The 267373-nt window shown below is 37.6% G+C and overlaps 1 protein-coding gene and 2 long non-coding RNA genes across 4 annotated transcripts, besides 8 other annotated features; 1 reads left to right on the forward strand and 2 right to left on the reverse strand.

Moving 5' to 3' along the window:
- Positions 1-18680: 18680 nt before the first annotated feature.
- On the reverse strand, positions 18681-43799 carry RORB-AS1 (RORB antisense RNA 1). The gene is made up of 5 exons (NR_125791.1): positions 43488-43799; positions 31370-31535; positions 28474-28585; positions 22913-22993; positions 18681-18833 (listed from the first exon to the last, which is right to left on the reverse strand). It is a non-coding gene; the product is annotated as an RORB antisense RNA 1 (long non-coding RNA).
- Positions 23837-24006: a silencer, noted in NCBI's record as "fragment chr9:77093507-77093676 (GRCh37/hg19 assembly coordinates)". NCBI's record gives its function as "represses an EF-1alpha promoter that drives an FKBP-Casp9 reporter gene in an ReSE screen in phorbol 12-myristate 13-acetate-treated (for megakaryocytic differentiation) K562 erythroleukemia cells {active_cell/tissue: K562(+PMA)}" and the evidence as "EXISTENCE:reporter gene assay evidence [ECO:0000049][PMID:32094911]".
- Positions 42217-42429: a silencer, noted in NCBI's record as "fragment chr9:77111887-77112099 (GRCh37/hg19 assembly coordinates)". NCBI's record gives its function as "represses an EF-1alpha promoter that drives an FKBP-Casp9 reporter gene in an ReSE screen in K562 erythroleukemia cells {active_cell/tissue: K562}" and the evidence as "EXISTENCE:reporter gene assay evidence [ECO:0000049][PMID:32094911]".
- Positions 42425-42614: a silencer, noted in NCBI's record as "silent region_19950". NCBI's record gives its function as "represses an Ori minimal core promoter by ATAC-STARR-seq in GM12878 lymphoblastoid cells {active_cell/tissue: GM12878}" and the evidence as "EXISTENCE:reporter gene assay evidence [ECO:0000049][PMID:35858748]".
- Positions 42425-42813: a biological region, named in NCBI's record as "Sharpr-MPRA regulatory region 6114".
- Positions 42519-42813: a silencer, noted in NCBI's record as "tiled region #6114; K562 Repressive non-DNase unmatched - State 3:PromF". NCBI's record gives its function as "represses a minimal TATA promoter and a strong SV40 promoter by Sharpr-MPRA in K562 cells {active_cell/tissue: K562}" and the evidence as "EXISTENCE:reporter gene assay evidence [ECO:0000049][PMID:27701403]".
- Positions 42581-238423, forward strand: RORB (RAR related orphan receptor B). 2 transcript variants are annotated; one of them, NM_006914.4, is made up of 10 exons: positions 42581-43229; positions 175528-175613; positions 179877-180018; positions 187660-188061; positions 205863-205984; positions 207720-207852; positions 210734-210841; positions 213037-213147; positions 217035-217147; positions 230709-238423. In NM_006914.4, the coding sequence occupies exons 1-10, from the start codon at positions 43223-43225 to the stop codon at positions 230862-230864; spliced, it is 1380 nt and encodes a 459-aa protein (NP_008845.2). In that variant the 5' UTR covers positions 42581-43222; the 3' UTR covers positions 230865-238423. The 2 variants fall into 2 exon arrangements, with proteins under 2 accessions (NP_008845.2, NP_001351952.1); NM_001365023.1 differs by lacking the exon at positions 42581-43229 and adding an exon at positions 160780-160885.
- Positions 44483-45259: an enhancer, noted in NCBI's record as "H3K4me1 hESC enhancer chr9:77114153-77114929 (GRCh37/hg19 assembly coordinates)". NCBI's record gives its function as "activates a minimal SCP1, AML or CMV promoter by ChIP-STARR-seq in naive H9 embryonic stem cells {active_cell/tissue: H9 hESC(naive)}" and the evidence as "EXISTENCE:reporter gene assay evidence [ECO:0000049][PMID:30033119]".
- Positions 45318-45818: an enhancer, noted in NCBI's record as "H3K4me1 hESC enhancer chr9:77114988-77115488 (GRCh37/hg19 assembly coordinates)". NCBI's record gives its function as "activates a minimal SCP1, AML or CMV promoter by ChIP-STARR-seq in naive H9 embryonic stem cells {active_cell/tissue: H9 hESC(naive)}" and the evidence as "EXISTENCE:reporter gene assay evidence [ECO:0000049][PMID:30033119]".
- LOC105376088 (uncharacterized) lies at positions 176324-178293 on the reverse strand. The gene is made up of 3 exons (XR_929948.3): positions 178115-178293; positions 176932-177023; positions 176324-176410 (listed from the first exon to the last, which is right to left on the reverse strand). It is a non-coding gene; the product is annotated as an uncharacterized LOC105376088 (long non-coding RNA).
- Positions 230739-231033: a silencer, noted in NCBI's record as "tiled region #9792; K562 Repressive non-DNase unmatched - State 24:Quies". NCBI's record gives its function as "represses a minimal TATA promoter and a strong SV40 promoter by Sharpr-MPRA in K562 cells {active_cell/tissue: K562}" and the evidence as "EXISTENCE:reporter gene assay evidence [ECO:0000049][PMID:27701403]".

Here is a 267373-nt window from a genome sequence, read left to right on the forward strand (position 1 = left end):
CCAGAGAATAGAAAGGTGTAAACAACTACTGCAATTACAAACTAAAATAAAAAAGGTCCTATATTAAAGCTCCATAAAAAGTATATTGGGAGTACAAAGGAAAAAGTGGCTCATTTATCCCAGCTCCCCCTTCCTAGCCCAATTCCAGTGCTGGGGAATGGGCCTCATGAGGGATGTGACTCCAGGGGGCATTGCAGACAGTAGCAGATGGAAAAAGTAAAGAGCATTCCAGAAAAAGGAGGTGTGTGTGCACTTTGCTAATATTTATTTTATTGTGCTAGTTTTTCTGGAAAGAACTTGTGTTGTTTATTCCTGAAAGACCCTAACCCATCTCAGTTATAAGAGTGAGTAGAGGGAAACCCTCTGAGCATTTATTTATAATCTGCCATAATACCTGTAAAGAGCATTGAAAAAAATATGCAATAATATTACTGAAATTTTTATTAAATAAATGTATAGTTATAAAAAAAACACAACTTTTCATGATCTCTCACAATTCTGCAATATGGGCCCAGCTAAGCTAGGTAGTTCCTCTGTTCCATGTGCTATCAGCTGAGGATGTAGTCATTATTCTCAACTGGGGTGAAAAGTCCAAGACGACCTGTTCACAGGGCTGACACACAGGGCTAGTTATGGACTGAAATATCAGGTAGGGCTGTTGACTGAACTGACTCCATTCACCTCCACTTAGTCTCTCCACACAGCTTGCGTTCACAGCATGATGGCTGCCTACAGTTTCTTAAGTCCTGATTTGGATGTTGCACAACGTCATTCTGTCACATTCCGTTAGTCAAAGCAAGTCACAGGGATAGCCCAGATTCTAGGGAATTATAGAAACAAAAAGCACAGTATTTACTATTACTATTATAGTATTTATTTGCAATAGAATACACAACAACAATAGCACACGGAGGAGAGAAGGGAGATAAATGAAGTTAAGGTGTCGTATGGTCCTTCCTTTATTGCTAGCTCAAGAAGACTGAAGAATCAATGACCTAAGCATCCATCTCAAGAAGTTCCTAAACCCAGTAAATTATACCCAAAGTAAATAGAAAAAATAAAGAACAGATAATAAAGAAATAAAGAACAAACATAAAGTATGTGATCAACAAAGTAGAAGCTGGTCCATTGAAAAAAATATAAAGTTAATAGATTTCTGAAGAGAATTATAAAAAGATAGCATAAATAACCAAGAGTCAAAGTGGAAAATAGGGCAGGGCTATAACTCTTAAAACCATTACAAATATAATATTATAATATATTTCTGTCAATATATTTTATAATTGAGATGTAGGGACAAATTTCTAGGAAAACATGACATACCATAATTGACCCCCGAGAAATAGAAAATCTGAATCGTCCTATCTATTGTAGTTTTGAATATATTTTTTTAACATCTCCCACGCTCACACAAATGCATGAGACCTTTAGGTCCAGAAAGCTTATAAAACATATAAAGTATATAACAAAATAATGACACCAATTGGTAAAAACACTGTTAGAGAATTTAAAAGTCCTTAATAGCTCCAATTTCATTTTACAAGACCATGATAACCTTGACAGAAAATCTGATAAGAACTCTATAATTAATTAGTCGGGCGTGGTGGCGGGCGCCTGTAGTCCCAGCTACTCAGGAGGCTGAGGCAGGAGAATGGCATGAACCTGGGAGGTGGAACTTGCAGTGAGCTGAAATCACACCACTGCACTCCAGCCTGGGCGACAGAGAAAGACTCCGTCTCAAAAAAAAAAAAGAACTCTATAATTTAAAAAACCAGGTTAATCTCATTTATTAATATAGATTCAAAAATACTACACAAAAGTATTAACACATTGAATTTATAGATATCTCACATGACTCAATGTGTTAATGTGTGCATGTTAACTCTAAAGATGTGTGTGTGTTGTTTATGTGTGTTTATATCATATTTCAAAAAAACAAGTCTAGTTTATGCCAGCAACACGAGAATATAAGGTCAGTTTTACATCAAAAATCATCAGTGCATTTTACTACATTAACAAAATAAAGCAAAAAACCATATTTTCACCACATTAACAGAATAAACAGAAAGTTACGCTTGAGTATTTTATAAATTTTAATATCCGTTCATGGGAAAAAAAAACCCTTAGAAAACTAGAGAAGGAAAGAAACTTGCTTAATCTGATAAAAGATACCTGTTTTTCTGAAAGAAAGTACAGCAAACGCTAATGGTGAAATGGCGAGAGCTTCCTTTCTGAGACTGAGTATAACACAAAGATGCCCACTATCAGCACTTTTATTTAACACTGTGCTGAAGCTTTCAAACAGTGAAATTAGACTAAATGAATAAATGGTAAAGAGATTGGGAATGAAGATTTGCAATATTTTCAAATAATATGATGGTTTAAGTGGAATATCTAAAGGAATCTACAGAAAACCTATTAGAATTAATGCATGAGTTTAGCAAGTTTCCAGGATAAAAGGCCATTATCAAAAATCAATTGTATTCCAATATAACAACCAAAGAATGTGAAATAATATGTTGTAATTAAACCAGTTACAGTAGCATCAAAAATATTAAATATCAGAGAATAAATCTAACAAATGTGGATACTTCTCGCAAACCATAAAGTACCATTAAGAAAATCTAAACACAAATTGAACAGGGAAATACATCATGTTCATGATTAGAAAATAATATTGTAAATATGTCAGTTCTCACCAAATTGGACTATAAATTCAATTCAATCACAATCAAAATCTCAGGAGGGTTTGTGCATGTATGTGGAAATTGACAAATGAATCCTAAGATTTCTTTGTAAATATAAGAAGCTAAAACCAGGTAAGTCAAAATTGGAAAAGAAGAAAAAAAGAGTAAGTATTTTTGTACCAGACTTTGACTTACTTTTGAAGATACAGTAATAGAGACCATGTGGAATTTGTCCAAGGGTAGCTAAATTAATAATGAAATAGAAAATATAGTCCAGAAACAGATCCACACATACATGAACTCTTGAATTATGATAAAAGTGGTACTGAAGAGTGACAGAAAAGTACAGTCTTTTCTCTCTTTTTGTGGGGGCGGGGGGCGGGGGATGGAGTCTTGTTTTGTCACGCAGGCTGGAGTGCAGTAGCGCAGTGTCGGCTCCCTGCAACCTCTGCCTCGTGGGTTCAAGCAATTCTCTTGCCTCAGCCTCCCAAGTAGCTGGGATTACAGAAGCGTGCCACCATGCTCAGCTAATTTTTGTATTTTTAGTACAGGCAGGGTTTCACCATGTTGGCCAGGCTGGTCTTGAACTCCTGACCTCTTGATCTGCCCCCCTCAGCCTCCCAAAGTGCTGGGGTTACAGGCGTGAGCCACCGCGCCTGGCTGAAAAGTACAGTCTTTTCAATAAATGGTGCTGAGTCAGTGAGATAGACGTATGGGGAAAAAAAGAAACTTGACCCCAACTTCTGACTATATGCAAAAATCAATTTCAAGTGAATAGTAGAATTAAAAGTAAAAGATAAACAATAAAGCATCTAGAAGATAATAGCTTCATGATCTTGATATGAGCAAAGGTTCTTTTAAAATGACACAATAATCCCTATATTTAAAGAAAAACATGTTAAATCGGACCCTATTAAGACAATGAACTTCTGGTTATCAAAAGTAACAAAAAAGTAAATAGGCAATAAGAGAAGATATTTGCAGCACACATACCCAAGAAAACGTTTGTATCCACAATATATAAAGAACTACAAATCATTCAGTAATAGACAAACAGCCAAAAGGGAGGAAAGAAAGACATGAAGAAGCACTTTACAAAAAGAAAGAAAAAAAACCCTCTTATTATATAAAAATGGTCTGTAAACATTTGTAAGGGTGCTTAACTTTATTAGTTATAGGGAAATGCAAATTAAAGCCACAAAAAGATGAAGTACACAGCCACCAAAGAACTAAAGTTAAGAAGACTGACAATGCCACATGCTATTGAGGAGCAGCACTGGGAACTATCATAAAAGGATGATAGTGATTAAATTGATACAGTCACTCAGAAAAATTGTTTGGCAATATATGTAAAGGTTAAACTTAACATACCATGACTAGCAATAACACTCCTAAATATATGCCAATGTTAAATAAAACAAGCAGGAGGCCATCAGCCTGACGCTGTCTCTTTAATTTGAGTTCCTACACTAAAAAGCACAACGTAATTTAGTAGCATTTTTTTGTAAGAAATAGCCAGGTTTCAGCCAATCACAAACAGCTGAGCCTCAGTCAATCACAGGCAGCCAACTAATCAGACTGTGCCTAAATAAGACAAATGCCTCATCACAGCGTGCCTAAGAAGCAAATGCTTAGCTAGTCCATCAGGTGATTTCTCTACTTTGCTTCCCTGCTCAGCCTATAAAAGCTTACTGCTCATGCTGCTGGGCAGAACTCTGATCCTCTTCTGGTTCTGAGTGCTGCCCAATCATGAATCATTCTTTGCCCAAATAAACGCTATTAAATTTAATTTCTCTAAAGTTTTTCTTTTAACAGTTTGGCATTACAGCACGAAGTGACTGAGCAAAGCTACCCACTGAAACCACTGGGCGCATTGCTTTCTTGCCTAAATTGGAAGTCAAGGATGAGTTTCCTCTCAGATCAAAGGTCTGCAAATCTGCATTTTGAGCTCCAGACTTTATTTGAACAATTCTTTTACAGAACAGAATTTGCAATTGGATTCAATCTAATAAATAACTAGGTTCCTCCTCCTTGAAAGTAGGTTTCTCCAAATCTGAAGAGTCTGGTGCTTCAGAAGTCTGGGACTCTTTTTTCTGGGACACTGACAACTTTTATGTACAATAAAGATGATTTCAGAAACCATGTATTTTGGGGGAAATGGTTAGCCTTACTATGGAAGACTTAGAATTACGGTGGCCACAATGAGGAAGCTTTAACTTGAGAGGCGCTTTAAAAAAGAAAGGATGCAGCAGGGCCCGGTGGCTCACGCCTGTAATCCCAGCACTTTGGGAGGCCGAGGCGGGTGGATCACGAGGTCAGGAGATCGAGACCACCCTGGCTAACACAGTGAAACCCCGTCTCTAGTAAAAATACAAAAAATTAGCCCAGCGTGGTGGTGGGCACCTGCAGTCCCAGCTACTTGGGAGGCTGAGGCAGGAGAATGACGTGAACCCGGGAGGCGGAGCTTGCAGTGAGCCAAGATCATGCCACTGCACTCCAGCCTGGGCAACAGAGCGAGACTCCATCTCAAAAAATAATAATAAATAAAAAATAAAAAAATAAAATAAATTAAAAAAGAAAGGATGCAGGACACCTCTAATAGAATGGAATGTATTTTTGACTGTCATGCAAGAACTTCTAAAAGACTAAACAAATCAAAACACTGCCTCTTTGTAAGAATCCTCATAAAATTCAAATGAAAAATCTTAAAACTCTTTTTCAGATATATTAGTAAAAACTTTAGCTATCTAGATGGATAACCCTGTTCCATCAACCAGAAAAACAAAAAAGGATTCAGAGATTTTTTTTAATGAATTAGTGAGTTTTGTGTTATTTTACCTAACACATGGCTAAAATTTTTGAATGAAAGCCTGTATGTTTATATTTATGTATGTGTGTACATATGCATGTGTGCGTGGTATTTTTCTATTTCTGCACAGTATTGACAAAATTAATTAATTTTTTTTTTTTAAAGCTCTGGCCAGGCGCATTGGCTCACACCTGTAATCCCAGCACTTTGGAAGGCTGAGGCAGGTGGATCACCTAAGGTCAGGAGTTCAAGAGCAGCCTGGCCAACATGGTGAAACCCCGTCTCTACTAAAAATAGGAAAATTAGCTGGGCGTGGTGGCACACGCCTCTAATCCCAACTACTCAGGAAGCTGAGGCAGAAGAATCTCTTGATCCCGAGAGGCGGAGGTTGCAGTGAGCCGAGATCCCGCCACTGCACTTCAGCCTGGGCGACCAAGCGAGAGAGACTCCGTCTCAAAAAAAAAAAAAAAAAAAAAAAAAAAAGCTCTGTTAACTGGCTTAACGGAAAATAAGCCCTTACATAAATTAAGTATTCCTTAAACTCTTAGAAAGATAGAAACCAAACCAAAATGTTTTTCCAGTTCACATGACCTTAGATAAGTCTTTTAATTATTACTCTAGTAAATAATATTCAGTTCATCAGTTTGAATAAAACAGATACGTCTTCAGAGTTCAATATTAAGTATAATGCAGACAACTTTTTCTACTGAGGGTTACTGGTAAAATGCATGTACGTTATTTTTATATTACAAAATTTGTCAGCAAGAAAAATAACTTAAAATGATGGCTACCTGTTTAATGCCTCATTTTTATAAGCAATCCAAGCACAATTGTTAAAAACAAATGAGCTGAATACATATAAAATTCTCATGTGAAAAATGTTCTTTCTATACCAGAAGATTTTAACATTCTTATCCAGAATGCAACGTTGAGGCTGAGAGAAATCGGTACAAACAATTTAATTATTAAGCCTAGCAAAAAAAAATAAGACAATAGAGATAAACTATTGCCTTCCTTACAGCTTCTTATTACAGAGAGACTAAAGATAGGTGAGTCTATTAGTAAGCATGTCCTGTGGCACATTGAAAAGTGTACTATGATAAAGAAGATGCTTCTAGAATTATGAAATGGTGGTGTTAAATTACACAATGTTGGTATACACCAGGCAGTTTACAATTGCTTGCTTCTTAGCTTTCACTGGAAATTAAGGTTATTAAGGGTTAATAATTGACATAAGTAACTAAAATTCATAGAAATAATATGGGAAACAACATTTTATGCAAGTTCACAAGGAAGGCAAAATGTGTTTTTGGTAAGGAAAACTATAAGTCATGAGGATGTGCTTTGTTTTGTTAAGGGAAAAAGTAATTTTTGTTAAAATAGAATGATTGGCTGTTGCACAATAAGAAAAGAGAAAAATATAGGACAAAAATTGAAGGTATATAAGAAAATTATAGAAAGTTTATATGACAAATCTTGGGAAAGGAACTTTATGTGTGATCAAGCTGGCTAAGATTTGAAGGAAATTGTTTACATGTTTTTGAAATTGAGCATTACTATCAAAAGCAAACTGACATAAAACTAAAATTTGGTTCTCTCTGTTAAAACAATAAGGTTTTCCTGGACTTCTGGTCTGCTTTCAATAAGAAATTGTATAAGGTTTTCCTTTACCTTTTAAGTAATTGGCTTAGGGAACAAAAATTCTGCTTATGTTTTGTTTTTTAAGATTATATATTTATGAAGATAATTTCCTGTGCTTCACGTTGTCCTTATTAAGTCTTTGATTACTTAATAAAATCTAAGGTTTTTCCTACAACTATGTGGCTTTCTGTATTTGCTTTTGAAGTCTTTTAATTATCACTCTAATTAAATGAATAAGTATTGATTCACAGTGACCTGTGATCCTATTTTAATCAAATGTTTTAAACTTTTTGACATTTTTGACAATTTCCATTTTTGACATTTTTGATAAATTATAAATTAAAACCTTTTGACTTTGAACTAACTTTGGAAGCTTTCATATGGGCCCCTGGAATCTCTCAAATAAATTTATTTCCTGCTCTTCTAAAAGCAGGGATTTTTAACCAATTAGGCTTATTTGATAATATGTTAAAATGCATGGGAAATATTGTCAAATAAGTGATTCTGAACCTCCTTTAAGTCATACTGGATGTGTCATGAATACATGTTTCAGAAATTGTATGAAACACCTAGAGATCTGATAGTCCTGGTATAATGCTATCAGTCATAATTCTAGTTATCTAAAAATATTGTATGTCACAGAAATAACAAAATTTCCTTGTCAGTTGCATTATAATGAGCTCTAGTCAGATCTTTAACTATGGCTGTTTTAACTCTTGTTATCCCCAAATAGTTAATTGTTTTACTCTGATACTTTCCTGAAAGCTATTTCTAGTATCTATAAACCCAAAGTGTTTTATCTTTGATAAGATTCATTGAAAGGCGTTTGATAACTGTAAAGATTTCTGATAACTTTAGGATCATACCATTAGACTGTTCCCGGAAATCTGGGAATTCTTAACTGATTCATAAAACTGCTAACCTAACATCAAGCAGAATAAGAATTAATTGAATACCAAGAAAATGCCTTGATAGATTTTCCTTCTGTCAGAACATGCAATTTGAATGAATTTCATAAGGTTGATCCAAGTCAAAGCATCTATGATGATCTATTTAATAAATAGTGCTATGCACCTGATTGTTGAAAAACAAAGTTGGTATCTGAAAGGATGTAAATTTCATGTTAAGAAAAGACCCAGAGAGGGCCCAGATAGCCACCTTATCATTCTTGAGTCCTTAAAGCTTTCATTATAAAAAAAGTCTGTACTCTGCATAGAGTAGATAAAATCATACAAATTATGAGAAAAATCAGTATATTGACTGTTCTAAAATTTTTTAAATGATGTATAAACAATACTTAGTTTGCCAAACCCATAATCCTGGTAAAACAGTAAAACCTCAGGTGTTACATTTCCACTACCTGCTAAATCATTTGATACTTACAGATGGATTTCATTCCATTTTCAACCCTCAATGGGATATCAAAATGCTCTTGAAATAGCCTGTACATTCTCTGATTGGATAGAAGTTTTCCCCTGCAAGAAGGTCTATGCTATTACTATAACTAAAAGATTATTGGAAAATGTGTTTCTTTATGTACTGTACTCTTAAAAATCACTGAAAGTAGATTTTAAGCATTCTCATCACAAAAAAAGATAAGTACAGTAGTCTCCATTTATTCATGAAAGATACATTCCAAGACCCCCAGTGGATGTCCAGAATTAGAAATAATATCAAACCCTATATACACTATGTTTTTTCCTATGCATATATATCTATGGTAAAGTTTGATTTAAAAATTAGGCACAGCAAGAGGTTAACAACAATAACTAACAATAAAATAGAACAATTATGACAATATACTTTAATAAAAGTTATATAAATATGGTAGCTTTTTCTCTATCTCAAAATATCTTACTATATTGTACTCTTCCTTCTTCATCTTATGATTATATGAGATGATAATATGCCTGTGTGATGAGATGAAGTGAGGTGAATGACCTAGGCATTGTAACACAAATGGAAAATTTCAGAAATAAACAATTCATAAGTTTTAAATTGCATGCCATTCTGAGTAGCATGATGAAATATTGTACCACTGCACTTCATCCTGCCCAATTGCCATTAGTCACTTAGTAGCTGTATTGGCTACCAAGATCAACAGTAACAGTAACAAAGCACTTGTGTTAAAGTAGCCCTTGTTTTACTTCACAAGAGCCCAAAGTGCAAAATTAGTTATGAAATATCTTTGGGTCATGATTGACCACAGATAACTGAAACCACAGAAAGGGAAACTGTGGGTAATAAGGGATTACTATATGTGAGGCAATGCATACGTTAATTAGCTCTATTAAGTCATTCCATGATCTATACATTTTTCAAAACATGTTATACACAGCATCTGTACAACTTTTATTTGTTAATTAGAAATAAATTGATTAATTAATTAGGGGAAAAAGAAAATATGTTTTTGGCAACCGGAGGCATTCTGGAGAAATCTTCCGCAATAGAAGTACTAATTTCACTGAAAAAGTTATAAAACAGTTAAATGAGTTATTACAAACATTACCATTATCCCTATCATATTCAGTCTTCTGGGAAAGTTGAAAGGACAAGTGGCATTTAAAAATTGAAATTGGCAAAGTTAACTGAATCAACTAGATAGTTTTACTAAAGACATTATCATTGGCCTTGATGGAAATCATATCCATCCCTACTGGAAAACACAAATTAACCCCTTATGAAATAGTTACTGGGAGATCTATGTACCTAATATTAAAACCTTCTGTATCTCCTGCTCTTATAAACTCTGACATGATTCAGTGTTGCAAGGCTTTAATGTATTATGCCAATGTATATTTTCATCAGTTAAAAGGAGCCTTCTGTGACCCACAAATGATAACCAGATATTTAACAAACTAAGACTTAAAGACTGCGTCTTTTGGGAATGACACCAGAGAAAGACTGCCTTTTCACCCTGTTGGAAGTGATCATACTGTATTCTCACCACCCACACATCAGCAAAACGTCAAAGCCTCAAGCCTGGGGTCCATATCTCTCAACTCAAGAGGGCCCCTCCAGACTCAGGAGTGTACTCCTGTTGGAGACCTCAACTTATCAGAGAGCTTCCTCCCAGAAGCAAGTGACATCCCACATGTGGACAGCTTTCCCTGGATCACAGATCAAGACTTCTTTCCTCTGTCATCATGAAATGTTTACTCTTTTTCTTCTTTTTCCTGCACCACTATTCTGTTTATGCATGGGAAGATAATGCTATGGTTATAATTTCACAATTGATAGCTTCCATAGGAAATTTAACTGAATGATGAATATGTCATATTAAACCTAAATCCCTACATGGTCTTAGAGATCCTCTAGTTTATCCTATAACAAATTTCATTCATATTCCAAGTGCAACTACTGTTCAAATTGCACATCTGATTCTTTCCATAGTGTTAGGCTTTTAGATTCATATATTCACAGTGTTTGTTTAAATCTGACAGCAGGCAAAAACTGTAGTGAGGGTTTTGCAGGTTTTTTTTGCCAGAAGCCACATAAGAAAATTAAAGGGAAAGATAATTCAACAATTTCTACACAAATTCCTAACCCTAATTTTCATTATCCTCCTGATAGTCATCATAGCAGTCTCCCTGGTACACTGTATCACGAGTCTTAAATGCTTGTATGCAGCCATCCACTATGCATCAAATGGTCTCAATCTGGTTAGAATAACAAAAACACAAGGAAAACATAAAGCATCAATCAATTGACCTGACACCCTGACTTGTGAATTCCATACTAAGACCAAACAAGTCCATGAGGATGGTAACAGAGAGTGGTGTCAATGTTGAAGGTTTTGAGAGGCTGACCAAAAGGGGGAAATTATTAAAGCAAAATTGGCAGGAGTCCATTAGCCTGAGGCTATCTTCATACTTTGAATTTCTATAGCAAACTACAATAAAACATAGTATGTAAACAAACTGAAGCCTAACTTAGCAGTAACAAACAGCCAGGTTTCAGCCAATCACAGACAGACAACTGAACAGCTTCTGCCAATCACAGTCAGTCAACTGACCAAACTGTAATCAAATAAGGCAAATGCCTAGTTGTAGCCAATCAGATGATTTATCTCCTTTGTTTCTGTGCTTGGCCTAAAAAAGTTCACTGCTCATGCTGCTGGGCAAAGCTCTCTGAACTACTTGTTCTGATTACTGCCCTGTTCATGAATTGTTCTCTGTTAAATGTATCTAAAGTATTTATTTTAATACCTATATGAATGCATATATATATCCACCAACAGACATATGCAAGAATTTTATAGCTGTATAATTTATAAATGTCCAAATATTTTCTTAATCCAGTCTATCATTGTTGGACATTTGGGTTGGTTCCAAGTCTTTGCTATTGTGAATAGTGCCACAATAAACATACGTGTGCATGTGTCTTTATAGCAGCATGATTTATAATCCTTTGGGTATATACCAAGTAATGGGATGGCTGGGTCAAATGGTATTTCTGGTTCTAGGGGAGTGGAAGGATGGCATTAGGAGATATGTCTAATGTAAATGATGAGTTAATGGGTGCAGTACACCAACATGGCACATGTATACATACGTAACAAACCTGCACGTTGTGCACATGTACCCTAGAACTTAAGTATAATAAAAAAAATATAAAAAGCCCAAATAGGAAATAATGCTAATGTCTATCAACAGCAGAATTGTCAAATAAATTGTGTAATATTCATTTAATGGAATAACATAAAGCAAATAAAATGAACAAACGAGTTAACACCACAACACAGCCAGTGTTGTGGTGAACAGTTAAACAATAAGGCTACTGTGAAGATTAATGAGATTATTGCTATAAATGGCCTGTTGCTTGGACTCTTCAAAGTTCCTCTACTTACCAACTGCACTTAACTACACAAGTATGTCTTGGTAACATTTATTTCACTTCTTTAGTGGAAGGATCCTTTCTGATGCTCAGCCTGTAACATTACTTTGCATCTACCTGATGGCCTTCTGAGCTGCTGGCCTTAAGAAAAGGTGGTATCAAGAAGGAGCAAAGGACAGCATGAGCACTGACTATGGGGAAGTTCTGAGTGAGGTTCTGCTGAGTTATTAATGGCTGTGGTCCAAGAGTAAAAGGAAGAGAAATTTTATTGTGATCTATAGATTTATCAGCAAGAGAAAAATTCTCCCTACTGAGCAGCCAAAGAACATAGGATACAGAGTGTGGGTGACAGAGCTGCAGCCCACACTGCAACACAGTTCAGAACCCTGAATAGGGAACATACTGTGCACACATGACAAACTTTCCTATCCTATGGTCTTGGAAAGGAAAGCACAGACAAGCTCTGAGAAATGGACAAATGGCTGGGAAATCATGAGAGAACTTTCACACTCAGAAAGTTTGTATGGCATATAAACAGCCTCTTTAAATGTGATCCAGACTATGAGTGACAACTCTAAATGTTCTTTGATCCACATCTGTGGATGTAAGATCTGTGTACAAGTAACCTCAAATACTAGTCAACCTGTAAAAAACAAACAACAACAACAACAAAATCAAGAGTTCAGTAGTGGAGGCTTTTACACTTTGGAGTCAGAGTTACACATGCTGTAATCTCAGGATTTTGTCAGCTGCTAGCTGTAAGGTGTCTAAATTAATCTTTCTGAGGTCAACTTTTATCATGTCTGAAGGTGGTGTAACAATATCTACCAAACAACAGAAGTATTATAAAAATAAATAATATATGTAAAGTACATATCACACTGGTTAGTGAAAAAATAACTACTGAATAATGGCTGTCATTATTCAGTAGTTATTTTTATATATACTAGTTATATATATAACTAGTATATATATATATATACTAGTTATATATATAACTAGTATATATATATATACTAGTTATATATATAACTAGTATATATATATACTAAATAAATATATACATATATACACACACACACACACACACACACACACACATACATTCATGCTTTCAAGTAGCTCAAAGCCTCATGATGGAAGTTAGTATTAAATCATATGAGAAATATATGCAGAGGTTTAGATTTGTCATCAAACCAAATCTAGGGACTGACTATCTAGGAAAAAATTGTTCTCCTGAAGAGAATGGACATTTATGGTTCCATATACGCTATATGCTAGATGACAATGCATGCTATATAATATTATAATGCTTTCTAACTGGGTTACGCCAATCCACAATTCCCCCATCAATGTGTAAGTATCACAAGTTTCACAAAAACCATGCTTACATAAGGTGCTATTTTGTTGTTGTTTGGACTAACTTCTAGACTTTTAGGATACGTTAATTTCTAGAACTTCATGAAATGTTTAACTGTTCTTCATGATTTTTAGGAGACAGTTAACTAACAAGCATTATAGAGCTGTTCAACTGAGCAAATTGGTTTTCACCACTACCATAGGTTGATGAGGCCCATCAAACAAAGAGTGTGAGAAAGCATAAAAGAGACTTGTTGTGCTCTAAAATGATACATCCTTAATCCGGAAGCTCATGCAGTTCTGAAGCTCTTTCACAAAGCATTTGCAATTATCCATCAAATGTGCTTCCCAAGAGCATTTTGAAAACTCAAAATTGGGGGTTATTTTCGCACATCCCAGTGTTTACAGGCTTTCACTGGTTTTTAAATTAATGGAAAAAGTATGACAAAACAAACACAATTTTTTTCTTACAAGAACCTGTTTGAATGCCCATTGTGCTTTTTGACAGTAAACACCAGGTAGGAAATTCAAGGGTTTTTTTGAAGTCAGTGTGCACAATTTCCTATTTACTCTTAAAGAGTAATTTGTTAAGAAGTTTCTTTATTTGCAGGAATGTCTCATCATCTCAAAAGCAAAATAATCATTAATAGTGACAATTATATATGACAAAAAGGATTAGGTCTTATTAGAGAAGAAAGCCAAATTTAAGTAGCTTGTGATAAATTATTTTGCAAAGTAATGCTGAATATGTATTGAAATATGTGTATGTTTGTGCATACCTGTGTATGTATATGTTTATGTATGAGTGTGGGTACATATATATATTATATATATGTCATTGTTACTGTCTACTGTCATTGCTGACTACAACACCTGTGATTATGGTTTTGATATCACAGACATATATAATCATACTGTGACAGTATTTGTCATTCCTTCTATTATGTGGAAGGGTGGTAACAAGGACCCACTATGTAGCTAATAACGTCCAAGAATCTTGAGAAACCCACTACAACACTGAATTGCTCTCTCATTTTCTGTTTTAAAAAAAAGGAGAAAGAAGAAATCATATGTGAAGTATATCATTGTGCCCTCTACAATTTGTGTGAAACAGTTCAAGACAGTTGTCACCTGAATTAGGTGTGGCCTTCTCTACCACTTTGGAAATAAGACTATTTATTGTACTGTTATTTCTCTTCTATGGTAACTTGCCTATCATTCTTGAGAGTGCAGCACTGAGAATAAGTCTCATTTTTAAAATAACCCACATGACTTGTACTATAAGGATGTTGTTGAGGATGCTGTTTGCTACATCAAACAGATCTTCCTGATGAAGACAGGTTAGAAAAATGTTGCATTAGTTCATTTTTCATGCTGCTCTGAAGAAATACCCATGATTGGGTAATTTATAAAGGAAAGAGGTTTAATTGACTCACAGTTTTGCAGGACTGGGGAGGCCTCAGGAAACTTACAATCATGGTGGAAGAGGAAGCAACTACGTCCTTCTTCACATGGCAACAGGAAGGAGAAGTGTCAAGCAAAGCGAGAAAAAAACCCTTATAAAGCCATCAGATCTCGTGAGAACTCACTCACTATCATGAGAACAGCAGCATGGCTGTAGCCACCCCCATGATTCAGTTACCTCCCACTGAGTCCCTCCTACAATATGTGGGGATTATGGGAACTATAATTCAAGATAAGATTTAGGTGAGGATACAGCCAAACCGTATCAAATGTCTTTCAAGCCCTATGTCAGGAATAATTGAGCTTCTCATCAGTAACTTACCTATTTTCATCTCATGAACATTGGGCCTACTGTAAATGAATGACTGTACTTCTTTTGCCTTGGCTTACCATAAACTTTGTGAACAACCTCTGGCAAATAATACTAGACCACACTACATAGTGGCTATGAACCAATCTTGTATATGAATTCACTTTACCTTTTCCTTTCTTTACACTTATTTCATTTTTGAAATTGCATTATAAAAATTTTAAGCCCCTTAAATTATTTCTGGCAATGCAAAATAGGCATCAATATATTTTCTTGGTGTATTTATACTAATCAATCATCTGCCTTTCCCAAAGAACTGTGAGAGATACCAACATGAATCAAATATGGTTTCTGCTCCAGTTTGGGAAAAGACCTACACATAAATAAGTATAATAGAACAGAAGTAGGTAAAGGTACAGAAAAAAATATATGGAAATTGAGGAAAGAGAGACATGAATTGCCCTTAGTGGAAAAAAAGGATAAGGGACATGTGGTGAAGTAAAATGAGCAATGCTGTTGCTTACTAGCTGTGTGATCTTGAACAAATCACTCACCTTCTTTGTGCCTCAATGTCCTCATCTGCAAAATGGGAATAGTAATATCTTGCTATATAATTAAATGAGATAATGTACTTAGCACAGAATCTAGCACAAAGTAAATGCTTAATATATTTTAGCTGATATAGATAAATTTTAGGTACTATGACAGAGATTATATCAGAGCTGAATTTTTATGGAAAAGTATAATTTGAATATTTTGATATGGGAAGAAAAAATATCCAGTACTACAAAAATATACAAAGAGAAAAGGAACAGAGACAGGAAATCATTGTACATGCACAAGAAAGAGTATGTAGAAGAGTTTGACTAGATCTATAGCACTCAAAGAAAATCAGTCAGACATAGGCTTAGAATGGTAGGTCTTCATAAAAAAGCTTAAACAGAGATAATGAATTTGGGATTTATTCAGGAGCCATGGGAAGCATTTTGAAGTTTTAAATGAGTACATATTGCAGTCAAATTAATTGGAGGACAAATTAATTAAAATGTGAATACAAATAATTACCAGTGAAATGATTAGTCCAGTGGCCCTAGTAAAAGGTATTGATATCTGAATTAGTGTATTTGCGGAAAGAATAGAAAGGAAAGAACAGCTGCAAGATAGTCATGGTCTACAGATGCTTCAGAATCTGGCAACCTTTTGGTTTTGGTGTAAAAAAAAGAGGAGAGAAATCAAAGTCTATGGTTTTAATTGTAGCTAATAATAGATATTCAATTTCATCAAGAGACGGGAAGCTAAGGAAGAAGAGGAGTGATGAAGGTAAGTTGATCAATTCACAATAGGATGGTTGGCATTTGTGACGGTGATGGGCTACAAGAGCTAAGGTGCCAACGAAGTTGGAAATGAAAGCACTCAGATGAGGAACAGAAGTGGAGGTAAAGAATTGGGAGTCACCTTCATTGCTGAGCTGTCAAATTAGATGAGCTTTATCAGACAGAAAATAAGGGAGAAGATAAAAGAGGTAAGGATCGGCCTTTGAAAAGCATTATATTTAGGACTGAGAGGAAGAAGAGCACCAAAAAGGAGTAATTGATGAAGCAGGAATAAAATCAAGGAAATTTGGTGCAACCCCAAAATCATAGAGTTCCATTCAAATGATGCAGTTTTCCTTCATCTTTTGCAATTTTTTTAAAATTAGAGCTTTATGTAATTGGAGTAAACACTTCCCCCAAGATAATGCCATTTAAATTTTTTTCTAAACATAAGAATTATATCCTGAGGTAGCTTAAATCTGGAAAATTCAACAGAAGGAATTTGACTCCATAAAGTATGCTTCAGTCTCGATAGTCATAAATATTACTCCAATTATGAATTAAAATTTTTCAAAAGAAACTAAATTAAATCACAGTATATTTAGTGTAACTTTTGAAAAATGCAGCACTTCTGTGTAATATGATACTATTGTTTCTCCACTAATTCATTTTCTATATCATTTGGGACAGATAAGTACACTTTCCTTGCAATCTGACTATTTTGCTTCTGTTTGTACATGTTGCCTTCAGATTTTCTTCACTTCTAAAACTCTATTATCATTTGGCATTAGGGGAATCATTTTTATTAATATTTTTCCCTTAACAGTCTATTTTTTCATGCTTAATTTCTAACATACATTTTTAAAAACTTAAAAAGGACCATTGGTAGTAATTGATTGGTTATTACAGTGACCTGAAATCTTCAAAATCCATGAGCAAATGAGAACCAATAGGCTTATATGAATATTAAAAGATTTTTCTATTTACCTCTCCCAACCAAGTCCCTCACAGTGATTTTTTGTCACTTTTTGTGACACACTTGGGCTCTCTTGTTCTTTCCTTCTACTCTCCTCCATTGCCTATAACTCTGCTTTTGAGTCACACGCTTCTACTGCCCTGTGTTGATGCCTTCAATTAAAGCAAGGCTTTCTGGTGCATGAACTTTAAGTTATCAAAAACAGAAATGTAGTAGGGCTCTCCACAAAGACAAAACCAATAGAATATATATATAAGTAGATAAGAGAGGATTAATTAGGAAAATTGGCTCACACAATTATGGAGACTGAGAAATCCCTCAATAAGATGTCTGCAAGTTGGAGAACCAGTGACTCTGGAGTGTGGCTCAGTTCAAGCCCAAAGGCCTCAGAACCAGTGAAGCTGATGGTGTAACTCTTTGCCCCAGGCCAAAGGATGAGAATCCAGAGGTGTGGGAGGTGGGTAGTGGTGAAAGTCCTAGAATCCAAAGGCTAGAGAACCTAGAGTTCTGATGCCCAAGGGCAGGAGAAGGATGTCCCAGCTCCAGGAGAGAGAGAGAAAATTCACCTTTCATCTGCCTTTTTGTTCTATCTGGCTCCAGCAATTGAATGATGCTCACTCACATTGAGGGTGATCTTACCCACTCCACCCACCAAATCACATGCCAGTCTCCTTCAAAAATACCCTCACAGACACACCCAGAAATAATGGTTTACCAGCTGTCTAGGTATTCCATAATCCAGTTAAATTGACACTAAAAAATTAGCCATCACAAATGGTATGTTCCTTTCGATCATGCATGCACCAAAATCAAATTATATTCCACAGAAATAGTGAGAATGCCTATGCAGCTCCCACACTGTCTATCAAACAGGGCTGGAGAATAGATAATGTTTTCCCCATCTCTCTCCTAAGGTGTCCATTTCAAAATGCCCTCCATAAAGTCTCTCTTTATTCTAATGCAAATTAAATCATTTAAATGCGTGCCTATGATAACGCACATTTCAGCTATTTATTAGATTCATTAGACCGTGATTTCCAGTTCAGACCAAGCTAGTCATCTTAATATGGAGAGAGATATAAACAAACATAGTTACATAAAAATGATAATATAGATATAGATGATACAGATATAGATCTAGAGATAGTTACATATCAATAATCATTTTTATTTTGATACCAATTACCTATATCTTAATGTAAGATCCTATATACACAATAAAAGTATCGATTTAGCTTCAACGTTGTAATAGTTACTTTTTCCTGCATAAAAAACACCTCAGAACTTAACGGCTTACAGTCATTTATTTAGCTTACAATTCTGCAAGTTGGCAATTTGGGCTAGGTTTAGCTGGAAGTGTCTTGTAGGCTTAGCTGAAATGGCTCATCTGTACTCAAGTGGGCCTGTACAGACCAATTCACAGAGTAACCACAGAGATCTGAAAAAGAAAGGGGAAGACCTCCAATGATCTAAGCTCAAAACTCGCACATCAACACTACTACCATATACCTTGTCCAACGCAAGTGACGATGCCAGTCCGAATTCAAAGGATAGGGAGGCAGACTCCACCTTTTTATGGAAGGAGATACAATGTCATATTTTAAAGCTTTTGGACCTGGGACTAGAGGACGTTTTTTAAGCTGTTAAATAAAAACTGATTGAAACAAACAATAGGACATGCAAGTTCACATGACAGCCCTCTCCCCAGGAGTGTCTATGCTATACAATAAACAGTGAAGATTCTGAAAGACATTTCAGGACAGTATCTGGCAAAAAGAAGGCATTCAAACCTATTTGTCAAATAAATAAATGATTTGATAAAATGAATTTTCGTGGCAACTAAAAAATGGTTAACTCCTAGCATATTCTGAAAAACTATCACATCCTCCAGATGCCTATCATTAACTTAAACAAAATATATTAATTTTTCTAAGTTACAAGAGTTTAGAAATATAGTTTTTCAAAAGGCAAATGATACATAATAAGTCCTCACTTAACATCATAGATAGGATCTTGAAACTGTGACTTTAAGCAGAATGATGTGTAACAAAATCAATACTTTTCTCATCAATGTTATCACAAAATAATGTTAATTGAGGGCAGCAGTAGCTTATTTCACTTATAGTCTTGGTTTCTAAAGTCCTATTTTGACATTGAGTGAAGATTTACTGTACCAAAATGAATAGAGCATCTTGCATTTGCTAAAGAGAAATGGAATTACAGTAGCCTCAGACCCTCTTGAGTACAAGCCCATCAAAAGATAAATCAGGCTGAGCACAGTGGCTACACCTGCAATCCCAGCATTTTGGAAGGCCAAGGCAAGAGGATTGATTGAGCCCAGGAGTTTGCGACCAGCCTGGGCAACATAATGAGTCTCCATCTCTACAAAAAATTTCTTTAAAAAATTAGCCAGGCATGCTGATGTGCACCTGTAGTCCCTACTCAAAAGGCTGAGGTGAGAGGATTGCAAAGCTTCACTGAGCTATGACCACGCCACTGCACTCCAGCCTAGACAACAGAGCAAGACCCTGTCTCAAAAATAAATAAATAAAATAGAAATAGAAATTGGTGTAGTTCGCCTGTGTCTCCACCCAGATTTCATCTTGAATTCCCATGTGTTGGGGAAGGGACCTGGTTAGGGGTAATTGAATCATGGGGGCGGTTCTTTCCCACGCTGTTCTCATGATAGTGAATAAGTCTCACAAGATATGATGGTTTTAGAAAGATACATGCTTCTGCACAGCTCTCACTCTTTTCTCCTGCCGCCATCCATGTAAGATATGACTTTCTCCTCCTTGCCTTCTGACATGACTGTGAGGCTTCCCCAGATACATGGAACTGTAAGTCCAATTAAACCTCTTTCTTTTGTAAATTGCTCAGTCTGGGGTATGTCTTTATCAGCAGTGTGAAAACAGACTAATACACTAAATTGGTACAAATAGAGTGGTGCATTGCTGAAAAGATACCCAAAAATGTGAAAGCAATTTTGGAACTAGCTAACAGGCAGAGATTGGAAGTTTGGAAGGCTCAGAAGACAGGAAAATGTGGGAAAGTTTGGAACTCCCTAGAGACTTGTTTAATGGCTTTGAGCAAAATGCTGATAATGATATGGACAATGAAATCCAGGCTGAGGTGGTCTCAGATGGAGATGAGGAACTTGTTGGGAACTGGAGCAAAGATGACTCTTGTTATGTTTTAGCAAAGAGACTGGCAGCATTTTGCCCCTACCGTAGAGATCTGTGGAACTTTGAACTTGAGAGGGATGATTTACAGTACCTAGTGGAAGAAATTTCTAAGCAGCAAAGCACTCAAGACTTGACTTGGGTGCTGTTAAAGGCATTCAGTTTTATAAGAGAAGCACAGCATAAAAGTTTGGAAAATTTGCAACCTGACAATGTGAGAGAAAGAAAATCCCATTTTCTGAGAAGAAATTCAAGCCGGCTGCAGAAACTTGCATAAGTAAGGAGGAGCCAAATGTTAATCACCAAGACAATGGGGAAAATGTCTCCAGGGCATGTCACAGGTCTTTACAGCAGCCCCTCCTATCACAGGCCCAGGGGCATAGGAGGAAAAAGTGGTTTCACGGGCTGGGCTCAGAGTCCCCATCCTGTGTGCAGCCTAGGCACTTGGTGCCCTGTGTCTCAGCCTGCTCCAGCCATGGCTGAAAGGGGCCAATGTAGAGCTCGGGTCATGGCTTCAGAGGGTGCAAGCCCAAAGCCTTGGCAGCTTTCATGTGGTGTTGAGCCTGTGAGTGCACAGAAATCAAGAACTGGGGTTTAGAAACCTCTACCTAGATTTTGGAATATGTATGGAAATGCCTGGATGCCCAAGCAGAAGTTTGCTGCAGGGGAGGGGCCCTCATGGAGAACTTCTTCTAGGGCAGTGCAGAAGGGAAATGTGGGGTTGGAATCCCCCCCCCCACAGAGTTCCTACTGGGGTGCCACTCCGTGGATCTGTAAAAAGAGGGCTACCATCCTCCAGACCCCAGAATGGTAGATCTTCTGACAGCTTGCATCATGTGCCCAGAAAAACCATAGACACACAACACCAGCCCGTGAAGGCAGCCAGAAAGAAGGCTTTACTCTGCAAAGCCACAGCGGTGGAGCTTTCCACGACCATGGAAACCTACCTCCTACATCAGCGTGACCTGGATATGAGACATGGAGTCAAAGGAGATCATTCTGGAACTTTAAGATGTGACTGCCCCACTGAATTTTGGACTTGCTTGGGGCCGATAGTCCCTTTGTTTTAGCCAATTTCTTCCATTTGGAATGGCTGCATTTACCAAATGCCTGTACCCCCAATGTGTCTAATAAGTAACTAACTTACTTTTGATTTACAGACTCATAGGCGGAAGGGACTTGCTTTGTCTCAGATGAGACTTTGGACTGTGGACTTTTGAGTTAATGCTGAAATGAGTTAAGACTTTGGGGGACTGTTGGGAAGGCATGATTGGTTTTGAAATGTGAGGACATGAGATTTGGGAGGGGCCAGGGGCACAATGATATGGTTTGGCTGTGTCCCCACCCAAATCTCATCTTGAATTCCCATGTATTGTAGGAGGGACCTGGTGGGTGGGTAATTGAAACATGGGGGTGGGTCTTTCCCATGCTGTTCTTGTGATAGTGAATAAGTCTCACAAGATCTGATGGTTCTAAAAAGAGGCATTCCCCTGCACAAGCTCGCTCTCTCTCTTTTTCCCTACTGCCATCCATGTAAGATGTTACTTGTTCCTCCTTGTCTTCCACCATGATTGTGAGGCTTCTCCAGTCACATGGAGCTGTAAGTCCAATTAAACCTTTCTTTTGTAAATTGTTCAGTCTTGGGTACATCTTTATCAGCAGCATGAAAATGTACTAATACAGAAACAAATAAAAAATTAAAGATAAGTCAGAGGTAATTCTCAGAAGACAGTGGCCTAAATACTTTGCTTCTTTCCTTAGCCAATGTACAGCTGAGGTGACTTAAGCAGTGGGAGGTCTGTAGGGCAACTGGGGAGGAGGTGGGAGGAAGTGCAGGATACTTTTTAAGCCTGAAGGAAACCCTGCAAAAATCTAAGGAGCTGCTCCCAATCACAATGACATAAGACTTATAGGAGGCTCCACAACACAATGTGAACCAGACTGTGAGCCTCCTCTGGAAAAGCATGGGGCAGAGTATTTCAATTTTGAGGCTATTTAAGGGTTTCAAAAGATTGGTAACAGGATCCACTCAGTTCATAGAAGAAACTATCCCAGCCCTCTTTTTCCTCAGTCCTAGAAAGAGACTACTGAAACAATTCTGGCTATTTAGAAAATTAACTGCTTTCTTTGTTCCCACTGCTTGCCAATATAGCACTGCCCAAGATGCTGAGTATAATAACCTCAACTTACATAGACTGATATAGAAAAATAAAACACAAATTACTTAGGAGGCTTGGTTATTTCAAGGAAGCAGACTGTCTTAGTCCATTTTGTGCTGCCACAACAGAATACCTGAGACTAGGTAATTTATAAAGAACAGAGATTTATTTCTTACAGTTCTGGAGTCTGGGAAGTCCAAAATCAAGGGGTGCATATCTGGTGAGGGCCTTCATGCTGTATCATCCCATGGTGGAAGCTGAAAGGGCAAGAGAGATCCAAAGAAAAAGATATGAAAGAAAATCAGGTAGGCATCAAATTTCTCATTTACTACACAAAAATAAAAGAAGACAGTGGACTATTTCAAACATTTTATTATTTTGTGAATAAGGAAACAAGAGACACTCTCAGACATACAAGGACTCAGAAAGTATACAATGCAGAAATCCTTCCCAAGGAAAATCTTAAAAATCTAGTAAAAAATAAATTAATAAAAATAAAATCAGGCCAAATGTCAATATAGGAGAAAAGTATACCCCAAAATTGGAATAATTGACATTTCCATTTATTCTGCCTTCTTAGGTAATTTCCCTATTGCCCAGGAGTTCCAGGTGGGACCCATGAATTAAGTTTAAAGCAGTTGTGGATACATACATTCTTCTAGTTATGGGAATTAATTCAGAGATAGGAGCTTGACCAAGTCAAAATTGCTAAGATATGACAAGACTCTCCCATTGTCCCTGTGTCTGACTAACAGTAACAACATCGGGAGTTCTTCAGCCACTTTACAATCAGAAGCAAGATATGATGAAAATGCTAACATTTTGCTGAAGAACATAAAACAAGACAACTTTTTGGGGCAATGTGTCACATGTGAACCCATCTTCCAGGAAAATTCAATATTATAAAAATATTAATTCACCCTAAAGTAATTCATACATGTAATTACAATCCTAAATAAATTTCTGTGGAACCTAACACTTTTTATTGAAGTCAACAAGCTGTTTTTTTATAGAACTTAAAACGATAATTCTAAAATTCATCTGTAGAAAAAACATGCTGGAGGATAATTTTTTTAAAAAAAAGAACAATGTATTAGTCTGTTCTCGCACTGCTATGAAGAAATACCCAAGACTGGGTAATTTATAAAGGAAAGAGTTTTGTTGATTCACAGTTTTTCATTGCTGGGGTGGCCTCAGGAAACTTACGATCACGGTAGAAGGCAAAGGAGAAGCAGGCACCTTCTCCACAGGGCGGCAGGACAGAGTGAGTGCAAGGAGGGGAAATGCCAGATGCTTATAAAACCACCGGATCTCCTGAGACTCACTCATTACCACAAGAACAGCATGGGGGAAACAGCCTCCATGATCCAATTACCTCCACCTGGTCCTTCCCCGGGGATTATGGGGATGCGTGTGGGCCTTATGTGGATTATGGGGATTATAATTCAGATGAGATTTTGGGTGGGGACACAGCCAAACCATATCAAACAATGAGAGGCATATGCCCTTCCAGACAACAAATATATCTTAAAGTTATAGTAAATAAAGAAAAGTGGCACAATGAGATCAATAAAACTCAGTAGAATCCAAAAACAGACCCATCTGTGTATATATATTATGGTAAATATGATGTATCAATTCACTAGAGGAGAGTTTAGATTTGTTGCTGTTGTTGTTTTGTTTGGGGAGTTTGGGGGACTTTTGTTGTGGTTAGCATACATTAAGAAGAGTTTACAATATGCCAGACACTATTCTAAGTGTTTTTCATGTAATAATTCATTTTATCAGTCCCACAATCCTATGAGGTAGATAAAAATGTTATTCATGTTTTTGATAATAAAACTGAGGCACAGAAGAGGCTAGTTACTCTGAACTACCAGCAAACGGTAGAGTTGGAAAATGGACCCAAGAATTTTGATTCCATTATATCATGTAGGAAAAGACACGTTTGATTCCTACCTACATTATACTAAATAAGAAAGCTCAGATTCCTGGCTAAAACTAAAGCCAAACTATAAAGTATTTGAACAAAATATGGGAGAAAATTCTTATAAGATTGGATTAAGGAAAAGTTTCATTGTAAAACACAAAACCCAGAATCTAAAAGGAAAAAATGTTTTCAAGTGATTCTATAATAAAAGATTTTACAAGAAAAAGACATTATAGTAAGCTAAAAGGCAAACTGCAGAGTGAGAGAAAATGTTTTTAACTCATATGATTGCAACAAAGAATTAATATCCATACTATATAAACACTCCAAACAAATCAGCAAGGGAAGAATAAAGATAAACAATTCATAGAACAAGAATTCCTAACAGCCCATAAACAAATGGAAGGGTCCTCAACATCAGTAGTAATCAGGGAAATGTAAAATAAACCAACAGTTGGGTAGCAAGTGCTTAACTGAAGAGTGAGCGACTCTGGGTTGGCAAGGGTAAGAGGAAATGACTACTTTCATACACCATTTGTGGCCATGGAAATTGGAAAAGCACATTTTGGAGTCTGGTCATATCCACCAAAAGGTTAAAGTTAAACCTTAGACTCAGCAGTTCTACTTGTTATGGTAAGAGATTAACTTGTATGTATAAGGAAAGACAATGATACACACACACACACACACACACACACACACACACACACAAGAAACTAAAATTACAAGTATGAATGTAAAGTGAACAGTTCTCTAATAAATGCACTAATATTTTAGCAGTAGTTCCTGCTAGTAAGGGAAGATTGTGGAGGAAGGGAAAGGAAATTGTAATGTTCACTCTATATGCTCATATTATTTAATACTTAAATGTTTCATAATATATAAGTGTTTATGCATGACTTGTGTTATTTAATTTTTTGAAGAATAAATCTTGGTTGTTTAACAAAATGTCAAAACTAAGTTCTCCTGTGTGCAAATAAAACGTATTTCACAGTTTTGCCATTTGCTGTCTCAGTTTGCCTTCTCTGAGACTATTTGCATAAATCCAGACAGAGAATTAATGTAACTTTTTGAAATGTATTTACAGTGGTCCACTTAGGCCATGTACTGTTGAGTAAAGTCAAATCTGGTCCAGCTTGTGAATAGTCAAAGGTTTTCTCCACCCCTTTTCTCCAAAACCCTCACTATATTTCTGGTATCTCTAGCACTGTCTCTTTAGTTGCTAAGGCCTAGCCATGAGTGCCAGGTCAGCTCCTAGCAACAAGGCCCATTGATAGCGCCAGGCCAGTTCCTGGCTGCCAGGGGCCCCTTTTCTCTCTCTCTCTCTCTCTCTCTCTCTCTCTCTCTCTCTCTCTCTCTCTCTCTCTCTCTATCCTCTCTCTCTCTCTCCCTTTCTCCCTTTCTCTCTCTCTCTCCCCCTCTTCTCAGGGAGGACAGTCAGCTGGCATGCACCTTCTGCCCTCTGTCTTCTGCTTCTTCCTGAGGTAATGCAGGAAGTGGAGAAATATCTTGAGATCTTCAGGGAAAATGCAAGAGGACAAAATCCATATCCTACGAGTATCTAAGGAACACACAGAAGACCCTGGGTCCCTGACAGAATCATGAAGATACTATACTAGCCTGCTTACCTCTGGCCTTCACATAGTGTAAAATAACAATAATAACTCTCTATGTGTTTCCTCCACAGATAAACTTGTTTTTCTGTGATTTACAAACACTCTCCTCACTTGTATAGAATACTCAGTGACAATTCAGGGAAACAAGGTGGATTTGGACCAGGTAGTAAGGTGTAAAGAGAAGACAGTGGCAGCTGCTCATGTTCCACAAGGCTGACTGTCCTGTAACTTCTGTGGCAGGAGCAGTTGATTCAGGAGTTCTTTCTTCCCATGGGGGATAACAAATGAGAATAGATGTGATTTTTTTCACTGTCTTTCCCTCCTGCAATGTTCCTTAAAAAGGGTCACAAAAGAAATCCCTATACAAATGTGTAAAATGCACATATGTGGGCCAGGCGCGGTGGCTCATGCCTGTAATCCCAGCACTTTGGGAGGCCAAGGTGGGCGGATCACAAGGTTAGGAGTTTGAGACCAGCCTGACCAACATGGTGAAACCCTGTCCCCACTAAAAATACAAAAATTAGCTGGGCATGGTGGCACGTGCCTATAATCCCAGCTACTCAGGAGGCTGAGGCAGGAGAATTGCTTGAACCCGGGAGGCAGAGGTTGCAGTGAGCCAAGATCACACCACTGCACTCCAGCTTGGGCAACAAAGCGAGACTCCGTCTCAAGAAAAAGAAAAGAAAAGAAAAAAGAAAAGAAAAGAAAGCACACATGCAATATTGCCTGCCAACTCATTTTCTTTTGGGGATATTTTCCTTTCACATAATTCCAGTAGGGGTTACCCCTCTAGAGGTCACCAAGGACCCCTTCCAGACCTGCCAATCAGACCCATAACTACTGGGTCAAGGATGTGAATATGATCCAGACCAAGCCAATTGATATCAGATCTGGGGCTTTTGCTGAACTGTTAGAAGAGATATGCCATTTGCACAGAGTTTACTCAGATGGTAGAATATAAGCTAGAACATCTGGTAACTAGCTTCACCATCTCCTAGGGACATGAGAAGGAAGAGAACACAAAGTAAGACACAGTCAGAAGACGGAAAGCGACAAGACTGATGATATTGTGTGAAGTCCTACATCCCACATCCCACTGTGCTCCTTCTGGCCATAAGCAAATAATTTCCTGTTTTTCTCAAGCTAGTGTTATTTTTTAAGTGCTTGAGTGTTTTCCCTGTCACTTGTAACCCATAGAATCCTGACTATGCAGATATGCTACAGAATTGCCTTTCCTTGACAATTAGAATTTCAAGAAACCATGAACAAAAGGAGTTGTTCCGAGGAGCAGACTAACATTTATGTAATAATAATTAGATGCTGGGTGCTTTTGTATATGGCACTTCCTTTAATTCTCAAAAAATTCATGTTGGATTGGTATGACAAGTGAGAAACAAGGAAGAGATGGAGTAAATGACCAGTCTCTGACTCTGAATCCTTACTCTTTTCCTGGCCTAATCCTTCTTCTAGCTCAGAGACCTCCATCCTAACCTCATTCTTCTAGCACGGTAAAGTGGTTACAGAGCTCCCTGCCAATGCAGGATTCTGAGAAGTCACAAGAAACGTTAAGGTTCTAATTAGAAATGCTAGGATCACAGAGAACATGTTAAAACTTCCAAAGCTCAAAACTGTGCCACCTTTGAGAAGTTCTTCAAAGAATTGACCAGGCATGGAGCTTTTATGATAGGGTTATGTCCCTAGAGGACACTTTTCTACCTTCTAGGTTTTCACAGTCACCAAGTTAACTATCATATGTTAGGGGCTCCACGAGGGCAAAAGCTTGTCAGCATTTTATTACATGAAAAAATGATCCATATCTATCTGTAATCTCCTGTTTATATTAAGATATTTTAAGTCTCTGGTTTTGTAGGCCACGGGTCCATTAGAACATGTTTTCTGTTAAGCATACCTACAAAATAATTCTTCATTTCAAACACAGGTCACTTTAATCTACCAAAAAAAAAAAGATTTAGCAGAATTTGCAGTTTTCAACTCAAAAAGAAATCTACAGGGTTCAGGTTCAGTGGCTCACACCTGTAATCCCAGCACTTTGGTTGGCCAAGGCAGGAGGATTGCTTGAGCCCAAGAGTTCGATCGAGATCAGCCAGGGAAACATAGTAAGACTCTATCTCTACAATAGTAATAATAATAATAATTATTATTATTATTAGCTGGGCGTGGTGGCACATACCTGTAGTCCCAGCTACTCAGGAGGTTTATTTAGGAGGATCACTTGATCCTGGGAGTTTGAAGCTACTATGAGCATTGATCACACCATCGCACTGCAACCTGGAGGGCAGAGTCTCAAAAAAAAGAAAGATTTATAAATTTGCTTTGTTAAAAAAAGAAAGCTTTTAAAAACATTGCATGACAAATGGAAGTAACCTAAATATCCAATATAAGGAAATGATTAAGTTAATTATACCTACTCATTTATAATAAATTATATTAATAATTACAAGATATGTTATAATATTTCTAAAGGACCATATAAAATTGTATGTACATAATGACAATTACATAAAATCTTTTTGCATTTGAACAAAATAATGGGAAAAGATAATATAAAAACAACAATAGTGTGGTTAAATGTGATTTTAAATAACATTTTTGTTTTTCCAAGCTTTCTCTGTTGACTATTTCTCTGTATGACTATATATACATATATAACTGTATATGTTTTATAAATTTAAAATGATCATTTTTAAACAAAAGAGCTGAACAAACACCTCACCAATGAAGGCATACAAATGCAAACAAGCGTATGAAAAGATGCTCAACATGATATTAGAAAATTACAAATTAAAATAGCAATGAGATACTACTACACACCTATGTAAATGGTGAAAAGCCAGAACACTGAAACCACCAAATGCTGGCAAGGATGTTGAGCAACAGAAACTCTGATTTACTGCTGCTGGGAATGCAAAATGCTGTAGCCACTTTGATGAAAGATTGTTTGGTGGTTTCTTGTTAAAACTAGGCATGCTCTTACTATGTGATCCAGTAATCACACATTCCTTGGTATTTACATAAATAAATTGAAAATGTATGTCCATTCAAAATCTGCACACGAATATTTATGGCAGCTTTATTCATAAGTGCCAAAACTTGAAAGCAACCAAGATGTCCTTCAGTAGGTGGATAAACAAACTGTGGACATCCAGACATTGGAATACTATCATTTGGTGCCAAAAAAAAAAAATGAGTTATCAGCCCATGAAAAGATATGAAGGAAAAGTCAATGCATACTACTGAGTATAAGAAACTAATCTGAAAGGGCTCTATACTGTATGATTGTAAATATATGACATTCTGGAAAAGGCAAAACTATGGAGACAGTAAAAATATCAGTGGTTACCAGGGATTGTGGCGGGGAAGGGATAACTAGGTGGAGCACAGAGGATTTTTAGGGCAGTGGAACTACTCTGTATGCTACTACAGTGGTGTATACATGTCATTATAGACTTGTCAAAACCCATAGAATACACAACACAAAGTATGAACTTTAAAGTAAACTATGAACAATAGTTAATAATAATACATCAACATTAGTTCATTAACTGTAAAAAAAACTTACCACATGAATGCAAGATATTATTAATAGAGAAAACTGTTGTGGAAGTGGGAGGGTGCATATGGGAACTCTCTGTACTTTCTGCTCAATTTTTCTATAAACCTAAAACTGCTCTAAAAAAATAAGTCTATTAAAAATTATCAGTCATTTTGATGTGATTTACAAGATCATTTTAGTATACATTTGAGATTAGCTTTTTACTTAGTTTGCTTAATATTTTGGTTTTAGGGTATTTCTTTTCATTTGTAAAATGCCTACAAATTTCCTACATAAATTATAAAGCAAAATTATAAAGGACAATAATTTTTTAGGCTTATCTATATCTTAGAATATTTTATAGAGGGACTTCTGTTTAAATAAATTTCAAATGGCCCATGATTTTTAACGATTTTTACTGTCTTTGCAACAGAATTTACTCAAGGTTTGCCATTTGTTGAAACGTATAGGAAATTGAAATGGCAGATTTTACTTAAATCTATATTTATTGAATCTTTAAATGAATGACTAATCCACCTGTAAGTATAGTGATGGCTTTATAAAGTCTGCTTTTTAAACTGTGCTTTTCAAAAATAATTCTCCTTTTCCTCCCTAGAGCTGAATTCATCTTAATCATGTGTAACTACATCCTCCACATTTTTCTTAAGTCCAGGATGCTTGCACAGACATCGAGTTGGTCCCCACTCATCACAGTCCACAGGGATCAAAACCTGTTTCCTTTTCCTTAGGCGTTTTAATGTTTCCATTTTCTGTTCTTTTGTCACTGTCAAGTTCATTAGTCCTTTAGAAAAAACAATTCTTGGCCAGGTACGGTGGCTCACGCCTGTAATCCCAGCACTTTGGGAGGCTGAGGCGGGCAGATCACAAGGTCAGGAGTTCAAGACCAGCCTGAACAACATGGTGAAATCCCGTCTCTACTAAATACAAAAATTAGCCGGGCATGGTGGCACGTGCCTGTAATCCCAGCTACTCAGGAGGCTGAGGCAAGAGAATTGCTTGAACCCGGGAGGCAGAGATTGCAGTGAGCCGAGATTGCGCCATTGCACTCCAACCTGGGCGACAGAGCAAGACTCCATCTCAAAAGAAAATAGTGATTTTGTAGGCTGCCGTTAGCTTCCCATGAATGGGAAGATGCTGGTCCCTTCTATTTGCCACCACTGCTGTGTTCAAGTTCTCCGGCTCCTTCTAAACCAATAAAGTTAAGGTGTTTGCTAAATCAGGTCCTGGCACTAGCACTACTCCCTCTGCTGATCACTGTTCTTCCATTTTCAAATCTCTTGGGGCAGGAAATTTATGCAAGGGACCCCTTGGATGTAGCAGAGAACACAAGCTTATTTGCTGCCCCGAACGCTTCCATTTACCCATTTCATTTATATCCTGCCCATATCTCCAGAAGCAAAGATAGTGGATACAAGTGATCTAAGCAAATCTCTACAACTCTTTATCAACTTATCCCCATTTAAATACATAAAATAACTTCACTAGCCTTCTGTGGGGACACATCTGCACATACCTGCACATGTGTTAAGCGTGACATGACATGACCAATTATTTTCTAAGCCATGCTTTTCTGCTTCCACTTTGATTACATAACCATTTGGGACTCATAGCCCATAAAAATTAATTATTTTATAAAATACTTTTGTTCCTGTTCCTGGTACATTTTGAGTATAACAAACCTGTTGAAGAAAAAAAGAAAAAAAAAAGACTTACTTGAATGTATTGTACTTTCACTGCATTGTAGATTCACTGATATTTGGAAGAAACTCTTTCCCTTTCTAACATATAGTTGTCTCATAGCACTAATTTCATTAATTTTACATAATCCCCAAATGAACAATACCAGCTTTACCAAAATTTTTTTTACAACTTCATAAAGCAATTTAGTTAATGGATATGTGCTTGCTTTGCAGTAAAGAAAAACAATCCTTTCTTAAACTTTTACTGGGGGACTGTGAACATTGCCTTGTATTATTGGTTTCATGTTTGCATGTTGGACATAAACTAAACCCAAGCAGAAAAGCCCATCATTCCCTTTTCCCAGGGTAGACCATGGTTGTCAAAGATAGGGACTGGTAGTTTACAGAGGCCATTAAGAGAAGACCCTTGAGACTTAATTGCCAAAAATACAAACAAACAACAAAAACGCCAGTACTACTCCTCAGGAAAAAATCAATTCGGTCCTAAGTGATCAGCTCCCCTTCACATAAGCCAATAAACAAAGTAAAAGCTGCCCCTGCCCTTTGTCCTCTTCTCTTTTTCCTTTGTAACCTTCTTCTTCCTTTTCTGCTCACCATCCTAGGCAACACCCCTGCTTTTTCTCACTTATTATAGAATGACTCATCTGAAATATGTCCATGAAATATACAGCGCACTTTAGCTACCATTCTGTTAAAGACATATGTATGCCTTCCCTGTCTCTCTCAAGGCCTTTTTAATCCCTTAATTCTCATTCCTTTCCTTATTCTTTATTCCTACCTTTCATCTCACGCTCATGTTTTTTTCTTTTTTCTTTCCTTCTTCTAAGTCCTGGCTGTCGAGTTAACAGAATTTACATTCGAATAAAACATTTTTTCCACATTTTGATATAAACTGACTGAGGTTGTAGCCATCCCACTAGGGAGTTCAGGTAGACTTGCTTAGAATTTTTTTTTAAAGCATGCTGCTTTCATTCCTTTACTCCCAGTGTCCCTTCAAAGAGGAAGATGGACTACTCTGAAATTGGTTTATATTGATAAAGTATTTTTCCCTGATTTAAAGGGCTCATCTTCCCTCAACCTCTCTTCTCATTTACTAAACAGATTCTCAAGCTCTCCTCATCTGAGAAAATTGGCCTCCCTTGTCTGCTTTGATCCAGAAAATTATGCTTTTATTAACATGAACATTTCCTGATCTCTGCCAATGCATTTAAAATTTTCAAATTATGTATGTGCATCATTTATCAAAATGCCATCAGGTCCCAGGAATGCCAAGCATTCAAACTGAGCAACCTATGGCCTGTATGTGGATGCATTCTAAGGGAGGGACATGGTGACTATAATCTTAGTCCCTAAAGTAGCTGCAGTTAGCTGTATAGTTTTTATTTCAAGGAAAGAAATGTGGCGATAAACTCCAAGGATGAGCTCTCACCAAATTGTAGAATCTCAAGGGAAAACACAGATTCCCATCTACTCCTTTAAGCAATAGAAAAGATAAAAACGTTTTGTACTAAGAAATGATCTGATTTTGGTGAGTGTGTTGAAAAGAATGTAGTAATTTTAGTGACATTATAAACATGCAGCTATATACCAGTAATAATTTTGATGCTTGGGAAAAGGAAACACACAGTAAGTTCTTTAATCTTCATGGAAAATACCCTGAGTCAAGTTTGGCCTATGTATATGCTTTTCAACAAAATTTTTTTCAAATTCAAATCTTCAAAATTGTCCTGACTTGTGTTTTCTCTGTTCATTCCAATCTTCTCTGGAACAGAGAAAGAAAACACTACCATAAAAAGCAGAATTTTGATCACCCAGAGATTCTTTAATTTTTATAAACTATGTCCAGAATTTCAATTTAAAAACTCTAGAGAATAAATTAACAATATAGCAAATGAACAGATGACCTAGATATTGGAATTATCTGACATTGGCTTTAAAGTAACTATGTACTCACATGTTCAAGAAAATAAAGGACAAGATGAAGGATTTTATCAGATAACTGATAAATCTATAAACAAGAACAAAATGGAAATTCTAAGACTAAAAACAGTAACTGAAATAAATGCCTCAGTAGATAGGTCTAACAACAGACTTGAAGATGGGACATAGCTGAGGAAAGGATTAATAAACTAGAAATCAGGTAAGTATAAAATATAGTGATGGAAATCTAAAGAATACAAAAGATGGAAACTACGTATAAAACTGAAAGGGACATGTGGGACATGGTGACATGGTGAAAGGTTCTAGCATGCATGCAACACCATCTCTCTCCAGAAGGGAAAACAGTGAGAATGAGGTGAGAACTACATTTATGAGTAAATATCAAGAACATTCCAAATGCTAAAAGATACCCAGCCACAGATCCAAGAATTGCTTCAAAATCTAGAGAGAGCAATTAAAAAGAAAACCCACACCTAAGCACATCACAATAAAACAGCTGAAAACCAAAGACAAAGACATTGTAAAAGGATCCAAAAAATAAGACCCTTGATTTTCAAAGAAGCAACCATAAGACTGAGAGCTGACTCTACAACAGAGAAGATTTAAGACAGAAGACAATGGAATTACATGAATAAGGGCCATACATTTAAAAGGGCCACTAAACTGCTAAAGATACTTAAGGAAAATAATCTCAAAGGGAAACACAAAAAATTCAAGAAAACTAGATAGGCTGAGCCTGGGGAATATCTGAAGAAATTCTGACCACACAAAACAATAACAGTAATAGCAATAGCAATTAATGTTATCTTAAGGAATAATGTTATCTTAAGACGGTTAAAATATATGTAGAGTTAACAATGCATGATAACAGTAACACAGCATTCAGGAGGTGAGGAAAGATTATCGGAGTTACATGTAGAGGGTCTCAGCACTGACTGGAATGTAGTAATAGTTTATATTAATTATAATAATCCAAAGACACATGTTAATCTCTAGAGAAATTACTAGTAGAATAGTGAAAGACTGTATAACCAGCATGCAAACAGAAGGAAAATAAATGAAGTAATCCAAAACTGATTAATCCACAATATAATAAGGAAGGAAAAAAAGGGGCAGTCATAAAGCAGTTGGGAAAAATCAAATTGAAAATAACTGATAATAGGGTAAATATTAAATTAGTTTTGTGCATTCTTTGAGCACTTAACAGTAGCTGTAGAGTATGATGAACAAGCAAAGTCTAACTGACCTGAATTGAAAATTTTGCTATTACCTATACGTGAGACAGATTTTCCCAATAAAATAATAAAATGTTTCAATAGTTAATGATTTTTGCTTGATTGTGATGTTCTGACCATTATGCTAGTATATCTCATTTTATCCTTTTAAGTGTATTAGCCTTATTTTACATATATATACATATATACACAGTACATACTGTAAAAAAACATTGTGTGTGTATTTTGTGTGTGTGTGTGTGTGTGTATATATACATGCACACAAAACTACATAAATAGTTTGCTATAACAAAATACCATAGACTCGGTGGCTTAAACAACATTTATTTTTCACAGTTCTGGAGGCTGAGAAGTTCAAAATCAAGGTGCTGCCAGATTTGGTATCTGACGAGAGGCCTCTTCATAGCTTGCAGACAGCTCACCTTCTTGCTGTACTCTCACATGGCAGAGAGAGGAAATTCTGGTGTTTCTTCCTCTCCTTATAAGAGCGCTAATCCCATCATAGGGGTTCCACCCTCATGGCCCATCTAAACCTACTTACCTCCCAAAGGCCCTACCTCTCTAGACCATCCAATGGGGATTGGAGCTTCAACATATGAATTTAGAGAGGACACAAACATGCAGTCCATAACCAGTAGGTTCACAACCAGCTAGAAGTTACGTTGCAAATAGCAGATCTGGGGACAAAATCAGTTTTTGTTTGTTTTTGTTGTTGTCCTGTTTTATTTACTCCCAAACCAATACATTTAATCATCACTATATGTCAGTTGCCTTGAAAGGAAAAACAATATTTCATGCATTTTTTTAGTGTGGCCATAATGAGATCTGGAGATATCTTAGCAAATATGTGAACCAAGTTTTCAAAAAGAAAGAATTATTACTTATATCAATTTATTTGTGGCAATTAGTCAAAGTTATCAATTCACTGAACAAACTTACTAAGCATGTGCTACCTGTCAGACATCATTCGAGGCACTGATAATATAATTCAAAATACAAGAAGTGGTTACTGCCTCCTGCAGCTATTAATAATATTAATTATAAATTAATTGAGTTCCTTCATTAGATAATAAAAGAAAACAAACAAATAATCATAAATTCTGATATACACTATAAAGAAAACAGAGATTTTTTGATAAAGAATTATAAACTCTTAGGTGGTATTATGAGAGACGATTTCTCTGAGACCGTAACATTTAAGCCAGCAGAGCTTTATAATCAACAGGATAATTCTATTATGCACTGCCCGAACAGGAACACATTCAAAAATGAAAGGGACACTTTTAATAATTATGCAGGGTTTCAGGGCAAACTATAATATGTATGCACCCTACTTCTAAGCCACGGTAAGGAGTATGGGTTATTTTCTAAATGCAATAGGAAGACACTAATGTGTTTTAGCAGGGCAATGTTTATTATCTGATTTTAAAAGTTCTAATGCCAGTTGGGAAATTAATGGGGTGAGAGGCAAGAATAGAGATAGAGAAAATATTCTAAGAATATTATACCCATCTAGGCAGGAGAGGAACAGTAGCTTAGATTGATAAGGCAGTGAAGGTATAGAAAAGTAGCCAATTCAAGATAAATTTTAAAGACTATCAGCAAGAATAGTGAAGTTATATAAAATATTACTTTTGCATTTTAATTCATATTTTAAGAAATATACAAGAAATTATCCTAAAGCCTTGTCAGTTGATCTGGAAAGGAACTTCTCAACCTTATTTACAGAGCTGTAAACATGAAGAAGAAATTATTCACCTGTATCAAAAACCATAAAGTAAAAAAAAAAAGAAATTAGCCACTAAATTATCTTCCCTTTCTTCTCTACCAACTTCACTTTTAGGGTTTTTTAAAATCTAATGTTTATCAATTTGTAAGTTTGCATACATTTGTTATGAAGGCTACTAATCTTTCATCTGTCACATGGGCAGCAAATATTTTCTCCAGCCTATTGATTTTGTTTTGGGGTCTTTGCCATTTAAAATACTTACTTTGTGTATAGGAAAATATACCTAACCTTATGGTGTCTGGGTTTCCTGATGCAGACAAGTTTGTCCCTATTTAAAATATCATATAAATATACACAAAAATGTAATTCTATTATTTTATGTACTTATTTGTTCACATTTAAATCTAATATTGGCTCTATTCTCCTTGGTGTTTCTGAATGTCATAAATTTTTTGAGACAGAGTCTCGCTCTGTCACCTGGAGTGCAGTAGTGCAACCTCAGCTCACTGCAACCTCCACTTCAGCCTCCCAAGTAGCCAGGATTGCAGATGCCCCCCACCACACCTGGCTAATTTTTGTATTTTTGGTAGAGACGGGGTTTCACCACATTGGCCAGGCTGGTCTTGAACTCCCGGCCTCAAGTGATCCACCCGCCTCGGCCTCCCAATGTGCTGGATTACAGGCGAAAACCAACACTCCTGGCCTGAATGTCATAAATCTTTACTTTCACCTCTAACCAATTCCCAAATCTCCAGTTCTATCTATAGCCAACTAGCTGCTGTACATTGTCACTGATATGCAAAATTGAAAATTAATGTCAACATTTTCCCCTATTTAAACAAGAATCTGCTCTTCCTTCCTTATATACTTATTAGATTATTGGGATAGGCATTCTATAAGCCTCCTACTGGTGAAGCTTTGGTTTGACTTCTCCCTCCCATTACCCAACACTCTGCCCATCAGCACCACTGGTCTAATCATGCATTAGATGTCATAGCTTCTGCCTGCAAAATGTGTCGTGCAACCAACCTTTTCATTTTTCCCCCTTTTTCCTGGTGCCAATTTAATTCAGCCTTACATTATTTACAACCTGAAATATTTATTGCAGAAGTATTTTCCTAAACTCCATGGTGGACCAAATTAGGCCATTACTGTTTCATAAATTTTTCACAATGTCCTTTTATTTTTAAAGTCAAAATTCACTCTTCTTTATTTAATGTCATTTAGTGATGAGAATGTACATATGTAATACTGTGTGGTGGACGAGGGTTTAAATGTCCATTTATTTATTCACAAGTGTATTTTAAACATCTACTATTTATCAGGCAAGAGACTCTAGATTCTGTGGATTGAGCACTGAAAAAATAAAATAAAATGAAGAAAGTTCCTGCACTCACGAAACACGTTTTAGTGGCTACACCTGGGTTTGAATCTTGGATCCAGCATTTTACGATTTGTGATCTTAGGTGAGTTAACTTTTTTAAGCCTCTGTTCTTTTAGCCATAAAATAATTTTTTAAAAGATGGGGAGGAGGAAGAGATATAATGTATAACATGTAGACTCTTGTAAGAAATAGAAATTAGATAGGTTGAGAAATCATGTGATTCATCCAATAAATGTTGGCTCTTGTTTTTTCTGACCTGTATGTTTTGTCTTTGTTCCAAAGCTAGCCTTACCTCTCCCACATACTGGGGTTAATTCATGCTTTGGCCCTTATCACCTTTTCCAATTTATTTCAAAATTACATGCTCTATTTTAATATTTGCTTTCTTTTTTTTATTTTGAAAACTTATTGAACTTGCATCTACACTTTAAAATGAAGCAGAACTTAAAGAACTCAAAGATTATGAAGAAGACTCAGTACCTGGGAATAAAATTGAGAATAGGGCTGGGTGTGGTGGCTCACGTCTGTCATCTCAGCACTTTCGGAGGCTGAGGCAGGCAGATCACTTGAGGTCAGGAGTTTGAGAACAGTGTGGCCAACATGGTGAAACCCCGTCTCTACTAAAATACAAAAATTAGCCAAGCATGGTGGTGGTCACCTGTAATCCCAGCTACTCAGGAGGCTGAGGCAGGAGAATCACTTGAACCCAAGAGGTAGAGGCTGCAGTGAGCTGAGACTGTGCCACTGCACTCCAGCCTCCAGCGAGACTTCCTTTCAAAGAATAAATAAATTAATTAAGAATAGTAATAAATATGAAAATAACTAAATTTTAGCTTCCTTTTATGACTATATAACCAATCTCAACCATTATTTTTTGCTTCCCCAAATTAGGAGAGTTTAAAATGCAGATTCTCCCCACTCTCCTCTTCCCATTCAATAGAAACTGAGAAAGAAGGATCTTATTCAGGTCTTCACTCCATTTGTGATTCATATTCAGTGGCTGAAAGGTTAGAAAGCATTCACTCCACCAATAATGATCAAGCACCCATAAAGTACCAGGAGCTCTTACAAACTCTAGGGAAATCCTGGCTCCTGTTGTCATGAATTTTGCATTCTCAGGTAGGAAATGTGGCTCTGATGCCTGCTGGGGCAGTGGTAGCAACCTTTAGTCCATGTGAATGCAGGCATCCCTTGGTATGCACGGGGGATTGGTTCCAGGACCTCCCACCGATACCAAAACCCACAGATATTCAAGTTTCTGCTATAAAATGGTGTGTAGTATTTGCATGTAACCTATGCACATCTTCCTATATACTTTGCATCATCTCTAGATTACTTATAATGCCAATGTCAACACTATATAAATAATTATTATACTGTATTGTTTAGGGAACAATGACAAGAAAAATATCTGTACATGTTCAGTACAGACACAATTTATTTTTGCTCTGCTCTTGGTTGAATCCACAGTTGTGGAACCCATGGACATAAAGGCCAACTGTACACTTAGAGCTACAGAGGATCTTGGAGGTAATCTAGACAATTTCTACCCTAGTATAGAAATCTGTATACTAGAGCATCTCTAACAGAACCTTTCATTCAACCCTTTTTTGGATGCCTTCAGCAACAGGGAACTCAGTACTTCCCTTCCCACTTGTAAAAGGTTTGAATGTTAAAAGTTCTTACATTTTTCTGGCTTTTCTAATATTTAATAGCAGCTTTATATCTCTTTCCCAATTTTCACAGCCACACAGCTCCCTAAATAGAGTTAAACATAACCAATCTTTCAGTCATTCCTAAAAGTAACATTGTTATCAGTATTGCTAATGTCCATTCAAGAGTCTTAATTATTTAAAATATTCCCTGACCAGTGAATATTCTGACTTATCAGCTCAGAATAACATGAACTATGACTTCCTGTTTAAGCCTTTTAGGATTGAAATAATCCTAAATGCCATGGTCACCCTACCTGGTTGGCTTATATTAAAACTTTGCCTCTTTCAGGATATTTGTTGTCATTCCTATTCTGTGGTACAGCTCAACCTGAGGGGTGCTAATGTGTCAGAAAAACAGGTAAGCAGGCAAGCCTAAGTGGAATCTGATGTCAATTCTTGAGATTGAGGACAGTGCTATGTGACTGATTGTCATTTAAATTAATCAACATGCAACTGTCAACTTAGAAAATCCTTCAGGCCCAGAGTGAAAAGCAGAGTTTCAAGCTTATAGGAAACCAGACATAATCATTCAAATAAAATTACTGATACCGTACTTCATATGAGCTAGGACATTACAGTAATGTATTATTATTATGCCACTTGAAATATGATTATTTGCTGGCAGATAGGTTACAAAACCATCAGATTATATATATGTGCTTTGTGAGTTCTTAGAAAATACTGACTTCTTTCATTCAAATTCTTAATATTTATTTTAAATAAATGGGCTCCATTCAGTGAAATAAATGTGAAAATTATTAGAAATATTCAACAAACCAGTTTTTAAATTTTTAGAAAGATCCAAAATGTCCCAGGCCGCCACATTATAACCAATGATTAGCATTTAAAGAGAAAATACATACTTTTGTATCACCATATATAGAGATTATATACATAGTTTTGAAAAATGAAATAATATAGTCTTCTAATTAATAATTTCTCCAAAAATACTCAGAAGGAATTAAGAAATATGTTCTAAGCAAAATTATGCCTTGCTGAAACCACAAAATAAAGAGAATATAAAAATGTATGGGGGGGTAAATACTTTTTATACACGTGTTGACTACCTTTTTCAAGGATTACAGATATTGCAGCATTAAAAAAAAATTCAGAATTCAATAAATGTTTAGAAAGTTAAAATTACATAAATGTTTAAATTTTTGGATTTTGAAATTCCTGTTCACTCTAAAGAGAAATAGAAATCTAAAATGATAACAACAACAATAATAATTAGACAATGTTTACAAAGCCTTTGGAATTTTCAATATTCTTGTGTCTCTGCTTGAAGCAACAAAATTAAAATGATATAGTCACAATTTGTTTCTTGACTATTTTATATTCAGTAATTTTTAATGAAGCAACTAAATTAGGCATAACTTTGTACAGCTTTAACATAGTTATGATGAATATATTTTACTTGATTAAAAATGATAAAACCAGGGAGCCTTAAATATTATCTTAAAAGATTAACTACTGTGTCAATTACAAATCTAGGAGAAAGATATTTATAAAGGAATAACTATTCTAAACAGTAACTTCCTTTTGTTCATTTCATTTAATTAATGACTCAATCAACTTTCACTCTTAATACTAAAATTTTCCTAAATTACACATTGGTTTGCAAATGGGATGGCATATAGCAGGGCTACGTCAATTTAATACTGGTGAAAATTCAGCAGATAATTCATTTTTCATTTAATCAGGAAGGAAAAAACTACTTGGCAGTGTAGAGCGACCTAATTAACTAAATAACTGCCAATTCTACATTGTACTTTGTGTTACATGACATATCATGAATAAATACCAGTCAAAAATCAAATTATTTGGATACTTAAATGATGATGAGGCCTGCTGTGCCAACAGGTATGCTAATGAGTAGACATCTCCCAGCCTCAAGACTGAGTGAATGAGGCAAATATTTTCACCTCCCAATCTTTTAGGGTGTTCAATTAACTCAAGTATTTAAGAAGTTCCCTACTATTGGGAAGGAAGTAGATGTAATCATCTATATGCTTATTTTGTCAACTGAGTTGGAAAAACTTGCAAAGGAACAGTTTGGATATATGTATTAGATTTTTATCAAAATACAAATAAATGGTCATAGATGACAATTTTCACCTAAGGAATACAAGTAAGTTTATCTATGTTCAGTTACCAATCGCCTCTAACTAAAGTTAACAATGTCTTCCTTCTAAAACCTTTCTAAAGAGCACCCTGCAATCACACCTTCTAGCAACAGCCATTTCTCTTGAATTAGTAAGGTGGCTACACCGCCAATTTGAGCTGTTCTCCTTCAGTCCTGTAGTCCATCGCCAGGGGAGTCTCCAAATGCTAATAAAAATCAATTTCCCAGACAAAAGAACATATACACGTTTTTTTCTTTCTTTCTTTCTTTTTTTTTTTTTTTTAGAAGAGGGTCAGGGAGCATCTGACGGACGTTTTTAAAGGAAGGGGACAGCTACTTCCATGGGACTGCATTTTAGTTGTGCTAAAAGTGATGAAAGTGGGTTTGCATTATTCTACCACCAACACCCAAACCACCTGCCCACGGAAACCCCCGCCGGAGACCGAAGTTTACCCAAATAGCGCTCGGCAAAGCGCTGCCATAAATTCAAAACTAACTCTGCCGGGCCCGCGGGGGTTGCGAGACAGGGACCGAACGTGAAACCCGGGGAGCCCCGCGTCTCTTGCCTCCGAAGGTTTTCCGTGATCAGTGTCCCCTTCTCTGCTGGAGTCGGAAGTGCCTGTCACCTGCGGATCTGCCCGACTCTCCCGGTCGGCCCTTCTTCTCTGCCCAGTTCGGACAGTCTCGAATTCCCCGTCGCAGCCCCGGCCACCTCGGACTCCCTGGTCCCCAGCCCCCGCCCCACCCCCCGCCTCCACCACGTCCCCTCCCCGCGGTCCCAGCCTCTCCAGGCGCTGCTGGGCTCTGATTGGCGGCTGCGCTGACAGCAGGCGGGGCCTGGAAGTCGCGGCCAAGCCCGCCCTCGCGTATAAGCCCCTCTCAGCGCTCTCTCTCCATCTCTCCCCTCTCTTTCTCTCTCGCTGCTCCCTTCCTCCCTGTAACTGAACAGTGAAAATTCACATTGTGGATCCGCTAACAGGCACAGATGTCATGTGAAAACGCACATGCTCTGCCATCCACACCGCCTTTCTTTCTTTTCTTTCTGTTTCCTTTTTTCCCCCTTGTTCCTTCTCCCTCTTCTTTGTAACTAACAAAACCACCACCAACTCCTCCTCCTGCTGCTGCCCTTCCTCCTCCTCCTCAGTCCAAGTGATCACAAAAGAAATCTTCTGAGCCGGAGGCGGTGGCATTTTTTAAAAAGCAAGCACATTGGAGAGAAAGAAAAAGAAAAACAAAACCAAAACAAAACCCAGGCACCAGACAGCCAGAACATTTTTTTTTCACCCTTCCTGAAAACAAACAAACAAACAAACAATCATCAAAACAGTCACCACCAACATCAAAACTGTTAACATAGCGGCGGCGGCGGCAAACGTCACCCTGCAGCCACGGCGTCCGCCTAAAGGGATGGTTTTCTCGGCAGAGCAGCTCTTCGCCGACCACCTTCTTCACTCGTGCTGAGCGGGATTTTTGGGCTCTCCGGGGTTCGGGCTGGGAGCAGCTTCATGACTACGCGGAGCGGGAGAGCGGCCACACCATGCGAGGTAAGCGAGTCTGCGGGCACCGAGGCTCCCCGAGTCCGGCCAACTCCAGCCAGACGGGGAGATGGGGGAGGGGAGGGCACCCAGCAGAAAGGGAAAGAGGTTGCCCAGGCGCAGTTCCCCGAATTCGCTCTCGCAGGTGGGGCTGCAAATGGCCTGGGCGTAGAAAGTTGCGGGAAGGTGTTGATGTCTTTCGGGAGTTCTGGAGGGACGCGGGAGGGCGCTTTTTTGGAGAGGGGAGACAGGCTAGTTGGTTCTTACCAGTCCTTGAGTTGCACTGAATCTTTTTTGCTTGTCGCTCTCGGGTGCGGAAGCGGACGCGGGATGGAGAAAGCCGAAAGAGGGATGCCTCTGGACAGGAGCAGTTTGGAAGCGCCCGGCGCGCAGTGGTCGCCGGCCGGGTTTGGGCGCGCGGGGCGCACCGGCCGGGGGCAGGGTGGACACGCGCGGGCACACACTCGCCAGGTTACGAGGCCCACTAAGCGTCCTGGCCAGCAGGCATGTCCCTTCGCTGGAGTAGCAAGCAGAAGAGCAGTGCTGCGAGGCTGGACGCGGCTGAGGAAACAGTTAGTTCCCCGGCACGCGGCTGAGGAAACAGTTCTGCGGCGCGCGCCTTCGTGCCGGCGCTGCGCCCTGGCCAGGTCCTCGTGCCCGAGCCCGCGCGGCCCAGGGAGTAGTGCGACCCCGGAAAAGTTGTAATGAGAAAGTTCTGGAGGCTTGGAAAGGCCACACTGCTCACAGTCGGAGAGTCATGGGCTCCGGCTCTTTTGTCAGATAAAGGGCCGGTAGTGGAAGGAGGTGCTGGTGCACCCTCGGGCCAGGACCCTCGCAGTCGCAGGCGGTGGCGGCGGCGGCGGCGGGACCCCGGGGCGAGCTGGGGTCTGCAGGGATGCGCGCCAGGGACTGTAGCGTTACGCTTGCTCCGGCTGGACTCTGGGCCTCTCGAAGGGCTGGAGGGTGGGTTTCGGGGAGTCACTTGGTCTCCTCTCCTGCCTTGCCGGAGACCTCAGGTTTCCTTCGCGCTGTGCTCGGCCTTTCTTCACTCTTTTACTGAAGAGCCAGGCGGGTGTCCGCTTGACATGGGGATCTGTGCAAGCTCTGGGCACCCACCCCCACTCCCAGTCCCTCTTCCTGGCCACACAGCGGTTAATCGGGGGCTCTTCTCTATCCTTCGCACGTACCCCTGGGTCTTGACAACAGAAAGTTAGTAACGGCCAGCTCCAGACCTTCTTGCATCCCAGACCCGGAGAGAGGTGGTCTAGGCAGGGAGCACTTGGGAGAGTTGGGATGCAATCACTGGTCTCCTCCTTCCACTGAAAGTGATCCTCTCCCACCCAGTCCCCCTACGCCCCTAGAGGAGCACCCCAGGAGGCAGCGGGTCTCACTCCCACTCCCTCCCGCACCCGGTGAGCCCCGAGCCTGGACTCAAGGGTTTGCTGGCTGGACGCTGGGATGTGTCAGGAAAGGGAAGGAGAAGAAGGAACGGAGAGAGACTGTCCATGGGGGAGGGGGTTGACTGTAGATAAGAAACAAGGACGTCCTGATGGGATGGTCTTGATTGGCCGGCTCGCTGGGAGTGGGGCACCCGTGTGTGTGCGCGCTGGCTCCAGCTGATTGTCCCGGTTGGGGGTTGGTTACACGCTCCACTGTCTAAATTCTTTCAAGAAACTATACTTGGGCAATTGGAGAGTAGAGAACCTTGGCTTAGTAAGAGACGCCCGGTCTTTTGTTTTTCTTTTTCTAGCCCATCTCACCATCCCATCCATTCTTTCGGTTTCCCCCGTCCCAGTCCAGAGCTGCCAGTTCGTCCCTCCCCTTCTTCCCTTCTAACTTTCCCCCTGTGGCTGGGTTCATACTTTCTGAACGTCGTAAACTATGCGCCACCTCAGCTCGGACCCAGCACTAGGACCTAGGGCATAAAATCCGCTCACTCCTTACATCGTAGAAGGAGTGCGGCGCGGGGTGGGGATGGGTTGTAGCTTGATCTAGCATCTCCTGAAGGAGCAGTTTGCAGATGACTGTCCTGGTTCGCCACGGCGGTCGCTTTGAGGACTCCAGAAGCTGGAAGGATTGAAAGCCAGGCGCTGGTCCTCATGCTCACCTTGAGAAAACCAGTTTAAGCCCACAGACCTATCAAAGAGGGCGCCAGCCTCGCCAGGCGCCCTAGGACCCCTTACAACTTCTAACTTGAGGCAGCTCTCAGGCGGCCTTAGGGGAATGCGCTGGAGAAAATGTAAGCTTAAAAGATGACCAGGTCACTCTATCGCCATTCCTGGTTGCCCTTTCCTGACCCCTAGTGTCTTTCCTTACTACCTCTTCATATTTTCCCCGGACAGTGCCCTACCACAGTATGAGAGGCTGTTCCGTAAGAATGGGATTGAGAAAAGATCCAGGCTACTCTGACGTCTTGTGGAGTTGGGAGTTGAACTTGAGAGTGAACTTGAGAAGTGAAAGCGGGAAAAGAATCAGCTTTCGCTCGTGCAGGGCTACTAAGCACCCTATGTTGGGAGAGGGGCCATTTTTGACCTGGGCTTTACGGTGGGCCCACTGCATTTCCCTCATCCACACGCGCGCGCTTTCCATTCCCAGGTGGTCCTAGTTAGCGCCTGGGCTCCACAGTTTGCAGCTGACAACTGTCCTGAATCAGGGCGCTTTGAGCGACGGAAAGGTGATCTGGGATTCAGTGGTCTCCCTCGGGGCCAATCCGGCAAACCTATTCCCACCCCCTACTCCTCCCCCGCCTAGGGCATTTAAGAGACTATCCCCAGGGAAGCTACGGGGAAAGAAAGGGGTTAAGAGTCCCTGATCTTTGACGTCCTTGTCCTGCCCCACGGCTGAACTGAGTCCCGGACACAGCGCAGTTGCTTACTCTAGCCTGGGGCGGAGGAGGTTGTATTTGGTGGCGCACAAAGCCTTTCATCCTTTGTCTGTGAGAGGGTACCACAGAAGTTCTAGAGAGGCTTCTCCGTAGATTTCATTACTGAAAGGAATAACTTCTGAAGGCGAAAGGGAGGACCTTTAATTGGGCCCATCACTAGGTGAGAAAGAAGTGAGCCGAGGTGTGGGTTTCAGGGTTCCTTCTTGAAAGATCTGTGGGCTGTTTATTACACAGGGGCGCGGAAATGGTCGGATTTTTCAGTCCTGCCTCCACGGAAAACCCTGCTTCCAAAAACAGGGGCACAGATGTCGTCGCAATCAATAGGTGATTGTCGCTGGGGCGGATTAGAAATCTGGTTTTATACTTGCTATAAACAAGGATTGGGTTTGGCTTTTTTAAAGTCTAGTTTTCCTCTATTATTTGCAGGTAGTTAATTTTTGCCAAGTGCTAAACTTTAGAAAAGAGGCTTCTTGCTCTCAGAGGTATGGCAGCCCTTCAGAAGTATGGAGCTCTGAATGTCCTGCTGGCAGGGCCTTTAGATTACCTAAACAAGTTCTCTCTCTTAATTTCCTCCACAAGTTCCAATTAAATATTTCTAACCAACATTCCACCTCCCGCAATTAAAAAAAACATTGCTGGAAGGACATCTCTGTTAGTAGTCCATTAATAATTGCTCATTAAGTAATCATCAGTAAGCTGTCTTCATTCCAAGAAATGTAATTATTCAAACAGTTTAAAAAGAAATCCTAAAGCTGTATTTCAACTATTGTTGAAATAATATATAGCCATAAGAATAAAAATATTTTCTTAAATGGTTACATCTAGCGACTCTCTCCTCCTTCCTCCCCCAGCATCATGGGTGAGTTTGTAACAAGTATTATGACACAGAAGTGCTTGACATACTGGACTTCTGGGATAGGTATTAGTACCACCAAGGCTTTTACTTTTCTATATTTTCTAACAATCACGAATTGGGAAACCAGGAGGAAAATGTAGATGAAGAAATTTTGAACAGCAAACTTTATAAACCTGAGGGACACAAGATTAAAACTCCTTTCTTGGCATTTACTTAAAACTTACTAATCTTTGGATTTTCCATCAACCACAATATAGCTTTTGCTCATTAGAGAATCCCTAAGAGATGAGTTTTTGCATCATTATTAAAGTGGTTTATGTGATCATTTAATATAAATAAAAACATTATTTTATACTCTTAACCAAATATGAATGTTAACATTTACTTATTTTGGCAGCAATTTGATAATACTAAACTATGATCAGCCATAAAAACAACTATTCAGGAGTGTATTTGCATAGATTATATTTTAAATTTAAGTGTTTCCAAGCCATGAAACCTAATTTTACAGGAACAATAATTTTACTACACCAAATTACAAAGTTTTTGGGTTGGTCTTCATGAAAATGACATTTAAATCTCATAATAATACCTACTTTTTTCCCCCAAAAGTAGCGTATACACAGTTGTCAACAGGGATTTAATACGATTTGATACAAAAAGCTTTTCTACATAAAAAGATAAGTAAATTGCTTTTTCAGCTATGACATCACCTTTTATAAACCTGTATTCACCTTTTAGAAATACAAGATGGCCTATATGGTTTTTAGACCTCTCATTACAATAGTTCTAAGATATAAAAGTATAAATCACAGCGTATTACTAGATTATTCCATTGCAATGAATAATACACCTCTAATTTAAAGTGCATATTATAGCATTCAATTAATAGTTTAATATTATAACTTTAAAAATTATTAGTTAAAAATTATATATGCATGGGTCTGCTGGGATTCTGCAAATTTGTATATAAAGTGAGGCTTAAAATTGTGAACAATAATATCAGTGCCAGTGTGCATTGGTGAAATTTAAGCCTTACGACTAAACATATTAGGAAATAAGAATTAATTCCAAAGTGAAGACTGTCAAATTCTGGCCAAATTGAAACACATCAAAGGTTCATAAGCACATACATTGTGAGTGCAAAAGTTATTAGTGATTGAGGTGACATTTTAATAATATGAGGATAATTTCTTAAGACTAAACTACTTCTGTATTTATTCTACAAAGACAAAAAAAAGTAAAGGCTTTATTTATACTGGCATTCATTTAATTAACATTAACAAAACATTTATTGTGATGTTAAAATATATAGAAAAGTAAATATTAGAAATGGAAATTATGCTTAATAATTAATGTATGTTTTTTATTCTAGATGTAGTTCTGTTATTCTATCTATTCTTATCTAAAGGATAGAAATCAAGCTGACTAATGAAATAAGTCTTTTGTGATATAATGAATGATGACCTTTGATGAAATAAGCACTCTAAACAAAAAGTATTATTCCTGTAATTTTGTAATCATCTTCCAATTACAGCTTTTTGCAAATATTTATCTTACTTTGAATAGAATCTCTGACTTAACAGAATCCCCAGCAGATAATAGCAGTCTTTGGAGGCGTCTGTTGATACACACTGATACGCAATATGTATATGTATGTGCCTATAACCACCCACTCAGACAAGAAGAATGAATATTTGAGAGAGAAAATCATTCTTATCTTTGCTTTCACAATCCAGACTTCCAAACTCAAACATATTTAGAGAAACAGAGCAACTTTCCAGAGCATTCAAAGGGAAGATATGAATACACGTGGTACTAGAGTCGCATAAAAAAGAAACTGTTAATAACATCTATTTATAAATAATCTACACAAAACTCCATTATACTACCTAATGATAATTAGAGGGAAAGGGAATCAAAGAATTCAGGACTGCCAAGTAAATAAAATATTCCCTCTCAAATTAAGCAACAAATTCATAGATAACAAGGTTTATGCCATGAATTTGAAGGATGTCTCCTTTGTAGCGCAAGACAAAGGAAGCATAGAGGAATAAATATTGATTGAACTAATCATCTGATGAATAGAAATGAGATTTACCAGTGCACCAATATAATAGGCTATGTTAACTAGTTCTTTCATAGCGCATATGCTGCCCTTTCAACCCCTGACCCCATCCATTCAATTCTTAATGAGGGAAACCACAGGTGTTATAACGGCATTTATAGTGAATCAAGCTACATATAATAACCATGTGGTTAACTAATGGCACTGGGGGTAGATTCTTATGAAAGGAAATATTGTGATCATAATGTGACAAAATTATTGTATATTTCAAACCACTTAGAATTTTGGCTTGCTCAGGTAACCTCTAAAATATACCTACGTGGCCATTAATATCTCAAGTCCCAGATTTGGTGGCTCTGTAATAAGTGCAAATTTATTAGTGCATATCTGAGGAGCAAGAATTATTCAATATATATTCTACCCACCATTGTTGTACACCTTGCATAATAAGCATTTAAAACATTAAAAAATAACACTTAGAAGGTACAGTATTTTATACTCAATATGTCCTGCATGCTGCTTGGTTAGTAGTTATTTTATAAATATTGTAAATAGATTACAACTTTATAGTAATAATTAAATGATACATTTTGTGTTAAATTTACATTAGAACATTCTTGAAATAGGCATGTTTTTACAAAAGCCAAAACGAACATCTTGCCTTCGCCAAAATATAAGGCTAAAATCTTACTCAAAAATATGCTCTTATAAAAGAACAAAAGTAATTTGCTTTGACTTAAGCATGTTCACCTCTGGGTAGTAAATATTTTATTAACTGGCTGGGTATGCTGACATTAAAATTACTAAAATGGGTATTTACTAATGTCATTTTTGTGTGATTAGTTATGATATCATGTGGTCCTGGCTAATTTAGAGGAATCACGGACATCAGTAAAGAAAGATCAAATTAATCTGGTTGTTTACTAAATTATGCTTTTCTTACTACCCTACGTATTACTTTGTGCTCATATAAACCAAATATCTTGGCACTGTGGAGTATATGAAAAACTTGGGATGCTTAAAGAAAACTGTTACATAGTTTACCTTATAGTAAAGCTTTTTTCAATAAATAATTGCAATAAATTAATTTTAAATTGTGTATTTAAAAAATTCTCACTCAACTGCCCAATATAGAATTCTTCTTTTAAAGACTGCTACACCATTAACTAAATTTCACTAGATTATGTTGTAATCATGTGACAACCAGAGATATACAATATTTTAGGACTGAATTAGATGTACAAATGGTATTCTGAATTTAAGCACAAAATTATCCTTAAAAAAGAAACAGCAAGAGCTTTTTAAAAAGGCCTTGGCATTTATAACCAGAACTTGGCATGAAATAAATGAGTATTATTAGCTGCAAAAAATGCAGATTTATTTAATTTTAATTTTCTGACCAGCTTTATTTTGTTTTGTTTTGTTTTAATATTTTCAAATACAAATGTCTCTCCTTATCTGAAACCAGCTAAGCTTGATTCTCATCTGTTCTGAAAACTTTGTCAAACTCATTGATCGACTCATTTTTAGGAGCCCAAATTAAGATATACTCTCAAGTACAAGAATGATACCATCTTCCCCAAAATATTTCAGTTTTAATTTTAAAAAGAATAAGCTCAAAGATGATGTCATCTTTTACAGCCATATATATAAAAAGAAATGTACATGACTCACATATTTATTTATTAAAGATTTATTGAATACATCCACCCAAAGTAAGGTACAGGGCTGAACCCCAGGGATGCTCAGGTTAATAAAGCACAGTCAGTAGTCGAAGCTAGGATCAAAGAGAAAGCAGAATGGAACATGGCAAGGACGCTACCAGAAAGTCAGACTAGCTCTCAAAGGGGAAGTGATGTTTGAGATGGGCCTCTAAAGATAAGTAGAACTCCCTCTTTGGGTTAATTTGTTCATCATAAATGAGGTCCATTAAATTACTGTTAGTTGTACTCCTCAGTTGCCTTATATAGTTGGTGTTATGTGAAATTGAGTTTATAGTAGAACTATTCCAAAAAGAACATAACCTGATGTAGCACAAATAATAGTATTGCTCTCAAAACTTTTAGTAGTAAAATTGTTCTCAAGTGACAATTGAAAACAAAATCCTTTAAGGCAATTTTTAAAATTACAAAAAGAAAGTATATTGAAGGTGAGACGAGTATCAGTGTAAGGAAGAGGGTACAGCTTGTTTTAAAAAAAAAAAAGTATCACCAAGAAAAAGAAAACGTAAAAATACTTTATAATATCCATATACATTTGTTTTTATAAGGAAAATTCTTATTTATTTTTTAAAAAAAGGAAATGACTGATGTATATTGAGTTTCATTTTCTTTAATACTATTATCTGAAAGTAGTGATATCTGCTCTAGAGAGTACCTTAGATTACTAGATATCAAGTAGAACAAAACCCATTGAAGTAATAGAGTATGTAGGCCGTATCTGAAGGCCACAATGATGTTCTTCAAATTCTTCCATTCCACATACTTGGATATAATACTGTACTCTGAAGATTAAGTTATAAAATCAACACTTGCTGACTTTTGAGCTATTCTCTTTCTTCGGCATATTTAAAGAAGGAAAATTCTGGAGACTCTTAGTAATAAAAACCTGAGTGTGAGAGGCAAATATTAGCTGGTTCCATCCCAGCACTGTGAGTGAGTTGCTGATCAGGCTGAAAAAAGTGTCCACTACAGTCCTCAGTTAAAGCTCAGTCATTTTGAAAGGATAGTCTGTCATTCTGGTCTTACACATTAGCTCTTGTGAACTTAGTTAACATGGGTCCTCATACTAATGTCTGATCTACTCTGAAACACTGGTAAGATCAAATTTCTCAGACCACAAAGCTGAAAAACAGACTCTGAGCTGGGATAAACTCACATAAGCAAATGCCTCCATTTGAAACTTGCAGGCAGCCAAACTGTCACTCTTGGCCATAACCCTCTGCATTAGCATGAATCTCATCTTCAAATTTCCACATAGTGGGCAGGACCACAGAGTCATACCTTTTAAGTCCTGAAACACAAATAATTGTTTTAAATGCTGAATATTAACTACAATATATTAGACCAAGGAATTGTGCCCTTCGGTTGTAACAATATCCAGATAACATAGTGGCTATGGTAATTCCAGATTTTTTCTTGGAAATAGAAGAATTCGAGAAGTGCATGAATGATTTCATTTCTTGAGGTTTTTCCAAAAAGATGAAGGCTTGGAAGTCTCCTGTAACTTTTACTAGCCTGATTAAACAGCTATTTAATAAGACAACCAGTTTTCTGGACAATCATTCACCCACGCCTTATTGCAATTTGTCTCTGGTGTTCCTAGGTTATGTGACAATGGACACATACAACCACTTCATGTTATGCCTGGGCCAGTGTACTATTCTGGTTGGTGAATGGAGGCTAAACCATTGGAGAACAGTCGTTTTACTTGAAGTGTTACATATAACTTAAGTCTAGTGTTTTTCTCTAGCTTTTATGTAAATATGCATCATACTTAGTAAACAGTAAACTGCTATTTTGGTTTTTCCATTAAAAAGCAATTTAAAGACAATCTTATTAAATAGGATCAAAATGTGTTGTTGCTGGTAATTTGCTCTGAGAACATGAAATGCAGACATACTATTGTTATTTGCCTAGTGTAATGAAAATTAGTGAAACCAGTTGTATTTGACAGGCTACATTTAAAAAGTTTCATTTCACCTCTCCAAGGAAAGGATCACATAGTGCTTCGTATGAGTTTGTAATTCTGCATTAGTATGAAAACTCATATTCTAAGTTTCCGAAGTAAAAATGTTAGCATATAGCTTGAACCAGAATAAACACTCAAATCATATTTAACCATCCAGCAGCTGTTGACTTCCAGAATCCAGAACTAAACAAGAACACACAAGCTTCAAGAACTTAGACATACTGAGTTTCTAATGAATAACTGGCTTTCATTATCATTGCCAGGACAAATAATAAAATTATTACACAAAACATTTCCTGTTAACTTGTATATAAATTGTGCCTGGCATATGTAAAGGAATTAAAGACTTTTAAAGAAAGGAGAAGAAACCTTGTTCCAAATTTTCACAGTTGTTGAGTATGAGCAAATGCCACACAGTCTGGTAGAATAGAGGAACATTTGTTCAGGAAAAACACATCATATCGTTAAGGTACATCCTTCTTGGCAATACTTTATTTTTTACAAAAATAAAATATTTTAAATAAATTATTTAGAATTTTTTCAGATCTCAACTTATTGATCTGTTTGCTCTAAAATTAAATTTAAAACAAACAGTTCAATATGCTGAGTTTTTTTCCCCACTTAAATGCTGACTACTTTTAATAAGCTTAATTCTAAGCACTTTTATCCTTGCATATATACTTTCATTCTTGTGATTTCAAAAAAAGTTAAGTACCAAAGGAAAAGAGCTTTTGGAGTAAATTATCCCAAGGACAACTCAGAAATATCAATAATGAGAATCCTAGTCAGACAGCATTAATACCCTTCCAGTTGTGTTTTTGCTTTGCTTACTAATATAACCAAAGATAAGTTCTGGCTGCCACTTATGTCAGAATAAATTAAAATTTATGTGATTGGTTTTAGAAAGTGTTCTTTTGCAATAAAATAAACTGATTTGGAATTTTTTCCACCAAAATTGTACTGTATCCTTATGTTCATTAATGATTTTTGAAAGGTTGTCTAACATGGTTGATTTGTGTATTGATTAAGAGTAAAAGCCATACTTTTTGAAACTAAAATAATGCTTTAAAAGTAAAGGGAACTATCTGACAGAGTTGTAGGTGACACCTTCTATAGTGAAGAAGGTGTAAATGTAACTCAGCGAATCTTAAATATTGAGCACTTATGATGTCTAAGAAGCAATACCCTCCAAGATAACAGTCTCAAGCACAGCAAAACTACATTTCTTATAAAAGTCTTAAGGAATTCCTTAGATACTATTTGTTCCATTTGAATTTCTCAAATGTCCAATATTGATTATGTCTCATTTTCTTAAATGAGAAAAATCGATGACTTGGTCATAATTATTTGTTAAAAGAGACTAATATCAACATTTGACTGGAAACAAGGGTTCCTGCCTGAATCCAGTTCTATTTTTATTAATCTATGCTCTCTCTCTCTCTCTCTCTCTGGCCATACTATTTTTTGCCACCCCTGTATTCGTAGTAGATATCCCTAATCAACTATGGCATTAATACTTGCTAAGTCTGAATGCAACCTCCGCTACCGTTTGGCCAGCATTGGCCCTTAAGATAAAACTTGTTACCACAACTCTCACCAGTGTTTTGACCACATGAAGAATAGAGAATAATACAGTAAAACTATTATTTAATCACAGGATCCCCTTGGGTAAACCATAGCTCTCCACAGCTTTCACTCCCAAAATAATGATAATGGCATTTACCAATCTCAGGAAAAACTAAAATAAAATAAGTATTATGGAAAAATCTATAGATTATGAACTAGATCTGTCTAGTCAAAATAATAACAAATTCAAAGTATAAGTAGTAAATTTTTTATCTTTCCATAATTATTCCCTGGAAAGTTCCAAATATTTAATTTTATAAACAAATAGATCTCCTTTTATATATATTTCAAAATTTTGAAAAAATTGCATATTTATGGATTTTTTTCCTCACTAAGAATCTGTATCCACTTTAAGGCAGCAATTTTATCAGAAATAGCTATGAAGACAATAAAAAATTTCTCTTCATTCAATAGCCAACATGCATTTTTAGTTTGTGATGTGAATGCACTCATTTGACCCTCAGCTTGTCAATTCTTTCCTCTAGTTTTTATGCCTGTTAAGAGGCGGGTTCTCTATCTTCAGCTATAAGCATTTCAATGAAAAAACTGTGTTAATAGCTGAGCATACCACCATTTATCCACCTGATCTTAATTAATTTTGTCTGATTGACTGAGACTGGAACTCTCATCAACACACTATTTAAATCAAAGGCCTATTATCATCCTTCTGTGTTGTGTACAAGCATAAGATGTTTTCTTAAGGAAGGAACCTTGACAACATTAAGAAGGTGCCATGTCTAATCATGCTGAGCATTATAAAGAAAAAAAAATTACATTTGACATTAATTCTAAAGAAATGCGGAGTTCTGCTCCTCCTTAACAATATTGCAATTTAATTTGTTTTGCATTTTGGCTGAAACATAATATTCCTTACATCAAGCTATCATTTATGCGGTTGATTTTTATGCTTTCAAATGAAGTTAATTTGCAATTCTTTAAAAGCACAGTTATTAGTCTACTGTTAGTGATTTTTCAGGCCTCTTTAATGTAAACTGTACTATAAAAAACATAGCTTGAAATACCAACCCTACTCTTCATTTATTCTGCAGGACTCCAATTGATCGTATTATAGAATGGTCCTGACACCCACAATTTGACTAAATTTGACCACAGATGCTATTAGAAAGAAAATGAGCCACAATGGGTTTCTTCCTCTTATATTTAGTATCTACTACTGTGTTTAACAATATCAGGTTGGAAAAGATTGTACACTTATCTCAGGTGATCCTCTTTGTTTTACAGCATGTAAAATATCTTCTTTGCTTGCTCCATTTTAGATATAGTGGTATGTTTCTTCATATTCACTAATCCTGTCAGTCTGTTCTGCAGCTGCTCTTAAGGAAAATTCTGAAAACATTTAAGAGAGGAACTATGTAAACCTGAGAGGAGCTGACAGATGCAGTCTCATCTCTACAAAATGTAATAGCAGTTAAAATTTATAATAATCTCTTGCCTGTGTTTCGTACTCTATAGCTCTCAATAAGCTTATGTAGCCACTGTCTCAATGACACACCCAACAATCTTGTGAGCTACGCAGGACAGGTATGAATAGGAATGTGTCCAGAGTACCCAGATCAAAGAAAACCCTAAAATATAAAAGAGTGCTTTTTAAACAGTTTTAAAATGTAGTTTCCACACTTCAAAAAATTGTACCAGATCAAAAATATAAATATTTGATTTATAAAAGGAGGAAATATAAGTGGTTAATAAACATTTGAAAAAAAGAGCTCAACTTCACTTATTAAAGAATGCAAACAGAATGAGTAGCATCTTCACCTGTCAAATAATAGCAGTTGTGATGACACCCTCATATTCTGTAGCAGGAATTTATAGTGATACAGTCTTTTAACTTAAACCCTTAAAAATATCATACTCTTTAGCCCAGTAATTCACCTTCTGGGATCTTTCCAAAGAACTAAACTAAAGTACAAAAAAGACTTTATACCTAAAGACCTGTGCCTAAAAACGTATTGCAGCCTCACAGTGATGTTTAGGGAAACCTTAGTTGTAATGCTCTTTACCACATACTTTCATGTAATATGTATTCACTGTGTATACTATTATATACTCATGATGTATTCAATATACGTCACTGGCATTAAATCTCTACATGTACTTAATCATTTATTTTAGGTACTGGGGATAAAATGGTAAGCAAAAAAGACATCGTCCTGACCTCACTAAACATAAAGACTAACAAAAAATAAGTAAAATGCAAAATTGTATGTACTATATGATTTAAATTAAATAAAAATCCATAAAAGAGCAATTGAAGAAAACATAAAACTGTTAGAAATCACCCCTTGATATTAACATCTTAGAAACTATTTTCTTCTTCTTTTTTTTTCTCTCCTTTCAACTTTTCCCACACAGTCTCTGTAGATTAGTTGTAAGTGTCAAAGTGTGGGAGGCACAGTGACCCGGGCCTGTGGTCCTGGCACATAAGGCGGCTAGGGCAGGAGTTCAAGACCAGCCTGGGCAACATAGCAAGCCCTCATCTATATAGCAAAAGAAAAGAAAAAAAAAAGTGTCAAGGTGAATGAATGTTCAGTTACTCTGGCATAGTAATAAGGCTATGCTTTATCTTTCACTCATTGTGTTTTAGCTCATCCATTTGCCTGAGGTCATCTAGTATGATAATAAGGTTAAAGTTGAAAGTTTAATGGCTCATTTATAAAATTAACTGATTTGATGTTGCACAACTGCTCTTTCCTTCATCATCCAACATTTATCAAGGATCTATTATGCACCAGACACTATCTTAAGGTTGGAAGATACACAGGTGAATAGGATTCCATCCCATACTCACAAGACCTTAGAGTCTGGTCTTTTTGAGAATCGTATATTACAGTTCACAATAGGTACTAGAAATGGCAATAATAAAAGTGATAACAATAATAAGAAGAAAAATGAATTTAAAAAAACTTTTTCCATCATTGAGAAAAGAAGAATTCTGCCTTATTAAATTCTTTAACAGTGGATTAATACTGTGCTTTTTGTCTCTAAAGGCTCCTAATTGGGGAAATTTATTTTAAATGTTAGAGGAAAAATCAGGATACTCATATAGAAAAATTAGTCAGCTAGTCTTCAATTTGTCTCCATTAAACTAGCTTGTGTCTATCCCCTGACAAAGCTGCAAGACTGCAATTCCTAAGGATGTTAAAGAATATCAACACAGACATACCAGTTCTCAAAATACAAGATGAATGATGAATTGATTCCCATTGGTGGAGTTGTGGGAATGCTTTAAATATTCCTACACTCTGTGGTAAATGAAGAATCTCAATTTGCTCATAAGACTGTTATAAACTCATTGGTATTTAATAGGGAAGAATTCATTATGATGTTCACTGCTAAAGTAGTCTTCATATATTAGTACTAACACCCCTAATACAGTGATTCAAAACAGGCAGTGATTTTGCCCTGCAGGAGATCAATGACAATATCTAGAAAAATGTGGAGTTATCACAACTGAGAAGATGCTACAAACATCCCACAGGTAGAGGTCAGGAATGCTGTTAAACATCCTGCAATATACAGGACAGCCCACAAGGCAAAGAACTATCCTGTCCAAAATGCCCATAATGCTGAGATTGAGAAATGTTGCCCTAGGACTATATGAAGGTTTTCCGAATAGAATCACTTTAGGATCCTCAGTTTTTTTGTGTATTCTCTGAGAAAGCTGCTTCCTCTTTTCTGCCTCCCCCTTTACAATAATCTCATTTCCACTCCACAAAGAAAGATTGAACTCTCTCACTCATTTCAAATATTATTATGTGCATGGTTCCCAACACGGAAAACTTCCATTGCAGTAAAAAACAGACAATTTGAAATATTGATTTTGATGCTGAGAAAATGATCGATTTTAATGAATGAGCAAAATCGTCTTTTGCAAGTCAGGTAGTTTCCTTTACTTTCAATGAAATTGAAGGAAGATGTATTCAAATTATCAGTTATTGGTCATTAAAATAGTTTTTGATAATAGAATGCTATGTGATTTGAGGCATATATCTCAGAATGAGTTTAAAGAAGTGAGTTCAATTGCTATGGCAAAATTAGTTCCACTTTCCTCTGCATATTTTTGTGAATAAGTTTTTCAACACTTGTATTCCTAAAAACAAAAATATAAATAGAATCGATGTGAAACCCCATTACATCCTAGTAGTAAATAATAGTCAAGCAAAAGTACCAGAATTAAGTGAAAGAAAAAAACCTCGCTCTGGTCCATTAACAGATAATTTTTCTTTTAATATTTATTCTTATATTTAGTATTAGGTTGATGGAAAAGTTATTGCAGTTTTTGCCATTACGTCAGCAAAAACCGCAATAACTTTTGCACCAACCTAATAAATATAACATTTGTAACATATTTGTGTGATTTTTATCAATTGTGTTCTAGTGATAATGATAATAATTCAATCTAGAAGGAATTTTAACTCAGAACCTGTGTTCACAGAGAAAAAAATGGTTAAGTCTAAAATATATACTTACTTTTTTTTGGAGAGTGGTATAACCTAGTAACTAATAAAAGACTTTCAAACATGAGAATTTAGACATTAGAATAAAATCATGTGCAGGAAGTGAAAGTATGAATTCAAGGAGAAAGTAGATATTGTAAAATTTCTGTAAAAGAGTTTATACATTTTCTTTTCAAATGTATGATATGCTATTAAAACATTTTGAGATTTAGATTCCATTGGTATATTTAAATGAAACTCATTAGTTCTATTTTAATATATAAAATCTAAAATGCTTCAAAAATTACATCCTTTGCAGTGTTATTGTATATACTATGTAATCTACTTTTACAATAGTTCTGAAATGAAAAAGAATGCCGTAGGATCCACAATTTCTATTCCACAGTGTTCAGCCATGGTTTTTCAGGTCCGTATTAACATGGTATCCTTATTGCTTAGAAACTGCATTAGTCAAGTACTTGGGCAACAACTATTGCAAACTCTTTGAAGAACCCAGAATGATAATTCATTCTTCGTTAACTTTTCTTAGATGACCACGCACAATCATATCTGAGAAGCTTTGGACAACAGCTACTGCTTATTTCACTCAAGTTTTTGAAAGTGCTAGTTTTCTAAAGAAATTGTGAATAACTACCAACCTCAGAATCAGCAACCCTGAAATCCAAACAGTATCCTCCTCAAAGAGACACTTCAGTACATTCCACTAGACCACATATCTGCAAACTTTTATGTAAAGCCCCAAATAGTAAATATTTTAGACTTTGTGGCCCATGTGGTCTCTGTTGTTCTGACATTGTAGCATAAAATGTCAGAGTAGCACAAATATAGCCACAGTCAATGTGTAAATGAAAAATCATGGCAATGTTCCAATAAAACTTTATTTACAAAAACAGGTGGCAGGCTGTTGCTGACCGCCAACACTTGACCGTCAAGTCCCTAAAGACAGGATATATGTCTTATTGAACTTAGTATTCCCATCACCTAGCACAAAACCTGAAACTCAGTAAATGTTGAATAAGTGAGTAGAAGTATTTAAGCCTTAAGAGGATAACAGTATACTTAAAATATGCTAAATGATATTTATATAATATATATTTAATAATATATATAATTATATATACGTAAAATGAATGATAGAGGAGAATAAGACAATTGTAAACCTCATCGAACTTAGATATTGGCCAAGGAGCCCTATTTCTAGAAGTACTAGGCAGCTTGACCACAGTTACTAGAATGAAGCTATAGTATTGAATTATTTCAATATAATTTTGTATATAATTCAATACAGTTATTTCAATATACCATTGACTAATAATTATGCAACATAATATTGAATAATTAATTAACCCTCAAGTATAACTTCTGAACCCCTTGAGGTCAGACAGCTTTGAATCCTCAACTTCAACTCTATATCTTCTCCATAGTAGGTCATTGAAAATTCAAATTAATTATGAATGAGGAAAGGTAAATCAAAACCTGGCCAATTAATAAATCAACAAACATCTGGTGTATCTAGTGTGCTGTAAGCATTACATAGTTGTTGAAAAAGATCCAATGAAGAAAATGTATTTATTCAACAAACTAACACCATTATAGCACTTACGTGTCATGTTTGCATCTAATTTCTAACAAATATTAACTCAGTTAATCCTCACAGCAAATTTCTGATTAAGCAGTGTTTATTATTAGGTCCATTTGATAGAAGAAGAGGCTAAGGTACAGGAAGGTTAAGTAACTTGTCCAAAGTCACACATCTAGTAAATGGCAAAACTGGAATTCAGACCCAGGCACTCTATCTCCTGAGTCTGTGCGATGTTTCCTCACATACCATCTCACTGAATATTATTATACCCATTGTGTTTTTTACATAGCTGTGGAAGGTTGATTTGTTCTTTCAGGAGAGTGTTTTATGAAGGAGCTCACCCCTTTTTCAATGGGAGCTAATTAATATTTTATTTTCTCAAACTTTACACATAACTTTTGAAGATTCCTCCAAGAATCTAAAATAGCTGAGTCTTTCCTTTCCCTCCCATGAAAAAATATGCTTTCTATTAGAAAATCTCAAAATTCTCAAAACCCACCATTCCAAAATGCTGTCACTTTTCTTGCAAAGTGAACCTATAATGTTTCAAAATAACAGATGCAAATTGTTAAGTAAGAGTACAACACACTATGGCATTCCCAAATGACATCTGTAACCAGTAAAAGCTGGATGAGTTAAAAAGATCAATATCCCAGTGACTAGGAAGAACTCTGTGAGAAGTCACTTGAGCCAAGCTTTCAAATTGTGTAGAATTTTATTGCCAAAGAATCACAGAGAAACTTTTCAGGTGAAAGGACAGAGGAAACAAAATCTTGGCAGCAAAAATCATGTGTGTGCACCACCGCAAATGAAAGAAACAAAGCATAAGAGAGAGAACTAACATTGACTCTACTCTATGTGTCAGACTGTGTTTGGTCCTTGACCTCCTAGGGAGGCTAGTTACAATCCCAGGCATGGAAGTAAAGCAGTCCAGGTACCAGTGCCACCTCTACTGCTTACGGTGCTACTTAATTTCTCTAAGCCTCAATTTTTTTGTAAAGTGAAGATAGATAATACCATCATCGTAGGCTCATTGTAAGAGTTAAATCAAATTAGATAACATCATAACATGCTTAGCATTGCACCTGATATTTAGCCCTCATTAAGTGGCTTAACATTGTTCTTGAATTTTTATTGTCACACACAAAAAAGTGAAGTATTGTTATCTCTACATTGCAAATGAGAAAGCTGAGGCTCAGACAGTCTTAGACTAACATCTATAATATATGTATAATTACCCCAGTACAATAGGCCTCCAAGAGAGTTCTCACTGGGAAGCAGAGATTTGGTTATTAGAAGAAAGAATTGAGAGATGCTGAAATGTCAAAATAGGAGTTTTGTTGTACTGAGATAAATTGAAAATGTTAGGGGCCTAGCGTTTGAACTTTTGAAAAAAAGGAAATCTGTGACTGTTCCTGTGTTTAAAACTTGCCTCTTAATGATTTAGGGGTCACTGAATAAAAAGAGGAGTCAAGCATGAAGCAGAGAAGCAGTCTGGGGACTTGGTTTGGCATTCAGTGACAGCAATGTCAACTTAACTGACATATCAGTTACCTCCCTAAAACCTGTCTCATAGTAAGTGTCCTTCCTCCCACCTAACAGTTCCCAACATACCTGGTGCACTTGATTTGAGTCTGGTGTTTTTTCCTTATATTTATTTATATTTGTTTAGCACAATCTGGTTGAAAAAATTTATAGACACAACATTTACCAAATATAAATTGCAATGTTTCCTCACATACCATCTCACTGAATATTATTATACCCATTGTGTTTTTTACATAGCTGTGGAAGGTTGATTTGTTCTTTCAGGGGAGTGTTTTATGAAGGAGCTCACCCCTTTTTCAATGGGAGCTAATTAATATTTTATTTTCTCATACTTTACACATAACTTTTCAAGATTCTTCCAAGAATCTAAAATAGCTGAGTCTTTCCTCTCCCTCCCACTAAAAAATATGCTTTCTATTAGAAAAACTCAAAATTTCATCTGAGTCTACTTTCAAATACACACCTGCAAAATGCATGTGTCATCTTTTAAAAAAACTGAAATTCTCTCATCATTTTTTTCTTAAAATGAATCAATGTTTTTCTTCATAATTTCATTTTTAAGATTCCCTTTATTCCCATGATTCCAATGTTGTTTTCTGCTGTAACGAAAGGTACTGACATCAGGAGATCTAAATTGTGAAACTTATGTAACTTGCACTATACTCGGTCCAACATCTTGTGGTCTAATTAAATACAAGCCAAGTCAGTTGGCAGAAAGGTACGGCGTGGTGGTGTGGATATTAGCACCTTGTTAGCAGTCAAAAACCTGCTTTCTCAGGCAGAACCTATTTCTGAATACAAAGTTTTATATAGATTAATGCTGTAATGTTTGAAAGGCATTTGATAAACAAACTTATATTTGAATCTGGAAATAGAAATATTTTCTTACCAGACATTTTAATCTAATTTTATTTTTTTAAAAAGGGTAGCCCCATACTCTATTGGGCATTACCCGAAAACCATTGTTTTACCTTTTAGTGTTTAATTTCTAGAAATAGAAAAAATTATACTTAAAATGTCACTATGAGAGAAATGATCTTGGAAAAAATATTATAAATGTGTAATATAAATAAAAATAAGTTATAAGGTTCACATTCCCTGGCATTAGTCTAAATCTTCTTCATCATAGGTAATTCTTGTTGAACACTCACTATGTGAAAGGCACTGTGCTAAATACTTCATGTGAATTACCTCAGTTAATCATCAGAATAAACCCTTGAGATTAGCAGTATTTTTATCCCCATGTCACAGGTGAAGAAAATGAAGCACAGAGAGGTTAAGTCATTTGTCCAAAGTTACCCAGATAGTATTTGAAGGAACTGAGATTTTAATTCAGATTTTTAACAGCTCTGCCCTCCCCATTACAGACCTATGGCTACAAGATGCTTCAAGCTGACCTCCTCCTCTGGGTCTATCTCATTTGTCTCAGAGGTCTTTTCTGGGGTACACCTCCCTTACTCTAGTCAAGCCAACGCTAAGTGAGTGGTCTAGGGAAATGCACTAATTTATCTTCTTCTTTAAGTCATGCATAAGATGAAAGCTTCCCTCCGTGGCACCGTTAATTGAACATGTGAAATGAGAGGAAGATCGTTCAAAAACATTGCAAAGCATGTCTTTCTACCGAATGGGCATTTAAAAAATTGCCACCAATGACCACACACTGCAACTGACCCTAAGACAACCTGAATTAATTTGAGAACATGTGGTTCACACCTAAGTGCAAGGAGTATCCAACATAGTGGTACTTTGCTATCTCACAAAAGACAGACTGTCTTCTGGGGGTTCAGTGGAAAGACTTCTAGAATTTAAATCAAGAGGTGTGTTGTTACCCTTAACTATGCAGCCTGCGCAAGTCACCTCTTTGCCCCGCCACGATCCTCATTTCTGAATGAGAATGTGGGCTGTGGTTGTCTCAAGAGTACTTTCCAGCTTTCAAAGTCCATAAGTTCATGCCCTCCAGTATAAAACTTTTCTTACATTGTTACAAGGATTGGTTTTCGGTTATTTTAGTTTTTGAGGGAACAGGAGCTTTTATAGACTAGGTAACCTGTCCAAAATCAAACAGATATAAGATGTGCCGCTGGGATGCTACCTTAGAACCATGTAATTCCAAAATCCTGAACTACAGTGTCCTTTGTGATTTTAAAGTCTAGTAGACCTGTCCCCTAAAATATGCTTTTTCTCCAACTTGTTAGAATTACAGTTAATTTTTACATAGTCTCATAATCTTACAATACACCAAGAATACAATATTCATTAGAACTATAGTAAGGTAAGGGTCGTGTATATCAAAAGAAGAGTATGGCTGTTCTTGAATGCTATGATAAAGTATATTTTACAGAGAAATTCAGCCTAGATTTTATTTATACCCCAGTAAATGAGTTTACCGAATCCTTTCCTAAGAACCTATTTTCATAGGAATATGAGGAAAAAGCTCAAAGGCCTGAAAACTTGAAAGATAGTTCCATCCCCTCTTGATAAAGTCGAGATGGAGCCAGAAAGGTTGTGCTGATTTCAGATAAATATCCTACCTACTGCACAATTTTGCTGAGGGCTAGTTGGAGTGTGCACACGCATGCACGCGGGAAGTATTTAGAGAAGTCAGGGTGGGTAGGTTGTGTGGGAGACAGGGGAATTCAATGAAGGGAGATTCTTTAGCCTTTCCTTCAAGTACATCTTTCTCCTGAGTACATTTACTTCCATCACAATGGACTAGAAGAGATCCTTGCTTAGTGGTGCAGAACCCTTGAGACCTAATTTAGCTTTTATAGGAAATTCAAAAAGAGAAAGACGGCACAAGAGCAAGAGAACAGAACAAAGATATGAGTTTGTACAGAGAATATTGATACTTGTGGACTGCTTCTGTAACTCTTTTAAAATAAATTTTCTAAGTAAATGCTGACGTAGACTTTTCTGTTAGTGGAAGGCTGAGCTCCTCCCGCCAAACAATGCGCTGCCCAAATCATCTTTACAATTCCCGACAGTCTGTCGTCTCCGAAGCTCGGGTTCATTGGTTTTTATTCTGTGAAGGTCAGGAAGCGTTTTGGAAAAATAAATTTTCCTTTTTAATTTCTTAAATTAAATGTGTCTTCCCAAGGATGCCCAGAAATAGGAAAGTTACATAAATGCTAATTAAAAACATGCCTGACAAGCTGTGCCCACTAGTCCCGTTGATCATTCTTTAATTCACATTTCACAGCAATTTCTAAGAACATCACCACGTCCTTCATTAACTACATATCAATTAAAATACCTCTGAGAGGCAGGTACAATAATGCACTATATATTATCCTTGAAAACTGAAAGGCCCACTTTGCTAACTGCTACACACAGCACATAGAGACTTAGAGAGAGAAGGAAAAAAAATAAAGCCTGCCCTTAAGGATTTCGCAGACGATGAAGAAAGACATTTTTTCCAATGCTGTACAAAAAGAAAAGAAAGAAAAAAAAAATCAGCGGCTTAACCAGACAATCAGTGGGAGGGATAGGACCAGACCTAGACATTCTTATTCTTTCTCATGTAATGCAGGCACAAAATCTAAATAGTCATTCGCAAGCAATTTTGCCACACAAATATAAAGTTGTTAATGTAAAGAGCCCATATTATATTTATGGATGGCTGTAGCAGTGTAGTAGTAAAAGGCAGACTGACTGAAAGAAAAAAACAACTTTGAAAACCTTGAATTCTGAAAATAAGTGTCTTTCTGCCCTACTTATGTTCTGCATCGGCTAGGATCGTTTACCTACTCCTCTTCATCTGTTTCCTCACCTGTCCAATATGATACCAATGACAGCTACATCATTGAATAGGTGTAAGAATTAAATAAGGCAATAAATATCAAATCTACTAGGTTCTTTTTTAATTTTTTTTTGTTTATTAAATTCAGATGATAGTGAGATAAATTACCAGGTTCTTAACTGGTTGTATCATTATTTGATACATAGCAATAATATACAATATTTCAACTTTTAAAAGTTGGCTTCAAACAGCTACCTAGAATTTAATATGCCTTTTATATTTCTGGGCCTGGCTTTTTTTTTCTGCACATTGTGAACCTGCCTGTGGTTCTGTTGATCTTGCATCTTGCCTGATAATGAGCTAACCATTATCACTAACCTTAGAGTCTTACATATTCTATAGTCTATTTCCTATCTATTGCTCCACACTATTGCAGGCCTGTTAGACATGAAAATAAATGGTAAAATTCTGTGATTTAACAGATTAATTAACCAGATCGAGGTGTTAAATTGAGGCAATCATCTTCATGTGGCTAACCCTGTATTTAGTTTATTAGGCAACCAGATGCCAATTGGCATTCCCTATCAGCTAGAAAAATACATAAACATAGCATCTTCCTGGTCTCTAAATCCTGCTGTTAACTAAAACTTCATTGTACCACTGCATTAATCACCAAGCTTGAGCTGAAACTTTTGTTTTTATTCTGGAAAGATAATTTATTCCAAATAATGTTTCACTTAAGGGTCTAATCGTAAGTCCAAGATGATTCAGATGGTGAAGTCCAGCTGTAACAACAACAGTATCATCCAGAAAAATAACCACATGTATATTGAATCCCTTGAAAGTTTTCCATAACAGATCTGGGGGTGATAAATCATGCAAACTCATTCTATAATTAACTAAAGTGTTTCTTTTCCTTCACCATAATCCAAAAGGATTAGCCCATGACATTTAGCTGGATAAATCAGGGGGCCATAATTTACTCCACTGTACAAAATTAAATTCAGATTTTAAAATCTAACAACAAAAAAATCAAACACACCCCAAAGTGAGCCTTTTCTGAAACTTTAAAATAAGTCTTCACAGTTAATAAAAGTTTGAACAATGAACAATATCTCTATGATAAATAGCACAGCTTTCAATAATATATTTCAGAACTTTTCCGTAGGACTCTCCTGAAATGTCATGATTATATCATCTGGAAAACTTATTGAGCAAGTGACATGGATAAACTAAGAGAGCCAGGCTTCTACAGTTTACTCCTGATCTCGGATTGTCACAGGTTAATTTTTCATCGTTTTATCCCTATCACTGAATACAGTACCTGTCACGAGTGTCTGTTAAATGAAAGCACCAAGAAAATTGAACCATACCTTGTTTCCTAATCTGTAATAGTATGAAAGTATGGTTAGCCTCTTTAGATGGTTCACTATAAAATTATAAGGACTAGTGAAGCAACATTGCTGCAGTTTTTGACATTTTATAAATATGCTCCTTGTGTATTTTATCCTATACTAATTTCTGCTCTTGTCTGCAACAGGCCTTGGTTCTGTTCTTATTTGGCTTTTGTTTTCTGTTGTCACACCACTGATACATTCAATGAAAATGTATTGAGCAGTCACTTAAGACCTTTCTGCAACAAAGCAGAAGATGGATGGATTGATAGAAAGATAACTTTCTCTAGAAAACATTTATAATTACTGAATTTTAGCAGTAAACTTAGTAAAATTACTGTATTTTAGCATGCCTTCAATTTGTTTTACATTTTCAGCCCTCTAAAAAATTGGCTGTCTTTGGAGAATTGCATTGTGTTGAACTTATTGATTTCCACTGAACATGCTGAAAATGCCCATTATTTGATGCATCATTAATATAATAATAGAGATCAAGCATTTTTAGATTCAAAATAACTGACATCAAAATCTTACAAGCATTAGAAAAATAGAAGGTAGAATTCACCTTCTCTCCAGGAACAACTAACCAAAATTATTCTATACAGTGATTTTTATTACATTATTGTCTGAGTTACCTGTATGTAGGTCAAATAAAGGCTGAGAAATTGAGTTCACATTATTAACCCAATAACTGATCACAAACTGGTAATACAGCAGTGGATGGGTGTTTGCTTCAATAAGGGTAAAGCCCAATTCTTTGATTTTGCTAAAATAAATTATTTACAATGTAGTGCATTGTCTGTCACTTGCTTCCTTAGAGGATGGTGTTGATATTCAGTTTTTTAAAAATGGCTACCAAAAAGAGGACAACGTAAATCAGAATCTGTGTAGGTTATTCTTCACAAGGAACAACTTGTAAGCCAAAGTCATTGTTTGGTGCTCCACTGTACCCAGATAATCAACCAAAGAATGGAAAGAAGTGTTTTGATGAATAGGGGCATCACTGCAAATCACTACTGGTCTAAAAAAAGAAGCAGAATGTAAAATGCATGTGAGCACCTCTTTTCTTACTTCTAGTTCTACCTAATTCTTATTAACCTAGCACATCACACTGATTTATAGGATAGGGATGGTGCCACTTGAGTTTAGGTGCATAACAAGCAGTAAACATTTGGTAGATATTTCTTGAGGTTTGACTCTGGTTGTTATCTGTTGATTCTCTCAAATTCCTCCTCTTTTAATTTAAAAATTAAAATTTAAATGCAGTCTTTTAATTTGCTATAGTCTTATGTTTTTCCCTTACATTTTCTTACAAGTCTGTTTGTTTTCTGTCATTTCTCAGTTTTTCCATTATCTCATAGTTCTCTCCCTTAAGATTGATGCATTTTCTGTCTTCTTTTGTTATCCTTTCATCTTTTCGTCTTGTTTCCCTCTTTTTCATTGATTTTATCTCAGTAGTCTTCTAATTTTTTTTCCATTTATTTTCAAAGCATTTGCTTGGCCTGCATCTTCCTCTTCCTCTCTTCAATCTGCCCATTTTCATGCTTTCCTTTAAATAGCTCCACCTTTAGCAAAACTTTATCACAACTGCCACTGGATTCAGAAAAAAAGATTGCAAAATCTTATTCTTGTACCTTCATTAACTGGGAGAGATGCAAAGTATAAATCTGTATTTACAAGCCATGGATCTGATTTAAAAGTATGATTGTCCCATATCTGTGTTATTGTACATATATGAACAATTCACAACTAAAGGACTCAAGCCAGAGCTTTCAAAATAAACTCGTTGGCCTGATTGCCAGTGCCCTATAATCAGAACATTAAAAGGAAAAAAATCACCTGTGATGCTTTTTCCAAACTAGCTTTAACTAAACTCTTTGTCTAGAAGACGGTTAATCCAAACACTTTTTAAACTTGATTCTTTTAATAAGGATAAGTAATCTTTTGTTTCCTGTTGAATCTTCCTTCTTGAATTAATATTAAGTATGGCCTGACTTTTGATCAACTGATATATGCACCTAAGGCTGTTTGGGTTCATAGTCAGTCTTTAATTCCTGAGCTGTGAAATGCTCTTGAGAATGAGTCAATGGCACACCACTCCAGAGTTTGAAATTTGCAACATGAAAATTATTGCCATGACTTTATTCACTGAATCAACGACACCTTTTTTTTTTTTTTTTTTTTACCAAATAGTATGTACCAAAACCTGTGCTAATTTGGAGGGAATAAAGAGGAATAAGGTAAATATCTCATCATCTACAGAAAGCTGGAGACATGACCAACCAGTAATTCCAGTATAGTGGGATATGCCAGGGTGGGGTTTTATGTGAGGTGCTAGGAGGTCACAGGAGAGGAGACTTAGTTTGTCCTGGATGGCAAGTGAAGAGAAGACTGTGGAAAGGCTTGAAGAAAAGTGGGGTTCCAGAGGAAGGAACAGTTAAGGTCAGTCAAAGCAAGAGCAATATCCAAAAAGTGATTCATTTTTTACTAGATGCTATGGATAATGAAATTGGGTAAAAACTTGCCTTGAGTGATTGATACTACAGCAGAGTCATTATAATCTCTTACATACTAAATCTTAAGAGATCTTGAAGGAAATTCAAAGGTCTTGACTTCTGCTGAAAAGCTAATTACCTTTATTTTTTGCTGACCTTTTCATTTCCTTTCTACAAGATGAGCTGTTGATTTAAATGCATGCATAAAAGATTCCACTAATTTATAGAAGAATGTAATGTTTAAATACCTATCCTATTGTTTGTTCAAAATATGCCTGTGGTATCTTCTCTATTTGCATAATGTAAATACTTTTTTTTAACCACTATTGATTCTTTCCTTGTCGGGTAATCAAAGCTTAGATCAACCATTGTAATTCAAATATGAAAAGCCACATTCAAAAAATTATAATATTTGTCTTTTTTTATGTTCAACAATGAAAGAGAAAAATAAAAGTATTATATAGCCTGCAAAGATCACATCTGGAAGCCTGGTTTTTCTTTAAATTTGTTAAAAATTTTTTGAAAAATATGTCTTTGATTCTAATTTCCTAATACCTAATATTTCAATATTCTAATAATCTAATAAGGAAAATCTTTAGAAAGGGAAATTATTATTTTCACCTGGAATCTGCCATAACACAAAGCTAAGGATATAAAAAGTACCCAATAATTACTCATCAAATTATATTTAATTTTACTTAAAACTAAGTCTACTTAGTGATTTACATTCCTAATGCTGGTAAATAAACACAAAAGATTAACCCAAAGCTGTATAATCTTTAGATCAAGAATGACAATATTAGACTCTTGATTTTCAAAAAGCGAGCAATACTTCATTTTATCAACTGAATGGAGAAAGAAGTGTGTTTTATGTGCCATAATCACTACTGTGGCTTATTAATTCCTTTGTAAGAAAAATATAGAGGTTATAAAGAGTTGGAGGTTATATTGATTTTTCATTACTAGCTAAAGGTTTGCATGCCATATAAAATGCATTCTAAAATCAAGGTGGGAGAAGTCATGTTCCCAAGATCCTTTTTTAGAAATCAGTGGGAAACCAAAAAGTTATATAGTCTAGTTCATAAAGTTAGGCAGTAGGGTGGTAAAACTGTATTGTTACTCTTTCATAGAGGAAGCTAGAGGTTTATCTTTATACATAACTGATCAAATAATCTTCTATTTCCCATCTTACATTTCACATTTTATTAAATCAGTCAGATTTTCTTCCTGGTCCCTTTTAAAAGGACAAGAGGATGTCATGCCCACACAGAATTTTCACTCTATGAACAGCAAGTAGGCAGGTATGTGGGAAACCGGATTTAAGTTCAGATGTTCCCATGGGAAAATGAATAAATTAAAGAGCATACATTTTCAGTTTTTGTAATAAGTATAGAATTCTACTGTTTTTTGCTTTCCATCCCCATTCTAACAGAACCTCGATGAAATTCAGGAACCCTTTGCGTCCCGAAATTCCCAACTAAATGAATCTTTTTTAAAGATTCAGGTGATTTTCACGTAGAGCCAACGCTGAGAGACATTGAGAAAGCAAATGCAAATTTACTAGAGTTAATTACTAAATTTTTTAAAGTATAGGGGAAAAAATTGCAAAATGACTAGTTAGAAAATACAAGGATGGGTTACAGTCACTTTAAGAAAAAATTGTTTGTGCCGATGAATCTAATTTACAGCTTCTTCACACACGGTCTCTTTCACAATAAGAAACCAAAATGGGCTATCAAAAACTCTTCTAATTTGGAATCACTCAAGTTGTAGTAGGCACTCCTGGCTTGCATCAGAATCACAAGAGAATTTATTTGAAATGCAGATTACTGAATCAAAATCTGTAACAGAGGGACCCAATAATTTAACAAACATCCACTTTCACTTTCACAAAAACCCCCAAAATGATTCTTACTCTAAAGCTTGAGATTCATTACTCCAGTTAACTCACACACTTTCCCCTTAGAAAATAAAAGGTTTACATTTAACTATGTGGCTTGAGCAACCAACGAGAAAACCCTAAAAGACTTATTCAGACCCAACTGGGCAGTCAGCAGTAGTGATCCCAGCATGGAGCTCGCCTTCCTTCCCCTGCTCAGTGCCTCCTCCATCACACTTTCTCCTTTCTCATCTTTGAAGCTGCTCTGCCACAATAGAATGGGTCTATTTTCATCAAATGCCTACTTCTCAGAATTTTCCATTACTTCTTCCAGCTAATGAGGATGCATCTGTAAGACATCCAACACAAACTTCCTGTCAGCTACCAAAAACTCCCATTTGTGCCAGAAACTTGAGGAAGGTGTATTTTCTTAGATGCCCAATGTACTGTGATTTGTGATATTGCTGCAGTGGTATCTGGTTTTTAAAATTGTGTAGTTATAACCAATTTCAGAATGCACCACATCTGCAATAATATAAAAGAGAAACTTAGGGCAAACATGGGAGATGCTCATGGCTGATCAGAAGAAAAAAAGGGGGCTAATATACCTTTTAGAAATTGATGCTTTAAGAAACAAAAAGCAAGCAACAAAGAGAGTTGCATCAGGCTCTATCACTGGACTTATGATTAGAGAGAGCTTGGAAGGGTTGCCTTTCAGGGAGGTTTACAAACATAAGCCTTCCTGAATGGAACGTTGGGATTAAAGAGCTAAATTCCATCAAGTGCCAATATTATATGTTGATAGATTTACAGCTACTCTCAAAAGACAACTTGTGAAAGACATCCTTATTAATTAAAGCTAGCCAAAAGACTCATGAGAATTTAGAAACCGTAAGCATGAGTAATCAACCATTATCTGTTACTATAATAGTAATACATTTTTCAGTGTGAAAGGACTTTGTTATTCAGATTTCACATTAGAAATTTAGTCTCAAGCATTTTTTAGATAGGATGTGAGGAGTAGGTTTAGTTACTATACTCTACTATGGAAAACAAGATGCTAAATTATGGACAGTTATGAATCATTCATTCTTAAGTATTTACTGAACACCTATTATGTGCCAGTCGCTGTTCCAAAATCTGGGAATCAAGCAGACAGAAAAGAGACCAAAACCCCCTACCCTAATGAAACCTACATTCCAGAAGGGAAGGACAGTCAGTAATTTAAAAACAAGTAAAATTGAAAGTATTTGTGACAATGGTAAGTTCTACAAAGAATAATAAAGCAAGGAAGAGGTTTAGAAACTGTCAAAAGGATGCATTGCAGGGAATTTTTTTTATATGACAAAATTTAAACAACATCTGTTATTACCAAAAATGATTTTAGATTTTACAGACTCAGTATCATTTAGCTCAACCCCCTGGTTTTACAGAAGAGAGAACACAACCGTCCGCAATTCATGTTTTGTCAAAGATTTCCAAGTCTGATCACATGAAGGCCAGTGCTCTTTGCACCATATCCTGTGCCTGTCTTGGGAGTTTAGGAGTTGTCCCTTCAAATCTGTTTTGTCACTACAAACGAGCCCAGGCTTTGACTAAGAATGTTTTCACTCTTCCAAAATATTTCTCTCTGTGTATCTCACCAGCAGCGTGTTTATAGGGTAGCAGGTTGACTTCATGCACTTGAAGATAGATGGCTGCTAACACCATGCTGTGAGTGGTGACGTAATTTCACATGATTCCAAATGGGGTTTCGGAGCTACTCTTCCAAGACAGAGATCTATATAGACGATCAACAGATGACCATAAATATAGTTTGCTATAATTTATTTTTAAACTATCTATGTGTTTTTAAAAGAAACTCCAAATCTGTCACTTTCTTTTCCCTAAACCTCAGTGGCATAAAACCAGAGATCATTTTTTCACTAGGGCAAGGATCAGAGAGACCTTGAAGGAAGAGGAGCAAGAAATTACCCAACTTGAGTGAAACTGTAAGCTACATAAAGGGACTGAGGGGTTCTTAGAGTCCAAGTGTTGAAACACTTTTAAAGTGCAGTTATTACTAGAAGTAACTGTGAAAATACTACTCTCCTAGCGCAGCTGCTCCCTGCATATTTGCTTTACTGAAAAAAGAAAAATGTTTATTCTGGTTAGTACTGCAAGCCTCAGGCATCAACGTCTCAAGTGTCTCCTAATCTCTCCTCGCACAGCCGTCCGTCTGGCGGTGGGAAAAGCAGCAGCTCTGGATGTTTGAATCCAGGATTTAGTGTGCCAGGCCAAAGTCTTGTTACCCTTTCCACTTGTAAGCTGTGAACAAATGAGAGAAAGACAGAGACAGACTGTGGATATACCTAAACTAGTTTTTACACTCTAACTGTGAGCCTAATTGGGTTTTCAATACCATTTAGGCACAACCTGAAAATTATTTCTTCTGAATGTAACATCTTCTTTTGTAATATTACTGAAATTATTTTCTTCTTCTTTTGTAATGTTGCACTAGCTTTTATTGAAGAGCTACTAGGTGCTATTCTATGTCCTATGCTTTAGATTTTGTTGCACAGACAAGAAGACTGACCAACATTTGTTGTGTGCCTACTCTATCCCAGGCACTGGATAGGCAATCCCGTGAAGTGGATATTGCTATTAATGCCATGTTTTCCATGAGGAAATGAGACTAAGGTAGGTTAAATAACATTCCTAAGCTTGTGTACTCACTCAGTGAGTGTTGGAGCTAAGATTTCAGACCAGCAGGATTCAAATTCTTGAAACTTCTTTCAAAAAATGGTTGATTGAACTCTCTTTATTTGACAACCATTTTAAGGAGAAGTGCTCTATTCGTTATCTATGAAGATGGTTAAAGAGTAGAGGAAATATTATTGCAAGGACCAAATATTTCATAATTAAGAAAAATTTCTCCTGCTATTACAGAATTTCCAAGCATGGACTTTTAGATGATAATATCTAATTTTCTTGATACAGGGGAGAGATATTAAAACCCAAGGACTTCTAAAGTTTGATTTGTTATAGAAAAATTAGGGAAGAAAGGAAAGAAGGATAGTCTGTCATGGAAACAAGACTGAACAGAAGAATGAAGAAGATAAATAAGAAATTTATAATCTAAGAATAGTTAATGCAAAGCTAGAAAAAAAAAAGTAACACTGAGAACAGATTTAATAATTTAGTTCTTAACCATAAAAGAACTCTCCATAGTTTCTGCTCCTTGTAGGATCACTGCATATTTCTCCAATATTTCAATCTTTGAAAATTGAGGCTTTCTTTGCCTCAACTTCTCATCTTTAAAATGGGCATAATAATAGTACTTGGCTCAATGACTTTTGAGAATTAAAATAGTAAAATATACTATTAATAAATAGTAAATTTATGTTTATTTTAAAATATAAATAGTATGTTTGAAAGAGCTAATATAAAGTACCTTAAAAGTGCTTTAAACAGTGACTAGTACATAACAAGCACACAATGAATGTTGGATATTGTCATTTTTATTATTACATATCTTTGTATAAAAGCATGATACCTAGGGAAATGAAAACTAGCTCCCTGGTTTCTGTCCTAAATTATAGATTTTTAAAATTAAATTGGTATATTAGGGTGATGGGTGCACCAAAATCTCAGAAATCACCGCTGAAGGACTTACTCATGTAACCAAACACCACATGTTCCCTAAAAAACCTATTAAAATAAATACATTGAAAATAATAAATTTGCATATTAATTTAGCAACACTCCACAGCTATGTCAAAAAAAAGTGCATCAGACTGATGGTGTGCCCACTCAAGATTCTGTGGTATAAATACCTGTCTCTCATCCCAAATGTATAAGCACTTCATGTTTCTTCTGAAAATTGATCCTCCCTTTCTGTTTCTACAAATCTCTGAGATAAATCTAAATTCCACTCCAAGTGGGATGAAAGGTCACATAAGCAAAATATTTTCCAAGTGGAAGTAAAATTGTATTCCCTCTTAGATTTTGGTGGTTGAGGAAGAAAACATGATTCTATTCATTTCTTTTGGTCGTTGACTGAAAATTCTCCACCTTTAGGTTTAGCAAAGTCAAATCTATCATAGTTGGTGTACCCTGAATTTGAAGCCAAATACATCCCCAAGATTAAAGTGAAGCCAGTATCTGTAAAGGTGACACTGGTCATGTTATGGATGCTGCTGTGAAAACTTCGCATTGCTTTCTGCAAGTAGAACTGGCCATATGGCCACCGGGAGAGAAAATTTGGTCTTTCTTGTCAGGTAGATCCAGAGACGATGGACCAAGTAGAGGAAAAATTGTCACGCTGACATTTATGCTGATAACCAAAAGGAACTGATCTGCAAATCAGGCAAACACCTACGGCTTGTGGTTTGTAATTATTCATTTTCCTTTATATCATTCCTCCTGGTAGGTATGAATTAAGAACATTGATCCTTCCACGCTGTCCTCAAGGTGGCGTTGTTTCTAATGTAGGCTAATTGTTTATTTCCCAATGACTAATTGAGATTTTTTATTATTATTATATTATACTTTAAGTTCTAGGGTACATGTGCACAACGTGCAGGTTTGTTACATATGTACACATGTGCCACGTTGGTGTGCTGCACCCATTAACTCGTCATTTACATTAGGTGTATCTCCTAATGCTATCCTTCCCCCTACCCCCTACCCCACGACAGGCCCCGGTGTGTGATGCTCCTCATCCTGTGTCCAAGTGTTCTTAATTTTTTTTCCTTTTTATTATTTTCATTTGTTAAACGTTATTCTTATCCCAGAAATGATTTATAACTCTTCCTTTTTCCTTGTTTCATAAGGCACTAGATTATTATATTGTTAATGATACTATCCTGCAATATAGTACTCCCCCAATGATGCTATTTATGTCATGAAAAAGCCTTCAATACCTGAGAACATTTTGCTAAGGAGTCAGTTTACTTTTAAATAGTTATCAGTCAGCATGAGTGAGCTCACATCTTTGTAAACATGTAAACTGATGGCCTAAACACTGGGATTTCACTGATTATTGTATCAAAGCGACAATGATTGATCAAAGTCAAGTTTTCTGCTTTTTAAAACGCAGCCATTAACCCAAAGCTGCCTACCAACAATGGGTGCAAGATGCCACCTTCAGACTAGGTCCATGTGCACAGCCAAATCAAAAGTGGCCCCAAAGTTTTCAGTTTTCTATGTATTATGCCCAAGATAAACTGAAGATCTGGAAATACTGAGAAGCTGAATTTCCCCTCCTGAATGAATGGCATTCCCATTTCAGAAATACCAAGCTTGGGGTTTTATGCCATTTTATCCCTCTGTGAAATGCAGTTCTATTACGAGATCCGTTTAGAGAGCTCAGACATCTTAGGTTCAGACATCTAAACTTAGGATATGTATAACCACTGCATAATTGCCTTCTTTAAATAGAATGACAATCAAGTTTTATTGTTATTTGGCTCCTTTAATATACAAGAGAAAAAAATAAGCCCTACATTTTTTAATGATATCTTCTTTTGAAAGAAAAATAAGTACAAATGAACTCAGAATAGCTTTTCTCTTTCCACACTCCCCTAGTAAATTTTGAGTGTAAACATACTAAACTTTACATGAGACTTTTTTTTATAAAGACTGCTGTCTTCTTGCAGATGGGGTGCAGTTTATCTGGAGGGGTGATGAATTCCTAGTCTTGAAATGCACAGTGTCAAAATCATTGCCATTTAAAGTTACATCTTGAAAATTTTTCATCAGAATTAATGCTACGTGATGTCTCAAGCCCTTGAAAAACCTTCAGTGTTTCTTTTTATCTAAGCTGACACACTGTCACTGTGAATAAAAATAAAAGAACATATAATGCTGTGGAATCATTTGCAATCAGAAATTTTGTTTCAAGCTTACCTATCCTTGATCAGCTATGATCTGTAGAGTCAATATTAATTTCTAAAAATTAAACGAATAGTATTTATATAATTATTTCCTATGCTATTCTATACATAAGGGAAGTGACTAACAATTCTGTTTCAACAGTCACATCACATAGATGTGTATATCTTTGAAGATCATTCAAATCTAACACATTCTCCAGCTCTCCCCACTTTTTCTCAGTGATCAGTTCTGATATCCAGCTCCAAAGCACCACTCTAAGTTTCCCTTCCCACTCTCCTTCACTCCTCCTGATCTTTATTCCTCAAAAGCCTATTTTAGTCTTATTACTACTACTAATCAGAGTGAAGAATCCAGTGCTATACTCTACATTGCTGCTTTCCTTATTGGTTCAGCTATACATCATACTCTTTAGGAGTAAAATTCTTGTCTTCAACATATCCAACAAATCCTTCAGAGCATTAATATTGAGCTTTATGTTCAGGAGACCCTTAGTAAGTGTGGACAGTGTGGTAGCATATTCCATGAGCTAAAAATGGCAGCTGGTGTGATGAATTCCATATATGTGTGTATACATATATTAAATATACGTATTATATATAACTTATACATATATGTTTATACATATATGTGTGTTACATATGTTTATATACATATACATTTTTTCTATATACACACGTGTATGTGTATGTGTGTATATATATATACATAGATACGTATATATATACACATATATATGTGTATATATATACACATATATATACACATATATATGTGTGTGTGTGTATATATATATGTTAGTTTTTGTTGGGCTCATTTTGAATAAGTGACCTTCATTTTAAAATCAGGAAACTTTGCAAAAATTCAGATTTTCAGTTTCTCTTTTAAAAAGTTAGGAGATTGGGGCCCCCACTCCCATAAGGCAGCACATCTGGAGCTGAGAAGTGGCTTCCATCTTGAGATAGGCATCATTTTCTCTGTATTTCCATTTCCCACTGAACTTGCTTTACTCATTACACCACCTGCTTGGACTCTGTAGGCACTTGTGTTTGCTACCTCTGCTCCACACAAACATTGTTCAAAGACTTTCTAATTCGTTTTATAGAATTATCTCACAAACGTAACTTCCCCATGAGGAAAATGATAGATGTTTCCCCTGAGAGGATCCCGTCAGTGTCAAAATGTTTTTCCTGGGGCTTTCCTCATATTTATGCAAAATTTTGCAGGACTTTATAGTTCCACAGGAGCCTCATTCAGCTGCTCCCATTCTGGGAATATGATGAGATCTACATTTTTGAAATGTTCTGTAAAATGTCCTGAAAAATTACTCACAGTGGCAGTGACAGCAACATCCCCAACCTGGAGAAGTACTAATGATGATAAAATAGAAGCAGAGTCCCTTTGACATGTATGCTTTTCATCACAATGTGGTTCTCCAAGAGTTAACCAGGTCTAATGTGTATTATTTTGTTGTCTTTTAAAAATCTACTCCCCAACACACACTTTTTTGAAAAATTAGTTTAATCTGGTTGGGCCTGGTCAAGCTTATTTAAATTGATTGCAGGGCTGAGCATCAGTCCAGAGAGACAATGCTGTCAGTTCTCACACGTTTGGCTTTGCCATTATATCCATCAGCTATAGTAGTTATGATTCCTTAATTAGGAGGAGCCTAGATAAATGTCTAATTCCTTTTTACTAAATATATTCGTGCTGAAATTTCAGACTTTTAAGAATATTGAACTTGTTCTCTTACTGAAAAGTTAAAAAGTTAATGACATTCTTGAAAAAAACTTGTGCATTAGGGGTTGGTAAAGGGGACATTAAAGAAGGACGCTGTACTGTTGACTTGTTTCTTTAATCTTGAATTGGGGAGAAAATCTCTCCAAATAGTGGATGGCCACTGTGGTATCAGGATAGCCGTTCTATGACGAAATTATTTATATCTCTACTTGGTGTTCTTCAGGACTGAGACCACATTTAACTTTTCTGAAGCTGTTCCTTCTTCTATTTCATAATTATCTTTTCCCTATGTTTGCTATTTTCTTCCTATGGTTAAAATGGCGAGGTTCATATACGGATAAAAATAGACTAAATGCCTTTTAGCACTCCCTTAAGGAGCTAAGAGGGTTCTGAGAAAGAAGTTTCTCTCAGATACGGAATGGTGAATGGAGGTTGGTAGTTAAAGGGCACTAGTTAACTATGATTGATAATGGCCTGATATTATTTCTTTGATCTTATTTCCCTTCCCCTTTTTAATCCACATGAATAGTAATGAACACAGCTGAGTGAATGAACACAAAAGCAGATAAGCCACTGTGTGCATTTTATACCCTCCAATCTAATGAGTGCGTTGTCTTTAGCATCATTAATGAGTTTTGCAAAATCTGTAATATTTTCATAGAACATCATTGCAGCTTGTTTAAGGGTCATTTGACCATATTTTGCCCCTGGCACCAGAGTGATGGCTTCATTTTTAATGACAGATGCTAATTCTAATTAGCAGTCTGGAAAAAGTCAGACTGAGTTCTGGGTGAGCCTGCCTGTCCACCCATACACCCTAGATGCTAACTTGAACCCCAGTGCCACCATATATAAATTCTCTCTGCAATGCCTAAGAAAAGATGCTGACGTTGCTGCTGCACCCCCTATGGTGGATACAGAGGAAGGGAATATTTTGACATAATGATCACAATAATATTTTCATTCTGCAGCTACTGTACCCCAAAGTGGCTATGTCAGGACATTACTTCGTCTTTTTCTGTTTTCTCAACCACAAAATCAGACTCACAATTGGATTTGGCAGCTGCCAAGCTACCCTAATATAGCAGCAGACAAATCCAGGCAAAGAACAGATCTATCACTGTATCTGACTGATCTTTCTGCTTATGCACAGTGACAAATTCTCACCTCTCCATATAGATCAGCGGGCTCTGTAACCAGTCAGTCACGCATAAGTTGTGACAGCGCATCACAAGACTGGCAATTTGGAGCCCTGGAGAACAAGGTGAAACATGCAGTTATTTTACATGAAAACTGCAGTCTTTCCCAGAGCACCATAGGGGTGTGTGTGTGTTGTGTGTGTGTATGTGTGTGTCTGTGTGTACAACATTTTACAAAAAGAAACAGATTGTTCTATTCACTATATTAAAATACACAGAAAAAGGAGATGAAAAAACAAATCTTTGCATTGCAGGAGAGGGATTTACATTGCCCATTGAATAAAGACTAAGCAGATCTTTTTTCCCACCTTCTTCTAGGTTACTCAGAATGGCTAAATCAAGGGAATGCCTGGCTAATGAGAATATGTGTATGTGTCTCTGGGATTCCAGGGCTGTGCCTAGGATGGCAGAATGGAAAAAATCTTGGAATAAATTTTCCAATCTTCCTCTCCCTAGTTCTAGTAAAACGCAATCACGGGAGGCTTCTGTTTACCCTAGTAAAATCAATACCGCCCCCCCACCCACACACACACACTTTTATGTCTCAATTTAAGAACTTTGAGAAATGGTTTTGATATTTGATATTTGCAAGGATTTTAGAGAAACTCCCTTTGTCATTTTATGGTAAGCATATTAACAAAAGAAGATGTCTGGCTGCTTCAGAAATGTTTCAGGGTATGAGGTGACAATACTTCCCATGAGCTATCCAAATTCAGAAAAAAATTGGGGAATTGCTAAAAAAAATCTAGTAATAATGCATGCATGTTGGAATTTATAGGTTAGTAGTATACAAATTAAATATATTTTAACATTACTCATTTATAAGAAGCCAAATGTAAGTACAAATGACTGGAAAATAAAATGGCATAGGATTTTAGGGTTGTTGTTGTTGTTGATTATCTATAAATTATGGATATAAGGGATAGTAGGTCCTGGTCTTAGGACACTCTTAGGTCATTGATTCAACAGATATTCCCAAATGGAAACAATAGAGTCATATCTAAAAAGTAAATTTATTACGAAGTCTCATAAAATATAACGTATTTCTCTGCTTACATGAAGTATTCTTCTGTTCAGTTACTTCCATCAAGAAAAGACAAGACTTTATTCAGTTTATGGTTTATTATGATTTAGATAATTAATATAACATCTTGTTTTTAAAAGGTTTAAAAAAGAGAGGAGTCAGTTGCTATACTTACTGTGCTAAAAAAGGGCGGGGGCTAAAATACTGCATTAAAACTGAGTAGGATTCTGATGATGCTGAAGAAGAGGAGGAGGGGAGGGAAGAGGAGAAGGAGAATGAGGAAGAAAAGAGGTAGTAGAAGAGGAAGAGGAGATTAGAAAAATTATACTAACTCTGATGTATTTCTGCAGGATAATAGACAGAGAGGATCCTTTCTATGTTAACTAGTTCTTCGAGTTCATGTAAGTCCTTGGAAATACATTAACTGAAATCCTTCACCTCTTTTGGGGAAATGACAGAGCCATTAGTTCAAATATTTGGTAAATTAATTATAAACAACTGTAAACCTCCCTGCTCTCACTTTCTGGAGCAAACTCAATTGACTACATTATTCCAAACCAATTGTTCACTCTGACTGTCCCGTAGCAATAAGACCAAGTCAGTAACTTCAAGGTTCCAGAAATGGACTGTGTATCTGGACTCATTTGTTAAATTGTTTCCATAGCAAGAAAAAAAATTCTGAAAATGTAAGAAATACAAAAAGAAAACATCAGCTTACTAGCCCACAGTCACCTGGTGAGACAGCAATAAAGACAGTAGTTTGATATCTGCCATTCAAAAAGCTTTTAACTTGCAGAGAGAGAGAGAAAGAGAGAGACTTTTTAAACTTTTCTATAGTGTGTTAACTATCCCCATGACCCACACGAGGGAGAATTCTCTCTTATATTAATATCGCACTTTTATTCTTTGCTCATACAGTTTACTTATTTGAATTTGAATTGATTCCTACAACCACTTGGTAATATATATATAAGGCAGTTATAAGACCCATTTTACAAATAAGGAAACTGAGCCCAAGAGGTTAAGTGACTTATTTCAAGTTATAGAGCCAGTTAAGAGCCAAGCTGAAAACAGAGTGCAGCTCTTTATTTTCTGAATTTAATGTAGTTTTCTAGAATGTCATGGTGCCTCCTTCATCATTCATCGTTACCTCTTCCCCGTGGTTCCTGGCATGAAAATCTGTTTTTGCTTGGGAACTTGAAGAATAAAGACTGTGTATCCTCTTATGTAGTAAACAGAGATGAACGAAGTAATAACGTATTAAGCATCTGAAAGCAAAGACTTTTTCTGCATATGGCTTTCTAGTTCTTAAACTTTTTATTTTTTTCTCTTACTCACTTTTGTTTATTCAAAAGAAAGTCCCCACAGCATCTCCTGAAACTTGAAAAGGCTAATTTGTTTCCCCCACATGAAATCCTCATCTCCTGTTTTTTTAACAAGAGTTGAAAAAAAATCATCAAACAGGTGTTTGTTTTCTTAAAAACACAAATAACATTTAATTTTATTCATTCTGCTTCAAAAATAAGCATTTTATTCATTAGTCCAGAATTAAACATTTTCAAAGAGCTTTGTTGCTGACTAGTTGCATGCCATTTGAAGTTTTAAATGTCATTTGATGAGTTTTAGCAGTACAGACATAGAAATAATAAAAAGATGTATGTTAACTAATGAAATACATAATACAGTCATGTGCCACATAGCAACATTTTGGTCTGATGAGGGTACCATAAATTTATAATGGACCTGAAAAATACCTATCTCCTAGTTATGTCATAGCAGTTGTAACATTGTAGCACAATTACTTTTTTAAAAAATATAGCATAGCCTAAGTGTAAAGTGTTTAGGAAGTCTACGGTAGTATACAGTAACGTCCTAGGCCTTCATTCACTCAGCTCTCACTCACTGACTCATCCAGAGAAACTTCCAGTCCTGCAAGCTCCACTAATGGTAAGTTTCCTATATAGGTGTACCACTTTTATCTTTTATACTCTATTTTTACTATACCTTTTCTATATTTAGATATGTTTAGATGCACAAATATTTACTGTTACGTTACAATTGCCTACAGTATTTAGTTCAGTCACATGCTATACATGTTTGCAGCCTAGGAGCAATAGTTAAACCATATAGCCTAGCTATATAGTAGGCTATACCATTTAGACTTGTGTAAGTACACTCTGTGGTGTTTACACAACAATGAAATCACCTAACATGCATGTCTCTGAACTTATCCCCCAAATTAAGTGATGCATGATTGTATTCTTGTTCTCAAGAAGCCCTCTTGGATGATTTTTAAAATAGTAAAAGAAATGTTAACAATAAAGAAATTTATTTGGTTTTGTCCACTGTTCACCACCTCAGTTAAAAAATTAAAGCTGAATGAAAGAAATAAAACTTTAGGATTTGAAAAGCAGGGAAAAAATTTCAAGAGATTATTTGTTTTGCATAATTTATTGTGAAAGTGCTTCCTCTGTTAGTATTTTGCTTCAGCAATACTATTATAAATACTGTACACCTCAATTGTTATTATTTATTAGCAATTATTAATTAATCAATGCACAAATAAAATCAGAAAACTTTGGGAAACATTTATTTATATATGTGCATGTATGTACAGATTATACCTGATCTACTTCATAAAGTAATTTTTATTAGCTTACAGCAAAAGACAAAGATGCAAAAAAAAAAAAACAGAATTAAAAGGAAGGGTTAAATAGTAAAAGGGAAATATTCCAGTCATAATTAAGAGCATCGTCTTTAGAGTCAGATAAAACTGGCAGCTTGGCATTTCTAATCCAAGATTGTCTGGCTGTGTGACCTTGGACAATTCACTCAACTTCCCTGATCCCCAGCTCATTACTTAATCAAACACAGATAATAATGCCCACCTTGAAGAAGATAGTGGCAGCTATTGTTTTCATTCCTGAAATGCTCTTGCTAATGAATTCTACACTAATTAAATACAAAAACAAAAATCTGACCTACACTCCCTGCCCCACTTATGATTATATAGAAATATATATTTAAAAAGCTGAACTCAAGTTCATTTTCTATGAAGGTTAGAAATACCAAGTTAAATTTTAAAACAAACACTGTAGAATGGTATTCATGAATACACCTCACATGTTGAGCAATATCTTATGGAAGTAAGCAATCAATTAAGAACCACAGCAGAAAATTGTAAGCAAACATCAGAGATAATGACATATATTTAGTTTTAAATTTATAGGCATGTTTTGCATTAAGATTTCATTTAGATGTTGCTGGTTTCTCTTTATAACACCCCTTGAAATGCAATATCTTTAGAGAAACTACTTCTATCATGCTGTAAAAATGAGCGCACAGCTTTCCAAGATTGGCTGTTGTTCGGATGAGAACAAATAAAAGAAACAAAATGTCATGTACAAAATTGCTCATTTTGAATATAAACTGGAACTTTCTATTCATAACTTTCATACATATTTATGGAAAGCAGGCCACATTCGAGACACTGTTTTAAAGTACTGGGCTACAGCGTTAAGAAGCCAGAAAACGTTCTTGCCCTCATAGAGCGTTTTGTTCATTTGTAGTGAAGAAGATCATGAACACAGCAACAAAAAAATGATACAAATGGCATTTATAGATAAATGCTATGAAGACAAATAAAGCTGGATAAGGGAATAAAGAATGGCAGGGAAGACAGGGGCCAGTGAGATGGGGCCAGCTTTTACTATGAATTCCATGTGAAGGTAGAAGGAAAATATTATTTCAAGCACAATTCCAGAAAACCTTAAGTTTCGTTGTTAAATTGCCAAATCACTTACCCACCTTAACCTCTCAAAAAAAAAAAAAAAAAAAATTCCAAAGAAACAGAGTAATTTTGCTCCTTGCCTCAGCCCTAAGTCATCTCCCAGACAAAAAAGCAATCATCATTGTCAAATTTAAAAGGGAAAAGGAAAGACTTTTATTTGAATGAAAAGATTTTTTTCAGTGTGATAGAGAGGGAAGACTGAAATAAACAGAATTTACAACCTTCGCACCTTTGCACCTTCCTCTTCTAGCAATATGGCAAACTAAATAACTTGCACTGAAAACGAGTTAAAAAGCTGTATACTTTTTTAAAAAATATATTTTGTTTATGTCATTGATCTGCACAGTTTGAATACAAAAATATATATAACAGAGAATATATTGAGGGCTTTTGCTGCCACCCCTGCCCCCTCTGCTCACTCTGTGCCCCAACCTGCCTCCTCTAGCTTATCACTTGTGTTACTTTCTTTTGCATCCTTCCACGTCATAGCTGTGTAACCTCAGTCACATTATTTAACCCCTCTATGCTTCAATTTCTGCATCTGCAAAAATAAATAAAACAGTATCCACATTGAAGGGTCTTAATGAGTATTAATTGGTTTAATATTCAGAAAACACATCAAAGAATTCCTGACAAAAGAAATGTGTAAGCTATCAGTTAAGTAAATCAACGCATACAGCAAATAAGAAAATATATTCGTAACTTCCTCCTCAATTGTACAAAAGATAGAATATAATACCCTCTAGTTTGTGATTTGGCATTTTTTTACTTAAAATATCTCATTATTGGTACAGGGATCTTTCTCATTCTTTTTTTTTTAAGCTGCATAGTATTACATTGAATAGATGTACTATATTTAATTTAAATGCTTCTCTGTTGATCATTTGGGATGCTTCCAGTCTTCTGCTTTTAGAAACAATGCTTCATTGGAAAACCACATAAATATATCATCTTGTAGGTATGCAGGTAAATCTATCGGACAAATTTTCAAAAGTGAGATTGCAGAATTGAAGAGTTAAATACATCAATTATTTTATATACATTTCCAAACTGCTCTCTGTAGTTTCCAAATTGCTCCCTGTAGTGTTTGTATCGTGTTGTACCCCACCAGCATCTATGAAGGTGCCTGAGAAAACATCTTTTAAAAATACATTGTTGAGCCGGGCACCGTGGTGCACGCCTATAATTCCAGCACTTTAGGAGGCCAAGGCGGGTAGATCACCTGAGGTCAGGAGTTCAAGACCAGCCTGGCCAACATGGTGAAACCCTGTCTCTACTAAAAATATAAAAGTAGCCGGGTGTGGTGGTACATGCCTGTAATCTCAGCTACTCAGGAGGCTGAGGCACGAAAATCACTTGAACCTTGGAGGTGGAGGTTGCAGTGAGCCAAGATCGCGCCACTGCTCTCCAGCCTGGGCAACAGAAAGAGACTCCATCTCAAAAAAAAAAAAAAAAAAAAAAAAAAAGTAAAGGCTTTTGAGAACCAACCAACCAATCAAACAAACAAAAAACACATATGACAAAGCTAGAATCAAGAGAAGTGGGCTCTATATTAAACAATTATATTTTAAAAGATTTAAATGATAAAATAATTCTTGTCATAAAAACTTAGAGTGATGTGCATAGTACAAAAGAACAGCCCTCCCCTGTAAACAGCCGTCTTATCCTCCAGCCTCCCTTCACTTTCTTAAACTGACTCTATTTAACCTGTGATTAATTATTTTCCTAAACTATGTTTTGAAGTTTTAGATATGATGTCGTTCTGGGAACAGGGCTATTTATAATGTTGATGTGTGTTTAAACTGTGAGAGATTTGCAAAGTTTAAATACAAATATTTGGGTAGAAAAATAAGCTTCCCTTTAATAAACTTACAAACATACCTAATCCGGAAAGGAGAAGGAGGGCATTTAAGCTTTTATTTCTGAGCTATCTGCCAACCCTCATGAGCTTTCATTTCAATAGGTGTGGGGAGTACAGGAGACAGGATAGTAATCTTAGGACCTTCTCCTAATGGAGATTCTAATAGGAGACCTCCATGACATTAGATAATTTTTGAGATTTAATAGCTGCAAAAATTCCTGAGAATTAATACTACAAAGTTGTTCTCTTGTGGATTTTCAGCCCAAATTTATACTACCTATGTGGGCGAGAGGGAGCCCAATCCAATACAAAAATTTATCTCAAATAAATGGTAGTACCCTTAGATACCTATCTTGAAGCAAATGCAATCCTCTTAAAAAAAAATGAAACTTCAATCCAGACTTCAAAGAATTCACACAAAGTTCTACAAAATATAAATTAACAATCAAAAATGACAAAAACACTAAAGTAAACAAAATACCCTAACTGAAACACAGACAGAAAATCTAGATTCCTTAAGACTTCAGATACTAGAATTACAGGATCCAAATATGAAATTAGTATGCTTCCTGTGATTCAAGAAATAAAAAGTGATACATATTATGTAAGTGATAAGCAGGAGACAATGAATAACACCAAACGTATTTGCAAAAAAGCAAAAACATTTGCAGAAATGAAAAATGTATTGTTTGAAATCGAATTTCAGTGGACATTAAATTGCAAAGTAGACACAACTGAAGAGAGACTTAGTGAAGACATTATCCTCAATGCAGCACAGAAAGGCAAGGAGCTAGAAAATTTAAAAAACAAAGGAAGAGAAATAGAAGATGAAGGTCTACCATAAAATTAACTAGAATCACAGAAAGATAGGGAGAGAAAATGAGAGGCAATATTTAAGAAGATACTCTGCAGTTTTTCACAACTGATAAAAGATGTTACTTCTCTGACTTAGCAAAATCATCCCTTTCCTGCTTATCCAATATCTTTTTCCAAAAATTGTGGCTAACTCTACTCAAGATGCTCATAATTCCAGTATTAATTATCTAAGAATTCTTCCAAGGATCTCCCAAGAACACATTTCTCAATCTTGTTTCTCAGGGTCTACTTAAAAGGTAGTGGGGTATTGTGGAAAGCCTCTGGGAGTATAAGAATCTGGATCAAGGTCTGGTCTTTGCATAGCCTATCTTTGTAGTGCCAGGCAACGTACTTAAGCCTTCTGAGCTTCAGCATTCTCATGCTTAAAATGGGAATAATGGAATCTACCTTAAAAGACAGGTTATGAAAATTAAATGCTGTAGCATATATAAAATGCCCAGCATACTGCCTGGCATATTTTAGGTACTTAGCACATGTTCATTACATTTGCACATCATTAATTCTCACAGTCCCAGATCATGAGAGCCTTCAGACAGACGGGCCCATCAAAGCCCTTCTGTCAGGTACACTCACACCACTCAATCATTCACTGGTTTTGGTATTAATCACACCAATGAGCTTGGTAGGAGCCAGCATGCTTCTTTCCACCACATACGGCAACCCACCCTCAAGTGAGAATACTTGTTTTCACCCCAGTAGTATCTACAGGCTTCAGATACAGGCAGATATATGAGCAACAGGACGGTGTGGAACACCCCTTTGAGGAGGAGCTGCATCATCACATGCCACTCGTCCAACTCATGTATTGTGGGAAAACAACAGAGGCCCATTTGCTGTTTTAATTTCAAAGAATCCTCTTTGTTCATTCTTTATTATTTCATTCAACAAAGATTTGTTGAGCCCATTTTTTGTTTGTGCCAGACACTATTCTAGCCCTGACTTCAGGACCACATCAGTCCCAGAAATCATGAGGCTGTTTTCAAAAGACCACTCTAGGTGAATCCAGAAGTTCAAGGAATTTGAGTTTAATTTTTTTTTTAATCTTCAATTGATGGAGGAGGAACCAAAGGAGTTGGAACTATTTTGAAATAATGCACATATGTCCAAATGAAAACAAATTGAGTCAGTAAATAATATCTCCCTAATCACTTCTATCAAAAACTAATATAATCCCCTTATCAATGATCTTTAAAAGAGAGTTGGGAGATATTTTTCTTTGTAGTAATGCAAAGGAAATTAATATCACTTCATCAGAGCCTAGGAGGAAATTACTGTGAAACACAGTCTCAGCTAAATGCATATAATATGAAACCTAGTTTCATATATAGGTGTAAACTAGGCTGTGATGTGGATTTGCAAGTAAATAGAACACCTTGAAACTAGACTCAAGCTGCTAGAGGGTTTTGTTTCCAATCCCTTGACCTAGGGTTTAAATTGGATGAAATCTTTCAGGATATTGTACCAGTGACTCTCTTTGGTGGAGGAGAGCCAGTGAAATGTACTGTCAGCAGACACAATACCTTTTCACTTTCTTATTTTGTCTTCATTACTCAGCCTCTGTTGCCGCCTCCTCCAAACACTCTCAGGCTTGCCGCTTGCCTTGGTGCCTCTGTTTGCTCCATTCTCTATCATTATCCTTCTGATTTGAGGACACAGCTATTGATGTTGATTGCTATCTGGTCACATGACGGAGGCTGAAAAGGCAAAGTAAAGCAAGCCCTCTTTTCCTCACTCACACACACGCAAAGACTGTTCTTCGGTTTCCAGAGACCACAGGATGTCTATGCACAATTCAATACTGTAAATGGTTAAAGCCAAAGGTAGGGGGAAGGGATGTGCTCCAGTGATTGCTTTATAATTTTCTCATTTGCATACAGTGGGGCTAAGTTAATAAATAAATGTGCTCTGAGGCTGCAGGCCTGATACAGAGGTCTAGTTCTGTGCTAAATTGACATTCATCTTCAGAGCCTGAATGTCTTCACCTGACTCCCTTCTTGCCTATTCTTCTCCCTCCAAACGCAGCCTTACTGGGCTGTCATGCAATGCCGTAGCTCATGGAAGTCCCTGACTAGGAAACCTCATCACGACCAGCCCTCCTCTGTGTTTTTACCACGCTTGTCCTGGCAGAAACAAATGCACAGGTTCCTGTCTCCTTCGTGTGCACAGGAATCCTGAGGGGAAAAACCTTCCTCTATCCAGCCAGCTCGATCAGCTGAGTCAACCCCCACCTGCAGAAGGATAACAAATGTCACAGTCAGGTTCCCATCACATCTAGAGGAGTAAACATAAACTTTGAAAGCAGATCTTTAGAATTTGCATTCAGCATGGCCACTGACTGGTCAGGCACAAATGGGGAGGCCATTTAACTCTTGGAGGCTCATTCACTTCATCCTAAAATGGGGATTAGCAATATGGGATATTGCAGCGCTTGAATATGGGGATGTATTGAAAGTTCTACGAAAATTGCTATGTACTACAGAACTGCAAATTTTCTCTTCCCTTCTATGTTCACTGCGAGCAGGTTTTTTTTTTTTTGCGGCGCTTATTGGGGTTGAGGGGTCTTCCTTCTGTTTTGCCAAGTGATAGCTATCTAGTTAACTAGTGTTAAGTTGCATGGAGTTCATGGCTTAATTTACTCACAGGCCCTCCCTTCCAATTTTGTGCCTCAAAAGAGATCTTCTGGTACAGTGTTTAACCCAGGGTTATTTCAGTCATGGGGATTTGGAGCACGTTGGTAGTTCTAGTTGGAGTAAGATTGCGGTGCCTTTTTGTATCCATCAAATCACTCCATTATTTTACACAAACAACTGGCCCACAGGATTTTCTTGAGATAGCCCAAGTCATTTATAGTAAATATATCTAACATTATCATTGCTAACTCATTCTCTGTTTCAGAAATGAATGAATCCAATTTCCCAGTGTAAGTGATCAGCAGTGTTTGTGAAATAGGTAATGTCTAAGAAAAGTCTTTGAAAATCAGAAAAAGAAGCAGAGTACCCTCAAGAAGAAAAACAAGCAAAGGTGAAGACAGAAAGATGAGAAGGTTGGAGAGAGGTGGTAGAAAACTAATCTGATTAGGCTGGGGAAATTTCTCAGGAGAGAAAGAAGTTCCCAGGTCAATTACATTTAGAAACACTTCAAACAGTCTTTTTGGAGACTTGCAGTGCTCCTTAGAATATTAACCTGCTATATGGAAATCACAATTGAGTAACTCTTATTTTACCTGACAGTTTTTTTTTTCAGGGGACATATATCTATTATCATTGGCATAAGCCAATAATTGATGGACCTTTCGTAGAGCCTTTAAATCAGGGCAATGGCACAGTCAATATTTTGTTTCAAACATAGCCATCTAACAAAATGCAAAGGCGTAAAAATAAAAGGAATCTAACTGGCAATAGAGAAATATGTACAGGTTGTTGTGTTAGTCCAGGAGAGTGATACTAATGATAGTTTTTATAGTTCTAGATAAAAGGATGAATATAAAGACATGGCAGAAGGAAAATATGTGAGCTTTGGCATCTGATCAGTGGGGATGATCTAGATAAAGCAATCTAAAAATGACGAAGATTTCAAACTGCCATGATGGGAAGCAAAAAATGATTTGATTTTAGATAGAGAAGCTCGGAGGTTCCCGTGGGAAAATGGTAGAAATCTGGGTTTACCACTTGAAAGGAGAGATATGCCAGGGTTTAGGGAATCATCTTCAGAGAAGTCATCATTGAAATTGCTGAAGCAGCTGATATCTCTGATAAATTATATAGTAAGAAAAGAGATCAGGGTTGACATGAGACCTTGGAGGATTGTCTGGCTTTAAGGGGCAGAAAGAGGAAGAGGTGCTAACAAAGAATGCAGCAAAAAAAAAAGAGAAAAGCTAGTGTAGAACACTGTCACAGAAGCAAGTGAAAAAGGTTTTAGAAGAAGGGCATAATCAATGGCATCATAAACTGATGAGAGTTTCAGGAAGAAGAAAGCTAAGAAAAAGCCATTGGCTTTGATGCTTAATCATGGACAGCTCAGAGGGAAATGTTCTCAGAGAGAAGTGGCAGATAGACCACTAGGAACTGAGACTGTGGTGCTAGGTAGGTCTAGACACCGTTGTGCATTTGAATCAGCTGTGGATTTGATTGCTGTTGTCGTTTAATGCATGTAATCAAAACCCACCTAGAGATTCTGATGCAGTAGGTTTATGATAGAGCCTAATTATCTCTTGTGAGTGAGTTTAGAGGTGATACAAATAAAGGACTATGTTTTGAGAATACTGACAATGAGAGTGAAGACAGAAGAATATCAGGATCAAAATTTGGGAGTTTGAGACCAGCCTGGCCAACATGATGAGACCCTGTCTCTACTAAAAATACAAAAAATTAGCCAGGCATGGTGGCGCGTGCCTGTAGTCCCAGCTACTCGGGAGGCTGAGGCAGGAGAATCTCTTGAACTCAGGAGGCAGAGGCTGCAGTGAGCCGAGGTCACACCACCACACTCCAGCCTGGGTGACAGAGAGAGACTCCATCTCAAAAAAATAAATTGTTGGATTGTTTTGGTTTTTTTTGTTATCAGAGGAGAGACCCAAGTATGTGTGTAGGTTGCTGGAGAGAATTAAAACTATAAGAAAATATGTATGAGAGAGATCATTGATGAAGCATGGCACAGAGCAAGAATGGAAGAGATGGGATCTGAGGTGTCAGGAACCTGGCTTTAAATAAGGTGGTGGTTTGAACTTGGAGGGAAGAAGGATGAAAGGAAGAAGGATGGGTAAAGCCTACTAAGATTTAGAGCTAGAGAAGAGGGAAAATAGGTGATGATTAAAAATCTGTCAGTTAAGCAAGGACCGAAGACCTTCTACCAATATTGAAGGAGATAGAGTTAGGATTGGGGAACCAAAATTGGAGGTTTATCACAGCCAATTTGGGAAATTCTAATAGTAAACCCAAGAGGCTTGCAATTTTAAATAGAGTTGTCAGGGAGGCCTCACTAAAATGATGATATTTGTACCCAGATCTGAAGTTGGTAAGGGAGTAAGGGATGTGGATATCTGCTTAACAGCACCCCAAGCAAGAGGAATAGCCTGTGCAAAGGCCCTGAGGTAGGAGACCACCCAATATGTTAAAAGAACAGCAGTGTGTGAGAAGATGAGGTCACAGAATTAATAAGGGGAGGAGAGACAGTGACTCCTATGACCCATGATTACATAAGATGTTGTACAACATTGTAAAGAATTTATTTTTATGTTAAGTAAAATAGGAATTCATTCAAGGGTAGAATGGAGAGTGATATTATCTGACATGTTTTTTAAAAATCCTGGCTGCAGAAAATAGGCTGAAAGGAGGCAAGTAAGAAACCAGGAAGACCAACTACCAGGCTACTGTAATAATCCAGGCTAGAAATTAGAGTGACTTAGACCAGAAATGTAGCTCTGAAAATGGTTTAAATTGTTTTTAATGTTGAGTTTTCAATATAGTTTTTAAAGAAAGAACAAATAGGTTGCTGATGGATTAAATATGGAGTGTGAGAAAGCACTCAAAAAATGACTCCCCATGTTTTTTAGCAAGAGCAGCCAGGTCATAACGTTACCCATAACGGCATGACCGTGTGGGGAGAGGGTGAGGGCGGGGCAGATCAGGAGCTAATGAGTGTGAGTTAGCTGTTAGTATTGTAGCTTCTCTTATGATCACCTTCTCTTATCCTAGAAATTATCTTTTTTTCATTGAGTGGCATTGGCTTTATTGAGATTATAAATTAGGTATTTTTTTATATTTGGAAAGATCTTCACAACTTCAGCTTCTCTGAAGCAGCAGTTTCTGCTGGTTGAGAAGTATGAGAAAACTATAATTTCAAAATAATGCAGGGACAAACCCTACACTGGAAATGAGCTTTCTGGTTAGAAAATATTTTCTTTATCCCATGGAATTCACTACTTCTTGTCCAGATTAATTCTTTTTAGTGTTTCTTATTTTGCAATTTACTTTTTCAGAATAAGTGGATTTACAGCATAATCTAGGTTTGCTGCACAAACAGCACACTGCACAACTTTGTTTATGTTGTGGCTTCTTGCTCCCTAGAGTGGCTCGGTGCAGCTACCCTGAGAGCAGTGTGAACTTCGAAAGTAATAACTGGTCATTGCAGAGAATGTGGAAAATGCAGAAACATAAAGAAAAAATAAACATGTTAAAATATGTCAGTGAATTCTCTTCCAGCCTTATTTTCTATACATAATACCGTAAACAAATTTAGTATTCTACTCTTTTCATTGAAAATATTCTAAGGATTTTTTTATGGTTTCAGTTATTTTTCATGAACTTTCATGGTGATCCGTAATATGGATAATACCTCTTATGTGTTTAATAATTGCATCATTATTGGATATTTATGTTCTTTTAAATAAAATATATTAAAAATAATGCTATTTCAATCTTTTATTTAAATTTTCAATCCTTTATTTAAATCTTTGACCACATGAAAATGCGATATTGCATCAAATGGTATCTGTGTTTAAAAACTTTTGAAATATGCGTACTGCTCAGTTGCTTTCTGTGAAAGTTGTACCTGTTTATATTCTCAGCCACATTGTTTAAGACTGCTTGTCAGCCGGCTGCAGTGGCTCACGCCTGTAATCCCAACACTTTGGGAGGCTGAGGCGGGCGGATCACCTGAGGTCAGGAGTTTGAGACCAGCCTGGCTAACACGGTGAAACCGTCTCTACTAAAAATACAAAAATTAGCTGGGCATGGGAGCAGGCGCCTGTAATCCCAGCTACTCAGGAGGCTGAGGCAGGGGAATCGCTTGAACCCAGGAGGCGGAGGTTGCAGTGAGCCGAGGTCGCATCACCGCACTCCAGCCTGGGCAACAGAGCAAAATTCCGTCAAAAAAAAAAAAAGAAGAAAGAGAGAGAGAGAGAGGTAGGGAGGGAGAGAGAGAGAGAAAGAAAGAAAGGGAAAGAAGGGAGGGAGGGAGGGAGGGAGGGAGGGAGGGAAGGAAGGAAGGAAGGAAGGAAGGAAGGAAGGAAGGAAGGAAGGAAGGAAGGAAGGAAGAAAGGAAGGAAGGAAGGAAGAAAGGAAAGAAAGAAAGAAAGAGAGAAGAGACTGCTTGTAGGATTATCTGTATTTTTTGACTGCTTGTAGGATTAACTGTATTTTTTGACTGCTTGTAGGATTATGTGTGTGTGTTTGAGACGGAATTTTGCTCTGTCACCCAGGCTGGAGTGCAGTGGCGCGATCTGGGCTCACTGCGACCCTCCGCCTCCCGGGTTCAAGCGATTCTCCTGTCTTAGCCTCCCGAGTAGTTGGGATTACAGGTGTGTGCCACTACGCCCGGCTAATCTTTTGCATTTTTAGTAGAGACGGGGTTTCACCATGTTGGCCAGGCTGGTCGCGAACTCCTGACCTCAGGTGATCTGCCTGCCTCAGCCTCCCAAAGTAGGATTACAGGCATGAGCCCCTGCGCCCGGCCGATTATGTGTATTTCTAATTCCCTTTCTTCTGGCCACACTAAGCAATTGCATCAATTTAGAAACGTGAATTCAAAATGTTCTTATCAATATTTTCTTAAGTATTGTAAAATATTTTATGTTGTACCACTGTTAAATAATTTGATATTTTTAAAGTGGAATATGTTTTTAATCTCTGGCATTTTTTCACTTAAAGAAGAAAAAAAATCTATGTTTGAAAATATAGATTGTTTAAAGTCACTTGCAAATACCAATCTAGATGACATTAGAGAGCAAAACTCACTCTTTTGGGAAAGACACACTTTTTCAGCCCTAAATGACTGTAATAAGTGGTTCTTAACTTTGACCACAAATCAGGATAACCTGAACTCTATCTCCAGAAATTCTCATTTAGCAGACCAGGGTGGGGCTTGGGTAACTGTAAGCTTTGAAAGCTCTACAAGTGGTCTTATCGACTAGCTAGGGTTGAGAAATACTTTTCCATTAGTTTCCAATGTTAGAGAAGTAGTTTTTATTTCTAGCTCTCTGCAAGTTTCTCTTAATTGGCCAATACCAACTTTGGTCCCTTCCACCTTTCAATTACCACTTGACAGTACATTTGACAGAAAAGGATGTCACTTAAAACCATTTTCTCTTTTCTTATACAGCTACTCTGGAAGAAAGCAATTGTCAGGTTGATCCTATATGCTGGTAATCATAAACAGCAAAATCTAAAGGGCAGCCCAAAGAATAAATATCTGCTGGGCATTATCTCTTCTATGAGCATTTAGAGCTGCATTGTCCAATATGGCACCACTAGCTGTTGAGCAGTTGAAATGTGGCCAGTCCAAATTGACATGTTCTATAAGTGTAAAATGTACAATTGATTCTGAAGACTACCAAAAACCATTAACTATTTTATTAATAATTTCTATATTGCTTGCACATAAAAATAATATTTTAGATATATTGGATTAACTAAAATACATTTTAAAATTTTATCTATTTCTTTTTACTTTTTTTAATGCAGCTACTAAAAAGTTTTAAATTACATGTAACATTTGCATTCTATTCCATGGAACAGTGCCGATCTAGAGATAATGTATGCGCACTGACACAAATTAAATTTGTTGTTTTCACATTATGGTATTCCTCATTTGTCTGAGGGGGGATATATTCCAAGACCATCAGTGGATTTCTGAAACTTTGGATAGTAGTAAACCCTATATACAGTATGATTTTTCCTTATTGTAAGTCAAAACTTTTACCCTTTTCACTTAAAGCACTTTATGGCTTCTTTTGGCATATGTAAATCGCCAGCAAATGCACTGGGGCCATTTTTAAATAAAAGAAGGGTGACTTGAACACAAGCACTGTGATATCACAATAGTTGATATGATCACCAGGTCAGCTACTAAGTGACTAAGGGGAGGGCATCAACAGCACGGATACAGTGGACAAAGAGATGATTCATGTCCCAGACGAGACAGAGCGGGATGACAAGAGATTTCAACACACTACTTAAACCTTATGAATTGTTCATTTATGGAATTTTTTATTTAATGTTTTTGGACCAAGGTTGACGACTGGTAACTGAAACCACAGAAGGCACAGATTGGGGCAGACTACTATATTGGAAATTAATTTAGGGATCCCAAGTTATACAATATAATTAGAGACTTAACAGTAGATAGTTTAGTTTAACTTAATCTTAGGTTTTTTCATAGTGTACATGGAAATATCTCAGAGTATCTCTCAGGAATGCAAAAGTTTGTCCTGGGAAAAAAATTATAGTGGTTGCCATTCGTTTGATTTTCAAAAGTTTATTATGGAGTACTTTTTCACCCTTTTTTGTTGACTGGATCATACCAAAAATATGGTATCCAGTGCTGGGACCAAATTTTTAGAGGATATAGACTAGATGGAGCATATTCAGGGAAGAGCATAGTAAGAGAGCTGAGGTATCACTACACAAGAGGCTATTGAAAGGACAAAGGACGGTCAGTGGAGAAGGAAAGATTCAAGGAGGCAATGCTGAGTAGCTTGCAAATGCTGGGGGGCCGTCAGGTGGAAGAGAGGTTACAGTTCTTCTATAGGTCTCAAGGAGTGAAGCTTCGACTAAAGGGTGGAGGTAGCTGGGAGAAATTTGGGGTCAGAAAAGGGAGAATTTCTTATCAGAGCTTTCACTGTAAGAAATGGGCTGATTCTAAGGTAATGAGAATCTCATCAGTGGAAGTGATCAAGTGTTATTGGGTAATCATTTGGCAAGGATATGTTTTGTGGGGAGGATTTTCAGAATTTCATCTTATCATCTATAACATAATGATTAAGAACACAGGCTCTGAAAACAGACAACCTGAGTTTGAATCCTGGCCATGTACTTCCTGGCTTTCTGACTTTGAGCAAGTCAATAACTTCTCTCCACTTCCATTTCCTCCTTTGTGAAATGTGGAATATGATGATGGGACTACATCTTAAGAGTGTTATGAGAGTTAAATATTAATATATTAATAAATAGAGCACTTTAAAAATGGCTAGCATGTAATATGCACAACATAAGTGTTTAGCTATCAATAGTTCAACGTAGGGTCATGTTTCTATACTGAGCAAAAGGGCTTCTTTTGCTCAGTATAGAAAATGATATCATGTTTATAATATCATTTATTTATTCACTCATTCATTCCATAAACTAATATATTGAGCACATATCATGCACGGTGCACCCTTCTAGGCTCTCAGTATAAGGCGGTCAATGCAGAGAAGATTTCTGCCCTCACAGAGAGACAGGCAATAAAGATATAAAGACACAAAATAATAATAATAATAATAAGTGCTATGCCGTTAAAATAGGGCAATATAATGGAGAAAGACTGGCAGTCATGGAAGAACTGTCTGAAGATCTGAATCAAAGCGGGGACCTAAGTGAGAGAGCATTTCAGACAGGTGTTTTTGGTGGAAAGACCATGAGGAAGAAATAAACTTGGAATGTTCAAGTATCAGAAAGAAGGTCACTGTGGAGTTTAGGAAGCCATGGGAAGCTGACTTAGGGTGGATGCGTTCGGAGAGGGGAAGGAGCCTTGATAAAGAGTTTGGATTTTATTCTGAGAGCAGGGAGAAGCTGTTGGAGGATCTTACACAGAGGGGCACGGAGCAGAAGTGGAAGCAGGAAGACCAATTTTCGGTAGTCCTGGCGGGAGCAGATGGGTTTTAACAATTATTTTTCTTCCTGAATCTGGAGCCACCAGATGAGACTTACATAGTTTGCCTCTTTTTTCATTTACATTTTGGTTCTGTTTCAGGAACCAAACATTTCATCTACTTACATATTTGAAAATTCAGAATCATAAATAAATATTAAGAATTCCTTGTAAGAATGCTCTTTTTACCAATAAGAATTTTGAGACCCGGAGTAGTAAAATTACTTCTCAAAGGCCATATTTTATCAGTAACAGAACTATAACCAGAATTGGCATCACATAACTTACCAGTGACTAACAGATTACCACTTATGTATCAAGCACTAAGGGTAGTATTCAACAGTGAGGTGAAATTTATGTCAAAAATGTGATTTTTAAATGCAAGGAGTAAATGGATTCAAAGAGAAAGCACAAGTTCTATAAGCATGAACTTAAATGAATCACCCACTCTATCTTTGCAGGCCAATTTGTACAACCACTAATTGATAGACCGTGTACCTGTTTGAAAAAATTATTTTGCACTTTCAATTATTTTACACCCTCTGTTTTAAGTATCAAGCAAATGACTTCAAAGAAAATTGGGATCTTATGATTTCCTACAAAAACCAGAGTAGGCTGAGCTATGGAGCCAGTTTTAGTTTTCTTGACCCAGGCGTAAACAATATGCAACCATCTAGAACTGACATGAAATGATCTGTAGCACTTTAGAACTTGAAGATCTCTTGGAAATCATCTAATTCAACAGTTCTCAATGAGTGACTCCCTGACCCACAGCGTCAGCATCACCTGGGAAATTGTTAATTTCCAATTAACAGTTGGAGATCGCGAATTCTCAGGCCCCACCTGCTGAATCAGACCTTAGAGATGGAGTCCAACAATTGGTGCTTTAACAAGCCCTTTCGTTGGGAGATCTCAGTCCACACTTAAGTTTGACAACCACTGATTTACTCCAAACTCTTGATTGCACAGGTGAGATAAATGAGAACCAGAAAAGTAAAGTGATTTGCTTGGGGTGATCCAGCTTAGCATCAAAATCAGGACCAGAATCTGGGCCTCCTGACTCCTAGTGCCATGTATTTGCATCTTGAACTGGACTTCCTTCCCTTCTCTGCAATTGCAACCTGAGAAGCCCAGGTTAGGTCCAATCATCATTGCTTTTTGTCTGTGCCCTCCTATCCTACATCAGGGAAAGATATGCTTCACCGAAGCACCTGGGCTCTTTCATTTCATTTTGGACAGTTGCAGGAGTTTGTTATTTAAAAGCTGCATAAATAATGAGCAGACACAGTCAGCCCTGTTTAGCCATGGCTAAACCTTAGAAGGGAGTGTAGAACAACCCAAAGTCCAGCCTCTTCCAGATGCAATTTGAATAACTTAAAAAAAAAAAAGAATAGAAGGTCACTATCTATCTTCACAAGCATTTATCTGATCATAGCTTCAATACAAGCTTTCTGTTTGTTTGTTTGTTGAGGACTGAATTAATACAAAGGTCTCAGTTAAAGTAGAAAGATAGTTGAAATACTAGCCTGAAAATTCAGATGACCAATGAATATTTGGCAGCGCCAGGCCACAGCAGTGTGCCCCCTGCTTTCTCTGCTAGTAAGATGGCATTAAGAATTCAGTCCCCACTAAAAAGATATCTTGTCATCCTAGAACATGAGCCAGCATCTCCTTTCTATAGTTGTAAATATAGCCAAATACGATACAGTTACCCCAGTGGTTGGGTGGTGTTTCTCTCAATCAGAATGTGTCTGTGTACAGAAGAGGAGAGCAAAAAAAAGACCTAGAGAGAAACGTGGGCGCAGAAGCAAAATCAACACTGGGAATTGGCTATCTGAGGAGATCAGTCATTAAAACTAGGCACATGCTAATTGCATGGCCTGGCCCCCATTTTTCTCCCTCACAGCCCCCTCTCAATTCAGTTCATTCTCCTAAGCACTGAGGCTACAGCCTGGCTGGCCTCTTATGTAAGTCTGAAATCAGATCTGGCATGCGGTTTGTTTTAGCCTGTCACAGACGCAGGGCACTGTGTTGCCCTCGACAAGGCTGTTCAGCATAGCATATGACTGTAAATCTTCTTTTTCATGTACCACAGTGGGGACCTTTGTCCTAGCAGTGATTTAGCAGCTTTTATTAGCCTGAGAAGCAGCCAGTAATCAGGAGACATTTAAAGTGGAAGCTTGCTCATTTCGATGGAGAAGAATCCAGAAACCAACGGCTCTTTGAAAATTACTTTTGATGGGAGAGAAATAAAACCTTAATACATATAAATATATGGTATGTTTCCATTTTAAATTTATTATTGCTCAAACAAATCTATACATAATTCAGCAAAGACTCAAAGTCACATATCTTTAAAACTTTGCATTCATCAAGTCATGAAGCTCAAGGGTTTATTTAACTCTGAGTTTTCAGAAGTATGCATCTTGAAAGAACGTAGGTCTTGGATGGCAGCTCCCTGTATGTTATTCAGATCCTGGAGTGTCCACAGCTTTTAAATTCACTGTAATTCCAATTAGAGCTTGGGCTCAGGGGTTGGCAGCAGCTGCAAATAAGAACTAATAATGTTTCATTCCACTGCTTATGTATTCTGCAAATGCGTTCTTGACATGGTAGTTTGCATATGATGTCAGCGTGGGAAAATAAGAAGGTATTAGCATCTGTAAGCCCAGCAGAAATTTCTCAGAGAAGTCACTTCTCAAGTTCATACAGCTGATTCCACAATTTAGGCAGTGTTCACATTTTTAAAATATATTTTGGTGATTTTTTAAAATTAATTGAGTCATAAAATATCGATGGTTCTTTATTTGCATGTATTTGCAAAGTTTAAATTCACTTTTTCTGAGATCAAGTTTTCTATTGCAAATTGTTGACGTCGTTACTTTCTGCCTTTGTAATTTTGATGCTGATATAACATAATTATTGTTAGAAATTTAAACATTTATGTATAGCCATCAATGTGAAGGCTAGTGGTTGAAATAACTTCTGTAAGTCCTTGGAACTATTTGTGGGAAGACGGAAGCATTATATGAATCCAGTTCATTTATATATTATACTTATTACTGAGATACGTTATTGTAGAAACACAAGGGCCTCTGCTGTAGGTCGTAGGACCCTCTGGGATGGTGAAAGAGTGTCATATGACACTAAAAGAGTAAAATGAGCCTTTCAAAAGGAACTCTTGCTTTTAAAATGTGGCATAAATGATCTTATCTCTACAGCAAGGAGTTTGATCCTGATTCACAAAGAGCTGGAGTTATGCAGCCAAAGAAAAGTGGAGCCCTGTCCATTTATCTGAGGATTTGGGGACCATCCACAGCGACCAAGCAGATTGTTCAGGAAACAAAGCCCACCCTTCCCTGCATTATCTGATGGCATAGATGGTCTTATATTTCCCAGATAATTGCACCACACACTGTTTTACTTTGCTGGGTCATAGCAATTGGCTGATCTGCCATGAGATAAATGGCAACAACAACAAAAAAAATTCACCAGGAAAGTCATTCCTTTAAAAGTATTTACCTATATGCTGTAGTGGGTGCTTTGTGTGCTGGGGAGCAGGCAGCCAGGATGGGGGCGGTAGGAAATGAGTAATGATCTGATAATGGAGCTGAATGGGGCCATAGAAATATTTTCACACCATCCTGCTATTGCTACAATAGCTGAAACCCAGAAATTTTGTGGCTTTCTTCACAGTCAAATGATGTGTTAATGTCAATAGATTCTGGATGTCTTGACTCATTTCTTGATAATTTTTTTTTCTGCTCTGACTATACTATCGTATGGTAGATATGTCCTTGCCTATTTCGTATTCATTTCCCCCTTTTTTCTACCCACTAGTACCTCCCCTCCCAGCTGTTCTTCCAGGAGCAAACTCTTTCCCCATGTAGCTCATAAGACACGGGTGAAGTTGATCCTATTCTCATCCCCATTATCAGATTGAATCAGTCTAAATGAATCAAGGTGACCTCTTCCCCTTTGCCTGGGATTGCTCTGGGAAACAGGCTTAAGCCAGTCATCACATGGCATTCTCTAACATCGTTGTTGGCTCAAATAAATAGATGAGAAAACTACTATTCTATACTTGAGACAGAGCTACTCCTGCCCCTCCACAGACACGAATGAGGAGGCAGGTAACCCCAGTTGCTGCTGGCAAACATCTGGAACCATGCAGAAAGCCAGCATGAGGAGCAAGCCTTACACACAGAGGAGAATAGTGCCAAGAGAACAATCTGAACCTTAATGGTATTGAACCTTGAGCTTTTCCTATCTCTGGATATTTTAAGGGAATTAATAAATTCTTTAATTGTTTCAGCCAATTTGAGTCAGGAGTTCTGTGACTTGTGGTTGGAACATCCAACCTCATGCACACTAATATAATCAGGTATGCAAATATACCAATACTTATGATTTGGACTAAGGAAATGGTTTTGCTTTTACAGAAGATCCCACTATCATTGTTAACATGGCTTTCTGCAACTTTGGCCTTAATTACGTAACGGCCGAGGACTCTTTATAATATCCCTCGCAACTCAAGTAACCAGGACAAACTTATTAGGGCCTCAGCACACAAATTGCAACAAGCAGAAGCATAGAGAGTAAAGTTCTGTCTTGTTCCTTTTTTTTGGTTTTGCTTTTGATTTCCTAACAAGGAGGAAACATTATGTTTGATTTCTTTCTGGTTGCTCTTATGAGGCACATTTATTGGTTCATGTTGTGTTTTTCTCTAAGTTTTAAGTTTATACAACTTAAGATACGACAACCAATTACTGTATAAAATTTAGAAAATATTTAAACAACAAGAAAATAAGAATGGCCTGTCATAGTCCTACCCTCCGGAGCAAACAATTATTAGCAGATATTTACATATGCTTCATTATGTATATATTTTCATTAATATTTACTTTATGTAAATATTGCTATTTTTAAAACTACTATATTTTTCCCATACTGTGAACATCTTGATTAATGTTATATTCCATTTGAATTCTCACAGCCCTCAGAGCTACCCTTCCTTTTGCAGCTGCTCCTCAAATAGCTGCATCCAGCCTGTGTGCCTACGGTTTGAAAGGATATTCAGTTGAGCTCGAGCAGGATGGGTGACTGTCAGAGCTGGAGACTGTTATTATTAATCATTCAGAATCTGTCGTCCTTGTGTGGGCACTTCTTTGAGATAGGCCTATTACTTCTGCCAGTTTTCCCTCTTTCACTACCTTTTTAACTTAGTTCTCCTTCCCATTTTAAGCCTATATTAAACAGACACATATGTTGACTTCAGAACTTAAATGAATGGAAGATTCACTTGTTATCATAAACTGCATCCATTCATTTGCCCGTTCATCTAACTCATATTTATTGAACACCCTTGCATGGGTTGAGTGGATCACAGTACCTGACTTTCAGAATTTCCAGTGTATTTAGAGAGACAGAACTTTAAAAATATCACAGCAATGCAATGTAAGAAGAATAAGGACAAAGTGCTGAGAAGAGATAGAGGGAGAAACAATATCACAGCAATGCAATGTAAGAAGAATAAGGACAAAGTGCTGAGAAGAGATAGAGGGAGAAACAATGAGAATCTGCAAGCCCCGCTTGTGTTCAGGAGCTTTGCAATCTGTATAATGTCATTTTACATAAGCCTTAAGACTGGTTATTTGCCAGTTATCCTGGGACTTTAGCTGTAGAAAGGATCTGAGTACTTGAGTGCTATATTAAATATCCCCCTTGAAGAGAGTCTATTAAAAGCAGACACATGTAAGTGGTCATTGCTACCAACAATTATGAAAAGAAAATTCTAGGGAGAGTGTAACTGACCCATTTAATTAAGACTTTAGTCTCTTGGATTGGAGCATGGTTGTCCACTTTAAAATGTTGTATTTGGTGGCCATATTTTCCAAACTCCGTGCATACGATTTGATAACCACCATGGGCCCAGGGCAAGAGGCAAAATATATAAAATTACTACTGTTTCGAAAAATCCAAGGCACCAGATCTCTGTAAACAATATTTCCCAATATTTCCTTGTAGATTTGTGTCTTTTTAACAAATCATTTTATTTACCATATATACCAGAATGCCAGGCTTCTAAAACCCCGGAAGAGGTAGAGTGAATCATTATACCTTGCCTCCCAAGCTCCAAGGTACAGAAATTAATGGAAGGCAGACACGTTTGACCTAGCTGCTCCTGCCAGAATATGAAAATGAGACTGGTATTGCGTGGAGTTACTGGATGACAACTCCCTCGACCCAGACCCATGAAACCCATTTCATATAACCTTAGCTACCATGATTCCTTGCATGTTTTTAAGTCTTGGTAAGCTGTTTTTCTTTTTAATATAGCTATGGTTTCACCTTTGACTTTGCACATTATTGATAGAGCTAAAAACCTGATGAAATTTAAAAACAAATCCAGATATTTCAGACTGGATTTTTATACACAAAGACAGGACCTTTGGACTTTAAAGATCACTCAGGCTAGACAGGATAATAATAGTAATATTCTGGTTTTCTATGACATTTTCCTACCAAAGAGATGAATGCACCTTGATAGCAATATTGAAATATTCATAACCTTCTCATACAGTAGATGTAATACTGTTATCCTCCCTTGTTTATGAAAAAAACAAGGCCTGCTTCTTTTGAAGGCATTGTTCAAGGTCATATAGAAGGTAGTTGAGTTAGGACTCTCAGGATATTTCAAGCAAGGACAGTAAGGAAAGATCTAAGAATTCCACATAAATGTCATATGACCACATTGCAAACCATTTGCAAAATGTCATTTGAATGTATTAATATTGAATAGTCATATGGAATGAATCCTGCTTGAAATTCATGTCTCAAAAAACTAAAGCAAAGCTATTCAGAAAATGCCAAGAGAATTGGAGCATTTGTTTCCTCTACGGTTTACCCATTTCTATTCACTATTCTTCAGTGACATGTGAGAACCTTAAGGTTCTCATACAATACGTCGTTTAGGAGTAAGAATCCATCTCTAGAAGCATCCTTTGGGTGTTTACCATACAGCTTAGTCTACAGAGTTCATGTTGCAAGTCACGACTTGAAATGCAAAATGTTTTTAATTTATTGTGTGCTTGTCAGTGTGGCTTAATGAAAGTACTCAGAATTCGAAGTAGGGTGGCGGAAGGCTCAATATGCCACATCCCTTAAATTCTCTAGCAATGTAAGAACACATCCACATAAAGTGTATTAAAGAGCGCTGTATCTCCATCTACGAACAATCATCTCCAACTCTAAACCAGGTTATTGAACTGAAAACATCAGGGAAAATGGCATGAGCAGGGTTGCTTTTTCATAGATCTAAGAAAATACATATATTCTCAGAAGTTTTTAGATTTGGTAGAAACATTTGATATCTTTCCAAAGAGAGACCAAAAGTGGTTGGGTTAAATTTTAAGGCAGATTCCAAAGATCTTAGTCATTCTTTTGAAATTTTTCTGATAAATTTGTCTAATAATAATTTATATAATAAAATAATAAATTTATATAATAATAAACCTAAACCTATTTCAGTATTGATAAATGGTACGTGATTATCACAGTTTATTTGTAGTTTCATAATTACTTGCCCTCACTAAAAATCAAAAGTAAAACACATAAATGGTTCTTTCCTACAACGACGTGGGTTTCTGTTTCTCTTACATAGTCCAGTTACAGCCTGGGAATGTATACTGTTTGCCTTCATTCTATCTGAAAATACATTGGTTATCAGGATTAAGCCTTGAAATCCAGTATGAGACTGTAGTCTTAGCTTTCATTCTATAGTGTGGGTAAGAAGCAGTTATTCCTCCCAGCTCCTGAGTCAAATGAAAGATGATGTTGCTGCCAATAGATTCAACTTCCCTTCCATTCTTCTTTAAGAGAGTAAGCCACACTCTTCTACATACTCCCAGTGAATTGAATGAGAAGAAGAAATATTAGAATCAAATTATAGGAGTGGAAATCTCCAACTTCCTGAGAGGTCTTCATTGAGTCTCTCCCCGAGATGTGAGGAATAGACTATTTCAGCTCATTAAATAATCATCGCTGCATTCTATGTTTCTCTGGTTCTTGTTCTAAATGTCAATCAAAAAGAGGAGTGAAATATCAGGAGAAATAGTTAATAAAGAAATACATTCCCCTGAAAGGTACTAAAGTAAATATCTTATTTTTTTATAAATAACATAAGCCTATACAATCATGTTTTGACATCTGTCTCTAAGTACCAACTAAATGAAGATGAGTTTAAGATTTCAAATCTTTTATTTCTAGTATAAAATAACATTTTAGGACTTAATGTGCCATGTTCATCCACAAAATTGGAAACATTCAAACTAGAATTGTGATAGTTTTATTGGGATGAATGAGTCCTCAGTAATATTTTATTTTTTATTTTGAAATACCATAATTTTAGACTTATAGGAAGGTGCAAAAATAGTACAGAGAGTTCACACACAGCCTTTACCCAACTTTCCCTAATGTTAAAAATTTACATAACCAGAATACTGTGATCAAAACCAGGAAATTAACATTGGTACAATACTACTAATTAAATAAAAAACATTTTTCAAATTTCACCAGTTTTTGCTCTAATGTCATTTTTCTCTTCCAGGATCCAATCCAGAATTCCATGTGCATTTAGTTGATGATGTGTTTCTCTAATCTATGAGAATCTCTCAGTCTTTCTTGTCTCTCATGACCTTAGCACTTTTGATGAGTACTGGCCAGGTATTATGTAGAATGTCACTCCACTCAATTTGGGTTTGTCTGATATCTTCATGAGTAGATTGTTTATCTGCATTTTTGGCCAGAATATCATAAAAACATTGTATCCCTTTCAGTGTGCTATATCAGAGGATGGTGCATGTTGTCAGTACGTCATATTGCTGATGGTGTTTAATTAGATCATTTGCTTAAGGTGGGGTCTTGCAAATCACTAGTAATCTTGACTTTGCTACCCTTGAACCCTTGAAAACTTCTATACTCAAATGCTGTATGTATTTCAGTCTACTTTCTTATTGTACACTCAGTTATATGTCAGATGTAACTCCGTATCTAACCTATAAGGATATGCTCAAATATTATTCTTGGTATCTCAAAGTTAGATCCAATGGAGTAGGAATTCAAATAAAATACTTTATAATGTACTGTGATTCCTGCAATCTTCTCTGTGTGTATGTATGAATAAATTGTTGTATCTGTAATATGTATTACTGCAATGCATTTTATACCAAGGATATCAAGAAATTTATACATTTTCATTTGTTTGGGAATCTCATCTGAGACCAGAGGTGGAGCTCTGAATGCTTTGGGAGGCACTCCAATCACTGTCTTGCTAGTTTGCCTCTTCTTAGACCTGATGTACTAGGAAGCTGACATTTTTTTCTCCCTACTCCTTCACCATGACCCAGTGTTGGCTCATGTATCTCTGAAGCAATAAAGGAGTTGAATGGTGGGATCATCATTTCTTAACAAACATCAGTCAACATGGACACTGGAATCCATGTCAGTGAGGAACTTAGCAAGAATGAGAGCACACAACTAGGATTTTTGAAAACTCTTTTTAAATGTTTCTTATTTTGAAATGCTGTCAAACTTACAGAAAAGTTGCAAGAACAGCAAAAATACTCCCATGTATACCTCACCCAGATTTCCCAATTATTAACACTTTATCACTGTTGCTGTTTCATTCTTGTTCCCTTTCTCCCTCTCCCCCATCTAAAAATCATTTTAAGTGGAAACATGTTCTTTTACTTCTTCAAATACTTCAATGTGCATTTCTTAAAATAAAAACATTATCTCATATAATCACAGTACACTCATCAAAATCAAGAAATTAACAATGATATGTTGCCACTACCTAATGAACAGACCTTATTTATATTTCACCTACTTTCCCAATAATGTTGTTTTTAGCAACAGCTAAAAATCTTAACTGGAGCCCGATCCAGGATCATGCACGCCTTCAGTTGTCATGTCTCTTCAGTCTTTTTTTTTTTTTTTTTTTTTGATGGAGTCTCGCTCTGTCGCCCAGGCTGGAGTGCAGTAGCACAATCTCGGCTCACTGCAACTTCCAACTCCCAGATTCAAGCGATTCTTCTGCCTCAGCCTCCCGAGTAGCTAGGACTACAGGCACCTGCCACCACGCCTGACTAATTTTTGTATTTTTAGAAGAGATGGGGTTTCACCATATTGGCCAGGCTAGTCTCAAACTCCTGACCTTGTGATCCACCTGCCTTGGCCTCCCAAAGTCCTAGGATTACAGGCATGAGCCATCATGCCTGGCCCTCAGTATCCTTATCAGAACTATTTCCTCAGTTCATTTTCTTCCTTTATGATATTAACATTTTAAAATGTAAAGGCCAGTTATTTAACTGATGTTTCCTCCATATGGATTTGTCCAACATTCCTTTGTGACTAGATTGAAGTTGTACATTTTTGACAGTGATGTGTCTCGAAGAGACTTGTAATGAAGGGACTATCTACACAGGTATGGGCAGGGTTAAGGGATGCTGAGGCATGCAGAACTAACAACAAAGGAAGTGGCTACAACTCTAGGGGAGGCTATTTCCAGCTAGAACCTTGGAGTGAGTGGGTTAGGGACTGAGGAAAGCAAGTCTTAGAGGGATGCAGACACTGCCAGAGCTGTGCCAAAGGCAGGAGTGGAAATAGATGCCTTCCAATGGTGACTATAACAAGAAGCCAGAAGGCAGGAAAGACCAGTGATGTGCTTCATAAGTGCCAGCCTTCTGAGGCCCAAAACAAGACAAACAATGGCAAGAGAATGCAGCTGTAGGCAAATGGAGAATAGCCACTGCAAAATTTAATATGCCTGTTTCTCATTTCTCTTCTTCGACACATATCATCAAGCTGTCATGTGCAATGTCGTACACAATAACATATATAAAGAATTCTAATCTATGAATTAGAAAACCTGGTCTCGGTTGCTGGTATCACCTGCTTTGGGCCATGTTACCTTAGAGGAGACACTTAGCCCCTCTGAGTCTCTGTAAAGATGGTGTTCTAACATCTGTCCATCTCCCCCATGATGTGTCTGCAAAGATCATTATCATTGCTATATAATAGGCATAGAACTATGAAGTTAATCACAATTCATTAACTTACAGAAAAAGCAAATGAAGCATAAGCATTTGTGTTTATGCCTCATGTTCAAAGTAATAATGCCTATGCCTCTGTATTTGAATTGTTTTCCAAGAAAACCATTTTCTAGTGTAGTTTTCCCTTCTTGCATCTACTTCCTTGTGAGTTATGTAACCTGCAAATTACTGTAACTCGCAAGCCCACCATTTTCTCCCATTTGGGTAGATTGCTGAAAAGCATTGTACTTGTTTTGGCTGCTGTATCTCTTGGTTGCTCTGTTTTTCTTCCCCATTTGCATTTCTGCAGTCATTACTTTGTATAGCCGACTATGGTTCTTTGAATAGTCAGTAAATATGCAGCTGGTGAAAGGTAGGTAGAGTTAATGTAAACGTGGTTTTTATTTAAGTCTCCTTTTTAAAAAATATAGCATTCACTAGGATTCAAAAAAACTTAGAAATGAAAAAGAAGATTTTTAAAAAGAAAGACTAGGAGAAAGCACTGACAGGTTGAGATTTAATGGGATCTCAATTTCTCAGTTCTGGTATTTTTTTAAAAGGTGTAAAGAGGCCAGAAGCTTAGGCTTGGGTTGGTGGCATTGATAAAGTGTGGCTTTCTGATTGGCAGCAAACATTCAGAACATCTTTCTGCTTACAACTTCTCAGCATGAGTTGAGTAAATATTGGTTCACTGGCATTTTTGAGCAGTGGCAACTATCACAAAGAAGATCTCTTTACTGTAATGGGCACTTGTCAGACACAGAAAAAGAAAACAAGCATCTCTTTAAATTTCCTATTGTGTTGTTACATCTCTGTCAGTGGTGGTTCCTATTATGTGTTACTTGAATCTGGTATTCAGTAACTAATGACATGAATACCAGATATCAGAATAACTCTGAGCTAAAAACACCCAATCTTTGCAAAGACACACCACTCAGCAGAAAGGGTCCTGTGCAAAATTCCACTTATTCACAAATTTATACAAATAAAATTACTGTTTGAGAATTGCTAGAGAGAACCAACAGGTGGATTTCTAACTGTTTCTTCTTTGGTTTAACATCTAGTAACTTTGAGTAGGAGAACAATGAATCTTTGAGACATATTCACTTCAAAATCAATATGTTGAGTAACATCACATAAATGATGAGTTTCGTCACTGTTCATTGCCAGCTCTCATTTTTGCTGGCAAATATCAGCATCAAAATTTTCATAAGCATTCTGTACCTTAGAGATCAAAGTGGTTTTGTTTACTTTTAATTTGATAAGTAGACGTGTGACCCCTAAGTAGTTAAATTTATCAATTGTGAAGTTAAGATGAAAATTATTTATCTTTACATTTATTCAAAAAGTGAAATGTAAAAACTTGTCTTAATATCTTAGACCATGCCTTTCCCTAAAAAGCATCTTCTTTTTCATACATTTTTATTTAAGCTTTTCTGCTTGTGTGTTGGCAAAATAAATCTTTTTCAGGTTATATGTGATTATCCTACAGATATGCTGTTGAGTGAGATCTCCTACTTTCATCATCTATACTTAGACTTAAGTCAGAGTCCCCTTCATGTCTCTTACATGAATATCAGAATTGCCTAATTCGAATTAAAACTTCCCTGATTAATGACAAGTGCTCTTTGAACAAGATGTTCTGATGATCTCCAATCCTAAAATTCCTCATTCAATGGGTTGTGTAAAAATACTTCATACATTTCAGTATTGCTCTCAGGCACTGATGAAGTATTAATATGGGTGAAAAAGACCATAGTCATCAATGTATGTGCTACTTATTGAGGGCAATGGTAAATCTGCTTCCTTCCTCTGCTGTCCTTTACCAACCCCTGTCACCTCAAACGATGAAAGGAAGAGTGAGGAAATGATAAAATCCAAGACCAGGGAAATCCATTAGCCCAAATATGCTCTCCATTATTGCCTTTCATCAAAAGCTTTTACAGCAATTCATTTTTTTCTGGCTCTATGAAATCTAAACTTTTTAAGTTAGAATCTCAAAGTCATTCTGCTTCATAGAGTTGTTGGGAAGATACTAGATAATGCATATACATTTCTTCTCATGTTTTGAGAACATATTATTTATGTTATTTTCTATTATTTTGTTAGTTGTATTAGTTGTATTATTCTGTCTCTACTACTATCAACAGTTTTGTGTTTCCACAGTGGTTCTTTACATCTTCTTCTCCAAATCTTCATCTTTTATAAAATAAGCCCTTCCGGCCGGGCACAGTGGCTCACACCTGTAATCCCAAGACTTTGGGAAGCCGAGGTGGGTGGATCACCTGTGGTCAGGAGTTCGAGACTAGCCTGGCCAACATGGTGAAACCCCGTCTCTACTAAAAACACAAAAATTAGCTGGGTGTGGTGGCATGCACCTGTAGTCCCAGGTACTCGCAAGAGTGAGGCAAAAGAATCACTTGAATCCAGGAGGTGGAGGTTGCAGTGAGCTGAGATGGTGCCACTGCGCTCCAACCTGGAAACAGGGCGAGATTCCATCTCAAAAAAATAAATAAATAAAATAAAGAAGCAGGGTAAGATATAAGGCTGATAGCCCCAAATAAATCAGAGATGTCATTAGTATTTCAGTTATTCAGCCATACTGACGTTGTCATTTGTTTATGTGACTTTTCTTTCTATGTAGGAACCTAAAATAACCCAGAAGTTTCTGTGGGTTTTGGTTTTCCAAAAGCTGTTGCTTGCCTACCTCATTTGGGGCAACAAATGCCCACCCCACCCTTTTTTTTTTTCTGAGACAGAGGCTCGCTCTGTCGCCCAGGCTGGAGTGCAACGGCGTGATCTCGGCTCACTACAACCTCTGCCTCCCGGGTTCAAGGGATTCCCGTCTCAACCTCCCGACTACCTGGAAATACACGCACACACCACCACACCCGGCTAATTTTTTGTATTTTTAGTAGAGACGAGGTTTCACCATGTTGCCCAGGCTGGTCTTGAACTCCTGTTCTCAAGTGATCCACCCGCCTTGGCCTCCCAAAGTGCTGGAATTATGGGTGTGAGCCACCGCGTCTGGTCGGAATGCCCTCTACTTGAGAGGACCCTCTCTAGTCCCAGGAAAGCTGGATGGATTCCAAAGGAAGGAAACAGAGATTGACACAAGACAACATTGAATTGAACCTTCACATTTTCTTCTTGGTTGCTGAGCTCACATAACCAAGATAGGGAAAGGGATAGGAATTCAGAGTAGGTAATGGCAAGGACAGAAAAGTCAAGTTCCCCAATGTCACAGCTCTCAGAAACAGGAACATGATAAATGTAGGGGGAAATGAGGGTCTCCACTGAAACCATAGTTGTAATAGATCCTATGGTTTAATAGAAACCATAGTTTTAACAGGATCTATTAAATTGAATTTAATTCAGCACCACAGTCTCCCCTCATTCTGAGACTTTGTTCCCACTCGTAAGGAAAATGGTACCACTTATGAAAGATAAAGACTCAGCAGTCCCATTTTCAAAACTCTGAAGTATTCCTCTCTCTGAGCGAGTGGTTCCTTTCATTCGAAGGCATTGCATGTATGTGTGCTTTCTTTGGAATGGAAGTGCCATGAAAGAAAACACATTTTGACGAATTCCAGAGGAAGCATCAAGAACTGCCAGGTGACTTGTCATAGAGCTTTCAAGCCTAGTGTCATTTTATTTTTACAACCCAGGGTTTTAGCAACTCAAGAGGCTTTATATGTGTTCATTAACCGCAAATCTGTAATTTAAATGGACAAATTATCCTGGTTAATAATCTAACACATCATTCCCAATTCTTCCTGCTGTCAATATTCGAAACAGAGCTCAATATTCCAAATTTTTATAACACCTTTCACATGTTAAGTGGGTACAGTTTTGACACACAAGACAAAATAAAATAAAATTCCGTACTGGACAACACTCACAAAAGCTGCTTGATTCAGGTGAAAAGTATTTTGCTTCCATATTGGCCTAGAGCATCTATTTATGTATTTTTTTTTTTGAAAATAGAAACTCAAAAAAATTATTGTGATTTTTTTAGGTCATTATATAAGGGATAGAGAGAGGTCACCTAAAATGATGAAAATTAGCACAATAAATATGACTGTGAGAGCAGCAATCAATTCTTTTCTTAAGAAAATTAAACCGGAGCCGGGCACGGTGGCTCACGCCTGTAATCCCAGCACTTTGGGAGGCCGAGGTGGGTGGATAATGAGGTCAGGAGTTCAAGACCAGCCTGGCCAAGATGGTGAAACCCCGTCTCTACTAAAAATACAAAAATTAGCCAGGTGTGGTGGTGGGCACCTATAATCCCAGCTACTCGGGAGGCTGAGGCAGGAGAATCACTTGAACCCGGGAAGCAGAGGTTGAAGTGAGCCAAGGTCGCGCCATTGCACTCCAGCCTGGGCGACAAAGAAAGACTCCATCTCAAAAAAAAAAAAAAAGAAAAAAAGAAAATTAACTGGAAGTTTGTCTTTAAAAATATTACAATAGTTTGAACTAGCATTATCACCTAGAGTGAAATGAACATTTAAAATCTAAACCTAAAATCATATTTATAAGTATAAATGTATATTAAAATATTTGCAGTTTCCTCAAGATATTTATAGTGTCACAGTTCTAAAGTTATGAAAATCTTTCATCTTTTATCAAATATTAAAAATCATACACTCAAAAAAGCCCTTATTAGAAGAACTCTTCTTCTAAGAAAACATAATATGTTTAGCTAGAAACGTTAGTATGAATGTACCAATGTTAAGGTTTTTGTTAGCTGAACAGGTTGTTGCTAGGATAAATATAAACCATTGATATATTATAGTGTAAATAACCATATATGAATGTATTTCAGTCACCAGACACAAATGAAAAAAATTCTTAATAGATCATTATAAAATGGAATTGTTATTATTGTTATGCAAGTCCAAATTGGGAGGTCATTAATTAATACAATGGTATATCTGTCATTATTTCAAGCTTTATCTTATAAAGCTTGTGTTTATTTTTCTTAGTTTTTATGAATACATGAGATGCTTTTTTTAACTCTGCTGTTAAGAAGACTGTACTCAAAGACATTGGGAATGTAAATATATATTAAAGTATATAGTGTATAGTGTAGCCATAGGCAGGTTTATTTATAAATGTCAATGCTATTTTGTTGTGAAAGTTCATTATGATGACAGTTTTAAAAGTAGGGCCAATTCAAGAGTGTTTATTACATACCAAAAAAAGGAAAAAATATTTACCTTGTATTTTTTGATGTCTGGGGATAAGATTAATTTATAAATCGATGTGTTGCATTGAAATAGCAAATGTAAAAACCAGTCACAAATACTAGCCTTAAAGGTAGAATGTGTGCTGTTTTTATAAGGCCCTGCTCATCATTGAAACCAGGTGACTTTAAAAATAATCTACAAAATTAAAAAATTTGAAATTTGGTTTAAAATTTTAAAATACCTCAGAAAAACAATAAAAAGGAAATTATATACTGCATTTGTCACAAATCTGACAACTCTAATACAAATATGCATTTCTCTTTCTTTGACTGTATATAAATAAGGCCAAATATCTAGCTTGTTAAATTAAAGATTCACCTGTATGTTTTCTCCACCAAATATTTGGAAACTCTTGAAATTTTTATTCGATTTTTTTAGATCTCACTAAGGTTTTTGATTAAGATCTTTTTTATTTTCTCCTCCCCTCCTATGTTCCTTTAAAAATAACAGCATATCCATTTTAACAATATAAAACTTCAGTTGATATTTTTTAGAGCTAGTAAAATTGCCAATCTTATAATACTAAAATTCTTCCTTCTTCAGAAATCTTCTTTGGAGTGAATAGAGAATAATCCACAAAATAAATTTAATTCCTTAGAAGTTTGTTATTTTTAATGGAAGGATGTTTTCCATAAGCATTCTTCAAATAGCTTTGCTCCATACCTTCTCACTTTTTAATATTTGTATCATTACGTGTATCAATTTATTTATAAATTAATTGAATTCTGCATACAGGCATATATGTGCTGAATGTGTAAATGAATATGTATTTGTCATCTTTAATGTATTTGAATTTGGCTGATGCACCCATAAAAAAAGCCTCCAGCATATTTGCATAATTAAGCATAATATTATGATAAACCATTTCAAGGGAAAAAGTTGGTCTTACAATCACAATATGTTTATTTTTTTAACCTTGTAAATTCAGAATACATTTGTGGGAAGAACTGGAGATAGAAAAGATCGGCTTTACCTTCATGAAAAGAGGTCAAATGTTACTTTAATTAATCTTGTGTTATGCCAAAAAGAGTATTTATATAACACATAAATATTAAGCATGGCTGGTACAATTTTAGGGGAGCAAGAGTATTCTATTCCTTCTAGCTTTCACATAAGAAAAGAATTCTAGAAGAATTCTTGATTAAGACTCAAGTGTGCTACAGCTTATGAATTTGTGTGTGCACACACGTGTGTGTGTATGAATGTGTCTCACCACAGAGCCTGAAAAATAGTGTTCAATACATGCCGTTTGATTAATTCTTACTATACCTCCGAGTTATATCATCAGAACATATGTGAAGGTGACTAAGCAAATGGATCTTTTAAAAGGATATTACTTTTACATTTTATTATTAATATTTTTTAAAGTAAACCTCAAAAATTGTAAATTCTGGGAATCACACTATTGTTGTGAATTAATAATAAATAATATAATTAATTATATTATAATTAAATGATTGCTAGTTTTATAGATAGAAAATTCATGAACAAAATAGAAAATAATTTAACCTATGGAGAAATGTGTGCATTAAAGTTTCATCCCAAGGCTAAGTCAGTACTGTAGTTATTGGTGACATCGTGTGGTTGATGCTGGTATCGACAGCAGAGTCAGAGCATTTCCTAAAAATTGGTTAAATTACTATAAGCAAAATTAAAGTCTTAAAATGCACATTGTCTCGATTAAATTTGAAACAAAAAATTTCACCTAAACCATGACTAAATCATTCATCCCTCAAATTCTAGACCTCTTTTAGAATATTGTGGTATGCAGACACATGAAAATTGATGCATTACAATAGTACACAGCAGAGAGTACTCCGGAGCAGTATTTTTCACTACAGTACTTGCTACTTTCCTTTAAAAAAAAAAAAAAAACACAGTTTTAATTACTAGAGTTGGGGAACAGTTGTTCTCTCCAAAAAAAGGGTAGAATTCTCTATTCACTGTCTCACATTTTTACTTGAAAAAGTTATCGTTGTTAAAAGAATTTTAAAAACTTAATTTGCATCCTATTTTTATTTAAATTACCTCTGATATTTTAACCAAATATTATCACTGCTGGAGAGCACCTAATATTACTCAATATTATTTTTTTCGTAATAGTAAAAGGTGAACTAATTTTGTTTTAAACTTTGAGGTTAATTTTTTAAATGAGAGTTCTGGTTTTTAATATGGTAACTTTGACCTCCACAATGTCATGCTCCTATAGTTTGACAAAATAGGAGGTTGCAGATGTTAAATATAGCCCTGTTCTCGTAGAGGAAAGGCAAGGTTGCAAGGCAGGATTTCCAGCACAGATTGTAGTAAATGCTTTCTGAGCCATCTTCCTCACACAAAGAAGCGGTGATAATTCCTTCCGTGGACATTCCCAGTCGGTGCACATCTCTGCACCTCCCCCGCCCTCCTGAGGCTCTTACCTGGTTTCTGCATAACATCATATTGCATAGTGCAGAGACCCCTGGGGAACTTTCTTTCTCTACCTGGGGAAGGCCTTCTAAACTCTAACATAGCACCACCTGAGATATTAATTTGCGACTCTTGCTAGGGTTTAGTGAAAGCTAATTCCCTAGAGTAACTATTATTGTACCATGCGATACTGAATGAAAAGCTCCATCGTTCTGTCTCTTTTTAAAATTCAGACTGCTAAATTCAACGGGATAGGGAAGCATAGATAACATTTATTAATATAGACAATTTTCACTGGTTTTAAAGGAAGATGGTTATGATGGGTACTGATATGAAAAAAAATATTATGGTCAGTTATGTCTCAAGACCAAAGTCACAGGAAATATAATCCTTATTTGACTATGAACATGTCCCAAAGAAAGCACAGGTATGAAGTCTTTTTCCTGAGCTTAGATGACTGAGGAAATCTGGGGTTACCTGGCACTGCATGCAAGCTATTTTTGGAGAGAGCCAAGATCTGCCTCTCATCAAGAAAGATGCCCCACCATGATAGCTGGTTATTGAACTGGTAGCATTGACAATTGATGAGGTGATGTTATCACCTTTGAAGTGCGGGTCACAGGAGGGAAAAAGGGTGCTCTTGAGGGTAATGAGATACAAAACCAGCAGAATCACACTGCCATTGCCCAGAGCTAAATTAAAACCGGTAAGGAGAACCCCTTGGAATATTTTTTCTTTCTACACTTGGGGCCAGTCTTGGGATTAATTAGCTAAATTCAGCTGAAATCCCTGTTTTCCTCAGTAGGTTTCACTTAATTACTTTATATGTTTCCTCATCCAGGTGTAACATGACAATATAAGTTAAAACAATTCCCAGTAGTACCACCTTGTGAAAGATATTCCCAATTTTCCCTTCGTGTGTGGCACAAAGGGTAAGAATGTGAGGAAATTGCATATCGAACAACTGTTCCAAAATTAGCAAATTGTAGCTGAATTTGAGACGGTAATTTTCACTCTTCAGAATCTTTTAATTGTAGATCACAAAAATCTTATCTTCTTTGTATTAAACTATTTTGGTAATTCGGTCAGGTGCCCATTTTCCCAATCTACTAAGTATATAACTTGAGGTAAAAGTAACAAAAGTTTCACACATACTTCAATTACTGAAGACTAGACAGTTTTCAAACGTGTTTTTTTCCACATCTTAACTCCATGGACCTCACTTTTTTGAACAAAGTATGTGGTGCCATTTTGGACATTTAATTAACTGGCACATCTTGTAAAGAATTCACACATGATCTGTAGCTGTTTTGAGGGGGTTGCACATCAGATATCAATGAGGGGCCAATCAGCCACTTGTGCATGTCATTTGTACAAGTGTGTTTTCCCATTCAATTTTGGCTCCACTCTAAATGACAACGTCAGTGCTTGAATTTTTTCCACAGAAGGCCAGGAAGCACTGCATTCCCTAAGCTTGATGTGACAACCTTCAACCAAAGGCTGAGCTTTTGTTATTAAAAAAAAAAAAAAAAAAAAACTGGGCCTAATGATTGCAGCAAACAGCGTTGGGATTTTATTGATGTACTCTATGTGACTGTGACAGTGTTGACATGAAATCAAATTCAATTAGCAGGGGCTTGCTAATGACTTACACTGCTTCAAAAACTCACAAGGACAAAGCACTTGGCCAGAAATCTCCCGGCTACTGTCTGGTTTCCAACTCCTTTTGGTTGCTTCTCAGAGCAATAACCAACTGCCAGATTGTCTCCATAGATTAATGTTAAAGAACTTCACTAATGAAACTCTTGACAACATCTGTGTGTGATGAGAGGGAAAGGGTAGGGAAGGGAGACGGAATTTCTGTCCTCAGGTGCTCTTGAAGCAATTTCTAAAACCACTGTGGAGCACATCGAAAGAAACAGCAACTGTGTCTCTGGAGGATAACTTGGCTGGACAGGGTATCAAAGCTGCAAGGGGAAATAAGGTCTGTGGTCAGGATAGGGTTTCAGTAAGGCTAGAGGCACCCTCTCGGAATGCGTGGGAGGCCAGGCCATTATCTGAGCAGTATTTTAAAGGAACAGAGGCGCCATTATGATGCCTGCATCAACCCAGCAAGATGAAGATGATGTCCGTTCTAGATTTCCACAGCTTTTATTGACGGCCTCCTCATTGTGTCTTTCCTGATTGTCTGGCAGTCTCATTATCATACCCACTCCTTCCCCTGAAAAGGAGCAGGAACAGCTTTGACTCACACATACAACTCCCACTACCTGATTAGCAAACAGATCCAGCCCTGAGTCAGTTTCAGGGGTCCTCCGTAAATACAATGTCAAGTAAATAAAGTATGATCTTAATTGACAGAAAGTTTACGAGGGGAAATAAGCCAGTATTCTGCTGTGTTGTTATATCACTTTAACACTTCAAGATGGTTTACTTCAATGTTTATCCTCAAATTACCTTCTCCATTTTACCTCACAGATATTTTCCCTTAATATTTCTTTCTTTATTAATTTAAATATGCTGTTAACAACAATTGCATAAATAGTAGCATTAAGGAGCTCTAAAAAATAAATAAATAAAGCATGGAATCTGGTAAAAACATGGCTATTTGTGTGTCTTTAGGCCTTCACCACCATCCACATTATAGTGCAACCAGATTATTGTAAAACAACAAAACCTCAGAGTCAGAATTGGGCACAGACTCCAACCTTTTGGGATCTCCCGTAACTTGTAGGTAAATTGACCATGTAACCCTGCAACCTGAAAACATCATTAAAAAGCCATAAACTAGTCATACGATTGAGAATCCAAGCCACTAGTGATATGATTTTCACAAGCAAGAAGAAATCTTAAAATTCTAGTGACTTCTGAGATTATAAAGAAAGAGGAAAAGACAGAAAGCAACACCTCAGGAAGGAGTTTTAACACGAAGGAGAGCCTCTTCCTATCGTCAGTCCCAATCACACTGCTCAGTGGTAAGCTAAGCGTATATGGGACTGAAACTTAGCACTGATGGGGGCCAAAAGAGTATTGCATACCAGGAATATAGAAGTAAATAACTATAAGAAATTGAAGTTACATAAAGTGTGTCCTAAACCCTTGAAAAACTGCTTGAGCCATGTTAACAATGAGTACGGACACCTTAAATACCTGGACTGATACAAAAAAGGTAGACTGTGCCTCTCTCAGTAACAACTGCAAGACTATCGTTTTATGCCCAGACGTGTAACAAATCACATTGTTTACTCTTTAAAATTACCCGGTATTACTCTTCTCATTTTACAAACAAGGAAACTGAGTCTCAACCTCCTTGATGGCTCCAGAATTGCTCAGGAAAATGTCCACTCGTTGGAGACAGTCCCAGGACAAAGGGAAGATGGAGGACCTGCAGGGCTTTGCATTTGCTTAGCAGTCACCCTCTTTTCACCCAAGTCGATTGTTTATTTGACATGACTTAACACTGCCATTCTCTTCACCTGAGCACTTCAGAAACTTTTCTGAAGCCCCCTGAGCAGTACAGGAAGTGGTAGAGCGAGAATGATTTGTATTCACCTGCCTGACAGGAAAGCCTGTGTTTTTATGGATCACCTGCAAAACTTTCTAACTTTCATTTACTATTATTATCTTCCAGGACAAATGGATATGCCTGGACACTCACCAAGAAATAGGCTAATTATTTCAAAAGGCCCAATTGTTAAAAAAAATCTGACTACTAGAGCTCACAAGGCAGTTGACACAGAAAAATGTTGTTCAGTTTCCTGTATAAGTTAGAGATCTGCCTCCTAAAATCTTGCATAGATTAAAAGTCAGAAGAGGGAGGGATAAAAAGCAGTCTCCTTATACAGTGGTACAGGGAATATTAGACCCCACAGAGTAGGAAGGACAAATCAGACACAATATTATGAAGATCAAATGAGATAATGCATGTAAAAGCACTTTGTAAATGAAAAAGCCCTGTGAAATGTGAGCTGGTGTTATTATTAATATTATCACGCAGGATTTCTTTGCCTCCTTCTTAATAAAATAATGGTCTTCTTCAAGGTCCCTCGAAGCCAAACCAAAGGAGTGTGTTTCCAGAGAAATGAAAAGTAAAGGTAATTGTGGATGTTCAATAAATATTAAACAGCCTCGCTGTTTGTGGGAAGCTTCAAGTACATGATTAAGTTGCAGGTGATAGTAAAGGAAACCAGCATGATCTTTAATTATAAAATACTTGTTAGGTTTGATTCCAGTAAAATGCAATTACCTTGAGACTTCTGGTAATATCTCACAAGAGGCTATGTTCTCAAGATGAAAGCTTTTGTGGATGCATGTTAGACTCCATTGTTTGGGACCATGTACACCCATCCTGGCTCCTGTCTGTAACAGCTAATCACCATTAACTGGACGAGCCTTGCAGGAATTCCCAGTTGTATGCCAGCCATTCTGTGGCCTGCCTTGAAGTATGGAAACATCACAGAAGTGGGAATAAGGGCAACAGTGGCAGACCACAGCATTAGCTAGGCTTAGGGAGAAAGAGAAGGGAATTCAAGATTTCATAGGGGACAAAAGAGGGCCCAGTAGGAGGGAGAAAATGGAATTGTCCTTGTACATGTCATGATGATTATAATGCAAACAATTTTTTTTAAGACTAGCAGGGAAACCTCTGGATTTCATTTTGGAAAAGTATCCATCAATCTGTATAGCTTCATTTTAAAATGAAATTTTTAATCAGTGTATATTTTTTGAACCCGCCTGGGAAAGCAATTGGTGGGCTTAGAAAATGTTATTTTGAAAGCCTTTTTTAGTTTCGTGCTGGTAGGGTTCCAAAAGCCTTTTTTAAAGAACATTCTTATATAATAATGATAGCTAACACTTAACTAGTGGGTACTACATGCCATGTACCAGCAAGTGCTTTATGTATGTTAACTCTGTCAATACTCATAATGAACCCATGGGGAAACCGTGGCAGTAATGCTCATTCATTTGTCTACAGTCACACAGCCTGTAAGAGGAGAATCCAGTTTTCATGTCCAGGCAGTCTGGATGCAGAAATAATGCTCTACCCCGTCAACATTGCCTCCAAGGCCAGTGCTCTAGAGGTTTCAAGTGTATGTAGGTTACAAGAAAGACTGCATGTGTGTGTCTATGTATTCTGCTGAAGGGAGATGCTTAAGATGAAAATGTTTACCCATTAAAAACTATGTTGCTTATCTTCTTACACACTGAAGCAATTGAATTTTGCTGGGTTTTTTTTCTCTCTATGTTCATCAGTTTCTTCTTGTACAATCAGTTCTATGAATTGGACTTAGTTTCTTCACTAATGTCAAAATCGTTCTGTAAAAGAGTCCTATCCTCCTTTTAAGAATGATCTTGGTGTCTTTCCTTTGGCTTCCAAATTATTACTACTTTAAATTATAGTCAAGGGCTTTAATGCAGGGTTACCATGATTCTACTTTTAGGCATCTACTTAGTTTCCTTTGCTCTTCCTCACCCTAAATTTGCTCTAGGGAGCACTGTCAGGCATCACAGTACATGACTCTTCAAATGGAAAGTACCTGTCAGTAAGCAAAATAGTGTGTATATTTCTATTTGGAAGAAACTGTGAGCTATGGGCATGCAATTGCAAGGTGAATGATAGATGGCTCCAAAACCAAGAGCAAAACACTTCCTGAGAGAAAGTTAGCAGAAGGTGACACCCATTATGGATGCAAAGTGAAATGGGGCAGAGACACCAAAACCAAATAAGCGGGTTTGCCCCAGCTCTTTTACTTTCCAGTTATTTAGCCTCACTGATCCTCAGATTCCCACCCTATAAAATGGAGGCAAAAACATTGGCTCTGTAGGTTTATTATGAGAAATAAATGAAAACCTGTATAAAATGCCTGACACACTGACAGATGAGTTATGGTGCCAAGTAGTAATTGCTTTTGTTCAATTTGGTTTCTTAACTAAAAGGAACCTTGTGACCCTCCTTGAGACTGTCTCCACAGTTCTCGGGCCCCAACTCAAAGAATCCTAAGTATTAGCAGAACTGAAAGAAATCTCAAAATATTATGTAGCCTAACTGGATAAAGTATTAATCCCTACCCACCCTCCCATTTTACAGATCAGGAAACTGAGGACCTGAGAAGGTAAGTGGCTTGCTCAAGGTCATACAGGAGCAAATGAGGAAGATAAACTTGGGACTAAACACTGCCTCCTTATTGGGCATTTTTCACTATGCTTGCTGTTTTTCTTTGTACTAAAAGTCTTAGGACAGTAGGGGTCATCCAAGAGCAATCCTCTCTAAATTTTTAGTGTTTCCAATCACCAAGATCATATGATAAAAACAGGGGTCTAGAAAGGGGACAAGATACTGATTATATTAGGTCGTTAATGGCTCATGTGAGAAAGAAAGCAGTAAATGTTTATTGAGAGCATTATGAAGATCCAAACTGAACATCTTTCTAGAGATGGTCCTATTGCCACATTATTTGGTTGAGTAAAGTATGTTTAGGTTTAGGGAATGAAGGACTTTGGGAAGTCAAAGACAACCGTGTAAAAACACCAATGACATGCAATTTACCCATGTAACAAACCTGCACATGTACCTTCTGAACCTAAAATTAAAAATGGAAGACAAAAAATTAATAAAATTTAAAAAGACGACCAAGTGATACAGTTGTCTTATCAAATGAATTCTTTAAATTGTGACATGAAATGCTGTAAAAGATATTTTATTTTGAATTGTAAAGGTTTATTTGGAGTAGAAGATCCTTTTTAAGGATACCTTATTAATACCATATACCACAAGTGTAGTTAAAATGGTACAAGACTTTAGTCTTCGGCACTGTTTCTATATGAAGTATATTCTGGTTAACTCACTACTGGGGTTCTATCTTTCCTCCCAAGGCCACCCAAGTCATTTGCACAAGTTCTGATTGCCAGTCAGGTACTCTGCTGGTTGGTATGTTTCAGCATGTCCTCATCCTTTGTCCTCTGCCTGTCCTGCTGTACTCCAGCTCACCAATCAGCAATTATCTGCAAGTGAAAAGAGAGGACTCACTGACCTTGATTTTATATATATGAGTAGATGAATGTCTCTTCCCAACGAACTAGTGTTTATACTCTATTAATCCTATGTATGAAGATTTTTAGTTGAACATTAAATTATATTTTTGAGATTTTCTAATGTTTATTCCATTGTTTCCTCATCTAGACTAATAAGCAACAATTTATATTTAGTAAATAATATTTAGTCTTATAAGAAGCATCCCATTTCATAGGACTTTCAGCAAGTCAAGCAAATGAACATAGAATTTTAAACTAAATAGATATTAAGTGCTGGACAGTAGCAAAACTACTGTTTTATTACTTATTAAACACAATTAATTAATTAAACACATTAATTAATGATTTACACATTGCAAAGTGTACTTTCACAGTTTTATATTTCTTTCTTTTTTTTCTATTTGTCTGTTTTAAGTTGCTGGCAGCATCTTTGAGCATTTTAAACAGGCTGAATTCCCAAAGGCTTTCCTCCTGGACAACAGAATTAAATGAATTCTGAGGGGTGGGTCAGTTTTTTTTCTCCTGGTTTTGTTAAAAGCTACAATGTTGCAATACACAAAAGTTGGGTTGACACAAGATTAAAATATTGATGGTTAACAAAGCTTCTGGATAACGAGCTTATTTGCCTAAGAATGTAAATTGCAAACCTGAACTTGAGAAACCCTTTCATTGACTTTTCCTATCATATCACACTCACCACAATAGAAGGGAGTAACATATAAAGCCCCAGCAATACGAAATGGAAAATACCAGATTTTTATTTCAATTGGTACCACTCAGCCTTGGCTCTCATCTGTCAGTGGACAGAGTTTCTTTCTGGGAAGCCTTATCTGACCACAGAACATTGCGAGAGCAAGAGCGGTGTTTCAGAGCTTAAAGAGTTTTACAGTAGTTCCCTCTTATCCACGGTTTCGCCTTCAGCAATTTCAATTATATGCAGTTAACTATAGTCTGAAAATATTAAGATATTTTGAGAGAGAGATAAACCACATTCATATAACTTTTTACAGTATGTTGTTATAATTGTTCTATTTTATTATTGTTGTTTATTATTATTGTGCCTAATTTTTAAATTAAACTATCATAGGTAGGTATGTATAGGAAAAAACATGGCATTTAGAAGGTTTGGTGCTATCTGTGGTTTCAGGCATCCACTAGGGGTTTAAGACCATATCCCGTTTGAATAAGTGGTGACGACCGTATTTAGCAGGAGTAAAATTTGGAAAGGCACAGACATAATATACCTCAACAAGAGTGTAAGTGGAGGGATGAGGAAGTCATCAGCCAGTGTAAAATAAACTTCCCTGTGACACAGAGAATCTCCAAAATATGTATAAAATACAGTTGAATGTTTTTCTATGGTAATTTGCTAACCCAATGTTACCTTTTGCCAAGATTTGCATGGATACTCAAGAAAGTGAAATTATTCTAATAGATCTTGTTCCTTGATTGGGATCCAGAATCATCTTTCCATGAGATACTGCCTAGCAAACCGTGTAAGACCAAGACAAGAGTAAAGTCTCATTGGTACACTAATTGATGGTGGCTAATGGGAAGATTAGAGAGACTACCACTTCTCATTTGTCACTGCAGTGCCCCAAAAATAATTCTATAATGATTTTTTTAGGAATATACTTTTTTTCTGAAAGGAATTAAGGCCATCAAAATATGTTCATCAGGGATAGTAAATCAGTTAGTTGCATTTTCCTTAAACTGCTGATCCCAACCAATTCACAGAAATCAGCCCAAACAGGTGATAAGAAAACTCGCTAGCCAATGTTTTATAGTGATGTCATCTTACCTTGGGGTAGCCACTGAAATAAACTGTGCCTCAGTTACTTTGACTGTATAATGGGAATGTTTATAACAGCAAAAGTAGTAAGACAAAAATTTCTCTAGAAAGTCCACAAATAAATAAGGGGAAGTCATAGCTCTTTCAGAATCAAATACTCCATTGAATCTCCAGACGTGAATGAAGTTTTGCCCCACCCAGCTGTGGGGAGGAGCCAGAATTTCAGATGGGGATGCAGTCCAATTTCTTCCCTCTACATTAAGGGCTTATTCCTGAGTAGTCTCTGAACTTGGTAGCACAGAATCACAGACATCTTACATAATTTCTCTGTGTCCCTAAGTTGAAATAAGAATGTATTTACTAGCTTCTTCCCTCATGAAAATTCACCAGGCCCTTAAGAACCTCAACCCTTTAAACCTTCTTAAAGGTCCTAAGCCCCAGAGAAAAGTCTCCGTGCAATCTCAGAGACCAAAAAAATGCACCTATGACATATAAAACAGATAGTGGTAAAAGGTTAGGAAAAGATCTACTCTTTCTTGAGCTGTAAACAAACATTCTCCATGTGCTCTACTGCTACATCAGCTGACTAATAAACTAAGACCAGTTTCAGGGGGAAAATGGGGAAGAGATCATTTACTAAGGAAACCAGGTTTGTTTTGTTTTTCATCTCTTATCCCAGGAACTTAAGACCAAAGGAAGTCTTCTATTAACAAGTGAGGTTTGCCAGAAATGAATTGATTGCCTTCACAACCTCACCACACTTTTGGAAGGTGTCTCCACCTGCTTGAGCAGGAAAAGTTTGCAGACCTCAAACCAAAATACAAAGGAGCAAGAGATATTAGCCATAAAATGTGAGCCTAAATCTTCCTCTTTAAATCTTCTACTCTCCCTACAAAAGTCGGGAGATCTGCATCACTCTATTCAGAGGTTCTGGTCTGCAATGAAATTCTCTCTTAATAAACTGATTCCCCCCTGAGAACCAAGCATCATTTGATATTGAATTCATGAGTGCAAGTAGGCATGAGAACACAGGGCATTCCTCTGATGGATTATTACATTATATATTTTATGCCACAATTTCTATAGGGCTTCAGAAACTCAAAGGTGCCTGCTATGTGCTTTATACATGTGTAGATGATTATTTTACATTCTAAAAAATAGCATTGCTATTTTAGCTCTTAAAGTCTATACTCATGAAGTGAAATGAAGAATTTTCATCTGTATCAATCAGTTCAAAGAAAAATCAGATTCCTTGGGTTTGTGGTGACAGTATAAATATTCTATCATCTATTCAGTGTCTATTTATATCTCTTCTTGAAGTTAGCAGCATGGATGAAATAGTGCATTCTGTCAGGAGAAGTAACACTCAAAATGGCATTGTGCTTTAAGTGGAGTGGGAAAATTATAAGACTACACAAGTTTATAACCATACTTAGTTGTTTAGGCCATGATATTAATAAGACCAAGATTTAGGATTGAAATTATGAGCCAGTAAACCATTCTAGGGTAACTGACTTCCTACCTTTCTCGATTATGAATTTCCAGCTGGCTTTTCCTATGTGTACAATAAAGAACTAGTCAAGAGGGCAAATGGGCCAGTGGAAGATTTCTCCCATATTAGAAAAATGGCTCAGAGCCCATGCCCTAGGAATGGCAGATAAGGAATGTGATTGTTACTCAAAAATGTGAGCAAATTATTAAATTGAAGAGAACCTTACAGAGGTTACAAACTGGCAGACTGCATGCCAAATACCCTTCACAGTGTTGTTTTGTTTGGCCCTTGCAGTATCCTTAAAACACTAGGATTAGTTACCAACATTACAAGATTGGAAGATGTCACACAAAAATCTGGGTGGCCCTCTGAGTCTGCATTCTTGCTTAGCAACAATCAGCTGGATCTGAGCAGCCACTGCTCCTCTGGACAGAGCAGGTACTTACTAGTTCACCTCAGCCCCCTCACCCTGCCGTCTTGTGCCCATCTCCCTTCAACTGTGTCTATTATCTACCCAAGCCTCAGAAGGCATATTAGCTTGCAACTTCCTAAAGATCCTGTATGCATGAGATAAACAGTAGTAGGATCTGAGTAGTGTATCTTGCAAAATAAAAAAGATTCACTTTTTGGTAGGTGTCAAAATTTTCTTTGTAGGAGGGATAGAAAAGTGAGAGCTGCTAAATGTTCAAGAGATGACCCAAGAGCTTCAACCTTCTCAGGTGTCTATATGGGATCATATGTCCTACAGGCCCTACTCATGAATAAGGCAACAATGTGGCACATGGACTGGGCCCCCATGTACACAAGTGGAAGGTTGGGGAATGCATATGTTGCTCCCTCTACCCACCCTCTTTCCCCAAAAGTCTGCAAGGCATACCACTTCAAGGACTGACACAAACCTACTTTTTAATCTAGGGCTCATGTAAGTGTTTCTTTTTACCAACTTACTATTGCCTCAGTAGATGGTTATAAAGCAGCAGCTAGACTAAAGAAGAACTGCCACGTACCCAGGCAGACAATTCCCAAAGCTGCACATGCCCCCAAGCACCTTCTCCGAACACCCAAACATTTCCCACAGAAACAATGGATCCATTTTCTGTAGACAGTCATGGTAATTCTGCAAAACAGATACTGCTTTACATCTCTTTTAAGGATGGTTTATATTTCCAAATATTTATTATATCCTGAATTTGGGTTACTAATTCTACAGGTAACCCAAATTAGGTTACTAATTTGTAACCTAATTTGGTTACAAATTAGGTAACCCAAATTAGGTTACTAATTCTACAGGTATTTGTTTGCCAAATGATTGTTTTGTCCAGGGAGCATTTTCAATCAAACAGATTTCCAAAAGTTACCCCCAGGTTGATGTTCTGTCAGTTGTAGAAGATGAACAGTTCAGACCACAAACCAGCTCTATCCATCCTTAGAACTCAGGCTGTAGTGAGGATATTGGCATATGGCTGAAGTATAGCATCTAAGGAGTAAATATTATTTAGCACTAACCCTCTCAACTTTTTTGAGATTCTCAAAGCTGAATCCAAATATGCTCAGTGTTAGTTCTGGTGGGCCGTCTACTAGTAAAAGATGTCTCTTCCCTCTATAAAGCAGAATTCAGCATTTGCCAGCCAGAAAATAAGCTCACTAGCAGACAGACTGAGCACTTTGATGGTGTTGCTCAAGCTTATGCAAATGTTGTCTTTGTGTAGAACGGGTACAAAAATGCAACTTTTTCTGTGAGATAACATTTCAGAGGACTTAGCTTGTGCTATCTGTCTGTGTGCCAGTCTTGACAGCCATAAACACTTTCTCTAACCTTGAGACTTTGGCTGGAGAAGCTGAGAATTAAAAAATATTAATATCATGAAATAGGCTATTACTGGTAGGCTCAGTGCAGCAAGTCATGCAGAATTTTATTGCTATTCCCTGTGCGGTCTTACCAATTATGTGGGTTTTGTTGTAGCTTTTTTAAATACCGCTATGTCATTACTGCGCATGTATAGATAGTATGATGGAGTGGTAGAGAGTTCCTTGGGAGCCAGTCTGTCTGGAGTTGTACTCGCTGCATAACCTTGGGCAAAATATTTATCCTCTCTATGCCTCTCAGTTTTCTTATGCAAAATGGGTATTATGATAGCATAATTACTTATAGGGTTGTTGTGAAGATTAAATGAGATAATAGATAAAACAGGACTTACTACAATGTTCAGCTTATAGTCAGTACTCATTTAAATGTTAGTTTCTTATTATTTCTGCAGGAAGTGTGGTATGCTTGGTTCTAAAGAGCAGTCTGGGACTTTCACCATGCCGTTTATTGCATCAGAAAGGTTATCTGTTGGTTCTCAGAGCCCAGAGTCTACTGATCTTCATTTCAGCCCAGTATCACAGAGGACAGAAAGCCATTAATGGAACACACCCAGCAAGACTTTAGTTTATTCTATTTGAAGTCATTGTTTGTTGGTATTGGAAATACATCATTGGTAATGGAGATAGTGGCTACTGTCATAGACCCTCAGACTCATGGAGCTATAGGAAAAAGGGAGGCAGGAGCCACAGAATGAGTCTGGGAGCTGCCTTTAGAGTGGATAGCCAGTTATGCTAATGAAAGCTTCTGGCACTAGGACTGGCTATCAATGGATGGGAAGTTGTGTTGTTGGATACAAAACAACGATGCAAAAACAAATGCTATGGAATGTGTTGAAAGTGATGATACACCCAGGGCTCAGGTGGACTGGGTCCCCATCCCCCGTCCAATCTCAGCCCTAATGCAGTGGTCCAGCCAGAGATCTTCAGGGTAATGGCAGAGCCACCCAACCTATACCCACACTAAGTATTGCCTTCAGACTAAATAACTATTATCTCAAATAGATAAATGCAGCCATTTTTCAAATGTGATGTTTTACTGAGTGCATCGATAGCATTTTATAATTGTTAATCCTCCCCATCAACAGCTTCCAAAAGTACGACTCAGGATGGGTCTGAAAACTTACCTGTTCCAAAGCAGGCCTTTTTATTCCAAATTTTGGGAACTACTCTCCCTAGCATAATCTCAAAATATATCAAGGACTGAAAGAGTAAAAATATATGAAAATACAAAAGCAAATGGAGTTCTCCAAAGGTTGAGTAACATATTCTATATAAAACCCCACACTTTTATTTTCTTTTAATGTAAGCAGGTGTCTGCTATCAGATTTTTCAACCAGGTCACAAATTATTCCGAAGTTGTCAAACTGAAAATGTAGTGCCTTTTGGTAATCTTGGTAAAGTCCTCTCCTCCTTCTGAATTCTGTGTTAGACAGAAGGCAGCTGATAGCTATAGTCTACCTTTTGCCTTGTCCTGACCATTAGATTATGAAGAACAGCCTCATTGGTACTATACCGTCAACTAGTCCCTTTTTTCTCCGCTATAAAAAGCTATTCACATGGTTTGTGCATATTACCACTCAATTCTAACCCTATGTAAGCTCATGAGCATTTAGATATTTTTTAAAAATCTACACAGCACTCTTTTCACAGGGGATATTTATTTATTTATTTATTTATTTATTGAGACGGATTCTCGCTCTGTCGCCCAGACTGGAGTGCAGTGGAGCGATCTCGGCTCACTGCAAGCTCCGCCTCCCGGGTTCACGCCATTCTCCTGCCTCAGCCTCCCGAGTAGCTGGGACTACAGGCGCGTGCCACCATGCCCGGCTAATTTTTTGTGTTTTTAGTAGAGACAGGGTTTCACCGTGTTAGCCAGGATGGTCTCAATCTCCTGACCTCGTGATCCGCCCGCCTCGACCTCCCAAAGTGCTGGGATTACAGGCATGAGCCACTGCGCCCAGCCTCACAGGACATATTTAAAGAGCATAAGATACTTATAAATTTACCAAAGTGTTAATGACCTACAGATGTTAATGGCATATAAAATCTAGAGTTAACAGATATATTGTAGAGAAGTGTATTTTGGGCCAGGTGCAGTCGCTCATGCCTGTAAACCCAGCACTTTGGGAGGCCAAAGCAGGTGGATCACTTGAGTCCAGGAGTTCAAGACCGGCCTTGGCAACATGGCAAAACCCTATCTCTACAAAATATACAAAAATTAGCCAGGCATGGTGGCACATCCCTGTAGTCCCAACAACTTGGGAGGCTGAGGCAGGAGAATCATTTGAGCCTGGGACATGGAGGTTGCAGTAAGCCTAGATGGTACCACTGCACTCCAGCCTGGGTGACAGAATGAGAACCTGTCTGAAAAGAAAAGAAAAAAGAGAGAAATATATTTTATTTATTTGTATTTGTATGGTTGTTTTGAAAACAATAAAATCGTATGCAAATGAGTACATATGTAATGTCCGTGTGTGTGTGTGTGTGTGTGTGTGTGTGTGTGTGTGTATTTTCAGATTATTTTATTCTGGGAATCATTGTTCCTACTTCTTATGCTACTCCACATGGACAAAGTTGGAATATTTTCTCTAAATGTGGCACATGTTTTTATTTGTGTTTTGCTCTGTATTTGAATGTAGAGTAGAACAGGGATTACCAGAGCATGTGCCAGTATCACTCAGGAGGTCAATGAGATTGAAGAAAGTTTTTAACTTTAGTTTAATCATACAATTAACAATGTAGCCTTCTCCTGTCCATGTCAATGTAGATGCATTGTTCAGTTTTTTTAACCTCATGCTCCATACTATGTCATATCTGATACCCAGTGAGCTCCTAACCAATCTGTCCACTCCCTTGGTACAGACATTAGCTGGTACTGCCTTACAGATCAGATTGTTTAACTTTGGATTTTAACTTTCTCCATCAACAAATTAAACAACTTCATCTAAACTGAGAGTAATACTATGAATGATATAAATACTTATGAATTAATAATGATCAAATAATTAAGGAGGTCCAGCCTAGTCAATCCACGGTGGTCTGAATCAACGGTTTCAGGATTTGAGCTTCCATTGGTCAGAGCTTTATTGCTCCCATCAGATAAGATTCATATTTTGTCTTTTCCTAACCGTCTCCCAGTGGAATATGCGAAATTCTTTATCAGAAGTTACTGTTATATGCAAACTTCTATCACCTCTAAAGATAAGAGGCATTGGATGGTTTTTATTTTGGGAACTATTTAAGAATTGCCAGACTCCACAGATTAACCTGGAATTTCCCTCTTGCCTATTTTATATATTGTTCTCTATGTTTTTCAGTCATAGCCTTACTGTCTCTTAAACTACCCCAAAACTTAGGAACCTGTAAAAACAAACATGTATTATTAATTGTGAGTCTGTGGGTCAACTGGGTGGTTCTTCTTGTCTGAGTCAGTTTAGCTGATCTCTGAGGTCAGCTGAGGACTCAGCTAGGGACGGATGATCCAGGATGGCCTTACCCACATGTTTGGGGTTGGGAGGATGGTTGGTCAAGGGAAGGGGGCCTCAGCTGGCATGACTTATCCTCCAGTAGGCTAGCCTGGGCTTTTTCACATGTGATCTTAGCATTCCAAAGAGCAACAAGTGATGGCAAGGCCCAATGTGTGCACACATGTCAATCTCTGCTACTCTCAGGATTGCTATTGTCCCATTGGCCAAAGTAAATCACATGGCCAATTTTAAAGGCAGAGTGGGAGGCACTACCGGAAAGTGTGGACACAGAGAAATGTGCAACATAGGGAGCCATTACTGCAATAATCTACCAGACTAAACTGGCATGAGTTTTGTCTGAAAAATCGTTCAAATATAAATGTGCATAATTTGTCACTAGATTTTGGTTATTGTTCCCCTTTCACACATGGCTCTTAGGTTATAGAATTCTATATTGCTCATAGGAGTTTTTTTAAACAGTAAGTTTTCTCTGCATTTAGAAGACAATTTTCAAAATATTTAATAAGGCAGGGAAATGGTGGCGAGAAGAGTAGACTAAATTTAAACAAGCATCCTTTTCCACCAGCATGATAGTGGGGCAAGCGTAATAATTAAGGCAAGTCTCTCACTCTCAGTGAGACTCAATTTCCTCGCCTGGAAATTGAAGGATTTGGGCTAAGCCTCCTTCTGACTCTAATATTCTTTAACTATAAGACATCTGGAATATGTAGAACAGTACAAAAAGTGAGGTTGTGGTTCAGTAAACATATGGATATACTGTCTTATGAGGAAAATATTGACTTTGACAAAGTCAGGTCAATGAATTTTGATGTTCGCCTTAAAAGAAGTCAATACCTATGTTTTTAATCTACACATAAAATAATGATTTTAAGAGCCAAAGCTATTGATGGAAATAAGTCTACCTCTCATCCTAATAAATGCCAATATATATGGTGTAATATTATTATAGATCATCATTCATTATGGTTGAGAATTCTTTGATTTAGAACAAGATATTATACTCTTAATTCATCATCCGGTTAACTTTTCTTCTGAAAGTAAGATAAAAACATTTCTCATTCTTTTTGGGCCATTAGTACATGAAATAGTATATTCATTACATAAGTACTGGAGCTTTTAAGCTATCAATGGAATCTTGTTTAGTCAGCTAAAGCACATGTATTACCTTTTTGTATGGGTACAAAGTGATTCAAAGCAAGATATCTTTTAATCCTCTGAGGAAAACAGTTGTATATTTTTCTCTGGCCTGCTTTCCATGTTAACATTTCTTATTTCATTCTGTTTTCCTGTGGACTTGGCTCTGACCATTAAGTGATGATTAAAAAAAAAAAATAAGAGACCCAAAAAGAAGTGAAGGCTTCATGTTCATGCTTAGGAAAATAATTATTGTAACCATAATTTTCCTTTAAAATGAAACATGATGTTAACATTCACAGCATAGTACAGGGAGGACTTATTGGATGTCCAATTACAGAGCACCTCAGAAACATCACTTGAAAATAATTGTCCATGTTTTAGGTCAGAATATTCCTTGGAATCATTTGTCCACAGTCAGAGTCAATCTAAGGATTTAGTAATTTTGCAAATAGACAGGAAAGACAGAAAGTGGAATTAAGGAAGTAGAGAGTTTCAATGTTTAAATGAAAGAATTTGTGGCCCTAAAAGAACAAAAAACTTTAAGTGTGTTCCTGTGTCTTTCTATTTCTTCCATTCCCGAAATATGACTACACAGGTTCCCACCTCTCTCCCCCAACACACAAACCATGGACCCAAATTTTCTCTTCTAACAGGGTCCCCATGAGTCAATGTTAAGAGCCCAGACCAGAACTGGATACAAAATCCTGGCTTCAACCTATGAGACAGTGGGCAAGTCACTTTGTAAACCTCGTTCTTAAAATGATACCAAGACTTATCTCATAGGACATTTATGAGAATTTAAAATAATTTATTGTACAGATGCGGCTAGTAAAGTGCCTAAGACTCAATAAATATTAGTTTTCTTTTTCACACTTAGATGCTTCATTTCCACATTCATGTAAACAAAATTTAAAAAGAAAAGAAAAAAGCACAGGATGAGTGTCACTGGGGGTGCCCTCGCATGAACCCCACGCTCGCCTCCCCCAGGGACTTTCTGGCCTCGCTTGTTCTGTACTCCACCCAAACCACAAGCATCAGGTCTTCCTCAGGGAAGTCCTTTCTAACCACAGACACCAGGTTGGGTCTCCAGTTATACATGCCCTACTCTTTGCCACAATTTGCACACTGCTATTAATTAATTTATTATAGTTAGTGGCTTTCTGTGGTGGATAAGAACATAGACTTTGGTGTCAGACTACTTAAAATCAAATTCCACCTCCTCCATTCACTACCTGTGTGACCTTGGGTAAGTTACTTAATATTTACCTGCACTTCAGTTTTCTCATCTGTAACATGTGGATAACAGTATTACCTACCTCAATGAGGCAATGTATAGAAAGTATTTAAAATCCTGCTGGGCACATAGTAAGCTCTCAGTAGTAACAGTAGTAGTAGTAGTAGTAATAGTAATAGTAGCAGCAGCAGTGCTGGGAGTACTAAGACCTCTAGGAGTAGCAGTAATGTCTACTGGACTGAAATGCAGTCTTTTATTTACCACTCTATTCTCAGTGCCTAGGTTTGTGCCTGGTGCACAGTAAGCTCTCAGATACATTTGGTGACAGACTGATTGCTTTCAGATCAATTATGAGTCTTTGTAAAGTGTAGTAGAAATACTTTATTACTTATATAATCATCTGGGTTATAATCTAAGAGTTGTAGTGGTTAAAATGCTGTACCACGGTCTCAGTGTAAGTCCTGTTTCTGCCATGTACATATTGTGTGGCTTGAAGAAATTTACTAAGCCTCTCTAATCTTCTGTTTCCTCACCTGTACATGAAATCATCATGAGGATTGAATAAGATAATCCATATAAAATGCCAAGCAGGTTGAGTTGCACACAGCGAGCTCTTTCCACGATGTGCTGTCATGTCAAGTGAGACCTCTGGTCCAGCCAGCTAGGGGTTCTGTCTGGACCTCACAAGGCCCCAAGGGGGATTTTAGATTTTGCAGACATACATCGTTGCCCTTTAGGAGATATTTGTATTTTCACTTCAAAAATCTTCCTAATCTGTTTTTTTGTTTTGTTTTGTTTTGTTTTGTTTTATTTTGTTTTTGAGACAGAGTCTCGTTCTGTCACCTTGGCTGGAGTGCAGTGCAGTGGTGCAATCTTGGCTCACTGCAACCTCTGCCTCCGGATTCAAGCAATTCCTCTCCCTCAGCCCCCCACGTAGCTGGGACTACAGGCGCATGCCACCAGGCCCAGCTAACTTTTTGTATTTTTAGTACAGGTGGGGTTTCACCATGTTAACCAGGATAGTCCCGATCTCCTGACCTCGTGATCCACCCACATCAGCCTCCCAAAGTGCTGGGATTACAGGCGTGAGCCACCGTGTCCAGCCAAATTGGTTATTTTAAAAGAAGTTTCAGAGCCAGCTGAATAGAATGAAAAGAGGTAACGATGAAGATCCCTTCTTCCAAGCATTAGAAAGCACTAAAATTTCTAGTTGAGTTTTTGTAAAAAGGACCTTAGTGTAGACTGAACTTCTAAAATTCAACTAGCTTTACGTCACCTTTTAAAAATGGCCCCAATCTAGAATTGGGACCATGATATCCTATGCATATGAATGAACCGCTTTCCACTGTGTGAATCAGTGTCTATTCAGCAGGCAAAACATCATGGTCTCCTCATTAACTCCCTTTTTAAGATGCAGTCCCTTAGCTTTAAAAACATTTTAGGAGAACACAAAAGTTACACACACTGTAGTTACAAAGAAAAGAAAACTCCAGATTTATGGCAAGTAATCTAAATAAAACAAAGCCATAAACACTCTAATTTAATGTGGATAGCTGATACTACGTGGACATAGATCATAAAATCCTGGAGACTAGTCTGATTATTTATTTTACTGCCCTAGTGTGATATGATTGAGATAATAAGTAGATGCTTTCATGGAATTTGAAATTGTTTTTCCCATAAAACATGTTTTTCTTAAAGCTGGATTTACCTAAATTCACTGACAGCTGGAAGCCAAATGTATTCACACTAAATTGTTTATATCACAGGGATTCCAGTAGATAGATTAAATATGTTTTATTTATTAATGTACAACAAGTAGAAGAGACCCTGGCTTTCATATTTTACCAAACATTTTTCACATTATTTCTAAAGTTTAGAATGCTACTGAAATGTTATATGGGGAGTGTGTGCGTGTGCATGTGCCTGTGTGTGCATGTTCATGTGTGAGAGTGAGAGAGAGAGAGACAGAGAGAGAGAGAGAGAGGATGATTGCTTGTTTTGACAATGTGCCATTTTTATGGACTGCTTTTTCTTTTTGGTTTCGCAAAATAGGAAGTAGATGACTGTTTACAATGGCCCAAATTTTGATAGTTCAGAAACTGACCATAGCCATCCATACTCACTTGGATCTCCTTGGAACCCTCAATCCCCTGCTTCAGGATTCTCACATCCCTAGAAAATAAACAATGGGAATGCAGGACTTCAGGAATGATAAGACAAGAGTTTACTTTCTTGCTAGAGAAAGTGTAGTACCTAGAGTGGAAGGATTTATTAAAAATTCAAATTATCAGGCCCCATCTCATACCTACTGAACCAGAATCTTATAAAAATCACTTATAAAAGTGATTTTTACATACATTAAGTGGGGAAGCACTGCCCTGGGAGATTTCTCACATGGTTGACCACCAAGTACTTTGGAATATCGCCATGGCGTGGCTATAGAACTGGATAATAAGAAAGAACCAAGGGCATAGAGAAACTCTTCTTTTACCACCCATTGCCTCGAAATAGTTGACTTACATGCTGATGGGGAGAAGAGTACTTCAGAGAGAAAAACAAGTACTACCTGTACATGATCTGAAGAGCCAGACCCAAATGGCTAGTAATGGTCAGCAACATGTCTCAAAACCTGCAGTGGGTGATGAGGAGGTACTGGGACTCTATCAAGAACATTCCAAAAGCTGATGAGAATCACAGGTACTATCAAAATTTGGGCCATTGTAAACAGTCATCTTCTTCCTATTTTGCAAAACCAAAAAGAAAAAACAGTCCATAGAAATGGCACATTGTCAAAACAAGCAATTATCCTCTCTTTCAATCTCTCTCTCTCTCTCTCTCACTCTCACACACACACATGAACATGCACACACATGCACATGCACACGCACACACACGCACTATTCAGGGGTGAGGAGAGCTAGGGGAAGCTGTCAGAAGGCCTGCGAGGAGCTTTCTGAACCTTAGGAAAGTCTTCCTTGTATCCATAGACCGTTTCTTGGGCTGATGAGAATCACAGCAGCTTTCTACTCAAGGTATCTTCAGGTACAGCCCTTTGTCCATCCATTACTGAAACATCTAGTGATGTCTTCCCCAGATACATACCATAAGTTTTGCTTAATTCAACTCAACAAATTGTTACTGATTGCAAGTCAGGCACCAAAACCATGACTTGATTAAAACAGAAGAGGAAGAGGCCGGGCGCGGTGGCACACACCTATAATCCCAGCACTTTGGGAGGCCAAGGCGGGTGGATCACTTGAAGTCAGGAGTTCGAGACCATCCTGACCAACATGGTGAAACCCTGTCTCTACTAAAAATACAAAATTAGCCAGGCACAGTGGTGTACGCCTATAATCCCAGCTACTTGGGAGGCTGAGGAATGAGAATCTCTTGAACCTGGGAGGTGGAGGTTGCAGTAAGCCGAGATCACACCGTTGCACTCCAGCCTGGGCAACAAGAGCTCAAACTCCATCTAAAAAAAAAAAAAAAAAACAAAAGAGGAAGAAGAACTTCTAAATAACCAAAATAGGTAGCAAAGTTCATTCCTAAAGCTTATCACTCTTCCATGATGTAAAATCAGGCTGGGCCTATGCTGAGTCTATTTTTATTTTTCCATTTTATTCTACATTACACATAATTCCAGCAAGCTTGGTTATCTGCTTTCCAAGTCCTCCATAAGAAGGGGTGAATTGGAGTCAATGGAAAAGAAGGGACAGGACAGTGAACAATGTTGCTGCAGGAAAATGCACTAATCCAGCCAGAAGAGCAATAGATTCTCAGCAAACAGAGGAACAGAGACCTACAAATAGAAGACACAAGAGCTTATAAAGCATGGCCATCTGGTGCCATTTTTGTGTAAACACCAACATTTCTACATACCTCAAAAGACCTAGGTCTTGATATAGTACATCAGTGCAATGGGTTCTGAAAAGGGAGCTGAGTCTTCACAAAAAGTTAACTCATATTCAGAATACTATAATCAGAAAAAATAAAAATTATGTAATATATTTTAGAAAGCGCTCCATGCAAAGAGCCTCCAGTAGAAAAATAATGGTGCTTGAAATAGCAACCACAGTATTTTTGGGGAATTTGCAAAGGCTCCATCTATAAAATTCTGGATGGCTGAGACTTCAGTATGTTTTTATAAGAATAAAACTTACTTAGCATAATGTCAATTGACTGAAATAAGGAACATTTACCCTGATGAGCCCTGAGTTATCCATATGCCTTTTGCACGAGTGAGACCTTTGCATTATCTGCATCAGCTGTGCATGTATGAACACTGCATAGCACTGCCCATGATGCATCCAAGGACTCACAGCTGTCAGCACACCCCTCTCATACTTCAACCCAAATTTTCAGGTCCTCGATGGTTATTTCAATCAAACCTTATGGAAGCTCCAAACAAAAGACCCACAATCCTTATTTGCCTACTCCTTAAGACATATTCAAAACTGGGGCTATCTGCATACAAAATATCATGAAAATCATATATAAAATCTATATGTAGTATATATGTTGATGTAGTATACTTAATACAATTTTTATATCATCACATTCATATATATGAGACAGAGAGAGAAAAAAGCAGAAAGTTGGGAATATGCATAGGGAAAGTTCATAAAAATATATTCTAAACTCTTAACAGTGATTGTTTTCTGGGAAATAGTATTACTTGCAGTTTTACTTTCTTCTTTACATCTCTGGCTGCAGTCTATAAAGTTTTTGTAAAGAACACACACATGCACACAAACACACATATAAAATTCCACTATTTTCATTTGAGAGGAAAAGAAGAAAGAAAAAGAGAAAAAGGAAGGAAAGAGGGAGGGAGGGAAGCTGCTTGATTGATATCCCAATTTTCATCTATCCTGTAAGTTCCCATTCATCTTTCTCTACACCAGGATATCCTCCCCTTTTTATGTGTATGTGACTTCCCTGTCTGTGCCATTGATTATTCTACACATCCAGTCCCTGAGGGTGTCCCTTTTTAGTGGATGATAAAACCCAGGCCCTAAGGATGAAAACCATCCTGAAGCCATAAATCCAGCCCTGGACACAGCCAAAAACTGGGGACCCTTCACCAGTTGAGTCACTGTCCCAGAAACATAAGGTATGCTGTGACCTTCTGCTTCAGTTCCATAATGCAGTCAGGTTATCTTCCTATTCAGAAACATGCCTACAAACCGAGACCAATCTTTGGCTCAGAATGATGATCATCCTGTCAATGGTTAGTACACATTAGGACAGGCAGTAGAAAGTGACAACTTTGGAAATAGGCTTGCTGTCATTCAAGAAGCCTTCCCTGAAGCTCATGGCTCACCAAAAGTAAGCAGAGCTTAAGTAACCTAACAAAGCAGTCTTACTTTATTCACTCCTGACCATGCCCTTTCTTTGTATGCTGTTCAAGACTAAACAGTATAAAACAAGATTGACATTATGTAATTACTTGCCTTTTACACTGTGCTAACTTAATTTGCTTTTCATTCTCAAGTATTTAAGAAACCATTACTTTCCCATCAGACTTTACTGTCTGCCAATTAAAGCATTAGATCGATGAGGTGGAGAGAGCACAGTGTTTGGCAAGATTTCAGGTGGAGCAATTGAAAACAACAGCTTTGTATCCCTTTCCTTTTGTCAAAGACAGAATTGTTTTGCCGGTTTACCACTTTCTGTGTCACCCTCTGTTCATCCTATGTTGTTTTTTGGTTCCATTTGCAAGTAAGGATGGTCTAGCCATCGTCTAAGATTTACAACTAAATACAAACTAAATTTCCTCTCTATGGGAAGAGTAGGTGGGTGAGGATCAGGTTGAGGAGCTGGAGTTTTTTGGGGTCACGTTTACTCTATTGGGGGCACCTAAATTACCAAGCACGTTGCGTTGGGCTCCTCAGATGTCCCACAGAACTGTGCGGTCCCTCTGTCTTAGCTAGTAAATTTCTGCAGGAGCTACATCTCAGCTCTATAGAGCCCACTTCAATCTCATGATCAAATATGATTTGTGTCCAGGGAAACTCAGAGTTTGAGTTGGTTTAAGTAAGGCATGATGACCTGAACAAAAAATGCAAGTCACTTTTCTTCTAATTCACTCTTATTTTGAGTAATAAGAGCTGTAGCACTGAGGGCTTTCTATCTCATCCTCATCCCTTGAAATCCAGTCATTTTCTTTTTCTCTATGTCATTATGAAAACACCTGTACTTTAGAAGTACAGGAAATCATGGTAATTGCCCCCAAGAACAGCAGAGGGAAGAAGAGTCCAGGGCAAAGGTAGAGACATTCGTCAGCTCCAGAAAGCATTTTTTAGAAAAGAGAATTAACGAATAAAAAGGGTCACCATCAGCACAGTCAGATAGCCTCTGTCATTAAAAAATTAATAGACTTCCAGTTCTGATAACTCAGGGACCAGAGGATGAGAACACCTTGTGCAATCTCTAAATACAAAATATGATTATTGTGTGTCGTGGCCTCCTTGTGAGACTTCATGGTTCTACTGCTGACCTAGAAAAAGTAACTCCATGGGTCTTGATCAAACAATGGGCTACAGGTTGTTTTGGTTACCCTAATCCTGCATTTAGAACACACACTGATTCAGTGAGTCCATTTTTTTCTCCATTCTAAGAGAGTATCCCTGGAGAAGACAGCTGTTGCCTCACAGATTCTGCCTCAGACTTAACCCTGAGCTCACTCCAAGTTTGGATTGATGATTCCTCACTACAATTACTGAACCCATGCTTCCCCTGCTTATTGGTAAAAGAGGTTAATTAGATAGCCATTAACCACATGCAGCTCTCTAAATTTATATTTAAGCTAATTAAAATGAAAGAGAATTTACAACTTAGTTCCTCATTTGCACTAGCCACATTTCAAATGGTCAATGGTCATGTGGCTAGTGGCTACCATATTAGAGAGTGCAGATATAAAACATTTCCACTATCACAGAAAATTCTATCAGACAGCACTGCAGAATGAGAAGCTCTTGCTCTCTCGGCATCCCTTCATTCCCAGGGAAAGCCCTAGGGAAAATAAGACTTTTTTAGACCTACAGCAGTAGTTCTCAAAGATCACTGGGACCTACCCCAAGAGTTTCTAGCTCAGTCGGTCTGAAATTAGGTCCCAAGGATTTGCATTTCCTTCAAGCTCCCAGGTGATGCAGCTGCTTCCATAGGAGACTACGTTTTGAGAATCACTGCTCTATAGGAAGTAGGAGCAATACCAGATCATTGGTAACTGGTACATCTGAAAAATGAATTAGGATACCCAAGTTTTAGTCTCAATTCAGTCAAAACTCATTTGTTGAGTTTCTCCTTTAAGCCAAGCACCAGGCTGCAAATATCAAGTCTTGGCTCTATAACTGAAAAGGAACATTATGTAGAGAGGCACTGGCCAATACAGCAGCCACAGGGCCTCATGGGGCAAGTGAGCACTTGAAACATGCACAGAATAAATGAAATTTTTAACATTATTAAATTTAAATATCAAAGTGATTTAAAATATTTTCCATTAAGCATAACTATATCATTTTGGCAGAACTATGTTTCACTTGAATCTTTGAAAATTTAATGTTAAAAGAAATTGAGAAAATTCAAATGAAAACAAATTGAGATGTGGTCCAAATGTAAAACACATATTGGAAATATAGTATAAAAAAAAGAAGGTAAAATATCTCAATAATTTTATATTGGTGGCTGGGCATGGTGGCTCATGCCTGTAATCCCAGCACTTTGGGAGACCGAGGCGGGCAGATCACCTGAGATCAGGAGTTCGAGACCAGCCTGACCAACATGGAGAAACCCCGTCTCTACTAAAAATACAAAATTAGCTGGGCATGGGGGCAGGCGCCTGTAATCCCAGCTACTTGGGAGGCTGAGGCAGGAGAATCGCTTGAACCCGGGAGGCAGAGGTTGCGGTGAGCCGAGATCGCGCCATTGCACTCCAGCCTGGGTGACAACAGTGAAACTCTGTCTCAAAAAAAAAAAAATTATATTGGTTACATGCTGAAATGATAATATTTGATATACATTAGGTTAAATAAAATATATTAATGAAATTATTTTCAGCTGTTTTTGCTACATTTTTAATGTGGCTACTAGAAAAATTTGAATTCCATATATATTTTGCATTATATTTGTATTGGACTGTGCTGATCTGCAACTCGAACTCACTCTCTTGGCGTGTCAATTGCCCATCAACCGATTGGGGCCTGGGGTGTTGGAGGTGAAGAGCAGTAGATTAATGACCTCTAAGGCCACTTACATCTCTGAAAGTCTGTGATTCCTAGACAATCTACTAGGAGATCATCTTTTTTAGGTTCTGTTTTTCCTCCAAACACTGGGCAAAATCTACCATTTATTCCCCTGTGAAGATCCTAACAGCCCACTCTCGATCTGCAGTTCAGAGAAAAAGAGCAATCATAATTGAATCTCCTTAAGCTACAGAGCAGGTCAGCATGTTGGACCCACACACGCTTTTCCAACTGAGCTGTACTTTTTTAAATTTTTTTTTAAATTATATATTGACAAAGTATAGTTTATATTTGTATATATTTGTGGGTACAAAGTTGTGTTATGATTTCTAAATACAATGTGGAATATGATACTAATCCATAGTTTTGTGTTGAAAACATTAGAAATTTCCTCTTAGCAATATTGAAGTATACAGTACTCATTTATTAACCGTATTCAGCATGCTGTGCAATTGGTATAATAATAATCAGACTCATTCCTCCTATCTAATTGACTGTCCTGTTTAGTGTCACTACGACAGAATACCTGAGGCTGGGTGATTTATAAAGAAAAGAGGTTTATTTATTTCATGCCTCTGCAGGCTAGGAAATTCAAAGGTATGACCCTGGCTTCTGATGAGAGCTTTAATGATGTATCATAACAGCAGAGAAGGTCAAAGGAGGAGCAGACACATGCAAAGAGAGGACCAAACCAGAAGAGGAACCTTACTTTACAACAATCCTTTCCCTCATGAATACTCTATTCCCTCAATACCTTGTGAAATCTCTCTCACGACCATGAGAACAGCACCAAGACATGCATGAGGGAGCCACCTGCATAACCCGAACACCTCCCGCTAGACCACACCTCCTGACACTTTCACAGTGGAGATAAAATTTCAGCAAGAATTTTGGTGGTGACAAACTCAAACCATAGCAAAGAGGCTTTGTATCCTTTGACTAATATTTCCCCATTCTCCTCACACTTCACCCTTTGAACTGTACTTCTTAAACACATACCTATGGAATTAAGTAAAAATGGGCTTGTTTTTCTTGTGTATAGCAAGACATTGGACTCCCAACTCCAGTCTTTCCACCAGAAAAAAAAAAATGCCACGAATTGAAATGCTAACTATTATTCAATGGCCTCTAAGGTCAAAAATATGGAAGCTACTTCAATCAGAATGAGTAATATAGACACATTTAAAGAAATTAAAACAAGCCCACAGATTTTCTGACATTATGAGTGCTATCTACTATCTCCTTTCCTCTGCTGTCCCGGAAGAGCACTCAATCCCAGAGAATCCTAACTAATAGTAATACTAACAATAACATTCATTCTAGAGTTGAGTTGTATTTAGCATGGTCTTTTAAAAGGCTTTGTGAATGCTAAAATGTTTACAAAACTTTTAAAAATATAATATTTCAATATTCCAACCACATTGTAACCATGTAGCAATACATAATTAGCTACATTGAGGAGTAAGGTTCAATGACGTGCCCAAGGTCATAAGGCTGAGTCGTGGCAGGGCCAGAACTCTGACTCCATGCCCTGGCTGTTTTACTTGCCCCATACCTGGCCTTCTTCTGGGGTGCTAATGGCTGCCCCAGAATGGTGACTGAGCCAGATCATGGGACGAACTTTAAACATTTCAGAAATTCCAGTTATTTTAGAAACTACTAGCTGTGGAGCCACTAAGAACCAGGTAAGAAACTTGAGGACTAGCACTAGACAAATTATGAAGTTGAGATTTTTCTCTAGTGAATTTCTCCCTTTCCTTTTTATGCTGCCATCTCCTGCCCAGACTTATATCTACCTCTCAGATAATGAACACTTTACCAGACTTATAAGGACTAGTTTCCAATAATGACACTTAGGGCCGCTCTGGACATGTCCCTCTCCCCAGCTACATTAAAACTTACCCATCCTGTGTCTTCTTCACTTAGAGCTTAGCAATAAGCTCCAGACTTGTAAAAGACTAATTCACATTCAAGATTGCAGTATTTCTCCTAGAGGTGGTTTTATTCTTGAAAGTAATTCCTGGGTGAAGGCAATGTCTTAAAGGAATAAATGATCAAAAAATCTTGGACACTAGACAGACCAAAAATATTTTCAGACGTGATGGTGTCTTTAATCACATTATGAAAACATTTATTTATAGGTGAAGGTCATGTTCAAAGTGAATTAAATTAAACCTCTCCGTTCATCACTGAGGTGCTTTGGCCATCTTGCTGAAAGTTAATGAAGATGTAGAAAACTTCATGAAGTCCTTCTGAGGCAATTGGTGTTTCTGGGATCACTGATGGGCTGCACAGTCCATCACCCACAATTGTCATTTCAGATCTTCCTCTGAGCCACAGCTGGTCCCAACTTAAACTACTGAACTGAGTTTAGGGTCTCATGCTAGATTTGGTATAGTTTTCTTACTGAGATAGACTCAGATATCAAGATATTAAAATATTTCAAAGGTTTTAGAGTTAACAACATTAATATATTGAAATTTTTTCTTGAAGTATAAGTCCTATTTTATCAGTACATCTTCTACATTGATAATTAACTGTATCCTTTACCCAGTGAATATCTAAAATAATGTATAGTTTACCAAAATTATGGGAAATCTACAGACTACTTCTATCTAGGGTTGAGCAGATTTCCCTTTAAAATTATAATTCTGTTAGACTAATGCTTGATACAAAACACATAAGAGCCAAAAATTCATGTTAAGTGGCAGGTAAAAGGCAATCTGAGGTAAAATATGTTATTGTATTATAATATGAAGTTTTCAAGAGGCCATTGTTCACCTATTACATTAGCAATTACTATTTTTTAAAAATAATAACACTCAATGTCAGTAAGAGGCATGAGATAGGCATGCTCATGCAATGTTCAATGTTTCAAAGAACTTTTGAAATAATTATACTCTTTTTCTTAGCTATTCCTCTTCTAGGAATAAGAGAAGTAAACAGACATGTGCAATTTATAGTAGGAAAAAGAAGCTTAGAAACAACTTAAACATTCACTTATGAAAAAATTTGAATACATTAAGGCACATCACATCAAGAAATATTACATATCCACTAAAAGTAATCTTTTAACAATTGTGGTTTTTATTTTAAATTTTAATTTAATTTAATTTTGCATAGAGAATATGTGAATTATATATATATTATATATATATAAAATATTTTAGTTGCAGAGAAGGTTTTCAATGATATGTTCCCCTCACATGCCTAACCATCTCCCCAAGGCAATCAGTTTTACCAGTTTCTTGTTTATCATGTCAGAGATATTTTATGCATAAACAAGTTCTAACGTGTGAATAAAAGTTTGTCTTCCCTCAAGGACATCACATTAAATTTGGAAGTTTAAAAAAGATTACTACTCAATTCTCTACGATTTCTCACTACAAAGCTTCCTGTGAGATTTCCAAAATTTTCAATATGGAAGGACTTCCTACCGTGGGACATTGCTAGAAATCCTATTTGCCCACCTGTCTGATTAATAGAGACCTTCTGATTAAGAGCAAAAGAAATAAGGAGTTGTAGTCATGTGGGCACTTTCCCTCCAAATTCCTAATCACTGGTTGTATTTTAGGGGGTGAATGGAAGTGAATGAGTTTTCCTTTTTCTCAGCCTAGATGATATTCACTCACCCACTAGAAGAGATGAGTTGAACAAGCAAAGCAACTTCTTAATTTTGACATTGGCTACAGTGACAAGGAAACACCTTAAAAGCAAAAGTAGACCTTGAACTTAGCTTCTCACACGGTCAGCAGAACGGTGTGCTGGCCAGTCCCACACCGACACTTCCTGCCCTCCATCATGCTGAGCCAGGGGCCCCACTATGTCATCATGGCACATTTAACTTCCATCCAGGTCCCCATCAACATCATTGCCCTCATTGTGCTTAGAGGAAACATCACAAACCTTAGAAGGCAACCTTCACGCACTGTCTCCCCAAGCCAAATAAAATGTCTTCCACGATGACCTTTTTGCTGGGACTTTGTGCTTTTTTCCTCAGATAAAAATCGCAAGATGTAAAATTTGTTATAGAAACTGTTTAATGAGTATCTGGACCTGAAGCATCATAAGCACTTAATAATTTTCCAAGCAATGACTAAATGAATGAATCCTATATTGTTGTTTTAAAGAATAAATGTTAAAGATGCATGCATGATACCTTTTGGCACTGTGTTTGGTACTAAATGAAAAGAGCAGAGGTGGACATTTTGATAGTGAGGAAAGGACTTCTGGATTTGTATTTGAGAAATGTTTAATGCAGTGTTTGATTCCGAAGCCCTAATGATAACAGGATACACATGATGACAAGTGACGATCCGTCCTTGGCAGCTGACCTTACTAACAGACTGTTATGACCCTAAGCTATTTTGTTGGAACTGAGCCATACCCACAGAGGGGGAGACAGTTAACAATTCTTGAGTTATGTAGCACCTTTCTCCCCCAAAAGAAATCCCACACTTAGTTGGCAAATCCTTTCCCTGTATCTGGCTATTTAATGCCTTTTCTCCTGCTCTGTAGAGAAATTTTTCACTGTATAAATTGGTTTCATTTATAAATGGTGAAAATTTTTAAATTAAAAATGTACAGTGCCATTTAAATATAAAGTATTATTATTTATGGTAACTATTATTGCTGTTATAATTACCATAAGAATGATAATGTTTATAATGCTCTCCCAAAATAACAAGCAACTTGTTAGCTGGATAACTAGCTCATGTAACTAGCTAATGTAAACGAGTATAAGCCCAGGCATTTAGTATGCATTTGGTAAGAATTTATTGCCGAATTAATCAGTAGGTGTAATTTTCCTTGTCTTGGAATTGTAGGGAATAAGAACTAGCTCCTAGGGGAAGGAATGCATGATCTGTAGGAGCAGCTCTATTTGATACATGATCTGCCAAGTCAGAAGAGTTTCAGGTACTCAACCCCAAAACATGCATATGCCCAGTCGTGGCTCTCAGAGAGGATGCCCAACCTTCAGTGATGAAGAAAACACAGGCACTCATCATGTCTGGGCTTTTGCAGCTCTCTTTGGTGCAATGGCAGTGAGCTCAGCCACAGGACGGGCAGTTTTCATGCTCAGTAGCAACCACCATCTTCTGACCGCTTTCTATTTGCCAAGCACAAGGAAGGAATCATGGCACCAGTTTGATAAATGGGGAAAGTTGGACACAGAGAGGTTGATTCTGTTGACTAAGGATGCATCTCTTAAGTGGACTAGTCATAATATGAGCACAAGTCCAAAGCCCATGCCACAAACTGGTGTTTCCCAAAGATTCAGTCTCAGTCCACTGGGAGGATCATGAATTCCTCCAGGCAAGACTCTAATTAACTATCACAAGTCCTTATCTCAGGTCTTATAATACACAAATAATTACTCCACTGAGTTTCATTTTTATGTAAGAATAAGGACAAATTCACCAGTAACTTACTTAGTCCATTACTAGGAGTTATTAAAATGTTGGTATTCACAAACTAAAATGAACATGTTATTAGATAGTTTATAGATGGCTCTAATACATCACTCTACCAAGGGTTCAGGCTGACATAACACATTGTAAAGTTGCTATTTTGCCTGTGTGACACACAGAGAGCTGGAAATCCACTAGAAAGTGATAATGGGTGGGCTAAGCGGACTGTGAGGTCTTTGCCTTGCTTAAGTGTGCTGTAATAATATATTAAAAGGTTGAGTGCCATCGTCCTAACTATTATGCTAAAAGGAAAGAGGAGAGAGTTTATTCCCTTCCACGTGAACGGATCAGTGCAAGCTGGTACTATGTTCTTGTATATGGAAAGGTAGCTTAAGCACTAAATATTATTTTTCTCACATCCCTATAATTTACATAGAACACAATTATTTTAAAAATGTCCTATTATTTTCTAAACTAATGATCTAGAATCTCCAATAAGGCAGGACATATCCAATGCTGATGAGGTCTTAATTCACAGGTTGATTCATTTTTTGAATAAATATTATTTGAATCCTTGCCTGTTTTGAGGGATGCTAACGAGCCTGCCTTTTTCATACCCTAAGCAATATAAACTCCTTGGCAAGGCCATTTAATCTCTCTTCAGAAAATCAGAATAAGCACTTTTCTAAAACATACCTAAGGCAGCTGTGCATTCAACACATCACCCATCAACTGCCTTTAGCAAACAGAAGATCATTTTTAGATTCCCAGTATTAACTATTCTTGGACCCACTAGTTGCAAGGGCATGGGCAAATTGGGTTATCCATTCTATGACTGTTTTTATCACAGAGTTGACAATATATATTGTTCTTTAGTAAAATGTTCCTACTCATCTGAAAAATTCTTTAGCCGTTGGGATACAGCTCTTAATTTTCAACCATAAGATAATAATTCAACATTTATTTATCTAGATCACCCAATTATTATTTGTTAGTAAGTGTAGTGGTGTTAAATAGCAATTATTTCTACTTGGCAATTTTTATCTCAGCCCAGGAAAAAATAAATTGTTTAAATAAGGTAGAAGAAGAAGTCTTTTAAGTCTTTGATATGACATTTATCACTGAAGATTCCCCAGGCTTTGTTGACCCCCAAAGCAGCTATATTTTAATAATGCTTTTCAAGCAGTTTGAAAACAATTTTCATTTACCACTTAATAGTATTTAGGACAGCAACTTGAACAACTAGTAAGTGTTAAGGTTAAGAAACAAAAAGTAAATAAAATGGAAATGCAAATGCTGCTACATTCGCTAAATTGTATTCACATTCAGTACTTTTTCATTTGTTCTGATAAAGTATGGTAAGCCCCCAAGCTTTATGTAGTAACCCTTCATCCTAGAAAGAAAAGAAGAGAGATCACTGTGCACATGTATTTCTCTTTGTACTTTTTTCTTTCTTTAGGGAAATGAGAGTTTAATATGTTTTCATTCAGTCCCGAAATAACATTCAACATTAAGTATAGCATATGTATTAATGATGATAAGTAAAAATGGTAATGATGAAAATGTCGACCCAGCCTAATGTCTATGATTAAAAGGTAGAAAGAAAAAACAAGTGACAATTCTCATTCGGAAACAGATTTACGGCAGGTAGTCAAATTTCACGAGGGTTAGGAGGATTGTAGATAGCCTTTCAAACCAAAAACTCATGGTATTGTTGGTCAGTAACCTCCTATGGACCAGCAGTATCCCAACAGGGGCCTTTTGGGGAATTTAAACTTCAACAACAATGACATACTGTATTTTCCACAGTATAGGCGGTGTGTCCACCATGGTAGCCACCAAATTGCTCCTAGCAAGGAAGTGACCCGGTGTCTGTCTGCTCCTTAGATTAAAGAGGAAAAGGCTTCTGTAATACGTAGTCTGTCTTTGCTGGCAAAGATCACCTAGCCCTACTGAAAGTATGGGGGTTGGAAGCACAATTCTTCAAGACTTCTTCAAATAGAAGAAATGTCAATATTTAGTACTTAAACATTAAAAAGTACGTCTTTCTTGAAATGCTCTAAATATCACTCACCTTTGTAAACAAGTCTATATATTGTGCACGTGATTTAGAGAATGGGCTTAAATGCTCAAACAGACATGGATCCACATTATTAATTATGTAATATAAGCTGTTGTTCTCAGATGTTAGCAAGCATTAGAATCAGGCTGGAGAGCGTTTTCAGACACAGATTGCTATCATGTTCATTCCTAGGGTTCCTGGACCACATCTCAGTAGACTCGAGGTGGGTCAGGGAATTTGTATCTCTAACAAGTACACAGGAGCAGGAGGTGGTACTGATGCTACTCATTGGAGGAACACATGTGGAGAATCGCCAATCTAAAGTTCCATTCCTAGCCCTGCTGTGCCTCAGTTTCTTCACCAGTTACTTGAGAGTACTAACACCTACCACCCAGAGTTGTTGTGATTAAATAAATGAGATAATGCATTTAAATCTCTTAACACAATGCCTGGCTCCTACTGTAATATGCTCTCAATCCATGCTAGCTATTACTACTGTTTAATTCTATGGACCCTGGAGAGATCAGAAAATGAAGACAATGAATGGCATGATATATTTGCCTTTGGTTGCCTCTCTGAATTTTCTGCTTTTACCTTTAAGTAGACTAAACTCCTGTTTTCACTTCTGAGTTAGAAAGATGTAGTTCTTCAATGATGCTAAATCCACATTTAGTTTGGCAATGTGAATTGTTCATGTGGTTTTATATTCCACATTTGTTTCTCATTCTGTTCAGTAAAATATTCATGATTTTGGTTGGCTGTAAGATGTCCCAGGATGAGCGAGGGAAAAGAACCGTGCACAGTTCTACCTTGTAAGATACTTCAGGGACAAATTTCCTTCTACAAACACAAACTTGGGCTGCACACAGAGATAATGCTACCATTCTTGGACTTTTCTACATTTTTAAGTAATTTACTATAGTTGGTTGTTAAGCTGTCTCCTGGTGAGTATGTTCCTTAGAAGACGTAAGATGAGAAACTCAACTCTTTCACTGGTTTTGGAACAGAGCTAAGTTGGTTTAACACTAATGACTGTACCTGTATTCTTTCTGACAGGATTGTTGGGTTCTTATGTAAATGAGTATATGTTGTTGGTGCCTTTGTACAGAAAGAAAAGAAACAGACTGAGATCTAAAAAATAGCAATAAATGAACCAAACCTACACATCTAGGGTTAAAAAGCACTAATGTTTATAAAGAAGCAGGTATTCTATTTGTTGTTGTTCTTGTTGTTGTGATAACCACAATGGAAGACCAGACTCATGAGAGATAGGAATGCTTTTGGTAGAAAATTCTGAGCTAGCATGGATGAAACCCATGCACTAATATATAATAATATAGGTCCCAGGTGCAGCAGCTTATAGCCACGTCTCCTGGATTAAAGCAATCAAAGCTCATCCTGCGATGTTGCATATTCAGCAACATGCAAAATTACTACCATCACCCATGACACCAAATAATAGAAGTCTTCATCACATATGGGCTTCTGAAGGGACTTATCTGAAGTCAACTTCCAAGTTAAGATCCCTTGGGGAAGATTCTTATGTTATCAATTTCTTTGTCTATTTTTTTGAATGGTGTCTCCTCCACTCAGGGAAATGACTTCAGACTGCAAGGAGGTAGAACAAACATCATTAAGGCAGGATTGAAGTTCACCACTGAGTTGAGGATTGTAACGGTGAGGCTTGCCACTTTACATAAGCCTAAGTGTCCAGATGAAAGCTATGTTGGGGGACTACAGATGTGTTTCTTCTTTGATGGCAATCTTTGTGATTCCTGGATAAATGAAAACATTTCAGAAGTTAGAAATAAGTGAAATGTCCTACATTCAAAAGCAGACAGGGAAAGATACATTTCATATAGACACATGTTTATACTATATATATATTTATTTATATATATACACACACACATAAGTGTATTCATAAGTACATAAGTATATCTATATACATATATACATGTATTCATATAGACACACATGCACTGCAGACACTATAGATACTCTACACCATGGCTGTAGGACAAATTACTGACTAGAGCCTTACGACTTGGGAAGTAAAGTGGTATCATTGGTAGTCATCTTGGGCATACCAGAAATTAAGTAATGACAAACTAATCTCATAGCATTTCTGATACTATACTGTTAAGATCAGTGAAGCAACACAGAATTGTGTTTTTATTTTAGCAAGGTTTCTAGGCATACTGCAGACATATGGGCTGGAGGGAATCATAATTGGTTGCAGGAGAATGCGACAGGGGTACTTGTTTTGCAACGTGCTGAACTCCCCATTGTTGAATACATGCTGAATGAGAACCAGGAAAGTCTATTTCTCTTCCTGCACAATGAGCTTATGGGCTGAAAGTTCCATGAAGTAAGGTTCTTAACTCAGGTACTAGAGTATCCGCTCAACAAAGAGGTATTTGATAAATGAACAAATGTCAAAATTTAAGAAGTGATTGTTACAGCCATTTTCTAACATCCAGATCTCTATTCTTAAATAGCTTCGATTTCTACTGAGTTAGGACGTGTTTGCTTAAGAAACACGTCCTAACAATAAGAAAATTGCTAGTTTCTGGGCCGGGAGCGGTGGCTCACGCCTGTAATCCCAGCACTTTGGGAGGCCGAGGCGGGCGGATCATGAGGTCAGAAGATCGAGACCATCCTGGCTAACACGCTGAAACCCCGTCTCTACTAAAAAGAAAAAAATAAGCCGGGCGTGGTGGCGGGCACCTGTAGTCCCAGCTACTCGGGAGGCTGAGGCAGGAGAATGGCGTGAACCCGGGAGGCGGAGCTTGCAGTGAGCCGAGATCGCGCCACTGCACTCCAGCCTGGGCAACAGAGTGAGACTCCGTCTCAAAAAAAAAAAAAAAAAATTGCTAGTTCCTTTGTTTTCTATTCTGTTATCTGTGTTATCTGTATAACTTTCCCTCTGATGAAAAATAAATAGAAGTACTGTTGGGAAAATACTTAAAACTGTGAATGGTTTTTATAACATGGATTTGAATCAAAGTTAAGATATTTGCAAACCCAGTCGCCAGAATAATTTTACTACTAATTAAAGCAATAATCCCTATTCTACGTTGCACAAAAATTAAACTGCACAAGTTTCTTCTTGCATTTGCCAAACTGTAAATAGATTAACCCATTCTTTCAGCCTTCTAAAGAATTGACTAAATTAAAATAATATTGAATTTTAGTAAGTACCCTTCAGATACCTCATTTTGCCAATACAGATTTGACAGAACAAAATGCTGTCATGACTGAAGAAATATTTTTCACTGCTTATTCATCAATTCAGATAAAATGATGTCATACAAAGTCAAAGTTCAGAAAAACACAGATATACCCCCATTATTCCCATACTGTTTCCTTCTATGCTTTCATCTATAATTTTAACGGAATTAAATGTTTAATTAGTGCCTACTACATACCAGAATATTGGCTTAAGTGCATTCACATATATTATCTGATTCAATTCTCGTAACAAATACGCAAAATAGTAATTATTTTTCCTAATTTACAAATGAGGAAACAAAGGTTCTGAGGGGCTGTAACTTCCCAACACTGCATAGCTAGAGAAGTGTAGAAACAGAACCCTCTTCTAATGCTGACACATCCTTTCACCATTGCTTTTTTCTCCATCATCTACCAACTGTTGACCCTAGGAGGTAATGAGTAGTTGGTCATTCTGATTCTCAACTCAAAGGATAAATTAATGAATGGACACAAAATTTCTTTTTTTTCTTTTTAATATGACCCATACTGCCTCCAGAAGGATACATGAGTTCAATGTAAAGACTTCAGGAGAATTTTTTCAGTGATTTGGAATCAAAATAAGACTATCAATAAACATACAATTGATAGCTGATATTTACTGAATATTTACCATGTTTCAGACACCGTCACCTGTGCTTCATATGCATTTTCTCTTTTATTTCTCAAACAGCAAAACTGAACTTTATCAGCTGGGTATAATTTTCATCTCTACTTCACAGAAGAAATTGAGGCACAGAGGGATTGAGTAACTTGCACTAATCATACTGTTACATAGTAAAGCCTGGGTTTGTGTCCAGCCACTGAAACTCTAGAACAGTGGTTGTCAACTGGGCCTATTTTGTCCCCAGGGGGTATTTGGCAATATTTGGAAACCTGTTTGGTTGTCATAAGTGAGGGGCAACACTGGCATCTAGTGGATAGAGGCCAAGGATGTTTAAAATACACAGAACAGCTCCAGAGAAAAAAAGAATTATCCAGCCCAAAATATCAATGACAAGCATAAGAAACCCTGCTCTAGAACCTGCCTTTTGGCATTTCTCTGTACTTCTGTACTACTGAATTTGGGCAAAATCATGGAAATAATGTATACAGCGTCTCACATTACTGATGATTAATTCTCAGCTGCTTTTAATCTCACGACACTTTCTCATGACAATATTGATTATAATACATTGCAACAGCAGATTTTACTGTACCTCATAAAGATCTTGGTATCTTCTGTAAAATAAAAATGCCTGGTTTCACTTCCCAAAATTTCGTGCTAAATTAGTCTGATGTAAATCTCTTGGGAATCAGATATTTTTTAAAAAGCTCCCCAAGTGATTTTAACATGCAGCCAAGTTTTGAGAAACATGTAGAGAAAAATAACAGAGATTTTTGTAGAGAAAAATAACAGAGATTTTTAAAGTATGGAACACTTTCTATTCTCCACTAAAATAGTATCCTAGTAATGGTTCAAAGTTATTGAATGTTTATTATGTGCCCAGGGCTGGACTGAATGCTTTGCAGGAATTATCTCACTTTAAATTCTTCAAATATTCTCTATGCAAAATTAAATTAAATTAATACCTAAACTCCTAATACCATCATCTTGAGGGTAAGAATTTGAACATATTAATTTGGGGGAGACACACACATTCAGACCACAGCATCACCATTTTACAGATGATGAAACTGAAACATCTGAAAATTAACTTATCCAGACTACACAGTTAGTGAGTAACAGAGCTGTTTATTAAATGTAGCTCTTTCTGACTAGAAAACCCATGGTGTAAACCAGCAGTTCTGAAACATGAGCATGCCTCAGAACCATCCAGAAAGCTAGTGAACACATAGATTGTTGAGCTCAGCCCCCAGAGTCTCTGATTCAGTAGGTCTGGAATGGTATCTAAGAATCTACATGTTTAACAAGTTCCCAGTGATGCCGCTGACTTTGCTGGTCTGGGGACTACACTTTTCAAGAACCTCCGTGGGATGGTTTCTATAAAATCAAGCTATTTTTAATGACATTTCTTCTATTTGAGGGGATTTATCCCTCATTTCCCCCTGAATCTTGGCAGCTGTGGGTGGTTGGAGAACTTTTCTGTCCCCCTAGCATAATGTCTTCTGATACTAGGGACGGTTGTAAGCACTACGTTAGTGTGAAAAGTGCATAATAGCTGCTGCCTACTGTGAGATGGGGTCAAGGGAGAGCTACCCAGGGGAGAAATCAACTCCCCCTTGCCTCTAAAGCTAAGCTCCCTTAACCAGAGAAAATGAAATCTACCAACAGGACAGAAACAGACCTAAACCATTGGGACAACAATTCAAAGTGACAATTAAATGCCAGATCAAGGGGATGAAGGGACAGGTTGTATATTAAGGGAAAACAGGAAATGAAGAGAAGATTTTTGTTTCAACTTCCTTGTTCCTACACTTAGAACCAACTATGATTAAATAAAGAACAAAAAGAGGCAAGTGTTTTTCTTTTTAAACTATCTCTCATCCCCACTAAACATCAGCAAGCAAGGAAGCAAACATATCCCAAAGATGAGCCATCGATGTAAAACACAAGTTAGGGGAAATCATGAGAGTAGGCGGTGAGACTCCTATATGGTCCCCCAGTGTTGAGTCAAGCAACTAGTGTGTATTCACCCATTGATCAACTCCATTCTTGGTTTATTTGTTTGTTTGTTTGTTTTTGAGATGGAGTTTCGCTATTATTGCCCAGGCTGAAGTGCAATGGCAATCTTGGCTCACCGCAACCTCCACCTCCCAGGCTCAAGCGATTCTCCTGCCTGAGCCTCCTGAGGAGCTGAGATTATAGGCACCCACCACCCTGCCTGGCTAACTTTTTTGTATTTTTAGTAGAGACAATGTTTCACCATATTGGCCAGGCTGGTCTTGAACTCCTGACCTCAGGTGATCCACCCACCTCGGCCTCCCAAAGTGCTGGGATTACAGGCATGAGCCACCATGCCCAGCCAACTCCATTCATTTTACTGAATCCTTATGTTAGACACTGGGAGACACACAAAGAGAGGGTTTTATGCCTAAGGAGCTTATAGTCAAGGTGAAAGAGAAGCATATAAACAGGATTATTGAAGAGTACCAGGACCAAATGAGTGGTGGGGACATAGGATCCCAGGGTAAGCAGAAATTACTGTGGGTAAATGGTCAGGGGACACTTTGCAAACGTGGTGGGAGTTGAGCTGGGTCTTCAAAATTAGGTTAGGTGTGGGTAATTGGAGCAGAGTGGAGAGAGGCTGTCAGGAAGTTCAAGGAGGAGATAGAGGTGGCATTAAAAGGCAGAGAAGTGAGGCATTTGGGATGGCTCAGGTGAATGGATGGCTTTGACCTAGGATCACAGGTGAGTGCCTGAAGACAGAGCTGGCCCGGGTTGTAGAAAGGTAGGCCAAGGAGGAGCTTGGGTTTGTTTTGTGGAACCTAGAGGGCTGAAAAGTTTTTGATAAGGAAGGTGATGTGATAAAACTGAAACTTTATAGACATACTAGCCATCCTCCTTCTTTCCTGAACACACGCTAGATCCACCCCTCGTATCTGAGCTCCTGTCTCCAACTCTGCCCTTTGTTTCTAGGCGACAAGCATACTCTGTGCTATTAATTCTCCTTTGATTCTCTTTTGTACCCATTTCCTGGTTGCGAGAGCGGGAGCTGGATTTTTATCAAGGCTCAGTAGACATAAAGATGTATAAGTTTCTACCCCTAATACTTGGCTTTTAGCACCCTATGAATGGTGCCTATTAATTTCATTTACTCAGGTTAATATTTAATAACCTTGAAGTAGTTCACAGGGAACAATTCTGTCTACAATTTGAACTATAACACATCAGATATTTGGTATCCCCCAGATCGATTTGCTTTCTGACAAAAAAAAAGAAGTTCTTAAATGGTTTTCTTACTTATCCTCATTACCTACAGATCTTCTAAGTTAGAATTTTATTTCTTGTAAAATACAGAAAAATAACAATTACAATGAAAACAATCAAATCGGATTAAATCCACAGGATTTAAATACACACTGGACTGTGAGCTTCATCACATTTATTTCCAAGTACAAATGGTAGTAATTACTTATGAATTAATTAATAAATATTGAAAGAATGAATGATAACCAGAGTCAACAGCCAAAATGCATATCTCCACGATGAACAAAGGCATGAAGATTCATATTGAACTATGTTTACTGAATTCCCAGTGTGTTTCAGACACAATATTAAGCACTTTCACATTTACTCCTTTTATGACTTAATGAGTGTTACAATCTGATTTCAGACATGAGTAGCCTGAGGTACAAATAGTTAAGTAATTTACCCAAGAAGTGACAACCAGATGTGTTAACTCAAAGCCCAAGGTTCTTTGCTAAAGTTTTTACCAAATGTATCTAATCATAACAAATACCTAAGTGCTTATGACTATAGGTTCCCAGACCCCTCCTCAGATTCTGACTCAGTAGTTGCTGGGGTTAGGAATCTATGCCATATGTCTCCGGTGATTCTGAGGACCATTCCAAGGGTCTTCAGTCCCTGCTGCCCGTTAGAATTACTTTAGAAGTGTTTAAAATTCCAGATGCCTTGGCCCCCCACCAAACAAATCAATGAAAGTAAGAAGGAAATCCCTGGACATCAATATTTTTAAGCTCTCTGGGTTATTCCAATGGGCATCCACAGCTGAGAACCACTAAGTTCGGCTCTACCATGCCAAAAATAATCTTGAATGGATTTCCCAGCCTCCTCTCCACCCCTTGCCTTTCTCCCCATCAAAAAGCAGTTCTACTACAATGTAAGCCAGGGAAAAGTGGAGATGTTTAAGAGAAGACAGGAATAAAAGGAGGATTAACAAACCATTTGCTTTCTGTTCCTGTGTTAATTCACTTCGGATAATGGCATCCAGCTGCATTTACGTTGCTTTAAAGGTCATGATTTTATTATTTTTATGGCTGTGTAGTATTTCATGGTATATGTGTACCATATTTTATTTATTCAAGCCACCATTGGTGGGCATCTGGGCTGATTGCATGTTTTTGCTATTGTGAATAAAGCTGTGATGAACACATGGGTGCATGTGTCTTTGGTAGAATGATTTGTTTTCCTTTGGGTATATACCCAATAATGGGATTGCTGGGTTGAATGACAGTACTGTTTGAAGTTGAGAAATATCCACCTGCTTTCCACAGTGGCTGAACTAATTTACACTCCACCAACTTATATGGTTGCGTGTGCATAGACTTGTTCTGAAAAAGAAGCAAGGAAATATCAGTGGGTAACTCAGTGGGGTAGTACGGAGGGCTGAGGGTTGGGCTAACACAAAGAGATTAAAATTTCCCCTTTATACCTTTGTGTATGTTATGATTTGTTTAATATTCAAATATCACTTTTTTAAATTAAAAGACAACCTCTTTTTTTTAAAAAAAAGCCATTTGTCATAATAGTGTATTGTATTTTCTACTAAATGAGTAGATTATAGTTGCTCTTGGCACAAGGAGGAATGGGTAATTATGTGAGATGATGGATATGTTAATTTATTCCACTATAGTAACCATTTTACTATGTACAATACATGTGTCCTAGAACATCATGTTGTATATTTTAAATATACATAATAAAATTTATTTTTAAAAAAATAAGAAAAGGTTTGTGATAAGTGATTAGTGGAAAGAAATCAAGAGCTTTCAAAGGTGGTAGGGGATGAGAAGAGCAAAGAGAAAGATCTGAGATTCATCATGCAAGCAACTGAGCAACTCTAAGTAAAGTTAAATAAAGCTAATACATATGTAGGCATTTTGCTTTCATATAAAGAACATATTTTGTTCCCATGGAAGTTAACGCAATTTTTACCTATTCATATATTTATCCTTCCTAGCAAGGATCAGAAATTTCTGTCTTTGTTTCTTCATCATTCTTACAAGTGGGAGCACCAGGGCACACTGGGGAAATGAAGTCACTTTAGACTTCAGGTGTGGGGCCCGGTGAGGTCACCTGGTGTTAAGTCTCTACACTGGTGCTCAGGCTCTCTTGCTGCTGCTGCTCCTGTTAGGTGTGCATATTTTCTTAGACTATAAACTGCTCCTCTGCTGTATTAACTACTTCATAGACAACTGTAATCCAATATTTGACAGAATAGGAACATGGTAATACCTTGATGCGATCTTTCATCCAAAATAATTTGAGACAAACTAATTCTGAAGAAAATTTATGTTGTACTTTTATAGTCACAGGGATAACTTTTGTTACATGCCATATGCATATCGAATCTGTTTCCAAAAGGATGAAAACAAAGGGGAATTTAAGTGCAGAAATTATATGTATCTATATAATTTGGGGGTGGGAACATCTTGAAGTTGCTGATTGCTATTAAGCAAATGCTGCATTCTTTAGCGAATAAGTAGCATCAAAAAGAAAAACCAATATTCTCCCTCCCACCTTCTGCGCCTGAGCCAGCCTTTCACCCTTACTTAATGAAATGGAGCCGTTGATGCCTTTAACTCCTCTTTCATTTAATCTCATTAATGCAGCCTGTTGGGATTGAAGTTGTGGGTTAACGCAGGGGCAGTCTTCAGACCTCCCCAGTGAAAAGTATCATATTTTTCAGTTAGACTTTTAATTGCTACGTCAAAATGTGTGAGAACCAGCTCAAAACTAAAGCTGACGCCACTGGTGAGTTTTACATTTTCTTCTCTCTTCTGACATTTAGCTGTATGGACCATCCTCCAGGCAAGGAAGTAAGCATTTATAAGCTCTCAGCAAAATAAATTGATAGCTAGGTGTGGGGACAAAAAAATATTTTCTGACTCAGGAATGTATATAATAAAACAAGTCACTCAGGCTTAATTTTACACTGGAGAAGATATTTATATATAAATACTGTCATATCCTGGAGTGAACTACCAAATGCATAAGTTTCAAGATTAAATTCAAGTCGTTATCCACCACATTATACTAACATTAGGTTAATCATATGAACATCCTTCTCACAGTTTTGTAGCTTTGATTTTGGTCATCAGCATTGCTATCATGTTGATTTTATTTTTCTAAGTTTAAAAAAAATCTATTTGATTTATATATATGATACCAGATGCTTTATCATATGTAAAAAATATATTTTCAAACATAATAGCTATTTGGTTGAATGATTATTAACTATGAGGTGAATTACATTTGAGTTTTTCTCCTAAATTTTTTACAAGTTAGTGCATAATTCTCTAGACACACATTATCTCATAATATAGGCAAATTTGGAGCACTTGTTTTAAGAATATTTCAGGGTAAAATGATTTATTGTAATTTCCTTGCTAGTACTAGATAGCAATGCACAACAGTTGGAAATATTAAAATGAAAATTGATATAATTGTTTCAAATAATATAAACACTGCATTGTTCAAAAAAGTTCCTGATCAAACTAAACTCCTTTAAATATATAAACTCAGAATCACATCTTTCCACAATGCTTATAGCTTCCTGGTGCTTGTATTTGTAGGAAAAAAAGTAGATACTGTTTCTGTGCAATTACCAATTTCAAAATATATGCATTTAAAGATTTTATTGGTGAAATAAGCTATTACCAGCAGATTGCATTTCTGACATCAATGGAGTCTTTAAGTAACTATCCTTGCTACTGACAGATTTACTCAGGATATTGTTGCTGCTGTTGTTCAGAAATTAATAACACTAGACATACTAACGTCTATGTACTTAATCCTCTTTGGGTCTGAATCACAATAAGCAGGGGCTCACAGGTGAACAGAAATGTTTCTTTCTCCTCTGATTTTGTGTTTAAAAAACATGAAGTTACCTTCTACTGTAAAATTACATAAAACATAGTGGCCGATTTTAGGGGTTTATGTGCACATACACACACACACACAGACACACACACAATTCACTTTTTAAATGAACTATATGAACAAATGTGTTTTTACATTTTGCAAAGAGAACCAGATATTTCTCTTTCTCCACTTAAATTTTAGTGGAATTAAAATGAATATCCCAAATTAAAGCTGTAGCTTTAAAAAAAAAAAAGTTCCTACGGTAGAATACCTGGTGCTAGGCTTAGTAATTCCTAGTTTTCAGTAATGTCTTTCTCGTCTAATATTCCCACCACCCGCTCCCCCCGCAAAAAAACTCTGCCTCTTTAGAAGTAATTCAAATGTCTAAAAAATGGAAAAGAAATTTTTTGTACCAATTCAATTTACATGGTAGCATCAAAATGCCTTTGCTACAAATTAACGTATAAGAAACACAGCTAACAAATGGAACAACCGTAAGTATCTCCATTCAAATATTACTATAGATCTCCAAAAGATCATTAGATTGTTCTACTTGTAAAAAAGCAATTTGAAAGATGGAAATTTGTTAAAGTGAAATTTGAAAATTATAATGTTATTTCTCACTACTTTTTGTGGCAATTATACAGAGTGATGTTGTCTCTGGGAATAAGGGACAGTCGACATGTTCATACAACAACTTCACCAGCTTACATAAACACCGAATAAAGCTGTTAGGGATTAGGTGCAGCATGCTGGATCTGATGCGCTCAAATATAAGATATCTCGGGTCCCATAATATTTAGGATTATGCTGGTAATCTCTTTAGAGAAAGTGTGCAGTATCAGCAGAACAGGCGCTTCAGTCTTTGAGGGAGCTATTCACTAATTCTACATTTGTTGGGTGACTAAGCCTCCACCTCAGTCCCACACTGACACCGGGCCTTTGTGACATTTCGCTTAGGGTGAAATTATAAGAGGGAGCTTCTAGAGTGACGTTCTAAATTATCATTTTGCTCCTGAAGCAATTTCTGGTGTGGTGTGCAAATGAGAATACTTTCCTTTAAATTCTGTATGTCTCCTTTTCAAAAAGGCCACCTGGGTAAAGACAAACTAAACTCAAACATGCCTTTCTCTAACCTCTAAAGTCATTCTTATCTCTAGAGATGAAATAAGAACTAAAATTATCTCTTTAATTCTATAATTTCCTTTTATTTCAAGATTCAATTCTGAAGCAATGGAGGCTAAATTGCAAATTTGCTGGAACATAAATTATATAACAACGTAATTTTCAGTGCAGAAATTGACAATATATTTAGTCATTGTAGCATCATCTATGTTCAAAAAAATCAAAGCTCTTGTAGATAATCCAATCACACACAGACGCACACACACACACGCACACACACGCGCATGCTATAAATACCTCACCTATATTCTATAGTTTGTGTATGTAAGTATTTGGGGCATCAGTGGCTAAAGGCACATTAAAAATCAAAAGTGTCTGCAAACGTGAAAAAGGGACAAATAACAATACAGGCAAATTGTTAAGATGTTATGAACCAGTTAAAGTTACTATTAGATTAGGAAGAGAAATGTTAGTAGAATACTAACATTCTAATCTTACATGGACATTGTCTCAGTGTGGGGTGATAGTCCACTCACATACCTCATGAGAAGATATGATGTCACTTTTATTTTACCAGGTTTCTTTTTTCTAAAACAAAGACATTGAAATTGGTTCTGATCACTATATTTTAGAACATAGCCTCCTTCTTTTCTCTGCCGTCCTGGCTCGTCTCTTTTTTTAACACACTCAAGAGATTTAGTCTTTCTTTGCCACCAACCAGAAAAAGACATGTTTTACTTATTTTCAAACTCTCTGAACAAGTGCTGAGAACTTCAGGAATGGTCTCTACTGCGTCTATCAATGAACAGAATGAGAAACAGCGTGTATGCTTTCTACACCAAACTTTAGTCACTTGACTTTTGCTCGTGTGTGTGTGTATATGTGTGTGTGTGTATATTGTGGGGGGTGGAAGGCCAAAGGTTATTGTCCCAACCTTTGATTTGTCTGACTCCAAGTAGATAATTTAATGGCTTTATATTTATATTTAACAAGCATGCATTGAATCCTTGGTCTTTTCAAGTATTCTGGAAAATAATGCAATATAGGAATTAGTGAATAATACTTGGTTGAACTATATGAAATTGGCAATATTAACATTTTTTGCACAAAAAGGTGGCAATTTCATATGATTCGACTTGATATATGGTTAGTGACTACAGATTAAGGCATGATTGATAATTCTGGAAGCATTCTGCTACTAGTTACTTTTCATTTAACCCCATTAACTAAGTCTCCAAAATAAACAAGTAATCTGGAATTTTGTTCTTGTTATTAGATTTTCCTTTTTCACTCTTCAACCACCAACTTTAAGATTGCCCTTTCCCATTGCTATTTACTACTTGAAACTTGCTCACTTTCCAAGACCTGGCTCAAAAGGCACCTCAGCACCAAACCTTCCCAGCTTCCCCCAGTTCATATTAACATCGTCTTCTTCCAGGTTTATTTAGCAGTCACCTGTCTGCCCTGCATTCAGGTGATGTAAACATGTGTGGCTGTAGAATTATAGTATTCATTGTGAAGACAGAAACTTGGTTTTGCACATAACTGTGACCTAAAATAAGTAGATGTTGGCTGAGTTGTTTTTCTTATTTTTTGAGTTGGAGTCTTACTCTGTCGCCCAGGCTGGAGTGCAGTGGCGCGATCTTGGCTCACTGCAACCTCTGCCTCCCAGGTTCAAGCGATTCTCCTGCCTCAGCCTCCTGAGTAGCTGGGATTACAGGTGTGCACCACCATGCCCAGCTAATTTTTGTATTTTTAGTAGAGACAGGGTTTCACCATGTTGGTCAGGCTGGTTTCATACTCCTGACCTCATGATCTGCCCACCTCAGCCTCCCAAAGTGCTGGAATTACAGGAGTTGGTTGTTCTTAGCATGAAGGGCTGTTGAATTTTGTCGAAGACCTTTTCTGCATCTATTGAGATAATCATGTGGTTTTTGTCTTTGGTTCTGTTTATATGCTGGATTACACTTATTGATTTGTGTATGCTGAACCAGCCTTGCATCCCAGGGATGAAGCCAACTTGATCATGGTGGATAAGCTTTTTGATGTGCTGCTGGATTCGGTTTGCCAGTATTTTATTGAGGATTTTTGCATCGATGTTCGTCAGGGATATTGGTCTAAAATTCTCTTTTTTTTGCTGTGTCTCTGCCAGGCTTTGGTATCAGGATGATGCTGGCCTCATAAAATGAGTTAGGGAGGATTTCCTCTTTTTCTATTGATTGGAGTAGTTTCAGAAGGAATGGTACCAGCTCCTTTTTGTACCTCTGGTAGAATTCAGCTGTGAATCCGTCTGGTCCTGGACTTTTTTTGGTTGGGAGGCTATTAATTACGGCCTCAATTTCAGAGCCTGTTATTGGTCTATTCAGGAATTCAACTTCTTCCTGGTTTAGTCTTGGGAGGGTGTATGTGTCGAGGAATTTATCCATTTCTTCTAGATGTTCTAGTTTATTTGCGTAGAGGTGTTTATAGTATTCTCTGATGGTAGTTTGCATTTCTGTGGGATCGGTGGTGATATCCATTTTATCATTTTTTATTGTGTCTATTTGATTCTTCTCTCTTTTCTTCTTTATTAGTCTTGCTAGCAGTCTATCGATTTTGTTGATCTTTTCAAAAAAACCAGCTCCTGGATTCACTGATTTTTTTGAAGGGTTTTTTTGTGTCTCTATTTCCTTCAGTTCTGCTCTGATTTTAGTTATTTCTTGCCTTCTGCTAGCTTTTGAATGTGTTTGCTCTTGCTTCTCTAGTTCTTTTAATTGTGATGTTAGGATGTCAATTTTAGATCTTTCCTGCTTTCTCTTGTGGGCATTTAGTGCTATAAATTTCCCTCTACACACTGCTTTAAATGTGTCCTAGAGATTCTGGTATGTTGTGTCTTTGTTCTCATTGGTTTCAAAGAACATCTTTATTTCTGCCTTCATTTCGTTATGTACCCAGTAGTCATTCAGGAGCAGGTTGTTCAGTTTCCATGTAGTTGAGCAGTGGGAGTTGGTTGTTCTTAAAGTACTCCTTACTTGTCTTTGCTGGACCCTCTCAGATGCTCCTCACTATCTCCAGCAAAAGAAGCACCTCTGTGCAATTCACTTTTTTGAAAAATTAATAAACATTTTTAGCACCACTTTAGATTTACAAAATAATTGAGCAAATAGTACATAGAGTTCTGTGCACTCACCAACCCCCCAGACACAATTTCCTCTATTGTTATTTTGCATAAGTATGGCATACTTGTTACAATTATAAACCAATACTGATACATTATTATTAACCATTTATTCTTTGTGTTGTACTATTCTATAGGTTTTGACAAATCTGTAATGATGTGTATCTGTCATTACAGTATTGTACAGAATAGTTTCACTTCCCTAACAATTCCCTGCCCTTCACCCCTTCATCCTCTTCCTCCACTCCAAACCCATGGCAACTAATGATTTTTTTAATTATCTTTGTAGTTTTGCCCTTTGAAAAATATTATGTAGCTGGAATCAAACTGTCTTGTTTCACTCAGTAATATCCATTTAAGTTTCCAACATATATTTTCGTGGCTTAATAGCTCTTTTTATATTGCCAAATAATATTTCAAAGCACAAATGTACCACAGTTGGTTTGTCTGTTCACCTGTTGAAGGACATCTTAATTGTTTCCAGTTTTGGGTAATTATGAATGAAGTTGCCATAAATATTTGTGTGCACGTTGTCATGTGGACGTAAGTTTTCAGTTCAATGGTAAATACCTAGGCACACAATTGTTAGGTGGTTTGGTAAGACTATGGGTAGCTTTGTAAGAAACTGTCAAACTGCCTTCCAAAGTGGGTGTACCATTTTGCATTCCTAGCAGCAATAAGCAAACATTCCATTTGTTCTGTATCCTCTCCAGCATTTGGTATTATCAGTTTTTTAAGTAGGTTTATAGTGGCACCTCATTGCTTTTAATTTGCAATTCCTTAATGACATATGATATTCAGCATCTTTTCATATGCTTATTTTCCATTCATAAATCTTCTTTGGTTAAGTGTCTATTCAGATATTTTGCCACTTTTTGAATTTTAAGAGCACTTTGTATATTTTGGATTCAAGTACTTTATTACATACATGTTTCACAATATTTTCTCTCAGTCCTGACGTCTCTCCATTCTCTTAATGCAATTTGATTTTTAACATAGAAAAGTTGTATTTTTTTTTCATTTTCTGAAACGATATATTTTGCTCTTTTTGAATTATTCTCCAAGGAATAAACTCTGCCTGGTCATTCTAAATTATCTCTGGGACCTGGTTTTGTGGTGTGCCCCATCCCTGTCCTTCAGTGAAGGTGATGCTGTGTAATCACGAGCTTCCTGTTGAAGGTTTAAACTAAATGTAGGCTAGAGAAAGGGGTTTAGAAAAAAAATAAGGAACTAAAGAGAGACGAGTTTTATTTACTGAAGCAAATAATTCTGTTTCTTCTTTTCATAACTGGATAAAATGAGCTATCAAGTAGAGTACATGTCTTCATATAGAGAGCGAGAAATAAATAAAGTTCTCTTCACAGAGAGGAGAGGTTTGGGAATGGAGATCCTGAGGGGTAAATTATAGAATGTATTGCTTTCCTCTTTTTTAGAACCTCTGAAATGTTATCGTGTATATGAATCACAGAGATGCTGTTACAACCCAGATTTTTTTTTTTTTTTTTTTTTTTTTGAGACAGAGTCTCGGTCTGTCGCCCAGGCCGGAGTGCAGTGATGCGATCTCAGCTCACTGCAACCTCCACCTCCCGAGTTCAAGCGATTCTCCTGCCCTAGCCTCCCGAGTAGCTGGGACTACAGGTGCGCACCACCACACCCAGCTAATTTTTGTATTTTTAGTAGAGACAGGGTTTCACCATGTTGGCCAGGATGGTCTCGATCTCTTAACCTGGTAATCCACCCGCCTCAGCCTCCCAACATGCTGGGATTACAGGCATGAGCCACCGTGCCCAGCCACAACCCAGATTCTTATAGGCCCAGGGTAGGAGCAAAATGCTGCATGTCTATCAGGCACCCAGGGAAGGCCAATGCTACTGGTCAGGGACCACACTTTGAGTCAGCAAGTCTCAGGACAGCACACAACAGATGAGAGGAATGCCATAAATATCCATCATGACCATTGAACTCCGTGTTAACTAATCTGCCTCAATGAGACAGGACAGCTTTTCACATGTTGGATTTCCAGAACTACTGTGAATAGCCAAAATGAGTTCATTGCTGGTTTCAAAAAACTGCTTGATCTCCCTTACCTTTATCAAAAGAAGTACCATTCAATTTTTAAAATAGAAAAACTGTATGGTTTTTAACTGTTTCAAGAAAGCCTTTGTCAGTACTGAGTATCCAAGGAGCAAGCTAGTAGCCACAACCGCAAGAGTGAGTGTACAGAAGAGGGAGGTGCCATTACCAAACATTGCTAGAATGCGGAGAAAATGTGGGTGCAGGTAACAATCATTAAATCTGCAAAGGAAGCCTGGTACACTGGGTGTTAATTACAGTAACGCAAGATATTTCTGGAATATGCTGTGTTCTCTTTTTTCTGCCTTGTCAATTAGTGGCCAGAGTTTTCTCTCTCTTTTTTTTTTTTTATTTTCTTCTAATCTTTCAATTATCCTACTGCCTTTATAATCCAAAGGAAATGCCTAAAAGGCAAAAGCAGAGACCACTTTTCCAGAATCCAGGGAAATTTAAAATTCCATCAGTTCTTACAGTTGCTAAAACTGTGGCTACCTGGACATCACAGAACAGTGCTTCTCAAACTCGAATGCTAGCCTCAGGATCTCATTCTAAAGCAAATTCTGATTCAGCTGGTCTTGAGTGAGTCGTGGTAGTCTGCAGTTTTACCATGATCCCCGGAGATGCCAATGCCACTGTTCTGTGGACCACACCTTGAGTGGTCGAAAAGACATTCACTCAACCTGAATAACGTCGGGTCCCACGCACAAGTTATCCCATTATAATTAAAATGTTGACAGGAAAAGATGAATTTAATGGGAATTAATTCCTAAAGTATGAGTTCAAAGCCGCTACAACTTATAAAGTGATTTACTTTGTTTACAAGGGGAATATTTAACTTATCAGTATTTTCTCTTAATGATTATACTAATTGCTGTCGTTATTTGTTGGTCTCATGTTCTGTTGTTTCAGTCCTCTGGGGAGTGAGCAAACACTTCAGGGGTAAATGTTCATATGTAAGATAAATCAGCCTCTATTGTGATAATCCTACACATGATGCCTTTGAAAATGATCTTCTTTTGTCATTATCATATGGTAGTAATTTTTTTCTTAATCTAACTTTCGATGATAAATGGTATAGGGAATTAAAATAATATAAAGCCAAATGTATCTTTAAGTTATTTAGGAGCTATCAGCCATTGGAACAGAAAACTCACACAGCCCACCACCCAGAGTATTACAGAGAAGACCCCAGATGCTGATAGACGTGAGAGTGTTATAGTAGAAATTAGAGTGCACTGAATTTCATGCACCATATTGTATATTTAGACAGGAAGCTGATGTTGAGATGCACTCTGCACTGATGAGATACACATGGGCACAATCCAATAACAGGAATCTTTTAGAATCACCACCTTCTAGCATGGTATAGCGGCCGAAGTTCAAGACTTTTATATTTGTCCTCTGAGGATCTTATTTTTCCAAGATCCTATCCCATCCCAACCTTGGGGCTACTGTCTGATGAATCACAGTTACAGTGGAACTGGTTCCCAGAGATACCTGCTGCATCACAGACCTTTGGCTTTGTTATTAGGTGACATCAGAATATTTTGTACCTAATAGAGATAGATACTTATCAGTCTGCCAGTGAGAGAGGGAAAGAGTACAAACAGAGATTTTTAACTTGGATTTGTCGCAGATGGTAGATGAGATACAATTTGGGTAGATGAGATACAACTTGGGCTACTGAGACCATCTGCAAAAGGATTTTTAACCAAAATAGTCATCTTTATTGGAAATTTCTACATGTGTAAATTGTGCTTTACTCAGACATTAAGAGATTTAATTGCACTGCCCACTTTTAGCATAACTGTACAATTATGGGAAACAGAAGCTAACAGGTGAATCCAATGTCCTAGAATGTAGTCTGTGTCTAGGAATACAGTGTCTGGTGTCCAGGAATCATAGCCGGGTCAGATGTCCTTAAGGCAAAAAAAAAAGAAAGAGAGCAGAAAACAAAGATGCTACAAGTATAGCCCCAAACCAAAAGTGAGAAAACATAGAGAGAATTCCTGGTGACTCTTTAAAATGTTCAGATCTGGCCTGTCCCTGGGTTTTTCCACCTTCGCAGGTGATTTATGTGGTAGAGAAAATTCCTAGCTAATAACTTAACTCATTTAATTGCCAATGGGTGTCTCATCATATACAAGAATCACTTGGGGGCCTTTTCCAAAATATATATCCCCCACAATCTCTGGTTCATTCTCTTTATCCCAAATATGAAAAATCAGACCCAGCATGGTGGCTCATGCCTGTAATTCCAGCCCTTTGGGAGGGCAAGGCAAGCGGATCACTTGGGGCCAGAAGTTAGAGACCAGCCTGGACAACATAGCAAGAGTCTGTCCCTACAAAAAATGTAAAAATTAGCCAGGCATGGTGGTGCACACCCACAGTCCCAGATACTCAGGAGGCTGAGATGGGAGTATCCCCTGAGTCTGGGGGTTTGAGGCTGCAGTGAGCTACAATAACACTGCACTCCAGCCTAGATGACAAAGTGAGACCCTGTCTCAAAAAACATTAATATTGCTTATTGCCTCTTTTATAAGAAGGAGTATATCAAATCTCGTGGTTGTACTGAAATAAATAAAACACTTAGAACCACTACTTTAAGGAGTTATAAAAATTCTCCTTTAGACACCATAGAAAACAAAGTATGATCTTGTCCCTCTCTTCAATGGATTTAAAATGCCCAGAATATAGGAATGGCCAAGTTGAATTGTAAGAGTTGGAAGGGTGAGAATTGAGAGCCATAAGAACAAACACAGTAAAAATGTTACCTCCAACCAGAACGTACGTGAAAAGTCTGTTATTATTACCATTCTTAATGTATGCTTTTAAGAGTTAAGGTATTTTGTTGAATCAATGTGATGCATTTTCTAGTTAACTCATTAGCTGGATTAGTTTATATAATCTTAACACCTGCTGTTACTAGCGGAGGTTCTGAGGGGGCAGAACTAAAAATGTGTGTGTTTTGACATGCAGGAAGAAGTGAAAACATGGTAGTTTTGTGCAAAGTTGTGGCAGGGAACTCTAAACAAAGAAGGGGTTTTCAGGGGGAGCTTGGGGGAGAGAATTGCCATCTTCAAAGAGGGAGAGAAATTTTGTTTATTCCATAATTGTTGAATAGGATCTGCCTGCCAGATCACTAGATAGTAAACTAATTGTACTTCATCATTTGTTCTAATATAAAGTAAAGCAGCAAATTATTTTAAATCTTTCATGACACTCTTTGACACTGTCATAATATTGTTTCAAAAAAGATAAAATTATATAGCATTGATTTTATAAACAAAAATATTAATTAATACATAACATTTTAACTATAGTCTCCACAAAGGATTACCAATAGAAAAATATAAGTGAAATGAATATCTAAGAAATTGAAAAAATGAAAAATGAATAAACCTCACTCAAGCCATCTCTCAGGGCATTTCAGTTCCTCTAAGTTTGTCTCTTGGGGAATACTATTGTTGAATAAATCCATGAGTCAAGCAAAATACAAAGGTCAAACTCTTTCCTCAGTTTCCTTCTATAACCTTCATTGTAACAGCTGGTGAGGTCCAAACAGCCAAATCCTCCCAAGATGTTCAGTTGGAAACCGTAGTCAACAGCATGTCACTAGATCTGTATTCACTGCAAGACAATTCCACAAGAGCCTATGCCTGTTATAGTGGCAAGATATTGAGAAATGGCAGGCATTGGAGAAATAATGGGATTTGTTGTTCTAATCAGTTTGTGAAATGCTGTCTGGAAGATGTGCTTTATAAAACACATAGTATAGACCGGGCATGGTGGCTCACACCTGTAATCCCAGCACTTTGGGAGGCCAAAGCAGGCTGATCACAAAGTCAGGAGATCGAGACCATCCTGGCCAACATGGTGAAACCCCGTCTCTACTAAAAATACAAAAATTAGCTGGGCATGGTGGCACACACCGGTAGTCCCAGCTGCTGGGGAGGCTGAGGTGGGAGAATCGCTTGAGCAGGGGAGGCGGAGGTTGCAGTGAGCTGAGATCGCGCCACTCCACTCCAGCCTGGCAACAGAGCAAGACTCCATCTCAAAAAAAAAAAAAAAGTATAAACTATAAAGCTGCAGCTCAGAAGCAGTTTATTTCCTTACATGAGAGAAAATGAAAAGAATTAGTATTTTAAATGACTTAAATTTACCTTTACCTATCATAAACCTCGGATGATTTATTATATTGCAATAAGTTAAAATGGTCACAGATTTCCAAACTGATAACCCCTTTCCACACACAGCTATACACATATACCATTTTAAGTGACTTATTTCTCTTTAAAAATGTTGTTAAGATGTTTATAGTTCTTCAGGATTACATGTTGAGTCTGGATTATAAATATGTATAAATATGCAGATGCTCTATCAAATGTTCCTTATCTCATTTGTATTTCCAAAGTTGTGTAAGATAACCTCTGTGGCTTTCAAAAACATCTTGTCACACCCCAGGGGGCAAATTATCTCTATTTTCATTTCCTTTAAAGTTAGATCATTTTATAATTAAGAACTTATAGAAGCAGATTCTCCCCACGTGTAAGCTACTCCCTGGGGAGTAATTTATGCAAAGAGAACCTTTGACTTAATATTATATAAGCTAAAAACTATACAATGGATAACTGAGATTTTTAGTCAATTTTGTAATCGTTATAAACAATCCAACATTTGAAAGGTTATTGCTAAAAAAAAAAACCATAGTACAAATGACTTGCTGTGTCATTTATTAGATTATTTTTAAATGAAAAGATCTTTGATAAAGGAATAATAATGTGGCTTGTCATATTTTGTGTCCAAAAGTTTTAGAAAACCAGTTAACAATAATGATTGATGTGATGATGATGATAATGAAGACTAACATTTCCTAGCTCTTCAGCATTTTACAAGGTGCTTCTACATAAAATATCTGTTTGAACCTCACAAATCTATGAAGTTTGTCAGTTAAGCTTTATAAACTAGAAAGCATAAGATCAGATATTTTATCTTGGCCGTGGCTCCAATCATTAACAGACTAAGGACTGGAGTCCAGAAGGACAGAATAGAATAACATCAAATCTCATATTTTTCTCCTACCACAAAATCTTGAAAACAAATACTAGCTCGTGTAATCTAAAAGCTAAAATAAAAAGAAATGAATAGAAATGTATACTTAGTCTCATAAGTATTTTAGAGGTGACTTTGTCTCTTCTGTTTTTTTATCATTAGCTCTTTAGCTGGAGCTATTGGAGTAATATAGGAATTTAAAACTGTAATCTTATTTTGTCTGTGTGGAAGTCAGAGAATGGTTACTGAATGAAGTATCAGGATATTTAGCTAATTTCTGGTTGTCAATTCCCAAATCACCTCAAAAGCAGAACTTAACCTGGATCCTCAATTTTTTCACATGAAAAATAGGCACACAACACTGAGGTTTTTTGCTTACAAAGATGATTTGAAATTTCTGTGAAATATTTACTTTTTTAAAAATTCAATGTACTGCCCTAAAGCTAAGTATTGTCTTTTTTAAAAAATGTAAAATAAGAAAAAGAGGGCAATGTCTTGCATTTATTTGTTTTGTATATGCAAGAGTGAGAAACTGTAGAAAAGCATCCAAGTGGCAGATTGATATACAACGCATTTTGAAGTATATTTTGCATAATTATTTTAAATTGTAAGAGGAAATAGCAGATCTTCTAGTGTGTATAATTTTAACAACTCTTAGAATACTATCAGACATAGGAATCACTACATTCTAAATAAATTTTGTCTCATGGATCCATCCATAACCTGTGTGCTGATTATTTAAAATCATCTTACCAAGAGGTTCTATATACAGGACTTTACACCAAATTGCACACATAGAAAATAGAAATCCCATGCCCCACCATATTCCACCAAAGTAACTGCCTTACCAACAACCCCATTTCTGTCCAACTTACTACCTTATCTCAGCCTCTTGGCTAGGAAACTAGGAGTCACCTTTGACTCTTCGTTTCCATGTCGGTTCCCTTTTTTAATCATATAATCTAGCTTCTGCCTTTGAACCATCTTTCTATTTACATCTTCCTCTCCATTTATCCTACCACTTATGTAATAAGCCATGTTTTTATCTCCTAACACCCAAGTTGGAAGTAATCTTTAGTTGGTCTTCTGCTTGTTTATGGGTAGCCTGCCAAACTCACCTTTCTAAGGTGAGTTACTTTGATCGTTTCTTTACCCTGTTCACTTCGTTGATTCCTTATGGCCAGTGAGATCAGATGAAAACCTCTCTGCCTAACCCCAGGAACTCCATAATCTGGCATCAACCCTCTAGCCAATCATCTGACCTAAATTTACATTATAGCCAAGTTATTGTCTCAATGATCACAATCCACAATCATCCCAGGCCTCCAATCTTTTTTCATTTCCCTTCTGCCAACAGAAATGCCCTTTGCCTTTCCCTTCGTCCTAATTAAATCCTGCACGATCTTCAGAATCAACAAAAATGCCTTCATCTCCAATGAAACTATTTCAGTTTGTATTGAATTCATATTTGGTACCCTCATAATTTATCCTGATTTCTCCATGTATTAATTTCATTAATTAGATTATTAGCATCATTAGCATATGTTATCCTCCATCAATATCCTTTATTATTTTAGAGAACATATACAGCATGCTCAGTAAATATTGGACTGATTTATTATTGACATTTTTGTAAGTAAACATCCAGCCACACAATGTATAAAGCTACCATGCACTGCTCCCTCCCAGAGTTTTGCTTTATTTATGTATTTATTTTAAATATCACTGAGGTAAGGCCATGTGAAAGATCTCAGTAACTTAATGTTTCAAGTGCAAAATAAGAAAAGAAAAGCCGTGGGTTCAAAGGCTTTTTGAGTCCCACTACTTTTAAGGTCAAATTCACAAAGGAGAAAACAGTGAATGCAAGACTTTGGAAAACTGGTTTCTGGTTGTATTTTTTTAGTTTGAGAAAAACGAAGCAAACTGTGGCAGAGAAATGTACTTTGACTTAGAAGAAGCTTAGGACAGCCATGCAAATACTAATGGATGACTCCCACACCACCGCTCACACCCCAGTATTTTCAAATACAAACATCAAGGCAGAGATAGATGGGGAGAGAGATAGGAAGAGTGAAAGGAGAAAGAAAACATCTGTATGCTCAAAATGTCTGTTTTCTCCTTTCAGCACAAATTGAAGTGATACCATGCAAAATTTGTGGCGATAAGTCCTCTGGGATCCACTACGGAGTCATCACATGTGAAGGCTGCAAGGTATGGGACTTTCATACAGCACGGTTCTGTATTTGCCTCAGGCATCTGTGTACCTCACAAGATGCGGTGACACGTTTTTAAGGAAGGCTGGCTAAAGGATCCTTCTGCCTGCTGCTGACATTCAGGAATTCTTGCGTGGTGGGTGGGAGGGTTGATTTTCTGGTCTTTTGCCTTTTACCTTTTTGTTATTGTCTAACTGGTCAGCAGCTCTTTAAAAATGGATGCGTATTTAAAACCTTGGGTTATTCACATTTACAGAGATACAAACACTGACTCTTGCTGTTTTAGCAGTATTGTCTCCAGTAAATTCCAAGGCACTTATTACTATATGAAAAAACTAAAGGTTAAAATAAAGATTATAAACTAATAGGTATATATTTAACTTTCTGCTTGAGAAAGAGGAAGTCAAGGTAACAGCTACAATATGCATATGGCCATCCTTTATTCTCAAGTTACAGGAAAAAAAAAGAAAAGAAAAGAAAAGAAAACTGGAAGCATGGTATGTTAGAAGCCGAAAAGATTAACTCTAAATCGACTAAAATTCACCTGCCCCCACCCACCTCTTCATTTTCCGATGAGGTCCTGAGGTATAAACAAGATTATGTCATCTGATCAACATCATTGATTCAGACAGTAAAGAACAGAGCATGGCCAAAAACATGGGGTTTTTCAGTCTCAATCCAGTGTTCCACTTCCAGACAGATTCCACTCATCCTTCCCGTGGCAAACTAATTACTGTGAGCAAGCTGCTTTCTTAAATAAAGAGCTGGAGGAATAGCAGTAAACGTAGACTTAATCTGAAATAAGAGAATGTTGAAATTTAACAGTAAGTTTTAATAATGAATCCTTAGAAGGAAAGAAAGTGAGTGTGAGAGACATAATAGCCAGGGGAAATCAAAACAGTTCTATAGCTAACGCTAAAGGACCATGTGTAACCAGAACAAATAAAATGCAGCCACAGTCTGGGAGGAAAAGGTAATATGCTGGTAAAGTTATTGGCAAGAGCAATTATATTTTTGATCAAAGAAGCAAGCAAAGTGAATTATTCTTTTAAGGCCAGTAAACTGAAGGAAGTGTAGTACAGTCATAGAGTCTTAAGATCTAATCTTAATCTTAAACAGGATTTCAAATATAAACAAGGCAAAACACACTGTAACTGTCAAATACTGGTACTGTGTGATAAATTGACAATGCCTTCCTAATGGTCTCAAAAAGGCATGAGTCTTGGAATTAAAACTGGAGTGAAGAAAAGAAAAGGAAATAAGTAAGAATAAAGTGGGAGAGGGAAGAAGAAGGAGCATGATATTAACGTACTAACCTGTCAACACACTGCTCTACTTTAAAGATGATTAGTGATAATCTATTTGTGAATATCGTGAGATGTTCTTCACATTCTGTTCCTCTGCAGATCTATAATTAAGAATTCCATGTTGTCCACTTTAATGCAATTTTTCAACTCATCAAGAATAAACAAGAAAACAAAATTATGTCAGCAATTTTTTACCCTCCTTGAATAAGTTATTACTTCCTCTAGGCAGATAGACAAATAGTTTTCTTCATAAACAGTAATAGTTTAGGAGTCAGAATCCTCTCCATTGAAAGTATTTCTACCATTCTATTGGCTTGTTATGCAATCTTGAGAGCTCTGGTTTACATAATATCTACTAAAACTGATTTTTAGATCAATATCAAAATGGAGATGTTTGGCATTTGATTGTATAAGCTCTATTTGAAAAATGTGTGATTTCAAAAGATGGGGATATGTTCAAGTTAAAAAGCAAAATATTTTAAACAGTAATTTCCAAAAAATTTAACTAGTGCACAAATATAACCCAGCAAGCCAATAGCCAAGAACAAGTGTCATCTTTTCTATTTAAAGGAAGAATCCACAATCAAAGAAATTATGCTGTTATTATGAAGCATACTCTGAGGTTTTAGTCAAAATGGCACTGTACACCACACTATTTTTTTAAATTCATGGAAAAAACCCACATTTGTAAATATGCTACTTTTTTCTGCAAATACAGAACTTAAAAATTCTCTTCAGAATTTGATGCCAATGTCAGCACATTCAGTATCAACCTCTGAGTTTTCATAATACTGTTTTCAAGTCAACATAAACAACCCATTCTAAATAACATCAATTCAGCTTGTGCACTTATTCAAATTTCTATTCATTCAATAAAATTTGGAACGCAATCCCTTTTTCATGCCAAAAACCTCATTTGCAATAATGAGCAACAGATAAGCAAGAAACGAGTCGTAATTAATGTCAAATTGGTCTTAAATTAGGGCTGTAGCTGTGACTTCAGAAAAGTCTTTTCTGTCCTGTCAACTCTTTTGCTAAGTAGCACTAGAGTATCCAAAGATAAAAACCACACAATTCTGTCTTAAAATGTAAATTTCAAGTCATCTTTAATCAAGACTGATGGGCTGAGGTTATGCTTCCTGACAGTTTTCATGGTATATAAAGTACATCATTTCAATCCCTGGGAGCTTACGTTTGATCTCCATTCTAAGATGCTCCATGAATTCAGTCAAACTGGACAGTCAGAAGTCTCATTCTGCAATCACTGGTTTATTAAATAAGGAATGCACTTGGATCTATAGGGATGAAACTAGTCCCTGTTGAATGGCTAAGCCAGTTGGGACTCTCTCTCTCTCTGAGGAGATGCTCGGCCACACCTCCGTGTCTGAGTTTCCTCACAGGTTGATCAAGCTCTCTTCACCAGTGCCACGCTGAGCCATATTGGAGCTGAAGACAAAAGGAAAATGAATAACACAGATCCTTTCTTTAAACTATTGGGTATTTTTGCATTAATGTAGATTTTTAACACATTGTGTTAAAATATTGTATTTTCTAATTACAAAAATTTTAGGCGACCTTTAAATGTTGTGGGCAAGGTGTTTGCCTCACTAGGCGTACCTAGCCCTGGCCCTGCTTGTTCATCCTGTAGATAGTTGAGGAAACACAGAAGCTGTTTGAGGGAAGTCAGGGGATCTATTCCAGGCTTCTCTGCAAGATAGGCATTGAATCTACCATTCCTGAACTTTTCTAGACTTTCTCCATCCAAAAGATGATGCTATGGGATATCTCTTCCCAAAATTTCTCTTAGAAAGCTTAATGTAGACCATGATTTTGCTCATGACACATTGCACTTTTCCTTTTTTGCTCTAGACAATTCAAAAGCAAAGAGTAATTAGGGAAATCGATTACATGAGTCAGTGAATGGACGAATGATAACTTATCTATCTCTGGAGAAAATGCTTATTTTCCCCAATAGAGTTTTCTATAAGACAACTAAGGAGAAATCTTTTAAAAATCAACTCAGCTGTGGATTTATTTAGACAAGCAGTGTATGGTCACTGGCAGTTCATTTTTTACCTGATGAACCCAAATGTACTTGCATGAAGACATCTTACACTGAGTAGCCTGAGGCTAAGTAGAGACCATTCATTCAGTTTTTACTTAGTACTTTTTGTTGTTAGACAGCTTATATATAATATTTTCTTTTTTCAATGGTGTGGTTGATTATTAAAAACAACTTTCCAGACCCGGTCACGGTGGCACACACCTGTAGTCCCAGCTATAGTCTGAGGCAGGAGGATCACTTGAGTCTAGGAGTTTGAGGCCACAGTACACTATGATCCTGCCTGCAAATAGCCACTGAACTCTAGCGTGAACAGCATAGCAAGACACCTCAAAAAGTTAAAAAAAAAAAAAAGACACTTTTCAGCTGCATTCGAGCCAAATTCAAAAATTTTATGGTGGGGAAAAACACATCTTAGAAACTAAGAAAACAGTAGTGCATACTCCTCAGTGTTGCTTTTTCTTACCAATACTTCAAGTTCCTCACCACCACAGCACTTGACACAAACCTGTGTGATTTTTCCCATCAAGTTCTGTCATGTTTGGTTTAGTAATCTCCTTTGCTACTCCTTCCCCACTGCTCTTTGCGGAGCAGAAACTTCTGTTTATTTCTGCATAGAACAGCACAGCTGCAAATGTCTTTAGCAAACATTGATTCAAGGAATGAATGAATGAATGAATGGGTAAATGAATGATACCCTCATATCTTTGCAGATAGCATCTATTTTCCCCAGCAGAAATATCTGCAAGCCATACAAGAAGAGGTATCCAAAGAGCTTTAAAAATTAAACTCAGTTATGTTCACTGCAGAAAATGTAGCAAATGTATACATTAATGTTCTCTGTTTCCCTTCTTATAAATCTGTTTCCCTCCCCTTCTCTTTTTCCCTCAAGGGATTCTTTAGGAGGAGCCAGCAGAACAATGCTTCTTATTCCTGCCCAAGGCAGAGAAACTGTTTAATTGACAGAACGAACAGAAACCGTTGCCAACACTGCCGACTGCAGAAGTGTCTTGCCCTAGGAATGTCAAGAGATGGTAAGACATTACCTTCCTGTTTCTTACTTAAGCCCTTTCAAATGGATGCTTTGCTGGAGTCTATTTAAGCTGCTGGAAGAATTCTAGATGAGGGAATTGGGGATAAGAAGAAAAGAAAATCACTGTGCTGCTAGTGCATTACAAGGAAAAGTAAGAATATACAAAAATAGAGCATTGCCTATGAAATAAGAAAGCAAAGACTTTACCATAGCTCAGGGAGCAACTTGTGCTAACTAGGTTTAGTGCAAGCCACATAGGCCTAGGTTGAAGGTGACCATCTGTCTAGGTTTGCCTGCAAATGAGGGATTTCCTGGGACATGAGACTTTCAGAGATAATACCGGAAAGTCCTAAGCAAACCAGGACCACATCTGAGTATGTTCACTGGGCAGGTCTGACTGGGCTTGCTTACTGTGTGGAGACACTAAGGAATTGCATATGCCTCTATGGGAAGCCTGGAAGTCCTGCTGGCTGGTCATAGCTACCCAGAGGAGGAATTGGACTATCTGAGCCCATAATGAAGTTTCCAAAGGCTAGAGCGAAGTCCAAGTCTTAGAAAGGCTGTGTAGGTGATGTCTTCCTCAGAATGTCATACCTTCTACACTCCACCTTGACGCCCACCCATGCTGAATGGCTTGGCTTCCCAAGGGAACATCTTAGAGTAATGAAAGAGGACAAATAAACTCAAACAAGATGAACGAAGAATTTCACCTAGCTTTGTTTTCCGTTTTCATTCATTCATCCAAAGTAATTCTTTCCCTGCTGACATTGGACACATCACCCTTGTATCATACAGTGAGTGGCCCTGAATCCTGGGGCCATTTCTGTCTTGTTCCCACTAAAACATCAGGCTCTGCTTAAAAGCACACACCTAAATGTTTGTTGAATAAACTATGGAAATCCCTTCTACCTAGAGCCTAAGACATAGACAATGCCCTGACACTTTCTGTCTTTATGTCAGTCAGTGTGGATTCTGGGCCTCTGGTCGCACTCCCTCTAGTGAAATTCAAGGCTGTATAGACACACACAAAACAAGAAACTTCCAAATTTTAAAGAAATGTGAATAATTGGCATACATTTAGTATAAAGGGATTTTGTGAGTGATTAGATTCTTTACCTTTTCTCTAATTCCCAATCCATCTAAACTTGTCCTGCAGAAAAGTACACCTATAAAACAAATTTGACCAAAAAAAAAAAAAAAACAGAATCTGACCTGAAACCCTTCAGTTTATAGGTAGCTTCCAAAGCTACAGAGACGAGGTTTCCAAAATTTTTCTATTAACTGATTTTTTTTTGTTTTACTTGTTTTACTTGGCTCACTAACCAGATATATTTACTCCTAAGATAAATTTATAGCAATGGGTACTTCTGTATAATCAAGGCAAATAAATTAAGAGAGAGGATTAAGTAGTTTTTGATACTTATTTCGTGTAATTATATGGGAATCTGAGTTGATGACTTTGCACTTCATTTCTACCATGTGGCAGTAGGTAGCACTTTAATTCGCAGTGTCCGAAAAGCTCCATTAATAATTGTGCAAAGAGATAAGCCATAGGGTATTTGATTTTGTTACTTCTTCCTACAATAAAAGGAAGTATCTTTCTGGAAGAGCAGGTCTAAGTCTGTGCTGGTGAACAGAATCATGGGCAAGAGATGAATATATGATCCAAGGCAGATTCAACAGATTTAGTGACATCAGCCCACAAAATTTAGACGGTCTGAATCCCGTAACATAAAAGAAATGTGTCGGGAGGATGGGAGGGTCATTTAACAGAGCCACAATTTATTCTCAAGAAGGAAGGAATTCATTGCAGCACATAAACCTCTATGCAAATAAGAGCAATATAGTGTCTAAGGACACTGAGGATTAAGAATAATGATTCATTTCAACTTTAGGTCCAGAGACAATCCTGAGGCTGCCGGGGACATCTTCAAAAATGCCTCCTAAGCACATCTTATGTGAAATTTATCATGAGGAGAAATGGTCACGGGGGTGTGGGTGGGGTGGGGAATCTGGAGAAGAAGGGGCTGTAGCAGAAGAGAAAACAAATGATTCTCTCTAAGAGAAAAAGCTGCCTCTTCACTATATCATACAGAGAAAGTTTGGTCTGAACCTTGATTAGAAAGGGTGCCTTATGCCAAGTAAATTATGCTAATACCAGGGAAGCTGAATAGGTTTTACCTCCTATTGATAAGTATTGCCTAGTATGTAGTATTGAATGATTCAAAAGCCCTGAAATTATGGTTGATTACCTATGTCTAGTAAAGGCTCAAGAATGAAAGACACGGTTATTTCTGAGTCAGAAGAATCCCTACCTTCTTCTGATTCAGCAAGTATTCTTAAAGTGCTCTAGAAATTGTACCAATAGCCAAAGTGAGGTGCCCTCATACCTAACTGCTTTCTACAGCCCCCTACTTCCCTCAGAGATAAAGTGGCATCTTCATTTTGGTATATGCATTTGCTCTCTGTCAATTAGGCTCCAAGAATGTTTATTTCATCATACCTGGCTGCTTAATGTGGCCACTAGGAAATAGCTTAAAATAACTGTTGAAAACACTGGATTTTCATTCTCTCCTGAAATTTCACTGCTATATCGGTTTATTAGCTATCGAATATATCAGAAGCCATCAAATTTATCAATAATGAATTTGTTCAAATTTAGCTTAAACGAAGAATCAAAAATCAAATCCACTTGGAAACACATACGTGTGTCTTTATGTGTATAAAAAGGTGAAGACATGTGTGCATGTGTGTGTCTGTGTGTGTGTGTGAATTGGCAGCATGCATAAGCCTACTGAATCTTCTCCATCATTTTATTTTTTTCTTTTACCTACACCCTTTACAAAGGAATCTTCAGGATAACTGTTTCCAATTGTGCTACTATAAATTGATACTCACTAGTATATGTCCTCCCAAGTGGCATGTCTCTACAAAAAGACAGAAGTTGCCCTAAAAGGACAGGTTTCACAGATTAAGCTTCTATCCAGAACTACATTGCCCAATCCACATGTCACTATTTAAATAATTTAAATTTAAATGAATTTAAATTAAATAAAATTTCAAATTCAGTTCTTCAGTCACACTAGCTATATTTCTAGTGTTCATTAGGCACATGCAGCTTGCAGCTACCATATTGGAAAGCAAAGAGAACATTTCAACATCACAAGGAGTTCTGTCGGAGAAAAAGAGGAAGGAGAAGAGAGAGATTTTAAAATAATGAATAGGCTTGGGTAGATTGAATCAGACTTCTAATACAAAGCCTACAGCACTAAAAAAAGGGTGGCAGAAGAGGCACATCTCTGAAGCTGAAAAGAGTTAAATTGAGACCAGTTTCATTGGTAAGCAGCAAAATGTAAATATAGAGAACTTTACAACCGAAGGTAGTAGATAAAATGATTTTGGAAATTTATAGAAAGTCATAGATTGATAGTCAGTTGGGCTCTCTTGAAACCAAAAACACATGTCCATGTGCTATGTTAATAGAAATCTTTGAAGGAGCTATGACTTTACTTTTTAGTTATATCCAAAACTTCTATTCCATTTAGAATACCACAATTCAAATAAATATAAAATGATTTCCGATACTTTCACATTAAATTGTTCTTTAGTATTATGGGATCAAAATGAGGGTTAAGAGCATATCATGAGCAAATACCACATCATTGAATATTTATAAGCACTTGCAATGTATACAGAATTGTGCTGGTTTCTTTAAGAGGTAGCAGTTTAACAAAAGGCTGTCTTTATACTCAAGTGAATGTCATTAACAGAATAACTCAAGTTTGAGAGGGGCAGACAGTTAAAATATATGCCAGTCTGATTAATATGTAGTGATAAGAAGAATGCTAATATCTGAAATATTAACATGGCCTTTGTTAAAATAGTTCTATGCATACAACAAATGTATTTACAAACAGTGAAAATGAATTATGTCAAGAAAGTCAGTAGGTTTATTTTTGCCATGTACTGTAATTTTTTTCCCAAATTTGTCACCACTGTTATTGCAAGAAGAGGCACAAAACTGAAACACTGGCTCATCAATGTTTCTGAAATAAATGGAAAATTAATTATAGAATAGTATTACAGTCATTGTCAGTGAAGTCTTTGATTTAGGATCATACCTGAAATAACTCTAAAATGTAGTAGTTTTAAGTTGTTTCTTTGGAAATATTTCAGTTGCTCAGTGACCTGATAAGTCAATTTTGTAAAAAATGCAGAGCTTTTCTTTGTTGAGTTTTTAGATGTTACCCATGGCAGAGGTCTTGGCAGCATACTCTTTTGACATTGTTAGCTTGTGATTATGATGTCTGTGGTTAACAGCAGATTTCTGTGTCCATCAGCTGCAGGTCAGTTCTATAGCTCTGCTGATTGTAGATGGCCTTGCCTGGGATGACCAAGGAGGTCTGGCTCTGCTTCACATATCCCCCAGCAAGCTTATCCTCTAGCAAGATAGCTCAGGCATGTCCTTGTCATGGTGAGGTGCACAATCACACGAGCCTTTTTCAAGTCTCTGCTGTGTCACATTTGTCAATATTCCATTGGTCCACAGTAAGTCACATGACCCTGGGCAGGATGCCTGCAAAGAATGAAAGAGCACTGCAAACTGACATGGGGAAGGGCATGGAAAGAAATAGACAAGAGGAATCAGGGTCATTAATGCAATCAGTCATCTACAAAGTATATTTCACCTAAATACAGAGTATACAGAAATCTAAAGCAAGGATTAAATGGAAAAGGGTTTTAAAAAAAAAAAACACAAATTTATGTTTTTGTGTTGGAAGAGTTTCTTATTCTCAATCTTTAATTCCTATAAATTTTGAACCAATAAAATGCAAAACTATTCTACTAAAATAAGTCGGAAAGTAGATCTACCCTAGCTAAAACAAAAATCTTGATCTATAGCAATGGATACAAACCTTGTATTCACTTCCATAACTCTACAACAAAGAGCTATTCTGAACCTACCCAAATGCAAAGGGCAGAAGGGCAGCAAATAAAGAGCTCTACTTTCCTGGGGGAGAAGGGGAAGTTCTTTCTGAATCAATATTTATAGTTGTTTATTTTTTCCCTATACAAAAGGTGTTTTTCCCCTAGAGAATAATTTGTAATAAATTGGTTAGAAAGATGTAATATAAAGATACAGAGGAAGCTTGCCCTACAAGTTACTGTAGAATTCGGTACATAGACAAACTGGAAATGTCACTGCAATTAGTAAGCAAATAAATTTGTCTATGAGAATCAGAATCTAATAAAGGTAGTGTCTCTACAAACAAAGTTAAAAACAACCATCTAAATAATTCAAGACCATGTAAAACCAACCACTAAGATGGAAAGGGGAGTTTAGTCTGAATGAGTCAGATTGTTTGTCTTCACACAGTAAAAATTACTAGATAATTATCACTTTGTTTTCCTACTTAGGCAGTATCAGAAAGCCAGAATGTAGGGGTTGGTTGCTTGGTTGGTTTGTTGTGTTTTGTTTTGTTTTTTGAGACAGAGTCTCCCTCTGTCACCCAGGCTGGAGTACAGTGGCTCAGTCTCGGCTCACTGCAGTTTCTGCCTCCTGGGTTCAAGGGATTCTCCTGCCTCAGCCTCCCGAGTAGCTGGGAAGACAAAGCACACACCACCACGCCCACAAGCACATACCACCATACTCGGCTAATTCTGTGTGTGTGTGTGTGTGTGTGTGTATTTTTAGTAGAGACAGGGTTTCACCACGTTAGCCAGGATGGTCTCGATCTCCTGACCTCGTGATCTGCCCGCCTTGGCCTCCCAAAGTGCTGGGATTACAGGTGCAAGCCACCGCACCCAGCCCTAGAATGTAGGTTTTTAAGAAGGATTAAGAAGATACAGAAAGAGTTTGGCTTCTTCAAACCCAGCCCTCACATCCACAATCCAGCAGGCAAGAAGGAGGAAAACATGCCCCAATACCCCCAAGTGAATGCGACACTTGCATTTACTTCCCCTTAATCAGAACTTAATCACCTGCACATACCTGCCAGTGAGGGGGCTTAGGAATTACGGTCTCCATTCTGATCAGCCTATGCTCAGATAAATATGGTAGCTCTGTACCCAATGGGAAAAGAAAATGAATTTTGGAAGAATATTGGAGGAGGAGGGTGAATGGCAGCTCTTTCAGACTGTGGGAATCTCTTCTGTGTTCCCTTTGTGCTAGAGAGTTCTTAAGCACTTCACCATTTAGATATTCTCAGAAGAGCATCAACCCTCATGATTGAATCCAGGAACTGAGCCTTTTTCTAAACTCCATTTCCTTCTTTCTCCATTCTCTGAGCTCCTAACACCAAGAGGTGGTGGGAATACCGTCACAAAAGAACAGCAAACAGAAACTCAGGGAGGAGCCTCCAAGTTTGTGGTAGCCCCCACTATTAACATGAGCTGAACAATGCTTGATAATTCAAACAAGGTAGGCCTGTGACTCAGGATGTTCACATCCTAAAAAGGCAGTTGACAACCTGTGAGGAGAAATGTCAATATTCACAACAGTTCAGGAGGTTAAATATCTTAAGAAACAACACACTGAAATGAAAGCACCTTGATATTACCCTGTGACTACTTGCAGCACTTCTTCCTTCTTTTTCCTCAGACTGCTGAGAATATTGCCAGAAGAGATAGGAAAAATAAAACTTGGGAGTGGTAGAATGAGAAAAGATAGTTACTGTTTTGGTCACTTGCTAGGCATTGGATGCCCCAAATTGCTATTTTCCAAAGAATCTTATCATTTGATCCCAAAAGCCAACTGAAGGCAAATGATGCCATCACTTAAAATTATGTTTATCACCCAGCCCCATGCCTTCGGTCTTACCCAACACACTATTTAGAAAATCGGCCTGGCCGGGTGCAGTGGCTCACATCTGTAATCCCAGCACTTTGAGAGGCCGAGACAGGAGGCTCACTTGAGGCCAGGAGTTCAAGACCAGCCTGGGCAATATAGCAAGGCCCCGGCTCTACAAAAATTAAAAAAAAAAAAAATAGCTGGACCTGGCGGCATGCACCTGCAGTCCTAGCTACTCAGGAGGCCAAGGTGGGAGGATTGCTTGAGCCCAGGAGCCCAAGGTTTCAGTGAGCTATGATCATGCCACTGCACTCCAGCCTGGGTGACAGAGCAAGACCCTGTCTCTTAAAGAAAATTATTATAAAAAATAAAAAGAAATTTGAGAAAGAAAACAGAAAATAGATTTGAAAGTGAAATACTAGGGTCCAATCTGGCAATCTAGTAATCCTAAAGATTAAGAGAAAAGTTAGTTATGAGTGTTGGTTAACATTTTAATAGCGGGTACTATTGCTAATTTGGTATTTTGGTTTTTTGCATTTTTTTCCACAGGTAAGAAAAAAAGAGGAAAACATGCTTTCTAACTTCATGGCAATGAGAAATACATACATAAGTTTTTATATTTCTTCCTGGCTTAGATTTATTTCTCACTGTGGGCATAAACCAGGACAGGTACCCTCTGAATATAACCTTTCCCCAGATGTGGAGTGCAAATGAATGGGTTCTTAAGTTATGGTGCTAGACATTTGTGCATTTGAAGTTGAAGGGACAACCATCCCATGACCCGTTGTACCTGAGGTGGTTAACGCGAATGATAACCACAAGTGCTGTTTTCTGCTTTTCTCTCCAACCCAGCTGTGAAGTTTGGGAGGATGTCCAAGAAGCAAAGGGACAGCCTGTATGCTGAGGTGCAGAAGCACCAGCAGCGGCTGCAGGAACAGCGGCAGCAGCAGAGTGGGGAGGCAGAAGCCCTTGCCAGGGTGTACAGCAGCAGCATTAGCAACGGCCTGAGCAACCTGAACAACGAGACCAGCGGCACTTATGCCAACGGGCACGTCATTGACCTGCCCAAGTCTGAGGGTTATTACAACGTCGATTCCGGTCAGCCGTCCCCTGATCAGTCAGGACTTGACATGACTGGAATCAAACAGATAAAGCAAGAACCTATCTATGACCTCACATCCGTACCCAACTTGTTTACCTATAGCTCTTTCAACAATGGGCAGTTAGCACCAGGGATAACCATGACTGAAATCGGTAAGTGGAAGTCTCCTCCCAGTGGCTTTTTTTGAGATTTTGCTTTGAATTTACCTTGGTCCTATTTAGTATGGTAATTTTCTTAAGACTTAAATTGAATTACTTGGATTCACAGCTTCTACTGAGAAAACAAATTGATTTTTAAATATATTCTAATAAATGTCATTTTTCCCCACCCCATAAAAGTTTATTTCAAGCAAAGGAAGAAAGAAGAAATTATAAATAGAAAGATGCTATCTGTAAAGAACAGATGCTATCTGTTGAATTTGGGTTCTCACTGAAGGAAAAATGTTATTGGTATAAACAGGGAAATTTCGGCATGTATTCAAAGTTGATGCTATTCAAAGTGAAATTGCTGAAGGATATAGAAACAGTGTGGAATAACCAAACGAACAGGGGCCCAACTCTTCCTCTAAGATAAATGGGGACAAACTTTAAGCAAACAGTATCTCAGCTTCCTTCTTGGTGAAGTCAGGGCGATAGACCAGAAGACCGCCAAGGCTCTTGGAAATCTGAATTCAAGAATTCCATATAGGATTCTGAATTACAGCAATGAAAAGAGTGTAGTCTGGAATCTTATAGAACATGAGAGCAACAAATAAGCTAGTCATAGGCATGATTGCATCAGAAAGCTGATCCTCTTTCCTTCGATTCCTAAGGAGCGATCTTCAAGAGTGCCCTGCCTTAGGCAAGCTCTCTTCTGACCCACTGCAACTTTGTTTTACTCCATCGAACTCAGGAGTCTATTAAATGTTTAACCAGTTAATCTCATCAACTAACTGCCATAAAAATATTGAAGTAGGTTTAACACATTACTCTCCTGGGTAACAGGGTTGCATGTTAACAGTAGGCTAGAAGAGCTAAGCAAACAGTGGCGATGTGATCCCAGGCTTCACTGCAATATTTAGTGTACTGGAGAAAGCAGGCTAGAGCTCAGGAACCTTCAAGGGCTCTTTACATTTCTTCAAGGGCTCTGCCCAAAGAGGTGGCAGAGCAGAGCAATTAAGAACTGTGCTACCTGAGTTTAAATCCTGGCTCTTTGGCTTACTATTTAAGCTGGAGCAAGTTTCTCAATCCCAGTTCCTTCATCTTTACAAGGGGGAAAGCATTAGCTTGTAGCTCACAGGGACATTGTAAAGCTTAAATGAGTTAATACGTGTAAACCATAGCAAGGTTTGGCACTCAGGAAGTGCTCAATAACTCTTAGCTATTACTGTTTTATGCTACATGCTCGGTCACCTTCTCTGTCTAACCTGCAAATAGGAGCCTAAAGCCTACAAGTGTTTTAAATTAAGCTGCTGTGAACACATAATGAAATACATGGCCATATTCTTGGCTACTTGTACCATCTGGTTGAGGAAGAAGCAATGTTACACAGTTATAAACCTGAAGCGTTATTTCTCCCTTTTAGCAATGCAGCATGTGACAGTGAGTAACATTGTTGACAAAGCACCTGTAATGACTTTCACAGCTGAGAGACACACAAAAAAAGAAACATCAACTAAAATAACAAAAATAGTTAATTATTACTGTCATCCTTAACTGTTTTTACTATATCATGGGCCCTTCACACGTTTACTTTTCACGAACATCTTAAAAGATAAATTAAAATAGTATTTCTGTTATACAGATGCTGAAACCGAAGCTTAGAGATGTCTCATAACTTCCCAGAGTCCTATAATTACTAAATGACAGAGCCAGGGTTCACCTCAGACAGTCTGATTCCAGAGTCCCTCCACTCCTCTGTTAACCTGCTACCTGCCATGGGTCTCAATTCATAGACTGCATTGTCAACTAATAGGGACGGTCATTTAAAATAGTCATTCAAACTTTTCAAGAGGGAAAAGGCACCTTCCTTTGCATTTATACTACTTAATATCTAAGTTCCTGAGTCTACTATTAATTTGAGAGATATGTTTGAATCCTTATAAAACAAAAACTCACAACAGTGGAGCAATCTTCTGGCCTATATTCAAAAGGGGAGTCTTCTAAGAATTAATAAATCATAACTTGTTTATGATTTAGCAACCACATTAAATATTATGGAAAGAGAACTACAGCCAAACCATCAGGTCTGCGTTACCCTGAACAAGTCATTTTTCCTCTCTGACCCTGAGTCTATTCTGTGAACTGACAGAACTGGACTAGAGAATCTCAAAATTTATCCAGACACTCTGCACAGACATTGACATGCAAAATAAACTCGCGTATATTTTACTCAATTATTTCAAGATACCTCTAGTCTTTAGATATCTTTAAATATGTTTCAAATTTTGGAGGATTTTTTTCATCAGACATTTAGGGATGCAAATGGGCTGTCCTGCCAGTGCTCTCAAATTTAGGAGACCCCTAAGCCTAAATAGTGGTTTGGTTCACATTTCATTAAAACAGCAATGCCACCTAGTGGACACAAACCCATTCTATGACTGTTGAATCTAGGTACCAATGAAGAGCCACAATAGTATAATATACTGTCTTTCCTGCACCGTCCAAAACATTGACACTCATTTCACTAAAATATTAAATCCTTGACAGTATCACTGGGCAGGAAGGCATCTGTGGTATAGTGTGGTGACTAAGAACTCTGCTTCTGGAGTCAAAGTGCCTGCATTTAAAACCCAATTGTGCCTTTTCCCTTAAACAATTTACTTAACTTCTCTGAGTCTCAGTTGTTAACCCAGGCCAATAATAGTCTTTATCTGTGTGTGTGGATTAAGTGAGTTAATATTTATGAGTTCTTAGTACAGTACCTATCATATGTAAGCACCATTATTATTAATAATATAACTGTTATTTTAATTGACTATTAGTATCACTGGTTATTGCAGATAATATAATTACCTTTTATCGAGCACCTACACTGTGATGAGCAAGTCCTATTTAAATTCTCATAACAATCCCATTATGCCTGTTATGTATTTGTATATTTTACTGATGGAAAAATCGAGGCTTAGAAGTTATATAACTTGTAAAAAGCAAAGAACACTTATAAGCCCATATCTGAGTAACATCAAAACCCATTCTTTTAACCGTTATACTGTATTTCCTCCCACCAATGGCAGCTCCTCACAAGTTGATTGCCATTCTCACCACAACACAGGTTTGGTGTTTGCTGCCTACCTGACCTCCTTCTAGGCACTACAAACTGGAGCTTTCAGAGTATGCACGCTGTCATTTTGACTTGATTTGATTAATGGGCATCTAAACCAATCTGGTTGGTGGCAAGCTGCCATAGAAAAAAACCCTATGCATATAAAACAGAAAATCAGATTTTGCCACATCCTGACTGGGTGAATTTGAGATTATGTCACACCAAAAAAAAAAAAAATTTAACATCACCCTTGGCTACCAGAAGTCCTGATCTGCTTCCTCTGGATTCTAAGAGAATAATGAAATGTATGCAACTAGGTCATTATGCTTCTGATATTGGGTCATCTTAAAAGCAGATCGCTTTTAAAAACCAGTTTTTAGACCAGTCCATATAGACTAAGATCTCATGAGTTTGAAATTTTTGATAAAAACACACATGTAAGAACCATAACACAACTATATGAGCAACTGCATGCAGATCCCAAAAAGTCAGTTTTTGAATATTAGCAGAGTCAGGAATACTCTCCCAAAAAAACAAACTTGTCTTGCTGAAAGTTCACCAACGAAACTACAAAATTCCTAGGTTAAGGGCTCTAATGATAATGTTTGATATATGGAGAAAAATGTAGAAAATCATTTCATGCATTTTAGTCATTTTGAGCCTCACACCAGTTCCTTCAGGTGAGCAGTGAAGAAACCATTTCATTGTACAGATAAAGAAATTGAGAGTCTGAGACAGTGAGTGATATTCCTAGGACAGAGAGTTAAGTGATAAAGCTTAAATTCTAAGGTTAAGGTTAAGTCACTGTCCTAGACTGCCAGGCATTTTTCTTCAAATACCTATTTTTGAAATGTGCCATACACTTGAGAAGAGCAGAACGAGGTTTCTGCCCTCACCATCTAGGAGATACCACGAAAATAAATAGTCACGACAATTCACCACATCCTAAGTATACGTTCTGGGCGGGATGCTACCACACTCTTCTGGAGGTGAGGGAGACGGCAAGTATTGATCAACCTGAGCCACATCTCTTATCAGGAATGTTTTATTCCCCTAGTTTTGAGAATAGAAATAAAATGTGGGTAAGCAAACAGAAAACCATGAAACATTTCAGGAGTTACATCCTTGGGTTTTTCTAAAACCATAGGAAAAAGAAGCCATGAAATGAAAGAATGGCAACAAGTAAGCCGAAAATTAATATTTAGACAGCAGTATTAACTGGGTTTAGCTGGAATTTTACTTCAAACTGGCGTGATGGATGTGTTACATCTTTAGGGATAACATTTTGCAGTGGTTGGTGGCAGGGAGAGGAAGCTAGCTAGCTAAAAGATGTTCCGCAAACATGCAGAAAAGGAAAGTAGAACATCTTGTCTTTGCTCCACCACTAACAAGCTGAGATGAGTTGGGGAATTCTGCAGGACTAATACTCTTAATGAAAGCTCATTTAAGCTGGAAGTGATTGGCAATGTATCTACAACGTCTCAGACAACAAGACAATTGAAACAGCCAAACAACATGCTTTTTTATATTTAAAAAAATCCATCAAATTAGCTACAATGCTAAGGGTGTACATTGCCTTTTACAAACATCACCATGGTTTGCTCTTCTATTCAGTAACTTTCTCTCCAGATAAAGACAATGAAATGTGAATTAACTGATCCCTTCTTATATTGTCTTTAACACAGACTTATTTTCATATTGCTTTCGTGTTCTATTTATAGAACCTGGAATGTTAAGCATCATAAATAAATATAAATCTCTTTTTTAAAAATTCACCTATTACAGAAACTGAGTATTAATAGTTAAAGGAGATTACAAAGAGGTATTGGCCTAAAAGCGATCTAGTCCCTGTAATGTACTACTTCATTCTATTAAGGCTACATAAAAATACAGAAGATTTTACTAGTAGTGTTTTATTTTGCAGAATTCTATTAAAAGTGGTGGTGCTTCAATTGTGGCTTATTAAGAACCCCAAGCAGATGCTTTGGTCTTAAAGCAGCATCTTTAATGGCATATGCTTTTAAGGATAAATATTTTATACTGTTTAAATCTATTATGCACATCTAACTACCCATGCAGAAATGGTGCAGAGAATAGAACTTAACTCTTGCTATATATTTCCTGTGTCCTGTGATAGAACCTGTATCAAATACAGGTAGGCATTCCATTTAGAGGTAACTGTCCGATACATCATTAAAACAGATAGAAGTAGACCAAACTTGCAAGAAAAATTACTTGAACAATATGGGAAAAGGAAAATTCAGTGTTTAGCTCTTTCTTCCTTGCCTTGAGAGGAGACATCTTGTGAACTTTCATTGTCATCTAACCCCTCTCTCACCCCCACCCCAACCACACACCCTTTGCAGGCAATTTAGGGAAAGTACATTGAGATTGGGGGTCCTAACTCTGCATACTAGCCATGTGAATGTATTCAAAATTAGTCCAGCTGTCTGAGATTCTGTCTCACCATCTGAAAAATAAGACAATTGGATCAAATGACTTTTAAAGACTATGGTTCTCTCATCTTCCAGGGAGCTTTGGTCATGTGCATTAATATTCCCCCCTTGTTATAGCCACGTCACACAGATAAGAGTAGGGTAGAAGAGAGGAGGGGACTTGGAAGCAACTAAGCAATTCTGAATGATGCTGAATAACTTGTCCATGGCAGTAGCCAGCACACTTCCCTCCTGGAGAGCAGGACGATACTCGGGGCTTTCACTAAGTGAAATGACCCAGCCAAACATGCAGTTAACAACCACTGTCAAATCAGAACCGTGCACTAGCCTCTTCTCTCCGTCCATCCTCCTGAAAACAAAACAAAACAATAAAAACAAGAAATCAGATTAAAATGAATGTCAAGGACAACCAGGAGCAGCTCAAGGAAAGGGTAGTAGCCAATCCCAAATCACTCCAAGTTCATGTACAATCCAATTAAAGAGTGAGCTGCTGTACAGATGCCGCTTTAGGGCAAACGCACCTGTCCTCCCTAGTTCACTACAACCTGATCACTTCCAAGCTCCTCTTGAAGAAAAAGCAAATATGTTCATAAAATGAAGATAGGTTCTTTTTTTTTTTTTTCGACGGAGTCTGCCTGTCACCCAGGCTGGAGTGCAGTGGTGCGATCTTGGCTCACTGCAACCTCCACCTACCAGGTTCAAGTGATTCTCCTGCCTCAGCATCTCAAGTAGCTGGGATTACAGGCCTGGCTAACTTTTGTGTTTTTAGTAGAGACAGGGTTTCACCATGTTGACTAGGCTGGTCTTGAACTCCTGACCTCAGGTAACACACCCGCCTCAGCCTCCCAAAAGTGCTGATATTACAGGCATGAGCCACCATGCCCGGCAGAAGATATTCTTGACTACTGAGGGACCAAGCTACCTAAGTCACCTGGGTCATTGGAGAGGGTCTTACTTGACTCTTCTGAAATTTTAGCACCACCTTGTTCTGTGCCAACCACAGAATATCTCCCAAAGCCTGCTTATTTCCAAAATCTTGCTTTCTATCTCAAAAAGGAATTCTCCCAGTTTGGGGCCAATTTGTCATATTCCTAGGACCTCTACCATGGTTACATCTATAGTATTAACCAGTCTATGACTATGAATTATCGTAGAGGATACCTGGAGCCACGGACTGTACAGTTAATCCCTAGGGTTATTTGAATCCATATCTTTCTAGGTATCCTCTAATAACCCCGCAAAGATGGTCTACAATCACCTAGTAACATGTATAGTGCTTCCCCACAACTGCAATAAATGGTAGAATGTATACAAAGCACTTTGTAACCAGCCAGTTTCCAAACAAATATATGATTTACATCACAAACAACACACACATATATGCTCAATTCAAGTACTCATAGACATACATATCTACTTACAGTACATGTGTGCATATCAGTCACTACAGGCTTGTGCCTCTGTCAATACAGTTTTCCCAATGTGCTAGCAATTCATTAGACTACATTCATCTAAAGCACCGTTTTTATTTTGAGTTGAAACTATGCAAAATTTATCTTCCTCAGTGTATTTCTCCTGGAGATACTAGTTAGGTATTACATTTTGCCTTAGAATTCAGAACCTCATAAGAAGATTCTAAAATCTACCACCACCACCAACAACAACAAAATCTTATTGAGAAGCTACTGGAAAGCCAACTCCATTTCAAAAGCCATAGTAATTATAAAATATTCTACAGTAAGCAAAAGGAAAGGAGATTTCAGGAGGTTCTGCCTGTGACTTGGAGGAGCAGGGAATGTTTCTACTTATGAAGTGACCTCAGAATCAGTCCCTAATGACAGTTTCCACATTAAATAGTATTTCAAGACATTATACTGCAGAGAAGCCATACGTTTAAGGCATTGCAAGCTTTGACATTGGCTTTTAGAGCTCTGAATTACTTTTCCACTGGCTGGGGTGAATGTATTAGCCACATTTTCAAGCACCCATTTTTGGAAGAGCTGGTAAGAGTTAAAATACCACATGGGCTATGGAACCCAGAAGCGCCAATTGATCACAAGGTTGATGGGGATTAGCATACTTTGGTGTGATTAGCGTGGTATGCAACCAATTTAACAGGTGCTCTCTGCTAACCAATACAGGATTTATTTCTGTGATGTTTGCAAATGTGGGGAAACCTGTTAGAAATTGTCCCAACTGGAAAACAATTTTTGTTTTATTTTATTTATTTTTTAAGGTAAGCTTTCTCTTGAAAACATAATCTTAATACTGAGGAGAATGAATTTGCTATTTAAATTTGAGGCATGTTTATGAGGCCTACTGGGGAACTGCTATTTGGTTTTCAGCAAGATTTGTTCTGGAACAATTTGACACAATAAGGAACCATCAAAAACCACTATTTTAAAGCTTTAGTCAATTAAATGCATTATTTAAATTACCATGTACTTTTTAAAATTTAGGGTGTTAGAAAATATAAAAATGACCTTCAAAGATTACTTCTAAATTAGTTCTTCCTAAAGGTCAGAAATGCATTGACTAAACATCCAAAAGGGTGGTGAGGTGGGGGAGAGATTGCATCTGTTTAAATTAACAATCAATCCATATGTCAACAAAATTCAAATGGTGAAAATCAATCCTAGTGATGGCCCTGAGCAATTTTCATAATGAGATTTCATCATCTGTGACCCATTGGTTGTCCTTTGGTGGCGTGTGGAGGTGCAGTTTTTAAGAAGACTAAAGGAAGATTTTCCATGGCCTCTGGATTTTGCTGTTTTGGTTTGTCCTATCTAAGACTCTTCAAGTGTTTGTAAGCCTGTAAACTATACTCTCACCTTCTGTAACTCTGCAAGGCTTCTCCCCCATGCGTCACAACAAAGAAAATTCTCATGTCAGCCAGGCGCAGTGGCTCACACCTGTAATCCCAGCACTTTGGGAGCCCAAGGCAGGTGGATCACATGAGGTCAGGAGTTCGAGGCCAGCCTGGCCAACATGGAGAAACCCTGTCTCCACTAAAAATACAAAAATTATCCAGGTGTGGTGACACGTGCCTGTAATCCCAGCTTCTTGGGAGGCTGAGGCACGAGAATTGCTTGAACCTGGGAGGCAGAGGTTGCAGTGAGCCAAGATTGCACCACTGCACTTCAGCCTGGGTGACAGAGTGGGACTCTGTCTCAAAAAAAAAAAAAAGGAAAGAAAATTCTCATGTAGCCTCTCCAGACTCAAGTTGTCAAGCTTCACACAGACCTTAGAAAACATCGCTGATGCCAAATCCTCTTGCAGATGGAGGATCAAACCCCAAAAAACTGAGTTAAATAGGTTAAGCGACTTCCCCAAAAGCACAAACTAAAAGACTGAAAGGGACCATGTTGGCTTCCTTGGTCTTACTATATAACCCCCTTAAAACTCATCAACTGCAGGACATTTAAGTAAATTAATCTTTCTGACTGTTCTGTGAAGGAGATCTTTTACTGTAAAACTTCACTTTTAAATGTAATCTTTTAACAATAGATTCTTTCTCGTCAACTGATTTCAAGAAAGGAAACTGTAATTTCCAAAAAATTAGACACACACTGTTGCAATACAGCAAAATGCTTCTGATCCAAAACAGCTTTCTGTTGTTAAATAAAGAAAGCACCCTCTTAGATAGTTAACTTGTTTTTCCTGCTTGTAATTTTTTCCCTGCTTTGGATATACTCTGTTTAAACACAAATGCTATGTAGGTTCTTTCAGCTTTACTCCCTGCTTTCTTACCTTTTATTAGAAAATGCTATCTTACTTGAAGCCAGGCGCGGTGGCTCACTTTGGGAGGCCGAGGCGGGCAGATCATCTGAGGCCAGGAGTTTGAGACCAGACTGGCCAACATGGTGAAACTTCATCTCTACTAAAAGATACAAAAATTAGCCAAGTGTGGTGGCTCGTGCCTGTAGTCCCAGCTAGTTGCACGACTGAGGAAGGAGAATCCCTTAAGCCAGGGAAGCAGAGGTTGCAGTGAGCCAAGATGGCACCACTGCACTCCAGCTGGGCGACAGATCAAGACTCCAACTCAAAAGAAAAAAAATGCTATCTTATTTGAGCTTCCTAAAATTTGAGAAAATGTTAATCACTTTATTAATCTATTCATTCAATCTTTGCCCAGCTATTACTATTACTTGCATTAATCTGATTTTTTAATTTTTTTTCCATTTCATAGTTTATTGAATTGTGTTTTATTATATTTTTATTATTTTTAAAAGTTAGCATAGTATCTTACATTTTGTCAACATATTTTTTCTGAAGAACTCTAGGAGCAAATTGGTCTTAGAATATTCAGGTCTGCATGAAGTAAAAATCAGTTATGCCATTCGCTGATATGTCAGTTGGCAATAGAATTTGCATGTAAAGGAGATTGAAAGCTATCCTGATTAATTGAGGGGGAAGTAATGAGTGGTTGGACCATGAACTGAGCCAACAAATAAGTTATAAATTATTGATGCCCCCAATTTCTGCTTAAAAAAACTTGAGGAAACGAAATGCTAAATCTCCTACTCTTCCTCCGAATCTACAGATCACTAATAGATTACTGTTTTAAGCTTAAATATATCAATGGTTTTATTCTGACAGCAGAATTCTATTTATGCTAAAAATAATGATCTCTAAATAGGGATTAGAAAAATCAGAAAGGTCTTTAAATGACATTGTCTTTTCTGACATTGCCATCAGTGACAAACCACTAGACTTGTTCTGTCTAATGACAGAAAACAAAACTGGCTGTCTGTTTTGAAAAAGGAAAATTGTGTGTGCATTTGGTTAAATGTTTCACCTTTCAACCAAGTGTTTTAATATGTTTTAGTTACTGCCTAAGAGCACAGATTCTAAGAAATCTTGATATTATGAAAACCTAATGTAGGCACTTAAAACATGCCTTGGGCAAGTCCATAGAGATATCCTGCCACTAATTCACAGTGAATCTCCTAAGAATTCCATTTTCGCACTAGTAGTATAAACTAAACAGAGAATTCAGTGGTACTCTAGATCCTTAAGGCAAGTGACAAATTAAAAATTCATTAATCACTTTGAGGCTGAGATACGGTATTTTTAGGAAGAATACTTCCAACTTTAAAAAAAAAAAAAGTCCCTTGTGGAGAAAAATGAATAGAGGGTATAGTTCACCAAGAAGAAACCATTCTTTCTCAGGAGGAAAAAAAGAGGGAGGAGGTGGGAGCTGAGAATTACGAAGTTCAGGAGCAACACCCTCTAGCGCTATATATAGCTCTGAGGCTCAGCTTTCTTGCCTTGGTGCATGCAGTTGGGCCTCCGGTGCTCTTGGTAATAACACCGAAAGCAGCAGTTTTTAAAGATATACTCAACTTTCCCCACTCCCAGGATGTGGCATTCTAATGAAACTACCCGTGCAATCCGTGTCTGAGACATTGTAGCCTTTGGAGAGCGCCATTTGCTGAAATGTCTATCTAGTGAGAGGTAAAATAAGCCGCTTTGGTGGAAAAAAAACCCGCTGAGTGGTTGAAATCAGAGCTGCAGAAGGTCACTTGCTATTTTAGTAACTGCAAGCTGGTCCTCATTTTATAACATCACAGTTATAAACAAGACATCGTCACCTTGCTTGTCAGTTTACTTCTTTTTCACCAAAATAAGCAGATGTAGCCCTTTTTCTTTCTACATAGAATTAGGTAATTTGGATGACTTGTTTCCAAACTTTGCTTAACTGTGTGGATCAATATGTAAGAGAAGTTATTTTTCATATATTTCTTTAAACATTGCTTCAAAATATTATTCTTACACCTTTTTACATCGTCTGATATAATTGACCTTTTAAAACTCTATTTACTTGTATAAACCTTATCACGCACATCTCAATCATGCTGTAAATCCTTACATTGGACTTTCTTTCTTACTTCTTTGATTTATTAATAGATCACAATGAAGAGTATTGAGGATGGGGTAGGATATGTAGAAGTCCTTTACAGTCTCAGGGGAGAGAGAGAGAGAGAGAGAGAGAGAGAGAGAGAGAGAGTAAGGAGACTCAGCTAATTTCTAGGATTATTTAGATACAGTCCATTTGGAAATGGAGGAAGGAGGTTAGGTCCAGCCCCAGGGTTCTATAATTATTGCACACACTATTGAGAATTACCATCAATTTTATTCTAGTTTTCCCTTCAAAAATTTAATTTCTCTCTTCTTATTGCACACATCAAAAGTAAAGATTACCCTTAAGACTTCTAGGGAGGTTTGACAATTTTAACAATATTTTAAAATATTTTTTCATCAAAGTGATGCAGAAGTATATTTACCAATATCAATTATTTTAAAACTTTCTGAGACTTCTTTTTATTTGATTCACACATTGTCATTTCTATCCCATAAAGTTGCTCAATATATAAAGTTATAAATTCTGTTAATTGAATATAAATCTTGGATTCCAATAAGCCTTCCACAAAGAATAGTATCAGGGTCAAAGTTGAAAACAAAACAGCAACTTTTGGGGGGAAAAAGTTTTATGTGTTTATACATGTGAGAATATAGAAGGGAAAGGAAGAGAAAGAGAGAAAGTGATAGCAAGTGATTGTTCATGAAATTAACAAATAGAAAATGAGGAATGTGGATTTAATATTAACCTGCAATACACACCCAATTTTTCCTTGCCTGCATCAATGTTCACTTTTTGCCTTATCATGATTAAAAGGAATGACTGGACAGACTGAGCATATAAAATTGTTTTTCTCTTTCCTCTATATCATTATATTAACTATCAAAGCAGCCCACATACTCTTAGTAAATTGAACAAACCTCTGTCTCACTGAACACATGTAGGGAATCTTAACTACTGAGAAGATGTAGCTGCATTTTCATTACAAGTTTTCTTTCACACCCACTTAAGAAATCTCCAGCCTCATCCGTGGTCTCAGGAAGAGCAGAGTGTAGAGTTTGTGTGCATCACCTTTGGAGGTGGTAGAATTTCCCATCAGTTAGTTATCTGGGCAATATTCCTGTTGGACTTACTATTCCAGCACAGAGCATACTGACTTCTTCTTCGACATGTACCATCTGCAGCCCAAGCTAGTCAAAGAAGCCAACAAAAACTGAGCTGAAAACAGCTGCAATCCAAGTTAGGGTAACGGATGAAGGATGTGAGATTGCCCAGAAAGATTCCATATCCTCTGCTCTTTTACCTCAGTCCCTTTTGTCTGGACTTTCTCATGTGGTTGGTCCCTAGAGAGGACTACATTTACTATTACCTTTTCTACTTTTCCAAGCAAGGACTCTTGAAAGTTCCTTTGGCTCCCAACAGAAACTTTGCATACTGTATTCATTGTCTCTCCTTTGGCCTTTCTTTTTAAATCCCTCTCCTCTTTTCACAACTGCAGACTCTCAGTCTAAGCAAACCATCTCCTTGGACATTCAAGCATCTTTCTAATTGACAGAATGAGCCCTCCAGTCTTGCTCCCATGAGACCAAGTCTAGCTGTACCGCGTCTTGTAACAAGCTGAGCTTTGAGAGGGTCAAGTCGGTTTTTGCACATGGCTCACCTCTGCACTGCAGAATAGTGAGAGAAAGTGGTGGAGGAATGTGTCTGCAATTGCTGCTACTGTGCTTTTGCCTTCATTGCCATTCGTAATAAGTCTTATTTATAAAAGAGATTTGACTTGTATTTCCCACCACAAGGATATGGAAAATAATTTTGCATGCTTACCATTTGACTTCAAAGCCATTCTGAGTGCTTAGGCTTTAAGATCATCAAACAAAGGATCAATCTTAACTCTTATAAATCCTTTGAGAAATAAAGCAGACAACTGAAGGAAGGAAGAATGGATAGACAGATGGACATCTTCAACATTATCTTCACTAACTCAGCGTTGGTTGAGCACCTACTATATTTAATATTTTGTCTCGGTGCCACATCTGCTGGTCCCATGTATTCTCCTTCAAAATTGTCTTGACTGTAGCTCCTCCACTCCATCTCTGTCATTATGACCTAGTTCAGACCTTCCTCATAGCTGGTGTGAATTTTCACAACAGCCTGATTAATTTCATGTACTCACTAATGCCATCTCATCTTTGCCATGACTAAAGTCACCTTTCTAAAACAAAAACCAAGGCCGGGCATGGTGGCTCACGCCTGTAATCCCAACACTTTGGGAAGCCAAGGTGGGCAGATCGCCTGAGGTCAAGAGTTCGAGAACAGCCTGGCCAACATGAAGAAACCCCGTCTCTACTGAAAATACAAAAATTAGCCAGGTGTGGTGGTACCCACTTGTAGTCCCAGCTAGTTGGGAGGCTGAGGCAGGAGAATCACTTCAATCCGAGAAGTGGAGGTTGCAGTGAGCTGCAATCATGCCACTGCACTCCAGCCTGGGCAACAGAATGAGACTCTGTCTCAAAAATAAATAAATAAGACAAAAAACAGACCATACTTTACAGCTCCTACTTTACAACTTCGGTTGGTTACCAGTTATCTCTGAATTGGTAAAATTCAGAGATAAAATCCAAAAATCCTACAAGATGAAATTCCTTGACCTGTTTACTCAGACATCCCTACTTCAGTCACAAAATCTGTCCACCCTAGTCTTATTTCTCCTCATCTCCTCCATGCACCCTGTGTTGCAAATATACAAGACTTCAAGCCAGGAAAGATGGACTCGGTTTCAAAACATTGCTTACTAGCTCCATAGAAACTGGTCTAGACTCACTTGGTCTTTTCTTTTTTTGAGACGGAGTCACGCTCTGTCACCAGGCTGCAGTGCAGTGGCCCGATCTCAGCTCACTGCAACTTCCGACTCCCTGCTTCAAGGGATTCTCCTGTCTCAGCCTCTTGAGTAGCTGGAATTACAGGCACCCGCCACCATGCCCAGCTAATTTATTTATTTATTTATTTATTTATTGTATTTTTAGTAGAGATGGGGTTTCACCATGTTGGCCGGGATGGTCTCGATCTCCTGACCTCGTGATCTGCTTGCCTTGGCCTCCCAAAGGGCTGGGATTACAGGCGTGAGCCACTGCACCCAGCCATCACTTGCTCTTTCGAAACCTCACTTCTATCCTCAGTAAAGGGGAGACTGGTCCTAAAGAAGTAAAGGTTGTAAAGATATAAGATGTAATGTCAGAAATTACCTAGCCTACAGCTAGCTTTCTATCTGTGCCTTCATAACATCATTCCCTCTACCTGGGATACATCTTTCTCTTCTCCATGTGACAAACTGTGCTCATCCTTCAAGACCCAGGCAACTCCTCTATGGTTATTTTCCTGCCCCTACCCCCAGACTAAGTTAGCCACTTTCTTCTTTGGGCTCCCACAATAACTGTGGGCATTTATTGCATCATGACATGAAATTATATTATTGTAAGATACTTTAAAACACAGGCAAGGGTAGGGGATGGTGGCTCACGCCTGTAATCCCAGCACTTTGGGAGACTGAAGCAGGTGGATCACTTAAGGTCAGGAGTTTGGGACCAGCCTGGCCAAGGTGAGGAAACCCTGTCTCTACTAAAAATACAAAAATTATCCAGGTGTGGTGGTGGGCACCTGTAATCACAGCTACTCGGGAGGCTGAGGCATGAGAATCACTTGAACCTGGGAGGTGGAGGTTGCAGTGAGCCAAGATCGTGCCACTGCCATCCAGCCGGGGCAACACAGTGAGACTCGGTCTCAAAAAAAAAAAAAAAAAAAAAAAAGAAAAGAAAAGAAAAGCCAAAATCTTTGTTTTTTTAATCTGTACCTTGACCTGATATAGGGTACCTTCTCAAAAATATTTGGTGAATGAATATATGAAGGCATTATGCTGGGCTCTGCTGTCCAGTTCTTAAGGACCTCATAATCTTAAAGGGTGTGGGACAAACAGAGGGATTCAAATAACCACAGTATGAGTCTCACTGGAACAAGGGCTCAATTGAGGCAGAATCAAAGTGTGATGGCAGCCAGCCCTTCTTCCTGAGGACATGGTTGGCAGGGAAACTTTCACCAGGCATGACCATCCGGGTTGAGTCCTGAAGCATGCATGTGGATTTAATTTCCTATTTCCTTAACCTTCCCACGTATTTATTGTACCTACCCTTCCTCATAAACCATAGACTCCTAAATTTTGATATCAGAAGGCCAGAGAATCCTTAAGCTTTGGCCAACAGTTCCAGGCAGATATCATAAAAGAACAGATAAAGTTTTTCACAATACAATTGTGAGTGGCAATGATAGTCTTGTTTATAAACCCTGAAGCCTGTAAATTACCAACAAATCAGCATGTCTTTGAAAATGAAAACAAACTACACCAAGAAGATAATAGTTTGAAAACTATAAAGCTATAAAATCTTTTGTTAACATTATATACCTACTGGAAAGCAAATATGTTTTTTTAGATTCTAAGTAATTAGACTGCCCCGGTGAAATTGAAAAATGATGAGCCATGACATACCAATCTATTTTAATATGATGGATAGAGTAATTTTTACCCTTTTTATACCATAGGAGAATGTTCAATTAAACTTTGAATATAGGATTTTTTAAAGAAAGGATTTTGTAATATCATAAGCAGTGCAAGTCTAGAAATGCTCAGTGCTGAATCCAATAGAGTAGAGCTATCATCAGAAGTTAGCATTTGGTAGCATCTTCTACATGTATTATTTTATTTTGATTGAAAAACTCTTGAAATATCTTCTTTCTGCAGGATGGATTGCAGAATTAAGTATCTCCACTGAATTGTATCTCCATTGGAGTCATCATATTGCTCCCCTGATGACAAACTATGTAGACTGTCCTAATAAGGATAACCGGGGCTACCATTTATTCAGTGTTTCCAACGTGCCAGGCAATGGTCTGTAGGAGATTTTTGTTTAGAAAATTTATTAGAAGCTTAAGTTTACAATTTTTTGTTCTCTACATCACTAAAATTTAATTTACTTTGTACCCTATATACCAGAAGCTTAGTGAGATAGAAAGGAGACAGCCAAATGCTGCTTTGAGGGCTGTCCTGGAGAAATGGGGTTGGCCATTTAGAAAGAACAGAACTTACATTTGAAATGGCGCAACCTGAAATACAAGAAAATTTTATTTTCAACTAGTGTTCAACTAGCAGGTGGGATTACAAGGGACCACCTCCTAGCTCTAGCCACCTTCAGGGGACTCACAGCAGGCTTGTTTTGTTTTGTTTTGTTTTGCTTCGTTTTGTTTTGTTTTTGAGATGGAGTCTCGCTCTGTCGCCCAGACTGGAGTGCATTGGTGTGACCTCCACCTCCCAGGTTCAAGCGATTCTCCTGCCTCAGCCTCCTGAGTAGCTGGGATTACAGGCGTGTGCCACCACACCTGGCTAATTTTTTGTGGTTTTTTTTTAGTAGAGATGGGGTTTCACCATGCTAGCCAGGATGGTCTTGATCTCCCACAGCAGGCTTTTTTTAAGGAGAGCTCTTATGTCTGGTTCTATTGCTCAACTTTCATGTCTCCAAACCCAAAATGATTGGTATTTAAGATACAATGTGAAATACAACTCGATTGGGATAAACTGCCCAAAATTGTGTTTGCTACTAATTTTTGTGAATATAATCATTTAATCATTTTTAAACTTTTTAAAAGAAAAAGGTTATTATATAAAAAATTAAAAAGGAGAATATAATGGTCCCTATGACCCAATTCCAATCATTATCAACTCATAGCCAATATTGTATTGTGTACACCACCTCTCCTATTATGTAAGATATTTACATTGCCCCAAAGTCAAATCTACAAAAATAGTATTATCAGAAAATTTAATTTGTTTCCTTGTCTCTGCATTCTGTTCCCTATTTCCTCTATACATAGCCTTTCTTTTAGTTTATTGTTTAATGCTTCCTTTAAAAAAATAAGCAAATAAATTTATATTTTAATGCCCCCTTTCTGAGATAAACAATAGGGTTCTAGTGATTTTCAAAACATTTTAAAGTATTTGGAGTACAAGTGTTAAGACTGTTAGTTGACTTTCAAGCCAAAAAGCAAGAAATATAATAATTTTATATCTTTTTTATAAATAAATACCTTTGAATGGTTTCCAACTTGTAAAACCCCTAAGTTGTGATCAAAAGACCTGGGGGAAAGCAATAAATTTTGATTAAAATACTGAAAATTGAAAAAATGCAATAAAGAGTTTGTCTGAAGATTTTAAGATAGATAGCAATGTTAAAGACACTTTAATACAATAGGAGTATCTCCAAAAGGCATTCTTATAGTAAACACATTAAAAGCTAATGAGCAGAGTAATTTTATTCACAAACCTTTGAATTGATATCTTTTCTCACAGACCGAATTGCACAGAACATCATTAAGTCCCATTTGGAGACATGTCAATACACCATGGAAGAGCTGCACCAGCTGGCGTGGCAGACCCACACCTATGAAGAAATTAAAGCATATCAAAGCAAGGTACTCTGGGAAACCATGAGAAAGTTTTTCTGTGATTACCCTATTGCTGTGTTGCTCAAGCTCAGCACTATTGGCATGTTGCACTGGGCAATTCTTTTCTGTAAGGGCATCCTGCAAATTGTTCGATACTTACCAGCATCCCTGGCCCTACCCACTAGATGTGCCATCGCCCTCACACACACTTGTGACAACCAGAAATGTCTCCAGATACTGCCAACTGTTTCCAAGGAGGCAAAACTACCCTGATTGAAAAACCACGGCCCTATTTGAGTGACTACAGAGACCGTGCCTTCATCAAATGATTTTAGGACATCTCTTGCTGACTTCTTGGGTGGAGGCAAGGAGCAGGAGCAATGTAATAATCACAGCAGTTGTAATCGTCACAAACTTACACAGCAAATATATGGAACAAGGCTTTCTAAAGTTTTTTCTTGCCCTGCATGTTAAAAAGAATCCAAAAAACAGGACAACTCATCCCATATTTTCATTATTACACTGTGTCATTTCTTTGGGTTTGTTGAAGAAGTTTTTAAGAGGAATTTATTGTTGTTTTTCAGTATTTACATTACATTACTTTGGGATAGAGATCCCCAATTACAAAATCCACCAGTAGATGGAACTTTAATAAAATATATAAATGTGTGTATATCTAAATAAATGTTTACAATATGCTGATTTTTCTCCACCAGAACAACTAAATCTCAGTACTTTTATATAAATAGGGAAACAAAGGCATTGTGTCGCTATGGTCAATAAAAATTAGAATTAACACACATAGATTTCTGTTTCTCATTTCAAAAAATAAACTGAGGACTAAAAAATATTTGGGTGATTCTACTGAACTTAGGTGAATGATTTGATTTGATGTAATGCCTTTTTCCTCGGAATTCTTTTTTCCTTTTTTTTTTTTTTTTTTTTTTTTTTGAGACGGAGTCTCACTCTGTCACCCATGCTGGAGTGCAGTGGCGCGATCTCGGCTCACTGCAAGCTCCACCTCCCAGGTTCACGCCATTCTCCTGCCTCAGCCTCCCGAGTAGCTGGGACTACAGGCGCCCCCCCACCACGCCCAGCTAATTTTTTGTATTTTTAGTAGAGACAGGGTTTCACCATGTTAGCCAGGATGGTGTCGATCTCCTGACCCTGTGATCCGCCTGCCTCAGCCTCCCAAAGTGCTGGGATTTCAGGCGTGAGCCACCGCGCCCGGCCTCGGAATTCTTTTTAAACCAGAAAACACTCTCCATAGGTCTGGGAAAAAGACACAACATAAAAATACTACAAATTTAGTGCCCATCAGATACCCATGAAAATGATGTCATGGAAGCCTGTGAATGAAATCACTATCCCTCAATGCAAAGCTTTGTTTTTTATATTAATAGTATGTGAAGATAGATTTGTTATTTTCTTTACAAACTCAGATTTCGTTTAGGTGAGAAGGAGGAAAAGGAGGAAAAAGAGTAAAGAAAATAACAAAGCTATCCTTACTTACTATAAACAATGTTGCTATTATTTTAGCCTCAGTACTTTGATCATTTTGGCCTATTGAGGTCCAAACAGGTCAAAATATTAACTTAGGGAAAAAAAATAAAAGTAGTGCCCTCCTTTTTTAAAGGAATCATATAAATTCCCTCCTTTGGCCCCAAGTGACAGATAAGCACCAGTAAGGCAAACCTGAGTGTTCTGTTGACTCTCCGTAAGTCGTTTGCCCTATTTACATTCTGTGTCTTCTCTCCTCAAGTCCAGGGAAGCACTGTGGCAACAATGTGCCATCCAGATCACTCACGCCATCCAATACGTGGTGGAGTTTGCAAAGCGGATAACAGGCTTCATGGAGCTCTGTCAAAATGATCAAATTCTACTTCTGAAGTCAGGTAAGCAAGAAGATTCATGGGAGGCCTATTTCAGATAAGGATGTGGTCAGCCCTTAGCACTGTGTTGGTTCTAGAAAATCCTCCTTCCGATATGCAGCTCGTTTCTACCACCCACATTGTCAGCCAACTCCCAAAGGAAACTCTCAGTAATAAAAATGCCCTGATACTCATTCAGTTCCCCTTTGAAGTCAAATACAATTTTGCTTATTGAAAGTGGAGCTATTAATTGCGGAGGTTGAAATACCCAGCTTGACAGGCAGTGCAAGTAATTAGCGTGTCAAGGTGGCTGAATTGCTGAGCCGGCGCTAAAACGTACTCCTTGCCTTCTGTGAAAGGAAAAAAAAAAAATGCAGGCTAGCTGAGTTCTGCCTCTGTGGTCATTTCCAATCATTTTAATGAGGATAGCCTGCAGCCAGTATACACCAGGAGAAACTCCACGGTACTCTAATCTTTCCCTACCCTTCCCTAACACACTGTCTGACACACACAATTGCTACAATCGCTGCGGAAGTAGCTCAAGAAACTCTGCATATGACTGACTTTGCGGATGTTATTACCAAACAGGAAAAAGAAATTATTTGTCTTTCTTGGGCCCCTTTGAAAATAGAAAATAAGAACCATGATGGTGTTTATGCGAATTTTCATGGTCCTAGGCCATAATAATAATAATAACATACTCATAAGTAAAATAACATACATATGTGTTTATGTTTCCCTATGACATCTCAAGTAATCTTGTGAGATCCATATTATTATTTCCATCTTACAGAGGAGGAGGAAAAGATTCAGAGAAGTGAAGAGCTACATTCAATATTACAAAACCAGTACACGGCAAAGTTGGCATTTGAACTTGGGCCAAATATAACTGTTATTCTAAGATCCCTTCTTTACCAAATGACTCAAGTTGATGAAAACCTTGACTGAAGTGTCAACTTGATGTACCAGTCATCTAAACCACTGCAAAATTTAACTAAAACAACAAGAATTATTTCTTTCGCTCTCAAAGCTACAATTTGGGCAGGGCTCAGTGGGAGTGACCTTATCTCTGCTCCATGTGGTATTCACTGAGTCAGTTCAGCTGAGGGCAAAGGAATCCACTTTCAAATTGGCTCATTCACACAGCTGATGAGTTGTGCTAGTTGACAGCCTGGAACTGGGCTAGGGGCCTCAGTTCCTCTCCATGTGAGACCCTCCAAAGACTGCTTGGACTTGCTCAAGGCTCCAAAAGCTAGCACCCCAAGAGAACACTAGGGTGTTCTCTAGGTTCCAAAAGCTAGCACCCCAAGAGAACAAGGCAGAAATGCATAGATTTTTCTAACTTAGCTTCAGAAAACACATATTGTTATTTCCATTATATACCATCAGTCATGAAGCCCCACCCAGATTCAAAGATAGGAGACATGGATTCTACTACTTAATAGGGGAGTGGTAAGGTCCTAGAAAACATATGGGATGGAAGATATTTTTTCTGACCCTCTTTGAAAAGTGAAATCTGCCACACTTGATATGTGACCTTGAGCTAAACTCTCTAGATAGCAGTTTCCTCATTTGTAAAATAAAGAGATGGACTAGAAACAATGAATTCCAAATTTAGAATTGCATCAACAACATCAAAGGAGATTATTGACAGTTCAGAGACATGGGCACCATGAGTCCCATGGAATCCAAATCTCCTGGAGGGGAACCCAGTTCATTGTATCTCTAACTAAGACTCAGATATAACCAATCCATGGGCTGACATTTGGGAACAACTGAACCATATAATCTTTAACATCTCTACCTGGTGTAAAAATGTTGACTCTAGTCAAAAAGGTAGGGTACTTAATATTTTCAAGCCTCATGTAACTCCTCCATAAAATAGGGCTAATAAACTCACCTGAAATAGTTATTGTAAGGAGCAAAGATAAAAAATGAATGTAAGAGGCCAAAGAAAGTTCCTTCCATTGTGTAGATACTCAATAAATGGTACCCATCTACTGTTTGTGTCAGAAAAGCATTCCTTCAATTAATATTTGCAAATCCTCCCCATGTATAAGCCTCTATGCTAGGTGACGTATCAAAGACAAGCAGAGAGAAATCAGCAAACATATGTACAGCAAAGGAAATAAAACAGAGACATAAAGATAAAGTGATGGCATAAGACAGGTACCAAAGTTGTAGGCTAATCACCAGTATGATGCTCTCATGCAAATCTGTGGCTGCTGAGTCTGGCTGTTAACTTCAACTGCACTATGGGGCAAAAGCCCATTTCTCCAAAACATGGGAAGCTATGCAGCAGTATTTCCTCAGGATGTTAATAATGCTCAAAGGGAAAAACAGTGGTAGTAAACAAATTCATTCAATAAATATTTGCTTAGCACCTACTATGTGCCAGAAACTTTTCTTGGTCCTGGAGATGCAAGAGTGAATACAGTAATCATGGCTGCCTATCACTGCAGACAAAATTTCTGCCCTCATTTCCTCAATTGTGAATTCAGGAATCAAAACTAGCTTTAATATTAGTGGAAAAATAGAGAAAAATGTATTTTCAAAAAGTAATGTCCAGCTTAGCCACCTGTAAAATATATTTTCTCCTTAATTCCTCATATAAGTATCAAGAAAACTTTATTTCTAATATATTAAATTGGTGCAAATATATTAGGTTTTTGCCAATACTTTCAATGGCAAAAACTGCAATTATTTTTGCACCAACCTAATAGTTATTTTAGGGGAAGGAACTTAAGGGATTTCTGTATGTGTGTGCCTGTGTGTGTGTGTATGTGTCTCTCTGTGTGTTTTAAAGTTCTTGAAAGTCTCTTACCTATATGCAGTAATAATTTCTTTATTATTGGATATATATGTGTATTTTTATTTTATTTTTATTTTTATTTTTTACTCATAGGTTGCTTGGAAGTGGTTTTAGTGAGAATGTGCCGTGCCTTCAACCCATTAAACAACACTGTTCTGTTTGAAGGAAAATATGGAGGAATGCAAATGTTCAAAGCCTTAGGTAAGTTTCCCTTTGATGAGGACACAATTTTATTAGCCACCATCAGTTTCTCCACTTAGATTGAAATTGGTAAATGAAATGCCTTGATTCTTTGATGTGAACCAGTATCTCATTATTCGATAAGCGATGGACCAGGTGAGCTTCTAATTCAGGCAAGCCTCTCCTGATCTTGTAACTGTGGCCTCCAATACAAAAGAAAGAGAGAACTGAGGACCCTCCTGAGAACAACCCTATTGAGACATCGTTCATTCAGAAATAAATGGAGGCCCAGCGTGGTGGCTCATGCGTATAATCCTAGAACTTTGGGAGGCCAAGGGGCGCAGATCACTTGAGCCCCAGAGTTCAAGACCAGCATGGGCAACATGGCCAAACCCCATCTCTACAAAAAGTACAAAAATTAGCTGGGCATCACCAGGTGTGGTGGCTCATGCCTGTAATCCCAGCACTTTGGGAGGCTGAGGCAGGTGGATCTCTTGAGGTCAGGAGTTCTAGACCAGCCTGGCCAACATGGTGAAAGCCAGTCTCTTGCAAAAATACAAAAATTAGCCACGCATGGTGGCTGACGCCTGTAATCCCAGCTACTCAGGAGGCTGAGGCAAGAGAATCGCTTGAATGTGGGAGGTGGAGGTTGCAGTGAGCTGAGATAGTTCCACTGCACTCCAGCTTGGGCAACAGAGCAAGACTCCATCTCAAATAAATAAAATAAATAAATAAAATTAGCTGGGCATGGTGACACACACCTGTAGTCCCAGCTACTTGGGAGGCTGAGGCAGGAAGATTGCTTGACCCTGGGAGATTGAGGCTACAGTGAGTCATCTTCACACCACTGCACTACAGCCTGGGTGACAAAGCGAGACCCTGTTAAAAAAAAAAAAGGAAAGAAATAAGAAATAACCGGAGGCTGATGCTAAAAGAGTAAAAGAGCTGGGCTGAATTATAGATCATTCTTTGTGAAATCAGCTTTTTTTTTTCAACTTTATTGCATATTGCATAGACCCCTGGTCATCCATGGTGGTGACCTCTTGCGTTTCTTATGTCAATTTATCATCATGAGTTAAGATACTTAATTAAATGAGGAGCTCCTCTACTTGTTTCTCACCCACAGAAGTTAATTCACAAAGTTCTGGGAGCACAGAGTTCATGCCAACCTGTCCACAGTGATCCCAGACCATTCCTGTGGGAAGGCACTAACAGAGTCAGTCTTTGTTTGGAAGTGTTATATATCATCACATCCAGTCATCAGTGCATGGCATGGTAGGAAGAACATTAGCAAAGATGGGCTGATGCCAGGAAAGGTTTTAACGATTGATAGTGCCATTTGTTCCATATCCTGCCCATGGACACCAAAGAAGGCCACTGCCCTTTCACCTCTTGTGCTGTTAGTTGATATGGCAGCCAACAACAAGTCCATCGGGGCTGGCAATGTTTCCCTTCTACAGTTGATACACATCCATGTCATCTCCAAGGCTAGATTTTCAAGAAAGGAGGAAAAGCCTTGGCAAGCAACCTCAGTATATTTCCAGCTTCATCAAATAAACATTCACCAGGGATCAGTGTAGAGATGCAACATTATTTTGCCAAAATACGCAACAGCTAAGCAACTGACCTGTGAGTCATTCATTAGAAGGTAATAATAAATAAACTCTAGCTCCTCAGTGAAATTTCCAAGGAAATTGCGAAACTGAAGTGCATCTCATCTCTGTTCCATTAGATATTTCTAACGTCTCAGTTTAAAAGTCCAGAATACCCTACATTGCTAGCTTCAAGTGTTACGAAGACTGACAATCCTCAGCCCCTGTATGTAATGTTTTAGGTTTTCTATGAATACTATCTCTATTGTAAAGGATCCCCAAATCACTTATTTTATATTCTTTAATGTGAAATCATTTCAAATTTATAAGGATGTAATCATATTATGGATTGCCAGACAGATGTGACACCACTCACACACCAAGTCTACTTGCTTGCCATTGGTAGGTAATGTTAACTTGGATTGCCTGGCCAAGATGTTGCCCAATTTTCTCATTCTTTGATTAGTATCAAATCACTTTTTATAATTAGAAACTTAAAAAAATATCTTTTCTAGAAGTCTAGTATGCACCTCCTTGGATAGCTTATTGATTATGAGATTTTTCTTACTCTTGCCCCATTTCAAGTTCAAGTATTTTTATTCCATTTTTCTTCTTCCTTTATAGGTTCTGATGACCTAGTGAATGAAGCATTTGACTTTGCAAAGAATTTGTGTTCCTTGCAGCTGACCGAGGAGGAGATCGCTTTGTTCTCATCTGCTGTTCTGATATCTCCAGGTAGGGCAGTCTCAGTTCTCTTACCTTTTTAAAAAACTTGTTTTACTATTTTTAACACTGATGACACCTGCCTAAGCCAAAGTGTTCAGGAGAAACTTTAACAGAGCTATATTTTCTTTACCAAGTTTTTGATATTTTTGGACAGTGAAAAGGGAAGTAGCCTCAAGTTTATTAAAATGACCAATTTTGGCCCGAAAGCAAGAGTAGAGCATAGGTTAGGGGTTATTCCAGATTCAGATACGCAGAATCATTCCTTAGCAAATAAAGGAAGACAAATAGTGGCCTGAGTTACAGCCAAGTTCTATTTTGACTTTAAGAATAAAGTACATAGAAAATAAATGTCCAGTTGGATGAGACACAGTAGAAATGTACCTAAATGAAAGCTCCAGAATGGGGACCTACATAAGTAAAAGGAACACTTTCTACTCTTTAAACACCTCTTGTGTTGGCATCTTTGCCCAAATTCATGTTGAGGTGCTCACTTCAGACAAATGCTGGTGCCTATTTTCTTAGCAATACATTTGACCTTGAACAATGCAGGGGTCAGAGCATTAACTCCCTGCATGCAGTCAAAAATCTGCATGTAACTTCTGACTCCGAAAAATTTCACTACCAATAGCTTACTGTTGACCGGAAGCCTCGCTGATCACATAAACAGTCGATTGACACATACTTTGCATGTTAAATGTATTGTATACTGTATTCTTACAATAAAGTAAGCTAGAGAAAAGAAAATGGTACTAAGAAAATTATAAGCAAGAGGAAACAGATTTCCTGTTCATTAAGTGGAAGTGGATCATCATAAAGGTCTTCATCATGGTCGTCTTCATGCTGAGTAGGCTGAGGAGAAGGAGGAAGAGGAGGGTTTGGTCTCGCAGTCCCAGGGTGGCAGAAACAGAAGGAAAATCTTCATATAACTTGACCTACACAGTTCAAACCTATGTTGTAGAAGGGTCACCTGTATCAGGAGTTTTTAAAAGGAGGTGAGGACAGCAGAGGGGAAAATGACTCATACTGAAGACTGCCCAGTAGAAGAGGAAAAACTTCAGACATGGAGGTGGACATTCTGGTGCCAGCTCTGTGACCAAGTATCTGTGTGATATTAAACATTTGACCCCTCAGAGCCCTAGTTTCCTCATCTATAAAATAAGAGGGATGGACTCCATAATAACTAAGACCTCTACTAGCTCTAAAATGCACTGAAATGCCAAGTTCTTAAAGAATTCAAGGTGTGGCAATATTTATGGATCAACTAGAACTGTAGTGAGTAAAATATTTTTTTAAAGTATATACTAGGCCTGGCATGGTGGCTCACGCCTGTAATCCCAACACTTCGGGAGGCCGAGGCCAGCGGATCACCTGAGGTCAGGAGTTTGAGAGCAGCCTGGCTAACATGGTGAAACCCCATCTCTACCAAAAATACAAAAACTAGCTGGATATGGTGGCAGATGCCTGTAATTCCAGCTCCTTGGGAAGCTGAGGCAGGAGAATCACTTGAACCCAGGAGGCAGAGGTTGCAGTGAGCCGAGATTGTGCCATTTCACTCCAGCCTGGGCAACAAGACCGAAACTCTGTCTCAAAAAAAAAAAAAAAAAGTATATGCCAACTTAAAATATAATAATAAATAATATAATCATAATAATATAACAACAATAATATAGTAATAAATACATGAGTCTCTAACCAGAATGAGAATTCAGTTACTTCCTCAGCTGTTGTTTGGTTACATTTTGGGTTAAGGGATAACAGCATCACTGACAGGTCTCTACAGAAAGAAAAGCAAATTCCTGCCTAATTTTTAAGGTCAAGAGTCTCATTTCTTCTGTTACCCGTTTATCTGTAGAGACCAGATGTCTTTTCTTATATATGCTCTACTATATTTTTCAATGAAACTGGAAGAAATTAATCTTACCTGTGATGTAAGGTAACACATTATAATTTTAGCATGTCATCATAACTGTATTTTCCAATAACACCAATGTCTACAGTTTTTATGTTAGGCTTTATTATTCCTAATATGATTCTTGATGATCTTATCAGGATATTTTTAATTTGCTACTGTTTTTTATTTAACCACTTTATCAAAAATGGAAATTAGTTATCACATAGAGTGTTTTTACTAACAGTTTCTTTTATGGCTCTGTCTAAAATCAAGCTGTTCCTCTAGGCCTTTTTTTTTTTAAACCCTAGAAAGTTTCCCAGGCTTGGAAGCACAAAGATAGATGGAAGAAGTGACAAGAATACTTTTCTCTGTTAGCAGCCACATGCCAAATAATTTTCCTTCTACCATTTTCTCATTGCATTTGATTATTTCCATTGAGAATAGTTCAATAGAAAACTAAACCTAAGCTGGTGAATCTATGGATGAGGGAGATGGTTTTCCTCTAGTTCTTGCTTGCTCCAAGGAAGCGTTAGAAAGAGTCACTTTTCTCTTTGGGTATATTTGTGGCAAGTCAGTAAATTTTAAGCAGCAAATATTTAAGACATGAAATATTAAATGTATTAAATATGAATGATCTATGAAAATGATCACCTCAGAAGAAAAGCTAGCCTCTTCCTTCTGAACTAGAAATCAGCTGAGCTGTTTGGCCTTTTTCTAGAAAAAAAACATACTATCATCATTAAATTCTGAGAAGTTTGGAAGCATGCAATTTGTTTTACTCTACCTAGTGGGGACTCTTCCAGTGCTGCTAGCAGACTCACACTGACAGGCTTCACAAACTCCAAATACCTCATTTGCCACCCTGGCTTAGTGCCATATTCAAAAAGATTTCCAGCCTATGTAGGCTCCATCTCCTGCCAGACAGCCCCCTATTCTTTCTCCAGGGTCCTGACATAAGAGCCACTGTGTATTAGGCTTCAAACAGCTTAGGGAAGGGAGAGGGAGGGGAACTTAATGTATTCTGATTGACAATTGTCACTGAAAGCTTTTGTACTCACTTACGTAAGGTTTTGCTTAACTGTTGGCTAGACTTGTCTTCATCCTGTCTAGGATTACAGAATTGAGTTTCTCACCTGACCTGAACTGTGTTCAGGAAGATCATGTTCGAGTTCTTTTCCATGAGTATTTGTTCGGCATTTGAAGATTTGGGGTGTCTCTTCCATAAAGGTCCAACCTAAGGCATTGATGCTGGGCTGAATTTTGTCACCGTGGTGTATAAATCTTCTAGGAAGGAAGGAAGGAGAGAGTGAAGGAGAGGGGATGGAGGGAAGGAAATAAGTGTGGGAGGGAGGGAGGAAGGGAGAAAAAGAGAGAGGAAGAAAGGAGGGAAGGAAGAAAAGAAGGGAGAGAGGGTCTGAGGGAGGGAGAAACAGATGAAGAGAGGGAAGAAGGAGAGGAGGGATTATCCTATTCACCATTTAAGAATTCAATATAGGAAAATAGAACTTAGAAGTGAATTTTTGAAACTGATTTATGTTTATGCTATATAAATTCTAACATAGCTTCAGCTTTATATCTGATGAAAGAATAAGCTGAGAAAAGGAAAAGGGATCCTGAACACCAAAAATATTCCTGTGATTTTCTTCACTTCTATAATTCTTCTTCACAAATCGCTAACTTCTACTTTGAAAGAAAACCTAAGCATATGTCCAAAGCAAAGAGTGAGAGATGTAAATTGTCACAGACAATAAGAAACAAAGCAGTAGATTATCTGAACCATTGTGTCCTTTCCTCCAAAGTGATTTCCTGCATCATAATATTGCGCATTCCTGGCATCATGGTATTGCCTATGAAATACTTATGTTTTATGTAAATAATGACATGTCTTCAGAAGCAACTTAGAACTAAATAATATGAAATGGGTCTGAAGCTTGGCACTTATGTATGTGGGTGAAGCAAAACAAAGTTGATGTTCCCTCCACTTACCCACTCTTTCTTTCATCAGACCGAGCCTGGCTTATAGAACCAAGGAAAGTCCAGAAGCTTCAGGAAAAAATTTATTTTGCACTTCAACATGTGATTCAGAAGAATCACCTGGATGATGAGACCTTGGCAAAGGTAGGTCCACAGATCACAGAGCCACCACCACCAAAAGAGAGCACAGTGAGCAAAAAGGACTGCTTATAAATCAAGGGAAATTTCTCAGCAGCAACAATTTCTGAAAGTTACCAAAGACTGCATAAATTGTGAGGTATGCAATTTAAAAGAGAGGCTAGTGAATTGTAATAGATTGCAAGAAGGGCTTTCTTATAGAGGGATGATATTGACAGATCTGAATCCAAGCTTCAGGAGGACAAATCAATGAAACCAAGGGTGTTTCATCAGAAGAACAAGCACTCAAAGCAAGGAAACAGGTCTTCAAAATTCATATGTGAAGAAAGAGAGGGCTTTGTGCCAGTTCAGGAGCCAGGTCTGGGACAAAGTTAAAAGTAGGCAGATTTTTATTCAAAAAAAGAAAGAACAATCAAATGATGAGAATTGTTGTATGGGGGGTGGACTACTGTGTAAAGCAGTGAGCTCTGTGTCATAGGACATGTTCTAGTAGATACTACCTAGTCACTTCTCAGGTATGTTATAAATGACATTCCTACTCAGAGTGCAAGATTAGACTGATGACTTGTAAATTTCCCTTCAACGCTGATCTCTTCGTGCAAGACTTGCCCTGAGGTTCTTTCAAAATGGGGAAGTTTCCCTGGAGCAAAATCCATGCAACATGTCATCAATTTCTTGATTCAGCTTAATTAAGAATGATCTTTAATAAGAGTACTGAAAAAAAGTGTTTACCAAAGTAAAATAATCACAAAAGGAAAAAGTAATTCTCAATGATTGATATTCAGCATTATTTTATATCTTAAAGTATCTTTGATTTCTCAAGAACTGAAATTTTTGGGCAGCCAGAATTATCGTAGATTTTAAAGTATCTTTGATTTCTTAAGAACCAGAATATTTTAGAGGGTAAGAAATTAAGAAATTGAGCTTATTCTTGGTTAAAGATCATAGGAATCCTACTCTTTATATTTTTATCATTAAAACCTTCCCACTCTGCCCTTGAAGTTCTTTGTTTTAAAAAGGGGGATGGTAAAGACTCTATTTGGAGACACCATCAGATTTTACTTTGCACATACAGAGTACTGCTATAAAAAACCTCCATGAGTTAAATATGCTGCTTCATTATGGTAACATTTTGTTAAAATTAACGCATCACTAGCAAGAACATTTCCACATTATAGAGCAATAGTTCTCTTTCACGTAACTTTTCATTTATTAGGTGGTCAAGGACAAATCACCTACTCTCTGCACCTGTATTCTCCTAGTCAATAGCGAACTTCAACATGCTTTCAGATTCACTGGGCAGAAAAGACAATAATGTAAATATATGCATGTGTCTCTATAGTTGCTTGGTAGCGTATATGCATAAATACATCTTGTTAATTAATGTGGAGGGATGTTGTCTGCATTTGGGATCTCCTGAAGACTTTTGTCCCCATATTTACCATCCTAAAATTAGTCTTGAAAAAACACAAAGTTGGATGAAAATTCTCGCTATTCTGCTTGCTTGGGAGGATTGTCCGCTTGTATGAAAACCATGGTCTCATCATCTATAAAATGAAGATTACAATTTCTTCTCCTGTGCAGATGTGTTGTGAGGTTCAAATGAGATTCTAACACGTTGTGAAATGGTGATTATTACTCCCCTAGGAGGGTAAAATGTTTATGCTTGCACCACTTTCTACCTCCCACTGTCCTGGTTATGATTTGAGGTATGTGAGGTAGGAAGAAGGCAGAAATTGAAGAACGAAAGATATTTGAAGGCAAGAAAGAAAATTATGTCAACTGTAGATCAGATTAACTTCCCTTTCTCCATCTTTACTTGGAAAAGTACATAATTCAGTTCTTTTCTTATAGACAAGTAATGTTGCAAAACTGAGAAAGCATTAGAAGAGGATTACTTCTTGGATAAAATTGGCTAGAACCAGGTGACAAAGCATTGCTTCTATAGGCCACAGGCAGATGTTGGGTTTTTGTGTGGCCCCTTTCTTGTAATAGTTATCATTTTAATAAGATGTTATCTGAACTAATGCAAACTGACCATGAAATTGAATGAGAACTGAATTTTCATTTATCGCAGCTCTGATCTCTGTGGCTTCAGATTAAGTCGCTCCATTTGTCTAAGTCTCACATTTGTCCATTATCAAATGCTGGAGGGTTAGGAATATGGACTGAGCCCCGTTAGCTCCTGACTGCTTTAACACTCCGGACAAATGTGCCATCACTGTCTAGGATGCCCTCTCATCAAATTCCCCAAAAGGAATATTTTATTTAAATGTGAGAGAAACTGTTTCATCCCATCACAGATTCTTCTTATCTTTGCAGAAAGGCTCCTTATGCCATTGTAGTCATGGAGCTCTTCTGCCTTCCACAATACCTCTAAAACAGTGAGGGCCATTCTGAATATTTGTTATTCATAGACCCCTTGGGGACTCCAGTGAATGTTGTGAAACCTGTCTCTAAAAAAATGCACATGTACCCGAAATGTTGTGTTGAATTCCAGGGGCTCCGGTGAAATCGCCAGTAGGTAGAGGATACCTCTGCTTTCTGTGTCGTGTGCAAAAGATTATTTCTACCGCTGACCTGTTCAACTCTGAATAGGTGTTAACAGACATCAGGTTAGAGGTACAGGGCTCATACACAGTCACTGAACTTCATCTTGCAAGGGCAATCTCCAACACACTTTCTACATGCCTACTTCCTGAAATTAAAGTTCAGGTAGCAGTGCCTTCTACTTTGGGCCAAACTTTAACCTTAGAAGGTTTGAAAATTTGGGGATTATGTATCCTAACATTAACTAGAAGATTTCAATTCCCATGTGTTAACCTGTGTTGTGGTTTGGGGAGAGGAGAGAGTTGGTTAGGGGAAAAAAAAACCCTATTAAAACATCTAGTTTCTTCTCCTTATCAGCATAATTATGATACATAGCGTATTTATAATAAACCATCAAAGCCACTTGCTAGATGAGTGTCCCTGGACATGTGACTTTAACTCTCTGTGCCTCCATTTCCTCATTTGTACCATATGACTAAAGATATACCAATATATGGCTAACTAAATGAGATAAAATATAAGTAAGCTGCCCAGTCCATAATAGGTAATATGTAAGTGCTGTTGCTGTGTTGTAGCTGTTGTTGTTGACAGAAAAAAAAATTATTTCGGCAGAGACATTTTTATCTAAGAGATGGCGTATTTGAGCTAGTCACTGATAGATGAAAACCATTTCAAAAGATGGAAGTTGGGAGGTTGAAGAAGTGCAGGATGGCATTCCAAGTGATGGGGGCAATGGCATGGAGGTAGGAAAGCATAAGGTATATTCAGGCTATAAATAATAGTTAGATTTGGCTGGATCCTGGATTTGAGAAGCCAGGAAATGAGATAACACTGGTCACTTTCACTAAAGCTCATGAAAAAAAAAATACATACATATATATATATATAAAATAAATATACATATATATTTTTAAGCCCCATATGACTAGAGGAGGCAGCCCATCTGTTCTCTGGGCTTCACTTTTCTTGTCTGGGAAATGAGTAGGTTGGACTGCATGGTCTTTAAGGTCTCTTTAGTATTATCTTGTTTGACTCCGTAAAGAGAAAAACAAAGGTTCCTCCTGACATCTTGTGTTGCCTTCCAACGTCCAGTCCAGTGTGATTGTTTTAAGTACTCTTTGGATATTTTACTGTTATAAAAAGTGAAGAAAAAGACTGATTTTGCCAAGTCTTATGGATCCAAATTAGTACTCATTGCACTATGGTCATTTAGTTGAGGACGATACTCCAGCTTCAAAGCTGCAAAGCATACAGTGTGTGCAAAGCCCGGGTTCAGAGGTCAGCGTGCCCGTCAGTCTTCCAGGAGGAGCTCCATGACTTGTGCTTTGGATGCTGCCATGACTCACTTTAGGAGGTTTACTTCCTCAGTGAAGACAGCTGTGGGGATTAGGAACCTGTGATGCTCTTTCCCCACTCAGTTGAGAACAGCAGGACCACTGCCGAGGTTAGAGAGAGGGTGAGAGATAGGGCAGCAAATGTTTGAACTATAAAGACTGTTGCTCTTCCATTCTAGGGCTTTCTCTATTAAAGTCACTGAGTCTGCCATTCTTGTTGCCCTGACCAGAGGTGCAGAGGGTAGAGGATAAGGAAGGCCGGTCCAGCTGGGGCCAAGTTGTGGCAGTGTGCTCACGGCCAAGACCAAAGCTTGGATCTGTAGTGTCTTGCTCACATCTTGTCCTCAGATGCATGGGTCTAGCCCATTCCCAAATGCAGCCTACAGGTCAGGCCCATAGCTGGAGCCTTGCTTAATGTTGGCCTTCCCCAGTCTAGCCCCTCCTTTTGTGCCTCCTGGTTAATTAGAGTCATGAAATATTGTTAGATAGCATATTTATTTTTCCCAGCACTCCTGAAAATAGATACAACACTCCTGGAGGTGTGTTCTTGCCCAAAGCTGTATTGAGAAGTTTGAAAATAGCTAACTCTATAACAACACATATATCCAACAGGAAGCCATAGAGAACTGCTGATATCCCTCAGAGGCAAAGCCCACTCAGCTCACCATATGCAGGCTTAGAGAGGATGTTGCTTTTTATTTTCTCACAACTAACACTCAGCGAGTACCATGCCTTCAATTCACTTCTGAAAACATGTTCAAGTGCTTGTGCCTCACCATGTGCTTTACATGCAAGCTTTCCAGGAATCATGGGCCACACCACACCTCTGGGTGGTTTTAGGCCCATAGCTCTATGCTGATAAATCCTTTCTAATTCTCCTAGGATGTAGAGGAGTCTATAGTTACTTTGCTGAAGTTCACAATCTCCCTCTCTCTTTCTTCGTATTTCTGGCTGGCCAGAAAGTTATATCCCGTCCCCCGCGGGGCTCTCTCTTTTCCCGTTATTCTTCCTAAGCTCCTGCTAACCATGTAGATGTCCTAACCACACACCTGCATCCACAAGGAATTAGTGTAGTCTAAGGTTATGTCACGTTAATGAAAATGCAATGGGAATCTAAGGGTAGCCATGGAAAGAGAATATCCTGACTTAGAAGAATGACTGAAGCCTGTGCTGACTTTGAACTTTGAAGTTCATCTCCTCAGATCGTTTGGTTGATTCACTGTCATTGCCACGTGGGCCACAGAGGAGACAGATCCTCTCTCACACAGCTGAGTCCTAGAGTAAACACTAGGCATTTCCCCGGATCCCCCACAGACCGCTAAGAAGCCAGACTTCTCAAAAAGACATAATCCATACAGGCTACGACATAGAGAGAGTAGATTGATCTAACTCCGGATGATCAAGTGTAAAAAGTCCAGCTTTCCCCATCACACACCCATCCCATTCCAATAAGGCTCAGGAAGACGAGAAAGGGAGGCGTTCCTTTCATTTCCTGACTTCTGACCTACTATACCGTGGCCAGCACTACTTTGGGCATCTATGGTACAACATTCTCCTTCTTAAGGCTTTAGACTTATATATACTTATTTCAAATAGTTAGGATTTACAACAGAATGGGAAATATCTCATTAATTCTTTTTATGATTATATGTTGAAATAATAATATTTTAGGTACTTTGAGTTATATAAAATAGATTATAAAATTAATTGCACCTGTTCTTTCTTTTAACTGTGTGTAATGTGGCTGCTACAAAGTTTTAGGTTACATCTGTAGTCCACATTATATTTTTATTGGACATGGCTGATCTAGAATCTCTGAGGTTCAGACGAGAGGGAGATTCACCTCCCCTGCCTACTCCACACACATTCTCTTGCTTCCGTCATTCTGTCTGAGCAAAATCTTCTTATCCAGGTGAGGAACCTGAGCATTACCTTCAGCTTTCAGGTGAGACACTATCTAGAGTATGCAGCCTTCACTTTGCAGGATATAATGATAATGTGCTGTATTAATACAACATCATAGCCACAGCTTTCATATTGCAAAAGAAACATTCACGTGGAAATAGGGCGAAGTAGGAAGAGTTTCTAAAATTCATTTTTATCATTTTTGTTCACTCAATAAATACTTACTACAGGTCAAATATGCAAGATAAATAAACATAGATGAGATACAAGTTCACATGCTGTGGAGGAAAAAATCAAGTGCCTCACTGACTACAATGAAAAGAAACACATGATCAGAATCACAATGACGGATAAAAAGAATGGCGAAAGTTGAAAAGGATTGAGCATTTACTATGGGCCAGGCACTGTGCTGATAGATTCTAAATAGATTGACATTTAATTCTCAAAACTATACTCTCATTAGTTGAAACTTCAAGTGATTACATATCTTGCCTAACGTTAAGCAGCTTCTAAGTGGGAGAGCCAGAATTTGAACCCAGTTAAGCCAACTCCAGCACCTGAACTCTTAATGTAAGGCAGCTACTCCTAAATGTTTGAGAGGCCCAGAAAATGTCTCTTTCCAGCTCAGACCTCTGCAACTTCCCAGGGAGAATTGCAGTAAGTTGGGCCAGGAAATGTACATGCCAACAGATTCACTAACTTCTTAATTCCTATGCTTGTTTCTAGCATAAAGATAACAAAACTGTATCATCAACATGAGAGAGAAGCATGTCTTTCTATTATAACAATAATGAATTACTAAAAAAAAATTTAAAAAGCTTAAAAGATAGAAGGCTTAAACAACAATGCTAATAAGTGAAATTGTACTTGAAAGAAATCATTTCTGGTCACATTGGTAGTGCATTATCATTCAGATTTAGGAAAAACAGTCATGTTGATTTGTAGATGGAGTCTATGGACCAAACACTGATTGAGAGATCAAAGGAAACTACAAAAGGTCATTTATGGTTATTTTTATTGCTTTCTTATTGAGATCAAAATAGACTTCACTATGATTAATAATGGGATGGGCCAGGCGCTATGGCTCATGCCTGTAATCCCAGCATTTGGGAGGCCGAGGTGGGTGGATTACCTAAGGTCAGTTCAAGACCGGCCTGGCCAACACAGTGAAACCCCATCTTTATCAAAAATACAAAAATTGTCCCGGCATGGTGGCAAGTGCCTGTAATCCCAGCTACTCAGGAGGCTAAGGCAGGAGAATCGCTTGAACCCAGGAAGCGGAGATGGCAGTGAGCTGAGATCACACCACTGAACTCCAGCCTGGGAGACAGAACAAGACTCTGTCTCAAAAAAAAAAAACAAAAACAAACAAACAAAAAAAAAAACAAAAAAACCAACCAAACAAACAAAAACTGGGTGTTATATTAGAATTCCTAGCAGGTGGGACTAGAGATTTGGGTTCACTTTCATCTTAAATAGCACAGTCTGACTAATCAGCACTTGAGGAGCCACTACCCAGATGATGTGACTCGTGGTCTTAGTCTCCCTATTTTCATTTCTATTTGGTCAGGACTTTGATTTATACTTTAAAATGTCTATACTTTTTAAAAGTATAACATACATAGGGAAAAGTTCCCAAGTCATAAGTATGTACTTCACTGAATTATCACAAAGTTAGCATACCCGTGTGACCACTGCTGAGGTAAAACTGGCATCCCCAAAGCTTCCCTCAGGCTTCCTCCCAACAGTAAATATACTTTAAACTAATGCAAGAATAGGCAAAATTATAGAAAACAGTTCAACAGATCCCCCAAGTTTTTAAATTTCAAATCTAGACTGAAGAAACACAGCTCTCTCCTGGGATAGTTTTCTGCTTGAACCTGCATTTATTATGAATAGGTACTACGTGCCAGGTGCAAGGAGACAATTGTGAATAACACATGGCAGGTTTCGTTGAGGAACTCCACTGAGAAGCTAGATTATTTCAATGTATTTTAACTGTTTATGGTTTGCTGGCATATACTATAGGTAAAACATCCAGAAATTCCAAGAGTTGTCCATCAGATTAATGGTCTGTAAATTAGAAGAAAGGTTTTGATATTACTCCTCATTCATCAAATTGCAAGTTGATGTATTCATTAAGACTCTTTGGCCTGTAATCCCAGCACTTTGGGAGGCCGAGGCAGGCGGATCAGATCATGAGGTCAAGAGGTCAAGACCAGACTGGCCAACATGGTGAAATCCCATCTGTACTAAAAATACAAAAAAATTAACTTGGCATGGTGGTGCGCATCTGTAGTCCCAGCTACTCGGGAAGCTGAGGCAGGAGAATTGCTTGAACCCGGGAGGTGGAAGTTGCAGTGAGCCGAAATCATACCACTGCATTTCAGCCTGTCAACAGAGCGAGACTGTGTCTCTAAACAAATAAATAAATAAGTACTCTTTGGTTACAAGTAAGAGGAACCACCTCCAACCAGGTTAAGCAAAAGTATAAAAAATAAAAATAAAACAAATAATGAAGCAATATCTCATAGAACTCAAGGTTAAAAATGCAGCCATCAATCAGGAAAGTACTGGAACTACGAATTGGGAAGCCTTCCGAATTCTTCATCTTACACACTTATGTCCCTGTAGGTATCTACTTCATTCTTCTCCCTCTCTGAGTACCAGTTTTCTGTGCTTCCCTGGTCCACATGATGAAATATGGCTAGCTCTTGGCTCCTTAGGTTACTGGTAGTTTCTGCTACAATTAAAAAGCAACTTGCTGACTCTCAGTCTGGTTTCCTATTCCAGCCCCAGCTGAGTCAAATGTCCACTTCCATTTTGGTCAGCCATGCCCAGGGTAGAAAGTACAGGCACTGCCACACGGATGCTAAGGATGGGGTCAGGATTGTGGGGGCAGGGCTTATGACCCAGAAAGATGTCTCAAGTTTAATGTTATAATTCGAATCCAACTAGGTTTGACTCAACAGAAACCAAAAACAAAAAAAGAAAAAAAGAAAAGGAAATCAAATGGACATGTGAAATTGATGTGTTCAGCTTCACTTTATGTGCCCTGTTTTCATTCGTGCTCCTGAAGCTTCTTCCAATTTGATCAAACCATTGCTGGCTTCCTGCTTTAGGCTGGAGGGCATCTTGATGGCCTGGAAGCCCACATGAACAAGATCACTAGTTTTACCCTCTGCATGTTCCATTTTTCTAACATCAAATGTACCAGTTATAAAATTGTGAATTTTCTCATAAAACCGCCCACCGGAGAGAAGCATAGGATTATTATCTCTTCTCAAACAGCTGCTTTTTCTTCTTGTAGACCCCTGTAGGTATAAGCTAAAGCTCCCTTCTCATAAGAAATGCTTGTCATAAGAAAGAAATGAGTGTGAAAATGCCTTTTGATAGATCCTCTGTCTACTTCTGCTATGGGGATTATTTAAACATGAAGGAATTTCACGATGATTTAAAATTGACTACCCCCTCCATCTCCAAGTGCTTCTGGATCACTTCCCCAGCTGTTTAAAAAGTTGTTGAGCTATTAACTGCTGTGGAGGCTGCTCTGAGCTCCCTTTGAAATGGGGGTCCCCTGGCTGCAGTACATAATATTAATGAGCAATAAGTGATTGCCTGCTGCTCTCTACACCAGGCCCTTCTGGGCTCTGACAAGTGCTGCTGCCGCCTCCACATGGCCTCCTGGCCCACCATGCCTCCAGAGTGATGGATGCCCCTATCGGCACTTCTGTTTCCACAGCCGACTGGGTGTCTTGCAGTCAGCCTATTCCAAGAGCATGGACGCTGGGAGAGCTCTTCGCCTTCTCTGTGCTGTTTGCTGAAGCGATCTGAGTGCTCTTTAACAGAAAGCAATTCTCACCATCCAGCCCATTCTATAGATGAGCAACAGGAACTAGATCCAAATCGCATAAAAGAAGGCAGAACTGGGTCCTGAACCAGACTCTTAAATCCCAGTTTTTTTCCCAGGAAAAGAGGAAGAGTCCATATTAACATTCCAAAACCAGACACGTAATTAAATATTTCCAGGGCAAATGAGCAACTATAAAATGGTTTCAGTCACCCTCTTATACATTTCATGTCACACACCACCCTGTCACTAAAGGAGCAGAAAAAAATGCTTCAAGAATTGTTGTACATATGATTCTACATTGTGAGTCACAGTTAGTAAAATAAGCAACTTACTTGAATTGCTATAAGAAAATGAAAAATCAATATGATTTTGCTTTTTCATTTCAATAAATGTCAATGGCTGACTTTGCCATGCATTAACTTTTGGTTAATGACTCCACTTTTGGAGCTTGGTTGAGAGCTAAGCTGGCTTCCTGCCTTCCATGTCCTTCGACTGAAAAGCATGGCCTTGACTCTTTCTCTCCTGAAAGGAAGAGAGATATCTCAGACTGTGGGAGTGGAAGCATGACAGCTACCACATAGATCACCACTGTGTGTCAAGCACCACTGTAAAAAAATTTTTGTTGCCTCACTTAATCCTCACAACCTCCCTCTGAGGCAGGGACTGTTATAATCGTCATCTGACAGATAAGAATGCTGAGAGGTTGTTCCCCTTCCTGTGTCCATGTGTTCACCGGGGCCTGTTGTGGGGTGGGGGGAGGGGGGAGGGATAGCATTTGGAGATATACCTAATGTTAAATGATGAGTTACTGGGTGCAGCACACCAACATGGCACATGTATACATATGTAACTAACCTGCACGTTGTGCACATGTACCCTAAAACTTAAAGTATAATAAAAAAAAAAAGAAAAAGAAAACTGAGAGGTTAAGTGACTTGTCCGAGATCACATAGCTGTAAAGGACAGAAATAGGATTCAAACCCAAGCAGCCCAACTCCAAAGTCCATGTTCTTTATCAATAGACTAATCCTCTCTATGTAGTATTTGTGTGTCACAGGGAACTCAGGAATTTCATTACTTGACCCCCACCAAACTAATAGCTCTGAGCACATGGAACCTTTCCTCTCTAGATGTGAGAACTTCCATGTCTGCCTCCCGAAAAGCAGCTAATTCTACACTTAGTTCAGAGGACTGTTTCAAATTCAATGTATAATTTACTTTTTTAAGAATTTTCTTAAGAGACAAAGTCTTGCTATGTTGGCCAGGCTGGTCTCAAACTCCTGGCTTCAAGCGATCCTCTTGCCTCAGCCTCTACAGTAGTTGGGATTACAGATCTGAGCCACTGTGCCTGGCTCAACTTTTCAATTCTGAAAACCAGTTGTAAATTTATAAAATTTGAACCTCTGAAGCAGTGTTTTTCAAAATCGATCCCATGAACCCACTGCATCAGTGTCTGCAGGGAATGTTTGTTTCAAACATGGAGTCTGAGCTTCACCCAAACTCACTGAAACTGAATCCTCTAGGAGTAGGTCCCAGTAATCTGCATTTTTAAGAAGCACCCCAGCCACTCTTATTGACAAGATTGACAATAATTATAGAGTTGCATCTGGAAGTTTCAAGAGCTCTGCACATCATCAATTCAACTGCAGATGATTGTAGAAAGCGTTCAAAGCCACTCTGCATTCAACAGCTATTTCAGGGAGAATTACAATGTGCAAGAACTGTTCCTAAATTGTTGTAGTCTCCTTCTGTGTGAGCCAGCTGGTTAAGAGAGTTTGAATAATTTCCCAAGCGACTCCAGTTAAGTGGACACTTGAACACTCTGTACCTATGAAAATATAGAAAAGACACAGTTTTCCACCCTGGACCCAAAGTGAGTCTTTCAGAATGGGACTCTGAATCATCTTTCTTTTTTGCTTAAAACCCTCTCAGAGAACATAACGTGAACTATGAGGGCTTACATAATCTGGCCATGCACACCTCTCTGGCATTACCTCACCCACTGCTGCAGCGACTCTGAACTGCCTTCAGTTCTTCCAGAGTGCAAAGCGCTACAGCATCTTTGCACATGATCCTAGGGCATGTTATGTACCCTCTGCCCCAGCACCTAATTAGGTCTCTCACTCTTCCATCAGAGCTCAGCTTCAATGTCACTTTCTCAGGACAGCCATCCCAGGCCTGCCACAAGTCAGGGCATCTTCTTACCTCCCATTTTTCCTCCCGCTATTCTTCTTTGGCACTCACCACAGTTTTTCAGTCTGCTTTTGACTGTGTGGTAAACTTATTTCATCAGTTTCATCAAGTAGACTACAAACAAGAGTCATAATGTTTTGTGCATTCTGGTGTTTAGCCAAGTGCCTGCTACATACTAGGCATGCAATTCCTTGTGGTGCATCAAGAATGAAAAAAAATTAATAATGTTGGAGGTAAAGTTTTGATTCTCAGTCTAAAATTTAGCATCCATTCTATCGACAAAGATTCCGCATTTTTCATTTCTATCTCTGTCTTTAAATAGCAGTGGAGATGGTTAAGATTGGAAAGTCTGAACTCTAAACTTCTTTACACGTTCTAGATCCCTTTACTGAATATGTCAACAGCTCTAATCCTGATGCTAATTTTAAATTGCTTGTAGTATGGTTATATAGTCATTACTTGTTAAAAGGAAAGTTAATGAAAGAGTGGAAGTTTCTGATTTTGAAAAACCACAAGGCAACTAATTATCTATTTCCTCTTTTATTTCAAAGGCTGAAATGGATTCTTGTTATTGAATAGGGTAGGGAACATGATGAGCCTAACTGGTGATGAGATAGGTTTTGTTTAACTGTATTTTTCATCAATTTCAAGTGTGTCTTTAGTCAGCCATATGAGCTATCATGCCTATCTTTTATAAGAGTGTTCCTCTATACAAGAACATATCTCTCACAATAATTTAATCACAGTGACTTTTGTTTAAGCTAATTTTGACACAAAAATGATGGATTCGAAATGTGCCTAAACTATAAGTATGTTAAAAGCTGGAATTGTTCATCTCCTAAGACCCATACGGCATTTAAATTATTATAAAACACTGTCTTCTGGGTATCTTAACTCAAAAAATTACATCTTACATGATACATATATCAAAACCTAACAATTGTAAGTGGATATCCTTCCACTCATTTTTAGAACACCTTCCTAAGGAAGCTAAGTGCCAGTGACCTCCCAAATTCTCTATGTGTTTCATATTATGCATTACAGTGGAAACGGATTAGAGAGCCACTCTACAAGTGGGTTAGTGAGCTTGATAGCCAAGCAGTCCAGATCATTATAGATTGCACCTCATACAGTTTGGTTGTATATCCCTAAATATTGTCACCTTCCAAAGCTAAAAATCTAATATTCATGTCACAAAAATCTATGGGAAATTATGGGTAATAACAGTGTTCACTAACAATTACACTTCACATCTCCAGTGTTGTTAACACTTTTGTAGGAATTACCTCCCTCAGTCCACACAACAACCCAATGAAGTAGGTACTGTTAGTAAGCCCATTTTATGAATGAGAAAACTGAGACATAGACAAAGTCACAGCTACACCATTACTAAGCTCTTTTGGAACTCAGGTAGCCCAACTACAGAGCACCCACTTGTAACTATTAAACTAGAAAACCTCTCATATATACTTATTTAAGAGCGATGAATCAGGGATCTTGGTCCTGCTTGCTTTATTTTTCCTTTAGGAGATGGTGTCCGGGGGGGCGGGGGTGGGTACGTTTTATTTTGTTTTGTTGTAAGAGAAAAGCTGAAAGTGCGCCTTCTTTCTTTCTGAACATCTTTTTCCAAAGCCTTTTACCTTCATCTGGGGCCAGAAAGGACACTGGTTCCACAGACAGAGCACTAATGAGCTTCCCTCTCTATCTCCCTCTCTGTCTCTCCGTTCTGCAGTTAATAGCCAAGATACCAACCATCACGGCAGTTTGCAACTTGCACGGGGAGAAGCTGCAGGTATTTAAGCAATCTCATCCAGAGATAGTGAATACACTGTTTCCTCCGTTATACAAGGAGCTCTTTAATCCTGACTGTGCCACCGGCTGCAAATGAAGGGGACAAGAGAACTGTCTCATAGTCATGGAATGCATCACCATTAAGACAAAAGCAATGTGTTCATGAAGACTTAAGAAAAATGTCACTACTGCAACATTAGGAATGTCCTGCACTTAATAGAATTATTTTTCACCGCTACAGTTTGAAGAATGTAAATATGCACCTGAGTGGGGCTCTTTTATTTGTTTGTTTGTTTTTGAAATGACCATAAATATACAAATATAGGACACTGGGTGTTATCCTTTTTTTAATTTTATTCGGGTATGTTTTGGGAGACAACTGTTTATAGAATTTTATTGTAGATATATACAAGAAAAGAGCGGTACTTTACATGATTACTTTTCCTGTTGATTGTTCAAATATAATTTAAGAAAATTCCACTTAATAGGCTTACCTATTTCTATGTTTTTAGGTAGTTGATGCATGTGTAAATTTGTAGCTGTCTTGGAAAGTACTGTGCATGTATGTAATAAGTATATAATATGTGAGAATATTATATATGACTATTACTTATACATGCACATGCACTGTGGCTTAAATACCATACCTACTAGCAATGGAGGTTCAGTCAGGCTCTCTTCTATGATTTACCTTCTGTGTTATATGTTACCTTTATGTTAGACAATCAGGATTTTGTTTTCCCAGCCAGAGTTTTCATCTATAGTCAATGGCAGGACGGTACCAACTCAGAGTTAAGTCTACAAAGGAATAAACATAATGTGTGGCCTCTATATACAAACTCTATTTCTGTCAATGACATCAAAGCCTTGTCAAGATGGTTCATATTGGGAAGGAGACAGTATTTTAAGCCATTTTCCTGTTTCAAGAATTAGGCCACAGATAACATTGCAAGGTCCAAGACTTTTTTGACCAAACAGTAGATATTTTCTATTTTTCACCAGAACACATAAAAACACTTTTTTTCTTTTGGATTTCTGGTTGTGAAACAAGCTTGATTTCAGTGCTTATTGTGTCTTCAACTGAAAAATACAATCTGTGGATTATGACTACCAGCAATTTTTTTCTAGGAAAGTTAAAAGAATAAATCAGAACCCAGGGCAACAATGCCATTTCATGTAAACATTTTCTCTCTCACCATGTTTTGGCAAGAAAAGGTAGAAAGAGAAGACCCAGAGTGAAGAAGTAATTCTTTATATTCCTTTCTTTAATGTATTTGTTAGGAAAAGTGGCAATAAAGGGGGAGGCATATTATAAAATGCTATAATATAAAAATGTAGCAAAAACTTGACAGACTAGAAAAAAAAAGATCTGTGTTATTCTAGGGAACTAATGTACCCCAAAGCCAAAACTAATTCCTGTGAAGTTTACAGTTACATCATCCATTTACCCTAGAATTATTTTTTTAGCAACTTTTAGAAATAAAGAATACAACTGTGACATTAGGATCAGAGATTTTAGACTTCCTTGTACAAATTCTCACTTCTCCACCTGCTCACCAATGAAATTAATCATAAGAAAAGCATATATTCCAAGAAATTTGTTCTGCCTGTGTCCTGGAGGCCTATACCTCTGTTATTTTCTGATACAAAATAAAACTTAAAAAAAAGAAAACAAGCTAAGAGAGAAGTTTGTGTATAAGACAATGAAAATTATGGTCTCCTGTAAGTATATCCCAGCCACCAACTCCTAAAGAACTGCCCTTTTCTCCATATTAAACACACACACACTTACACACACACACATACAAACCCCTGCTTTGTAAAGTTTCCATCAGTGGAAACTTTGATTTCTTTTTTTAATCTCTTATGCTCTCCTGAAGTTCATGGTTGAGCACCATCTCCAAGATACCACAGAACTCTTGATTGATGATCAAAACAGTAGTGTCATCTTTTCCTTTTAGAAAACGGAACATTTTCTCACCTCATGATTGATGAATTCTAAACCAATGGGGAAAAACAAAAAGGCTTTAAAATAATGAATCTGTTTCTCAACTACTGTTATATTCAATTAATTTAACTACATTGAACCAAATTACCTTTGGTTCTAAGAAGACAGCTGTAGACTGCTTATTATGCTGCTACAGGGACTCAATTCTTTTTGGTGTAAATGTCACTCCTGCTAGCTCTTTGTATAAAGAATTAATTCCCAGAGTCATATTTCCTTCTAATGGAAAGATTACTCTACTGATTGCTAGGAAAACAGGGTAATGGAAGGCACTCAATTAAACCAAGCCGTTTCCAAATGCAATGTATGTTTTATGATTGGCTTGTGATAGGCGATGCTTCATGTGTCTACTTGGTGTTTCCCTTTGAGCTTTGAACTTATGTCAAACTTTGTTTTCATTGTTCTGTTGGCCTAGTGTTTTCCATTGTCAGCCTGTAATTCCTGCTCAGTTGCAGAGGGAATTATTTATTTCCTCCAATTTACCTTAGAGGATTTAAATTGGCTCAATTGATGAAGTGGCTCAGAATTTTTTCCTCCCTTTTCCCATGGGTGATATAGGAAAAAGATTGTTCCCCACATTTACCTTGGGAGGTACTGCTTTGAATTTGTGTTGTTTCCACTAGCGTTAAGCATTTCACTGGGACGGCATGGACCTTTTGAAGCTGGGAGGAAGGAAACAGAGCTAGCATCTGAACCAGAGCAAAACAATGGCAACCAGGACATACTCATCCCACTTAGTTGAGAGAAGAGATTTCTAGTTTGGGTTACAGTTGCCCAACCTTCCCTTTAAAGAGAATCCAGTCATGTTTTCAATGGTAAAAAGCCTTAAAAAGCTGCCCTTCGAAGATCTCCTATGACTGCATGTCAAGGTATTTTGTACCTACAATCCCAGAACTTGGTTCCTTCCCCATGAGGACTAACAAATGTTCACAACAATCATGATCAAGTGTGCACTGGAAGAAAAAATCCACAATCTGGGCTTCTCACTTCGTGCTTCATAAATGACAATCACTGCTTGATGCAGATGTTGCACTGTATCCACTCAGGGATGTTTCCTTAAAAAAAAAAAATACATCAAGAAGGAGGAAAAAATTAAAAACAGGAAAATGACAACAAAATGTGAATGGTATAAATTAAATATGTTGCTGAGAGCACCTCTCTGACAAGGCTTTCAGACCAACAAGCAGTAACTTCATGTCATAAACTAGATTGACTTATTTGGACTTGCTGAAAAGTTGCACCCAAGTAAGGACAACTTGGTCTCATTTTCTAAACTCTGCTAAGAGCCAAATAATCTAGCTGTCCCATTCAGAGGAATTTTTATCTCCCTGCAAATCCAAACTTTCTATACAAATCCTGAACAAGGAAAATACAGAAATCTAACTGGCATTAGATAAAATGGACAAGGGAGGTGAAACCGGGTGAATTCAAACTTCAGTGTATTTGTGGTCCATAAAAAGAAAGGGAAATTTTGGAGGGAAAATAGGACAGGAAAGGATTCCAAATCTGGTTTGACACCCGTATATGCCCGTACTGTCCATGACTCAACTAATCTCTTTGCCCCTTTTTCTGTGGCTCCTTTTTTGTTTTGAGACAGATCTTGTTCAACATGTTGCTCAGGCTGGAGTGCAGTGGCATGAGATCTTGGCTCGCTGCAATCTCTGCCTCCTGGGTTCAAGCGATTCTCCTGCTTCAGCCTCCTGAGTAGCTGGGATTACAGGCACACGCCCCCACACCCGGCTAATTTTTGTATTTTAGGTAGAGATGGGGTTTCACCATGTTGGCCAGGCTGGTCCTGAACTCCTGACCTCAAGTGATCCACCCGCCTTGGCCTCCCAAAGTGCAAGGATTACAGGCCTGAGCCACTGCGCCCTGCCTTCAGTGGCTCTTTTATCCCCCAAAGACTGAAAGCTGAAGGTGGAGATGTTCTCCACAAACATACCCTTTCTGAATTTCCCTTGTTTTAGCACTGTGTTCAGGGCTCTGGACTAAAGTACCTCTGAGTAGGTAAAATCAGAGAATATAACGATCTCCTGAGTGATTAGATTTCTTTGGTAGATTCCAAGAGATCTTAAATCATAATAAACTCTGAATATTAACAAGAGGTGCCAGGGAGGTGTCAGTACATTTCCTATCATAGCTGCCTTGTTCAAAGCATAATCTCAGAGCAGTCAAGCTAAACTGTTTGTAGAAAACCATGAAGATCAACTCATGCTCACTCTCTACAATGCAATGTGTACGAGGCTTGAAGGCAAAAACAATTCTTGGGTCCCAAGGACAACCTAAAACTTACCAGCTTTTTTCAAAAACAACAATCAGATGCAAATAATGGCAGTGTTGTTCTATGTTCTTTGTTTCTGTTCATTATAGAAGCAAGGAAAAATTCTATTTCTATTGGAAATTAGAAGAAATAATTTCTTCCTGACTCTTTTTTTTTCTATAAACTTTTATTTCCAAGGAAGCTGCTACAATTTGCAGTCAATTCAGGCCATGGACGTCTGTGCCCTAACAGAAGCACCGTTCAATAGAACAGCAATAACCTTAAAGTGTGCATCTGTAGTGAAACTCTGCACAAAGTCCCCTGCATAAAGAAGAGAGGAAAGCCTACCATCTGCTTTAGACGAAGTGTTATTTGATGTTCTGTTTCCAACTGTCAGTATAAGCAGCAACTAGAGTAAAGGCCTGATGTGGGAAACTATGGGGGGTCTTTCAAAAAAAAGCTGACACTCTATTCATTTTTGGGTCTCAGGACCAGAGGGTACAGGGTAGAGGGTAGTTTACCATTTAAAGCAGGGGTTGAAAATTCGAAAGCCTAAAAGGGCCAGGGGGCTTAATGCAAATGGGTGAAGCAGCCCAGGGGCAAGCTGGCCAGGAAATGCCCTGTGGAAAAAGGGACATCCACGATTTACCTGAAACTGAATGCTGCTAGAGCTTCTGAATTTTATAAAATCTCTGAAATTATACATGATGGCAGTTGATTCAGAGCTTAGTGCAGACCAAACAAATACATCACTGAGCAGAAGAGGGCCCATAGATCGTCAGCTTGCAGCCTCTGGTTTAAAGCAAAATCGCATCTGGGGCCAGCTCAACTGCAGCAAGTCTGGTCAGATTCAACCCTGGACGATATTAGAATGATATTAGTTTTGGAAGGAGGGGATGGAGATCTTCCCCTTCTAATACTCAATTTTGTTTTGGTATTTGATTGTCACAACTAGAGGATATAACAGGAGGTCAGTTTAAAAAATAGCAAACAGTCTAAAAATGAAAACTATTCAATTTAGTGATGGCTTATAAAAGACACTCCAACTTGTCTTGCCCAAACTCCCTTCTTCATAGAGCCAGGGGGCTGGATTTCTTGCCACTTTTTTTCTGAAAGGCAAATGCATGACTTTTATTCTTTTGGGTCTCAGTGTGTTTCTTGAACTGTGTGACTTCAATATCTGTGACAAGTTTTTATTTTCCCTTAGTTGTATGTGAAGAATTTATTCTATAGTCGTGATCATGTAGTCCTCCATTGTTTGGAAGTGCAGACCATGGATTCCTATGCAGCAGATGGGGGTTGTCTGTTTGTGCACTTTTTTCCTAAGCTGCTGAAATTCCTCCGATGTGAATGGGCCATAGTAATCTTTGCCTCCTGCGTGACTGTAAGCATGGCCTCCAGTGGATCAGAGAAAGCAGCTCAGTGATTGTTCTCATGGCCAAAAATAAAGCACAAGGGTTACCGGAATTGAATGAGCCCTGTTCAGGGCAGCACGGGGCATCTGCACCCCAGCTGGGCAGCATGATCCTTGTATTCAACTATACTCTTCTGGCAGTAGTTGGTGGCAAGCATTCGCGTGCCTCTGTCACAACCATACGTAGAAACACATTAGGTATGTCTGGAAAGCTACAAATCCCACATCCAAGCACAGTACCGTCTGCTTCATCTGATTAACACACACACAAGAAAGAAAAATTACACCCACAGAAAACTGAGTATGTATTGTAGAAATGTAGAGGAAAAATAAAAATATTTTTTCAAATGTAATTACTTTTAATATATGCTTGTGGAAGGTCTAATACAATGTATGCTGTCTCTGTAATTTTTGCTGTAAATAACTGGAGACGGTGAGTACACTGATTTTTCTATGTCTCTGTTTAAGCATAAGACTTTGTAACAATTTTTTTAGAGGGGGAAAATCAACAAAGAGCAAATATGTACTTGCTTCCTTTCTGCGTGTTATGTACTTCTCAGTTTTTTAATGGAAACTGGTTGTAACAGTTTAAGCATCTTGACGGGTCATTGGTGTTAAGTGTATGCTTCTTTTTGTAATATGACTGAGAAAGGGACAGGGCTGTCAATTAAATCTGCTCCAAAGAATTTGTATTGAAGATTGGCCTAAGACCTGCAAACTCCATCTATAACTAGAAAATACGAAAAAGGAAAATTAAAAAAAAAAGTTGCCTGAGTTAAGTCATCTTTCCTTGTAGCAAATGGCTTTGTCCAAATCCTTTCTGCATGGAATAGCTTAAGGAAAACAAACTCCGCTTTCTGATGAACAAGATATTTTTGTACACATTTATTTCTTGTTAATAACCTGAGGTCAGACCACTCATTTGCTGAAGCCATAACTGACCTTCACCAAATAAATGTTGTAAAGAACCTAGGGGAGGGTTGGGGAGAGACTGAGAGGGAGGAAAATCCAAGGTGTCATGAGCTATAGCAACACAGGCAGGAGCAAGTTGTTGAAACTGATGCTTTTCCTGCATCCCAAATATGACTTTAAAAGGCTAGTATTTTATGATGATCGATTTATAATGATAAAAAGATATTTAGATTTAAATGAGACATTCCAATATTTTTGAAATCCCTAACAATGCTTCCTTGCTTTTAGGATTGAGAGAAATGATTTTCATATACTTCCAACATTCAGAGATTTAATGTTTTTACCTTAGCTCCAGCCTACGCTTGTAAAGTGAAGAGTGATTCTAAGTCCCGTGAAACCGTGGGCTGCCTGGGGCTTGGCTGTGCCCACTAACCTACTGCGCCTGGGGGGCAGCATGGGAGGGGTACAGTTTGCATCTCATTAGCATGCACACCACTGTTGGCAATGCATAAAAGTTGCATTGCCACAAGTATGTAAAATAAAAATATTCACTCTAAAAAGAATAATAATTCTACTTTTTTAAAAGAATAATGTCTCTTATAGTCACCATTGATTTTTCTGGAGTTTAATTACATTATTACCATGTATTCTTATTGGCCTGTAGAGGAAAAAGGCAAACCACAAATAAACCCAGTGACATATATAGTTTTAAAATCTACAATTTTCTGATCTCTCTCTCCTTGTTTAATATATAAGCCCTAATTTCTGTGTATGTGAGTAAAACTGCAGCCTGAGTCATTTAGGAAGTAAGTATTGAGTTTTTTTAATCATAAATATACTAGAATAAAACAGCACTCCCTAACAATTAAAAAAGAGTTTTATATTACTTTAGAATGTAATAGGTTTTTGTCCTTATTTTATGTCCTGTAAATTATTAGTTCAATACTGTTAGCATTCCCGGATAATGCACACATGATTTCTGAATGTTTTCTGTAAATGACAATCAATGTTTATGAAGTTTCCTCCTTTAATGCTGAACAAAATTAAAAGAAGAAAAAGAAAAAAGGACTGCCTAATGGTTTTCTTTCCTCCCCACCCCAACCCCCACTCTCATCCCTGGGAACAGGGAATGGGTAGAAAAGATAAGATTTAGCTTTGAAAACATTACCCCATGGGTTCTTACCTACAGAGTTTTCCTTTTTCTAGTAAGTAATGGTTAATTTTTTTTTTTTTTTCAGGAAATTCTTGTGTCCTCAGGGACCTGGCCTGAGTTAGAAATATTCATTGAGAAAAGACTGAGTCCATTCTAGCCAAATAGCTTACCAAGTTACAATTAAAATGAGAGCAGCATCTCTCAAAGATAATAGCTCTCTTTTTCTCAGCACTTTAATAAAAGGAAGCCCCAGCTAACAGAGCCATAAGCAACTCCCCTGCAACCATTTTGTTGAAATAACGTGCAGCAGGTTTGAAATGGATATGACAATCCCTACATCTGATGAAAGCTTTCAGATAATTAATGATTAAGTCTCTGTGTCTGATTTTTTTTGTTTTGTATCAAGCTGCTCCACTACCAAAATCAATGCCCACCAACATATGAATGCTCTGAATCTCATTTGGAGCTGGATTAGGAAGCAATTGAGGATAATCACAGACTCACAGTGATGTTGAAAAAGGTAGTTCCGAGAGAGGCCAGCAATTTTTCAGGTGCTTGGAAGTTGCTGCAGATTGGGGTCCCTAGAGCTGAAATGCTCCAAGAAGAGTAGTTTAAAGCAAGACTTAAGAGATTTTAAAAGTAAAAGCGCTGATGCAAATGACAGGATGAGCTCTAGAAACCCTTCTGTAAAGTTTCTTCCAAACTTCGCTGGTCTTTGGAACCAGTGAAAACCCTTCCAGTATGTTTCAAGCCACATCTCTACTCAAGACATTCAGATCCCATGTGACTCTGCTCAGAGATTACAGAAACAGAGAACTGCACTGATGTTTCTGTGAGAGCACCATTTATGTCCCTTGGTTTATAATAAGGTCTTCAAGTGTCTAGTCAGAGATGGCAAACATATTACCTCAGCCTATCCCAGGCTCATGTCAATTGTCGTCAATGACTGGTCATAGAACTCTTGGCTAAAAAGTCATCTAAAGTTTTTTTCAGAAACTTAGATCTATGCAGCATTGCAATACAAGATAAAACTTACCATTTTAAAATTCAGCTTGGACCATATAACATGATAATTATTAACTTTTAATAGAGTTATCAGAAATTATAAATTAAGCCCTTTTTATGCACATAGCTTTGTTCTGTTCATAGATCCTCTTCTTTACTTAAGAGCAAGTCCTGGTGACATATTCCCACAATCACAGTAGGCCAATGTGCATGAGACATGTCAATTATCAAAGGCATAGCCCGGGTGTGGCCACTTATTCCAGGTGGCAGCAGCTCCTTGATCCATTTAGAGAAGAGGCAGAAGTGAAGCAAACCCTCTAATACCATCTTGGCAGTGAGGTGTCTCAGATTACAAAGCCACCATGCTATAAGTTTTCTCTTATTGTTTTCTGAACTTGAACTTGCTAAGCTTAACTGGTTGAATAAATATTATTCCAAGATACTGTAAAATTCTTGACAGCCTTGTCTCAGAGACCTTTAAAGCACCCAAGATCGTGAGGTAAGTCATGGCATGGTGGCACTCAATAAATGTGTCAACTACATTTATTGGAGTCTGCTGTCCTTTTCTACTTCTAACTTCCCAACTATTTGCTGTCATTTCACTGATTTTGCCCTTGAGAAAATCATCCTCCAGCAGAGTCACCAGACATAGACATGCTTTTCACCATAAGCAATGAGAAGGAAAGTGATGGCCCATTGGCAATGGACATTGAAAGAATGGTCTTTCCCTTTCTCCAAAGATTTAGCCAAAAGCAACAAGAGAAGGAGCCTGAAAGTAGCTTATCGGAGGGTACTAGATATTAGACATATCTTCTCAGATTTTCACAGAAGACTCAGCTGGGCAGGAAACAAGAAACAGAGAGATCTGGGAGCCTAATTTGTAAAGCAAATTTGACATCAAAGCCTGGTGTTGGCATGCCCTTCTCCAACCTTCCAGTCTGGTTTGATCAAATCACAAAATCTCAGTCAAAAAGTAGAGAATCTGGATAACTGATTACTTCTTGAGGTATATCCCTGCTCAGGTAAGAAATTTTAGAAAAGGTCCCACTTTTTAAGAGATGGAAACCATTTTATCTGTGATCATATGTTCCTGTTACAGCAGTCAAAACAACAGATCAAATGTCATTTTAGATGTCTATCTAGTCACTAGATGCTTTGCATGTGGCTAGAAGATGAAGGAAGCAAGAAAGAACATGCAAGATTACACAGTAGATTTACATAGGCTAGGCCTACCCACACTTCATCACCCGGAATTAATCCCATAGCACCAAAGCAGTGGAGGTGGCTGAGACATGTAACCTAGTTAGTTGTGTGCCCACAGAGAAAAGGAAACAGGGTTTAGGAAACAGTTAGAAGTCCTGACCCAAATATGAAAGAAATTCAGCAAAGTCTCTAATTTCATCTTCCATCAGATACTGCAACAAACATTTATTCAACAAGTATTTATTGATCCACTACAATGCCAACAAAGTCACTGATAATACGATGGTGAAATATGACAGGTACAGACTCTGTCCTCATAGAATCTATGGTCTGGGTCCAAGAAAGGTGGATATACAGAGGAAAAATATATAATATAAATAATTATAAAGAGTGGACCTTATTACAGCTGCTATACCAGCTACACCAAAATTATAAGATGTCACTACAGATTGTCTGTTATTCTCTATTTAGCTCTACTCTTGAACTCATTATCACCCATCATAGCCCACTTGGGTTTTTTTTAATAATGTTAATTATTTAATTAGTTTCTTAATAGTGAAATAAAATCTTTCTTCTCATATCTTTTCCCCAAGTTATAGCTAGTTCTGCTCATTGAGACTAAGCAGAGCAAGTGCATGTCCAAACCTATCTCTGTCTTATTAACTGACACACCGGGGCCTGTCGTGGGGTGGGGGGCTGGGGGAGGGATAGCATTAGGAGATATACCTAATGTAAATGAGGAGTTAATGGGTGCAGCACACCAACATGGCACATGTATACGTATGTAACAAACCTGCACGTTGTGCACATGTATCATAGAATTTAAAGTATCATAAAAAAAATCTTCAATAAAATTGATACATATTTCAGTCCTTGCTCCCAGTCTAATTTTTTGCACAATAAAAATTCTCACTTATCCCTGCTATCCCTCACAATTTAATCTGTTCATAAAATCAAGTTCCGTTTCATTTGAAGAACATCATCAGAACAACCAGGAACACAGATTCTTCACATGGAGACCAATCAGGGATCTTGTCTATGTCATGGATGCCAGTCATACACATTTAGAACATGGCTTTTGCAGGCACTTGTGTTACAATGTAGGTTTTATTATTATTCAGGTATTGTGAAGCCAAGAGATGAGGAGACAATTACCTTTGAGAAGATAGTTTGTTACTCACAGTTTCCAAGAGAAGGGGGCATGCCACACCACACAGGGCCACAAGGGGAAGCAACGGTGTAAGTGCCAGGAGGCAGAGGGAACAAGGGGGACATGTGGGTAAGACTCTTTTTGTGGTTGTGAAAAGGAACAGGTAAAGTAGACTAAGCAGGTTTAGGATTGACTAATTTGAATAATTTCAGTTGACTCTGTGGTGTGGTGGCTGTCTCTAGTTGTCTAGTACCTGGCTCTAGGTGATTAGGCAAGGGGACTAATGTCATCCTGTGTGAGAGCTCAATAAAGATGGTTGGGAGTATGGACTCTGGATTGGTGAATTTGTATTCAAAAAGTGGGCTCAGAGGCAAATAATTAACTGTCTCTAGGAACTGGGTAGCACTGGAAGGGGCAGTCTTTCCTGCATCAGTGAGCCCCCAGATGTCAAAGCAGCAGGATAAAAAGGCATGCTCAACACAGATTAATTTGTGCATGTTGACCCATGATGGGAAAATACCTGATCCCAAACCTTATGTATGAAGAATAAAGGAATATCTGTCCATCAAGGAAGGGAATTTTTCTGAGAATTTCATCTGTATTTTTTCCCCCTTTATTTTCCCTCCTCTGACTCATACCTAAGCCTCTTTGTACTTCCTTTCCTCAAGCACTTTTACTGGGTAGAAAGCTGACTCCAAGGCTCTTTGCAAAGATTACTGTGTCTCACACAGGGCACCAAAGAGAAGGATTTTCAATCTGCAAGTTTTGGATCATGAAGGAATATGCAGTGATTAAGATGACTCTAGAACACAGGCACTTAATCTCAATTTCTAGATGCCATAGAGGCCTCCTATGTGAAGAGGGTATTTGTTTATTAATTCATGCAGATTTCCCAGGGATCGAATGCCCCACTGTGTATTTAAACATGAACCAAAAGAATTTACAACACCTTCTTGCAGCCAGGTAAAAATATTTAACCAGGAGGATGAAGAAGGGAATTAAGAATTCCTTTACAGCTCCAAGTGGCAGCAGAAGAGACTCACCAAATGGCAGGACAAGTTCTACCCGAGCTGTGAGCCATACTGAGCTACCACCTGGTATCATCTAGACATTTAGACTGTTAACAACTTCCTCCTCTGTACTTTCCATCTTCACCACATGTTACAAGCCTAAAGTCCTGCAGTCTTCAAACATGCTTGGTTTTAATGCCATTTGGATTTTCCCCCTTTGGAAAGATTAAACATTATTTTAAGGTGGGATGGGTTGGAAGTAGGCGAGTGGAGAGAGAAGAGTCAGGAAAGACTTTCCCAAAATAAACTCTCACGCCCCTCAGTCACCGGAAACTTTTTCTTCTCAAACCACACATCCACATCATTGGCTAGAGAATTCTTGTTCATTGCACCTCAAAATTCCCTGCACACATAGTAGACAATCTAAAAACGTGACATACACAGAAACTTGATTTTTTTTTTGTCTTGTGCTTAAAGCCATTAAGCCCTAAAATGTTTCTAGTCTTGAAGAAAAAAGTCATAAAAATGTTTGCTATTAAAATAATCCCTTGGCACAGATCTTAATTCTACATCTTCCAACTAAAAGAAAATCTTCACCTTTATTGATTTTTTTAATCAAACTACTTTTTTTCAGGATAACAGGGAGGGGGCTCTAAGTTTTCTCTATTTAAATTTACCTTTTGAAAATACCATTCCTCCCTGAAGTTAGGATTTTAAATTCTAAAAGTAATTTTAATCTAAACTTGTGGAGACCTCAATTCTCAGATGGTTTAATGACCATCTGAGAGTATTTTGGGGAAAATACTAATTTATTCCTTAGTAAAATTTAAATCTCTTTTTTACATAGATTCAAGGTAGCAGTTAAATTGCTCTTTCTAATTCACATTCCAGAAAAAAGAATTCCAGATGTTTATAGTTTCATCCAGCTTCCACTTTGTACCTTGCTCACACATTGCCCCCCAACCCTGGCAAGAACAAATGCCTGCCCGATTGCTCTCAATAAACTGCACAGGAAAATACTCTTCAAAAACAGACTTTTCAAAGAAAGAGCCCAGACATTTGATCAATGCAACCAGTAAGTTTTTTTCACATTAGTTTTCCACATAGATTGTATCAGCTATTTTTCTGCTTGTCCCCAAAGATTAGGAATAACAATTTTTCAAAGGCAATGTACATTACACTTGATCACAATGCCTTGCCTTGTAGCAAAAAGAATTTGAGAGGTAAAGCAGAAAACAGATCTCATGTCTCAGGTCCCAGAATCATGTCTATTTCCTTCATGCATTCAACAAATGTTGAGTGCTTACTCTGTGCTAAGTACTATACCAGATTCTAAGGATGAAAGGATGGTTGACATGGTTCCCATCTTTAAGTTTTTCACAATGTAGCAAAGCAAGCAGACCAGCAAAAAAAAAAAAAAAAAAAAAATGCCATGACACATTTAGAAAGAGGTATTTGAAGAGAGAATTCTGGGAACTGCAAAGAAGTACCAGTCTGGTCAACATGGCAAAACCCCATCTCTACTAAAAATACAAAAATTAGCCAGGCGTGGTGGTGCACATCTGTAATCCCAGCTGCTCAGGAGGCTGAGCCACAAGAATCACTTGAACCCAGGAGGCAGAGGTTGCAGTGAGCTGAGATCATGCCACTACACTCCAGCCTCGGCGACAGAGCAAGACTTCGAAAAAAAAAGAGAGAGAGAGAAGAAGAAGAAAAGAAGAAGAAGAGGAAGAGGAAGAAGAAGAAGAAGAAGTGAAGCAGTGAGTAAAACTATAGGGGAGAATGACAAAACAGAGAAAAGGTGCCATTTGAACTGAGCCCTGAAGGATACCAAGATGTTTGTCACAACATATAGTGAGAGAAGCACGTTGAGACAGAGAGAAAGGTCTAGAATGTAGAATAACTGGCAGCTGCATTCTAAATATTGCCCCCAGACATGTTTTGTTAGGCTTATACCTAATTAGAAAATTTTGTATCAAATCAAAATTTCTAGATTATTTTGTAAAAACCAGAAGATACAGCAACATGGTTCCCACATTCCCACATGCAAAAATTGATGAGAGCCCAGTCAAGGCTGTTCCCTTTAGACAGGACACATTTCCTCTGGTTTTGTTCTTGTGAGAATTTGCTACCTGCCTGGCTCCATAGGCGGTTGAGTACATGGTGAGCAGTGATGGAGGGAGAATGGAGGAGGAAGGTCGGAAGTAGGCTGGGTACAGAGGCTCAGTATACCTACCCAGGAAGCTTATTTTTAGCCCAGTGTTTCTACCACTATGCCCTCACCAAACTGGTCATCCACAAGCTAGATAAATCATTGATTGTTCTCCCTTATAATTTTTTTTTAAGACATTGGGACTGGATGCCACTCATCTATATTGGTAAACCAGGAAAAAATATCTGTTACTTAAAATCACAACTACCTGCTCAGAAAGACAGTTTCCATTAAACATAAAATGCTCCATTCTGTTGAGACTGTATGGCTTTGTACTTACAAGTTTTAGAGAATAATTCAGTTTCCAAGGCTCTTCAAGAGAGAAGAAGTGCATAAAGAAACCAGGGAAGGAGACACCAAGAAAAGACTCAACGAGATCATGCAACTTGGGCACTGATGAACCAACAGGTCAATGAGAAACTCTTGGTGGCAGAAAGGCCCAGAGGATTTTAAGAACAGGGATGGCTAATGTATGGTTTTTAAGTTGTTTGCTGCTCATTGAACAATGTCATTCCCATGCACTTTCAATTTTTTTGTAAAAACCCCAAAATGATTTCTGTGATGCTGAGGATTTAAATACCCAGAAATCTTGAGAAGAGGTTTAGCTGTCCATGGGCAAGGAACTGTGTGTTGAAGCTAGAGCTCATAAAATAAGAAAGCCTTGGCTAATATTAAGTTTATGCTAGAATTTAACCACCAATGAAATAAATTTGAAAACCAAAATATTTATTAAATTATTTTATGCCTAATAGTAATATTTGATAATGAGGTATTATTTTCCTGTAAGGAGCATGTGACTCCCAGGAGCTCTGACACCTGAACACATCTGATGACCACAAAGCAGAAGAAGACATTCTGATGTTCTTTACTTGGGAAATGGCTCATGGAACTCAACCTAGGAGAAACCACAGGGAATATTTTCTAAGTCTCCACTTACCTTGTGGAAAGATATTTCCCTTGTAGGCAAAGACCCTGGCAAAGTCTATGCCAGCTTGCCTGATTGCCCTTTGTTAATGAATGCAGTTCTACCTGCTTTGGAATTGAATTGCAAAGTCTCACCAGCTGGTGAAACAGCTTTAGCCTATAATTCACCTTCTGGCTCCTGGTCCTTGTGCCTGATGGATACAAATCCCCAAGCTTCCCATTTCATTCCGAATATAAATCCCTATAGTAAACCTTGGGTCTCACAGTAAATCATCAACTCATAATCCTGCCTTCAGCTGGAATGAAATGTGTTCTTCAAATTTCCCAGCCTGGAGACTCTTGCCAAGTCAACAAAGGCCTGCCAGGTGGTTGGAGCTCAAGCATGCATCTGCTCAGCTTCGTGTTTGACCAAAATGACCACTGGGAAGCATGTATTTCACAGATGTGTTGTCAGCATCAACAGTAAAAACAAGCCCCAAAATCTGCCTTTAAAAAAAGGCTTTCTGTTGTAATTCATCTGTAAGTAAATAATTCCTACATACCTAACGCATCCCTGGGCACAGGATCACATATTCCTTTTTAAAAGGACACAGATCATTGAAAAAGGAAATATGCTGTTAAGCTGGCCAAGTTAGGTATCAAATTGAATTAACATATACTGATTGAGCACTTACTATAATAACAATGAATAACCACTGCAGAGTTCTTTATATCTTATGACATCTTTCACATATATTTTTATCTGAACACCACAACAGCCCATTATGAGAAAAACAAGTATTACAGAAGATTAGTATTTGTAAACAGTACTTCCAAAATTCAGCTATGAAGTACAATTTCCCACCATAAAAAGAAGTACAAATGAGAAATATAAAGAAGACCTTCAGATCTTTCTATTACTAGAAATTTAAGATTAAGATCATTTATAAAGTTATTAAAATAAATTCTACCATTAAATAAATGATACATCACATTGCATTATTATTGTAGTAATATTACCCTCTTTATTGTCTGCATATGCTGAAAAGAAAGAAAAATGATTCCTAAAAGCTATAAACTAAACTTCCCACATAACAAATTTAGGTTGAAATAAATGTTATGTAAGAATTGATTAAAGAAGAAGAGCCTACAGTTTTATTAATAGCCTCCAAAAAGACATACTTAATAAAAAAAAACTCTGACTAATATATGAATAGAAGGAAACCATGTATACCTGATAAAAAGAATTATATAATTGGAATAAGTATCAGAATAAAAGAAAAAATCATCTTTGTGTTATAAGCAATATTATTGTGTATCTACAAAACACAAAAAGACTATTTTCCAACAATCTATTCAAAGTAAAAAGATAATTTTTTTAGATAGTGGCATTGATGATACATATGCAAAAATCTACATTTTAAAGTACTATATCAGCAAGAAATGAAATGAAGAAAACTCACTGACTACAGTAATAAATACTGTAACATACAAAATCTCATATGATCACACTTACAAACTTATTGTAAGGCAGTAAAAAAAATTAAAATACATGGAGAAGCATACTACATTCCTGGAAAAAAGAGAAACAATAGCATAATGAACAGGAAAACATACAATAAAATGACACAAAATAAATTTATACACACTAATTTGTAACAGATGTGTTAATTTCCCTTTATAGAGTTTTATAGTAAGGCAAAGAATGAAAAAAAATTAAACAGAAAGAATATATAGAATCACAAATCAGGTTGTTTTTTTTTAAATCTAAATATGTAATATTTTAAAAGAGAACCTCAAGGGAGAAGGCAGAGCAAGACAGTCTAAGAGAGCCCTCCAGTGATTGCCTCCCTGCAGGAACACCAAATTGAACAACTCTTCATGCAAAAAGCACTTTCATAGGTCCCAAAAAATAAGGTGAGCAATCACAGTACCTAATTTGAATATAGTATCACGGAAAGAGTCATTGAAGAGGATAGGAAGAACAACCTTGAATTTCCTGCTCCACCCATCTCCCAACCCCAGCCAGGGCAGCACAGAGAGAAAATCCATGTGCTTGGGGGAAGGAGAGTGAAGTGAGTGTGGAACTTTACATTGAAACTTAGTGTTTCCCTATCACAGAAGAATACAGCACAGGGAAGAGTTCTGCAGGTGCTCACTGGGGAAGCATTTTAGCCTGGAGGATAATTCCCTGCCCTGGGGAGGAACTCAGTCCTAGCTGGCTTCACCACTAGCTACAGACCAGTATCTCTGGTGAACATAGATGCAGAAATCCTCAACAATATACTATCAAAACAAATTCAACAACATATTGAGAAGATCATTCATCATGATCAAGTAGAATTCATGCCAGGGATGCAAGGATGGTTCAACATATGCAAATCAAGAATTGTAATACATCATATCAACGGAATGAACAACACAAAAACCATATGATCATTACAAAAGATGCCAAAAAGGCATTCAGTAAAATTCAACTTCACTTCATGATAAAAACCCTTAAAAAACTGGGTATAGAAGGAACATACCTCAACTTGATAAAAGCTATATATGACAAGCCCACATCTGGTATCATACTGAATGGGAAAAACTGAAAGTCTTTCCTCTAAGATTTGGAACAAGACAAGGATGCCCACTTTCACCACTGTTATTGAACACAGTACAGTGTGCAGGCAGAGCAATTAGAACAAGAGAAAGAAATAAAGGACATCCACACTGGAAAAGCGAAAGTCAAATTATCCTTGATTGAAGATTATATGATCTATATTTTGGAAAAAAAACTAAAGACTCCACAAAAACCCATTAAAACTGATAAATTCAGTAAAGTTTCAGGATACAAAATCAACATACAAAAAATCAGTAACATTTCTATATGCCAACAGTGAACAATCTGAAAAATAAACCAAGAAACTAATTCCACTAACAATAGCTACAAATAAAATAAAATACCTAAGAATTAACCAAAGCTATAAAAGATCTCTACAATGAAAACTATAAAATCCTGAAAGTATCTTTTTCATATCATGATTTCTTTTCCTCTGGGTAGATACCTAATAGGGGATTGCTGAATCAAATGGTAGTTCTACTTTTAGTTCTTTAAGGAATCACCACACTGTTTTCCATAGTGGCTGTACTAGTTTACATTCCCACCAACAGTGTAAAAGTGTTCCCTTTTCACTGCATCCATGCCAACATCTATTATTTTTTGATTTTTTTATTATGGCCATTCTTGCAGAAGTGAGGTGGTAGCACATTGTGGTTTTAATTTGCATTTCCCTGATAATTAGTAATGATGTTGAGCATTTTTCCATATACAGCGTTTGACCATCTGTATATCTTGAGATGGAGTCTCTCTCTGTCACCCAGGCTGGAGTGCAGTGGTGTGATCTAGGCTCACGGGCTCAAGCAATTCTTGTGCCTCAGCCTCCTGAGTAGGTGGGATTACAGGTGTGCACCACCACACTATGAAAAACAGACATGAAAAAGATACCTGCACATGCATGTTTATAGCAGCACAATTTGCAGTTGCAAAAATACGGAACCAGCTCCAATCCTGTCAATCAACAAGTGGATAAGGAAAATGTGGCATATATATATATATATGGCATATATATACACATATATATATATGGCATATATATACACATATATATATATGGCATATATATACACATATATATATATGGCATATATATACACATATATATATATGGCATATATATACACATATATATATATGGCATATATATACACATATATATATATGGCATATATATACACATATATATATATGGCATATATATACACATATATATATATGGCATATATATACACATATATATATGGCATATATATACACATATATATATATGGCATATATATACACATATATATATATGGCATATATATACACACAATGGAATACTACTTAGGAATAAAAAGGAACAAAATAATGGCTTTTGCAGCAACCTGGATAGAATTGGAGACTATTATTCTGAGTGAAGTAACTCAGGAATGGAAAACTAAACATCATATGTTATCACTCATATGTGGGAGTTAAGCTATGAGTATGCAAAGCCGTAAGAATGATACATTGGACTTTGGGGACTTGAAGGAAAGGGTGGGGGTGGCAAGTGATAAAAGACTACACATTCAGTACAGTGTACACTGCTCAGGTGATGAATGCACCAAAATCTCAGAAATCACCACTGAAGAACTTATTCATGTAACCAAACACCACCTGTTCCCCAAAACCCTATTGAAATAAAAAAATTTAAAAATTTTTAAAATGTTTATACTATCAAAAGCAATCTGCAAATTAAGTGCAATCCCTATCAATGACATGCTTCACAGAAATAGAAAAGAAAATCCAAAAATTTATATGGAACCACAAAAGACCTAGGATAGCCAAAACAATACTGAGCAAAAAGAACAAAGCTGGAAGCTACCTGACTTCATATTATACTACATAGTAGTCAAAACAGTATGGTATTGGCATAAAAACAGACACATAGACCAACAGAACAGAATAGAGAACACAGAAATAAATCCATGTATTTAAAGCCAAATCATTTTTGACAGAGGTACCAAGAACATACATTAGAGAAAGAACAGTCTCTTCAGTGAATGGTGCTCAGAAAACTGGACATCCAAACACAGAAGAATGAAACTAGATGCCTATCTCTTGTCATATGTAAAAATCAAATCAAAATGGATTGAAGACTTAAGTCTAAGACCTGAAACTAAAAACATTTCTTGAGAAGAAAACATTGCAGAAACACTTCAGGACATTGGTCTGAGTAAAGATTTCTTGAGTAAGACTTCAAAAGCACAGGCACCAGAAGCAAAAATGGATGAATGGGATCATGTCAAGCTGAAAAGCTTCTGCACAGCAAGGGAAACAATTGACAAAGTGAAGACACAACCCACAGAATGGAGGAAAACATTGCAAGCTACTTATCTGACAAGGGATTAATAACCAGACTATATAATATATCAGTAGTTCAAACAACTCAATAGCAAAAAAATAATAATCTGATTTTAAAATGGGCAAAAGATTTGAATAGACATTTGTCAAAAGAAGACATACAGGCCAGGCACAGTGGCTCGCACTTTAATCCCAGTACTTTGGGAGGCCAAGATAGGGGGGATCATTTGAGGTCAGGAGTTCGAGACCAGCCCGGCTAAGATGGTGAAGCCCAGGCTCTACTAAATATACAAAAATTAGCTGGGTGTGGTGGCAGGCGCCTGAAATCCCAGCTACTCAGGAGGCTGAGACATGAGAAACACTTGAACCTGGGAGGCGGAGGTTGCAGTGAGCCGAGATCGCATCACTGCACTCCAGCTGCTTAGGCGACAGAGCAAAACTCTTGTCTCAAATAAAAAAAAAAAGACATACAAGCAATTAACACGTATGGAAAAAATGCTCAATATCACTAATAATCAGGGAAATGCAAATTAAAACTACAATTAGATATAATCTTACTCCAGTTAAAATGACTTATCCTAAAGACAACAATATATCAAAGAGATATCTAGGCCAGGCACAGTGGCTCAAGCCTATAATTCCAGCACTTTGGGAGGCCGAGGTGGGTGGATCACTTGAGACCAAAAGTTCGAGGCCAGTCTAGCCAACATGGTTAAACCCCGTCTCCACTAAAAATACAAAAAGTTAGCCGGGGCCGTGGTAGCACGTCCCTGTAGTCTCAGCTGCTCAGAAAGCTGAGGCATGAGAATCACTTGAATCCAGGAGGCGGAGGTTGCAGTGAGCCAAGATTGCACCAGTGCACTCCAGCCCGGGCAACAGAGTGAGATTCTGTTTCAAAATAAAATTAAAAAAAAAAAAAAGAAATATCTAGACAGCCACATCACCATATTTATAGCAGCACTATTCAAGATAACCAAGATATGGAATCAATCTAAGGGCCCATCAGTTGATAAGTGGATAAAGAAAATGTGGTACATATGCATGATGAAATATTATTTAGTCATAAAAAAGAATGAAATCCTGTCATTTGCAACAACACAGATAGAACTGAAGGATATTATGTTAAATGAAATAAGCCAGGCACAAAAAGACAAATATTGCATGTTCTCACTAATATACAGGAGCTGGAAAAAAAATGAAGATAGAGAGTAGAATAATGGTTACTAGAAGCTAGGAAGGGTAGTGAGGATGGGGCGATAAGAAGGGATGGTTATTGGGTACAAAAATACAGTTAGGGAGAAGGAATAAGGTCTAGTGTTCAGTAGCACAATACAGCAACTATAGTTAACAATAATTTATGGTATACTTCAAAATAACTAAAGGATTGAAATGGAATGCTCCTAATTCAAAGAAATAAATATTTGAGGTGCTGGATACCCCAATTACCCTGATTTTATCATTATGCATTGTATGTTTGTGTCAAAATATTACATGCACCCATAAATATGTATAACTATTATGTATCCATAATAATCAAAAATTAAATATTGGAAAAAATATCCCATAGGTTTCCATCAATGGAAAAAACCTCTTCAAATATCTAATTGGTATTTGTGTTGACACTCATAATTGAGAGAAATTAATGGAAAATTGTCTATGACTAGACAAATGCCAGCAAAAAGATTTTTTTAGTACGTACAAATAGTAATCAGACAAAAAAATCAAGAAAATTATAGTTTGGATTATTTAGCATTTCAAAAAGTTAAATTCACCTACAGTCATTTTTTTTTTTTTCGAGACAGGGTCTCACTCTGTTGCCCAGGCTGGAGTGCAGTGATGCAATCATGGTTCACTGAAGCCTCAACCTCCCATGCTCAGATGACCCTCCCACCTTAGCCTACTGAGTAGCTGGAACTACAGATGCACACCATCATGCTCAGCTCTTTTTTTTTTTTTTTTTTTTTTTTTTTTTGTAGAGACGAGGTTTTGCCATGTTGACTAGACTGGTCTTGAACTCCTGGGCTCAAGTGATCCACCCATCTCAGCCTCCCAAAGTCCTGGGATTACAGGTGTGAGCCACTGTGCCTGATCATCATCTACTTTTGCTGAGTACCTAAATGTAGTTTTGAAATATATAAAGCAAAATCTATTTGAGTTCCAAGGGGAAATTGAAAAACCCACGAAGAACAAAAATCACACAGTTCTCAGATCCTAGATCAAACAGGTTTTTAAAATAAAATTTAGAAAATATTTTAATAACACAGTTAACAAGTTTGATCTACTACATAAAAATATTTAACTCTGTAACCAATAAACAAAAAAATTGACATTATTTTCTTTTTTAAGGCCCTGGGAAAAATGCACATTATTTTCAAACACATGGAACATTCATAAAAATTTACTTTGTATTGAGTCACGAAAAGACAATAAATTCCAAAAGCATGAAATTACCATAATGGAAAAATTAGAAGTTAAACAAGAAAATAAAGACCCCATCACCACCACCAACAACAACAAAAATCAAAGCACGTAGAAATTTAAGAATACATTTCTAAGTAATTCTTGGATTAAAGGAGAAATCAAATTATAAATGATTTAGAAATGAAAATAATGTGAGCTCTAAATACCAATATTTATGGGATGTAACGAAGTGGAACTTAGTGGAACACATACCTATGTTTATACAGTTTAGAAAGCAATATTTAAACTGAACTCAGCTTTCAGCTCAAGAAGTTAAAATAAACGCAAATAAAATTGAAAAAGAAAAATAATATAAAGAGAAGAAATTAATCCAAACTGTGTAGAATTGATCAATAAAACAAAAAGTTGACTCTTTGAAAAAGCTATAAAAGAAACTTCCGACAGATCAGATTATTGGGTGCAGTGGGGGAGAGCTACAAACAGACATCACCAATCAGTATGAGAATTTAATTACATATACATCTGTGCTATTGATTTTATCAGTTTCTTCCTCTTAGGCTTCTAAGCAGCACAGCTTTTAAAATAATTTTTTTTAAAAAACTCCCAACAACTAAGTCTGCTTGAACCCTGTTTGCTGACTCAGAGAGGAGCATCTATGGGATCAAGCACTATCTTTGACAGGTAAGCATGAACTCTTCTTGCTGCTGATCCCGTGTTTCCATCTGCCAGGATCCCTAGGCTTGAATGCCCCCCGTCTACTGAAAGTTGGGGCCCTCTGTTGCTGTCTCTCTCCTTGCCCCCAACCACAAGACTGCAGTCTACCACGTCTCAGGAGTGACCACTGATCTGACTGTCTAGCCATGGATGCACCCCTTGCAACTGCAAAAATGTCAACCCCTGATTAACAAAAGAAACCAACAAACAAAAAAAAAAAAGATAAACCTGAGAAGCACTTAGGGAATGCAAAGAAAAGAATGAAGGGATAAAAATGATTTGAGAAAATAATAACTGGATACAAAGAACAAGTCAGAGAGATCTAGCCAATTAAGGAAGAAAACAGAAAAAAATTGGAATAGGAGGAATAATTGAGGCTAAATCAAAAAAGATGTTTCAGATTGAGAAGGGTCATTGTGCTTCAGGACATTTACTGAAAAAAAAAAAAGCATGCCTAATTAAATGCAGTAAATATTTACATGGTAAAATGAGGAATCTTCAGGAATCCACTCTATCAGCAAATCCTGATTGTTCTTTCTTTAAAATATACCAGATCCACTGTAATCCAAGCTACTCGGGAGGCTGAGACCGGAGAATCGCTTGAACCTGGGAGGTGGAGGTTGTAGTGAGCCAAGATTGTGCCACTACACTCCAGCCTGGGTGACAGAAGATATTCCATCTCAAAAAATTTTTTAAAAAGTGTATATATATTCCATAAATATATTCCAGATCCAGTATCCACCCACTTCTCCCATCTTTTGTCCCATGTCAGCTCTGGGACACTATAAATTATATTTATTACTATAAATAATTGTTACTTTGACTGATTTCTATATTTTTGTTTTCTATTTTATTCTACATAGTTGTCTTTGGGTCCTATTAATCCTAAGTCATAATATGTTAGCTAGAGATTCTCTTATTTTAGCTTATGTCTTTATCCGGTGTTTTTAGATGTCTTTCATAGATATTTGATCTGAATTATAGCTAGATATTCTTTTAAATATTTTATGAGTGGTTACAGTAAACTTTGTTTTCTTTGAGAATATGCTTAAGCCTATATTCATGTAATCATCAATTTCAAAGTCAAAACAATTATTTTTTATTTTTTATTTTAAGCATGTGTTTAGTATCTTTGCTTAAAAGATGAGTTACTCTACTTCCTTTGTCTTTATCATCTTTCTCTTGGGTTTTGCAGCATATCATTTGGAACAAAAATTTTTTTAGCATTCAGTTTTGTAAATAATAAGTGAGGTAATAATTTAGAATCACCAATATTAATTTCTGTGATTATGTTTAAAGTCTTATTAGAGGCAGCATAGTGTAAGGGTTAAGAGTGCCAATTTTGAAGCCCAAAATGCTGAGGTTCAAATCCTGGCCCCACCTTTTAGTGGATGGATGGGTTTGAGCAAGAAAGTGAACCTCTTTATGCCTCCGCTTCCTCACTGGAAATGGGGAATAATAATAGTAGCTACCTCTCATTGGTTTGCACAAGAATAATTAAATTAATTAATGTATGTACCCAGAAGAGTGCCTAGCACATAGCAAGCACTGTTAATTATTATTATTATTTCCTCCTTTCTTTGCGTTTGATTCATCTTTCAGTGGTCTGACAAATGTCTTTGAAAATAGTCTTTTTTTTCATTATCTAGGAAGACCAAGTAGTTACTATTCTTTTGCCATCTTGCTTATTTGGATTTTTTTTGCATTTTCACACAGTAACAAGAAATTGGTGGAGTATAGGATTCTTGGATAATAAATTTTAACTTTTTCCCTGAAAGCTCGTAAATGGCATTTTATTGTCTTCTAACACTTATTGTTGCAAAAGTCAATGAAATTTTTGTCTCTGGATGGGGAAATGTTTTATCTTCTTGGATTAATTAATCAATTCAATAAATATTTATGGTGCTGATTCTTTGTATAAGACAGCCTAAGCCTGTCTATGGAGTAGGTGTATATGTGTGTTATATGTGTAAGTTTCCATGAACGTGTGTGTCTGCAATCTGTAAGTTTCTATGAACGTGTGTGTCTGCAATCTGTATCAGGACTTGGCAGGTGCCTTCCACATCAGTGCTATACGACAACTTGCAAAAGAACCCTGCCTTTTAATGAGTTTACCATTAAAAAAAAAAAATTGGGACACTGCCTGGTTCCACAGTGTTAAATGAAAATAACATTCAGAATTGAGTTAATCTGATTGCATGGGATCTCTTTTCCCCCTTACTGCAAATCAGAGCAGTTTTCAGCTGACAAGAATGGGTGCCCTACTTGAATGGGCAGCAGGCACTGCTGCTAGTCAGAGCGGCACTTAGCATGGCATTGCCATCATTACATCCCCAGGTTCGCAGCAATGAAACTCCAGGAGTGGCAAAGTCAAATCAGTTCAATTGTCTGATTGTTCATACTCATAAAGTGGGGGAGCTGGCAGGGGTCCGGCATAAAACTTGGAGTTCTGCAGTGCAGCTCCTTTAAGGTAATTCATTGCCCTCTGCAGTAGCTTAAATCAGAGGGGCCAGCATGGTCACAGTAAATGCAGCTCCCCATACTGCTTGAGAGCAATATCGCAGATAGCCGGCTGCTATGCCAGATGTCAAAGGTGCACTAAAAGCACTTGGTTTTGATCTACCCCATTCCCGAGAAGTACAATGGATGGGCCTTTAAGCGCTGCCATAAAAAAAGATTGTGATTAATGAAGCAGCACAACTTAATAAACCAAGTTGACTCCCGCTTCCTTCTCCTAGGCATTTTCACTGTCCACAAAGCAGTTCTTTTACTTAGCAGCAGGGACATGTAAAATGTTAATCATCAATCTGTGGGCCATTAAAGAAGTTGCTTTCCCTTTCTCAAGTTGAAAACCAAGGGGGAAAGATAATAGGTTTGGTTAACAGAGCTGTTCACACAATGGAGATGTGCACAGAAAAGCTTTGATGAAGTCAGCATGGGAGCCCTTGAGCACTAATCCATTCTGCTCTCGGGACCATGAGTTCAAATCCTAGCTGGGGCTGGGAGGCTCAGGATGGAGGCTGGGGTGAGTGTCTTGATCACAGCTGGACCAGCAGGACGTTACTGTACCTGAGTGAGGCCAAACACAAGATGAGAAGGCACAGAAGCTTTCTGTGTCAGCAGACAGGGCAAGAGCTTGCTGGTACTGCCTTAACCTTACATGGCCTTCTTCCTCCCAAAGAATGCCAAAGCATTCCTCCCAGGTAGGCAAGTGACCGCGAGCAGAGCCCTGGGCAGTTACATCCTCCCTCACCCAGAGAACAGTGCAGAGTTTCTGGCTAATTCACCAAAGCCTATTGAAATATTTTCTCTGGGGACTCAAAAGTACATCAGTCGGAGATACACAATTTTATAATCTACTCATAATTTAGGAATTGCTTTGAGCAAGGTCAGGGATCAGAGACCTGAGGAAATTCCACTTCCCTGCTTAGAACTTTTAATATTTAGTTGTCTTTCCTTACTCCAAAAAGTATATAGGGGCAAGGCCATTTTCTGTCTTTTAAAATCATGCACACCTGAAGGCCATTGTTTGTTTGTTTGTTTGTTTGTTTGTTTGTTTTTGAGACACAGTTTCCCTCTGTCAACCAGGCTGGAGTGCAGTGGTGCGATTTTGGCTCACTGCAGCCTCCGCCTCCCAAGCTTGACTGATTCTCGTGCCTCAGCCTCCTGAGTAGCTGGGATTACAGGCATGCACCACCACAACCAGCTAATTTTTGTATTTTTAGTAGAGATGGGGTTTCACCATGTTGGCCAGGCTGGTCTCGAACTCCTTGACCTCAAGTGATCTGCCCACCTCGGCCTCTCAAAGTGCTGGGATTACAGCCGTGAGCCACCACATGTGGCCCTGCAGTCCTTTTTACGTGTTTTTTTTTCTCAGCATGCTTCTCCTGAATGCCCAGGTTCAGACCTATGGTCCAATGAAAACCTGTCACTAATCCGGGCGGTTCATTAAGTCCAAGGGAAACCAAGCAAAGTCAAATATGTGACACTCAAAATCTCAGAAAAGACACAGGTCATATAAGAGTTGCCAACAATCTTAAAAAGTAGACTATGGCAGAAGAAATGTTTGGTAGTTTATACTAGGGCCATGATTTTCATTGTTTTAAGAGATTTTTTGAAGCAAGAATATGAACTTATGGGAGAGCTTTGTTGAGTCAATAAGGGTGTTTCCTTTCTCCCTCTCACATCTCACTTGAATTCACTGGATGGCCATAAAGGAAGAGATGTTGGTCAAATGAGCCTGAGCACTATCTTTAAAACCTTGTATTTATTAAGATGACCACATCATTCTCCAACTCTCAGGCTCTAATCTCTCCTCCATGAAGCAAACAAAACAGTTGTTCCGAAACACTTGATGCTCCAGTCAAAGCAAACCACTCCTTTTTCCAGACATACCTTCAGCTCGAAATGTGCTTTTCCTGTCTTCTTCCACAATATCTTCTCCAGGAAGCCTCCACATGCCACTACCCCCAACCCTGGCTGCACATACTACGTGCCTACAGAATGGCTTCTGATGTACCTTGTTTCTCTCTCTGCACTTACCACCTTGTGCCAGAACAATTAATTTGGAGCTGTGTATCTCTCAGTGCACACATAGTTATAGCAACTTGTCTCAGAGTACAGTAAAACCTGTCACTGTTGGCTACTCTAGGCTTCCTTTACGGGACAGGTGTGAGGAGGGGACAATCAGATTGAAAGGGTGGATGAGGGATTTTTTTCTTGCTTGTACATGAAGCACATTGTTTTCACACAGGGTTTACATTATAAATCAATAAGATAGCAGTATTTTCAAAAACGCACTTGACAAAGATTGAGGAAACTTCCGTCAGCCACATAAAAGTTAATAATGAGATTAATGGTGAAATGAAATGAATTTGGAAGAAGTTGATGATATGAGCAATTAATCCTCTTCCCAAAAAACCTTAGAACCATCTCTACTGGTTGTAATCATTCACCAAACTATAAGTCCCCATGGGCAGAGTCCACATCTTATTCACTATTACACTTCTAAGGCCAAGTAGTTTGCACTCAGTGGATGATTCATAAATGTTTGCAGAAGTAATTAATTAGTAAATTGACCTAGAATTAATTATGCTTAAAACATTTGCTAATTTCTCTAACCTGCATGATAAAACTTAACTCCTTATAATTATATAAAAGGCTTTTAACACATTTACCCATTCTTTCCACCTTCATCTTTTGCTATCTTCTCTACCTTATCCCAATGTATGCCCTATGAACTAGCAACACAATTATTCACCATTGCCTAAACATCTCCCCCAGATGTTGTTTCCTCTACCAGGTAAACTGCTTGTCATTCTTTGTGAAGCCCTCCCTTCCCACTCGAAAAAGAAAGTCTCTCCTTAGCTAAACTCCAATAGCATTTTGCAAATGCCTCAACTGTAGCTCTTGGTGCAAGAAGATTATTTTATGTCTGTCTTCTCATGAACCTATGAGTGCCCACCTTACTAATCGGGGCACAGTGCCTTGCAAATACTAGGCATGAAATTGATCTTAGTTAAATCATAAGTCAATGATTGAACAAATAAAAACCAAGCAGCCACCAGGGAGTTATGAAAAGATCACATGCTCTGTCTTAGCTATGTTCTGTCATCTGTGGTTCTTGGGGATTAAAAAAAATGTAGATCATAAATTTTCACAATAGTACTCTAGGAATGTCTTCAATTTTAAAATTCGATGAATTATAACATTTCATTACAAGATTTCAATTCCCCAACCATTGTCCTTCAAGAAATGATCTAAGCTTAAAAATCATTTTCAAGCTATAAATACAACCTTTAAAGTTGGAGCGCTCTTTAAAGTCCTCTACTGTGTGGAAAAGGTACATGATAATTAACTCTCTTTGGCAGGGTGTGATGGCTTACACCTGTAATCCCAGCACTTTGAGAGGACGAGGTGGGCAGATCACCTGAGGTCAGGAGTTCAAGACCAGCCTGGCCAACATGGTGAAACCCCGTCTCTACTAAAAATACAAAAATTAGCTGGGTATGGTGGTGCATACCTGTGATTCCAGCTACTTGGGAGGCTGAGGCAGGAGGATCACTTGAACCCAGGAAACAGAGGTAGAAGTGAGCTGAAATGACACCACTGCACTCCAGCCTGGGCAACAGAGTGAGACTCCATTTCAAAAAAACCCCAAAAAACAAAAAGGCTCTCTTTATAAAATTTAGTCAATTCCCATCTCTTATGTATATCCAAGCTTTCCATTTCCATATTAGGTCTTGCCATGGTGAAAATTTACAGTGATCATGGCCATTCAATATAGGAAATGAATTAACATTCTCCATGGGACCCTCATTTGTATGGTATATTAATAGGATCCTCATGTAAATTTCTGCTTTTACCTCACTGCCTATTTGCCTGCTAGCTGGTTGTATGCAATTTAGAAAGGCGGACAAGAAATATTTGATTTCACATGATGTTGCTTAGAGGGATGGGGAGGCAGAGGGAACAGATAGGGGTCAAGCAGCAACAGGAGAGTTACAATGGGAATATTTTATAGCTGTCAAAAACCAACAGTGCTCAATAAAGCCATTCTCATTACAATTAGATTTTACTTCCTGGATGCAACAGATTTGGCCAATATAAATGAATTATGAGAAAATAAAAGGGAATATGTCTGATGAGATTTTGAAGATGCCTGGTGCAAGAAGACATGGAGAGCTAGTCGAAAAGGTACCATGTTCTAAATAAGAAAAACTCTGTATTAGATACTTCTGTATAAAGAAAAAACCCACTTGGAAAAGCCATACCAAAGAACACTCCAACTTCCAGAGCCACACACAATTAAATGAAGAATTAGACCAAGATAGATAATCCTTAATTTGACAAAGATTTCTAACTGTTCATTAAAATTACTTTTCTCTTTTTCTTGGACATACTGCTAGACTGCATTTTTTGTGGGTGGACATGGCCTTCTGATTGAGTTCTAGCCAGTGGTATGTGAACGAAAGGATGTGTACCACTTCTAGGGCTGGCCCCGAAAATTTCCCGTGTGTGTTCCTCCATGTTCTTTTCCTCTTCAGATGACTGGGCTGAGAAACCCCAGGGCTACTTTGAGATCCATCTGTTGAAGATGACAGAACCCTGTCAGCCTGTATCCCAGAAAGACTGTGTGAAGCAGAGAACCCAGTGACTTGCCACTGCCCTGGACTTTTCAGTAGGCAAGAAATAACTATTCACTGTGTTAAGTCTTCACATTTCGGTGCCTATTTATTATTGTTGCCTAGCCCACATCATAGAGAACAATTTCAATACTGACATTCTAATATCTATGTCATGAGCTATTTAGTCTTTGAAAAAAAGAAGCAGCTCCAGCTTTACCAATCTTGGATTTGAGATAGCTTTGGTGATTAAAAAAATAAATAATAATTCATAATTTGGAAATAAAATTATTCATTATGACATTTTAATAATTTCCCATCATGCCTATTTGTGTGCCAGACACTGTACCAAGTACCTTATGTACATCACCCCTAATTCTAGCAATAATCCTGCTTGTTAGACATTAGGTTACAGAGATGAATTTGCTTTATAACACTCAGTCACAAGAAATGGCACACTACCTTATTTTTCTAAATCTAGACATATGTCCCCTCTCTAAATGATGAGAGAGTTACTGCCAGTCAAATTTGGGTATTCGAAAATATGTGAGGACAAAGGTAATTCACAGGAGGCCTGAAAGATATGGGAGGGCTTCTCACCTTTAAGTCATCAGGCCCACTGTTCAGGGCCCTGTAGTTGATTCCCAGGCAAGTGACTCCAACTGCTCCATGATTGGCATGGACATTATTGCTTCCTATGACTTCTTAGGCTATAGCTATAGTCAGTCCTCCTGATATCTATGAACTAGCCTACACTTCTCACCAAGAACATCACCATCTTCCCTATCCCCATAAATGAATCTCTCTTCTCTTTCCCACAGGAAGGCACCTTCTGCCTCAGCAACTCCAATAACAGCTCCCATCCATTTCCAGAAGTCTTGGAGGGAGGTTGTCATACTGGGACCTCGCCACCTCTGTGGTATGCCATTAACGTCCTGAGGCATGACCATCCACCTACCTTGTTGGGATAGAAAACAGCAAGAAGGAATAAGAGTTCGGTATATTTACAGATTTTCCTGCCATGTTCAGATAACAGATTGAGGTTCAGAGAGGTCAAATGAGTTGCCCAAGACCACAAACTACTCAGCAGCAGAGCTTCATTTCAAAACCAAATCCATCTGGCTCCAAGGCCTAGAGAATTTTCTATAATCCCAGTTTTTCCCAGAAAAACCCAAGGCACCACAGGCCTAAGAGGTTTTTTTTAATGACAATGGAAAATAATTATAAATGATTTAAATGAGATGAAATATTTGAAATCCAAATCTTACAGGGTTTTTTCACTTGAAAAATCACCCAAATAGCTTACCTTTTATTTACACACACACACACACACACACATACACAGAGAGAGAGACACAGATGCACATACAAATAAGTGAAGACAGTTGGTAAAAATCATTAATTTGTAATATCATTTTGCAACTAGAGTTCTGAAATCACGTATCTAATGAATTATCTTCATTAAAACACATAGACAATTAAAATCTCACTTGGCCCATCTTAATGACAGTCTTATAAATATTTCCAAGTTTAAAATTTAACTGCATACATATCTGAATATTTTTCAGGAAAACAAAAATTTTAACACAAAATTATTTGCTTTAACATACAAATGAGGCCATTATTAGACTAAATAAGGATGACTTAGGAGGCCTGAGTTATAGTCTCTCTTCTAACAATAGTTATACAAATTAACTTTGGGTGAAGCACAATTTCTTTGGATTTAATCGTTCTTATTTATCCTTTTAGCTCTCACATTTTCTAATTTTACATTTCTCAGAAAATTGGTATCTCTTAAAATCAGTGATGTTTAGTGATCCACATTTGTAGCCAATGTAGTGTAAAAAGAGGTAACATAAAGAGGGCATCAGAGAAAGAAAAAAGGAATAAAGAAAGAAGGAGGAGAAAGAGACAAAAAAGAGAGAAAGAGCGAGAGAGAGGGAGAAAGGTGAGAGAGGGTAGAAGAAGAGAAAATAAATATTTTCTCATCATGGTCCATGTTTCTCAAGGCTGGTCTAAGAGTTGCTTGAAATTCTGTTGCATCCTTTGGAATCAGTCTGAAGCATTTCAAACTTCGAGTATTCCACTCCCACTGGCAGGCCCGTCCCTCCAGAGAAGATGAGATGAAACAGGATGTCTTAGCCTGACACCATTAAAAATTTGATTTATCTACCTCTCTTTGTTCTGATTCCATGCACTTCAAGCAACCTCTTGATTATAATCCAGCTTCCATGGCCTCCAGGGACACCGTGTGATGGTCAGGCTGATAAAAGTTTTGTAACTTGCATAGGTTCTATTTCTCACTATAAATTGATATGCTGCAGGTCACTAAATGCTTTCAAATGGTAAGTATTGTGTGTTGACCAACAAATTGTCTAAGTAGCAAAAAAAGGAGGGGAGGGGCAGACATGCAAATGGAGGCACAAAAATTCACCGGCTGACAGTGCCAGACTCAAAAGAACCCACCCATTCCCTCATGACATGCCAAGAGGAGCTGGCTTTCCCATGGACTCACGGGGTCCACAGATGGCCATTAACTGTGCAAGAAAGATTTTCCTGACATGACAGGAGCAGAGAAGACATCGGGGAACATTCTATAGACTTCATTTTAGTTTTTCTCTTCTGATGGCCTAAGTTAGGTCCCGATTTTCAAATCTATCTTTCAAACCATCATAGGGATTCATGTTCTAGTACTTTTAAGTGTGCTGGCTAGCATTGCATAGAATTCTACATCATCAGTTTGATCTAGCTTCAAATCCCAGCTCTCCCTTTGGTAGCTGATTTAGTCAAGTTACTTAATTCATAAGTAGTATTTTAAAATATTTATAATGGGAATAATAGACCTAGCCCATTAAGTCATTATTCAGATTAAATGAAATTATGCACAATGCTTAAGACATAATGACTGCTCGATACATATTACCTACAATCATAACAAGTTATCATTATAATGATCATGGCTGAGCAATGCTGAATCAGCATATTGTAAACTCCTTATTTGTTTTAGAGATCCTTAAAGACAGAAATGGATCTTATTTAATAAATTTAATCTTAGTGTCAGTGCATAACATGTGGTAATGCTCTAAAAATATGTCTTAAGTAGGATATACAGTGAACAGTTGCACAAAACTAAGGACCCAACCGCAAGTTTCTTTCCACTCTACCTTCTAAGACATCCCCAGAAGCCCTTTCGTGGTAGGCAAACATCCAATCCCATGAAGCCCAGCCCATATTTGTTTTCATCTGCAAGATACATGTGATCTTCCAGAACACACCACTCCCTACTTTCTCAGTAAAATAATTCACCAATCCTGCCACCATCCATGACATTCTGTAACCTCACCCATAGCAGACACACACATCTAATGATCGTTTCTCCTCCTCCTCTCCATTGTTTTTACCAGCACCTCTGCTCCCCAAGTCCTTATCAACAAAATTTCCAGGGTGACTAGGGAATTCTAAAACATGGCAACATACCAAGGGTTTCTTTTGGTTACCAAAGCATCCTGAAGTCCTGTGACCTGTTGGGGGGTGACCATTAGGATACAGAACAAAAGATTTATTCAAAGCCAAAGTGCAGTCACGTGACATCATTGGTGATTTCCCCAAATCCCTCCAACCAAAGGCAATTGTTATGTCTATATTGGGATAGCCATTAGCAAAAGAGTCTCCACCATAATATTTGGAAGAACTTTGTGACTAATTTAGCAGATGGATTTTTTTAAAGTTACAATAAAAAAATTCACTATAAGATGAAAATCCTAAAGAAAGTCAGTTGCTAAAAGTAGATGCTGGCAAGTTATAGGCCAGAATTTTCTTATTCCTAAACAGCCCAATACTGACAAAATTTAAATCATCATTAATTAAATGTTTTTTTTTTTTTTTAGACAGAGTCTCACTCTGTCGCCCAGGCTGGAGTCCATTGGTCCAATCTTGGCTCACTGCAACCTCTGCCTCCCGGGTTCAAGCAATTCTCCTGCCTCAGCCTCCCAAGTAGCTGGGATTACAGGCGCCCCCCACCACACCCAGCTAATTTTTGTATTTTTGGTGGAGACCGGGTTTCACCACATTGGCCAGGATGGTCTCAATCTCCTGACCTCGTGATCCAACCGCCTCGGCCTCCCAAAGTGGCGTGTGCCACCACACCCAGCCAAATTTTTTTAAACCTTCAAGTTTTTTAAGTATCAAGATTCTAAACCTACTCTCCTTTCATGCCTTAAAATGCCACCAATGATGGTGCCACCTTGGCGCTTTACTTTTTCTCCTGGAACCCTTTCTTTGGGCAAAGGATGGCAAAATAAATTAGCTGAGTAAACCCAAATCCATCAAAAAGCAAAATAAATAAGACATACTGTGAAATAGTGAGTTTTCTCATCTTGAACTATTTAATTAAGTTTTAAAACAAAAAGGCAGCAATGAGCTCTTTCCCCTTGGAAAGGAAGAAATAGTAGAAATCACTTGTGTTCATGCTGAAACAGGTCCACTGAGCATCCTCTGTAAACATTAAATAACTATCACATAATATCAAAAATGAAAACCCCTTATTATTTATTTATTCAACTGAATTCCATGCTCACAAGAAGCCTTTTAAATGAGTCTCAGAGAACTTCATAAATAATCTCTCATTATCACTCACCTTCATTTGAAAAGGTATTTTCATCCCCATTTCAGCATTAGGGGTTAACAGAAAGGTTAAATGAATTATATAAAGTTATATTAAATGCCTGCAAACAATAGAGACCAAGCTTTATTATCCCTTGAGAACTAAAAGTCTTTCTTAGAAAAATTAAGCAACTTATCTAATTATTTTTAGGAGGATGTTTCACAAAAATACGGTATTTTATGTCTACATCATGGTCTATAAAGAAAAGTCACAAAATAATAACCATGTTAAATAAAACATCAGTGTAGTTTCCAGAATCCTTTCTGTTCTGTGTACCCACCCATGTGGCTGGAGATTCGAAATGCTATTTAAGTCTCATTTTCCTTCAGAAGCTAACCTCTGTGGAATAAAATGCTGTTAAGGGGGAAAAATCTTTTCTGTCATTTGACTTTAACTTATGATAAATTAGCTTCAACTAGTTTCTTAGAAAATTGCCCAAGAAATGACTACAGAAAATTAAATACCGAGACTTCAAAGAGGCAAACAGCCTTCAAATTCCGACCTTAGAGAATAATCCTCCCTTTCTCATGCTTTAGAGAGATGTGAGTAAAGAAATCGTACTAGGGCATGGTAATGAACCATCTTTCGAATGACTTTTCTATCAATCTTCTTTTCAAAGGGTAATAAAGTGATGATTATTTCTACGCAGTTTCTGGGAAGTTATCATCTCATTTCAATAGTCACCAGTGAAGGACTGTACTCTGGTATTCTCACCAAGGGTGATAAGGGCAAGAAGTGGGTGAGAATTCAATAGACAAGGTATAGGTTGTTAAAAGCTATTTCTTAGAAAATTAAAACAGAGAAAGATCAAAAGAATTGTGTTGGGTCTTAAGGAATTGGTAATTATTTCCTTCTAGATTAAAAGTTCAAATCTGATTTATTACCTAGCGAATGAAATCCACTATTATGTGAAGATTTTTTTCTTTCAACAAATATTGTTGAAAGCATATTATGTGCCTTCCTTTGTGTCAGATGTTGGTGACTAATTGAGAAGGACAACGAGAGACAACAAGGGAATCTGTGTCATGATTTCTAGAACCAGAGCAATAGGTCTCATCTAAAACAACAGTAACAAACAACAACAACTCAAAAAAATTCTTTGAAAGCATTGACTAAATGGTTGCTGGGAATTCTTAGTCACCCGGTGTTTGTTTTGCAAAACTGCAGAAAATAACAACAGGGCAAAAATATCCAAAATTGTATCTGATTCCATTCCCCAGAGCTCTAAGAAGCTTTAAGATAGCATAGGGCAGGAGTCACTCCAGGACCATATGGCCTTGAGCAAAGAAAATCCTATGTACTGGATGCCTTCAGGAGAGGTCTCTCTGGAATGTGGCTGCTTCTCTGGTTGCCAAAGTCAAATTCAGATCCTGTCTGTGATATGGTCTTTGTGCTCAGACAAGGATTATGCGGTCTGCTTTTCCTCAGTAGATCCTAAAACCAGCCCCAGCCATGGCTTCTTATTTGTCCTAATTCTCTTACCCAGTCCAATCCTACTGCCCACTGGCAGATAGGATATGAAACACATTT

The sequence above is a fragment of the Homo sapiens genome, chromosome 9, assembly GCF_000001405.40.
Source record: "Homo sapiens chromosome 9, GRCh38.p14 Primary Assembly".
NCBI lineage: Eukaryota > Metazoa > Chordata > Mammalia > Primates > Hominidae > Homo > Homo sapiens.

Excerpts from the sequence above, each read along its gene's own strand:
- RORB (NM_001365023.1), top strand. The coding sequence starts at position 160,846 with ATGTGTGAGAACCAGCTCAAAACTAAAGCTGACGCCACTG. Across the intron at positions 188,062-205,862 it reads GATAACCATGACTGAAATCG|ACCGAATTGCACAGAACATC; the intron begins GTAAGTGGAAGT and ends CTTTTCTCACAG. Across the intron at positions 217,148-230,708 it reads ATGATGAGACCTTGGCAAAG|TTAATAGCCAAGATACCAAC; the intron begins GTAGGTCCACAG and ends TCCGTTCTGCAG.